The 288,358-nt window shown below is 36.8% G+C and overlaps 1 protein-coding gene across 1 annotated transcript; it reads left to right on the forward strand.

Moving 5' to 3' along the window:
• The first annotated feature begins 20,554 nt into the window (after window positions 1–20,554).
• Window positions 20,555–213,122, forward strand: LOC125240455 (glutamate receptor 1-like). The gene is made up of 18 exons (XM_048148349.1): window positions 20,555–20,750; window positions 130,810–130,962; window positions 167,848–167,975; window positions 172,496–172,625; window positions 192,779–193,032; window positions 193,412–193,543; window positions 196,436–196,639; window positions 202,699–202,806; window positions 203,980–204,211; window positions 204,606–204,700; window positions 204,785–204,952; window positions 205,033–205,167; window positions 206,951–207,039; window positions 208,086–208,236; window positions 208,656–208,837; window positions 208,998–209,100; window positions 209,219–209,497; window positions 210,112–213,122. The coding sequence occupies exons 1-18, from the start codon at window positions 20,624–20,626 to the stop codon at window positions 210,178–210,180; spliced, it is 2,739 nt and encodes a 912-aa protein (XP_048004306.1). The 5' UTR covers window positions 20,555–20,623; the 3' UTR covers window positions 210,181–213,122.
• Window positions 213,123–288,358: the final 75,236 nt, after the last annotated feature.

The raw sequence follows: 288,358 nt of genomic DNA on the forward strand, positions 1-288,358 counted from the left end.
GTCTTGCTACCCTTACCTTTATACACAGGTGTTACTTTTATTCTTTTTAAGGCGTCAGGATAAGAACCGCTCGATATTGATGTATTAAAATGGTCGCATAACAAGTTTAGGAAAGTAATAGGTAGTTTGCGCAAGACGGAAGTTGGAACCCCATCGACGTCCCTGGTGGCCTTTGATTTAATATTTTTAATAATTTTAACTAACTCAGGTGTCGTAAAGGGAGTCATGAACATAGTATTAGGTACGGGTGGTCTGGAGGCGCGCAATAGTCTCAGAGCCTCGGCTACGTCGGGCCGAGCGGGGGTGTCGCGCACCACGGCCAGGTAGTGCTGGTTGAGCGCGTCCGCCAGCTCGCGGTTGGAGCCCTGCGGCCCACACACCGCCCGCCGTAATACACTAAAGTTATCTCCAAAAACTTTAACCTTATTTATTTCTAATTTAATTGAATTCCATAAGGCAATACTTTTATTCTCACTTGATTCTATGTTTTTATTTATAAAAGCCTGCCGAGTTTTAGAAAGTAAACTATTGTGTTGACATTTATAAATATTAATTAATTGAGTTAGATTAGAATCTAAAGGGAAGAATCGCGTGAGCATTCCGAGCAGCAGAATAAACTGTTTGCTTTTTGTAGTTTCGTCAGTACTCCAAACAGCGTCCTTAGATCGCACCAATACAGACTTAAAGGGACATTGTAGATTAAAGTTCGTTATAAACAAGTCGTAAATGTCATCAAATTTAAATTGTGTTACGTCATAATGTTTAGACCAGTCGTGTAGTTCTAAAAAATCAGTGGATAAAACTAGACTATTAAAGCTGTACAGGCTGTACAGTGCGAACCTCAGCGACACATGATCCACAAAGCAGAATATCTAGACATAGTCTAGCCACTGTTATTTAAAAAAAATAAAGTTCATGATCTGTGTATGGCGGCCATTTAGAGAATGTGCCATGGCGCTTACGTTAACTCCGACTTTGATGTCGAATTTAACTATCATACACTGTTTATATCGATCTGGTTTAGGCACTGTTCAAACACCATGAATGTCTATTAGACATTGGCCTATGCCTAATTTTTTTTATCTATTTCTCTCATCCTGCTTGTATCAAAAATTTACGGCAATCCGGAACGTTGCTCAAAAATGCGTTTTTTTTTAATTATATAAATTCACCGCATTTATTCTGCAAGTACCCAATTGAACAACCATGAAGAGGACTCTTAAAAAATATATTTTGGCAGCATATTAACCTTTGTTTGTCGAAATCGTACAAAGAGTCTTTGAGATATTCTCAAATTAAGCCAGATTAGGGGTTGTCCGAAATTTATTTGCTATACCTAAATGAAAGTACCATAAAGTCCCTAAAATAAAAAAAATATCAGACCTTCTTATATCAAATTGTACTTACCAATACCTTCAGATCATACTCTCGGACCATAATAATACAAAATTATGCACATGTCAACATTTAGACGAGGTTTGTTTTGTCCCTATAATTAACGATACAGTCCTTATCAACCTCATTTACGGAACATATGACGGTCTTGCCTTATAAATAGAAAAAAGCTTATATGTTGAAAATATCAACGTTATTTGTTTTAATATCTATCACATTACTCCTTGTTATTACAGAATATAACAATGAACATGATTTTGATACTTAAGTCCATATGAAATTACGCGACAACGAGCACTAGACGGTTTTTCCGTACTCAGCGCGTGGGGACGGTAAACCCGCCGAGCCTTAAAAAAAGTGATGTTTATCACATAAGTTTACTTTAATTCACCAAAGTATTATAAAAGCTGTGTAGAATATAAAATTTGCTAGCCCATAGGACCATGCGGATCACTTCAGACTACTTTAATAGTCTAGTTTTATCCACTCAAACTATGCGGATCACTCCAGACTAGTTTAATAGTCTAGTTTTATCCACTCAAACTTTATTTCAAATAAAGTATGCCGGTCTTGCCCGCACTGACCTTACTACTATTATCGGGGATAAGCTCGCCTTTGTACATAACCGTTATAATTATTCTCTGTACATGTAATTTGTTCTGTACAATAAAGTGTTTACTACTACTACTACTACTATTGATATTTTGCTTAACTAAATTGCCACTTTACATACATGGTTAGACCCGTAACGAAGCGAGGCACACACGGGTTGTCGAGGCGCGGGTGTTTTAAATGTTTGCGTGGCAGCAGCGGCAGCATTGCTTCTAGCAGAGTAACCTCAGCACTCAACCGCCGTCTTTGTGTTTGCCCAGCAGTCGTAAAATCAGGGAAAACTGGCTGCAACCGAGAAAGTCGTGTTAAGTGGAATCTAGGTCTGCCATCTGTGAAATCAGCACTGAGAATTATTTAGTCCCCTTTTGAGTAAAAGCTTTGTCATGACCACTTTGTCGACTACTACCTATTTTATCTGCAGACTGTGGAAAGTATTTTTAGACTGTATGTGTTAATGAGCTGCTTCATTTTTAATAGTGACCAACGATTAAATTTTTAGGGCTCCGTAACGAAATTGGCTTAGTTTTGTCGTGTTTTCCGTCTGTTTGTCTGTCCATCCGTATGTAACAACAATTTTACTTGTTAGGAAAGTACAACTAATTGGTGTAAAAAAATGTATGTGTATAATTATAGATTAAGACCGCAGTCATTTGCATTTTACTTTGCGACGAGGTAGTTTAAGTATGTTAAACTGTTTGAACCTGCAGGCACACTATCTTGTATAATATAAATTAACTATCATTTGGTTTTGATTAAGCAAAATTAACTTTAATAATATATTATGATATAAGTGTCCTAGGTTGGAACATTACACACGAGGCGACATTGTGGGCACAAGTGCGGTAATGTATTGAGAAAGTCGCACGTGTATAATTTCTTGATTTATAAGCCTAAAAACGTTAATTAAAAATATAGATCAGACTCTGCGGTATCAGGCGAAAGACCTTATACAAAGTATAATTAACTGCGAGTTAACTTAATCGCCGCAGGAAGGGTGTTAAGTAGCCTGTAGTTTGATACCTTTTAGAGTCAAAAAACCTAATCCACCGTTCTACAGTACATTACTAATAGATTTATAACAATTATTTCGAAAAGGACCCCTGTAAGGGCATTTATTAAGAATGTTCTATAATATGTAAGTACTTATTTTTATTATACATGTGGCGTACTCACGTGCTGAAAATGTTCCGAATATCCTGCAATAAAATACGCCATACACGAGCCACCTAAGGGTACGCTAGGAAGCGGAAAATATTAATAACCAAAATTAAAGAATGCCTTATCCGTAACATTCAGTCACAGTTCCCACAATCGCTTTTATATCCGATAGCAGCTTTGGCAAAAATAAACACGTCACAGTTTTAAAAATAGAACCGACTTCGGATTAGACTTGTGTCCCAGGTTACTGTCTATACTTGATATAAGAGGTTCTCGATTTCGCATCATTTCACTGGACATCGTTTCTATCACGTCAGTTGGCCCATAAAGTTCAGGAAACTTAAATCTCGATTTATATAACTTTAAATAGACGGGTATTATTTCGAGTGACTTATTTGTGTTTGGAGGTTGCATAGCAATAGCATTTGATTGTAATGTAAAAGTACATTAAAAAACCGGCCAAGTGCGAGTCGGACTCGCCCACCGAGGGTTCCGTACAAACTTTCAATGGTTAAAATAATACTACACTCATACTCATATTCATTTATTTATATTTGTAACGCCATTTTACACGTCAAGATTTGATTTAAAAAATAATATTCATACAACAATAATACTTATTAGAGAATAAATAGACAGAAGATTGAAATTACAAAAAGTTAGGCAATATTCACATAAAAAATGCTCAAAAATATTTTTCTAATTAGGTAATAAAAAAATTGTCATAAGTGTAGAACGGGTGCTCGACCAGCCAATTTTTTTAAGCGATAGGTACTTAAAGTTCGACACACTAGGCGCTTCAACCACATATTGCGGCAATTTATTATAGACGGCAGGGTCCATCACATGTGTTAATTTGACCGTAAATTGGATTTCGCCAATTTACGGTCGATACCTACCTACTAACTTTCCTGCATTTCGAATGTTGTACTTGGAACATAATTATGTTGTTAGTTTTGTCACAGAATATATGTATAATAGTACAAGTACAGAAGGCTCACTCCTTTGATGTTCACAAAATGACGCCATTCTAAATTCTTACCTACATTAACAAACGGACCGCACGCGAGCAGCCAATATTGAATTTTCCCCCTCACTAGCTCGGTAACACGTGTTTTGTCCTTTAATACCAGCGGGTAACAACGCATTTTATCCACTAGTGGGTAAAGTAATTTGACCTTGAATAAAGTCAAATTAATTGCTTTAAAATTGATAAAAGTAGGTGAATCTAGTAATAAAGATCATTTACCACCTGTGGAACTACTGGAAGCAGTGATAAACGCATTTTTTGCATTATAGTTTCCTCGCTACAGTGAGGGGAAAAGTTTTGTGTTACAAAAGTTTTGTGTTACAAAAGTTTTGTGTGCAAATAATGTATTTTACTTCTCGTGTGTTAAAAAACTCGCAAGTTCAGGATTTTATAAATAACTCGCAAGTTCATGATTCTATAAATAACTATTATACAAATAACTATTATTGCGCCGCGCGAAGGTCGTCGCCAATGAATGGGCCGCGAACTCGCGGCCGCTGACATGTACTTGTAGCGCGGCGATAGAATCGCGGAGTGAGCCGCCCCTGGTTTTGTATGCTGCCAAGTTCTCTCTTACATAAATGGCTACCTGCATGATAACTATTGCAGGCAGTGTAATGAGTGTAAGGATTCTTATTTTTAAAGAGTTCTTTGGCCGGAGTGTCTACTGTCTACAGGTACCTGAGCAACGATCCTGGCGAAATAGCATGTCCGGGCTACTTCTGGAGCCACAGACTTTGCAACTCGACCTAAGGCAAAGCACGCACTGCCCCGACTACCACATGGTTTATCTACTTGCTGGTCCCATTTTAAGCCCTGATCAATCTTTAAACCTAGGAAAGTAGTCGTGGATGCCTGTTCAAGTATTTTCCCATTAATTATGAACTATCAACGGCGTGGTCATGCGGCCCGAAAGATTAAAATGCACAAAGTGAGTCTTTTTGAGATTTAAAGCTAAGCCATTCCATGCGAACCATTGAGACAGCTGAGTTGTCGTTTCATTCAAGGCTCGCTGAAGACTTTCAGACGTTGGTGCAGTAACTATGGCAGCAACATCATCGGCGTACATTAAAATGTTGGCAGCCTGTATCGCAACCGGTAGGTCGTTAAGGAGAAGTGAAAAAAGTATGTTAAATACTGACGATTCTTGCGCTACGCCCATATTAGTTGCCTCTGAGGGATCTGATCTTATTTTTTCACTATCTTCTACCACAATTGGTACTCATTTAAGACTTGTCTAGAAGCACAGTATAATAAAGAGTACTATCGTACAGTATGGCCACCCCCACTCCCCGCTGAAAGTGCCGCCAACCCCCTCTCGGTTACCTCACAGTTACCGCCTGTCAATAACACGAACAGTCGACCTGTCATATTAAATTTCACGCATACAAGCATAGTACATTCACCTACACGATCTAAGACTGTGTGCTAGGAATGCGCCTCTTTCAAATATTTGATCCCCAGTGTCCGAGGTGTGCTAAGAAGCAAAGAAGATCGAGTATTATAGAGTTAGAATCAAAGTAAAATGTGTAATCACAGTGCATAGACTGCCATCTCTCGACGTAGGCTTAAGACTTTTGAACCTCAGTTTTGACAATTTGACCCATATTCTTAGCTTAATATGTTTTAAATTTTCAAATATTAATATTAGCGCCATCTAGCTGAGCCCTTCTTCTGTGTGGTACTGAGGTAAGTAAGTTTTATTCTTAGACTTTAATCTGTCTATACGGAGTTATATATGTCTTTGACTAGAAGTATAGGTACTCTAATGAGTATTATTGTATTTAGCGCCGTCTCTCGGCAAAATTTACTAAGTAATTTACGCGACTTGAGACTTGTGCGAACCTTTAGGCATGGAAAGTCACATGAAAAGTTGTCGAAACTAATAATAGATGGCGCTGCATTTGAATTTCTTGACTGATAACTCTAATACTAAATTGAATACACTCTAAGGTAGAGCAGAGTCTAACCGGGGAATTACCTCCGCTTTACAAAAGACCGCAGTCAAGTAGCACTAGACTTTACTCATTGTTGTGTTCCTGCCGGTAAGTAAGGCAGCCAGAGCTCAACGAGGGTGCGGTATGCTGACGACTGGAGGACCTACGGAAGTAATTAGGACAATAGATCCTTCCTCCTTCCTCCTTCCTTCCTTCCTTCCTCCTCCTTCCTTCGGTCCTTTGAGTCGTCAGCACCCAGGCCCCTTCTAAGTACAGGTTTGTACAAGTTTCTAATGAGTCGAGTCGGCAACGCACATGTGCCACTCCTTGAGTGGCAGGCGTCCATATGTAACAGTGACCGCTTTCCATCAGGCGGACCGTATGCATGTTTGCCACCTACGTGGTACAAAAAAAAACTCTCGACGAATTCACCTTAAACATTAAAAACTAAATCAAAATCGATTGATTCGTTCGGGAGTATGATGCCAGACAGATATGTCAAGCGTCAAACCTAATAAGCGTCAAACTATTATTATAACACTCCGTCGTTTTTGCGTTGGTAGTTAAAAACATGAAACCTCCTTCAAAACTATAATAAAACACAACTTTCTATGAAAATCGGTCAAGTGCGAGTCGGATTTCGACATTTCCATACAAAAAGGTCATGAGCGCCTGACGACATGTGATAGCAACGTACACTAGATTTGTACTTTCAAAAATTTGCGTACATTTTGGAAACTATAAGAGATAGAGCAAATAGACTTCAGATTTTGGTTGTCGGTGGCACAATTTTTTTGTTTTGGTATATATACACCATTTTTTGGACCTATTAGGGCAATATTATGGTCAGTGCAATTCTAAACAGTCTTAAGCGCCTCTTTTTTTAGTAGGAACTTAAGTCATTTTGGCAAATGATTAAAATTTTTAACAATTTCGAAACAGAAATGAATTTCTTTCTATCTGTCCATGGCACTCACAAAATTTCAAAACATTTAGTAAGTACTTGCAGCGGCAGTGAGTGAAAATCTCAATTTGAGTTTTTTTCTCTTAAGTCCGACTTACGCTTGACTGTAGATTTCTAATAGGTTTTCCTGTAATCTACAGGTAGAGGGCTATCTCGTGTATTTTTTTGAAAATTTTACGCTAAGTAGTTTCGGAGATAAGGGGGGGGGAATGGTCATTTTTTGCTTATTTTCTTAAATTACTTCTAAATTACCAAAATAATAACTATAAAAAAAATATATTTGAGATGCTTATAAAATGCTCTTTCATTTGATATGTAACACAATATAGTTCTAATTTATATTATATCAATATTATGACTTCCTCTTTGTTTTGCCATGACTATAAATCATTATTGTATTTCCTTGACATATCTATCCTTTCACATGTAATCCCTCGGTTTATTTATTTTATTATCTTGCAATGTCCATTGAATTCAATTTAATACCTTTACCTATTTATAATAATCATTTCACTGCACTTGTTATTGTTTAATGCATGTTAGATATTAAGAAATATAATGTCAATTAGCACGTAAGGTTTAACCGTTAGTGTTAATTGTATACAATAAATAAATTGAAAATTGAAATATGATTCCATGATTTATACAAATATATATGCAAATAATAACTTTGATTTTTAATTTTCAATTTTACCCCCCAAAAGTGCCCCCTATGATTAAATTTCGTTTAATTTCATTTAATTATATTACATGTCCGTCTTTGGGCCACAGGTTTACATACGTGTGCCAAATTTCAAGTAAATCGGTCTAGTAGTTTCGGAGAAATCGGCTGTGACAGAGGGACAGACAGACACGCGAGTGATCCTATAAGGGTTCCGTTTTTCCTCTTTGAGGTACGGAACCCTAAAAAATGAAAAAAGCCGAAATTACCAAAATTGTACTATTTGCTTTATTTTGTCCTCATTAATAAGAGATTAATTTATTCCCCGTGAATATCGTGTATTTGTAATTAAAACAAAAGCAATTAAAATACCTTGTGTTCATTTTCGAGAAAATCATACCTACTGGCACAGTAAATGTGTTAATAAAATAATCCCTAGTTCTATAAAAAAGTATTTTAAATATAAGTATATCTATAAAGTTGGTCGTATACACCGCACCGCTATAATATATGATTAAGAGGCCCCCGACCCAGTGCTACACGAAAGGCGTAGAGCCAACTACGAGCTACGCCGTAACCCTCTACGGGATCCTAATTACTAGTCTTTGTCCAATAAAAACATGAATCTTTTGCTTTGAGCATTTTCATTCAGTCATTTCTTTGTTCTGTGTTTTCTGTTAAAGAAATGTGCCTAACTTAGGTACATAGTTACATACATAATTATGTCATTTTGCTAAAGTCTATTAAAGTTTAAATCTTATTTGAAATCTAATAGGCAAGTAAAAACGGGCTGTCAGTTGTAATCCTATACAATACGGAGTTCACTTGGTAAACTACATATGTAGTGTAGGCGCCAGGGAATATTTAATTGGTGTGCATCCACCATCGGATCGTACACGAACTGTAATCTCGACGAAACGACTAGTAGCCGGCAGTGACTGCTAGTGCTGTTACATATGCATTAAACTTTGCACGTTTGCGTATGTATTCGTAGTATCTAATTGCAGGTAGATATTTATAAAAGACAAATTACTTACCTCTTAACAGCACTACAAGGATTATGTCACAAGTTAGAAAAAATATTAGATAGTAAAAAACATTTTATGTAACTTGCCCTGTGTGTAATATGTGTATTCATGTATTGGCTCATTAGTTTATTCGGTCGGAATTATGTATATTAAAATCAGACATAGTACATTGTGCAACGTGGAGCGAAAGTTAAATATTGTACCGAGAGTAAATTAAATCGCGACAGATTGCCAGAGCGATGTAAAAATTCGAGTTTGCAATATTTTTATACCCCGAGTTACACTACACATAATGTTTGTCATCACATAGTTGCAATATGTAATAAAAATATGTAAACAGATAACAGTACATTGTTAAAAGTGGGGCGGAAGTTGAATATAGCACACGAGAGTAAGTTAAATCGATGTGCAAATATTTAAACATATAGAAATCATCCAAAGCACAGGAACAAATTTAATATCAGGATCACCAAAGGTCAAACGCTTGATGAAAGAAAAATACAGTCAGTAATAAAATACTCGTATATCTGACAAAAAGCTTATTAATGTTTATATTTAAATATTTATTTCCCTTTTCATGTGACAAGTTGTACATAATTAATTATATATCATATTTTTGCAATCTCCACAGAAACGTTGAACAAGTATTTGAGCGGCTTTTAATACGACGTGTTGCTTAAATATAAATAAAAGGGGTCCTTCTTACGTTAATTATGAAATTATGATTTTAGCCAAATCTTCCTACTGAGCACGAGATGTTTTTAAGTAATTTTCCGTGTTTCCATCTTTTGATCTATAACCGATGCTTGCATATACAACCTTGAGAATTAGGCTTAGATCTCGGGCTTTAATCGACATGCATACTTAACTTTCTTTTTTAAAATCATCGTGTCGATTTTTTTTATTTACATAATCTTAATAAAACATATTATATAATATTTACTTAACTGTCTAATTTCGCATCATAATTTAAAATAAAAAGTTGTTTTTGTCATAATATTAATTCTACCATGTGTTCGATCAATAGCAGGTGCAGGTATATAATGCCAACCTGACATATAATGAACCACTTCTCGCACTAGTGCGTAAAAAACACCATCTGTACTGGAAAAGTTTTTACCACCAAAAAGTCATATAACTAATAAAATCAACTTAATTTTGTTACTTACTACTATGTAAACGGTTTATAATCGTTTATTTTGACAGTCACATTTTTCATCCCACTGTGGATTTCTATAATATTAATAAGTGATGGTCGCAATTCGACGACGTTGGTATTTTTTTGGCACAACCTTTCATTTTCTTAGTTAGTTGTAGATTTACCCTCTTATTCGTAAAAAAGTTACTGAACCGATTAGTAAAAAAGTGTTTTGTCCCTTTCTGTCATGTTGGCTTATGTATTTGGGAGAAAGGAACAAAACACTTTTTAACTAATCAGACCAATAACTTTTTTACGAATAAGGGGGTTACTTTTCTTCAATATGCTAAGTGCAGCGCGACGCCTTCAGCGTCTTGTTTACAAGCCGATGTGCTGTTCATAGATTCACAATGAGATTAATAGTGTCACTGTAAAGCGTCAAGCGCGGATAGGTACTGAATGAGTAAACCGGGCGAGAATTGCCAGGTGTTCCGTCGAGGAACAGAGATTTTTAGTTTTAATTTCTTTTCTTGATATAGTTAAATAGTTATTTCATTTTCATACATACAAGGCAACACAATTTTGAAAGAATACTTGTTTCCATGTATATGTAGCACAGTTTTTTGGAGCTGGCAATTACAGAAGTCCCAAAGCGACTTTCCGGTGCCCCACCACGCCACCTGGCGGATATATAAAAAAAAACTCTCTCTTCGACCGCGCGAGCGCCATGATCTGCGCTCCCGTTATTACGAATTAAAAATAGTTATCGGTGCACCGGCGCGACACAAACGTGAAAATTGACATTTTAAGTGATATTCCGACCAGTGACCTAAGCTTCCGTTTATATGTGACAATCGTTTTAGTGTGAGGATTTTCCCAAAGTGTTTCCACGTGGCCCCACAAGCGCCTCTGGACAAATGTAAGTAGCCTCACCAATTAAACGCCGCTACATATAGTTTTTTGATCCGTTCGATCCGGATTTTTCTTTCTCACGTTGTGTTGCCCGTGTATTTTGCGGTATTACGTACCCATCATTCCAATTACATACGTTTGTAGTTCAATTTTTCATTGTAATTTCCGCCATCTTTGCTCACGGCAAAATGGTACCGAATCCTACAGACGGTGTCGAAACCGACACATCGTGTATGACACAAGATTTATTCGAGCGAGATCTAATTCTCGACGAATTAAAACGAACATTACAGTTCGCAGCAACGAATATAGAACAATTTCGTTCAAGAACTTCCGATTTAACAGCGCACCAGCGAAAGTTTACCAAAATTCAAACTAAGATCGAAAAGGCATTAATTAAGTCTAATAGCTTCAACAAAGAAGCCAACATTAAGATTCGAAATGATTTCAACGATTTATATTACGCGATAGTTACGCATTTAAATAACCTAAAGGAGGTAGATGTAGAAAAGCGGCGAGCGAGCCGCATTCCTGTGCCTAGCCAACACGACACGTTTATGAACGACCGTCGAAACTTGCCTAAATTGTCGCTTCCTGAATTTCACGGTGAACCTACGGGCTGGCCCGCCTTTTTCGACTTATTTCAATCGTTGGTCCACAACAACAATGCCTACACTGACGCGGAAAAGTTTAGGTATTTACTACTTTCGGTTAAAAACGAACCATTTAATTTAATTAAATCAATTCCCATAACGGAAAGTAATTATTCAATTGCGATCGATGTTCTAAAATCCCGTTATGACAACAAACGCATTATTGCGTCACAACATCTAGATAAATTATTCGATATCGATTCTTGTTCCGCGCGCTCATCAGTTGTTGCTATGCGAAATTTGCTTAATGTTTACCACGAAAATATTAAAGCACTTGAAGTTTTGGAGTTTCCGGTTAAAGAATGGGACTTCGTTCTGTTAAATTTATTATTACGTAAAATTCCCGTTAATACGCGAAAAGAATATGAACGTTCTTTAACCAACCCAAGTGAAATACCTAAAGTCCAAACCTTAATAACATTCTTAGAGCGCGAACTTACGGCGGAACAGATGATTACAGTTTCCCATATACAGTCCACAAAAAATAATTCCTTAAGTACAACAAATAAAAATAATTTAATTTCAAATCAAATTACACCTAAACGGGTTTTAATTACGAATACGTCAGACCAAACTCGACCGTATGTCGATACGAATAAGGTTCGATCTTGCGTGAAGTGCAAAGGCTCGCATGCCCTTCACAAATGTTTGGAGTTTTTAAATTTGTCTACTAAAGATAGATTCACATTTGTTCAAACAAATAACATTTGTTATAATTGTTTATGTTCCGGACATGACTTACGTAATTGTAAATCAAGTTTTAAGTGTCGTAAGTGCAATAAGAAGCACCACACCTTAATTCATTTAGATTCGGACCTTACGCGTACGCGACCCTTCCCGGCGAACAATGAAGCCGCGGAACTAGTTGCCGTCTCGCTCGCTCTAACGGAGCAGTCGCAGCCCGGCGCGGGCGCTGTCCCGAGCCCATCAGCTGTTCACGGCGTGAATCAAAATAATCTAGGTTTAGGTATTGAGCCTCATACGGTGTTACTGTCAACTGCGTTGGTTGACCTTTATTACGAAGGTAATAAAATTGCTACAATTCGTTGTATGTTAGACGGGGGCTCACAAGCAGCTCTTATTACTGAATCGTGTATGCAACGATTAAATTTACCGCGACGAAATGTCAGCGAGCCGTTGGTAGGTGTCGGTGATTTACCGCTCAACCCTAGGGGTACCTTCGTGTGCTCAATTTCGCCCAAGGGCAAACAAAGTCCAAGTATTCCTTTGGAGGCTACTATTTTGTCAAAATTAACCCGTCAAATGCCTAGTGTACCACTAGCACCGTACGGGGAATGGCCTCATTTGCAAGGGCTCGCTCTAGCCGACCCTGAATTTCATAAACCTCAGCCGGTTGACATGATACTTGGCGAGGACATTTTCATGGATGTCATTCGCGAGGGTATAGTCAGGGGTAAACCTGGCACACCCACCGCAATCAATAGTGTATTTGGTTATTTACTAGGGGTAAAGTCAACTTTACTTCTAACATTTCGACTCCACGCCATACTTGTTTTACGTCGTTCGACAACGACAATCTCGAGAAGTTTTGGGAGCTGGAGTCAGTTCCAGAGATGCGGAGTTACACTCCCGAAGAAAAGCTATGCGAATCCTTTTTCCAAAAGACGCATACGCGCGAAGAGACAGGGCGATACATAGTTGCTCTGCCATTCAAGCCCGATGCACCGCCCCTCGGCGAGTCTCGGCAAATTGCTCTAGCACGTTTCCACAAACTGGAATACCGTCTAGAACGAAACCCCCAGCTGAAGGCGGAGTATCACGCGTGCCTCCAGGAGTATGTGGATCTTAACCACATGGAGCTCGCGGACGATAACCCCCCCGCTGGCGCGAGTTATTACATCCCGCACCACTCGGTGTCGGTAGGTACCGTTACTTTCGGTATCAGTAGTTCCCCTTATCTCGCCTTGCGCACAATTAAACAGCTCGCGCATGACGAAGCCGAGCGTTTCCCGCTCGCCTCGCCAGTCCTCCTAAATGACATGTTCGTCGATGATGTGGTGACCGGCGCAGATACCTTAGCCGAAGCCCTCAATCTGCAGCCGGAGCTGATAGGTATTTGTGCCACGGCCGGGTTCGAATTGCGAAAGTGGCAAAGTAACTCGCCAGCCATTCTCGCTGCCACGCGACCGACAGAGTTTCATGGTGAGCGGCGCGAAAATGTTCATTTTGCCGAAATGGAAAATGACAAAGGGGTCAAGGTCCTTGGACTTCAATGGAATCCAAGATCTGACGCATTTAGTTTCAAAGTTCAAAGTTCTTCGCAGGCCTGTACAAAGCGGGCGATTCTTTCCGAAATTGCAAAAATTTACGACCCCCTCGGGTTATTATCTCCGGTGACATTGTTTGCCAAACATTTAATTCAATTGCTATGGTTAGCCAAAATTTCCTGGGACTCAGAACCCCCTATCGATATTATTAACTCATGGACGAGTTTTATTAACGAGCTACCGCTCCTATCGCAAATTTCTTTTCCTCGTCATATTTTCAATACTGACGACTTCGATTCAATCGAAATTCACGGATTTGCCGACGCAAGCAAAATTGCATACGCAGCATGTGTTTATATACGTCTGACGGACAACACCGGGCGAGTTCAAACCTATTTAGTCATGGCTAAAAGTCGCGTTGCACCTCTTCGGGTATGCCTTACTATACCTAGAATGGAATTGATGGGTTGTGTAATCCTATCAAAATTAATTGAAAGAGTTATGCATCTTTACGGTGGTCAAATTCACCCCGATCAAGTGTACGCATGGTCTGACAGTTCCGTCGTGCTCGCGTGGCTCCAGTCACCCCCGCACGAATGGAAAACGTTTGTCTCGAACCGCACTAGTGAGATTTTGTCCCGTGTCCCGGCGCGCTGTTGGCGTCACGTCCCGTCAGCTGATAACAGCGCTGACCCGGCGTCTCGCGGTCTGCTCCCCGCCGCGCTCGTACAAAGTGACTTGTGGTTCCATGGTCCTACATGGCTCCAACAAAGTCGCGACTCCTGGCCTATACCAAAACCGGTGGTAAACACGAACGAGGAAAAACGCAATACACATGACTCGGCAAGTCTTAGTTATGCATGTGTGTCCACATTACCTCCTTCCCCGGACGACGACACTCTTATAACGCGATTTTCGTCGCTAGGTAAATTAGTTCGCGTCACGGCAGTCATATTTCGTTTCTACAATAAATGCAGGAAACATAAACAAACATTCCCAAAGTACGTCACCGTACCAGAGAGTACAATTTTGCATTAAATCGACTAATATTGATTACACAACAAAAAGTGTTCGAAGACGACATTAAAAGGATTTCGTCAAATAAACTTCCGTCAATTCGTTTGCGGCGTCTCACGCCCATGTTAGATAGGGATGGTTTGTTACGCGTCGGCGGACGTATTCACAAATCACTTTTACCTTTTGAATCAAAACATCAATTGATTTTACCTAAAAGACATCCTCTTACAAATCTTATTATTGACGATGCGCATATAAAGGAACTACATGCCGGTTCGCAGTGCGTGCAAAACTCGCTCTTACAGCGATACTGGATTATCTCTGGTCGTGATATTGTTCGCCTCCGCGTACATCGTTGTATCAAATGCTTCCGCGCTCGACCGACTCGCTGCCAGCCGCGCATAGGAATGTTACCCTCGGTTCGGCTACGCCCCGCACGTGTGTTTAGTAAAACGTCTTGTGACTTTTGTGGGCCATTCTACGTACGCGCTAATAAGGTTCGCAATGCAAAAATAATAAAATGTTACGTTGCAGTTTTCGTATGTATGAGCGTTAAAGCTGTACATCTTGAGTTAGTTTCCGAACTTTCCACGGAAGGTTTTTTAGCTGCGTTACGACGTTTCACGTCCCGTCGAGGATATTGTACGGATATATATACCGATTGCGGACGTAACTTTGTTGGTTGTAATAATTACCTTCAAGAGTTATATATTTTTTTACGTAATGATTCGGTCATGAGTGCCCTTAATCAACAAACTTTAAAACAAGGATTAACTTGGCATTTTCAACCACCTTATGCTAGTCATTTCGGTGGATTATTTGAAGCAGCTGTTAAGAGTTTCAAAACTCATTTACATCGCGTAATAGGTACACAAACGCAAACATATGATTGTATGCACACTTTGACGTGTCAAATCGAAGCTGTATTAAACAGTCGTCCGCTCTGCGTTCTAAGTTCGGACTCCGCGGATCCTTTACCTCTTACGCCGGCCCATTTCTTAACCGGTGAGCCCTTAACGGCCCTACCGGACGTTTCTCTGATAGACGAGAACCCTAATCGTCTTACACGTTGGCGCTGGATACAGCAAGCTGTCCAGCATTTCTGGCGTCGATGGAGTCGTGAATATCTCCATCAACTGCAACAAAGTACAAAGTGGCTGCAAGACCGCGGTCCCGCCGTTCGTGAAGGTACTGTTGTTGTGGTATGCGACGACCACCTGCCGCCGCTGCAGTGGAAACTCGCGCGCGTTCATGCTATCCATCCGGGCAGCGATCAAGTTATTCGCGTCGTAACATTGAAAAGCGGGAACACGTTGTTCAAACGACCTGTTGTGAAGGTCTGTCCCTTACCTTTAGAATAAACTTATACAATCGTTACGACTCTTAATGTTAAGTTAAATATAAGTTTCATAAAATATTTTGGTATACTTTCGTATAGTTTTTTTTTTATTTCTTTTAAAAGTCACTCCGTGTCTTTTAAGGTGAGCGGCATGTTCCGTCGAGGAACAGAGATTTTTAGTTTTAATTTCTTTTCTTGATATAGTTAAATAGTTATTTCATTTTCATACATACAAGGCAACACAATTTTGAAAGAATACTTGTTTCCATGTATATGTAGCACAGTTTTTTGGAGCTGGCAATTACAGAAGTCCCAAAGCGACTTTCCGGTGCCCCACCACGCCACCTGGCGGATATATAAAAAAAAACTCTCTCTTCGACCGCGCGAGCGCCATGATCTGCGCTCCCGTTATTACGAATTAAAAATAGTTATCGGTGCACCGGCGCGACACAAACGTGAAAATTGACATTTTAAGTGATATTCCGACCAGTGACCTAAGCTTCCGTTTATATGTGACAATCGTTTTAGTGTGAGGATTTTCCCAAAGTGTTTCCACGTGGCCCCACAAGCGCCTCTGGACAAATGTAAGTAGCCTCACCAATTAAACGCCGCTACACCAGGGTTCAGTGAAACAAGGCTTTGGCATAGAGTTAACTTAAGAAATTGTATAAGTAATTATGTGCCATTAGGTAGGTTGGTTTTTAGGGTTCCGTTCCTCAAAATGGAAAAATGGAAGCCTTACTTATGCCTTACTGTCTGTTAGTCTGTCACAGCCAATTTCGATACAAAACCTATTAACTTAATAATTTGGTACCCATATGTTAACCTATAACCTGTAACCCAAAGACGGACATGTAACTTAAATTAATAAATTTTTATCACTAGGGTAATTTTTGGGGGTCAAACGTTTTATTAAAACGTTACGTGAAAATTAAAATTAAATTAAAACGAGATCCACAACTGCAACTAGGATACCTACTCTAGTAAGTAAATATCGAATAACTTAACTATTTAAGGCCCACTTGCATCAAAGCTTGCAGTAAAATGGTGGGTGGGTGGGTTAACCCTCCATTTTGGTTGGTGCAAGTGGCCCTAAGTAACACAATATAAGGCCCACTTGCACCAACCACTTAACTCAGGGTTAGTGGGCTGTCAACTGTCAAATTCCATATAAAATGGTGGGTTAACCCTCCATTTTTATTAGCGCAAGTGGCCCTAAGAGAGACATATATTTTATTATACACTAGGTTAAACATATGGTCCTAGCTTCATTGAACGTGAATAGACCCGGCTTTATTTGAAATATGGAGCAGGAAACGGAAACGAATATGTATTTATTTCTATCTTATACTTCAAAAGCAAATTCCTTTACCCACTGAGCAATATTTCTTCTCTTGTAAAATCTGCCGGCTTCTCACAATATGCTGTTCACAGTTTGCGTTGCGTATACGTATCTCGCTGGGGTACGTATTTGTACGTCGTTTTAATTAGTTTCGGGAACCGAATGGTAGTTCGATTAGCCATCTGTATTTCGGCTCAATCAGAGAATATAATATTATAGTACAAGTACAGAAGGCTCACTCCTTTGATATCCACAAAATGCCGCCGTTCTAAATTCTTACCTACATTAGCAAACGAACCGCACGCAAACAGCCGAGCCGATATTGTAATCTATTGAGCCGGGCGAAGGTCGTCACCACTGAATGGGCTGCGAATTCGTGGCCCGCGGCATGTACTTGTAGCGCGGCGATAGAATCGCAGAGTGAGCCACCCCTGGCTCAATATAATATACGTAGTATTTAATTATACATTGTTAGTTAAGTACACGTTTTAAATTCGTACTTATTCTTTAACGATCAGTCTGGCGTAGTGGGTAGTGAATCAGAATCTACCTCCTAAGCCGATGGTCCTGGATTTGAATCCCAGTTAGGGTATTTATTTGTGTGATGAGAGACGTTAATGAAAAACTACAGAAAAATGGCACCAAGTTTCCTCTTTTGCACATATTTTGGTTAAATATATGTAAGTAATTTAATAAGGTATATAATTTATCTATATTTTTCATAATGTAGCTAATCGGACTCCGTTGCACATTCAAATGCGAATGCGACTGAAAAAGCGCTATGCTAAGAAGAGAATTCGTACAGCGGGATTGTTTGTATGCTGAACGTTTGTATAGGTAGGTAGCTGTAGGAGTTCCATTGTTGAACTTTCTAAACTCAAATTGTTAATGAATTTGTTCCGTTTTTGCACTTTGATTGCTTTCTTGTTATCTAAAGAACTACTAGTTATCTATAAACCCAGACTATTACATTTGTTTAAGCATTAAAGTATCTAATTGTTAAATAACATGAAACACAATCTATCTGTCTGACACTGTACAGAAAAACTGGTCTCAGAGCAAAAGCCTAAAGCTAAGCACAGTTATTGATATATACATAGCGAGTGTAAATAATACTTACAAGCAGGGTCAGCCATCCCTCTAACTTTGGCGCTGTGATAATTTCAATTTCAAAGTTTCTACCATGAATAAGGCACAAACCACACATACAATCAAGGGCTTTGAAATATAACGAGACTCTCAGACTAAGTTGAATATTTTTGAAACGACATGGAGTACCCTCTTCACTTCTTTTGACTTAATAATTATCATCAAGCAAGTTTTATTTCCTACTTGTATCAATCCGCATTTAGTTAATATTTTTATATTGTTTAGATAAGTTCTTATTAAAGTAAATGAAACTACATATGTGCGTTTTCTTTTCCCACTGAGGGTTCAAATTATCCTGTTAGCAACTGTCAACTATGCAGCTATATAATAGTAGGTACAGGTGCCGTAGCCGAATGGCATTTCTGCGATGCGAAACGAAAACGAAACGCCGCGAAAGGTAGTCTGGCTCTGTCGCGCCAATACGCCGGAGCGATAGAGATAGATATCTACGAGCGTTTCGTTTCGTGAGCGTTTGGGCCATTCGGCTACGTACTCAGGACTCAACTCAAGGAAGTTACATATTTTCACAATGTTCCATAAAAACAAAGAGCAATTATACTCAAAAGCAGTCCTGGTACACCACGCCTTCTATTCAATTACAAATCCCTGCATACTCGAAATACTATGGAGCAGTAATGGTATTTAAAGGAGCATGTTAACATAAAGAGCATAAATAACAGCATGCAATAGATTCTGCCGTAATGCGTCAAACAACAATAATTTATGACTAGATATTTGGCAAGCTGCGAACTCCCGGAAAAGCGTGATAATTCTGGTGAGTGGGTGCATCGCTTAAGGAGACGCGTGGCGTGTTTTATTAAAAATATTCACATAACGGTCTGCTTTAACGACTTTTTAAGTATGGAATTTTTTTAACGATAAGCGCGCTACAATATGTTAGATTAAAATTTGAATAACATGTGACGTATAAAACCGTCTGCTTGTTTTCAAAACATGTATATGTTTTGTATACTTATTGACAATTTAGCTTAATAATACGAGAATACTTCTTATTGAAAAATGTTATGGGAAAATAGTATAACAAATGGCTAAATTCACATAACATAACTGAAAAAAGTCCAGTGCGGCTTTTTATGAATCAAAAGTTTTCTTCAGCAGAATTTATCTTTGTGTTCCTCCAACGTTGTAGGTTGGTATTTAAGAAGTGGAGGCACCCGGAGGAGATTTTAGAAGCTGGGAGGGTGGAAACATCGAGGAAGGGTTTTTGGCTTCGGCGACATCCGGTACTTACTAAGTCAAGTTTAGTAGGTACAGAACACCAAAGAAAATTAAATCCTAGTAGTTCATATCTTTATTGTATTGAAGCTAAATTTATTACATTTTCGACATCCGATAGCCAATTCTAACAGAAGAAATAATGAGTATAAAAACTAATTCAGCATCCCCGATTTTTACGTAAACGATACCAAATCGATCTAGTGGCTGAATAATGAGGAAACAGCCTATTTTATTATTAAATATTATCTATTTATTACGTTCGCAATTTCACGCGGTTTTTCCACCTTCGTCTTTAGGTGGAAAAAACATACTGTACCTGTATCAAAAATCTTAGTAGCTCCACTTCTTTAATCCATTGTTATCACATAAATACCATTAAGATTTTTCCATATCAAAGTTACAAAACGATGTATATTAAGCACTTAGTGCTGAAAATAATGTTGAACTTACTTATCAACGGACACATAAAACACCGCTAATACAAGTGACACGTGTACCCAATACAAGACAAACATCGCAGAACATCGAGAAAACTGTTTGGGGGGTACGATTAATGTTCGAAAAGGAAATTTAAGAAGTTTCATCGAGCAAAGGAATAGACCATTAAGCAAGATTATTAAAGAAAAATAAAAGTAATAAAACAAGTCGTGCGTATCGTGTAGGAAAGAGAAGAAGGTAGGGCGCTCACGAACGGCGGCTGGCGAAGGGCGGGCGAGGGCTCCAGTCACTGTTGGACGGCCCGCGAGCTCGCTCGCGCCCGCGCGCCCCGCCCGCGACTTGCCGCGAGATTCAAACTGCCGCGGCGATGTCATAGCGCCAACATGATGCCCTTCAGAATAATGTTCCGAATGATCCAAATCGTACTTTTCGTGCTAGTTATCCTGTACTTTAACTCCGCCATGAGTGGTCAACTGAGAGACAATAATAAAGGTGAAAAAGTCCCCATAGGTAAGTTTTCACTTTCTTAAATTTGTGTTTAAACTTTTAACAATTTTTTCACCGATTATGAAACGTCAATTTTGTATACATAAATAAACTATGTATTATTTCTACCTAGTTTTATAAGCAAGAAACTATGAAAAACTGATATCAGTTTTCTTTAAAACCTGCGTTACTTTATAAATTAACTTGAACTTAATATTTACTTAGGACTTTCGTCGAGACCGTGAAGAGTAGCATAACTTTCCTCAGTTTCCAAGTTTCAAAATCAATCAAATCAAGAAACTGCTTTAAAAGTTACTTTTGATCAGCGCCTTGCAATGAACGTTTATTTGCCTATTTGGTACTATATAGGTGGCGCATCAAACAACCCGTCACAAGTGTTTTGTATAATTAAGATACATCTTTGTATTAACTACATACGAGTTCATATACTGTGAATTAATATAGTGTAATTTTAATGTAAAGTCTTGCTGAACGCGAATTGTACATGGTTATAAAATATTTTTTACAACTTTTCAAACTTATCTAGGGTGGCAAATCCTTTTGGCGCGTTAGTTCATCCACTACGATTGAAGCCGACTTTACCTCGACAAAACATTACGAACAACTACTTTCTCCTGTTATGAGTTGTCACCGAGTTTGGGTTATCATCATCAACAGTTATATAAAAAAACCGTTTCATAAATGACACTGCTTTGTCATCGCCTTGGCGTGTATTATAAATCATCATAATTGTAGTTGCTTTGACAACTATTTTGAAAACGAATTATATTTTTTTACAAGCAACAATATGTAAGTCATCTGCATCTCCATTGATTTTTATTTTAAACGTTGCTTAAATATTCATACGTTGAGGCCTTGGTCGTACTGACCCACTGCGGGTGGTAACCACCGGCCCGTTGTCCATGGCGGCGTCTGTATATATGCAACGTTCGAAAATGTCGGCTCGCGGCGGATCAGAATAACCGATGCCTTATAGCTTTGAAATTTATTTTTCAGTACAGATGGTGTTTTTTTACGCTCTAGTGCGAGAAGTGGTTCATTATATGTCAAGTCGAAACTTGCGAGGGCCATCTGTACTGAAAAACGTCGTTCGATACACGTGCGAAAAGGAAATTCGTAACTCGTGTCGATTTAAAACACTCCCTCCGGTCGTGTTTTAATTTATCGCCACTCGTTTCGAACTTCCTCTTTTTCGCACTTGTATCGAAATGGACTATTTAATACAACGATAATATTATGGCAATTGGTGCAATACCTCATCAGCCTATATTAGATTCAAGCTATATATGCTAAAAAGTAAATTAAGATGTTTTTGATGGGGTTAATTACTCGTAGTTTTATCCACTCAAACTTTATTTAATATATCACCATGCCGGTTATGCTGGCAATAGCCTTGAGTAATTTATATGTAAATATTATTAAAATTGGGTAGGTAATTTTGCTTGACATAGATTATAGATAGTTTAGTTTTCTGTTAAGAATGAGGACTATTACCTATCAATAAAAAAAGTTCGCTACCGTAAACGTAGTCCAATACTGCAATTTCAAAATGAATTTAAGTATCATTAATTCATTTCCAATAGTCCTATTCGTTAAGTCACAGTATTTTCATCCATTTATTTAATTAGTCAGCCTATTAGATCTTCAAATGATATGGTTAAAGACATACCTGAACGAAATATTTACAGTTAATTTTGGACCATAGTTTGGGGTAGTTGGGGGTTTGACGGTATTAAATATAAATAATTCATGCTTAAACATAATGATCCCATAACGGCAACTTTAAATCCTTTTTGAGGTGCGTCGGGTGCGCTTTGGAGGAACAAAGATTTTGAGTCTACAACGTAAAAATGTAGGCAAGTTCAGAGGAAATAGTTCATTGTTGTCGAATGATGATAAGAAAGGCATTTTGCAACCAGGTATCCAACTGGCAGGGCGAGTTTCGCCGAGGCCTGCTTGAAAATGCACGTATTTATTAAGGTGCATTGTGGTTATATCAAATTAGTATATTTGAACTCGCCGGAGGACGGACTTGCCTTGCTCTTCGCGCGGGACGTGCCCCTACGCGACGGAATGTTGATCCTTTGGAGGATGAGCCGTGCGCTGATGTGGGATGCTTCCTGCAACAATACGCTGGTACTGTACTAAATGCGACTGGCGACATTTAACTGTCGGGGCAGCTGACTCTTTGGATTTTTCGGCACCAACTACAAATGTGAAGCTTTTAGTGTCGAGACAGTGGGTCTGTGGGGCAAAGTTTGGCTCCTTAGGGAGAGAGGCAAAGAGGGAAGGGCAGGCAGCTATCTCGCACCTTGGCTTGCCACTGCGGTACAGCGTGGACGCGCAGCCTTCGTAAGGGCACCTTGCCAATAAGCACAAAGTTTATTATAAGGTTATTTTTAGGTAGGTATATCTTTAGCAGTTTTATTTTTAAAGTAGTTACTTATATTTTTTTTGGTGTTATTAACTCCTTTCCAGTATTTGGATTCATTACCTAAAATATTTGAACAATAGTAGGCGGACAACATAGATTAAAGATTTAAAAATAATATCAGATTCGGATAAGTTGTGGGTGTGGTAAAAACATTTTGAGTAATTAGATGATTTTTTTTATTGTAAGGCCTAAAACTCGAGCCTCGTAAAAGGATGGAAGGAATAATCCGGGGAAAAACAAAATACATTTGACTGGTCGGTTTACGCAAGTGAGTAATTAGGTAGAACGGGTTAGCACTGATTGACTAGCACGTTATCTATTCGCGGATAAGCAAAGTAATTTTCTAAATATTGATACATGGATTTTTGCAAAGTAACATAAAAATTTCACCAATTATTTTGATAACTCTAATATGTAAGTTAAATGCTTATCGGTATCGGTCCTACGTTCGATATCGAATCTGATAATCTGATAATCTGAAAACGCACTTACTAGTTAGTTTTAAATCTAAAATAGGTTTTTGGGGTATTGTCTAAACTCTAGAATACTGGCTTGCTCCACTCTTATAGCTTTCCATTCGCTCGAAACTCGTCAGTGTGATAGCTGCTTTATTATCTAGGTTTCATGCAAGAGTCCCATTGTGTGTGCCGTTTGACCTGAGGCACAAAATGGACAAGTTTAGTACGAATTAAGAAATGTGAAATGGATTTTAATGTTGAAAACTAGATCATCTTTAATTCGCATCACTGATTGCGCCTACGGGAATCCTGACTTCGAATTTATAGACCCGAAAATTCAGACATATTTCCGAATTGCAAAGCCTTGTTATTTCAGCGTTGATATTGAACACAAATGGAACTTGTAGTGTTCGGATTCGCTATTATCATCATTAATGTTTCTTGTTAGTTGTTAGTGTTGCGTAGGAAAAACAGAAGTGGTGTATATTACGGATGACCAGCGGTGCAGAAAATAAGTAGACGATGATATTACAATTACACTTCCTAAGTAATAGGTCTGTTAACACCATTTAATGCATTAATGGATAAGTCTAATTTTCATGTTCCTTTTTACTTGTAAGTAACAACATTAAATAAAAAAATATATTCGTTACGAACCTTGCGTTGAAAACCAATTAAGGTCAAAACTACTATGCTGAGATTAAGACTAATGTGTCGAATCAATGTACCCTTGATACGAATACAATTATTTTACTTTTATGTAGAAAATATTTTATCTACCACTATTTAGGATAAAAAAAATAGTTTATCTACCACTACGCCTTGGTTGCGCCTGATTCGCATCTAAAATCAAAGTACGGAAACTGCATCAACGGCTTGTTTCTCCAAGCTATCTCGCGTGCGCGTCGCGTCGCTCACATCCGTGTATTGAGGCGGCGCTGTCAAAATGTCTGTCAATTTAGCTCAGCCGATCGCCCGAATAACGCAACGTAAAGAAAATCTCATTATTGAAATTCATTAACATGTTACAATATTTATTCAACTGAGGAAACATCGTTGAAATTGTATATATATTTAATAAAAAAATTACGTCTGTTTAAGATAATACAAAATAATATTGTATAGATAATTTGAGCTTCGAAACTTACAAGAAAAAAACGAAACGTTAGTAAGATTCTTGACTGCGACATGAGCACACAATAAATGAGTGGAGAGGAAATTAATGACCCGGAAAAAGTTTACGTGCCTTCGTTTGTTTCGCGTACATCTTCTAATTCTGTCCTCTACAGAAGAGTGTGCGTAGCAGAATACACAAACGCTCACGATAATATCTCTTTCGTAGTTATCTATCTCTTACATATTGGTGCGACAGAGCTAGACTGTATTTCTGTCGGCGTCTGGCGTCGCAGAAATGCCATTCGGCTAGCTAGTGCTTCTAGCCAAAACGTATTGTATCGTAGTTTTTTCTCTCTATCGCTCTTCCATATTGGTGCGACAGAACCAATTGCGTATCGTTTGCTACTGAGCATCAACTATTGTAGGTACCTACTCTTAACTACAGGCCCAGTGCCGCTCCTGATCCACTCTAACGTACTTGATAATAATATTATCCAAATAATATATTATATTTTTTGGATTCATAGCTTAGGAAATTGACTTATAATAGTTTAGATCCTTTACGATCATGTTTCATTATAAGTTGATTATAATTAATAATAAATGTCTGGTGATGACTTCAAGGAGCAATATCATCTGTCATTGGAAAAATAGTTATTTGTTATACAAGGGGGCAAAGTTGTATTTTAACGCCGAGTGTGGAATTAAAAAACGAGCAAGTGAAAGGATTCTATAGTTGAACCACGAGCGAAGCGAGTGGTTCGAGAATATAATCCTGAACTTGCGAGTTATTTAACACACGAGAAGTAAAATACATTTGCACCCGAGTGTAACACAAAACTTTTCCCCTTACTATAGTGAGGAAACTACAACGCAAAAAATGCGTTTATCACTGCTTCCAGTAGTTCCACAGGTGGTAAATCATCTTTATTACTAGATTCACCTACTTTTATCAATTTTAAAGTAGTTAATTTGACTTTATTCAAGGTCAAATTACTTTACCCACAAGTGGATAAAATGCGTTTTTACACGCTGGTAAGGACAAAACACGTTTTTCCGAGCTAGTGAGGAGAAAAAGTTATTACGTATAATGAAAGATCTTACTCAGATTTTTTTACATGAAATGGCTGAGAAATGCGATTTGTTGAGGAATACGACCGGATATATACGAAATCATCAGTCAAAATGTATGTAGTGATACTAGTGATCACACTGACATACATTTTGACTCGCTAAGTAAATTTAAACAGCAAGTACATAGTTATCTATCCACATATAGTGCACTGAATCATCTGTAGAACTATCAATTACCTTAATTATATATTAATAAGTTAAGTTATTGTTTGCGGGACCTTTTCTAGTATTTCTTTGTATGAAACGCATGCTGTGTTTACCTGTAAGTAATTGTTGCACTTAGTCTGTAAACCATTTGCTTGTATAAATTTCAATGTTTTATAGGCCAGTGTAAACAGTTGTTGGTGAACCAAATAAATAAAAAAAAAAAAATAATAAAAAATCATACTGTCCAGACTGCCTGTTTACATGAACATTATTTTTGATAGAGAAATATGTCAAATAATTTTGTACAGATGTAGTGAGAAAAGGGTTTCCTTCGTATTTTTCCGGAAACGTTTGTATTTGTCATGATAGTTCAATTATTGTCAGTACATCTTGTAATGACTGAAATAGCATGACACGTTCGTAGGTTTCCGTAACAATAAAATCCATAATCTTATCGCACTAAACCTGTACAAAATTATTTGACATATTTCTCTATCAAAAATAATGTTCATGTAAACAGGCAGTCTGGACAGTATGATTTTTTATTTATTTATTTATTTAACTATTTACTTGTAGGTACTAAGTATTATAATATTCTATGGTACTGCAGCCCGATGTTTGTGAAATATTCAAATTGATGACTTTCAACCACTTTTAGGAGGCATGTAAGGGTTGCGGTGTAATTAGTGTTAAACCATTCTAACATTGTACAAAATCATTAGTCAAAGGGAATTCAAATGCACATGGAAACACAGTTCGGGCGAACGATGCAGGGAAAGTTTATCTACAAAATACTTGTTTAGTTATAAACACTACGCACAGTAGGTAGGTACCTACCCAATAACTATTGCTTAAAACTGGTTAGTATCGAACTTAAGAAATAAATATTATTTGCATAATTGCGCTAATTCATTTTCCAAGCAGCACCATGTTGCGGAATTAGTTAGGTACAAGTCATATATTTCTGGTCAGGCTTTACCTAGTATTGTTCAACCTGGGATAATTAGACTTATATTGACCGGGATATAGTAAAACATGATTACCTTATTGATTTTTATTGAGGACTCGATATTTCGACGCAGTTGCATGCGTCATAATCACGGGAAACGGAAGACGGCGGGTGGATGTCAAAGTTGCGTAGACAGCGCGCGATCTACCCTCATTCGCGCGTGTCGGCTGCGTTCACTCTCAGCGTTACCACTGGTCGTGTTCACGCTCGTTGGTCTGTCCAAACAGCGCGCGCGAAATAGGGTAGAGGGCATTGTACCAAGGATACTGGCGACATTTCTTCGCTGTATCTCAATGTTGATAAGTTGTGAGAGGAAGTCAGCAGCTCTTCGGTCATCAGTTACCTCAACCAGGCGCTTCGCGATTTCTGTGGAAAAACTTGTCCGCGCTGGGACCCCATGGACCTAGAGTACTTACGCCAAAAGGTACAAATAGGTATTCTTTGCCAAGCTTAGTAATAAATAAAAGAGAAAATAAAGTAATAAAATAATACTTTTCTCTGGTATGGAATCTATTTAATACCTTACACTTAATTCGCGAAAAAAAAAAATCATTTGTCACAGAACTCATCCCAGTTGAAAAATACTATATTTACGTTTTTACTTAAAAATATAGGAAAATAGCTATATGATTTTTTTCCGACCACACAGTGTGGGTACTTGCGCACTTGCGCAGTGCGCTTAGATGACAATAATAACTTCTTCAACAGCAAGAAATTTTGTCGTTTAATTTTTATTTTTATGGTAATAACCGGTTTGGAATGGTTAGACCAAAATGGTCAGAAGCCGTATGTTGCGTGTTCTACGCTGTTTCCGACTTCTATGTAGTGACTAATAACTCAAACAGATATTCTATTCACGTGTACCCCTTTAGATCGTGGAGCTTCAGAGTGTATACGAGCTCCGTGGTAGGTAGCTGTGGTAGAATGTGAGCGCCGTGAAATCCTGTATTTGGATAGAATTGCATACGATCGCATAGAAACTCTGACTTTGCCTTCATACGAGTATACAAATATGTAGTCATCGCACTTGCAACATCCCGAGCGGGAAAACCTAAAGTCACTTTTCATGATACCGTGCCAAAGTAACCCTTTGCTTTATGCTTCAATAATTAGATCTCTAGCAGAATATTTGGAATATTATACGAGTACAAACATTTTGAATATGTAGAAAACAAAAACTATCTTGAGGTTTCTGATCGAAATATATAGATCGATAGGAAACTTGGAAATAGTGAGGTTTTTGGTTTTAAATTTCATATATTGTAGATACAATAAATAAACAGCACCAATAAATGTCATGTCATACCCGTGATTAGTTGATTACGTATTAAATCTCCTCAATATGAATACACAAAGCCGATATATTATCTAAACCAGATTAAAGCTGCCGTAGGTACGAGTAACGTATATCGTATGCAATATCAAAAGAGCAGTTAAAGGAGCGAAGCCGAGCCATGTCATAAGCAGACCTTTCAACGAGAGTCGACACTCGAATAATTGGTTATAAACACGTTTACTGCATACAGCAAAAGATCATTTACTGTGAAACGAGCGTGGCGCGGCGCGGCGCGGAGTTCGGAGTTAGGTACGTATATGGAAACCTATACTGCAATCACTGCATACACTTCAAAGTTAAACACGAGTAGATGAAGCCACCACAAAACTTGCAATTTCCTCCATAAAAAAACGTCAGTTAAAGTAATGATTCCTTTCTATAACAGTAAACTGCTACGCTACATTTTGTATCGTGGGTACGTTACTTTTATTACCCCGGGTTAATCTTTATTGCGGGAGTGAATAGTAACAAAAGGGTCATGCCAGTCAAGATACGTGCATACGTTGATGTAATATAGCCATGTTTACACACACACACACACCCTTTAAATGTAAAATGTAGGAAGTAATCCTCTAACCAATATATAAATTCCAAAACGTAGCACGCAGAGTGGATCACAAATCATTACTACATTTACAGTGTCTGAATATAGCTTATAAATAAAACATTAAATTTTACAAAAAAAAACTTTTAATAATATTACGTAAGTATGTAAGTATAAAACAAAAAAAGAGTTGATTATAGCGCGGAGAGGGTTGGTTTTATTAATATCACCGTAAGCAGTGGGAAGAGCTGCCAACGCGAAGATATCTAATCATTTCGTTGCGTTTAAATTCATAAAACGATCCCACAATCCCGCATCCGCGACCCCACCCCGTTTTCCCGGGATATTGCTTCATAATTACCCGCGACAGCCTGGCGGGGAGATAAAATTTTGGTTCTCACTCATTCGGAATCTTAATTACCTTTTTTTTTACAGTTCATTAGAGAAATCATTAGGACCACCACTTGAGCGTCGTCAAAAAGTGCCGTTGGTGTTAAATATCATGTCGTTATATTTTTTTAACCTCGTCAATTACTTATTTTGTTTTTGAAAGTTCTTCGTTTTATTGTTCCACACATGACTTTTTCCTATATTCATGGGTACATTATTCAAAATAGATTCAATTTAAATAATTAACTCGTTAAGTCCAAAGTGCGTTATTGAATTTAAATGTTAATCTTATTTGATGATTGATATATAATATTATAATTCATAATTCATAATTCATTTATTGCATTTGTAATCATGTGTTACATAAGGTCTTAAATAGGCTATTTACAGCAAAAGATCACATGAACCCTGTTAGGGTATACAGCAATATACTTACTTAACTAAGACTAAAACTATAATTATTTATATAAAATGGATTTTTGTGTTTTATGTGTGATTATGTTTGACATGAAAATCCGTTTATTTTGCGAACGCTGGCTTGCAACGAACACACGTATACATAGATTAATACACGAGTAGTAAACTTAAGTACTATACACGACCTCTACATGTTCCTTTGATGATGCTTTTACCTACTATGTCTGTTGTTCCCCCTCAAACAAGCAGGACTTAGAGCGTAACCACAATCATACTATATTTGTACTTGCATATTGTGTTAATCCGGAAGGATTAACCTACGAGTACCTATGTATACAGAGAGTTTGAACCAAAATGTGGCATGCATGTTAAATCTAATATTTCTGTATAAATGGTCCGGTTGTTTTTTTTGTCGTTATAAGAAAAGAAAACTTACAGTAATTTTTTGTACTTATCTGCCAAACTGCACAGCAGTTTGTTGGCAGAAAAAATATTCTACCCTCCACCATTTATGTTGAACCACTTAATTTGTATTTCATACAGTGATAAAAAATATGTAATTTAACCATGCAAGTATGTCCTACCCAAGGTATTCAAGCACTAATCTTTTAAAAGTGAAAATAAACAAACGATTTTAATCAGGTATTCTGTTGGGTTTGAAGTAAATAAAATTTTTTCAATCTTTTTTATACACCACCTTTGACATGTTTTTGCACGATCTTAACTGATCTGGTACTTTATTTAGAATCGTGGGCACTAAATATTTTCGAGTACGTTTTCCATAATAGTTACAGACTTCAGGTACAAACAATCTGCGATGACTTATTTAATTCTTTGGTAACACTTCTTGTTTGGATTTTATGATTTATTGGTCTTAATCAGTCTTCTCAAATTCAGTAAGGTATACAATTTAAACATATTTATATTCGAATAAAAACGATTCAAAATGTAAGTAAGTTTGTAATTTTTTATATAAATTATTGAAATAAACAGTTATAATTTTTTTTGATATGTGACGATGACGTACTGACTTATCAGCGCGGATCCCTCGTACACATGTTTATTTGGCGTATAAATGGGGTAACAATTGTATACGAAATACTCGCACAGGTTTAATACATATTGTCTACGACGTATTACACCACCCACAGAAAACCTCGGGTATAGGTATCATACTGAGCAACTTTTACTATGAGATTAACCCCGAAAATGCAAGAAAAAATATTGGCTGTGTCATAAATTTTGGTGGTACAGTCACCAGCAATGTCATCATAAAAAAGGCTGCATTAATTATCTGACACGTTCTTATTATGGCTTTAAAAATAAGATTGTGTCCAAGGATTATTTATATAGGCTTACATATTTTATACTAAGAATCATACCTCGATTTTTTAGCGCCACCTATTAAATACTGTCATAACTACACAAATGATGCCTACAAATGTGTATTGACGAGATATCATGATTTTAAAATAAAGAAATATGTCGTTTGTTCTGTCCTAGACTCTCGTATTTATCATGATAGCGTGCAAGTCTTTATCTCACGTTTGTTAAGATTTCAGTTTCGTAACTTCTTGTATTTAGAAAATGCTCGATAGTCAATTTTCAGTAAATAACTGCCAATAAAGTTATAAATAGATATCAACATTATATTAGTTAAGTCGTAAGTCTATTGTTTATTGAAAACACGGCTTTATTTACGGTTATTATATAAGATTGACTTCTAAAAGTCTATTGACTGTACAACAATGTTGGTTTAATATAAATTACCTTTAAAATTATAGGAATATTTAACGATTAACTTTAGTGTGAGGTCGAAAAGGTTTTTAATGAAAATAGGCATTTATTAATAGTTCATTTAACATAATTATAGCCTACCAATTATAAATAAGTAGGTAAGAACAAAGTGAACGTAATTGAATTCCAATAAGACGGTAAGAAATAACTAAATTATCTCGAAAGTGCTTTTACACGGAGGGATTCCGTTCCGCCAGGCCCTCTAAGTATTATTAACCCCTCTTTACTTATTAATTACACAGTGCCGACTAAATAACTTTAAAGACAAATAGGTATAAGATATATTTCGCTTGTACCTACTCTTATTGGCTCGGTCCCGACTATTTATTTATATTAAATATAATAGTTAATTATGAGCAATCAGAATTTAATCATTAAACTGCCCTTTCAGTATAAGTAACAGAAATGAAGAAGTCATCCAGTTATTTACCTTACTCTTATCCAATATATGTTATATTTGAACTGAGGTTCCATTGGCTGATACGGCCATTATGTATGTACACGAGGCAATGTTGTAACAGTCCCTTCGACATAAGAGGATACGATACCGAAGCACGAATTCAAATTTGAGATTTTTAGGTCTTTATCGCCGTCGCGCTGACGGGGGTGGAACCCACAGAGAGGCCCTGTGTGCGTGCGCGTGGCGCACGCACACACCCGCGTCCACCGCCGGCACAAGTACTTACTCGCGCTCAAGTATATAGCACGCCTAACGAAGACATTTAACTGTCCGTCGGCGGAAATAATTCGTGTATAGGCGAATTTTGGCATAGTTGTAGGGAATGGTGTTCTAATCCACATACTCAAAGTACTGATGGGTAGGGGAGGAGCTAACGGGTGGAGGGGGGTGTAAAGGTCCCCTTTTTTAGTTTTTCGCGAATAACTCTTAAACTGTGGCACATAGCAAAAAATGTTCTGAAACACAAGTAATCTTCATAAAATTCTCTACAAAAAAGTCTTATACAAGTTTTATCTGGGACCAATCGTTCATGAGATATGGAAGGGAAAAGATGGACAATAAAGGAATAAACTCATTTGTTTATGAACAATACGTTTATTCTTATAGAGACGCGGTAGCGTGTCAAGCCAGGTTCAAGTAACAAAAGTAGCAAGCAGCACCGTGTGTAATATTACACGAACCGTTTGGAGCCACATTTGACCCCCTTCTAACTCAAAAACTATTTCACATAAACGTGTTATAATGCAACGTAAAAAGAAACCAACGCGCGTAGTAAAAGTATGAGCTATAAGCGCTCCTCAATAAGCCCGGTACTAGTAGCCCGCCTTAGTGCGTTTTCACATTATCCGATCCGATATCGGATGTCGGAAGGATTTCAAAGGCAAAAATCCAAGACGGCGCCTTAAATGTACGGGATATCGGTCCTACTTCCGATATCGGATCGGATAATGTGAAAACGCACTTATCCCGCGCGCGCGCACAGCCCTTTATAAGCCACCGCGTGGCCGGCGCTCGCTCATCCCAGTCGTCCTCAAAACGTCGACGTAAGACCGCCCCACAAGGATGGGGCGCGACCAGATACAGCCCCCATAGCGCCCAGCGCGGAAGGGGCTACTCACACCCCAGCAGGGGTGTTGAACGACATTACAGCAGCGCTCGCTCAGTTTGTCTCGCGCAGCGATCCGATCACATTGTAGCTGACTTGACGAGCAAAGCATCATGACCGCCCAGTATTGCTTTGATGGGATAAATTCATAAATAAAATTCCTAACTATCTTCCGTCTCTACTTCGATGGGAGCTCCGTTAGTGCATGCTCTCGAGCATACACCACAGACACTGGAGCAGGCAATTCCTGCTTTTCGGCAGCCGCATCGCACCCCACACCCAGTCTTGCATCGGCAAAATATAGTTTTGAGAATGGAGTCAGGTGCCACTGGGTCGTTGGTTGTCACTGGCTTTAATATGCCATCGCCTCTTCTAGTTCATCCCCATTCAGTAGGTGGTAAATTTAAATTGTACGTTAAATACAAAAATATTTGTACGCCTTTTTTTTCGGATTCAATAAGTAAAATTTTCCTAAATTAGAGGTAAGTTTAGCACGTGCATTCAATATTCAAGCAGGCGCGCGACTGGGATGAGCGAGCGCCGGCCGCGCGGTGGCTTATAAAGGGCTGCGCGCGCGCGCGGGATAAGTGCGTTTTCACATTATCCGATCCGATATCGGAAGTAGGACCGATATCCCGTACATTTAAGGCGCCGTCTTGGATTTTTGCCTTTGAAATCCTTCCGACATCCGATATCGGATCGGATAATGTGAAAACGCACTAAGGCGGGCTGCTAGTACCGGGCTTATTGAGGAGCGCTTATAGCTCATACTTTTACTACGCGCGTTGGTTTCTTTTTACGTGGCATTATAACACGTTTATGTGAAATAGTTTTTGAGTTAGAAGGGGTCAAATGTGGCTCCAAACGGTTCGTTTAATATTACACACGGTGCTGCTTGCTACTTTTGTTACTTGAACCTGGCTTGACACGCTACCGCGTCTCTATAAGAATAAACGTATTGTTCATAAACAAATGAGTTTATTCCTTTATTGTCCATCTTTTACCTTTCATATCTCATGAACGATTGGTCCCAGATAAAAAGTGTATAAGACTTTTTTGTAGAGAATTTTATGAAGATTACTTGTGTTTCAGAACATTTTTTGCTATGTGCCACAGTTTAAGAGTTATTCGCGAAAAACTAAAAAAAGGGACCTTTACACCCCCTCCACCCGTTAGCTCCTCCCCTACCCATCAGTACTTTGAGTATGTGGATTAGAACACCATTCCCTACAACTATGCCAAAAATCGCCTATACACGAATTATTTCCCGCGAGATAGGCTTCATTGAGTGTGCTAATACATAATGTGATTATCTTAAAAGATGATTTCTTTTAAGATAGTCACATTGTTAGCGAAATAAAGTTATTCGGTATGTAAAAAGCTAAAACATTTTCGATTTCAAAGAGAAGCCATATTATAGGAGTAGGTACGTACAATCAACCAATTCATCTGAATCCTAGGTCATAGGCCAATCTAGACCCTTTCACAGTAAAAGTAAAACTGACTTCTGTAGCAAATAAAGGACGGTGTCAATACGACAGGGTTCTAGAGTGGCCTAGGATTCTACATAATTGGTTGACAGTATCTACCTACCAAAAATGTATGTGAATCTTATTCTTTTTTTTGCACATGTTTGACAGAAGTGACAGCGTAGGAAAATTTAACTAGGTAACAATTTGGTACCTATTATACTTACCAGACACCGGATTATGTTCCAAGGTAATTAGAACTTTTTAGCAGAATTCTAACAAAAAATCTGCCAAACAAAATCTTATTGCATATGAAGCATAAGGACCTTTTTCAGATGGAAAGCTACATATGCATCTTATATTTCTAATTTTTTAGGGTTGTGTATACATATTACCTACCTAGCATTAGAAATACAAGGCTTAGCACAGAACAAGACCAACCATAAAAATGCTTAACTAATTTGCCAGCTAAATTTAAACCTAGGTATCGGTACCTAAACGTATAGATAATTTTGATATTTTTATTATTTAAAACTTATTTATACTTACATATCAGCATTTCTGTTACCATAGAATTAAAACGTATATAACACTCACTTCATCTACCAACTAAGGGCATCTGTAATCTACATACAAATAAGGCCCGGTTAAAAGTCTCGAAATTTTATGTACATTTTATAATTAGATAAGTGTAAATGGGTCAAAAAATTGGGTCCATGTGCAATTGTGCATTAACTAGGTGCACTTTTCCCAAATTGCTGCATGTATGAAATAAGGCCCATCAGTAACTTAACAAAAAATAAGGTATTTCTTACATACCGAATTAAGCGTAATTGTGTCGCTTAACTTCAAACCTCGATAAATCCATTCTGCTACAAGGTTAATATATATTTTTTATATATTCAATCTTAAAGCAGAATGGATTTAAGTACCCAAGTTTGAAACTAAGCGACACAATTGATAGTATGTATCTAGGAGATAATTTATTTACAAAATCGTATTATTCAAGAGCGCTATGATAAACGCACGTCGAAATAAAGTAAAATTGATAATATTTACCGATGAGATTGTGCTCTGTGTGTAATGGTAAACATTAATAATATGAAAAGTAATTGTTTCAGTCAGATCATCTTCACTCGTCAATTTCGTCTTACTCTTTAGTTGTGAAACATGGGTGACAAAGGACGGTCGCCGGAAGGAAAAGAATAAAAATATATGGATACCTACCTATATATATTATAATATTTATCCCGTAGGACAGCAGGTTACTTCAAAGTACTTTAATTAACTACCTAATTTTAATGTTGTCTTCGGTTCCCGTCGTCCTTCGTCGTTCGTCGAATCCCAGTAAGGGTATTTATTTGTGTGATAAGCACAGATATTTGTTCCTGAGTCATGGATGTTTTCTATGTATATAAGTATGTATTTATCTATTTAAGTATGGTTTTGTATTTATCTATGGGATATGGGTTAAATCGTGGCGTAGGCGAGAGGCTGGCAACCTGTCACTGCAATGTCACAGTTTCGTTTTCTTTCAACCCCTTATTTGCCAAGAGTGGCACTGAAGCTTTAGTAGTTTCATGTGTTCTGCCTACCCCTTTATGGGATACAGGCATGATTGTATGTATGTATGTTATCTATTTAATTATGTATTATTTATTTATTTATTAGTAAAAACATGTTTACATGACATTACAGTAAAACCAATGCGTCACGAAACTTAGATAACAAAAAAGAAAAAAAAAATAATAAGAACATGAAAAAAAAACAAACAATAAAGTTTAAAACTAAACAATTTATTTGGGCGATGACGTAACAGCGTGGCTCCGTTGCGTCGTTTGCTCCGGTGTAGGATTCGGCAAGTTGCCCCGGAATCGCCGAAAAAACCACACCTTTCGGCCAGAAGTCTGCGCTCGCGATGGTGTCCTGCGCTATATCGTCGCCTAGCACCCATAGTACAAGCTTTGCTTAGTTTGGGGCTAAGTTGATCTGTGTAAGGTGTTCCCAATATTTATTTAATTATTTAATTACTTACCATAATCATAATGTAATAAAATGTGCATTTTTTCGTGGTTACCAACATGCATACCAACCATAAAAATGCTTAACTAATTTGCCAGCTAAATTTAAACCTAGGCTATTTAAACGTATAGATACTTTATATACTTTTATTATTTAGATCTTATTTATACTTTTCGGCAAAGCATTTTTGTTACCGCAGAATTAAAACGTTGGTAATTACTCATTTTATCTACCTACTAAGGGCATATGTAATGTCAATGCAAACAAGGCCCGGCTATTAAGTTTCGAAATGTTATTTACATTTTATAACTTGATAAGTGTAAATGGTTCAAAAATTTCGTGAAGTAAGTAAAAAAGTAAAAAGTAAGTATTATTAAACAGAAAAACTATGGGTCTTATTTGATGCAGGTATGAAATAAGGCCCATGCCGCCCATGTGTCCACATGTTCACAACCTTCGATACCCAAGAAGTAGCGCTGCGGAAATAGAGATGGATCGGATATAATCTTCAAAGATGAGCTATCAACAGCGCCAGTATTTGAGTGGTGGCCTCAGAGTGGAAGGCGATCCCGCAAACGCCCAGTACTTATGTTACACAATACACATAAACACAATACATTTTTTTTTATGGGATAGGAGGCAAACGAGCAGACAGGTCGCCTGATGGTAAGCGATCAACGCCGCCCATGGACACCCGACACACAATTTATTGCCCCGTAGGACAGCAGGCTACCGCACACTACTTTAATTAAGTATCTAATTTTGTCCCTTTAAACTTAATATGAAATAGAGTCTGCCTATCTTGACCACATTGACCTTGACGCACTGCTTGTTAAGACTTGAACCCCTCTAATTTAGAGTACCATATCCTAAATGCATAGTCCTGAATAAATGTGTTTTAGACGACAGACCGTAGTATAAATACTTATTACAAAAATTGATGATTGAATTCATGAACACAATGTTTACACAAAGTTATAAAACTTAAGAAGCGAGCGATGGGCCTTATTTAGAGAAGTAACTATTTAGGGCATTTTTTGATTCTATGTCTGCGAAGAAAATATACAAAATGGCATGATTGATAAAACTTAGAAGAAATATAAGCACTGGGCCTTATTAAGGGCAGGTACTGGTACCAACCTGAACAAACTATGTATAACTAAATAAGGCCCATCGTTTTTTTAAATATTTTAAAACATGACTTAAATTATTAATATTATGTCTGTTTTTATTGTGTGTAAATAAGTACATATAATATGACTAATATAACTACTTACCTAATTGGTGTTCGGCAGAATAGTAATAAATAAACAATGATGACCGAATACCAAATTTTCGGCAAAATGGCTGAAAAGACCGAATACCAAATAGTTGCCTAATATTCGTGGAATCTATCGTAAAATACAGCATAACTTTATAATTGTTACTAGTAAACCAATGACGAGAAAAGTTATGCATGTATAAAATAAACCTATACCTGTATGCAATTGTTACGTACCTATACTTATAAAATATGGACTTAGTATTTCCACAGAATATATAATACAGATTCAAACTTTCACGATTTTTACATTGATTATTTAAAATTGCAAACGGGACTTAATCGCGTATTTATTATGTTTTAAACACTAACCTCCGACGTTTCAAGGACGGCATTGTCCCCGTGGTCTCGGAGCAGACTGGTCTTTTTTGGACCACTAATTTTAAATATGAACATATAATAGTACGTATTTCTAACTAAAAAGTTCGTCAAACACGGTATGTCGATATTTCGACGTAGTATATCGATAACTTTTCACACCACTAGATTATCGACATTAGATGTCGAGTATTTCCCATCACTTTATTTCAGTGTACGTATATAAAAACTTAGCCCCGCCCCTAAATTTGGTGCGATAGGGACAACTGCAGCTCAGGCGCGAAATCCCGCGTAAAAACTGCAAAAATCGAGGTTCCGCTCTCGACTGTTTCCTCCCCCAAAACTTAACCAATCGTTACGAAATTTGGAAATCAGAATGACAAGGAAATTATCTGTGTCGGACCGTTTCGTTTTTTTGGATAATTGATCTCAGTTTTGAATACCACGCCTTTCTTTCTGGCAAATTCAATTAAGCCGTTTTTGCCAACTTTGAGAGGCTCTAATTCCTTTTAAAACAAAAATATCAAAAAAAGCAAAACGGTCCGACACAGATATTGATAATAAAAGTCTGTGTTGAAAAAACCATTGATCTAGCTTCAAAAACCAGAGAGGAAACAGGCGAGAGCGTTTGTATGGAGAAATGAGGGGTATCGTAGCGTCTTAACAGTCAAGCGATACGAGTAGGTCACGTTAATCTAGGTATATACATATGTACCTAACTAGTTTACAATTGACAGCTGTGTGCACCTGAGCGTACAGTGTACGTATTTTTGGACATGGACTGGAGGGCAAGGTGGGGTAAGCATTAAGGGAAAACAACCACGTTATGAAAATACTGTCAAGAAAAAAATTATTAAATAAATAAATAAATATTGGGGACACCTTACACAGATCAACATAGCCCCAAACTAACCAAAGCTTGTACTATGGATGCTAAATTATGAAATTTGTTTTATCCAACGTACTATTTGTTTACCTATATGTATTACTAGTAAGTGAGCGAATACGCAGACAGATAGGCGTGACAAAAGTGACAAGAAGTACAGTGGGCCAAGAAAGTGGTTTACCAGTTTTGACAAAAGCTTCTGTGAGCTCTAACGATCGCTAAGGTTGACTTGACACACGACATGACGTAAATATCATATAATAGACAGAACAATTGTCACTGACATAATATTATTGCAAGCGGAGATCGACCTTGTTGTCTCAACACGTTCAAACGAATCTCAACCGTAGGGTGGTAAACCACATTTTTGATCGACTGTACCTAGTACCTACTGGGTATTAGGTAAGACTATATTTGTCTACGTAATCCTACACTATACAATACCTAAGTAGCTACTTTAAGACATGTACTCTATTTGATTTATGAGTATTTTCTTACCGTCATTATCTACATACGTTGATCAAAATCAAACTTGCAATGGTAGCTACTCGTAAAATAACATAACTAAACATTTCTCCTAGACAAGGAAGTTGAGCTAAGAATAAACCAGTTTAGGTACTTATTTTGATTATAACAATTTCCTGGCTCGAACTTGACCACTTTTATTTTACATCAGATCAGATCGCTATTACACCACTAGCCGTTATAATAGCTGACTTTACGTATTTTACAGGGAAGACATATAAAATAAAGGAAGTCCAAAGGTTCCTCCCTTCACTAATATAAATCACATTATGAAAAATTAATAACGCTCTTTATGCATTTTAAGTCGTTTTATGATAAAAAAAATCTAATTAGCGGGCATAGTTGTGGTTGACATAGGTGGATCAATGATTGTGATCCAGAGAGGAAACTGGAGATTACATTTTTATGTAAAGAAGGTTCCGGGAGCGGTCGTCTCAGTCCATCTTTACCGCACACCAGTGTTGCCAGATGGGTTTGACGTTCCGTTACGCACACTTCTTAAAAATAGTACGCCAGTTCAAGTTTGGGTACACGAAAATGAAAAATATCAAAATGTATAGTCTACCAAGAAATACATAACTCATGATAAAAAAAAAACAATATCTTTTCATACAGAGATTGCAAAGAAAGTAATACAGCCATTTGTGTTTGTTTTTAGTAAAAGGTACCACTTTATCGATAAGGTTAGTTTATAGACGAATCTTTATGGCATTAGCGCCTTGTCGGCAACCGGAAAAACGGTAAGGCTCCTCTACATATTCGCGCAAAATGGGCCAACAAACGGGACGCAGCTTTTTTTAGAGGAGGACGCAGCAGTTAGAGGGAGTTCGCAATACTGATATCTCGCTCTGTTGTATACCTGCGTCCCATATGTCGGCCTGTGCTGGGCTAATATGAAGAGGGGCACGTACGTTTTACTAGAACAAACAAACACATATTATATTAGAGACAGGTCAGTAATTTTTACATTTATAAGTGAAATATCAAAAACAGGCGAATTTTTTCTTAAACTGTCCATGATTGGGTCCGTCACCTTACTTATAAAACACATTTATGATCGACTTTTGTTCGGCGTTATTAGTTCATATCATATATTTCTATGTAGATGGCTTTTAAGCAATAAAGCTAGGAACATACTACGCGGACGTCCGTCGTAAATCGACCGCGGACGGGAATCTGGACAATGAAATTACACATAAAGCTAGGAACACACTACGCAGACGTCCGTCGTAAATCGACCGCGGACGGGAATCTGGACAATGAGATTATACATAACCGTGCAAACTATCGGTCGACGGACGTGGACGTGGCCTTGAGCGCATGGACGTCCGATCGAAATCTGGCTCGCTGGATGTTTTGTTCCGTGCACACTGATCGGTCGCGGTCGCGGTCGATTTACGACGGACGTCCGCGTAGTATGTTCCTAGCTTGAAAATGCAATAAAACCACTTTTCCTTGGGGTGAAAACTATATGAATCCATATTACCTCCATATCCATAGTACATGTATTACGCGGTGAAAATTTTCTTTGTTTCTCCGCAGATAATATCGACCTAATTACCTATATAACCTATATTAATGCTTACAATTGATCCTTTCTTGATGGATGAAACTAAAACTCACTTTCAAATTATTCAAGAAAACAAGCCGTAAGCCCGGTAAGCCGCCAAAGAAAAGAAAACGACTTTATGCCGCCTATGGCACATACAATCATAATATAATCACCGTATAGACAACCTAAATCAAACCGTAAGGTGTAAGGAACATGTTCGATATTGCCTTGACTAATCGATTAGATTTGATGATACTATAACGTCATTAACGTCAACTTCACTTGATTTCATCTTGATTTGTGTCATATTTGTGTATTGCCGCACTTGGATGCACAGTACAGATAATCTATAGAAGTATGGGTGCGTTCCTAAATAATATTAATCGGAAAAGTTAAAATGATTTGTTTTTTTCAAGAGGAGTAGTAGGTAACAGTTGATAAATTATAAAATAGTACGCAAAACGGCTGATGAGTACGCGGGTACACACGACGATGAAATAGTACGCCGTGCGTACCGATGCGTACCCATATGGCAACGCTGCCGCACACACGCTTATATGCAACACGTGAGAGGCGTATCGATGTAGTGTGCGTTTAAACAGGGCATCGCTAGCTTAATGTGTTGATTGCAAGATAGATACTGCCTCCAGGGAAATACCACTTCCTTTTTCTCGTCTATGTTACAGAGTTCCAAGCTAAAAGATAGTGTTTATTTTTATTTATAATCAGTAAAGGTTGTAGGTTGCTGTCGAGGAAGAGTAAAAATAGGTTAAACTTTGATGTAATTATAATAGTTTACGTTGTAATTACATAGATATTGTTTAGCAAAGATATAAGGTTTTTTGCTAAGGATAACTTTAGGTATATAATTTTATAATAGATTCTGCGTATACAGGGTGGGCCCTGTAACAAAAGCAAAAAATTTAACTGCGCTGCGCTGTTGCTAAAGCGACTTTCAATAAAAATAACTTGTATTTTGATTTTTATCACCCTTGAAAGTTTTTCCTAAGAGGTAATGTATCTATGTATATTGCGAATTTTGTTAATTTTAAAGTGTGACAGACAACGTCAATAACAATAATAGCGTACTCTAAGAACAAATTAAATTACTTTCATAGAAAATATTTTAACTTGTTATTTTAAGTAGTAACACTACTATTATGTTCTAAACATTAAATAAATGTCATATACAAAGAAAAAGTGACCAAAGCCTCCAGTGCTCCGAGCTGGAATCGAACCAGAGGGCGCCACGAGCCTTCGGAAATGTCATATACTTAGAAATTTCGACCCTTGCTTTCGTGGACCGATAGCCGAGTGGTTCTGGCATTCGCCCGGTAAGCGGAGTACGCTGGTTCGATTCCAGCTCGGAGCACTGGAGGCTTTGGTCACTTTTTCTTTGTATATGACATTTATTTAATGTTTAGTAATAGCGTACATTGAATGAGGCTAATATTTATTGTGTATGAAAAATTATAAAAAATTAAAGACTTCATAATTTTTAAAAGTCGCTGAACAAAAGTTTAAGGGGAGTATAAGGGATAGCGTACAGTTTAATTTTTTGTTTTTGTTACAGGCCCCACCCTATATAAAACGAATGCACAGTATTTTAGAAAGGAGTCCGTCCATTTCGTTCCATTTCATTCGGTACCTATACGATCCATTCAAGTGTATAAAATTTACCCGTATGCCAAAATCCTCATAATTCCTAGACTGATATACAACGTGTTACACCATGCACTGAAAACCAGAAAACAGTTTGTTCAGAATCAAGAGTAGAATCGATTACGCTATATTTTAATGCAGGTTATTTTTTGTATTTAGTTTTCATTTTTTGCGTGCCAGGTCTAAAAGTTACAAAAGCAAAAGTTACTACTGTATCTCTGATAGAGGATTGCATACTTGGTAATGTTTTAATACTGGCTGTTCTTTTTATTAAAGATTGAATTTTTAAAATTTCGCTCTTCTAGCTCAGTGATAAGGTTCAATTTATCATGGCGAAAATACGACAGGTCAGTCCCTGTTACTACAAAGCGAATGTCTGTTGACAATGTCACTACCGTATTTCAGGCAATAAGGGCTGTTTTTCTTACAATTTGTAACAAACTATCGCCTTATCGACTTTTGTTCTAAACCCAGTTTGTATGACTGACAATTGATAAGATACCTAAAGCCTTATGCCTTTGCAATAAGGATTACGAATTGCCAGTAATCTGTTTGGACCACGATGATACACTAACACGGCACGCATACGTAATCAACGAACGTAGAGTTACTAATCAACTAAGTAGACTTACGAAAATAAAAGAAACAGCAATATCTTTGGAAATAATAGGCCGATTTAAGAATAAATTCTCTAGACTAACTCTAAATAATAAAAACCTGTTGGGATGTCTGAGGTTTTCAGTGGTTGGTGTAACACGTTGTAGAGATCTCAAGAGAATCAAGAAATAAAATGGGATTATCAAGAAATCGTACAATTAAAACACGAATCCAGAAAAAAAGCAGTTTGTAAAATTTATGATATTTTTCAGAAAAAAAATATTTTGTAGAAAATGGTCAGTTCTCTCTCACTTTAGAAAATAATGAACTTATTAAACACGATTAAATAATAACTTTATGCTTTCCAAAAATATGATTCCAATTACATATATAAACACGCCAGATTTTATTTTGAAAAATTCCATATTTATTTTACATAACAGTGAAATGAAATGAAATGTTTAATGTCAGATTGTGAGTTAGGTACAATGATCTTAAAACTATGTCCGGGTGGTATCATCACAATCACCGCGATGCGGCGCACAATATTGTTAGTTTGTTACACAATATGAATAGTATACGCATATGTTTGTTGTATAGATTTCTTAATAATCCCTTTTTATTTCGTGATTCTGTTGATACTATAAAAGAGATCTAAGAATTATGAGGATTATTTTAGCAGGTGGTTCAATTTCATACGCTTGAATCGGAAGTATGTCGAAACAGTGAGCAAAATCGACGATCTCCATTGAGAGCGGATTAAGCAAGACAAGACAAAATCGTAGTGGGCTAAGCGCGTCTTCCTGAAATATATCTACCTCTGCGTTTGTTTATTGGTTCCGTTAAAATAAGGCTGTCAGCAGCTGTCAGTATTGGAGGTTTTGAGAACAGTTGACTAGAAAATTGGGTGATGAATTTTATAATGTTTAAGGATATAGATGTCAGGTATGCGGGACAGAGCCAAACGCTTCTTTATTCTCTCTCTACTACATACTCTATGGCATCGTTGCCATAGTGACATTTGTTGATATATCCAAAACTTTAATAGAGAAGATGGCTTTACTTTACCACCGGCTTGGGATCCAGTAGTACATCTGATAATGGAACAAGCACGACGAAGGCTGTGAGGCATTTGTGTTGTATGGTGTTGGACATTTGCAGTTTGTTCTTTGTCAATTTTGTGTAGATTAATTGGTTAATTATTTTTTAACATAGTAATGGTAAATTTTTTGAATATTGTATAACTAGCTTTATTAATAGTGTGTGAACCTGCCTTAGAAATCTGTATTATTTGTGGTCATGGTTCGTTAATATTTCTTGAATGTGAAGCTTTTGCACATTGTAATTTTTCCTCAGTCACCCGTTGACCACGAACTTTGTAAAGAGTTCGAAATGTCGGGATGTATTTTAAATTCATTATACGCGATTTAATCCGTTTCCATAGTTTTATTTCATGATAATTTTAAGAAAAAAAAACCGCCGCCTTTGGGGTTCTGGTGAAAGCTACTTACGAATGTTGGATTATGTAGAAATGTGTAGGAATTTTTTTAAACTGTTAAAAGCAGTTGCTTTAATTATTTGATGGCAACAAAAATCAATATACGTATACCGTTAAGGTTTGAGGAGTTTCCTCAATTCCTCATGAATCCGATTATAAGAAATCGAAGCTTGACAAAATTTTACTTGAAAAGTCAACAAGTTGCAAAGTTGCTTAACAAATATAACTAAATAAATGTTACTGTTCTGTACTTAAATGCATGCTGTTCTTATAAAAATACCAGAGTCATTATAAGCGTGCCGTTCAGATTTGAGGAGTTCGGTTCTGACCAACATCAGCACTTCCACTGCACCAAATGTCACTGTTCTGGACGTAAGTGCATGCTGTTCTTATAAAAATACCAAAGTCACTATAAGCGTGCCGTTCAGATTTGAGGAGTTCCGTTCTGACCATCATCAGGAGTTCCACTGAACCAAATGTCACTGTTCTGGACGTAAGGGCATGCTGTTCTTATAAAAATACCAAAGTCACTATAAGCGTGCCGTTCAGATTTGAGGAGTTCCATTCTGACCATCATCAGCAGTTCCACTGCACCAAATTTCACTGTTCCGTACGTAAATGCATGCTGTTCCTTTAAAAACACAAAAATCACCATATGTATGCCTTCAGATTTGAGGAGTTCCCTCGATTTCTCCAGGATCCCATCATCAGAACTGGGTTCTGAGAAAAATGGGACCAATCTGTATGCGAGGAACAAACATTAAAAAAAATAAAAAAATAAATACAGACGAATTGAGAACCCCTTCCTTTGAGAGATTTGAGGCGGCGGTTAAAAAACTAACATGACATAATAAGACTAGGTACAGTCAACCAATTGGAACCCTAGGCCACTGTAGAACTATGTCATAGTGACATTATAAATCAGATTGTAAGAAATCTCTTACTGCTTGTCATTATGACATGGTTGTAGAGTGGCCTAGGGTTCCAATTGGTTGAGTGTACATAATCTACATTAGGGAATTTGACTGTAGTTAAAATAAAATATTTTATACCATGCATCAGCATCAGTATGAGAAAAACATGGACAGAAGATATTTTTAAATCCAATTTCTATTTAATAAGTCAGGTAGAAATATATAAAGTAACTGAGTTGACCGTGACGTCACTTAATTCGATTTCTTATAAATTCCATATTAGCAAGTCATTCTAATTCGTTTTGACTTTTGACAGTTCTTAAAAAGAAGCTGATTTGACTCTGCAAGTAGCCTTTTACATTATTTATTACACAGACTTATTATACCACTGGTTAACAATGGTTTTGCCCATGAATGATGAAATACAAAAATAGACAGTACTTGGTAAATACTAATCATCAATTATAATATTACAAGTGTCTTAGCTCGATTTATCGAGCTTTGCAAGTTTAATCTTGTATTGCGTTCGCCGCACTCTCGCAAGTTTCGACTTGTTCGTTATTATAGCACAGCTTTACTTTACTAGATTTAATACATCATAAAGAACGTTAAGATTGCGCTGGCGTTCGCTATCAAACACCGTCAAAATACAATTAGTGTATGACGTGGTAATAGCACTGTAACATACAGCAACATCTTAAGTGTATCAAACAAATTTTGTTTTTAGTTTTTATTGTGAAGTTTGATCTAAAACTTTGTGAATTTATATTTTTGATATGCCTCGTTCCTGTGAAAGTATTCCTAACAATTTTTGTTACGTTTGTGGTAAATTCACTACAAAAAATATGAGCGAAAACTTCAGTCCCAGAATCTGTCGTGCTTACGAACTTTATTTCGGAATACCAGTGAAAAATCAAGACAAGCCCTGGGTTCCGCATGTAAATGTAATATGCTTGAGTTGTGGTAAACACTTGCGAGATTGGCTATCCGGCCGCCGATCATGTTTGCCTAAAAGGATCACATTAAAGATTGTTATTTTTGAATAAATAAGACAGAAGGGCTTAATACGCGCAAAAAGTTCAGGCATGGAACAGCGATACCAGGGCAAATGGAGTTCTGCTATGTTAGCAGACTACTGCTGGACGTTGAAGAGAGAGGCTGTAGATATTATTTATAAACGGAACAGCAATATATTAACTCATTTTTAAATTTTATAATATGTGATTTATGAATATAATGTTATCTTAAGTCAAAAGATTTTTATTTGATTCCACAAAAAAACGCGAGCTAACTCGACCTTAAAACTTACATCAAAATGTATATTTAGAGGTATTCTTTCGCAATTAGCACAACTCATTTCATGGATTAACAAAACCTTAAAATTTGTTAACCAGTGTACTTAGTCAACGCGGAAATGCTTCGAGCGTCATGGGCACTTTTGCACCGGGAACGACAGGGTTCCCGGTTTCAATAGTTAGTTTATTTGGATAGTTTTATGTTTTTATTCTTATTAGTGTTTAGTTATTAGATATTAAAAAGTATAACTTAGTTATTATTTATTAATTGTATATTTTTATATACAACAAATCATTTTAATAATAAAACTATCGTGAGACACTGACACATTAAACATGAAAAATCGGGAACACGTAAAATTTTACGTGAGTTACCCGATTTTACATGTTTAAACAAATCATTTTATTGAATATTTTTTGATTTGTTCTTTTCACACTACTATATATAAATTATAAATTGAAATAGATATCATACACGAATCACATATCACACACCCGCCTTGGCGCTTGGCGGGCGGATGGTCTAGTGGTAAAGACGTTAGCCGCGTAAGCTGAAGACCCGGGTTCGATTCCCGGCTCGGCCACCAGTAGGCCTTGTCGTTTTTTCTTTCGTGTATGATATCTATTTCAAGTTATAATTTATATGTAAGTATTAAATTCCTTCTTATTTTGAATTTGGTTTGTTCATTTAAGTACATCTTTTTGTAATGTCTGTTTTTCAGTTCTCGATTAAAACTGGCCCTGCAAAGCCAGGCTTGTTTTCCACTTTTTAACCGCCGCCTCAAATCTCTCAAGGAAGGTGGTTTTTAATTCGTCTGTATGTTTTTTTAAATTTTTTAAATGTTTGTTCCACGATATCTCCGTCGTTACTGGACCGATTTTGAAATTTTTTTTTGATTGAATGTATATGCGTACAGATTGGTCCCATTGTTATCAGAACCCAGTTCCGATGATGGGATCCTGCAGAAATGCGAGGGAACTCATCAAATCTGAAAGACACACTTATAGTGACTTTGGTATTTTTATAATAACAGCATGCACTTACGTCCGGAACAGTGATATTTGGTGCAGTGGAACTGCTGATGAAGATCAGAACGGAACTCCTTAAATCTGAACGGCACGCTTATAATGACTTTGGTATTTTTATAAGAACAGCATGCATTTAAGTTCAGAACAGTGACATGTATTTGTTATGAGATTTTTTATGCTTGTTAAGCATATTGAGTTTTCAAGTCAAATTTTGTCAAGCTTCGATTTCTTATAATCAGATTCATGAGGAATTGAGTAAACGGTATAAGTATATTCATTGTGTTGCCATCAAATAATTGTAGTATCAAAGGCGATATTGGTTCTATTAGGTCTTGAAGCGGCAATGTTGATTATGATAATCACAATTGCAATCAATCACTGCACTAATGTGGCCGTTGTGATTGGACGTTTTCACGTAAGGGTGATCGACGGGATTGTAATTTTTTGTACTATTAAGTAAATCGCCTAATGGTATTTTCTGTAGACGCTTGTAAAGACAAACTTTTTGGTTTTAGAAACAAATGCTTGTGTATTATACTGTTTATCGCTCAACAGTATGAGTTGAATTTACAAGACTTCATGGCCAACGATACGCAAATGGATCTGTCGCACCAATACGTAGCAGTAGGGAGAGATAACTATGATAGTGAAGCGTCAACAATTGTACTCTTGGCTAGAGGGTAGGAGCGTCAAGCAACAGTTTGTCGCGAAAACGATCTGTCGAGCAAGCTTTTATCACGATTCTAATCTTTGGAACAACGTTCATCGCAAAACCAATCTGTCGCTCAACTTTATCGCGACAGCGATCTATCGCACAATCGTTCTCGGCACGTTTGTAGTTCGAAGTTCATATCGCACATTTATTAGCCGGAAGAGAGTTGGAACAGTAAAAAACTACCGCAGTCCTCTATGCGGCCAAAGGGGGTACAGATCCAATCGTGATTCTATCAAATGTTTCTGTTTATTTGTGAACGCATTTTTTATAAATTTTATTTTGATGTCTATTCACAGACTAGGTTTAATTGTTGAACCCACTACTTGGTGTACGGGAGTCAAATCTGAGGGTGTTATTACTGAAAAGCTTTTAGCAGTTTGCAGGATATTGTCTAAAGTACAGACAGACTATACCTAGAACTAAATTCTAAGATCTGTCACTGACAAAACTAACGTTTCTTCAAATAGAAACGTCATATTTAACTGTGACATACCTACATATAGTTTCAAATCTGAATCTAAAATAATATAAAGTAAAATTATATTTAAAAGTAGGGTTACATATTACATAGTTATTGTTTTGTAAAGTATTTATTTATTTAAACTTTATTGCACAATACAAAAAAGTACAAATGGCGGATTTAATGCCAGATGGCATTCTCTACCGGTCAACAATGGGCTAAACCGAAAGATCAACTAGGTGCATAGGGTCCTAGTACAGTTAAAGTATTTGTAAGCAGATTTACTACGTAATATATAAAAACCTTTTTGCCGCGAACCATTCATCAAATTGGCAGGCCTTATTTCGTTGTACTCATGCCTATTCATTTTAATCCCAATACGCAATATTGACGTTGTTACGTTAAGATTCCAGTGGTCCACAATCTCCAAACCCTGCTCTTTTCTAGATTCGGCCAAAGACGTCTCGACAGATACTTGGAATTTTCATTAGGGGAAAGTGAGCCCGCAAGAACGCGACCTAATTTAGGCTCATATGGAATTGATTTTGTGGAAGCGAAACATGCTGAGAAAATTGTTGGGAATTTTATATGACCGATTATAGCTTTGATAAATAAGGTTAAACCAAAAAAGTGTAGAAAATATTATTTATAAATGATATTAAGGAGAGTAGGAATTTTGCGTATTACGTTTTGCCTAATAAATTTAAATAGCTGTGAGACGGAGTTTTGTTCGGACAACACACTTTAACGTTTAAAAAATGCTATAAGGTATAATGTACACTGAAATAAAACCCAATCTAAAACTTCAGCACACTTTTAAAGCTTCCAATATTAATTAAACTGAAGTTGAATGTAGGTATGATTATTATATTCGTGTTTATCACATTAATGAAATGTAGATATTGGTCCTTCTATACTTCTAAATAAGTACTTAACGCATTACATTGTATTCACTTCTTCTCTAAAATCTGTAAAAGTATTAATAGATCGCCTAAATCTTTCTTATACGTCTCATTTTACCCTTTTAATGGATCACATTCTTAATTCATAATAGCGCGTTGATATTGAGAAGCTGACGGCAAAATACATTTTTTTTTTCTGACCCTCCATTTTGTCATCTCGAGTAATCAAAACGAGTTGTAAAATATTATTCAGAGCATTAACTGGACGTTTTTTTCTTGGGGTTGAATCGACGACCTCTTTAACTAAAATTATTAACTAGCTCTGACTTCTGACCGTTCCTTCGTTGGAATTTAATTATTCTAAGTATTGTTGTACATGCTTGTCAGTTCATAGAATTAGATATGATTAAAATACTTGTTTATTACAAGCACTTTTTAACTATAATAAATAATATTTCGTTGCTGAGAACTTAATTTAGATTAATAACCGTGACTTTGAACCATTGTCCAAGAGCGAGTCAAACTAGTGTCACCTTATTTTAGGAGTTCACATAAGTCCTACAAACAATTTCTCATTTATATTATACCAATATTTAGATTATACCAGAATGTATTACTCTTATACTAGATAGTTTTCGATCTCAGTGAATTTTTCGGTTAGTTTAAAAATTAGGTAGGGACTTAACTTAAACTTTTATAAGATGTCTATAAAGGAACAAAGAGTTAAATATTAGACCAGCTAAATGGTGTTCTTAATAGGTACACTTAAAATAATAATTGTTTTACTCATCATTCAAACTATTAAGCTGGAAACAAAAGTTGGAATATGGAAATGGGAAACCTTTTCATTCGCTGGTACACGTGGGATGTTTAATAATAGAGTGAGTTATAAGTGGAGCAACACATTTTATCTCGCAGGGTACGCACCTGATCTTTTATTTTTACGGTTCCCCTGGCTGTAACGCGAGACACGTCCATAATACTAAACGTCATTCACACTTGCTGCCTTTCTGCCGTTCGTGTTGGTTCATTGAACATTTCCGAACTAATATCACTGAAAGAAGAGTTAGGTTGCGGTTATTGTTTATTGAGAAATGCAATATATCTTTGTTATTAATAATTAACTGTTGTTTATATACTTAATTGAAATCGCTCTCTAGGTGTCGAGACGTATTTTCGTCAGGAGATTGGAATATTTGGAATTTTCTTTACTATAAGGCTGGGCACAGTTTTGTTAAGATATCGTTTATGTCAAACTGTTCGTTGCAGGCTTGAAAATTCCCTTTTTGATTGGGCTCGAGTAACGTTTTAGAATACAGACAATTTCATCCTTGTCATCAATCATTACTATACGGGTCGTAAAGGGTGCTAAACTATTAGCACATGTAATGTTTAAGTAAGTATTTTTTGTCGAATACTGAAATAGACTCTTATTAATATTGGTATCCCTATCAAAACTACAGAGTGCTCAATTGCCTGTGAGTAGAACAATTCTGATTGTCATTATAATGGGTAATATAGTGGAATGTGAGTTCACGTACGCTGTTCATCATAAGGCTGTTTATGAGGCTTTATTATCTGTACATAAGCACTGATATATAACCTGTTGGAGGCAAAGGCGAACCCCCGCAGTCTCGGCCCGCTTAATTTAATTTCAAGATAGGCACTCGACGAGTTATGTTTACAGAGACACCGCCAACAATAGGCGTCGTAATCTCTAGGCTCGTGCTAGAACGTCTCGTATGCCATTATTGTGATTTAGAATGCGGCTGTACTCAGAATGTGAGCCAATAAATTAGATCTCAATCAGGCCGAAACCTCCATTTGTTATTCGTACTTCACATGTGTGTAAGGAACCACGAACATGTGGGGCTTATACAATATGCATGCGATTGATGGTGTTATTGCGAACTGAATACTTAGTGTTGACCAATGTGCTAGTGGTGGCCATAATTAACGCCGAAAATTGGTTGCTTCACATTAATCAGCGCTTTTGTGTAAAATCTCATCTAAGATTAATTTTTACCTTATATACAGTCGAATTTGTATATTCACACTTTAACGAACAAAAATACTCATCTGATGTTTAGTGAAGGAAACATGTTCTAGATTGCTTGGTAGGTGTTGTGATATGCTCGCGCTGTCAAAAAGTTATCAGATCTTATATGTAGAGGCACATTTCTAACTCGAAAGTTCGATCTTCACAATCTCTACACCTTTGCCAAAATATGCGGCTTGATCTTTTCGTTACCGTCATAATGATTTTAAAATGGAAACGTTGTTGTTTGTCACTTTTTTAGGGTTCCGTAGTCAACTAGGAACCCTTATAGTTTCGCCATGTCTGTCTGTCCGTCCGTCCGTTCGTCCGTCCGTCCGCGGATAATCTCAGTAACCGTAAGCACTAGAAAGCTGAAATTTGGTACTAATTTGTATATAAGTATTTGTATATTATGTTATGTATATCGTTGCCTGAGTGCCCACAACACAAGCCTTCTTGAGCTTACCGTGGGACTCGGTCAATCTGTGTAAGAACGTCCTATAATATTCAATCACACCAACAAAGTGCAAAAAAAAAATAGAAAAAAATGTTTTATTAGGGTACCCCCCCTACATGTAAAGTGGGGGCTGATATTTTTTTTCATTCCAACCCCAACGTGTGATATATTGTTGGATAGGTATTTAAAAATGAATAAGGGTTTTCAAAGATAGTTTTTTGATAATATTAATATTTTCGGAAATAATCACTCATAAAGGAAAAACAAGTGCGTCCCCCCCCCCTCTAACTTTTGAACCATATGTTAAAAAAATGTGAAAAAAATCACAAAAGTAGAACATTATAAAGACTTTCTAGGAAAATTGTTTTGAACTTGATAGGTTCATTAGTTTTTGAGAAAAATACGAAAAACTACGGAACCCTACACTGAGCGTGGCCCGACACGCTCTTGGCCGGTTTTTATAAAATACATCTTGTAGTAACGAAAAACGAAGAGAAGGTGTAAAGATAGACCATGAAACGTGGATCGTGGTTATTGTACATTAAGACCTGATAACTTTTTTAGAGTGCGAACCTTATCAGTTCGTCTTGACAATATTTTATAATAAAATGTTTTGGTTAGATAATATTGACCTGTTTCAATATGTAGGTATGTATGAGATGTATGTGGTGAGATGTAGTAATATTGAATTAAGGTTTACAGTTATACGCTCAACATTTCCTTTGTTCGGATATGATCATGTATCGACAAAAGCAACGCGCCCGTACACCAGATCTGAAGCAACGGGCGGGAAGGCGCAATAAAAATAAATATTTTCCTTAGACATCGTAGAAGCATTTGCTTTTGGTGAATGAACACATAATAGCTTAGCTAACACGAAGGGATCATGTGAGAGTGACAAATAAAAGAGATCATATTTAAGATTGACCACCTACAGGTCGTATTTATAAGCAGCAAGACCTTGGATGATGCAATAAATGTTGATCATTATTTTTTTTTAATGTACGTTACAGGTACGTTAACGTAGGTTGGTAGTTTTGGTACTCTAAAAGTTAACGAATAGATTGCTATGTACTAAACAGAAACACTATTTAAACAGGCTATCGTGCAGGTTAACTGAAAGAGAACTTTTATTGCAGTTTAACCTTTGTTAGCAATTGTATTTAAAGCCAATAAACATTACGTGAGGAAAAAGCGAGGGGAAGGGAACGCGAAGAAAATATTACGGCGTGATATCACTTTCGTGTTTCTCTGTATTGAGAAAATTATGAATGGATGTCCTCGAGGCGCGAAGGAACCGGGTTAGGGGTGACTTTCATTGTTTATGTATGAAATTATTATTTACGAGCGAGTGGCGTTCTGACTGAGCCGGTAGACGGCTGCATGCGGTTTGCCTGACGCCTTACCACCGCTGAAACAAAACTTTACATTCACAAGCCATTCACTGCTCAAACTGTATATTCTCAAATTATTTACTTAATTACATATAAATTAGGCACGTTTATGAAGTATGAGTAATTATATACATGCTGGGTAATTCGCGTGTGCAATACGGGTTCTAATTGTAATAAACACATACCGTTTTGATTATTTCAGAAATCAATTTTTAATTGTTACAGGAACTGATTGTATTATTTGTATTGTAAAATCATAATTCCTTCTCATGTTCTTCGATAAATCCTTTCATTTATTTGAAAATTGTATGTTTTGTTACTTATCTTTTAACGATATTTATTGTTTTTCTATTATGATTATTTTTTAGTTATTTGGAATAAGCAGGGGAAGTCAAGGATACTTGATCAAGATCAAGGAGACCTTTTAAGAAGTCACATTAATCATATTTTTCAGCATGCACAAATTCATATAATGTTCAGATACCTTCCCATTATTATCCGATATGGCTTTCAAAGAAAATAAATTTGTCAATGAGATGGTTCAATTCCTCAACGATCATCAAGTCGCTCTGAAATGTATGATATATAATTGTAATTTCAGAAAGAATTTGCTGACTGAGTCTGCTGATAGTAGAATCGTCGTGGAATGTATGGAGCCCTATATATTGGGTTGGTAAGAAAGTAATGAGCGATCGATTGAAATCCACATAAAATTTTTGAGAGAGTTCTAGAATCTTCTATGGTCGAAAGTATATAAAGGGCGAGTCGCACAGTTTCTCGTCAGTCATTCACTAGCTGTCGCCGAGCTAATATAAGGAAGAAAATGGACGAATTAAAAGTGCATGTAAGGCATTGCTTACTATATGAATTTCAGTCTGGCCATTCAGCCGCCGAAGCAGTGCGTAATATATGTCAGCGTGTTGCTCCTGAAGTTGTGTCTGAGGCCACGGCGAAACGATGGTTCCAGCGGTTTCGTAGTGGCGACTTTTCATTATCAGATCAACCTAAGTCTGGTCGACCGGTGAAGATTGATGTAGCCAAATTAAAGACCTTAATTGAAGGAGATCCGAGGCTAACGAGTCGTACTCTTGCTACCGAGTTAGGCTGCTCTCATGTCACCATAGAAACACATTTACACGAGTTGGGAAAAAACGACAAATACAGTGTTTGGATACCGCACGAACTTGATAGACATCAACTAAACCGCCGTGCCGATATCTGCATACAACTTCTGTCTTTTCGCCGCACATTCAACTGGTTGGACCATCTTATCACTGGAGATGAAAAATGGGTCTTATATATAAATCACACACGCAAACGTCAGTGGCTAGCTCCAAACGAAAAAGGAATAGAGGCACCAAAAACAGAGCCTCACCCGAAAAAAGTTATGCTGTCCGTTTGGTGGGATATTCATGGTATTGTGGCGGCTTTAGCTAACCTATTTGTATAACCTATTCTAGTTTTCTGGCTGTTGTAATGATTGATTGAGAGGTGTCAATGTCTAATATAAAAGTCACTAAAATATTTTATTATTATCGTTGTGATTTTCTTTTCGTGATAAATATAATTTATTGAAATTTGATTCAAGAGTTTCTATTATAATTAGGGCTCCCACATGTGGTGACCCCTCCTGAAATTTGAAAGTTGTGCAAACGGATTTTCTGCGAATAATGTCGAATGACAATGAATCCTTTAGTGAGCCTGTATTATTCACTGGGAACTCCTACCAAGTGGAATGACTGTTACCGCATCAGTATACTGTAATCAGCTTGAAAATTTAAACCAAAAAATCTGTCAGAATCGTCCACAGCATGCTAAAGTTTTTTTCTTACACGACAATGCTCGCCCACACATTGCAAAAGTGACTCTGCTAAAGCTATTGGAGCTAGGTTGGAAAGTGATACCTCATCCACCGTACTCTCCAGACTTGGCACCTACGGATTACGCATTGTTCAGATCGCTAAGCAATGCCTTAAATGAAAAAAAGTTCGATGATCAAGCCCATCTACGACAGTACAGTACATAGCTGAGTTTTTGAATCTAAACCTAAGAACTTCTTCGCCGATGCTATTCATTCTTTACCAGAACGATGGAGACAAGTAGTAGATAACGAAGGCCGTTATATTTTTGATAAATGATTAAAATAATAAATTAAATAAAAATTACAATATTGGTTATGATTCGCTCATTACTTTCTTACCAACCCAATATTATGCAACTCTTCTTTATCCTTACAGTCTACAGTCGCTTAGTTTAATACTCAGTCAAACTGGCGGAAATCCGATCTAAGGCGTAACTACCTATGCCTAAGCCCGCCGGCTGTTTCTGGACTAAGTTGTTCGAGAATTATTAACATTATCAAGGAGCCCTGGTGCGCCAAACGGACAGATATAGCGTGTTAACATTTTGGTAAACATTTGTTTTGTAACTACACTATAATGCTAACTACATATTGTATACTTGATCTATATTTAAAAAGACGAGCACCACACGACACGACGTAGTATAAAAGCACCTAGTGCTATAAATGTCTTATTTTTCATGCATCACATGCTAAATACCATCAGATTTTCACGGTAACGCTCGATCATGTTATGCTTTTTCAGTGATTGAAGTAGCATTTCCGAGAATATACGTTTGAAATACCATCTGTGTGATTTCCATGACTTTTTAATATGTTACTCGTTAGCGTAACCGTACCGGAAAACGATACTTCTAAAAGTGAACAGTATACCAATAAAATTTTTACTGTAACGAATCATAAACATGGTAGCCACATTGTACCTATGCCATTATATATGTTCTAATCCGTTTTAAGTGAAAACACGTGTTCGCAAAGTGCCTGGGGGAAAATTAGTTTTATTTAGGATTTTTAACTCATATATTTTTAAAAGTACATATGTCAGTTATGTAGCAGTATAAAATAATAATGATACACTTCAGTTTTGAAATTTTATTCTATAAAACATACCTAAGTAAGTACCTATTCATTTAGGGTCGGCAATTACACATGGAAAATAATGTCAGACAATGTCTACCTCTAGCAGATGCGAACCCTTTTCATCGCGTTTTTCACATATTTCCGGCGTTATCTCAGTGACTGTTCGAATATTTTGTTTTAATTGCTGAAGGTTCGTTTCGTTGGCCTATTAGCATAGACACGTCTCTTTAGATAGCTCTACAGAAAAAAGTCAGGAGCTGTTAAATCAGGCGATCTTGGGAGCCAGTCAATGTCAATGTCACCATTTCTCGAAATTAACCGACCGGCAAAATTGATGAAAACACGATGAAAAGGGTTCGCATCTGCCATGCTGCTAGCGGTGGACATTTGTATGATATTATTTTCCATGTGTACTTGCCGACCCTAAATATTATATTGGACAAGGAACTTAATATTTTTTATGTTTTATCAATAACATTTCAAAAATAAAGTGTATAACTCTAATTTGACCAACCTGCATAATTACGCGTATCGTCTACTGTACGAGTACACTCGATGATACTGAAAAATAATTTCACCTATTCTTCAAACTAGCTTTCACTTTGCGAAAATTAGACATGAAACATATCAACAACAGTTTTCATCAACAGTCAGGAAAGCCTTACAAAAACTAATTCTACGAGGTACCTATTGAATTTCTGAGTTTTCATTGAGCAACACAGAAAACTTGTCTTATCTAGGAAGTACCTATAACAGCTTATTCACTAAAAACGTATTTTACGGTGTAGGTATAGGTATAATTGGCTGAAACGGTTGATTAATGACAACGCCAAACAAAATAATAAAATAATATTAATTATACACGATTGTTTATAAATTCCTATTAAGAGCTAAGGGGGCATATTTTTAAGCAACTTGTGTAAACTGTAGGTACATACCTAGGTTTTGCAACCCACGACTATCAAGGTTAAATAATTTAGAATTTATTTGTCGATTGCTTTAGCGTTGATTCGCTGGCAGGGCACAACACTGACGCACGCTGTGCAGCCACTAAGTCTCTCTTTGATCGCTGAGCCCGTTAACGGGACGGAGCAATACTTCAACGTTGCTTTTAAAACCAAAAAATACCACCGGTGAGGTAACGTATTCCTCTTCTCAAATATTATTTTAAACCAGCAGAGTTCACGTTTATGGACGGTAACTGAAGATTTTGCAATGTTATTGGTTAATCATGAACACTGGATTAGAAAATATAAATATTGACGGTGGAAAGTAAAATAAGCGGCATTTTGTGAATAAATACAGAAATATTACTTCAAACAATTTTTGTGTATAAATTCCATCGTATTGGAAAAAACATTTATTTATAACGAGACATTCTATAAACAATAAAATTAAGGTCTTCATATAAACCAATATCTAAGCTTAAAAATGAACTATATGTGCCGTGGCAAAATGAAAGAAATCAAAACACCCTAACCACCTTTAAGGGAACCTTTCAATCGTCGTTAGTTTTTCCACTTTTTAATTAATATTTTTAAATTGAAATAAAAAAAACATATTTTTTATAAAAACAATTATTTTTCCTTAATACTTACAAAAAAACAACTTAGGTAGCAGACTCGTACCTAAACTTTGGTTGACTTTTTTGTGACAAATCAATTGGTTCTACGTATGATATAAAAATAAAGATAAAGGGACTTTATATTTGATTTTGATTTTCAAATGTGGCTTATATGAGAAACTATCAGTAACTTTTTTTTTAAATTATGTTTTAAGTTGTTATAAATAACCACCGCAAATGTGGGTTTGCAAACAGTAACAGACTGGGCTGGAAGGTCAGAAGGAACTCGCTTTCGCAAATGTGGGTTGGCATTGGCAAACAGTAACAGACTGGGCTGGAAGGTCAGAACTGTCAGAAGGAACTCGCTTTCGCAAATGTGGGTTGGCAAACAGTAACAGACTGGGCTGGAAGCTCAGAAGGAACTCGCTTTCGTAAAACCAAACGTAGTCTCTAATTTCTGAAATTAGTTGCGTAAATGTATAAAAATGCGGAAACAGCACAAAGGAGCTGAACGAGTTTGAAATAGAACGATCGGAGAATTCTAAGTTGTACCCAGAATCATTTTTATTATTTTTAAAGAGATTATTCTTTGTATTAGTACCTGGTAATAATTGTTCTATATTTACATTTATTAGCATTCTTCGTTATTTTGCATGCGCCGTGCCTATTTAAACCAAGAACATTTAGAAATCGTTTATAAAATTAAAGCATTTCTTTTTTGGACTAGACATAGTATGCACATGCATTCTGTAGCAAAGTGCCTGTCGAGGGTACGCGTTGAACGGTTGCTCACCGCTTGAATGATTTCGTCTAACCGTGTATTAACACGTTAAACGCCATGGTGGACACCATGTGTCCGGCACTTCGTGTATCAGTTAGGCCATATGAAATTTTATATTTTTAACCATTTTTTACATGATGATTTTTTGTCAAATTCTCAAAATAAACTTCACATTATTAACGCAACACATGAAATAAACTATTAATTTACAAAATTACTCGTAAATATCAGTGCCGGTCACCGGTGGCCGTCATGGCCTGCGGGGAAACAAATCTGTGATTCCTTCGCGTAGGGCCGTGGGGGCCACAGTGCCGCCCACAGCGGCACATCTGTTTGTATTGTATGTATTGCAACATTTGCAACACTACGCCTTTCCCCAATTAAACTTTATAAATGCATTTTATTTGCTTCTTTTGTTTCTTTTCTAACACCTGTGTATTTGTGTAAATACATTTTTTTATTGCCCCGCGGTGTACCTTTGATTATGCCGACGCTTTTGTGCTATTTTTGCAACGACATATGTTTGGAATTACATTTTTGGGAAGTACATCAGCGTTTATCTTTTATTACTGCTCTTATATGCCACAGCCACAATCTCTCTGCAATGCCACAGTTTCGTTTTCTTTTAACCCCTTATTTGCCAAGAGTGGCCCTGAAGCTTTAGTAGTTTCATGTGCTCTGCCTACCCCTTTATGGGATACAGGCGTGATTGTATGTGTGTATGTATGTATGTATGTATGTATGTACTGCTCTTATTTTTTACACTCGTAAACGTTTTTCAATTGAATATTTTGTATTTATATTCCCTACAAAACTGTGTAAGTAAGTCAGTTAGTCTTGGACTTTCTTGTAGAAAAGATGACACCTCAATCATCTGACCATATCATTTTGTGACTGTGTTTAGTACATATGATTTAGATATGTCACCGTAAAATTGTAAAAACCGTTAGTTTATAATTTCACTAGCGAGATTATGAACTAACGAAATATTGTGAACCGTAACGTACAGTTTACATTTGACGGATTATTTTTACGTTAGATTATAATCTAACGAAGCGAAACCGTCAAATTGAAAACTGTCATGGCGTCGGAACGAAACTAGCGCTCTGATTGGTCGGTTATACAGTAGATCGTTCTGTGGCCATAGAGTGACTGACACAAATAGACACTGCAATCACAGATGTCAATAAAAAACCTCATTAAACTTTTATCATCAAAATTGGATATATTGTTTAAGGAAATGGTCGAACTCGACAAATGAACAAAATTATCAGTTACTTTGCTTGCTAAGTGGCGGCTTGATTGGTATATTTCTTGTGATTTAATATTCATTTTTCGACAAAAACCCGTTAGTTTATAATCTTACTAGTGAAATTATGAACTGACGAGTTATGGTGAACCGTAACGTTCACAATTTAACGGATTATTTTTCGTTAGATTATAATCTAACGGAGAGAAACCGTCAAATTGTAAACTGTCATATGCGTCAAGAGCTAGCGTCGTACGATACACGTGCGAATAAGAGGAAGTACGAAACGAGTGTCGATAAATCAAAACACGACTGAAAGAAGAGTAAGGTACTAATAATTGACATCTGTGATTGTAGTGTCTACTTATGTTAAGTACTCTATGGACACAGAACGATCTAATAAAAAACTGAGCATTCAGAGCGCTAGCTCCTGACGCATATGACAGTTTACAATTTGACGGTTTCTCTCCGTTAGATTATAATCTAACGAAAAATAATCCCATATTTAAAGTCACACACAGGTCGAACGCGATTAATTAACATTATTTTTACCTTTTTTCCCAACGTTTCGGCCAGGTTGCACTGGCCGTGGTCGCGGAAGACTGACGTCCCAGCAAAGTGTCACCGGAGATGTAAACAACACAAAACTACCCGATATTAATTTATATAAATGTTCGGGGTAGACAAATAAATATAATCTACCCGCTTTTAGTTATTGTTTATTTCCCACCGCACGACACACAGCACTCACAACATCCGCGCACTGGTCCGAAGATAGATCTTTTGGTTTGAACATTTGAATCACTGGTCCCCATGTTGGCGATAATCTATACCCGTCTTCCCTGTTAAAGTTTTTAGGATATTTTTTAATTTCGATCGCCTCCCTCACAATCCGGGGATAATAGTGTCGCTCGGTGGAAAGAACTTTGGGTTTGTGTAGCTCAATCCAGTGATTCGTTTCCGCAGTAAGCAAGTGCTCGGCGATTGCAGATTTGTGTATATGGCGATTTTTAACTGCCGCTATGTGTTCCTTCACCCTCTCTTGAACGCTGCGCTTTGTTTGGCCAATATACGCACTTCCACAACTGCAATCTATCTTGTAGACACCCGGACTTTGGTACGGAATGACATCCTTAGGACTTTAAATATGTGTACAAAGCGCGAGAACTTAAAGTGAAAAATAATCCGTTAAATTGTGAACGTTACAGTTCACCATAACTCGTCAGTTCATAATTTCACTAGTAAGATTATAAACTAACGGGTTTTTTTTTGGAACCTGAATATTTAATCATAAGAAATATACCAATTAAGCCGCCACATAACAAGCAAAGTAACTGATAACTTTGTTTAGTTGGCGAGTTCGACCATTTCCTTAAACAATTTTGATTATAAAAGTTTAATGAGGTTTTTGATTGACATCTGTGATTGCAGTGTCTATTTGTGTCAGTCACTCTATGGCCACAGAACGATCTACTATAAAACCGACCAATCAGAGCGCTAGCTTCGTTCCGACGCCATGACAGTTTACAATTTGACGGTTTTGCTTCCTTAGATTATAATCTAACGTAAAAATAATCCGTCAAATTGTGAACTGTACGTTACGGTTCACAATATTTCGTTAGTTCATAATCTCGCTAGTGAAATTATAAACTAACGGTTTTTACAATTTTACGGTGACAGAATAGTGTTATGGTGATAATATGAATAATAAAATGGACTTTGAAGAATTTGAATTGACTAACGAGGACCTTTCACAAATTGCGAACATTGAAATTTCTTTTCTGGACAACAGTGTTAATATTCCATCGGAATCTGAAGATGAGTGTAATTTTCAAACAACGGGTAGGAAACGACGACGTATTTTAATCGAATCTGATAGTGAATCTAGTGATTTCGATAATGGGGGAAACTCACAAGTCAAATAGGTACCTATATTAGTAATACATTTACTTCTTTTTTAGATAATACGAGTGTTAACAGTGTCAAAACGTATATCATATCTTTGTAAGTTTGTAGCCATATATGTAGTATAAAACCTACTATATATCTGTGATTCCTTCGCGTAGGGCCGTGGGGGGCCACACATACACATACACATAGAGTATATGTATGTGTATTATCTCTTATCATACACTATGTGTATAGAGTATGTGTATTATATTAAATTGAACTTTTAAATTGTTCGTTTCATAAGTTTGTGTTTTATTTAATTTCTTAGTAAAAAATAAATCTGGTTATTAATGCTTACTAACAATATAATATTGTTTTTATTACAATAACCAATGGATACATTCCAATTGGAATGCACTGGCTCTATCTCGTCTATCAATAGGTACAAACGAGAACCAAAGCGTGCAAACTATTCTCTGAGGTCACGCCGTATATGTCAAATAGAGTTTTCCCATATAATAGTGTCCGTGAGTTCAAAACAGCCGATCAAAGATGAGCCTACATCGCGGTCACCGGTGACCCCCATGGCTTAAACAGATAGTGTTAGTGCCGGTCACCGGTGACCAACGCGGCTCAAACGAAAGTAATCAAAATTTACATTGGCGTTTAACGTGTTAATGTATTTCGACATACGTATGTGTCGACGACCGGTCTGGTGCAGTCGGTAGTGACCCTGCCTGCTACGCCGCGGTCCCGGGTTCGAATCCCGGTAAGGGCATTTATTTGTGTGATGAGCACAGATATTTGTTCCTGAGTCATGGATGTTTTCTATGTATATAAGTATTTATATATTATATATATCGTTGTCTGAGTACCTGCAACACAAGCCTTCTTGAGCTTACCGTGGGACTTAGTCAATCTGTGTAACAATGTCCTATAATATTTATTATTTATTTATTTATTTATTTATTTAATGCCATGTCCCAACGCGCAGACTACTCATTAGAGTCGTTAGCTATCTATGACTACGAAATTCATAACAAATATGCATAGTCACCGCTCATACTCCATTGGTTTGCTCAAACGAGTTAATCGCCTGGACTTCGTAGGCGATCAGAATAACATCACTGGCCGGAGACGCGAAAATCGCATCTTCCAGCTTGCCCACGCATTCCAACTGTTACCATTTCAATGCATTGTATTTTCATAACTATTGTGCAGTTGAATGTGCGACCCGTTTACTATCCTATGAACGAACAAGTATTGAAATGTGTCGTTGGCTGAAACTGCATTGAATCTCGTGATGTATTGATGTAAAATACAAGCCATACCTACCATAGGCTATAAATTGATGGTAATTTGTTGGCTTCATTGTTCGAATTAAATGGCTTTCTAATAATCGGGGAAAGCGCTAACCGGCGGGAATCAAAACCGCTTGACATTCCGTTGCCGATACGGCTTTTTCGTGTACACTATACATGTTGTTGTTAATGTAACAAATACCTAACATATATATAAAGTGTAGATGTATGACATAAATAATAGTTTTCTTTTAATTACTTTGACTAATTATTTTGGGAGATTGGGAGAGTGGGTTTTCTTGACTTGTGATAAATGCGAGTCAAAAAACCACCACAAAAGTAAAATTAGGTAAGGGGTAATTGCGACTACTAAAATATAAACAACATTGACTGCCTAAAATTACTATCTACGGTAATTTTATGGTGGTGTTAATTTTTAAGACTCTCGTCCAAAAAGATTCCGTATAATTTAAAATGCGATTTTTATATGAGATGGCAGAAATAGTTATAATTATCCCGCCGAGGGGGAATTCCAACTATAGGTAATAAGTTTCGTTACGGTGAACCTACACTGGTAAACCGGATAACATGTGGTTTGTCAAAGCGTAAGGCCGTTTTCACATTATCCGATCCGATATCGGATGTCGGACCGACATCCTACATCCGATAAACGCTTCCGATAGTGTCGGATGTCGGTCCGATAAAACGCATTGTTCCAAATCAATGAAGTATGATTTTGTATCAAAAAATATTTAAAAAATATTTTATATTTAATAATTATAAGCACTATATCCTAAATAATATATTGTAAAATTAAAATAACGAGCATAAAAAATACTCAGAGTGTCAGGCAAAATAAATAATTTTACATTCAACTATATCTACTAAAAGATGAAAAAAATTAGTATCCGCAATTCGGACCGATGCATTACAACCTTCTTTTTTCCATGGAAATTGTCAACTAATTTGAATTTCGATCATTAGCAGCTGTTTAATAGACGCCATTTTTGTCAAGCACACTACTACAAACGTATACATACATTATATACGCACACAATCAAATATTATCGGCCGACAACTGGCCCGTCCGGCATGCCAAATTCGATGTTGCCTCGGACAAAAACTGTTGTAGGAAAGTGCCATCGGCATTGAATCCGCAATTTTTGCGTTTTATATCGTTTTTTAGTAATTAATAGAGATCTATTAAATACATAAATGAAGACCTGGAAGCGCATAAAACTTACATTTTACATCCTTCCTACATCCGATATCGGATCGGATAATGTGAAAACGGCCTAAGGAACCTAAATAAAACACTAATTTTTATGTAAGTCTGTCCGTTTGTGCAAAAGAACACAAGATGTCAGCGGGGTAATTAACACTGGTCTCCATACTAAGTAGTGACGGGAATCGTGCCTATTAGAAATCTGTCGATACCGTGTTTATAGGTGCATATTGTGTACCAGCAGCGCACACCTTTTTAATAATCGACAATACACAATGACTTTCAATAAAATAAAATTATAGCCCTTTCCAGAGCCAGTATCACTAAATGAGGTATTAATATCTACAGTACATCACTAGTGTTGTTGATTTTCACATAAAATATGGTGGGGCAATTAAAACTATCAAATAGTCGAAATTAGCCTCCTTCGCAATTTGAGCGGGGCAATTTAAACTATCGCTTAAGTACTATTTAAACACGAAAATCAGAAGATTGAAGGACATACAAACATAAAATTCTCTCACGCGCATACTACCAATTTCGTCGAAAACTACACGGTCATATTTAAAAATATTTTAAGCGGGTTACTCACGTATTAAGTCGATATAGCGTTGTAAATATTTTGAAATATGTATGAGTCTTGTATGAGTATTTTTAAATATGTGAGAGTTTTAAATAAGTATTTCTATTAGTTACAATTGTCCCGTAGTTACTATTACCTTGACGACTCTAGCATAGGTACATATATTAGAGCAACGTTGATCAGTCTAATATCATTTTAAACGTCGTAAACCCAGACTTTTAGATTAATACTTAAAGTATGTGGTATTATCTATCATAAACATGTTTCATAAAACAAAATATCAGTGAAGCATGCTTGAGTGGCGGCAGACCCACGCCTCGCTGTGGCTGTTGAAAAAAAAAAATGGAATCGTTTTCAAGCGCACCATTCGCAAATTGAAGTACCTACACTGCATACGATGTACAAAAATGTTTACGAATTTTTGGGTTATAATTAATATACTAATTTAATGCTCTAACAGTCTAGACTTTTAGCGGTTACACGATACTCGTAGAAGTCCATATTCGTTTTACCTGAGGGCCGCCTCTCACTTAGCTTCACGCGAGCGTAGCGTTGGGCCAGCTGAATGGCAAAGCCTTTTAAACTCGGAACTCAATCAATAGATACATTTAAGTTTACTGGCATAGTTATTGAACTTTCCTTTTTATGATGACTATGTCCTAAATAACTTAAAAACAAGATTTTAAGTCTCAACAAAGTCGCTAAACTATCCAAAGTCTTAATTGCAACTATAAAAGCATCATTTACACAAAACTCTAGACTGTTAAGCGAAAAATAAAAGAGTAGGCTTAATTAGAGAAACGCTTTGGCTCGCGAATGAATTTCCTCACGCCTTCTTTCTCTCAATTTGGCCGAAAGACGAGAGGCAATAAAAGAGCGATAAAACATCGATTTTGCATAAAAATCCCACAGCAGTCGCCTCTTGTACCTAACTTTCATAGAAAAATGCTGCCTACTTACGAACACGAATTCACAATCTTAAGGCCAACCTGTATCCTCCCAACTTTAATTCAAAGCACGCTCGATAACAAACGCATCGTTCTAACAGTAGGAAACTCGTGTTAATACCTTATGTGACATTTATCTGATATATTTTTTGAATTTACGGGATAGGAAATATTTTTTCAATTCTCATGCTTATAGTAGGTACGTTAGATCTTTATAAATCTTGCGCGCAGTCAACACTCGAATATTGAATAAAGTGATATCGAGAGTGGCATGTATGTGGAAGAATCTCAAATAAGCTCGTTCCCAAGCGGGCATATCTAATGTATTTTAATATGTTGTTATATTTCCGATATGCCTACGTAATTTTCTGGTGTGTGTACATTTTCCGTTTGCTTGATCGAGAGTTTGTCGTTCATGGACAAAGTAAGGGTAGTCGTAATAGTGTATAAATGAATCAATTATATTTGAATCCCTGTGTAACTCATCGTGTATTATTTTTTTACGTCTTAGCTACTGAACTCGGTTTTAATCAAATAAAAATATAGAGAGGTCCTTCACCCCCCAGCAAGGACAAAGGCTTCGTAATTTTTGAAAATTCACCTCTTTTTCTGGGAAGTGAATTGACACTGACCGGTGCTCTCGCGGGCAGAGCTGAGTGCATGGGTTGGAAACTGTTTACAGACATATTTTTTTGGTACTCAACAACTCGTAGCCTATACTTACCGGTAACGATAAATAAAATAACACAAGATAGGCTTCGAAGTTTAGTTTTTGGTAGATCTATTGACGGTGTTATGTTTGAATTCCGTCCTCTTGGACGCATAGGTAAGAGGTACTTAAAATGACTATTTATTCACATATTTCTTTGTCTTGAGGATGTCTTGAGGGAATCAGTAGGTATCGTTAAGTATCGGGATGGCCAGTCAGATTCTCCACATATGCAATTATGCATAGTAAACAAGAGCCGTGATACATTAAACCGACAGAAAGCTATTATTTTGTACCTATTCTTCAGTGGTGCTGTTCCGAGTGCGCACCTTACGCTGTGCATTAAAGCAAAAGATGTCCCGAATATAATTATCTTATTCGCTCCGAGCGGGAACTTTGTCAGGCGTCCTAGCTTTTCCTGCCTTTTAGTCCATGTAATTATTATTAATTAGTTACTTGTTCTCGATGTCGTGACGTTGTTGCTTCCTCCACTTTTGACTTTTTAGTAATAATAATTTAACACTATCTGGATACGGGAGGATTACAAAAAAAAAATGTACATAAATATAATTACGTACAAGTAAATTAAAAAAAAAAAACGTTCCAAGGAAAAATCAAGAAAAAGTGTAATGTTGTATCAAAATATGGCAGCAAATATTCTTTGGCTACAACTTTATTATTAGTATGACAGTAATAATAAGAATCTTCCATTGAGTACATTTATTTTAATTTCAGACTATTTAAATACTCCCCTATTGCACACAGACCTTCTCATATGCACGAAAGAATTTTAATTAAATTTCGACATATTAACTTACAACCACAATAGGAAAACGCAGGTCAAGACGATCTTCTCTTTGTTATAAATGCTGGGAAAAGTTCACGTCGTAAAGAAGTGTTCCAGCTATGTTTAGATTCTGTTGCTAGCCGTTCCATGGACCACGTTCGAGACCGTTTACACATAAATCTCGAGGCAGACAGTAACATTGTGTAGCTGGCTTGTATTCGGAGAATACCTACCGCATGACAACACTCACTTTACCGTAAACCTTAATTTCTGAAGAGTAAGGCCTATAATATAACAATTAACTGAATGCCGCCTTATACATACGTAGGCATTCAAAATCCGTTACAAATGTAATAGGGTGTGTTAACATCATGCTCTGACTCCGAAGACCTCTTCTTTTATTTTACAATCTTAGAATAAAAACTACTTTGCCGTTTTGTTAAATTAGATTAGTTACTAGTTACATTTTCCCTTTATTTACTTGCTAACCTATAATAACTACTTAAACATATAATAAAGAGTACTATCGTAAGTACTTCCTGACAAGCTTAATGGAAGTGTCTAATGTGTAGGTTGTTTTTTAGATTAACAAGTTTGTCATAAAACTCATAAACATACCTTTAATAAGTACTTACTAAGCCTTTATAGTAAACTCGATATCGCTAAATCAACTGTTAATGTTAAAATCAACTCGTGCACGTACGACAATTTTGTTTCCAGTAGTTTTAAAAGAACATTACTGTAAAAACTAACACAACTGTCCTATATATTCAGCTTTGCGCGCACAAAAGTTGAAAACAACGAAAAACTTTTTTAAACCCATTCGGCAGTTCCAGAGATTACCAATCCCGGAATATCGTGCATACAAACGAACTTCCACTGAGTCTTATGTAACAGTATCCAGATAATAAGCAATTTTGCGGTTCTTTTTTATTCTGTTATTATAAAAAAATTTACATCATGTCGACAATCACCTTCTGCATGTGGTTTATCATGTGAATGTTTTTAGTTAAAGTGGGAGCGCCAGCATATTCTTTACTTTCATCTGGAATTTGAAGTAAATTACCAATTCTGTGTTTGACGGTAAGAATATGCTGACTTACTTACAGCCTTGAATGGTGATTCATAACAAGGAATAAGTGGTGCCATTTACATATAATAAGAGGCAAATCATCTGCCGTTTAAAAAATAAAATAAAAGGAATACCTATTTACGTGTTATAATTATCATTGAATTGAAATTCAACTTGTAATTGTAATTGAAATGATGCCTATGTATCAACGCGCAGGCTGAATTGTCGGGAAGTGTGAAATATGGTGCTTCTACAGCAACGGGATTCAGTTATGAAATGCCTTTAAAATATCACGTACCTAATACTAGCGGGTAACTGAGCAAAAGCGGGATATAATGCGATACCTTGCTATCAAATGAAATGAGGATTGTAAGGAATTTTCTTTTTCGTAGTTACGGCATATGAAGTTAATACTGGGATTACACTATTACGTCAGCTTTATAAAGTGTATTACGGGAAATATAGTTGTTTAAATTTAACAAGAACATTATATTATTTGTAATAAATGTGGTGTACGTGCAAGGCGGTCGTAGTGAGTCTCGGCGCCTACATTATAGTTGGTAAAGTTACTATAAATCTCCATAAATGCAGACAACTCTCGAGAATACAGAGCGAACATAATGCATAATTATTGCTTTAAACGGACTACATAGTTTAGGCCGAGACCGGTAACTTTTAATAGCTGCCATGCTCTTGGCGGGCGGTGTATTGTTTATTTTTATATTTCAAAGTTGCCTCTTTAGTAGTTTGCTTGTTTTGTAGTTTGTGATCGTAATAAAAGTTTTCAGCTACCCCTATGTAGCTACTAGTACAGCACGTAAGTTAGTGCGCAGTGAAATAGCTTCTTATGCTAATGGCTTGAATGCGGCGAGGCCCTCAACTTTACAGTTACTTGGCCCTTTGTGTCAAAAGCGGGGTTTACTTAACAACTGTATTAAGAAACTGTTTATATATGGTAAAAACTATTGCATCAACAGAAACTCGTGAAATTATATCAATATTATTCAATATATACCTATCACAAGTTTTCTTCAATACCCTACCCCTACTAGTATATGGGAGCACAGTAGTGACCTCGAGAAGTCGACCAAAGCGAAGCACTAGTAGACGTCCTTCGTGTTTTCGAAGCGTTTATTCGTTTTTTTTACCCACTCAATTCGATCTGGATTATACTTACCTCATGAAGAAAAACTCGAAATGTAATGTCTGTAGCGAACTTTTTTATTTTATTATTCATACACATTTTCAATTGAATAACGTATGCGGAATTAAATTTGAGCAAACTTCAAGGTATTTAATTGAATTATTATACCTAACAAACTAAGAATTAATTTAGTTAAAATATTTTTTATGAAAATAATTTATTATTTTCTTATAGTAGGCACTTCCTGAAATCCTAAAATTATGAAAATTGGTAAGCTGCTATTAATTATTAATATACAAATAAAAACCCTTAAGCTTTGAACTTTTACCCTTCAGCCCCTTAACAAGGGGATTATCGTTTGTATAGGACTTCCCTATAAGTTGATGTAAGAAATCTGGAAATTGATACAGGGAATCCTATTTGTAAATAATAAAATAAGTATTTCCTGGTTTGGAGATTACCCCCCAACCTTCTTCAGATTAGTTCCAAGGCAAAAAGGAAAGAAACCCTTCCAAAGACATGTTCATGTAAAATGTTGTCAAGACGAGAACATAGGGCTTACCTGTAAAACAGTTATCAGGGGGGCTACCATGAAGTGCTAAAGCCGTTCAGTTTAGGTTGAGAGAGAGGGATGGAGCTATGGAACTGCTATAGCTTCGTCCCTTTCTCTCAACCTAAACTGAACGGCTTTAGCACTTCATGGTAACCCCCCAGATCTTATGTAGAGCCAAGCTTTTAACTCTACAAGCATAACTTTACAAACTCTACCTACACCTTAAAGCTTTGCTCTTGAGAGGCGAGTTTATGTTCTCGTCTTGGAAAAAAATTACATGAAGATGTTTTTGGTGCCATTTTTATTATTTAAGACTTTTTAATTATAATTTTAAAGAAAAAAAAACCTTTGATTTTGGGGTTCTGGTGAAAGGTACTTGCGAATGTTGGATTAAGTAGAAATGTGTAGGTATAAGTAAATCTTTGATTATTTGATGGAAATACAAATGAATATACGTATACTGTTAAGGTTAGAGGAGTTTCCGCAATTCCTCATGAATCCAATATCCAATTATAAGAAATCGAGCTTGACAAAATTTGACTTAAAACTCAAGATGCTTAACAAACATAAGAAAGAGAACAAATCTCCTAACAAATAAATGTCAATGTTTTGAACTTAAATACACGCTGTTCTTATAAAAATACTGAAGTCACTATAAGCGTGCCGTTCAGATTTAAGGAGTTCCGTTCTGATCTTCATCAGCAGTTCCACTGGACCAAATGTCACTATTCTGGACGTAAGTAAAACGAAATTGAGCTCGTGGATGTGAGTGGATTGTATTTTTTTTACATATTTCACGACTAGTCTATATTGTAATACAAATTGAAACATTTTCTCCTGGTGTGAGATCGCTTTGTCAAAACGGAGTAGACGGCCTGTACCGTATTGGAATCAATAAGGGGCTGCTATGAAGCACTATGATTGTATTTGCTTTTGAATTTGTTGTGTAGTAGAACGCTGGAATCGGCGATGCTCTCCGCCCGTTAAAGCACTCTATGCCGGCGTAAACACAATTTATGCGATGGTTCACTGTTCGCTGCTTCGCTCGACGCCTCACTCAATAGTTAGCCTTCCTGATTGGTATGTGGCTATGACGATACAGCCAATAACGCCGGCTTTGTATAGCGGGAAAACACACGAGCCCGCTTCATTTAATCAGGCACGAGCCAATGCTACATTGTACTAAATTTATGAACAGCTTGATTGTTTCATCTCGCTGTTACTAAAATTGATGAGCACCTACGACTTGTTAAAAAGCCAAAACCGAGACGTATCTCGGCTCGTGTCAATGTTCTTCAAGTTTCTTAGAGTTTATGAACCTAAATACTACTTACATCTTTAATACTGACTAAGTCCAAAATGATGTATTACTTTTCTGGTTTGGATGGTCAAATAAAGTCGTCTTAATAAAATACCTCTTGGGCCGTGTTACTTATTGACACTATTATACTATATCGAATCGATATATTTATAGAGTAGAATAGAATATAAAAAGATTTATTCGTAAGCACACAAGTGTGGGTATATGAAACGAGCTGAAGGCGAGTTTCATAATAGCATCACACGAGTGTTGCATACACTACTTTATCTAACCGGATATCAAAAGAGTTCTATGATGGGTTCAGGAACATAGGGAAATGACAATGGCGGCGTTTCAAATATCAACAGACAAAAATAAAGAAAATAAAACATAAAGAACAAAATAAAGCTTAGGTAGGTACAGTCAGCAGCAGAGAAAAGTAGACCCCCTTGCATACAAATCGGTATGGCAGGGGGTCTACTTTTATTTGCAGCTGACTACACATTATAAAATGATAACACCTGATTGCTAACAAGCGTTATGTAAGTGCGGTGTTCGAACCCGTGTTGGTCCGGTCGGACATAGAGTGGCGTAACATTAATCGCCCGCGTGTTACTATATAGCGCCAACGGTCGCTAAATGAACTAAATGACTGATCAGATTTTACAATTTTTACATCGATAGAGTAAAATGATTAATAGTATATTATTTAATGGTAACTTTATGAAGGCTATAAACGTTGAGTAGGTACCACGTTTAGGCCACGAGGAGACTTTTAGCCTTCATAATGTTATAATTGTATACTATACTTTTTCTACGACAGCCAAAAACATACCTATCCGTGAACAATAAGACCGATGAACCTATAGACAAATAGCCTTTCTTATCGTTACTCAAATGAAGTTAATTTGGATACCGCTGACAATAATCTAATTGACATTATTGAAGTGCTGAAGTAGAAAAAATAATAAATCAGTACAAAAAGACAGTGAATTGACGCAGGTGTATTAGAGTTTAAATTAGGCCGTTAATATTACTAAAGTGGCTTTGAAATATAATTAAATTTTAAGGCTGTTTTCAACCAGAAGTAGTAATAAATATACAATTAGGTACCTGAGTTTATTTGATAAGGCTAACGGGCCTCTCTGGAAAGAAAAGGTATTTGCATATCCATAAAAATGGGGTTGAACCTTCGAAAGTAATCGTGAAGTTTACACTCATCGCAATTCTAGGTTCTAAACAAAAGATACAAAAGGATGTTGTTATACCTAGCCGTTTCTGACATATTTGCCTTTTAGATGGACAATATCCATACTGAGGCCCAAAAGCTTAATTTTTTTTCATTTTGTGTAAGTCTAATCAAATCAAACAGTACTCGTAGGATTGGATGGTCTCACGTAGTCCGATATAACAAATATTTGTATAACAGCCTTGATTTACATTTCCAAACACGAATCCCGCCAAACGGCCAAACGCAAGCTATATAACTCGTCATTTATTAACTGCCGCTATAGCGCATTCAATCAGGGCGATGAAAACATTACTGGAAATTCCGATGGGTCATATATCCAGCATAAAGCAATACAAACGAAGGCCCGTTTATCAACCTACCACAGGGTTTGATGGCATCGTTTAAATGTATGATAAGAGTGTTGTCTCCGTTGGTTTTGTTCTGATAAATACTCGTACAGGGTGGCCCACAATATGTTGACAAAAAGTAGTAAAAATAATGAATCAAAGTAATGTGGCTACTGAAAAGATATTAACAAGGCTGTAGACCTTGAATGTTTCTGCATCCGCCGTGTATATTTTAACTGGATTCGTCTCCATTTCACAAGATAGGCATTGTAGTTCAATAAACAATGTTTTTCAGCCTCTTTTGTCACAGTAGGTACTTACCAGTGAATTTACAGTTGGTATCAATCTCAGTTTCTAAAGACCCTGTCGACTAAACACTATTTAAATTTAGATATTTTAAATAAATAATAAATAAATAATAATATTATAGGACATTCTTACACAGATTGACTGAGGCCCACGGTAAGCTCAAGAAGGCTTGTGTTGTGAGTACTCAGACAACGATATATATAATATATAAATACTTATATACATAGAAAACATCCATAACTCAGGAACAAATATCTGTGCTCATCACACAAATAAATGCCCTTACCGGGATTCGAACCCGGGACCGCGGCGCAGCAGGCAGGGTCACTACCGACTGCGCCAGACTGGTCGTCAAAACCTATACTTTAAAACCTATACTTGCTGAAGTTAAGACAAAAGTAATGAAATAAAACTACGGAAACTGATTATATTGCGTATAATGAATTTACAATTCATGATCCTGACGTTTCGAACACTTTACAGCGTTCTTCATAGTTTTATCTCATGAGTAACTATTGCGGTGACCGAAGACAATATTACAAAAGTAATGTCAAAGTGTAATAATGGAAAAAATGGATCAGTTACAATTGTCCCCCAGTCGAGATTTTGGTACCTTATAGATACGTGACATTTTTTTGTCAAAAAGTGATAGGCATTAAATTGTAATTTGAGAATGGTTACAAATATATTGATATAAATAATTGTCGATGAAATTTGGGCCACCCTGCAAGGCAGAAAGGGACCACACAGTCAGGCAGCGTCGCGGTTTTGAATAGATGAGTCTCGCTTCATGACAGGGCTAACCGTTTGCAATTATTTCGCACATCACCATTCTGAGTGGTTAAAGAGTGAATTAAATGCGGTCTCGGGAACATTTAAATGGCATGGCACGGCGGCTGTGGTAGGATTTAGCCGTACCTAATGTACGTATGTGAATAATGTGTGCATGGTTATCCCATACTTCAATTTTGAATTTCGTGACTCTGTTCAATAAGGTGCTTTGAATGCTTTGCTTCTTTTTCCTACACGTTACCGTTTGAATGTATTGGAATCGATATTTTTTATAAATTATCTACAGAGTGGGGCCTGTAACAAAGGCGAAGAATTGAACTGTAGGCTATTCTCCTTATACTGATCAACATTTGTTCAGTGACTTTTAAAGATTATGAAGTCTTTAAATTTTTAATTTTTCATACAAAAAATAAATATTAGCTTCAATGTACGCCATTATTGTTGTCATTGACGTTGTCTGTCACACTTTAGACTTAACAGAATTCGCAATAGATTACCTCTTAGAAAAAACTTTCAATGGTGATAAAAATCAAAATACAAGTTATTTTTAAAAGTCACCGAACAAATGTTGATCAGTATAAGGAAAATAGCCTAGAGTTCAATTCTTCGCCTTTGTTACAGGCCCCACTCTGTATAATATCGACCACCAACTTCAACATAATTCGTGTTAAACTAGCATATCCAGAAATCTTAAAAATACTAAGTATTTATTGGGTTGGTAAGAAAGTAATGAGCGATCGATTGAATTCCACATAAAATGTTTGAGAGAGTTCTAGAATCTTCTATGGTCGAAAGTATATAAAGGGCGAGTCGCACAGTTTCTCGTCAGTCATTCACTAGCTGTCGCCGAGCTAATATAAGGAAGAAAATGGACGAATTAAAAGTGCATGTAAGGCATTGCTTACTATATGAATTTCAGTCTGGCCATTCAGCCGCCGAAGCAGTGCGTAATATATGTCAGCGTGTTGCTCCTGAAGTTGTGTCTGAGGCCACAGCGAAACGATGGTTCCAGCGGTTTCGTAGTGGCGACTTTTCATTATAAGATCAACCTAAGTCTGGTCGACCGATGAAGATTGATGTAGCCAAATTAAAAACCTTAATTGAAGGAGATCCGAGGCTAACGAGTCGTACTCTTGCTACCGAGTTAGGCTGCTCTCATGTCACCATAGAAACACATTTACACGAGTTGGGAAAAAACTACAAATACAGTGTTTGGATACCGCACGAACTTGATAGAGATCAACTAAATCGCCGTGCCGATATCTGCATACAACTTCTGTCTTTTCGCCGCACATTCAACTGGTTGGACCATCTTATCACTGGAGATGAAAAATGGGTCTTATATATAAATCACACACGCAAACGTCAGTGGCTAGCTCCAAACGAAAAAGGAATAGAGGCACCAAAAACAGAGCCTCACCCGAAAAAAAATATGCTGTCCGTTTCGTGGGATATTCATGGTATTATTCACTGGGAACTCCTACCAAGTGGAATGACTGTTACCGCATCAGTATACTGTAATCAACTTGAAAATTTAAACCAAAAAATCTGTCAGAATCGTCCACAGCATGCTAAAGTTTTTTTCTTACACGACAATGCTCGCCCACACATTGCAAAAGTGACTCGGCTAAAGCTATTGGAGCTAGGTTGGAAAGTGATACCTCATCCACCGTACTCTCCAGACTTGGCACCTACGGATTACACATTGTTCAGATCGCTAAGCAATGCCTTGAATGAAAAAAAGTTCGATGATCAAACCCATCTACGACAGTACATAGCTGAGTTTTTTGAATCTAAACCTAAGAACTTCTTCGCCGATGCTATTCATTCTTTACCAGAACGATGGAGACAAGTAGTAGATAACGAAGGCCGTTATATTTTTGATAAATGATTAAAATAATAAATTAAATAAAAATTCAATATTGGTTATGATTCACTCATTACTTTCTTACCAACCCAATAGTATTTGTATTCATTACCATGTGGCGAAGTGTGAATATTTATACACTATGTAACACGAGGAAACCGAATAATTTTAACAGCTCATTTCTGATCACATTTTAAGACTAATGTCATATAAACTTTTCTGTATTTCGCCTAGTTTCAGAGTTATTGCCATTTAAAAAATAAACAACTCATTATTATGTATAACCAAAGACATATATAACTCCGTATAGACAGATAAAGTCTAAGAAAAAAACGTACCTTAGTACCATACAGAAAACCGGCAAAGAGCGTGTCGGGCCACGCTCAGTGTAGGGTTCCGTAGTTTTCCGTATTTTTCTCAAAAACTACTAAACCTATCAAGTAGAAAACAATTTTCCTAGAAAGTCTTTATAAAGGGCCTGGCCGGACTGCCATGGTAAAATCGCCCCTGGCTAAATATGAAATATTGATATGCAGGATTATTCGTATTGTTACTACATGTACTACTACTGAATATTATGCCTCAAACTAGTTCCGTTTATGAAAAAAATTAAAAAAAAGAAATTTTGTTTTTTATTTTTTTCTTTAAAACCGCGTATCCGATTAACTTGTTCTTTGGATATTTTATAGATATATTAGGGATACATCAATTAAAAAAAAATGAACTTCCTGATTTTTTGTTAAGTACATTTTTTTTTAAATTTATGTTTTAAATTTTTTTTTTACTACATACGAGTTAGCGACACCTACTATATTTTCATATAATAATCGCGATTTTATACTCTATTACATATATTTTTATCAAAAATATTAGTTTGGATCAACAATGTCAAAATAAGTTATTTATATATTATTACCCTTTAGTACTTAGTACGTTGCTCCTGGAAAGAGATGTATGAAAATTTTGGCATAATTAATGGAAGATTTTTTTTTAATTGGGATATGTACATTATAGGCCGAAGTTATTTTTCATCAACCCTCCCCACCCCTCCCCACTCTGCGTCACCCATCTACCCCCCCTTAAAGAGCTGAAAATGCGATTTTTCTCGATTTCTGACAAAACCGATTAAGATACAGAAAAAGCGTGTAGGAACGAAGTAATTCTTAATAAATTTACTACAAATCTCTCATAAACACTTTAGTGCTAGCACTTATAGTTTTCGTGCAATCCGTCACGAAAGTTGCTCCTTTCTTCAATTTTCTTTAATGAATGAAAAGTTTTCTCCTTAAATGCTTACGAAATCAGCGGTTTGATAGTACTAAAATATTATAAACTCAAGAATTAATTTCAGGGGAAAAAATCACTACCATGGGCGGGACTTAAACTCACGGCCCCTAGATTGATAGATATGATAGATAAATAACGCTAGGGGTACCATTGATTCATATAGTAGAAAGCTGAAAGATTCGCTAACTAGAGATGAGCTTTTGGTGGCTCAGTTGGTAGCCCTCGAATTTCTATCCAGAAGCCGTGAGTTCAAGTCCCATCCATGGTAGTAATTTATCCCCTTGATTTAATGATAGTCATGAGTTTACAATATTTTAGTCGTATCAAACAAATTTCGACGATTTCGTAAGCATTTTGGGAGAACACTTTAATATTCTTTAAAGAAAATTGCAGCAAGGACCAACTTTCGTGACGGATCACGCGAAAACTATAAGAGCTAGCACTAAAGTGTTAATGAGAGATTTGTAGTAAATTTATTAAGGATTATTTCGTTGCTACACGTTTTTTCTGTATCTTCAACGGTTTTGTCAATAATTTAGAAAAACCGCATTTTGGGCTCTTTAAGGGAGGGTAAAGGGGTGACGCAGAGGGGGAGGGGTAGGGAGGGTTGATGGCAAATAACTTCGGCCTATAATGTACATGTCCCAATTAAAAAAAAATCTTCCATTAATTATGCCAAAATTTTCATACATCACTTTCCAGGAGCAACGTACTAAGTACTAAAGGGTAACATAAATAACTTATTTTGACATTGTTGATCCAAACTAATATTTTTGATAAAAATATATGTAATAGAGTATAAAATCGCGATTATTGTATGAAAATATAGTAGGTGTCGCTAACTCGTATGTGGTAAAAAAAAAATATTTAAAACATAAATTATAAAAAAAATGTGCTTAACAAAAAGTCAGGAAGTTCATTTTTTTTTAATTGATGTATCCCTAATATATCTATAAAATATCCAAAGAACAAGTCAATCGGATTCGCGGTTTTAAAGAAAAAAATAAAAAACAAAATTTCTTTTTTTTAATTTTTTTCATAAACATAAATATTATCAAAAGACGATTTTAGTAAACCCATATTCATTTTTAAATACCTATCCAACAATATATCATACGTTGGGGTTGGAATGAAAAAAAATCATCCCCACTTTACATGTACCCTAACAGAACATTTTTTTTTCACTTTTTATTTTACCACTTTGTCGGCGTGATTGATATACATATTGGTACCAAATTTCAGCTTTTTAGTGCTAAAGGTCACTGAGATTATCCGCGGACGGGCGGACGGACGGACGGACGGACAGACAGACATGGCGAAACTATAAGGGTTCCTAGTTGACTACGGAACCCTAAAAAGGTACGGTGACCTAGATGGCATTACACCTTTGGGGTACGCTCAGCTAGGTGGCGCTAAAATTAATATTTGACATTTTAACACATATCGAGCTAAGAATATGGACCAAATCGTCAAAACTGAGGTTCAAAAGTTTAAGCCTGTGTCAAGAGATGGCAGTCTATGCACTGTGATTACACATTTTACTTCGACAGTAACTCTCTATAATACTCGATCCTCTTTGGTATAACTAACTGGCCCTAGAACGGGTGTCGAGCAAATCAAGGAGAGGCCTTTGCCCAGTAGTGGGAAACTACAACTGGCTGTTACAAAATAACTTTGGTTAGGTAAACACGTTCAGGCGGTCTAGCACAACTTGCGCTCTCGCCCGCGAGTCCATACTTGAAGTCGCGTTTGATGTATGGACTCGCGCGCGACAACGCAAGTTGTGCTAAGCCTACAGGTTTCTAGGGTTGTAAATAGAAAAAAAAAACCAAATGTTTTTTCCAGAATTATGAAAAGAAAACATGAAAAAAAACCGAGCACCATGGTTTTTTTTCTAAATATGGTTTTTTTTTCAGATGAACAAATAATACGACAATAACGGTTTTTCGTGAGTAGTAACGTGTTTCAATAACAATAACGTACATTTTAATTCAATTAACATTCAGTATACAAACGTTTATTGGGGAATCCCCTATGCTGCGTGTAGCGTGGAGAGGCGGTGGTGTTGCCAACAGTAAATAGTGATAACTACCAACTACAGATTTCGTAAATGTTACTTTTATAAGACCAGAAATGAAAGTTATTTGATTAAATTCGTTTAATAGTTAACATTAAGTCTAAAAACCCGTATAAAAGTATTAAATACTTTGCATATTTTGAGATTTCGTACTTTAGAAAAAAAACATACTCCAGAAAAAAAACTGTTTTTTTCACGGTTTTTTTTCATGTTTTTTTTCAAGCCAGAAAAAAAAACGGTTTTTTTGCAACCCTATATGTAAAGCATACGGTATAACGGTAGGTAGTTAAGTACCTACTTGCTTATACTAGTAGGTACAGAAGACATCAGATATATCTGAGCGGTCAAGGCTCACAAATACCTGAACACGCTTCTATTGTCAAGGCGTGTTCAGATACGAGTATTTCTGCGCGCCCGGCCGCTCAGATATATTTGATGGTGTTGTAAGAGTACGGTAAGTAATATTTACACTAGAAAAAGATTAAAAAATTTTATTCGGTCTTGACATCAAAAGGAATGAAACAAAGTTAATAATTACAATTTATTTACTTTTTATTGAGGAGAAGGTTTAATTTATCCTGATGTTTTAAGTGCCTCAGCCTTTTAAATTTGTTTTTCGTAATTACGTGCAATCGGCTTTCGCACTGTTCACTGGGGACTCATTGACTGGTGGTAGGTTAACATTGATCATCGATTTTTAATAATAAATACTCATACATATATTTCTTAAAATTTGATTTTAAAAGATATTTTTACATATTAGAATAAATGTAGGTACTTATAAGATCCAAAGATCCATTAAAGTATAAGTCCAAAGATAAGGTCAAATAGCTAAAATATATTACGACGTCCTTAATAAAAAGATAATAATTATGTTTCATCTACTTCAGTCAAAAAACACTCTAATCCTCAGGCTACTTTTAACGTATGTACTCAATAAGTATGTCAGCAAACATATTCATTAGACGTTGGATTTTTTCTTTCTTCACTTTTTGTAACTGGCCAAGAAACTTGTCGTAGTCACCACTGTTCTTCAGAGCTTTGATAGCTTTTTCTCTCATAGAAGGTTGTAAGTGCCTGAATACTCTTTCCCATAGGATCTTTAACAGCATTGCTTCCAGTTTTTGCTTTTTAATCGCTGGAGTACATGATACCTGGAAATAAAGATAATTAAAAATCAGTCCATTCACACCAGATACCATTTGTGTGTTTAGTATAACGTCCCACATTGTCGCTTACCTTGAAGACGAGACTGGCTTGTATCTTTATATGAATAAACTGACATAACAGTTTGATAGCAATCGATAAAAATGGGACGTTTTACAAAACACATTCACATTTCGTTAAAGGTAAAGGTATCTTTAGTACCTAAACTAGTATAGGCACTTGTAGCCAAAATAATGACCGTTGATATGGAAGAATGGCAGCCCCCCAGTATTTATAATCATCAACATCATACGCCAACAAATACGTTCTTTTATGTATAATACATAAAATCACGCTTGTTTCCCGGAGGGGTAGGCAGAGATCACGGATTTCCATTTACTACGATCCTGACAAACCACTTTCGCTTCACACTTTCATAACGTTTCTCATACACGCTCGTCGGTTTCGAGTACTTCTGACCTGGCCTTTTTGCAATATTTCCCAGATTTGATCAAGAAAAATTCGCCTAGGTCTTCCACTTCCAACTGATTTATGTATAATAATCGGAGATATTTCTATGGAAAACACAACAAGTTTTAACAATATATTTTCATGTAGGTACTGTACAATACTTCTGAGTTTAGAATTTACTTAGAGATAAACTCTATAGTTTTGTTTTACTTTAAATTCTTCAAATTTAATGTATCTAAATTTATTTAACGTAGGTACTGATTCTCAGCGATGAAGTAAAAAACGTAGATTTTTATGCCCAATTAGGTAAATGTCCCATTAACAAACAGAATTTTAAAGATCTAATTGCAATTACAATGCTCTCTGAATACCAAATTATTCTTCACCTTACCAACTGGTTAAGGCTCTCTTGTTATTTCAAAAATGAATAGCAAAGTTGCATTTTGTCCACAAGAGTAATTTCATACAAATTTTAACTTGATGCCCATAGCTAACTGGTAGAATTGAGGTTTTAATCCTATTTTCATAAAATTGGGTAGAGTGATAGATATGAACCGCCAAGTTTTACAATAAAAATACACACGTCAAATTAACGGAGATTTGGCCTCCTGGAAATAAATCACTAACTACTTTTTAACAATTAATATTTTCTTTTGACAGAAATGTATACTTATACCTAAACAGCATATTAAAGAAAAAAAGTAAGAAAATAAAAGTTATATAATAATTCAAATATAACGTACCCCAGCAATTAAAATAGTCAGAACACACATCAGAGTAAAAGCAGTCACTTTGTGAACCATGTCGTTTCGCTCGCACTGTTTAACGTCAAATGTCTGTATTCAGCCGTAGCGTACCAGTAAAAGAAATCTCAAGAATGAACTAAACATCCTTTTGCGTAATGGCACCCATTTCTCTCGATCGTTGTTTATTCACTGGATAACAAAACCGGGTAGGTGAGGGAAAAAACGCTTAAAGTATTGCCATAGGCACCGAAGCAGTTAATAGTCAGTATTCAAATATATAGAGGGTTGTTACTAGAATGGTAGACGAAAACTCTTAAAATATGTGCATAGTACATTGTGTCACAAGGGGTGTCAAGTTATACATTTACGGCAAAGGCCACTGAGTCTTAGTCGAAGCTAAGGCTTCTAAAATAGAATCCTGAGCATTGTGAGGAATTCAAGCGTTAACACCCAAGGTGGAAATTAATTTGGCACAAACTGCGTTTCACATCACCTATGAGTCAACATTCTAGCAACAAGAAAAAGTGTGACTTTGCTCGGATCCTACGGTGAAAAACAAGCCCCTTTCCGAAATGGTGATGTGTCACAATCTAACAAAATAATCTTGATCGAAGCAAATTATTCTGGACTTTAATCCCAAGCACAGCGATGGATTCAAAAATAGAATCCTTTAGCTCAGTGAGGGATTCAAGTCTGTGTGTCTGTACGAGTATGACTATTGTTTGGGTGTTCCCGGTAATCTTTAAAGTTTCATGCGGTTTTCACTTATCAACATAGCAATTATTTCGGAAGGTTTAAAAGTAATATTTATGGTTTTCCAAATGGCGGACTCGGCTCGCTGCGCGATGGCCTACATACTTTATTATATTTGCTTATTTAATAAATTAAAATATAGAAAAACTGTAATTTTCAAAACCAGATTCCTGCGCTTGTGGATATGAGTAGTTTCCTCGAAATTCGTTTTAATCATGAAATTAATGTTCTTAGTATCGGGCGATGGTAAAAAACTAACATTTTTTAGGGGAGGCCTGGCTAAGGTACCTTTATGAGTAAATTACTTATGGCTTAATAGTTTCGGGGTAAGATGTTCTAATAAGAACAGGAACGCGAGTAATTAACGAGTGGATGCGTATGATGTTAGTTGTGTAAAGTTAGGACATTTAATGGCATTGCAGGAGGTTTAGCGCCCGCCAATGAGATTATAAGTAAATACGTACTACCATCAGTCCCCATAAATAAATAGGAAAATAAAATACGGAAATAGAAACTGACTTCAGAAATGGAAAAATAAAGTGTTAATCCCCTGTTGAATCTACAGTGGCAAGGTACAAAGGTGGTGTTCATTGAACCATAATTAGGCTAAGCCGGAATCTTGCAAGTCACCAAAAAATGAAGACTGGAGTCACATAAAACTTAAACATACCTACAACAGCTAAAATAAAAGTACCAGTGATCCACACGACACGTGTCCACTGTCAATAGATGACACTTTTCTGTCACATTTATTGACAATTACATAAGATTGAAAGTGGCGTCTACTAGAATGTTGTTGAGCACTAGTACTTTTACCTTATTCATTTATTTGTTTTTTTTTTTATACCATGTCGGTGGCAAACAGGTATACGGCCCGCCTGGTGGAAATTTTCTAGGCGAAGTAACAACATGTAAATTGGTAATATGTTTGCATTAGGTAGGTACCTGTTCATTTCTTCTAATAACACTATCTGCTTTTTCTAACCAAACTAACAGCTGCATCGAGGGAACTACTGAAATAGCAACGAGTAGGAAGGAATATTAGACATAGTCCAATATGTATTCACAATATGAGTTCATAACAGTAAATTGTTCTTTGCGTACCGTACCCCAGGGTTTTGCTTTACATTTTTTACCAATAGCTGAAGTCCGAACCTCGGTTTTCATAATTACTAACGTTCGAGTATTTGACTCTTTCTATCTCTATCAATATCACTGTCAATACACTTTATTTATAAAACAAAGGCCCCTGCCGCGTCGGTATGTGTATCTGTTTGTTTGTATATTCGGTATTCGATTTACGCGGTTATAAATTATCTAATGGCGTTTAGAATGATTCTTGAAGAAGGTTTAGACAAATAAGATTGTGTGTAAATTGATTGAAATATTACGATAAGTATTTGCTAATCGAGGTCAGAAATATCAAGAATAGCTAAGGGCTTTAACCGAAGAACGCTGCTCAATCTGTTTGAGAAATAACAAGACAATTTATGGTGAAATTGCCATTCTTTTAGAAAATGCGCTATGGCTGGCTACGGCATGTCGCAGTCGGATTCTACCATTTTTGAAATACAGCGGATCAATGATTAGCCGGATTTAATGTAATCGATGACATACGTTCTCCAACACGGCCGCAGCGAGTCATTAGCTGCCTCTTTGACTGGTTAGCGTAGTTGTTGTTACTTGCGTAGCTGATACCACAATATCCCACGCTGCTTCGTTCGCGGGGATATAAATTGAAGACAGCAGTACGATGCGGCTAAACGTGTGCACCGGGCAGCCTTATTGAATAACGTTATATTTGAAGCAAACTTACCATAATTATAAAAAAGTCATCATGCACGAAAGAAAAAACGACAAGGTCCACTGGTGGCCGAGCCGAGAATCGAACCCGCAGCAACATCTCTCTCGCTATACCGTAATCCTCTAAAGGATTCATAGATTGCACCTCGCAAGCGCAAATTGGGTGGTCTAGTGGTAATGACGTTAGCCGCGTAAGCTGTAGACCCGGATTCGATTCCCGGCTCGGTCACCAGTGGACCTTGTCGTTTTTTCTTTCGTGTATGATATCTATTTCAATTTATCCATATACTAATATTAAAATGATAATGATATTTAATAAAATATAATTTAAAAATAAATTTGTACATATATAATTGCATGTAATGCATGAATTTAGTTTGTATCTTGTACATAGTACCTAAATAAGTTAGTTATAAGAACAATATTTGTACGCCCGTCGTGGCAAAACAAGAATCGTTCATGGAAAACCACTATTATGTAAGTCCTGCCTGTATATACGCTTGTTTGATACAAATAAATATTTCATTCATTCATTCATTATAAATGAGAAAGTGTGTGTCTGTTTGTTCGTCCGTCTTTCACGGACAAACGGAGCGACGAATTGACGTGATTTTTTAAGTGGAGATTGTTCAAGAGATGGAGAGTGACATAGGCTACTTTTTGTCTCTTTCTAACGAGTGCGAAGCCGCGGGCAAAAGCTAGTAATCTATATATAGTAGTGTGACTACTAGAAAAAGAACAAATCAAAAATATTCAATAAAATAATTTGATTTGTTCCCTAGTTGAAACACCATTCCCGTTTTCATGGTTCACTCCACGTGGACGCTAGTTATTATAATGGCAGTAATTGACTTTTCGATTCAAATTCGATTGTACTTTTCAACACTCGCCATTTAACTACTTTAACGACCCACCTATTCACCATGAGATAGCTAACAAGGGAAAATTCCAAGAGGTTCATCTTAATACTGCTTTGCTACCTTTTTTCCCTAATTACCGATGCGAAATTTTAGCTTTAATAGTTAGGAACAATAAGACGTTGAATAATGGATTTCAATTTTATGGACAACTTGCTTGGATGCGGCAACTTGCGGATGCATTGCACACATCGTTCGATCCTGTTGTTCAGCGTGTTTGCCACAGTTTAATTCAATCTTCTATCTACTATGTCATGATTCATGATGAGATCGTCTCCTAAGCTAGATACTTTAACTATAGTACTATTGTAGGTATATTTACGAGTATTTAGACTTTGTAACGAATATGTTTAAAACTCCTTATTTTAAACATTTACTCGTACCATGTCAATTTTCCAATATTTTATTACTAGCATAATATATTTTTTAATACAGTCGCTCAAAAAGTGCCCGTTTTTTGGCTGTTTAGCGTGCGAGAAGTTGTCATTTTAAGCACTAGTGCGTAAAAAGTATGCGTTCCATTTTACGACTACTTACCGAGCTGTTTTAATATTAGTATATTTTACTAAGACGGAATAAAACTATAAACATACTATTAAGTGATTAATGATTAAAACATTGATATTTAATTACGTAATTGTTTATTTTTAGTCATACTAAACATAATTTATAAAATGGTTTATACTTTGAAAAAGTGGCTCAAAATGAGTCGTGTAAACAGAACGTGAAATGGAACGAAACGCGTCGTCTGTCATCTAAAGTAGTGGCGTCTTACCAATGTTACCAACTTAATGCAAGCACGTTCAAAAACCTTAATATGTTACGCGATTTGTCATAATAATTTTATGTTATTTGCAATACTTCGAGGCATAAATGGTCGATTGAATTAAAATGTAGGTATGTATTAAACAATCGTCCCAAATCGAAAATGTTTATGTTTTTTATGGCACACAATGAAATAAATAAATTGTGTTGGATGGATAGCAAAATCGAAAATATGAACGCAAGTTTAAAAGCTTCAAAGCTTGAATTGTCAAAAAATGCGTCAATGTCACTGCGAAAATTGGGAGTTCGGATTGTTTATTGTTTTATTTCGTTGTAGTAGTGTTTTTTCGCAACTGTATTAAAATACGTCGTTCGTCACACGTGCGAGAATGTCATTACTTCACGAGTCTCGAGACATTTTGCCACGAGCGGCACGCGAGACATTTTGCCACGAGCGGCACTTCTCGCACTTATAACGAAATGTACTATTTGGTAATTCAAAGGATATTAAATACAAAAATGAATGTTTTACGTACTATAATCGAAGAACAATAAGTTTGTCATTAATCTTCTAAAATGGGTAGGTAAAACTTTTAAGTGGATTCCTTGTGGGCGCCAATTACTTATGTCACCAACCGGGCGTATCCCATAGATAGGACGGATGACAATAGGCAAATAATATATTTGCTGATAGAATACGTTATAGCAATCACGGAATGATTTTTATTTCATAATGAGCGTGAGCTGATTTGCTTGTAGGTAAAATAAGGTGATATTTACCTTTTTTTATCAATATTTATTTTCACTAGTTTAGTTTATTTATGTCTGAAACCTGTAATTATATAAATTTATTTTACCGTGACTGCTTATCACCAGGCGGATCGTACCCGTATTTACTATGGTGTGGTACCTATGAAAAAAATTACATTGCTGAAAAATATGTTTCAATCACTTCCCTTCAAATTTATGATTTTTATCAGTTTTTATTTTATCAAAATAGTGGAAAATTGTTATATTTCTGCTAAACATCAACGCTATAATTTTTTTTGCCGCCTTATTCCCCATAAGCTGATACCAGGGACGGTTTTTTAAATTTTAGGATTTTTTTCATAGTACTTTTTCATACAACTTTTGGCGGTCGAAAAAACGCATTTTGCTCAAATATATTTTACTATATTTTTAGTACCTATGTCAAAAAGACACACACAAAGAACTAAAAAAACCAAACTTCGGCTCTGTGGGAATTATTATGACCCCTCCCATACAAATGCTCGTACAACTAACTCCTCTACTACACAACAGAAAAAATATGAACACGACTACCAATAAGATTTATGAAGAGAACTTGTTAAAATTGGTGGATTTATGTTGGTGGTAAGTTGGTGGCTCTGGAAAGATCTTGCATGTTTTGTCTGTGAAAAGCATCATTGTGAAAAGCACCTTGATGTCTTAACAATTGAGATCAATTTAGTGTCGCTTTTAAGAAATTAGATTAATATTCGTATTGGAATATATAATTAAAATATTGTCAATAATTAGAATTATTAATAATATATTTTTGCTTATTTTAACATTATTACGTGTATTGTCTAACCTTTTCAAAAAATAACTTAAGTTAGGTTTGTCGCCAATTTGTGGTTTAAAAAGTTACGCGATATTTTTGAGGTGGATGAAACTTTTCTTCTAATTTTCACATTGCTTGTATCGATACAGACTAACAAGGAATTAAAATTATTTGAAGTAATTCATACTCAAGTTTTTATTTACAGTATAATTATTAGGGTAAAAATGGGTAATTATGGAATAAAATATACCTACTATTACTACTTTAATTTTTTAGTTAGTTTACCTACATAACAGTTACCTTCCGTCTTTCTTGAGTCGAACATTTAGGTAGTTACAGATAAACTAAGAAGTTTAAGTCTAGCCGAATATTTCGGCTAATAATAGTTAAACTGTACGTAACAAGAGTTAACCAAAATATTCTGCGCTAACTTAGTTCGTAAACAACTGTAAAGTTTACTTAATGCATAGCTATGATTAGCAAACGTAAACTTGTGCAAATATGCGGCCAAAGTATTCAGTGAATTCGTACACGCTTGAAGATAAACCGATATACTTTATATAATTCCGAAAGGGGAATCTTGATATGCTGGAAATAATGGTGATTTTTATGCGACTTTCGTAATTACCCTAATGCACCTTACCTCGAACACTTCTTTTGAAGTAAATTCGCTCTTTAATAAAACAATTATATACATACTAAATATCTCAGTGTAAATCACATTTTTTGGCAAACACTTATCAAAATTTTGGCAAACACTAATCACTTACTTATTCTTAAATTGAGATGGTTGACTCAGTCTTAACAATAGGTAAATTTACGACAACTGGGCTGTTCTACGTTGCTGAGCGAGAACTCTTCAATAAATGAGGTTTCAGATAGATCGCTTAAGACCATTTGCTGTCTCAAGCCCGCATGTTTCACAATTCATGAAACCATCTGTAAAACAGTTTTAATATTATTTATAGCAATTATTATAGAACAATATAAGTATACTGTTATAGAGTCAAAGCACATGATCGGTTGTAATTCAACTGCTTGATGCGGTTCCCCGACCGCGGGTATTCAGTAGGTACTTTAGAAACAGGTTTTTGAGCCTTATACACCCTTAAGCCGCCTAACATACTTAGACCCAATTCCAAGAATAACGCTTACTTTGGATAGTAATGTCAAATTACTATGGACTTTTGACATTATTATCCGAGTAAACATTATTCTTAGAATAAAAGTTTGGTAAAACGTAGCCCTAGCGCAGGAACTTACCTAATGTTATACTATCACATTCGACTCATCGTGATGCGACACAATATATTTTTCGTTATCTAGCAATAATGGACTGTTACTTAACTATTCCAAATCGAATGTTATGTTATTCTCTGGTCGAAAGGTTCAAACACCACCTTGCATGGCTAACTTTCCAATGACCATGTGCGAAGAGAGTAAGTTTCTAGGGTTCCTGATCGACAATACTCTAAATTGGAAGTGCCATGTAGACAATCTTTGTGATCGGTTGGGTGGTGCGTCGTTTGCGTTGAGAAAACTGAGGCCTCTTATTTCGGCAGAAGCCTTAAAGCAGGTGTACTTTGCGCATTTCCATTCTATCATGGCATACGGCTCACTGCTCTGGGGCAATTCTACTGATGCAAAAAGAGTCCTTATAATGCAGAAACGCGCAATACGTACACTTGCCGGTGTAAAAGACAGGTACCCTTGTAGAGAGCTCTTCGGTTCTCAACGTATAATGACGCACTACTCACAATATCTGTTCGACGTACTGCTGTATGTTAGACATAATATATCCCAATTTGCACGCATAGACTTTCCGGGCAAACAGCTTCGATCTACAGGCCGTCTGAGAACAGTCCCCCGTCGCATGGCACTTTCAAGAAAGAACCCTCGAGTCATCGGCCCTACTTACTATGAGCACTTACCTGCCGATCTGAGAAATGAGCCATGTGACGAAGCATTTAAGCGCAAATTGAGAAACCTTTTGTTAGATAACCCCATGTACTCTGTAAATGAGTACATGGATTTGAATTTTTAATGACTGATGATATAATTATACCTATATTTCTCTGTTATATAATATTTTCTTGCTTCGTGATAATTTCATGATATTGTAACTTAATTTATTAATTTTATTTAGCTTGGCATGTGTATTTTCTTTCTTTGTAAATGACGATCCTCATTTGGAGACACAATTATTTTTATTTGGAATTTATTATGTAATTTTTGACGATCATGATGAGAAGATAAACATAATTTTGACATGTAGCAAATTTATAGTGTAATTTTTATCATGAAATAAAGAAATCTAATCTAATCTAATCTAATGAGGTTTTTGCATGATGGGCATGTGCCGCAAAGAAGTAAAATAGTACATTTCGTTATAAGTGCGCTCGTGGCAAAATGTCTCGGGACTCGTGAAGTAATGACATTCTCATTCTCGCACGTGTGACGAACGACGTTTCTTAATACAGTTGCGAAAAAACACTACTACAACGAAATAAAACGATAAACAATTCGAACCCCCAATTTTCGCATTGACATTAACGTATTTTTGACAATTCATATTCAAGCTTTGAAGCTAAACTTGCGTTCGTATTTTTGATTTTGCTATCCATCCAACACAATTTATTTATTTCATTGTGTGCCATAAAAACAAACATTTACGATTTGGGACGATTGTTTAATATATACCTACATTTTAATTCAATCGACCAAATATACCTCGAAGTATTGCAAATAACATAAAATAATTATGACAAATTGCTTAACATATTAAGGTTTTTGAACGTGCTTGCATTAAGTTGGTGACATTGGTAAGACACTAAAGATCGAGTAAGTGCCGATTGGATCCCTAAGATAGCCGAAGTCTTGAAATGGTGAAGTTTATGAAATTTTCGTTAGCTAATTGTAAAATAAGTACGCAGCGTAAGCGGCTAAATAGTTTTCTATTACGATTCTTGCGTTGTATCCGAGAAACGCGGTCCAAAAGTTCTTAAAATTTGTAAGGCGCCATCTCGTTTCTTCCCTGGTTTTTTATCCCTTTCTGGTTTTTCGTTTTTATATAAGTAGATACCTACAATTTAAGCATAGAGCGGGCGCGTCGTGCAGGTTTTGAGTTGTTTCGTAGTGAACTTCGCGCGGAGTCCGTTTTTGTTCAAATGTTAATTTTTTTTTAATAATAAAGGGCTATGATTAGAAGTATAATAACCGTAACTGTTTTTTTTTACATTTAATTTGTTTACTCCAAAATCATTCAATCAAAAATAGCACATCCGGTATCCGGCCGGATAGTACGTCACTATCCGGTATCCGACCGAATATTAAAGTAAGGGCCGAATAGGCCGGATACCGAATAGTAACCGAATATTCGGTGCATCTCTAGTAGATACTATTCCTACAATTTTTAATGTAGATGCGTGTGCGTGATGCAATTGTAGATGCGTGTGCGTATAATACTTATGAGGGTTTTTAGGAGTGCTAAGCAATAAGAATACGTATCAAATATTAAGATCATCTTTTGATAATTTTTAAATAAAATATAAAGGTGAAGAATGGCTACGGAAATTCACTACCTGGTGTGAGAACCGTTCCTCAATGCGTCATGGACAATTAACAAACTTAATACGTAATTATTAATTTTTCAACAGAGAACCTAATCATACTCGTAATTAAAATTAGGTACACAGAAAATAGGCAATACAATGCCGTAATTAAATTTTATTAAAACGTTGTCAAACCCCGAAATACAATGAAATTCCTTTCAAGTGCAAAATGGAATGTTAAATGGAGTAGGTGCTTTCATTCAAATTTCAATAAGGTTATGGCGTTCATTTATGTTGTGGGGTACCCGGGAGAGCACTGATGCGCGATGGTAGGCACGATGAGTGGACCAATTCATAATACTTTTGCCAGTTTAGTTGTTCGCCTGCCTGTACAAAAGGCCTAACGAAAGTTTTTCGCTGACTGAATAAAACATAGCCCATTTATGAAATAATTCTGTGATAAATATAGAATTGCGCTTTTTGAAATTCGAGCGATACAAATTGCGATCCTGGGCAGGGAGCCGACTTTAACTCCTAACTGCTCGATTTAGCGAAATTTGTTCCAGAGTATTTCCACTAAGTACTGGCCAATTAAATTGTTCTAGGTATTGTAATACAATCAAAAACGAGTGGCCAATGCCACTAGATTGGCAAATTTTAGCGATATTATTTTACTTACAAACTTTTCTATAGACAGTGCTGGAAAATTTCAAAATAGGGCCACTCTTCAACCTAATGTCACCTGTCACCTATTTCATGAGTAAAATGGCTATTGACTAGATTTGAATGTGTACATTAGATTAGTAGAGATTGTTAGTTACAAACCAACTATTTTACTAAGTACATTATAATAATTATAAGTGTGCTAGGTTGGTCATAAATCATAACACTCATAACACACGACACGAGCCGATATTGTGCGCACAAGCGAAGCGACTGCGAGCCGAGGTGTAATGATAATGACCAATACGCACGTGCTTAATATGACGTTTTTCAACACACTTGAGAGGAAAACAAAACATTAATTAGATTTTATTGACTAAAGCAATTCGTGGTTTTTAGTCTTGTTCAGGCTTAGGCACTTTAGTCTGATGCAAATAGACAATGTGTGCGATTTTGGTATTTACCTACAGTCTGTGTGGAATATCCCACAGGTCTAACACTTTATAGCACAGATCTATAATACTAGGAAACCAAGAAAGTGTACACTAGGAATTTATTCAGTTTACATGAGAACTGTTATTGACCGACTGACTTACAAAACGTAAACAAAAATATCAAAGAATCGGTTGCTATGCCACATACAAATTATGACAGTATTCCTTCTACAGCCAGTACTGTGGCCTCTTAGGCACAACTCGATTCTATCGAATATCTCATTATTATTATATTTAATACAGTCTGCTTCTTAATGGTAATTAGTCGGTGCGGTATTATGCACATATTTGTCAGTGGGGTTGTATTTGCGTAGTTTACGACGCGCATCGAAGCGGAATGCGACCGCGACGGCAGTCGGCATCGTTGGTCGCACGCGGCATTCCAGCAGCCCTATTCCTCGGCCTACCGAGCTTGAGTCGACCGCTTAGCCCGCCGCAGCAAAACATACTTTAGGTTGAAACTTCACGAGACTCTTCTGTAGACGATAGGCAGAACTGTAAGCCCAAATAACCGTCCTGGCCTGGACTCGTCGCCTTGGTTCTTTTGCGAAGGTTCTACATCAAGAAATACACAGATTTGATGAGGATAAGGATTGTGTGACGCTGTTATTTGAAAACACGTTGGTAAAAGGCACAAAATTTATTTTAAATAATTACAGGACAAAATTACATACGTTTGGTATCGCTAAAGACGAACATTGTTCCCAGACTGCCACATTCCCTTGGATAGACTGTTTTTCAAATAACGTCCTAAATTTAATTATAAAAAATATCACAAAACCTTCTTAAAAATACGACAACAATACGTTAGCAATTTCAATATGAAAATTAACATTTATCTTCTGAGTATGTTTGTAGAAAGGGTATAAAGTCAATACGGATAAGTGTGTCATTAGGAGAAGTGTGTCTGGCCTCCACATTTTGACTTTTTAAGTTTTTACTCATTGTTACAGGTGGTTTTGCGAGTTCATTCTTTTGCTACTTGCTACTCACGATTATTGGTTAACGTATTGAACGCTCAATAAACCATTATCATTATTTTAATAATGTTTTAACATGCGAAATGTGGAGGCCAGACACACTTCTCCTTATGACACACTTAGGGCCAGTTGCATCAACCACATTTGACAGACACATCATCGTCACGCAGCAGACATCTATGGAACTTCCCATACAATAAAATTTAACGAACGCTTTAACGATGGCAGACGGTTTGGTGCAACCGGCCCTTAGCCGTATTGACCTTACTGTAATGTTTTGTCCTGTCGAGATAAACATAGATTTCCAATAACTATGTATAATTAGAATAAACCTATGGAAACGGATTGTATCGCGTATAATGAATTTACAATTCATCCCGACGTTTCCATAGTTTTATTTCATGAGTATCTATCGTGGTAACCGAAAACAATATTATGTATACCTAATTAGATTAATTAGGCACTGGTGCCACTGGCTCCAGTGATTCTTTGCACTCTCCTAAGCTACGAGAACAACGTTGCTGCTATGGTACGATATAAGCGCCAGCTATTGCGTTCCTCTAACTTGTATACCGAATAAATGAAAATACGTTTCTGCATATATTTTACTAGATATAATAATATAAAAGGGATAGGAAAAAATATAGGTACTTACACAAACGCCTGTTTCCTCAAAAGGGGTAGGTAGAATACATGAAACTGCTGAAGTTTATCGCACTCTTAGACTATCGTCATCCCCATTAGGAATGACGACTATATACAAAAAATGGCATTCTGTTTAGTCCGTCAGTTACATCGTCTAAAAATACTGAACACATATTTTTCGCTTTATCTAATTAATGTAAAAATACAAAGATACAGGGCATCAAAGTTCCGGAGTGGGGGCTTGTGACGTCACTTTTAGGTGAAAATTGTACTTAGGCGTGATGTCACACGAAATTTCAACGCACTTTACCGTCGTCATTTTTCGTTTACGAGAAAAAATAAAAAAATGTGCCCAAATTTTTTTTATGATCTAACTAACGGACTAAATAGTTTTTTTAATCGTCTCGCCTATTAAGGGGTTCAGAGAAAATGAAATTGTGCTATTGCAGTGACACGTTCCTGGCCCATCGCTCACATCACAATTTCTCAGTCGACTTTTTCGACTCACGGGAGGTAAGTGGGTGGTAAAATTCTTAACCTCATACGAGGATCAGAAGTCATACTTACGAGACCTTACGCCTTGGAAAAATACTTCAAATCAAATTATCAATAAAGTATAGGTAATTTTTACTAACTGTTGATTATATGTACATAATACTTTGATCTTAATTTGAGCAAGTAAAAGAGCCAAAACTTGAATTTATTGCATATACGTGGATAAAACCATTTTTTGCAAACATTTTGTCAATTTTGAGTTGAGATTTCTCCATAAAAAAGTTACTAAGGTACGTCAAAATTGTGTGTTAATAGATCACAATAGCCCTGTTTAGCAAGTAACAGGGAGAAAATATTATAATTTGCATTACATCCCGCTGAAAAAGTATGAAATTCATGAGCGGTATTTCGGGAATAAGGCCTTTTAATACCCTTCATAGAAAGGGATAATATGTGGTGTGATATTAACGAACGTTTCCCGGCAATGTTAATGTTTTCGACAGTAACGCTCAAAATTGCTGTGTGTAACTTCAATACAGGCGATTGTTTGTTGAGCTATTGTTTGTTTTGATTTTATTTTATGTACGGCAAATATGTTTCTATTTATTGAAATATTTAAGTGCAGTGATCACTTTTTAGGTTTCCGTACCGATATACACGGTGTTCTGCTTTTTCGCAGAAATATGTTTGGCCGAATATCATTTGCCAAACAACGTTTGGCCGAAGCTTCATTTTGACAACTAACGTTTAGCAACTTTTTGTATGCCAACTTTTCATTTGGCAGAATTATTGATAAGCAGATTATTATAATAATACATCTAAACGTTTGGCAGACTAATCATTTGTCAAATGTTTCACTAGGTCAAATAACTTTTGGACGAATAACGTTTCGCAACGAAACATTAGGCAAATTACAAATAAGTACTTATTAACATCACCCATTCGGATACTTTTCTTCCCTGGCAGGAGACAGCAAAGTAGCACTTTTCTGTTCAAGGAATATGTTGCCAGTATAATGATATATGACAGAGTCGCGTGTTAGGAGCGTGTTAGGTTGACCGTGAGCAAACCGGAAAAAAACTTTTTAATATAATAAAAACAATATTCTTGTAAAAAATAAAAGTACCAGTTTATGTTTGTAGATGGGCGTTTTCCAAAATAAATCTCGAAATATTGATTTAGACTAACACGATCTTCACTCATATTATTAAATTAAAACGGGACTTAATCGAGTAAAACTTAAACGGATCGCGTAAAAGAAACGTCGGGTTAAATGTAAACGTAAGTTTTAAGCGATTAAGTCCCATTTTAATCTAATAATATACATACATACATATATACATACAATCACGCCTGTATCCCATAAAGGCACATGAACTACTCAAGTTTCAGTGCCACTCTTGGCAAAAAGGGGTTGAAATAAAACGAAATTGTGACATTGCAGTGACAGGTTGCCAGCCTCTCGCCTACGCCACAAATTAACCCATATCCCACAGTCGACTTCTACGACACCCACGGGAAGAAAGGGGATGGTGAAATTCTTAACCCGTCACCACACGGGCAATAATAATATAATTTTCCCCTCACTAGCTCGGAAACACGTGTTTTGTCCTTTAATACCAGCGGGTAAAAACGTATTTTATCCACTAGTTGATAAAGTAATTTGACCTTGAATATAGTCAAATTTTCTGCTTTAAAACTGATAAAAGTGGATGTATTTAGTGATGAAGATGATTTACCACCTGTGGAATTACTGGAAGCAGTGATAAATGCGTTTTTTTGCGTTGTAATTTCCTCGCTATAGTGAGGGGAAAAGTTTTGTGTTACACGCGGGTGCAAATGTATTTTACTTCTCGTGTGTTGAAAAACTCGCCAAGTTCAGGATTCTATTCTCGAACCACTCGCTTCGCTCGTGGTTCAACTATAGAATCCTTTCACTTGCTCGTTTTTCAATTCCACACTCGGCGTTAAAATACAACTTTGCCTCCTTGTATAACAAATAACTATTAATAATATAAATCTCGAAAATCTAATTTCACCAGATCTGGACGTGTTTGGGCTCATTCTTCTCAGAATCACGAGCTGATTCAATCCTGAGGATAAAAAAATGTGTCCTCATTTATTTTTCCTTTACGTCACGATTTTAGTATGAACTTACTACGAGCGTGACGTATTTGAAACTTGAATTTTGTATGGAAAATTTGGGACATTTTTTATATAGGATATAGATATAGCTCGTGATTCTGAAAAGAATGAGCCCAAACACGTCCAGATCTGGTGAAAATCGATTTTCGAGATTTATTTTGGAAAATGCCCAGATTGTAGCAATTCTAGGGCTGCTAAGTTACCTGTTAGTAGGGCTCAGAGAATTTCGTTGAACGAAGAATTTCGCCATCGGTTTTCAGTAAGAGATAATTTAAAATTAATTAAGTAGGTACCACCTATATATGCAACATTTTAGTCAAAACATGTTACTGGTACTAAATATAACTTAGCACTTAGGTACCTAAGTACATGCCCAATTCAAACTTTTTTAGTTGTTTCGAACTTACATGAATAGCAAAATGATTAGGACAGAAGATGATTTCGTAGCGGGGCTTTTTAGGTGTGTATGCCGCTGTGTCACATCGAGGTGTATATTGTGGCTTCAGTAGTAAGAATGGCAGCCGCACCTCGGATCGGGAGGTTTAAAAGACGCTGCGTGTCTTGACAAAAGAGCGCGTAAAGCCAGGAAATTAGGAATAAAAAAAAGGCACGCCTAGCATAGCATGCGTCTTGCTACGGTTGATATGGCTGTCGCGCGACTTTTTATCTCCACCACACACAAAATATATTCGCGCATTCTCCTGTTTTGCCCAACACCTCCAAAAATTGAAATTTCGCGGCAGCAGAAATAATTCATTTAAGGCGATACGTAGACGCTGCGCGCACTCGTTTTTTGAAGCCGTTAAAAACATAGGAAAACGCAATGGAAAAATCTGAAAACGATATATGTTAAATTTCAGGATCTGGTTAGTATGTTATGGAGTTGAACAACATGAATGTTACAACTTCGCTCGATAGAAAATGACTCCAAAGTTACCTCTTCTTTTAACAATAAATCGTTCCCATAGCTAGGATAAAAACTTTTTTGACTTGTTTTTTACTTCAATATATAGGTAATAAGATTATCTAGACGAATCTGATGAGTTTGTGCCGGTAGCATCATTAAAATAATATAATATTTACCAAATACTACCAAATCCGCAAAGGAAAGATGGAACAACTATGAACCCAATTTTAAGACCTGTTACTAATCCTGTTTTAGCAAAAAAAAATTTTTTTGAAAAAAATTTTTAAATCGAAAACATTTTCGATGGCACTTATGGCGTCTTTAGTCGCGCGGCGGCGCTTTCAGAGGATGGACCTATGTCATATTTCTCCGCGTGGTCACGTGTCATGGAAACAATGGGGAACAAAGCTTTGAGGAGGCAGAAAAAATAATTGCGTGCTAGAAAACAAATAAATAAAGAAAATTCTAATCAAAGACTGTGAAAAGGGAGGAAAATGATAATTTATATATACTCGTAAGTATTTCATTTTTTTTCATATGATGTTATCAAGTGACATTTACGATATCTAAACATCATAGATTTTAGAAACCCCTAGATGACGCGTCTGTGACGTTATTACAGCACAACTTTTCCACTTGGAAAATATATGACTGATGTCCATTTAGTGAAGAAACTTACGTATAATTTTCATAAAAATATTGAGTTGTTAGAAAGAAAAGACGGCGGTAGGTACAGTATTGATTGAAGATCAGGTAGGGTAGGTATTTCTGTCTTTCAAAATTTGGTATAAGGTTAATTAGATCGTGCTACCCTCCGTCTATATTTTTTCTGTGTCTATGCCAAACATGTGGCCAGTCTGACAGAAATTTTGTTTGACAACTAACGCCATTCACAATAGTTAAAAGATTTCAGTATTTTAACTTCTCAATAAATTTTGATGAAAGTCCATAATCATACATTGATAAAGCTGGACATTTTTTTTTTATTTGGTGGGTATGATTATGGTACTTTATATTTACAGATATTTGTCTAATTTGCAAGATCACATGAATCCTTCAACAAGATGTCTGACTCCTTTGACAACAGTTGATACTTGATATGAATATACTTGAGAATTCAAGGTAGGCATAGAATGGTATTGATACTTTATTTTGTGCTGGGTTGTATTTTATTTGGAGGTACGGTAGTGGCGGTAGTGCCCCCGCCAACACGAGTCAAGCGAAGAGAAAAGCTGTTTTCTTGAAGCATTTTGTCGTTCTTCTGAATCCTCGAATTTTGGGTCTGGTTTAAACCAGATAAATATAATTGTCAGGATATGATATCAATAGCAACTTTATTAAATAGACAAATTTTTAATTGCATAGTTTTCATACTTTTGATTTTATTCATATATTAAAATATAAATAGCATAGATTTCATCAGTGACTGGATGTGATTTCTGCTGCCCGGACGCCGCGCACCTCACCCCCTTGGATTGGTTAGTTTGACAGATCATCTCGCCTTAATGTCGACTTAACAGTTCTAAAACGTTTGAGGACATGAGGTATCTAATTGAAAGTATGTAAGGTAACGGACCCAATCATGGACAGATTAAGGAAAATTTTCGCCTGTTTTTGATATTTCACTCATAAATGTAAAAATTCTACCGTTAAGCGTGTTAAATCTTGAATGTCCTATCCTTCTTTTACATTTCAAGCGTATTGCAGAATGGATACTCCTATTAGTTTCTTCATACTTAATAAATTAAAACTAGGTCTTTTTTCTCCAATTATGGACGGCAGTTCTCCAGTAATGGATCCCCCAGTATGGACAGTGAAATAAGTTTAAAATTTTACTTTTAAAGCCAACTGATACTCAATGAGTAAATTTTATATACCATAAATACAATTAGTTTGAGTTATTTTAACATAGGATTGTTTCTTGTAAATTTCGGTTTTGTAAATTGTTCCTTGTCCATCATAGGAGGTAGGCAGTTTTTCGGTTCCAGTAATGGACACTCGCAAAATAACGCCATTTCTTTATATCTTTGGAGCAACAAACTAGTATGTTTTATACCTTATCTCATGCTTAATGCAGTAAGTAAAACGCATTCAAGTTTACACCGAGTATTATTATTTTATTATTTTATACATGAACTCAACTCTCTTAGCAACATTACTAAGAATTCGTCTTGATATTTTTTTCAGTAAACTGATGAATTTTATCTTGTCGCCAAATCCTTCAGAAATAACCGAATTAATTAAAACTTCAAAATGAAAAAGCTCTATAACTCTAGTTTATGGTACATAGCCGTCAGTTTTTAGAAACTAATTTTAGATACTTATTTTTAAGGATTTGTGTTTTTTTGTCCATAATGGCATCACCGTCCATTATGGGGTATTTCACCTTACAAAATTCTCGGTGACGGTGCGTTTGTTATGTAAGTAAACTCACATTGGACCAGTATTTTTTTTGTTTTTTGTCATGAATTATCTTAAGAATACATTACTGAAACTTTCAACGACACACCGTTTAGAAGTTACAAGGCTGACGGCCAGACGGGTGGATTATGGTAAGTTGGCAGAAAACCTTCTGCTAGAAAGTTTTCGCACTTTTCCGGTTTTATATCCTTTGAGACCTGATATAAATAGGCTTTGTTTTAAAAAGGCATATTTATGACCTTCAAGTAGGTATCAGCGCCTGTTTCAGTGGGGAGAATCTTTTTATAGGGTTGCGTAGGCAAAATGATAGAAAGTTTTGTCATATTTGGTCTGGATATTTTATGAACTGTAGTGTTGAAAATTAAAAAAAATATATTTTATTGCATTTTTCCACTTTTGTAATTCAAGTACAAAATAGTCAACATAAACTTGTTCATCATTCAAAAAGACTCCATAATCAACTATAAAGTAAAAGTATTGGCCTCCAAGTATGCAAATTACTATACAAGTGCAAAAAAAGGAAGTTCGAAACGAGTGGCGATAAATTAAAACACGACCGAAACGAGTGTTTTAAATCGACACGAGTTACGAATATAATACGAAACTTCGGTGGGCCGTCTGTACTGAAAGACGTCGTACAATGCACGTGTGAAAAGGAAATTCGTAACCCGAGTCGATTTAAAACACTCCCTTCGGTCGTGTTTTAATATCAACCTGTTTGTTCCAATTGTTTTAATTTTAACATTGTAATGTGATATCAAATAAAGTCTTTCTATGTCTAATTGTCTATGTCTAATTGTCTATGTCTAATTTATTGTCACTCGTTTCGAGCTTCCCTTTTTTCGCACTAGTATTGTGATATTTATTAATGTTTATGTCAGTAGGTTTTATTAACGAAATAAAAATAAACGCAGTAATTACTCTTCGTTCATTGATATTTATCACCTTTTCATTAAGTTTCAAGATCCTGGCTGAAAAAAAAATTTGATCCGTATACGTATGCCGTCCCTTTTTAAACCCTATATGGGTGGATTTTCGTTCTGAAGGTCGCGGGTTCGAACCCTGGCTCGCACCAATGAGTTTTTCGGAATTTATGTGCGAAATATCATTTGATATTTGCCAGTCGCTTTTCGGTGAAGAAAAACATCGTAAGGAAACCGGACTAATTCCAATAAAGTCTAGTTTACCCTTCGGGTTGGAAGGTCAGATGGCAGTCGCTTTCGTAAAAACTAGTGTCTACGCTAAATCTTGGGATTAGTTGTCAAAGCAGACCCCAGGCTCCCATGAGCCGTGGCAAATGCCGGGATAACACAAGGAGGATGATGGGTGGATTTTTTTCAAAATCGCAGCATTTGTAGTTTCGGCTCTGCGTTGATGAATCAATCAGTGTCAGTCAGGATGCTGGATTAGGTGTATCTATAGATAATGATATTTTGAGTAATGTGCTAGTTCTAGCACATCGGTTAGTAACTGACTAAAAATAATAATTATTAACTGCGTAATTCATCCTAACTACCTATTTACATTTGTACTTCGTTATATTATTTGTGCTTGATTAGCTCATTATAATTCAAAGCATATCGTTGAATATAGGCAATATTAAGCGACTTAAAACTGGCTCGGGTCAGGGCATCGCTTGTTATAACATTGGCCGATGATAACCAGCGTGGGCTACGAAATAATGTTAGCTTCGATAATTGCAGCCGCTACAGGTAGAGAACAAACACATTGTAGTTCATAAATATATGAGTATATTTGCTCGTTTTCAGAACAAAATGAAAACTGATTAGTAACTGTATGTACCTACTGATATAGTGTAAAACGTAAAATCTTGTTCCTGTAATACATTACATACGATACAGTTACGTGAAACTATATACGTTTACATTGTAACCTGTATTAAATATTTACTCCGTCATCAAATCGCTCACATATAAATGTAACGGTTCTTTTTCCTCTCTAACCTTTTTTCGTACTTTGCGTTTTAGTGCGGGGCGTTAACAGAGCATTAGTATGAATGTATAGACCCGTCTGGCAGAAAGCATGAAACTTTGCATGTATATAGCTTATATGGTTATTGTATATGCATACAGATTGGTCCCATTTTTCTCAGAACCCAGTTCTGATGATGGGATCCTGGAGAAATCGAGGGAACTCCTCAAATCTGAAAGGCATACATATGGTGATTTTTGTGTTTTTAAAGGAACAGCATGCATTTACGTACGGAACAGTGACATTTGGTGCAGTGGAACTGCTGATGATGGTCAGAACGGAACTCCTCAAATATGAACGGCACGCTTATAGTGACTTTGGTATTTTTATAAGAACAGCATGCACTTACGTCCAGAACAGTGACATTTGGTGCAGTGGAAGTGCTGATGATGGTCAGAACCGAACTCCTCAAATCTGAACGGCACGCTTATAGTGACTTTGGTATTTTTATAAGAACAGCATGCACTTACGTCCAGAATAGTGACATTTGGTGCAGTGGAACTGCTGATGATCGTCAGAACCGAACTCGTCAAATCTGAACGGCACACTTATAGTGACTTTGGTATTTTTATAAGAACAGCATGCATTTAAGTTCAGAACAGTAACATTTATTTAGTTATGTTTGTTAAGCATATTGAGTTTTCAAGTCAAATTTTGTCAAGCTATGATTTCTTATAATCGGATTCATGAGGACTTGAGGTATACGTATATTGATTTTTGTTGCCATCAAATAATTAAAGCATTAAAAGCAGTTAAAAAAAATACCTACACATTTCTACATAATAATAATAATAATAAGCCCGCGGGGGCAGCTTGTGGCGAGCTGACGGTGAGTGGCGACACCGCGGACCCCTACTCCAGAGGGCATTTCCATCTAGCCCTCGCCTCTGTGCTTGCCTTAACCGGCCGGCCAGAGTGGATTCGCAAGAGCGGGACCTATGCTCCAGGTTGGAAGTGTAAAATGTCATAACGCCGGCGGCCTGCTGAACGGATCACCGGGATCTGGCTACCGCAGTCTCACCTCTCGACAACCTTTCAGCCACTCTTCAAGTGTTGCTCTGTTGTCGCACCGTGCGTGCGGCCGTTTTGCAGGGCCCACTCAATGAGTTGGCGAGTCACCGCCTGTCTTTTACAATCCTGAGACTAGTTGTCATGGCAGGTGTCCGATAGTCTCCCCCCATAGACCATTATCCAGTCCATCCAACTTGCACAACAATAGCCTATGACCTTAGTTCCCATCGCAGCACAAAAGTGCTGCACTGAAATAGTCTTTACACCTGGCGGGGACCATCTCCGGATGTATCATATTGTGCGCTCGGGGATGGTATCCGCCACGTGTATCCCTTGCCTTTAGATTAAAGTGTCTAAAAGGGCCTCTGTGATGTTGGCTTCGGCCCCACACATGCCTCCCAAAAGTCCGGGACCCCATGGTCCCGAGATATGGTAAGACATACAAATAATAATAATAAGCCCGCGGGGGCAGCTTGTGGCGAGCTGACGGTGAGTGGCGACACCGCGGACCCCTATTCCAGAGGGCCCTTTTTTATGGCCCTCGCCTCTGAGCTTGCCTTAACCGGCCGGCCAGAGTGGATTCGCAAGAGCGGGACCTATGCTCCAGGTTGGAAGTGTAAAATGTCATAACGCCGGCGGCCTGCTGAACGGATCACCGGGATCTGGCTACCGCAGTCTCACCTCTCGACAACCTCTTAGCCTCTCTTCAAGTGTTGCTCTGTTGTCGCACCGTGCGTGCGGCCGTTTTGCAGGGCCCACTCAATGAGTTGGCGAGTCACCGCCTGTCTTTTACAATCCTGAGACTAGTTGTCATGGCAGGTGTCCGATAGTCTCCCCCCATAGACCATTATCCAGTCCATCCAACTTGCACAACAATAGCCTATGACCTTAGTTCCCATCGCAGCACAAAAGTGCTGCACTGAAATAGTCTTTACACCTGGCGGGGACCATCTCCGGATGTATCATATTGTGCGCTCGGGGATGGTATCCGCCACGTGTATCCCTTGCCTTTAGATTAAAGTGTCTAAAAGGGCCTCTGTGATGTTGGCTTCGGCCCCACACATGCCTCCCAAAAGTCCGGGACCCCATGGTCCCGAGATATGGTAAGACATAAAAAAAAAAAAAAAAAAAAAAAAAAAAAAAAAAAAGACGCTGTCAACGTCAGACGTGTTTTTGTAAATTCTCTTGTATTTTTTTCAAATTTTTGCGTTTACATGTTGATTTTATAATTGTTTGTGTGGAAAATATTGCCCACGATACGAGAATTCTATCATGAACACATGGGCAAGAAGCTAACATGACAAATAAGTACAACATGTGTCGACAGCAAAAATGATAACAAGAAGCAAAGCACGCGGACAATCAGCGGTTCTACAAAGCGCACGCCCACCACCCTCGCCCGCCTCGTCCGTCTCCTCGCAACCGCCGTCGAGCGACGAGTTCGCCACCGCCGCGGCTGACACCAGCGAGTCGAGCGACGAGAGCGGGCCGCCGCCACCGCCGCCACGACCACCTGCGCGACGAGGGCGGCCACCGCTGCCGGCACGCTTGGGGCCTGCGGGACATCCTGCCCCGCCCACGGCTCCCGCTGCCGGTGGTGTAGTGCGCCGCATGAGATGGTCTCAGTTGATGAACGAGAACGTCATGCGAGCGTACTATGGGGCTACAGAGGGGGGAACTAGGCTGTCAGCGTATCGTCCAAGAATGCTGCTTCTGTTTCAGACGCTTGAACCCACCACCACCGTATCGGAGCAGCGACTATCGGATCAGGTGCGCGTCATTCAGCGGTCAAGGCGGTTGGATGACGCCACACTTGATCGGCTTCGCCAGGAGGCTCTCGCTGCTCGCGCGGACCCCGCCTCGGGGCGGAATTTGCCCGCCATGTCGCCGGACCCGGTGCCCGAACCCGACCTGACACCGGATGCGCCGCGGGTTGATTCCGGTAACGACGGCGGGGACTTCGCGAGTCAGAGCGTGAGTGAGCCTGCTAATGAGCAACTGAGGAGGTCTTTGGAAGAGGCGATTACGCAGTATCGCTCCACAAACAATCCTAGGCCACGATTACCACGTCTGCCTATGAATAGACGCAATCTAGCGTTAATGGGAGCCTTAAACGCTTTACTAGAGCCATTTATACGGACTAGTAAAGATCTAGATGATACACACTCGATCATGTACTGCGGAGCCATCGCGGCGTGCCGTGTTGCTCGAGTCAAGTTTCCGGACGCTGACCGTGCAACTAGGACCGCCGGAGGTGTCCCTGCATGGCAAGTACGGATCGAGCGTCGTATCAACTCGTTTAGGACTCTCATTGCAAAGCTGATCTGCTTCAGAGGGGTAATAATCGCCCTCGAGTAATGCGTTTTGTGAACCAGGCATTCGCGGGGACGGACATCAGGCCCCGCGACTATTTGGCCAATGTCACAGAGCGCATCGACTTCCTGAAGCAGAAAGTCTATGCATGGGCAAGCCGTATTCGCCGCTACAGAAAGCGTGTGGACCGATTCCAGCAGAATCGTCTTTTTCAAAGCGACCAAAGGAAAGTATACCGAAGGTGGGAGGAAACCGACCCTCGTGTGTCTGACGTGCGGCTGCCGGATGCTACTGCCATGTCTGATTTCTGGCGTAGCATCTGGTCGGTGCCCGTCGAACACACGGAGAGTGAGTGGATGACCGTTGTCGAACGCGAGTGCGAGAACATCGAACCTATGGGGGCTATCACCATCAGCCCCGACGACGTAAGTTGTGCTACCCGTACGGCCCAGAACTGGAAAAGTCCTGGACCGGACGGATTGCACAACTTCTGGCTAAAATGGTTTCGATGCTCGCACTCGCGTTTGGCAACGCAATTTCAACAAGCCCTCGATCTTGGTTCTCTCCCACCTTCCCTAACAACTGGTGTTACTTTCCTGCTCTATAAGTCCGGTAGTACCACGGAAGCAAAAAACTACAGACCCATTACGTGCTTGCCTACACTTTACAAGCTCCTTACATCCATTTTGAGAGCAAAAATTAACGCGCATATTGTCGCTAACAACATTCTGGCTCCCGCTCAAAATGGATGTAGGGTTGGGTCCCGTGGTACTAAAGAGCTCCTCCTCATAGACATGACCATCTGCCAACAAGTTCGGCGGAACGAGGGAGCCATCTCGACCGCTTGGATTGACTATAAGAAGGCCTATGATTCGGTGCCTCATTCATGGCTGAGAAGGGTATTGGAGCTGTATAAACTTGATGCAGCTTTAATATCCTTCCTGGCTGCATGTATGAGGCAGTGGACCACAGTCCTTCGTCAACCAGGAGGCAGGGATGGCCCCCCTGGCCCGCAGGACTTCATAAGGATTGAGCGAGGAATATTCCAGGGTGACAGTTTGAGTCCATTATGGTTCTGCCTAGCTCTGAATCCCCTCAGCACGCTGCTGAAGGATTCTGGGCTAGGTTGCCGGCTTCGGAGAGAGGGTGAAGTCATCTCTCACCTTCTGTACATGGACGATCTCAAACTATTTGCACCGAACACCCAAGACCTGATGGTGCTATTGAAAACCACAGAAGTTTTCAGTACCGCCATCAGAATGGAGTTTGGTGTCGATAAGTGTGCGGTCATGCATGTACAGCGGGGGGAGGTTGTAAATTCAGAACATTTTCAACTTTCTGAGACGATGTCGTTCAGATCTATCTCTGAATCAGAAACCTATAAGTACCTTGGTATGTCACAGTCGTTGGGTATTGAGGATGTTGGCATTAGACGGTCGGTGAAGGAGCGCTTTTTCAGTCGGCTCACAAAAGTCCTTAACAGTCTTTTGTCAGGAGGCAACAAAGTGCGCGCCTTTAACGCCTGGGTAATGCCTCTACTCACATACTCCTTTGGCATACTACGGTGGACCCAGACTGAGCTGGACGCCCTGGATCGGAGGGTCCGTTCACTGCTTACCACACATCGTATGTTACACCCGCGCTCGTCTGTTATGAGATTGTACATCCCACGGAAGTGCGGAGGTCGAGGCTTCCTAAACGCCAAAGATCTCCACAACCGTGAGGTGTACAATCTCAGGAATTACTTCCTTAACAACGAGTGTGGGATGCATCGTGATGTGGTGGCAGTTGACGGAAACCTCACGCCGCTCTCCTTGGCGAAAGAGAACTGGCGCAAACCTGTGGTACTAAGTACTGCGGACCGCAGGGCGGTATGGGAGAGCAAGCAGCTACACGGGCGGTTCTACAAGGCCCTCACGGGACCCGATGTAGACCTACTCGCATCGGTGAACTGGTTACGATTCGGGGACCTCTTCGGAGAAACCGAGGGTTTTGCCTGTGCAATTGCGGACGAAGTTATGATGACGAACAACTACCGGAAATATATCCTGAAGGACGGTACGGTCGACATTTGTCGGGCATGCCGCCGTCCCGGAGAGTCACTCAGGCATATCATTTCCGGTTGTTCTCATCTTGCTAACGGCGAGTACTTGCACAGACATAATCTCGTAGCCAGGATTATTCACCAGCAACTTGCTCTTCAATACGGCCTTGTGGACCGCGAAGTACCGTACTACAAGTACTTACCTGCGCCAGTTCTGAAAATGGTCGTGCCACGCTCTATTGGGATCGATCTATTATCACTGACAGGACTATTGTAGCCAATAAGCCTGACATTGTGATAATAGATCGACTGCAACGCCGGGCAGTGCTCGTTGACATCACCATCCCCCATGATGAGAATCTCGTGAAAGCCGAGAAGGACAAGTCCAGTAAGTACCTAGACTTGGCTCACGAGATAACCGCCATGTGGGATGTTGATTCAACGATCATTGTTCCGATAGTCGTTTCAGCGAACGGTCTCATAGCGAAGAGTCTCGACCAACATCTTAAGAGACTCTCGCTAGGTGGCTGGATCAAGGGCCAGATGCAGAAGGCGGTGATCTTGGACACGGCGCGGATAGTCCGACGGTTCCTCTCTCTGCAGCCCTAACCACCGGCAGCTTGGGCCCTGCCCCGCTGCTGGCGGCACCCTAGGTTAGGTTTTTTATAATGTGTTTATATGTTTTTTTATATTGTTTTGTATGTGTTTTTGTATTTTACTTTTATATCCATATTATAAACAGCCTAGCCTAAGATATAAAATAAATACTGGGAATAATAATAAAATACTTTATTGCACACTACAGAAGAAAAAGAAACATAATTCAGAACAGATACAACGTGGTAGGTAACAACAGGCGGTCTTATCGCTAAAACAGCGGTCTCTTACAGACAACCTTCAGATAGTCGAGTGGCGATCGGAATAAAATTTACGGGTGGTGCAAAGAAGAACAGAAGGCTAGTACCTAACTGTACAATATAATAAAATACATATACTACAAATACAAAAACTATGATAGACTACATATACTAATAAATACAACAATATATGAGATATAACTATGGAGACCATTTCAACGACATGAAATTTCTTGGAAAACAGAAAGTTTATGAAGTAGACAAATAATGATCCTTCAACAACTTTTTAAAAATGGGTAATGAAGTTGCACGTCTAATATTAATGGGCAGATTGTTCCACAGTCGAACCGCACGAAAACTGAAAGAGTTGTTGTAGAATTTTGAAGTGGAAGGAGGTGGGACAAGCAGCAGATTTTGCGCACATCTAAGGGAAGAAAGAAACTTAAATCGGGATTTGAGATAACAAGGAGTATTAGGGTGAAACAAGGTGGCATACAAGAGAGAAAGAATATGAGTATTGCGTCGGAGACGAATAGGTAACCACTTGAGCTGTGCTCGAAAACTAGAAATGTGGTCAAATTTTCGCAACCCAAATATAAATCGAATGCAAACGTTTTGGAGTCGTTCAAGTTTGTTCAACTGCTCTTCGGTGATATCCACATAGCAAGTGTCAGCGTAGTCCAAGATGGGCAGAAGGAGAGACTGGGCAAGCGCAATTTTAGTAGTCAACGGCAGAAAGTTACGGACTCGACGTAAAGAACCAACAGTAGCAAAAATCCTTCTGCTCACCTCGCTGATCTGCGGAATCCAGGATAGAGTACGATCAATAATTACGCCTAAATTTTTAACCTGATTTGAAAAAGGAATCGCTACTCCATCGAACAAAACACCAGGGAGGTTTTCAAAATCAACTCTTGCTATGGTTCTTGGGCTGCCAATTATAATGACTTGAGTTTTAGATGGGTTAACCTTCAAACCATAGCAAGAGCTCCATTTCGATATACGTTCCAAATCAGCGTTAGTGGAATGAATAAGATGAGGTAAATCGTCTGGCAGGCCTTGGGAGTAAATTTGAAGGTCGTCGGCATAGAGGTGATAAGAAGAAAGAAGTTTGGAAGTAATAGAATTTATAAAAATTGAAAATAGTAAGGAGACAGAACGCCTCCTTGCGGGACGCCAGCAAGCGTACTGCACCAAGATGAAGAGGGAGAGTTATCTACTTTAACCCGTTGCCGTCGACCAACCAAGTAGCTACGAAACCACTCAATAGTTGACGTAGAAACGTTTAGTGACCGTAAGATACCCAGCAGGATATCGAAGTCAACGGTGTTGAAAGCGTTGCTAAAATCAAGCAACGTCAGCACCGTTAACCTGCGGTTATCCATGCCAGATCGGATATCGTCGGTAATCTTAACTAGGGCGGTGGTCGTGCTGTGCCCGGAACGAAACCCTGACTGGAAAGGATTTAGGAGAGAGTTCCTATTAAGGAATGAAGTCAATTGCAGCTGCACAAGGCGCTCTAAAACTTTAGAGAGGAAAGGGAGAATGGAGATAGGCCTGAAATCAGAGAAGGACGATGGATTGGAATTTTTAGGAATGGGAGTAATATTCGCGTCCTTCCAGGAATTAGGGAAACGTTGTGAAAAAATTGAGTCATTAAAGATGTTGGTAATAATGGGAAGAAGGAGGTCAAGTAGAGGAAGTATCATATTCCGGCCAACACAGTCGACGCCAGTAGCACTCGAGGTAATAGACAGGATGCTCTTTTTGACGTCACTTTCAGACAATTGTGAAACAGAAAAGGGAAGAAAATCAGGAATAGGCAAGGAAGAAAGGTAACTGAGAGTTGCAGACTTTATTGGACCGTCAAAGACAGTGGAAGATGAGAAATGTAGGTTTAGATTATCTAAGTTAAGGTCGTTGGGTAAGGGACAATTAACAGATTTACCGACACCAAAAGCCTTTAGACACTTCCATATTTTGGCTGGTTGACCATCTACCACCGACTTATGTATATGGCGACGCTGAGCATCACGACAAACGGTACTGCAATGATTCCTCAATTGGAGATATCTTGACTTGTTCCTGTCAGAAGCGTTCAGTCTAAACTTGGATTTCGCCCGATTCTTTTTATCGATCAACGCCCTGATTTCGTCAGTCAGCCAGGGAGCAGGGAGATGCCTTAATTTGATTGGGCGAATGGGAGCATGGACGTCGTAAAGCTGGATCAGCAGGGAATTGAAGAGCGCAACTTTCTCGTCCACGGTGCTGGCGTCAGTAATCACACTCCAATCCGTATTTAAGGCATCCTCGCGAAGTGCCTCGACCTTAATCCTTTTAAAATTGCGTTGCATAATAATTTTGGGTTTGACTTTGGGGGGACGAATTTTATACGACAGACAAAGTAAATCATGATATGAGAAAGCGTCAGCAGAGTGTTGACTATATTTCCCAACTAACGAAGGAGAGGAGACCATGGTGATATCTAGAAGAGAGGGAGCACAATTAGGAAAGTGATGAGTCGCACCAGAAGGTAAAATAGAAAGATTACATGCATCGGCCAAGGACATAAGAGACTTAGATCGGAAATCGTTTTTGAGGAGACAGGTGTTAAAATCACCCATAATTATGTGATGATTATACATAATCCAACATTCGCAAGTAGCTTTCACCAGAACCCCAAAGGCGGCGGTTCTTTTTTCTTAAAAATTATTTAATCTAAATTTCTACCAATATTTTTGATAATTCTATTTACATACATAGTTTATTGTGTGCTACGTTCCCCCGGCTCGGGTAAGTGTTGTAAATTTGTATATAATCTAGTTAAGTTCTTTATGACCTGTGTTTCTTCCTTTCTTTTGTATCTCAGCTCTACCACACCTTCCTGTTTGGCTACTACATCCGTGAACACCAAAGTGATACTGATGGGTCACTTCCCGACTTTGGTGGGCCGGGTGTGGTAGTCACAAACCCTTTGTGACTATCCTAACGCGTAATTTATTCTTAGGGTTGTTTCTCCGGGCTTCGAGGCTACTACCCTTCCTCTCCGGACTCGAGGCACTCACCCTCTACTCGCCACTCGAGTCCGGAACGCTGCCCTTCTACACTCGAGATCATCCTGCAACTCTTCATCCTCTTCGCACTGCTCCTTCTTCAGAAAAGCCCGGGACAACCTACTCGTACCTACGTTCGACGCGTCGTCCCCGGCCTACTCCCAACTACATCTGCTCACGCGGTGTCTTGCGTGGGCGACGGTCGCGCGACCGTCGCCATCGCATCGTCTACTTCCATATCGATAAGGTTTGATTTCGTATGCGTCGCATCGCCCCTGTTCCAACTTGATAACTAAAGCTGGCATTAAGAATAATTGAAAGTGATGATTTTAAATCATAATATTTAAAAATTATGAATTTGATTTAGTTTCATGTTTTAGAGTTCATATTTCCTTGGAGTTGGTGTGGTGAAAATGTTTGTGTTTCGCTCGTGCACAGAATAGTACTCGTACAAGTTCAAGTGAGTAGTGTCTCGTGGCAAAATACTCAGGAGCTCTTGATCAAGTGTGTCTACCGTTCTGATTTTTTTTTATTAAGACACACAGTAATATCGAAAATTAACCCGCAATAAGAGGCCTTCAAAATCCTCGAGTCTCAATGCCCTTTGTATGCAATATGATATCTCGTATTATATTCTTAACTTTTCAGGCCATCCACTGCCATTAAAGCAGTAATTTCACTTTTATTTCTCTTTGTACCAAGAATGCTGACAAGGCAGCTTTTAATGAATAGGTATCAATCATTAAATCGCATGAAAAATCCTTGTCCATGATTACTTTGACGAGCTTTAATCTCTTTGCCCGGGACTCTAATAAATTGATATAATTTTGACTCAAAAAGTGCGACATCTTTATATTTGAAATCAAATTAGTATCGATTTTCATTTAAGTGCAATCTACTTATATAAAAACGAAAAACCAGAAAGGGATAAAAAACGAGGGAAGAAATGAGATGGCGCCTTACAAATTTGAACTTTTGGACCACGTTTCTCGGATACAACGCAAGTATCGTAATAGAAAACTATTTACATCTATTGTCTACATATAGGAATAGATAACCTAACCACAAAATTAAAATTTTGAAAAAACCCCCGACCGCGACCTAGTGGACCGATTTTCATCAAACATGGCTAAGAACACTCCCGACTAACACAGCTTTCAAATAAAAAAAACTAAATCGAAATCGGTTCATCCGTTCGGGAGCTACGATGCCACAGACAGACACACACACAGACAAACAGACAGACAGACAGACAGACAGACAGACAGACAGACAGACAGACAGACACGTCAAACTTATAACACCCCTTCGTTTTTACGTCGGGGGTTAAAAATGTATATGAAAACTGCCGCTTACGCTGCGTATTTATTTTACAATTAGCTAACGAAGATTTCATAACATTCACTATTTCAAAACTTCGGCTAAGTTCGGGATCCAATCGGCACTTACTCAGTCTTTCGTTTCGCGATGTATGCGTTCCATTTTACGACTACAATTGTTGTTTCAATGTTAGTCTATTTTACTAAAACTATAAACATACTATTAAGTGATTAATGTTTAAAACATTGATATTTCATATGTAATTGTTTACTTTTAGTCATACTAAACATAATTTATAATAAAATGGTTTATACTTTGAAAAAGTGGCTTATAATGAGTCGTGTATTGAACGTGAATGGAACGAAACGCGTCGTCTTTCATTTAAAGTAGTGGCGTCTTACCAATGTCACCAACTTAATGCAAGCACGTTCATTTTACTACATAACCTACAAAATGGATACATACGTATCGGAACAAGAAACTACTTACGACTTAATACGGAAGATAGGAATAAACTTCAAAAAGCAAGGAAAAACACGCATTACTAAAGGCTACGTACAAGCAAGAATCGACACACTTAACGAGTATTGGCAGAAATTCCAGACAAACCATTTCCAAATTGTTAAATATGCATAGCTGGGCATTAACTCGTTAATCCGTTAATCGTTAATTAACGAAGTTAACATTTTGGTTAACGGATTAACTTTTAAGTTAACTTTAAAAAATGTTAACGGATTCGTTAACTTCCGTTAAATTTTTTCGAGTCCGTTAATCGTTAATCCAGTTCCGCGCGTGCCGTGTAAAACTTGCTGTGACCGCTACTGTAAAAGGCCGGAGTACGGCGAAACCTAGGATTTTCCCGTAAATTCACAGTCTACAGAGTCCAGACCAATTGGTGCCTTTTGGATCACTTGTTGGAGACCTGCTAAAGTTTATTAGTCCTACTGCACCCATCACTAACTGGGAAATAGAATGTAAATCATCAAGGCGTACACAAATCGCGCAACCGACGCATCAAGCCAGGGTTCGGCGGGCCGCGCTATCTAACAAGTTACCGTGGATCACAACTTCGATTAGAGGTGTCTCAATCCGAGGAACCTACGCACCATGACTACGACCGCATGAATGACCCAATATCTACAGGTCACCAATTTAAAACCTAGGATTTACCGAACCAACGTCGGTGTAAGTCCATAGAGAACATTTATTTTATTAACATTTCGCTTTTACCAATTGGCAGCTGGGATCTTTTAAGAGATTTTGGCGAACTTCGGGCTTTTACAGTAACATATAAACTTACGCACACTACAGTAAAAATATTTTTTTATCACGATTAACGGATTATCGATTAACTTTAACTTCCGTTAAATTTGTTGAAATGTATCGCTTTAACGATTAACGAAGTTAACTTTTATAGTAACGGATTAGCGATTATCGAAGTTAACTATTTAATTAACGGTGCCCAGCTATGTAAATATGCAACGAGCGCTCAAAGAAAAAAACATGTTTATTTCGTCAACGACATTTATTCTGTTGGAGAAGAAGAGTATTTTATGATAAAAGGAGAATTGTCAGATACTATTGATCTGTTCAACAAATCTACCGCTGTGAGAGAGAACCCGCAACCGCATTCGCAGAATAACACGTCAGATGTAAACAAGCAATCTGTGCAAGATGTAAAACTTCCCAAAGTAATACTGCCCCAATTCTCGGGAAATTATGAAGAATGGACATCTTTTCGAGACCTATATACGTCACTCGTTCACAACAAACCATCTTTGAGCAAGGTACAAAAACTTCATTATTTGGAATCAAGTGTCACTGGTGAAGCTGAACAATTATTGAAGCATCTACAAATAACCGAGAAAAACTACGATGTCGCATGGGAAACTTTAGACAAGAGGTACAACAACAAACGCATGATAGTGAATACAATCTTGAATAGATTTATGAATCAGAAGAGAGTATATAACGGCACTTCCAAATCTATTAGAGAACTTCTCGATACTACTCAAGAATGTCTGAACAGTCTTAAAAACAACGACGTGAAGATAAACGAGTGGGATACAATTGTTATTCACATTATTCTCAACAAATTGGACGAAGAGACACGCAAACAGTGGGAAGAGGAGATAAGCACGCTACCTGTACAAGAGTTGCCGAAACTTGAGAAGTTAACAACCTTCTTGGACACACGTTTCAGAGTGTTAGAAATGATTCCGTCGACAACTTATTCGAAGGACAGAGAGAGAGCTATCGTGAGACAAAGATCCTTTCTAACAAGCCCCGCTACAACTACAGTACAGTGTTCCTACTGCAAGCAAGACCATTTGAACTATCTATGCAAAGAATTTGCAAATTTAGATGTCAACAATAGAGTTCAACACGTCCAAAAGGAGAGACTATGCTTCAACTGCTTGTCATCAAAACATAATGTGAAAAACTGTAAATCCAAAGTATCCTGTCATCATTGCCAAAGAAGACATCATTCTTTACTTCATTTTGAGAATCAAATCGCTGAAGAGAGAGAGAACAATCAACAATCCACGTCGAAAGCACCCGCATCCAATTCAAACTATACCATGAGAGAAGAGTCTACCACTAAAACTTCAAAAATGTGACAGCTATATCGATTCTCTATGGTCAATCTTCTTGCTGGCCACGACAGGATGCATATAGTTTTCTTTGTTCTTATTTATTGACAGTTGCGCGGGAGCGAGCGGGAAGGAACATATCTCCCTCTCGCTTACCCGTAGGTACACCTTACATACTAGCTCATACCGTTCAGGCGGAATGCGGAATTACTGAAAGTACATAAATTTACTAAGTTATAGTGATTTTTTCAATACGTACATATTAAACAGCATTGGTACATCAATTTCCATGAGAAAAAAGTAGATGATGTCATTTCTATCTATGAGAACTGAGTGGCGCCGCTGCAGAGTATGCTCCCTGGCGGCGCCACAATAAAAACCCATTATTTCGTTTCCTGCTACAGGTACAGTCATAACATTATACGTACTTACATACTGTACGTCTTACGAACATCATTTTAACATATAATTAGTTGAATTTCATTATGGTGGCGCCGCCGCAGAGTAGCACACAAATCGTCTATTTTTAGGAGAGGTCTTTGAAAAACAATACAATTTAATTATGTTGGTAGTTGTAAAATATTATGTAGTTGTATATAGTTATTTCAGTCGACGAAACTTAAAAGGCATCCGTTGTAAGAATCCGTACAGTAGTAACAAAACGAAGTTGATAATGTTGATAAGTTTTTTTTTTATACTACGTCGGTGGCAAATAAGCATACGGCCCGCCTGATGTAAAGCGATCACCGTAACCTATGGACGCCTGCAACTCAAACAGTGACACAAGTTACCTGCAGTTGATCTATTCAATATCTGCTAAACTTAAAATGATGGAAAATTCAATCCAATTAGGCCCAATATCGACTTAAGTATAATATTTCCAACAATATAACGCTGCTCGCTTAAATACCTAAATAAATAATAAATACTCGATTTGATGCTGCTGACCCGTTTGCATATATCGAAAAGTGAACGGTCAAGCCCAAACTGCACACATATCTTTGCATTTTTAATAAGAACTCTACACACTACGTCACTTTCCTACGTATGTAGTTCCAATCCCTTAAGAAGAAATTCTTCTTCAAAAAAAAAACTTACCCGAAGTTAGTTAATGATCAAGAAATGAACAGCTGCAAACCCTACTTTAGAGAACATAATATTTTAACTCTTGCATTTCTTATATTATTCTTTATTTATATACTAGAAAATTGTGCAAATTCGTTAGGAACTACCCCAAATTATATACTAAACGGGAAGATGTAACAAAAAATCGTTCTATGCGTTACAAAAACAGACTTTTACTTCCAGAGTTTATGTTATACAGTTATACTAACAAGTAGTTTTAGAATATTCAATAATGTATAAGTACTAACCATCATGGTCCCTTTGTTGTCTGATGTAATAAATAAATTAAACTATTAAACTAAAATTAAAGATGTTTTGAACTGGTCCTTTTGTCATTTCAATAAAAATATATAATAAATTGCCAGATGAAATAAAAGAGTAAACTACTGAAACAGCATTTTTCCGTAAACTGAAAAATGTATTAATTAGCAAATGTTATTATACTTTAAATGAATATTTAAATGATGAATTTAGCGATATTTAGATATATTTAAGCCATGTAAAAATTTATACTTATAAAAGTCTAATTATAAGTGCCTTTTTCTCTATAACTTGCTGCGCCCAACAGGGTACATAATGCGATCTGTATATATATATTTATATCCTACCTGTGTAACCATTATGTGAAATAAATGATTGAGTATTGAGGATACGGTAGCGAAAATGCTACAATGGAAAGGAGCCCCCCTTTCAACTTGGGAATTTAAGTTAAATATAAAAGTGTTATTAACTAGATTTATCGAAAAAAAAAAGTTGTCCATTAAGAACAACTCAGTCAAAAGATATTTCAAAAAAATCTTTAAAATCGAGGTTCTGCTCTCGACTCTTTCCTCCTTCAAAACTTAATCAATCGGAACGAAATTTGAGAATCTGAATAACAATGAAATAATCTATGTCGGATCGTTTAGCTTTTTTGGTTAATTGTTACCAATCTTGATATCACACCTTTTTTTGCTCCACAATGAAAAAGGCCGTTTTTGGAAATTTTTAATTGGCTCTAAGAGTCTTTAAAAAGCAGAATATCAAAAAAATCAAAACGGTCCGATACAGATAAAAATAATAACAATCTGTTTTGAAAAAATCATTGCTCTATCTTCAAAAACCAGGGAGGAAATAGTCGAGTGCGTTTGTATGGAGAATTGACCCCTACCGTATCGTCTTAAACCAATTACTTTGACTTATCCGGTTTGACCTATATACCTAATCGCGCACCCTTTGATACGTCTTAAAAATACAAACGACGAGATGCGAATGCGATGCAATTTGCATTGAAGTATTTTTTAAACTTGAATTTATCAACTGATCAGTTAAATAATATAAATTACTGTTCTCATACCAGCCCCTCTAGCACAACTTGCCTTGTCGCGCGCGGGTCCTTACTTGAAGTCGCGCTAGATGTATGGACTCGCGCGCGACAAGGCAAGTTGTGCTAAAGGGTCAGAAAGCTGAGAGAAGAGAAGGTCATTCAACTATCATGGCCGAAATGGATACTGGATGGTTTTATGTTATTATTTCTCGGCGTATTATGTTATTAGTTCTGATGTTGGCGTAAAATTGAGGGTCCGCTCTAACCCAATACCTACTACTGAATCCGTACGAGTACACATCAACATCACTTTATCTTTGTTGTAATATATACGTGTAACATCAAAATACATGTATCGCCGCAACGAATTTTGTTCAAGATGACGTTTATCAGTTGTATATAGATGTAGATGTATATAGCTGGATTATTAAGATTATTCCTTGAGTAAATAATAAGTTTGGCAAGCATTTTGGTACTTCAATCTGTTGAGGGGCACCGTTTCCGGAGCTCCGCGGTCGCCGCCGCGCCGCCGCCGCTCTGACATACGCCCCACATTTATTTACACGACACAGATTAATTCTACGTCATCCCACACATATCCACTGTGAGACTCTGCTATTCTCAATCACGTGGATTGCACACTTTTGATAAAACAAAAGTCTCTATGACTAAATAGACTTATACTAACTGGGTCAGTAACAGTGCTTACATTTAAGTTAAATTTCTTAAGAATATCTGATTATACAACCATCATTAATATCATTATTAAATGGGGATTGAGAGGGTACAATTTGAAATCCAGGCCTAATAATAAATTATATTTCAAAGAAAACTAAAATAATTTGTTAATGTTGGCCTATTTACTAAATTGTTTTATACTTTTATGAGTAGATACAGTATCTATACCTATAGGTACGTGTTTCGGAGGTATTCGATTCATTAGGTAATATTATAATGTATACAAGAGTTTTTTTCTGTTTGTGAATAAATTAATATTTGCAGCATATATTTACTTTCGTCTGGACTTACTTCAACTTAATTTATTTTACCCATTCGTTATGTATTTTATTTCATGGGGTACTACTCGCAGAAGCTTAATTTCGCTACTTTTTGATTATTGATTATGATGGTACAGCTCAATCAGTTTTTAGACTTGAATTAAATACTTTCATCGTTGGAGTCAGTAAATACGTACAATTAGGGACGTAAATTATTATGCTCCTTTGCCGCTAGATGTAGAAAAAGCGAAATGGTCCTTAAATCTGAAGTGTTTATGTCACATGTCAATCAATAAGCAGAATGGGTAATACATAACAAAATTTAATTGAAACAGCGAAAATGACATTACCGATACCGATTTATTGTATTTTTAATTTAATACTAGTAAAGCAGTAACCATATTTTGTAATTATATTAATAATCGAACAGGAATATAACTACAACTCCCACTGTATGAATTAATACTATTCTCTGTTTATCATCTAAACATTCTAAAAGATGATTATTTTGTACTAGATTGAATTTTAAGTTTATAGTACAGTCACTGGCATAAATAAGTGATGATTTCTGTACCTTGTCACTTTAACGTCGTGTATGAAATGACATGCGAAATTGTCAAACGATTAAAAGCGACAAGGTACAAAAATCCTCACTTATTTATGCCGGTGACTGTACACTATTTACTACTTATATTGTAAAAAAAAACATCATCGCGTGCAGAACATATTGAGTAAATTATCGGTTAGGTGAAAATTCAATAAACAACATGTGAAAGATGACGCGGCACGAAAAGGGAAATAAATGGTTTGTAATTATATCGGGGATCACAGCGATTCCCACCGAGAGTTCCATAACGGGACCTAAACAGGATGTAGTCGGCTGAATGAAACCCACCTACCGCGGGGTAATCAATATGGCAATGACATATGGTACAGGCCACGACGGGTTCCCTTCCGCTGATTTAGTGATAATAGTTGGCTGAAAATCGTGTCCGAGTTCTGTTTCATAACTGAGTTACGGGAATACATTACAGAGTTATTCTTTTGAAATTAATTATATTATTAATTTGTAATTTTCTTTTACTAGCTTTCGTAAGCTTAATTTGTGTAGTTCACCCTGTAAATATAAATATTACACCTACGTTTGGGATACTTAGCGGATAAAAATGTTAGATATTTTATTCTGTGAATTTATAATAATATGAAGATTATCCTATCCTATGGTTAATAATGATGTTTACGATTTTTACAAACGCGTTCAAAGAGGATGTGTATCAAAGAGGAAATATTACTCGTTCACTAATATTTCTAAATGATTGGTGTGAATAAGAACGATTAGTAGGTAGAGGACAATGTTTTGATATCCTGTTGATGTAACTATAATACATAAAGGTCTTATTTATATTTTATTCAATGAATAGAATTTTCATGCCTTATATGTACCCTCTTAATTCATGTCAATGAAGTAATAAAGTGTCATCGACATCATGTCAAGACTGTGCGTAAACAACCTATAACAATGTATAACATTATTAAGTTGTGTTTCACACGGCACAAAATGTAGTAGGCAGTGACTTTCGCCCAAAAATGTGTAGTGAAAACCTTTCGGGCTCCTTGTAATCGCCATCATCTATGTTAAGAGGTTTTTGTATTAAATCAATTATCTAGTATTTTTTGTAAATGGGTTAATAAAAAATGGTTCACTGTTATCGAGCGAGAGAATCACTTTTATACAGTTATCACCCTACTTGCGTCATGTTTCGCAGTTAACACTTTCGCTACCAAGAACCCGACTGTCGGGTACACCGCTCGTAGAAGCGTAGCCGATTACATGGGTTTCCCCGTATGTAGCGAAAATGTCGTAGCGCCGCGTAGAGCCCGGTTTCGAAAGTGGTGAGACAACATGAATTTATATATATATAAAACAGATTCCCTTGTCATAAAGAGGTGTTAGTTCTGAAATTTTCCCAGGATAATAAACAAAGTGACCCAAAGCATTAAGGGCATCTGGCGTCGGAACGTGAAAAATAAGGAAACTTTTCTCCTCCAACCATTCGCGTTACAATAAAAAGTAAGTCACCGCGTATTTTTCTCGTCATGGCCTTTACACTTTCAAACAAAAGTCGAAACAAGTGGCCGGAACTTTCAGATTTATTCAGCAGGGTGGACTGAGAGCGCTGATTTCGAGGCTCTTCTGTTTGACACATTTTCTATTCACTATTCCCTAGTTGGCGATGCAGCTGTATTTGCGATTTTTGCAAGATAGAAAAAACGTCTTTAATAAGACGACCGGTCTGGCCTAGTGGACTCCGATGTACTTGAGTTCTAATTCCGGTAAGGGCATTCATTTGTGTGATAAACGCTAGTTTCTGAGTCTTGCACTTACTGTTATCTGTGTATATATATATTATTTAAGTATAATTATTAAACATCAATATAATATAAATATTATTATTTTCGTCTAGCATTCATTGGTTTGTACTTACTACAAACTGTGCTGAATCTATCTGTATATTATAATGTTCCCTAATATTTATTTATTCAGTATTATTGCTCTGAATATCCGAGAGATATCCTTTACGGTTGAGTCTGCTAACGATAAAGAATTCGTTTTCCTTTCCCTTACCTAATTAGATAATTTAATATTAGTCGCCGGGGGTTTCTGTGCAACCATTTACTCCAGCACTCATTTATTGGGAAAGTAAAGTTCCGCAAGGAAAATAGTAATTGCAGATTTCAGTACAATCCGTACTAATATTATAAATGGAAAAGTGTGTGTGTCTGTTTGTTTGTCCGTCTTTCACGGCAAAACGAAGCGACGAATTGAGTGGTTTTTTAAGTGGAGATAATTGAAGGGATGGAGGGTGACATAGGCTACACTTTGTCGCTTTCTAACGCGAGCGAAGCCGCGGGCAAAAGCTAGTCTTCCATATATTATAGTTTTACACGTTCAATAAAATGGCAAATCAAGTTGTACTACCGAACTTTCTCTATCAACAGACTGAGGTGGATTAGAGATTTGATTTGATGGAGGTAAAATATTATCACGAATCATAGTGAAATAATAAATGCTAGTGTTTTAAAGTAATTTGTTCAATCAAATTACTTTAATAATAAGTAATGTCATTTTAAGAACACTTGAGGGAACTGTTTGATATTTGCATGTTTTTAAGCGTAAAAGGTTTTACTTATGAACAAAAACGTTTTATTTTAGGCAGGGCTCCATGGGTAAGGTTGTAATAGGGTACGGTTGTAACAGGGTGGTATAACTCGAACATTTACTAAACTACTCGTTCCTATCTACAGGAGAGTAAATGTTGAAAAATATTGGAGTGAATGTTGAACGGGAAAGAGGAGTGAACATATTTAAAGTTACATACAGGTCGAACGCGATTAATTAGTATTATTTTTACCTTTTTTCCCAACGTTTCGGCCAGGTTGCACTGGCCGTGGTCGCGGAAGACTGACGTCCCAGCAAAGTGTCACCGGAGATGTAAACAACACAAAACTACCCGATATTAATTTATATAAATGTTCGGGGTAGACAAATAAATATAATCTACCCGCTTTTAGTTAATGTTTATTGTTTATAGATCTTTAAAGCGCGAGAACTTAAAGTGTTATAAGAGGAGTGAAGCAAAGCCGAAGCCATCAAAATTATTGTCGGCGATGTTGCGCCTTTCGAGAGTAAATATGAGTACTTACATAGACGGTATACTTACTGCATTTTGATTAACGATTTTCATTACTTAAAGTAGGTAAGTATTAAGTGGGCTTTTTAGTTTCAAATGTATTTTCATGAAAGGTATTTTGCGAATTAAATAAAGCTGATGGAAAAATAAATATTGTTTTTTTTAATAATCACAATTATATTCAATTTTCTTAACTTTTTAGCCCTATTTGTAATGATATGAGGGCGATGAAATTGAAATGATTGTAACCGCCTCCATTACCCTCTTCACCTGAAAATTCGGAGTATTAGGAAAAGTATTTTATGATAGTTTTTTTTTTTTAATTGAAAACAAGGATTACACTTTTACAGTTTCTAATCTTTTCGCCAAACTTACGTTTAGCGGCGAATCAACGTAATAATATATGTATGTAGTTTGATTTTCAAGCAGGCGCATTACAATGAACATCAAAATGAAGCTACATAGAAACCCACACTCATAAAATGTCCAGGCATGCTAAGTTACTTCCTGTTGGAACGACCATACTTACGTGTAGTATACCGAACCTTTTTCTTTCGTCTACTCTGAAAGTTGTTGTTCTAAAAAGAGTTTAAAGTAAGTTTCTGCACTTTGACAAAAAAAAACCAACTCAAAATAGAAATGCTCCTACTTTGTTGTTTTTAGACAATAAACAATAAAATTTTAGTTTTGACATGTGTTTTCCACAAGCCAAATCTAGTTTTTATTTTTATTAACAGTCAAATATTTAGTGTTTCCTTATATGGATTTATATGGAAATACTGTTTCCTTATATAGATTTATAGTAATTTGTTTCAAAAATATCTAATGTCTGATCCTCTATTCTATATTTTAAGTACAGGCAACTTCCCTATTGTTCCTTAAATAATTATCAATCAAGAAGAACAATAGAAATATCATGTCATGCGGTTTTTTTATACACAATTTCACTTGTCTTGTATTCGAAATGAATATTATAACGTTGAACTCAATTGGAAGCCATTTCTGTCTTGATAATATATTGGCGCTCTAAACCATCTTGACTGAAATGGGTGCATGTATACTAGGGTGTTTCATATTTGTATGGGAAAAATAAAATTGTGATATTTTTTCTGACTTCGCTCGGCTTTCGGTTCTAGCTTATCTTAAACGCATATATACCAAATTTCAAGTGATTTGGACGTTGTTTAGAGGTCGCGCTTGATGAACAGTTTGAAAGAAAGTCACTAAAAAGTAATGTTATCCAATTTTATTACCAAATAAAACAATAGAGTAGTTGTAAATTATTTTAAAGTACAAGTAAATTTATTAAACTTAAAATACAACAGTTGTAACATCCATTCTTGATAAAAGAAAGTCATCATCATCATAATTTAGCTTACAAATGTAAGCCGCAACCTTATCTTCTGTTCGCTTAAGTAGTAGGTAAGTTAGTAACGCATTTTCTGTGATGTTCGACACCGATGTTTTGCTCTTTATCTTTGACTGGAGGGTTAATTTCTATTATTAAATATATTCTCCTCTTTGCGGTATCATAGACTATTGTCAGACTATCGACCAAGTCTCTGGTTTTAGGGCTACAATAATCGCTAACATCCTGGACATTAAATAGTTCGAAAACAAAAATCACAAAGGTAAGTACGGTCTATGTCCCGGTAAATATACTTAAGCCAAAGAACGATCTTGTTTTCTTCTTTTTCGTTACACTCTTGGCAGAGTGGTAGTCGTCACATCAGGGGTGGTAGCAAGCTTAACAATGCATGGCCATACTCCTTACGCATTCGTAGAGTGGACCACTGAATGCAGCCTTGACTTGGCCGGTCCATAGCATCTGAACCTTGTCCAGGACACTCCTAGCTTTCTTCTGCAGCACCACATTTCTAGGACATCTATCTTCTTTCCCCTTGAAGTCCATGTCTCAGCACCGTAAAGAAGTATGGGAAAATTGGGAGATACTAATGCCCTGACAAGTCGCATTTTAGTGGCATTTGTGATGTTTCTTTTTCTCCATATTTTTCTGAGCCGGTCCATGGCGGACCTTTTGATAGCCATGTGCCGCTTGATTTCTTCCACCTATCCTGTTATTAGTGCCCTGAGAGGGCCGATAGACCACTGCTTTATGCCAAAAACAGGACAAAAAATCAACAAAACTTGTTCCTTAGAAGGAAGTCGAGCGTCCAAAAGAGGACCATAAGGAACTGTGCCTAGAAACTAAATGTCACGACTACTAGGTACTCATTTTTAAAAAAGAACTTGCTTCAATATACACACTCCTCAGTAAAAATCACTTTTAAACCACCTCCTACAAAAAGTTACATAAGTTTTGTTCCTAGCCTCTCCTGCGCCCATAGTAACTTCTTGAGACAAAAGTTGCCACAGAGCGCGACCTCTAAATATTGTCCGATTTCCCTGATTTTTGGTATATGGGCTCTGTATAGGTGTAGAACCAAGAAGAAAAGCGAAGTCAAAGATAAATCAAAATTTTGGAAAAATGAAACACCCTAATGTATACCTACTCTAGGTGGATGATCTCATTTATAAAATCATATTAAACGTTAAAAAATAACCACTGGGTTATTAATCCAGTAAATCACTATGTAATTCCAATTCTACCATTTCTGAAATCAATAACGATTTGTTGCAAAGCTAGGACAATAAATCCATATTTTTCTCCGGGCAGACTAAAGCCATAAATTCCATACCGGAATACTACACAGCAGCGTATGCTCACAAAACAATAAATTGTGAATGCCGCTCGCACACTCTAGTCATATTCATAAACCAATGGACAGGCAAGGTTTTATTCCGGGCTCCAGGCCGCCTGCCGTCCACTTCAGTCGAGCCGCGTGATGTTACGGCGTGCCAACCTGCACTTTATCTGCGGATCAGCATCTGCGTTACTGCAGCGGCCATCCTTAACCCTCTGTAATGTATGCGTAAATGGACGTATAAGTCACTATCGTCTCTCAGTAGCCTCAGTATATCCGCACTACATATACATACCTAGATAGGTAAACCAGACTGTCGTTCATTTAAGAGCTATATTTTTTAGTATGATTCTTTTTTGAATCCTAAAGTTGAATTACATTGCTGCTCTTGCCACACGCTACGTACGAATGTAACAATAAATAAGCGCAGTGCAGCTTGTGGTGAGTTGTTGGGGAGTAGCGACCCTACAGAACCGAGAGATTTCAAGAACCAACCTAGGTTTCCGTCTCCGACGTCTCTTCGTCAGGTAACCCCACGACTCATATTCTGGTTTGCTTTCAATGGATCAGAAATAAAATTGAATGCATTTGTGTCTCATGAGACAGGACATTCGCTCGGGGATCTTTACGGAATACTTAATGTGAAACTATATGTATACTATACATATGTACTCGTACATGTTATTTATCGTGTCAAAAATAAGCACCTCGTCCGCTTAGTTATAATAAAATTATGTAAGTAGTACAATATTTATTTATGATATAAGTCCCTGCAGAAACATCCACTTGACTAAAATATTATATCGCTCGGTCAAGTCATTTGATACCATTTACCTTGACATGGGCGAGCAAGCACTCTTAAAAATTGACTCTACAATCCGTCCTCCGGCCTGTGAATTCGCAGAATACCGTAATATAAATCTGAAGTTTAACACATTATTTCGTATATTTTTTGCTTATTCTATTTAGGTATACTTATGGCTATATAATTCAAAGTTGAAATAATAAATGGGAGTTAATCAGTCTGCCTTACATGCAAAACGTAATTAAACTTTCACCTACTGAAATGATGTGTCCAGTGCAAAATAAACCTCTATGCCGGGCGGTGCCATTACAAGCAAATAATTTCCTCAAATGATTTCATTCTATGATGTAAACAAGGTATACATTATCTATTTAACAATACAGGCACACCATCATCACTGTAATCTAAATTGACATTACTTGTCACCGTTGAAATGTAACGAAATGTAACGAACAGAAATGTACGTTCGCTATTTATTGCGTAATAAGAAAGTGTACTGAACATCAATACACAAGTTAATTATAAGAGTTGCTGAACAAGTTTGAGATTAAGTACACAGTTTGATTTTTGATTTGAGGCGTTGTGCTTATTTATACCTATAAAATAGCTTCTAAACTACCATTATTATAATTCGATAAAAATAGTTTTAATTACAATAGTTAAAAAAAGAAAAGGAAGTTAGAAAAAGAATAAATAAATAAATATTGGGAACACCTTACACAGATCAACATAGCCCCAAACTAAGCAGAGCTACTATGGGTGCTAAGCGACGATATACATAATACTTAAATAGATAAATACATACTTATCATATACATAGAAAACATCCATGACTCAGGAACAAATATCTGTGCTCATCACACAAATAAATACTCTTTTGCGTGAACGACTTAACAAATTTCTATAATTAACTATTTAGTCTAATTATACTACCTACTTATTGTATGAATCACTTATTTAAGTCATCTGAATGATTTATACATAAATATTTCAGTTACAAAATAGAACATTACGATACAAGTGCGTAAAAAAGGAAGATCGAAACGAGTAGCGATAATATAAAACACGACCGAAGGGAGTGTTTTAAATCGACACGAGTTACGAATTTCATTTTCGCACGTGTATCGTACGACGTTTTGCAGTACAGATGAGCATTCGAAGTTTTGACCTGGCATACAATGAACCACTTCTCGCACTAGTGCGTAAAAAAACACCATCTGTACTGAAAAAATACAATCGTGAGAACCGATGTTTTACTACCTCGCGGATATTGTAATAAAAAAGTTAAAGCATACCGATGAAAAATGCAGTTGTGAAAGTTGTAGTGAAATAGTATCTTACCTATTATTGCTTTAAATCAAATATTTACTGAAAACATGTAAAACCAAAGAAACCCATGTGTCCAATCTAAAATAACAAGAAAGCTCGAATAATAGATTTATTTTCTCATTGTTTAATAGTATTTTGCGCACAGTTGTAACTGTATCTCTCGCGGCATGTAAACAAGTTATTTACCATGCCTACCTATTTGTATTCACGAGTTTCCGAAATTTCCACTCAGTTTCACAATGCACATGCCATCTTCACGGACTGACTGACGTGCTCGTGCTGTGTTTAATTGTGGTCTAACCACGGTACTGACATACCATTCTGAAATATCGGAAACTCGTAACATTTGGCTCCTCTAACAAGATAGACCATCATATACATACATACATACAATCACGCCTGTTTCCCAGAGGGGTAGGCAGAGATCACGGATTTCCATTTACTACGATCCTGACAAACCACTTTCGCTTCACACACTTTCATAACGTTTCTCATACACGCTCGTCGGTTTCGAGTACTTCTGACCTGGCCTTTTTGCAATAGTTCCCCGATTTGATCAAGAAAAGTTCGCCTAGGTCTTCCACTTCCAACTGACCCTTCCACTCTTTTTTCATATACTTTCTTCGTTAATCTCCTCTCATCCGTCCTCTCTACATGCCCGAATCACCTTAACATACCCATCTCAATCTTTGTCACCACATCTACATCCACTCCACACTTCTCTCTTATCACGCTATTTCTGATCCTATCACTCAACTTCACACCAGCCATGCTTCTTAACGCTCTCATTTCCATGGCATTCACTTGACTTTGAAGTCTTTTCTCCCACACCCAACTTTCACTACCACACATAAGTGTAGGCACCAATACTGCATCCTCTATGCACTGCCAGACGTGCTTTTTGCGACACTTTCTGGCTGCCCATAAAATCGTTTAGTGCTCCATTCACTCTATTCCCAGCATTCACTCTCCTTTCTTCTTTCTTTTCCATGTTTACCGTCCCTTGTAAACAACGTTCCCAAATACACAAACTCATTCACTTGTTCCAAACTTTCATTTTCGTCTCAATTTCGCAATCTGTCATAATCTCATATCTTTCAAATACCATTACTTTCGTCTTACTGACATTCATTCTCATTCCTTTCCTCTCGAAGGATGCATGCACTCTTGTTACCATCAGTTGTAACTCCTCGGCCGACGACGCAAGTAATACTAGGTCATCGGCATATAGGAGACATTTGACCAGTAACCCTTCCATTCTCAACCCACAATCATAATCTTTCAGATCTTGCAAACAACTATCCATGAATAAATTAAACAGCCACGGCGACGCTACACATCCCTGTCTAACACCCTTTTCGATGCTAAACCACTCAGTGTATGACCCGTTTATTCTCACGCAAGCACTGGAATCCTCATAAAGAAATTTCAGTGCTTGAACGAGTTGACTGCCTACTCCATACATGGACACTACCGACCACAATTCATTCTTCATCACTCTATCATACGCCTTTTCCAAGTCCACGAAAGCGCAATAGACCTTTTGACCTTTGGCCAAAAACTTTTCGGCTATGCATCGTAAGGAAAAGACTTGATCCGAACATCCCATACCCTTTCTAAATCCCGCCTGTGCATCCCACACTTTCTCGTCGCTTACTCTCACTACTCTTTTAATCAACACTTTCGCATACAGTTTTCCGACGATGCTGAGTAAACTAATGCCCCTGTAGTTTTTGGAGTCCAGTCGTGAGCCTTTTCCCTTAGAAAGAGAAACGATGACGGCCTTGCACCAGTCCTTCGGTACCCGGCCGGTACTGAAACACAAATTGAAAAGGCGATACAACTGACTCGCTACAATGCCCTGTTCAGTCTTCAGCATCTCGGCGGAGACCTTGTCATATCCTGCAGCCTTACCTGATTTCATACCTTTCAATGCTTTCACAATCTCATCCATGCTAATTTCATCCATTGATAAGTTTCCATTCAAACCTGAGGTTAGCATATTTGCTTCCTTCCTTTTAAACAGGCTTTCAAAATACTCCTGCCATCTCTTTAGAATACATTCTTCCCCATTCAGCAAACTTCCATTCGAATCTTTTACCGATTTTAGCTCAGAGTCTGAACTCTTACCTCTGGCTAGGCGAACGGATTTCCAGAAGAACTTTATGTTCGTCTGAAAATCTTGCGACAATCTTTCATCCATTTGATCATTAAGTTCATCTTTCTTTCTTTTAACTAATTCTTTCACACGCAATTTCACTATCCCATCATATATTCTCCCAATAAGGGCCAGTTACATCAACCACATTTTGACAGACATATCATAGTCACGCATCAGACGTCTATGGAACTTTCCATACAATAAAATTTTACGAACGCTTTAACGGTGACAGACGGTTTGATGCAACCGGCCCTAAGTTGGCCAGCGCGTAGATTGAGTAGTGGATGGCTAATGCAGCGAGATGACGATGGGATAGCCACATCGTCGGTCTTTCATCCGCGCTATAAGGTTAGTAGGCCGTCGAAGCGATAACGTAGTTGTTCGTGTTTGAAATAGGTTTACCTTTTTTTCTAAAGTTAACGTCTACGTGGCGTTATCATGATTTAATTAAGTTTACATTGCGTGGATAAAATATGTATGGAATAATGATTCATTTCTTTCATTTTGGAAAACGAATAGATATATAAATATATGTAGTATTTAAATGTCGTCAACGTGTAGTTGAGTTACAACCATCGCACGGCCATCACTGGTTCATGAAGAGCCATATTATAGCATAGTAGTGAGTAGGTAGGTAGTAGGTTGTAGGAATTTGAAGTCTGATGAACTGACAGCCCCGCGTGCACGGAAGAAGAAGAGACAGCTGAAAACTTTCTTCTGAACTGTAAATAGGTAGAAGTGAATAGGAACAAGTTCTTAGGTACGCCGAACACACTGTAAAAGGCAACCTAAAAACACTGGTAGGTTTTGAAGACGACCTGGGATAGCTAGACTAGCTAGAGTAGTGCTACCTGGTCTTTTCACGAAAAATAGGCAAAATACTTGTCGACTTGCGGAAAACGTCCAACGTAACTATGTGTTAATTTTGTTGCAGGTGTTGTGTTCGACCAAAATACAGAAGAGATCCAGAATGCGTTCAAATTCGCGATAATGCAGCATTCCACAGTCAACAAGACATCGAAGTTGGACTTCCAGCTGTATGTGGACGTTATCAACACCGCTGATGCTTTTAAACTCTCCAGGCTAAGTAAGTATTCTCTCTCTCTACTCCTACTTCGTTCATTTTTAAAGATTGACGTGTCTGTCTGTCTGTGTGTCTGTTTGTCTGTCTGTCTGTCTGTCTATCTGTCTGTATGTGTGTGTGTCTGTCTGTGACTTCGTAGCTCCCGAACGGATGAAGCGATTTAGATTTATGTAGTGATATTTATTTTTGGAGAGCAGTCTTATATTTGTAGCCATGATAGGATTATATATTATTTGGCGCGGTAATTCCAAACGCAAGTATGGTAGTATTAGGCAATTAAAAGGCCCTGTTTTAACCTTAACAACATCTCACCAACGATGTTTAAAAAATCTGCTGTAATTTCCCTCTTTATAGCAGGTAGCAGGATAAAATTACGATTCTTGGTATGTACAATTACTCTTTAATTAAACTACATGTGGTGTAAATGGTAATGTAAATAATAAACATGAGTGCCTATAATTAATTTTCAACTTTATATAAGTTTGAGTTTTTCTTTTCTCTCTAATTCGTAGCACGAGAAATTTTATCACATGTTTGTTATGATAAGAAGCAGAAAATCTTTACGAGAAAAAAAAAGGAAATTCGAAGGCAAGATTTATGGCGATGTAGACACGTAACATTGATTAGAAAACCTCGATATGGGTTTGAGGAAATACCTAACCAAAACACGCAATATTAAGTTACAATAAAGAAAAACCTTCAGTAAGCTGCAGAGTTAAGTAATCCCCCTGCGTAGCTTACTGTAGCTATTTAGGTACATGGAAATCACAAACGGAATAAATGTCTCTCCTCATTTATTGCGTGCTCACTGAAAGTATACATTTAGGAAACCTGTCTCCCAAATGACCCGCATGACGCACAGTTTAATATACCAGACATTGAGGCTTACCCTAAGGTTGCCTGGAAGAGATCTGCTACCTTTATTTTAATTTTAATCTGTTCTTCTAAATTTGTTAAATTACGTTACGTTTTTAAATGACATTAGGGGCACAGGCGATCCCATTAATAGATATCTAAAAATGGTGAATAATCGCTTTGCAGCCATGGTGGAATTGGTGGTTTCTATTTACATATTAAATTTAGCCACTTGTCGCAATGAATTCTGATTAATCCTTATACGTTCTTTAAACAACATGCCGAGAGAATTTCGTTTCGTTTAAATTATGCATTTCGGTTCAATCACGTCATAGGTAACGTTTACCGCCGTACTGCCTTTAGGTTTCCAAATGTTTATGGTCACTAGGATTATAAATTGGCATAATGGTTATTGACTTATTATAGAAAACCCCTAACCTAGGGTTGTTAACATATGCAGATCAAGACGTGCTCCCTTATTTCCCTGCTCAGAGCAACCCAAGATCAGAAAACAAGCAAAGTGTCAAGTACCTAGCAATAGGATGGAAATTAGAGCAGTGCAGCGGGTGCGGGCGTTCAGTGAAATATTGTGCGCGGCGGGTACAGGTGCGCGACAGGTCAAGCGCACCGCTGTATTTTTTACAGCCACAATTTAAATACTCGAGCTCAAGCTTGTGGCGTGCAGCCAAAAAAGTGTTATAATACTCGCATAACATGTATTGAAACTCGAACTGGTAGATAATGATAAGGTTAGATATGACTATAATAGGGAGGGTTTCTGAAAGGTAGAAACAGTAAATTAGTTATTTATTAGTGCTTTCTACTATAACGAGCGATTGTCATACAAGGTAGCTGAAATCAATCTATTGTAATTTGTTTAATATAGGTAAAAACATTAAGCGAAAATGTAGCTGCTACAAGAACTATAACTGTTAATAAGTTGCTGCTTTACTATGCAAGTTGGGTCATGAAATTAACTTCCACTTTTCCCCCGTCCTTGTCTCAGTCTCATTGCAATGCACGACCGTCGCGCTTTTTATTTCGCCGAGTCACGGTAGGCTGATCAAAACACTTTTGAGTCGAGGGGCGCGAATTTAGCAATAAACATTTGTGCACTTTCTGCGGACCAAAAACTAAAGCTTCTTTAAAAACAAGTTACAGCTTCCACTTAGACCATTAAAAAATATGAAAAGATCTCTAAAAAAGGACGGGGCTGGACATTTTGTTCACGACTTTCACGAGATAATTATATTAGTAGCGTAGTATTTTTGGCGAGCCTGATGAATGTAGTTGTGGCCTACTAAGCTAGAGCTAAATTAATGTGCTTTTCTTAATGAAATATAAATCTGCATTAAAATTTAATATTATGTCGTTTAATATCTGAGAAAAAATTCTTACTGTACCTCTGCTCTGCTCTCAACAACAACATAAGGTATCATATTAAGGGAATTTTAATAACCTTTGTCAATGAAATACAAATACATGTAAGAGATTAAATATCATGCACGAGTTTAATCTACATTCCTAACCGTCGTTCGTATCCCACAGGAGTCAGGGAATAATCCTAACACTCACTCCCGTATTTTTATATCACGTATTTTATCGCTAAAAGGCACGAGTGATTAAAATTGTGATATCACGTGAGTATGACATACCAACCGACGAAACTTAGGTGCTACAGGCAAACTGAGGTAGATAAATCACTTTAAAAATATATATCCAAATAGTTTATTTTTCAATCTACCTAATTAACTGTGTTAAACTAAACAGAATAATTTGAAAATTAGTAAGACTAAATAAATAATAAATATTCATCTGAATATTATATTTTAAGTTCTTATTATAAAAATAATGTGTCGAAAAATATGTTGAATATTTTTATTTACGCGTCCTATCCTATTTACGCGTTATATTCTATCCCTACTATACCTCGGAATACTTTAGTCAAAATCATTAAGTGTATTATTCGAAAGAATATGAATATGCACAGGCTGCAGTCACTTAATAAATTTTAGCAGTATGTGCTTAAGTCATTAAAGTTAACCCGCATACTGCAGCGTCTGTTCCCGGTGGTCTGGGGATCCATCGAGTAGCGCACGACGTGAGAAGAATCTATCAGCGCGACTTTAGCAGCCGCGCGTAATATTCCCTCGGAATTACGTACTAGATCACCAGTGTTTGGGGTTGAGCGAGCCCTATTTACGCATGGAAATGAGGCTCTAACCGATCTGTGGCATGCAATATCAGCGACAATAGGTATATCCGATCATTAGGGTTCCGTACCAAAAAGGTACAACAGGAACCCTTATGGTGCGACTCTGTCCGTCTGTCTGTCCGTCTGTCACATTCCTAAATATCTCGAGAACTACTAATGCTATCAACTTGAAATTTGGAATAGTTATGAACATTGTGAACCTCTACAAACAGAAGGTATAATTTTTTTTAATTTATTAATTTTAATTGTAGAAAATGGCCAAAATGAAAGGGGGGCAAACTGTAAATTTCAAGTTACTAGGTCAAGTGGGGTATCGTTAGAAAGAGCTTAAATTGAACGTAAATAAACTATTTTTTATAACTTTTTTGTTGTTGAAAAAAAAAGAATTATGAAGGAAAATGTAAAAAAAAATACCGTTCCCCCCCACTTATCTCCGAAGTTTACCAACGAAAAATTATGAAAATTTTAGGAAACATTGGTTTTATGCTAAATATTACAGGAAAAATATAATCGTGTTTGTATCTTGAAAACTTTTTTTTTAATTCACAAAAAACTTTTCACATTTTTACTTTTAATTTACCCACCTTTGCGGATGTATATAGTACTTCAAATTAATACGAGATGTTACGTAAATCATCTTCTTTCCAATAAAGTAAAAATTGTTTAAATCGGTTAACATTATAAAGAATAATCCCTGAAAAACTAACATACTATGGTCGCGCAAATTAGTTAGCGAATTCACCGAGAGATGGCGCTATACACAATAATGCTCATTAGTACCTATACTTTTGTCTTCTAGTCAAGTCGTTAGAGTTATGTGAAAACATGAGATTATTTTAACTGGGGAGTTTGAAAGTTTATACGGAACCCTCGGTGGGCGAGTCCAACTCGCACTTGACCGGTTTTTTTTTATATGTTTTTTATTTAATAGTCGTCAGGTGTCGATACAAATAATAAAGTAACAGTAAATCGTGTCTGATTACTTTAACAAAATAAATTGATGGTATTAAATAACCTTTCAATGCTCATCATCATTTAAAACCTTTTATAGCAATTAGAACCACTTGGGGGTTAATTTGTTCATTGTGACGTCTCTCCTTATGGTGAAACATTTGTCGTGAGTCGTATCCGGGGCATAAAAGCCTACTTGAAAGCAATTGCATGTTAGAACGGCTCGCTCAGATGAGCCCCAAAGTATGGCCGTATAATAATGTCTGCGAATATTGTTGCGTAGAGAATTCATATAACCTACTGCAAAATTGTAGTAAATTAAAAGTGAATAATTATTTGAGCTTATTCTAAACAAATTGCAATTGCATTCGATTATCATAACTTTTCTTCACTATTCTTTACGTCGTAACCGAAGAAAGGAAAAAATAAATAAAACGACGGTCAGAGTAGCAATGCACGGTCGAGAAGTTTCCAAAGTTGCAGAACATTCCTCATGAGAATTTTCGGTAACTTCTGAGAATGTTCTCGAGAACGAGAATTTATCAGAATACTTAGTAACTTCGTAGTTTATACCATAATTTCGTCGAACTCAGCAAGTCAAGACGTAGTCCCGTGGTAGTGCGCTGGCTTCGTATGACGATGTTCTCAGGTTGGATCCGGACAGCGATCTTTTTGTTTTTATTTTATTTGTTTTTTTTTGTTTATACATATACTGGCATGACCAAAAACAGGCATCAAGAAATAATAGTTCGGTACCTAATTTAAAAAAGTCAGGACTAAAACTGTGAAGTCTGGAAGTCGAAATGTTCCCTGAAGTATAGTAAGAATTTAAGCAACTTATAGTGAGAATTTCCGTAACTTATCACTTATCAACAAAATAGCTAACTGTAATAGACTATATTATTATACCTATAATAACATATAGTTTTATATTATGCCCATTTAAACATTATTTCAAGTATATTCTCTTGTTTAAATAATAAATTGCATGTTGCGGGAATGTTCTGCGAACATTCTCAAGAATGTTTCCGCTTTTTGGGAATGTTCTGCAATTTATACATTACTAGGTCAGAGACCGACCAGGTCAATATTACTGCGGGACTAGTGAGCTCGACATTACTGCCACGAGTGTCTGAATTCCGGGCAGCAACATCGTTGTTAACATAAATGTTTAAGTAAACATAAATATGAATTCATCGATGCACCATAATTTTGCCGTTTGTTGCATTAATGCAGATGTAAATGATACAAATTTTATGAACGAAATTGAAAGATACAGCCCTAGACACAACGACGCCATAACAGTTATCCAGCATTTGCTACGAAGGAACGAACGAATAACTGTATAATCAGAAGTAAAGACCTATGACTTTATTGATATTTATTTAAACTTTATTGGCTTTATTGCACAAAATATACAAAAAAAAATATAAATGGTGGACTTAAAGCCAAAAGGCATCTTCAACCATAGGGCCAAAAGATATTGTAATGGGAAGCTTGTCCTTGCGAAAGAAATGTACTAAAGTAGAGTAAATACATATTGAAAAGGAAATGATATTTTGTAGACGCGATGCAAGTAATTCAGTAACATTCATGTTGAGTAGTTTAGAGAGTGAAATCACAGAAGAGATATTTGTCAGCTGTCGCGTGAAAGCCATCAAATAAATACAGCGCCGTCTCCTCTGGCACATAAAATCGACTTCTCTTTGAGGCTGTTTTTCACGGGGCCTCATTTAAAATTGCAACTCGAAGATAAAGGGCGGGCCACGTTGGCCGCCGCTCCGTTTCCCTGATCAAAACACGTCGCCGACTAATGACGACGACGCGAATTTTTATGGCAGTTTCCGCTCTTCAGGGACTACTATTTGTTCACAGATATCCGTTGAATTTTCATTCTTAAAGCCCCTATAAAAAGTCTCAGCTGAGGCGATTTTATGTGTTTTCCGTTTTTGGGGTTCCGTAGTCAACTAGGAACCCTTATAGTTTCGCCATGTCTGTCTGTCCGTCCGTCCGTCCGCGGATAATCTCAGTAACCGTTAGCACTAGAAAGCTGAAATTTGGTACCAATATGTATATCAATCACGCCAACAAAGTGCAAAAATAAAAAATGGATAAAAATGATTTATTAGGGCAACCCCAACGTGTGAATAAGGGTTTACTAAGATCGTTTTTAGGGTTCCGTAGTCAACTAGGAACCCTTATAGTTTCGCCATGTCTGTCTGTCCGTCCGTCCGTCCGTCCGTCCGCGGATAATCTCAGTAACCGTTAGTACTAGAAAGCTGAAATTTGGTACCAATATGTACATATATCAATCACGCCAACAAAGTGCAAAAATAAAAAATGGAAAAAAATGTTTTATTAGGGTACCCCCCCTACATGTAAAGTGGGGGCTGATTTTTTTTTTCATTCCGACCCTAACGTGTGATATATTGTTGGATAGGTATTTAAAAATGAATAAGGGTTTACTAAGCTCGTTTTATGATAATATTAATATTTTCGGAAATAATCGCTCCTAAAGGCAAAAAAAGTGCGTCCCCCCCACTCTAACTTTTGAACCATATGTTTAAAAAATATGAAAAAAATCACAAAAGTTTTTGTCTTATAAAAACTTAGTTTAACAGTACAAAAAAAAAACTATTTTCGGTGTAAGTATTCCTATATTGTATTGTATTTATTTATTAACGCACAAATAAACAGTTTACATTAGAATAGTGTCCCACAAAACAGTTTTCACGGTTTGACTGTGGGATCGAGCAGTCTCTACTCTCTTACATTATCACTATTATCAAACCAACATGTAATATTACTTCCATATAAATATTGTTTTAGACAAAACATCAGAATATTATAATTACGACTATTATATTAATAGCATTAGGTACCTACATCCGGATCCGGGCATGACCTTCCTTAAACTACGCCCTAATGCCAGATAATGGGCAATGTAAATGTCGTCCCGCTTTGTATCGAAGGGCTCAACGCAGCGGATGTCATTTCACATCTAGATCAGAGCCCAGCTCAGGAACTACCGCCGCTTCACAGAAAACCGTTGCCAAAAAACAGGAAACCTTGCTCTTAGTTGTGCTCTTGTCAGTGAGTAAGTTGCTAGAGCTCTCCGAGGGTACGGAGTGTACTATCACCGACGCGCACGTCATAGCACTTCGTTAAGTAAAACACAATTGTTTCATATTTGAATAAATTAATAAATTCATACACTCTGCGACAAATTTTATTTATAAAATGATTTTAATCCACATTCTTCTCAACTGTAGCACGAGCAGGTCAAGTACGTGGAGACCAAGCGCGTCAATTATAAAATCAATATAGCGCTATGAGTATTCATGAAGCCTTTTCTGTAAAATTGTATTGCTTCATAGCTACTATGAAAGACTGCCTTAAGATTATGATTACAATATATCAATTCTGAGTGCGAAATCAGGATTTCCGTTCTACTTTAGGTACTTGACGTTTGAATAGCTTTTTATTTAGGTTTGAGTATCTACGTATTACTTATCGTATAATCAATAATATTGTACACTTATCGTATGTTTTCTAAGATAATATTTTTTTTTTTTCAGAACTGTCGTAATATTCTTATGTAAAAGTAAATTACAGTTTGTGACATTGCTTATAGACAAAACTTTAAACAGTTTCCTTTTCACACTATACAATAACTTCGCAAATACATTATAATAACACATTTTTGCAGCGACTCGAGGGAAATATTATCATTAGCCAAACTCAGACGCGGGCAACCTTTTGCTCAAGTTCAAATCAGCATAATATTTTGTAATTTCTGCACTGTATCTCTGGCGGGTTGCCAGATTCAATTTAATCTTTGTACGCTATGCTTCGTTCCGCTGCGGTCACTTTTACCTCGTTCCCCGCGATCCACGTTCACAACTCCTGACTGCTCGCCATATTATAATAAATGAAATGTGTAGCTAGACTTTGTATTCATTACTATCGAGGCACCAACATTTCTCTAAAACTTGTTTAAGTGAATTTTGTGGCTTCACTTTGCCCAAATTTCATTATTTACACCTATAGAAGTTATGCTTTTGTGACATATAAGTAATAAATAATAATAAGGACATTTCATTCATTAGGCATGGCATTATGAGCGCTCACGGCGGCTACACTTCGTTCACCGGGGTGCACTAATACCTATAATACTCGTAAATGCGAACAAGAATCGTGTTTTTCAATATTTACATTTATATTTGATACGGTTGAATTCTTGTCTTTGGGTGTACAGACAAAAGACGCATATACACGTAAATACGAATATGCCTGATAGTGAAAACTGGCGGCGAAACATCACGTCTCCGGCGAGGTGAGTCGATGTGGAGGTAAACTGACAGTGACATCGACGTATAGTCTACTCTCCGCGAGAACAACGTAGCATAATACATACGATATGAAATAATAACCCCATATAAGACCTGACCTAACTAAATGGGACGAAATAAACTCGGATATTGTCATTGAAAGTTAATTTGTGTTTTTATAAAACTATTATAGTGTCCCTCTAAGTTTTATCTAATGCTCACTTTTAAAAAAATTATGTGTATGGGTAGTCTACCCATGCGGCGAATCCTTAGCTTGGCAATCTTCTCATACACATCCATAATGGTGGTTTTGGAATTAAGAACATTTCTGGCCAACTTTTCCTCAAGTTGGTGGGAATAACAGTTTTTTGAGTTTAGATTTGAGAAAACCAGATTTTTCTTGCGAGGCTACCCTAGTAAATTTCCAAAGCTGGCGAAGTCCTGTGTGGAACACTAAATAGGTGAACGACAACTTTTGAAATGTTCAAGTTTCCCATTTACTGTCACTTTTTACTAAGTAAGAACCTTCCATTTCTTTTACTGTTATACCTAACTTTTTATTGTACGGTGCGAATAAATCGTAGGCTCCATAGTACCTACAAGCTTTGCTACAAGTTAACGTTAAATAGTAGGTATGTCATCAAATGATCATAATTCAGTATGCACTTTTAATAGTTATACTATAAAACTACAAACTAAATCAATTCCATCAATTTATTCAATATTTATGCTTCAAAATCATAATTTATAGGTAAGGTAAAATACTCCATAATGGACGGTGATGCCATTATGGACAAAAAAACACAAATCCTTAAAAATAAGTATCTAAAATTAGTTTCTAAAAACTGACGGCAATGTACCATAAACTAGAGTTGTAGAGCTGTTTCATTTTGAAGTTTCAATTAATTCGGTTATTTCTGAAGGATTTGGCGACACGATAAAATTCACCAGTTTACTGAAAAAAATATCAAGACGAATTCTTAGTAATGTTGCTAAGAGAGTTGAGTTCATGTATAAAATAATAAAAAAATAATACTCGGTGTAAACTTGAATGCGTTTTACTTACTGCATTAAGCATGAGATAAGGTATAAAACATACTAGTTTGTTGCTCCAAAGATATAAAGAAATGGCGTTATTTTGCGAGTGTCCATTACTGGAACCGAAAAACTGCCTACCTCCTATGATGGACAAGGAACAATTTACAAAACCAAAATTTACAAGAAACAATCCTATGTTAAAATAACTCAAACTAATTGTATTTATGGTATATAAAATTGACTTATTGAGTATCAGTTGGCTTTAAAAGTAAAATTTTAAACTTATTTCACTGTCCATAATGGGGGATCCATTACTGGAGAACTGCCGTCCATAATTGGAGAAAAAACACCTAGTTTTAATTTGTTAACTATGAAGAAACTAATAGGGGTATCTATTCTGCAATACGCTGGAAATGTAAAAAAAGGATAGGACATTCAATATTTAACACGCTTAGCGGTAGAATATTTATATTTATGAGTGAAATATCAAAAACAGGCGTAAATTTTTCTTAAACTGTCCATGATTGGGTTCGTTACCTTAAAATAAAATCTACTAGTGAGCTTATTTCATTTTTTATTTTCATTTATTTATTTAAATCAAGCAACATGGCTCATACAATGGGTGATAAAATAACTAAGTACCTATACAATTTAGAAATTAAAATAAACATCAAATAACGCACATTAACAACAAAACATTAAGACAGATTAGCTTAAGACATTAAGTTAAAATTAGAATGAGATTATTTTGTACTCTTGTGGATAAAATGAAATCTTACTATCTGTTTTCGAAGAGCAAAGAGAGCCTTTACCAGTTGGTGTAGTGAAAAGTAAATTAATTATAACATTTATTTACACTTATAGCACAACTGAGAAGTGTCTTTTCAAAAGAGCTTAATTTTTGCATCGATGGGAGGATGTACGCGAATTTACACGGTTGTTGAAAACTGAAGACGTAATTAAGATATTGGATATTGTTTTATGAAAATGTGACGTTTAAAATTACCCTCCCAGGCTAAGTTAGCGTTAGTTATATACGGCGATGCAAAGTTATGCTTTATATGGAAATAAACTACAGCACCATCATACAATACTACAATTACCAAAATAAAAACCGTCTCGCATTAATAACTATCTGTTAGTATGGGCTAAAATTTTCAACGTTACTAGAAGCCGTAATTTGCGAAACTTGCGACAGCGTCAGAATCTTGCCAAAGTACGCGATAATTTGACAACTTCAAAGTATCATTTAGCCAGTTGTGTCATGGAACAGATGTGCTAGTGGTAAATAAATCAGCGGCTAAAACGTTGAGTGACTTGGTCGTTAACGGCTGCCACGGGAGGGGCGTGTCCCGACAAACTCTCTTCTACTCATTTTGACGACCTGTCTGGCCTAAAACGTAGTCCGGTCCTGGGTTCGAATCCCGGTAAGAGCATTTATTTGTGTGATTAGCACAGATATTTGTTCCTGAGTCATGGATGTTTTCTAATGTGTATTTTTATACCGTATTATTTATTTATTATTTAATTGTAGATCTGACTTGTGGGCTAATAGAAATGCGGACGGACGAATCCTAACGAAGGTAAATCGACAACAGGGGCGCGTTGGACTGTAAAATTACCCTTATTTATCTAAACTTCGGGTTGAAATACCTATTTGTAGCGCTATTATTTTTCTGCGCAAGCCAAGCAACGCGTCCCTTCACATCTTCGTCAAAGTCTTTTGATCTTACGTCGTTTCAGCATATTTTCAACTAATTCATGATAACGTTCATAAGGTCCATAGTTTCATTAGAGAAATATTAAATATATTCTTTGAGTACATTGTTCATATCCCTGATAGACTATTCCAAAAAGCGACCCGGAATGCAGCTTTCCTGCCTCTAAAACTCGAACTCGTACGTCACAAGTCATGCAGCTGTATTTGATTATGCCGAGAGCGTTGCAAATGAAGAAGTGTGTAGTCAATGGTTAGCTGAATAGGCCGAGAGGCTGACAGGCAGCATATATTTAGGTACAAAATAGGTATTTACCTATTAATTCCATAGCAGAGAAGTTTAAAACAGAATTGTAGTTAGTGATTTAGGCGAATATTAAACTTTGTGTTGTGTTGTTATTTTAGTAGGTACGTGTTCACAGAGTAAAGAAAAAGTGTAGGGGCCAAGCGTGTCACATTTTGTACCTACTGACATTCTTACTTTACTTGTTATAGCGATAGGAAATATGTCTCTTCATAATTTTTGTGTTGTTGCACTTTAATATCACGTAGGTAACGTTGATATGTTTTCATTGACCTACAAAAAGACGCGCGAAAGCTGCAATGAGTAGCGACGGTGTACGGTAGTCGTTTTGACTAAAATCGTTTGGCACGCTAAACACTTAAGTAGAAAAGAAGCTGCGTGCGGTAACTTGATCTCATCGTCATCATCATCATTCTCTTGCCCTTATCCCAGTCACTTGGGGTTGGCGCAGCATGTCTTCCTCTTCCATACATCTAACGGTAACTTGATCTGTGGTATATATGAAATCGGTTATTGATTTAGTCTTTAATTTCGTAATCATATGAAATGAAATGAAATGAAATGAAATATGAAATGAAATATTTATTTTCCAAGTAGGCATATTACAATGCGCTTATGAACGTCAAATAAAACTACGCCGGCTCTAACCCTACGCCTCAGCCTCGAGAAGATTTCAGTCCCCCCTCAGTTGGAGGAGGGTATCCACTATGGGACCGGCAAGAAACTCGGCGGGCCACTTCTGGCCACTTCTTTTCAAAACATTACATCTTATAATTAACATGCATTAAAAAAAAAACAAGATACAATTTAATAAGCAAAAGTATTGATAAAAAAAAAATATTAACACAAGAAATTATACAAAGTACAAAGCTATTATGATTATTAATAAGAGATGTTAGAGATGTATAGAGTCTCTAAGTGTCAAAGTACATCTAAAAAAATTATACATGAAGAAAAAAAACGAATGACTAAAATAACTTTAGAGTTGTAAAAGACTCTTGTTGTCTTAAGCAAAGGAAAATATATATATATATATATATATATATATATATATATATATATATATATATATATATATATATATATATATATATATATATATATATATATACTTAATCTACTTTTTTCCTTGGAGATGTATATGGTATCCAAGAGTCAGAAAGAAAAATAAACAAACAAGGACCGAACAGAGTGCCTCAACGTAATCACATTCAAAATTAATGTTACATAGAAAAATTAATGTTATATGTCGCAGAATGGCCTGAATCATCAGATTATTTTCTACTTGTGGGCATCACTATGGGAAATAGGTCCTTATAAGTCCTAGGGTCCCTCGAGATAATAAAACAGTCTAGATTCTCAGCGACACCGTTTACTTGCACGAAAGTTAACAAACATTATACAACGTCCTTGTATTGCCAAATCTCTGATCTCTGATCAAAATCACTAATTACACAATCATCTAAATATATAAAAGAAGAAGCTGACTGACTGACTGACTGACTGACTGACTGACTGACTGACTGACATATCAACGCACAGCCGAAACCGCTGGTCCTAGAGATTTCAAATTTGGCACGTAGGTTCCTTATATAGTGTAGAGGAGCACTAAGAAAGGATTTTCCAAAATTCACCTCCTAAGGGGGTCAAATGGGGGTTCAAAGTTTGTATGGGGAAACAAGATTAGTTTGACTATTCTATTCGAAACTTCACAGGAAGATTCCTTAAGACATATGACTGAATACGTGTTTCAGGTTTTTTGAAAATTTAACCCCTAAAAGGGTGAAAAGGGGGTGATAAAGTCAAAAAATCAATATGGGTATCGTTTTTATGGTTTATCGGGTCGCTGATCACGATAAATACAACGTTTTCAAAATCTAACGAGGCGGAAGTGAAATACCTTCTCCCCCGTTGTGGTGCAATGGGGTTTAAATATCAAAAAAATATATAAAAGAAGATATTGACTGACTGACTGACATATCAACGCACAGCCGAAATCGCTGGTCCTAGAGATCTCAAATTTGGCACGTAGGTTCCTTATATAGTGTAGAGAAGCACTAAGAAAGGATTTTTCAAAATTCACCTCCTAAGGGGGTCAAATGGGGCTAACAATGTTAGTTTCACTGTTTTATTCGAAACTTCACAGGAGGGATCCTAAAAACATATGACTAAAGAAGTGTTTCAGGTTTTTTGAAAATCTAACCCCTAAAAGGGTGAAAAGGGGTGATAAAGTCAAAAAACTAATATGGGTATCGTTTTTACGGTTTATTGGGTCGCTGATCACGATAAATACAACGTTTTTAAAATCTAACGAAGCGGAAGTGAAATACCTTCTCCCCTGTTGTAGTGCAATGTGGGGTTTAAATATCAAAAAATATATAAAATAAGAAACTGACTGACTGACTAACTGACATAATATATCAACACACAGCCGAAACCGCTGGTCCTAGAGATTTCAAATTTGGCACATAGGTTCCTTATATGGCGTAGAGGAGCACTAAGAAAGGAATTTTCAAATTTCTCCTCTTAAAAGGGTGAAATGGGGGTTCAAAGTTTGTATGGGGAAACAAGATTAGTTTGACTATTTTATTCGAAACTTCATAGGAGGATTCCTAAAGACATATGACTAAATACATGTTTCAGGTTTTTTTGAAAATTTGACCCCTAAAGGGGTGCAAAGGGGGTAAAGTCAAAAACACAATATGGGTATCGTTTTTATGGTTTATCGGGTCGCTGAATACGATAAATACAACGATTTTAAAATCTAATGAGGTGGAAAAGAAATTTTCTCCCCTGTTGTTGTGCAATAGGGTTAAAATATCCAAAATAGCCATAAGTATAGGTTTAGTTTTTATCTTTACTTCTGGTTCAAGAGATTTCAAAAAGACACTGAAGTTCCTTAGAGGAAGTTCACCTCCTAGCACGATAATTTGACAGGGACAGGGACAGGTACAGGGACAGGAACGGGATAGGGTTAGGGATAGGGATAGGGAAGGGATAGGGATGGGAATAGGGATAGGGATAGGGATAGGGATAGGGATAGGGATAGGGATAGGGATAGGGATAGGGATAGGGATAGGGATAGGGATAGGGATAGGGATAGGGATAGGGATAGGGATAGGGGTAGGGGTAGGGATAGGGATAGGGATAGGGATAGATAAGAATAGGGATAGGGATAGGGATAGGGGACGGGGACGGGGACGGGAATAGGGATAGGGGAGGGACGGGGACAGGGACGGGACGGGGACGGAGATGGGGACAAGAATAGAGATAGGGTCGGGGATAAGAATAGGGATTGGGGTTGGACTAATCGGTCGGCAATCGATATCTAGGCTGTGTAAAATGCAGGTGGCTCAGTGCGAAGGGATTAGTAAGTAGGCATCGGCGAGTATCCTGCATCCGTAATAACTATTACATTCAATGTGCTGTAAGAAGATCGTTGTTTGCTTGCCTTTTATATGTTTACGTTTGCAATAAGTATAAGCAAAATGGAAAAATTGTAAGCGACAATGCAAGGAAGTACTTTTTACCCACCGACCATAGCGTCGAGATACTGGCTATGTGGGTTGTATGAAGTTTCCCCAGTATAAATATTTATATAGGTAAAATACAAACATATTCGTACCTACTACCTACGCTGTGGTCGCTGTGTAACAATTCTACAATCATTGCAAGAATTTCTTTTAAAACAATAGTAATATGTGTAAGGTACAGTCAGCCAAAAAAGTGGTTTACCACTTTTCGATCAATAGAGAGAGATCGATCAGCAAATAGATCAGTTACAATGGCCCCCAGTCGAGAATTGCCCCGCTTTACCTTAATCGAAGTAATCGCGGACAGATGTACCTACAAAGAAACCTACGGATCCAAATGAAAATCTTATTTTTGTAAACGTTTCAATAAACGTTCCAAAAAAGTGGTTTACCACTTTTCCATCAATAGAGTCGAAAAGTGGTAAACCACTTTCTTGGCTGACCGTACAGCAAATATATCAGTTACAATGGCCCCCCAGTCGAGAAATGTCCCGCTTTACCTTAATCGAAGTAATCACGGACAGATGTACCTACAAAGAAACCTACGGATCCAAATGAAAATCTTATTTTTTGTAAACGTTTCAATAAGAATACTTTTATTACGCGGGCGAAGCCGCGGGTAAAAGCTAGTAATTAATATTCGGAAACGAATGCGTCTGCGCGTGTCAAAGGTCGATAGGAACTGTTCCGGAGGCACCGCCCGCGCACCGGCGCTGGCGCGGAGCACTTGAGATTAGGTGACGTCATCAGGCTGGACCCGTAGTTTGCGCACTGGGTTCCGACACGGCCATCCTGATGATCACACGTCCTCGTGTGTGGTGGTTGCTGATGTACTCTGGAAAATAAACATTGAACCAAAGTATCATCCGCTCGGCCAATTCTGACCTAAACCCAAGAAGGTAACTCGAACGCACTCCAATGCGTGAAATGGGTCTCAACTGAACCTTAAGATTGCTTCAAAATTTCGGATGAATCTATTGACTATTCATTAAGAGTCCAATTTTATTTCGTTTTACACATAGCATGATGTACCCAGTACCATTAGTACTGTAGGTTCCTACATTTTATTTCAGGGACTATTCATTGTACGCACAGTTTACCGCAATATGCAATACTACTATTTCAAACAATCTCACTTGAGAGTTGAGACTATTAATTGCAGCCACTTGTCATTACACCCCAGGCTGACGACTTTATCATACGCAAACAAAAACACCTTAAGAGCTCTGTATCTTTTTTTTGTGAGACTCGAAATTAACTACCTGATGATTTATTAGAAACAGCTCCCTACCAGTGGTCGGACCATGTCGCTGTATTGGTCGAAGCTATTGGTGCATGTTCTATTCGGTAGGGATGTAGTAGAGTTTAATAAATGAAACACATGTTGACTCTCCAAGGCATCAATATGTAATGTCCATTAGAATACAGATAGAATAAGCTGATCATTATGAGTAATACAGTTTCCATATATAAAGCATCTAGCCTACTTAATCTAATTAGGTATGCTTACACATCACACCTTCCCCCTTTTTTTTTTTTTTTTTTTTTTTAGAAAAGAAAAAAAAATATTACACAAAAAAAATCATGTTTAACAAACTTTCAAATTAACCTACAATAAAAATACAGGTCAATCACTTTTATGTGTTATTGTATAATACGACACGCTCATAATTATGGTGAGGTGATTACTCTCTTAGGTTACGATAACAATAATATAATGAAATGTGACGCACACCTGGTGCACCGATGAGTCAATGATTATGACTAACTTATTACTAGCATAACTCGTTACATAAAATAAGGAATAGTTCTATTTTTATGGATTACATTTTGTTTATTTCCTATAGAAACTTTTACATTAACATCCATGTCTTCAATAACAGAGTATGGACCTAAATACACTGGGTCCATTTTTTCACGTCCTTCTTTTTTCACTAATAATAAATCGCCTATTTTATACTTAATTGGATTACATGTTTTATCATATCTTTCTTTTCTTAACTGCTTTGACATAATTAAATTATTTCTGGCGTCTTCCTGAGCCTTTTGCAATCTATACCTTAAAGCTATCGGATAATCATCGAAGTTATACACAGGATCTATATTATTATTAGTTATATTAGTTGGTAAATTACAAAGTTTTCCGAATACTAATTCGAAGGGAGTATACTTAGTTTCAGAATGCATAGTCGTGTTATAACTGAAGCACCAGAATTGAAGCCAGTTGCTCCATTCGTGAGCCTGGTTATCCGTCTGGATTCTGAGGAAAGCTCCCAGGGCCTTATGAGAGTTCTCCAAAGAACCGAGACTCTCATGGTGATATGCCGTGGATTGTATCTGATTTATTTTTAACAATTTACACGTATTTCGCATAGTTGAAGAAATAAATTCAGAACCTCGGTCTGTTGCTATCTCGCGCGGGATGCCGTAATGTAAAATAAAACCTTCAACGAATGCTCGCGCGACCGTTTCGGTCTCTTTATTGGGTAATGGGTAAGCCCATACGTACTTAGTGAGCTCGCACTGTATCGTCAATATGTAACTATACCCGTTGTTATCTTTAGTTAAAGGGCCAACTAGATCTAGATACACTTTTTCACATGCCGATGTGGCTGTGGTAGTAATAGACATCGGTTCTTTTATGTGTTTATGGAATTTTTGCTTTTGGCATTTATCGCATTTTTTTACAAAAGCTTTTATGTCATTTTCCATGCTTGGCCAGTAGTAGTGACGTTTTATATTATTCGTCATCCTACGCATACCCGCGTGTCCGCTAGTGGGTAAGATATGAAAATCATTCATGATGACTCGCCTGTCATCTTTATTCTTTACTTCTTTTGCACCCTTTATAATACATAGTCGTGGCCCGGACCACTTACTTATATTTTTTATATGTTGAGCTAGCTCTTTGATAATCTTTTCATTGTCTTTGTTTTTAATAACGCATATTTCGTTAATGTTTATAATATTGCAGAAAGCTTCCAATTCCCTCATGAAGAAAGCTCGTTTCATACATGATAGGGATACTGGTGCAACGCTAATAAGTGACAATGAGGGTGTATATACAAACGTATTGTTTCTGCTATAAATACAATCATTCATTTTCGCACACTTGCGATACTCTTCTGAATTAAAACTTAATTGTGTTGAATTGTTAGGTTTTTTTAGAATTTCGGCCACGTTTGGGTGATCAATCCAACCGTTTTGGAAATCCGTAGTGCCGGCATTTTTTTGCCTTTCTTTCTCTTCCATTCGCTTCTTTTGCCCACGTGTTGTTACGAACATAACTCTTTCACTCATGTCTTTCAGCTGTTCACTAGTTATCTCAACCCTTGATAATGCGTCTGCAGCCACATTATCTTTACCTTTCAAATACTCTACCACAAAATCGTACTCCTGTAAATACAATTTGAACTTGGTTAGGCGGCTGGAGGGATCCTTCATGTTAAATAAATAGACTAACGGCCTATGATCCGTAATTACTCTGAAACGTCGTCCAAATAAATAAGGTCTGAAATATTTTATTCCCCACAAAATAGCTAAAAGCTCTTTCTCAATGGTGGGATAATTTTTCTCCGCTTTGTTCAGGGGTCTACTGGCGTAAGCAACAGGTAAACCATCTCCGTTTGATAAAACGCAGCCTATCGCTATCCCTGACGCATCGGTGTGTATTCTAAACTCGTTATCTTCTGAAAAGTTAGGATATTGTAGCAATGGTGGGTTACTCATTGCTGTTTTTAGGGTATTAAATGCATCTGAACATTCATTAGTCCATACAAAGTCTACGTTTTTTTTAAATAAATTATTTATTGGCTGAGCTATTTCGGCAAACTTCGGAATAAATTTTCTGTAATAGTTCGCAAACGCTACGAACCTTCTAGCTTCATCTTCATTTTTTGGAGTTGGATAATTTTTAATCGCTAAAATTTTGCTTGGATCTGGTTTGATTCCATCTGACGTAACTAAATGGCCTAAATATAAAATTTCCTTTTTTAGAAACGTACATTTTAGTGGGTTAAGTTTAAAGTTGACTTTCCTCAGCCTCGAAAATACGTCTATTAAATTTTTGCTATGCTCCTGAAGATTTCGTCCCATGACGATAATATCGTCAAGGTAAACGATACATTGTAAGTAATTCAAACCCGTCATTGCAACTGTCATCGCTCTGCTAAACGCACTAGCACTCGTTTTTAGACCCATTGGGAGGCGCTTCATTTGGTAGTGCTTATCAGCCAAAAATGCCGTGTATTGCCTACTCTTAGGGTCGAGTTTTACTTGATAGTATCCTTGATTAAGGTCCAAGGTGCTGAAATAAATTGCACCAGACAGTGAATCCAATATCTCGGTAATATTCGGTAATGGAAATTTGTCATTCTCTATACGCTCGTTAACTTTTCTGTAGTCAATTACGACCCTCCATTTCTTTTCCCCGCTGGAATCTGCTTTTTTAGGTACTATTAACAAAGGACTAGCCCATTCCGAATAGGACTCTTCGATTATGTCATCTCGTAACATTTGATCGATTTGTTTTTTAATTTCCGCTTTTTGAGAGTGAGGCAATCTGTATGGCTTACTGTAAACTGGAGATTCATTAGGCTTTAAATGGATTTTTTGTTCGTAAAAGTTCATGGTATTCAGCTTATCACCTGGTAGGTGAAAAATATCGGCAAACTTAGCGCAAATACTTGAGATGCTGGCGTTTTCTTCCGAATTTAAATAATTCAATTTTAACAAAGAAAGCAACAGTTTCACTCTTTCGGCGTTATTTGGACATTCATCAAAATTAAGAACGTCAAATTCCTCCAGTCGCCTAATTTCGGGAGTAACACACTTAATCCTCACAACCTGCTCTCGCGTGTTCAATAGTTTAACAGTCAAATTACCATCCGTACTTCTAGACAAAGAATTTGCTATGAAAATACCCTCGCATACTTCGCTGGCATAAACAACAAAATCTCCCGCGACATTAATGGGAACTTTTACAAAAATTTCACTTCGCGAAGGTAACTCAATGAATGATTGTTCGTTACTGTTATGTGTAGAGTAAACGCGTACCGGTATAAAGGATGTGCGGTTACCGTTTTTCAATTTCAAAACGTCCGTTTCAAAATCTATATTGCCTCTATATTTTTTTAAGAAATCCTGACCCAGGATCCCGTCCGCGTCAACCGGTAAATTTTCAAAAACATGAAATTTGTGACTAAATGATTCATTTGTCTCATAAAATAAATCGAGATAGCTGTAACCAACAGATGTAATTACACCGCCTAGCCCATTTACGTTTGTTGTGTGTGGGTGAATCATCGGAGCTGTTGGTCTTATCGAACCATATTTGACTGCACTCAATGACGCTCCGGTGTCCAATAGCCATGTCAACGACTTTCCATTTACGTGAAGCTGAACTGAATTCACGTTACCGAAGGCCATAATATAAGGTAAGGTGTTAGTTACGAAAAAACTGAAGATCAGACGATCTGGCTGGTGACTCGTTCGTGTCATTGCACTCACGAGCCGTGTTTACGTACTGCTTATTATGGGGCTTACGGGGTCCGAAACCGTTACCATTATGCCCGTAGCTCTTACGATATCCATGGCCGCGTAAACCACCCCTGAAAGCGCCACCGCCTCTGCCTCTGGGCAAGTAGGAAGCGCGTCCTTCGGTTTTCCTGTACTCGTACTGCGGGTGTCTCGCTGCACCTACCCTACTGTTGAAATATACATTTCCACGACCCGAAGCTATTTGGGCTCTTGCACCCCTACCGCGCACCGCGAACACCTGCTCTGAGGGTGTTGGTGTCATCGCAATCTCTTCATCCTTAGCACCCTGTATTGCGTCTTTAAGAGACGTGTAATTGCGAGCCGATATTACCGTACTTAACCGGTCATTTCGCAAACCACTGGTAAACCTGTGAATAGCCTGCCTTTCATTAAGGGGTTTTAGAACACTGTAAGCACTCGAATCACCATTGGCTTGTGAAATTGTCAGCTTGACAAAAATATCCTCTAAATCTCTACCGAACTGCTCTATACTCTTTCCCGCCTGCCTAGCCGTCTGCAACTGTTTCTGCAAAGCGGTATCCGACCTCCGAGTTAGCAGATGAAGTTTCATATCTGCAATTAAACTCGCTACTGTGGTATAGGTACCTGTTAACCGCAGTTTTGCATTGTAAGACAAACGTGTTTTCAAAACGAAATTTATCAACACCGGGATGTCAGCTTCGACTATCATTGTCCCATACAACTCTATGGCGTCGATTAATTGCAAAGAAACCTTTTCAGTATCATCCATGACGGGCAAAAGAGAGACTGCCGTCTTCAAGTCGAAATTCGATTTGGAACCCATGTTTGAATTAATTAATTGTTGCGATTCCCCGAACAGTTGCAATATTTTAGCATATGCTCTTTCGACTTCCGCAATATACTGTTGTACCTTATTGTCGAGGGGCACTTCCCCCTTTTCTACCTTTGAAATATAAATCTCTAAATAGGCATTATACTCGTTATAAACCGACTTTGCTTCCGAAAATTTTTCCTGCCCTAACTTCTCGCTTCTTCTAACTGGCCCAAGCTTAAGCAAATATTCCTTAAAATAATTAATGCGCTTATAAAATTCTAAAACATCTGGCACAACTATAACGAGCCTTAAGCTAATATAACGCCACACGATAAGGTCTACAGTCCATAGGAAAATAATTCACTACACTTACATGATTTCCCGGCAGGCCGATGAAAGTCTTTGTCACTTCACTACACTTACATGATTTTTCCGGTAGTCCGATGAAAGTCTTTGTCACTTAGTTCGTGGTAGGACACTCACACTGCTTTGCCGATCCGCAGCGCTCCAGGAATCCCCACGACAGCCGCTGCCCGCCACCTTAGACGGACGCACGCCTGCGCATCACCATAGCAGCCGCCTGGCGCTCGATCTTCTGCGTCAGACACTTGTGGATCCTTTTCCAGACGAGATAGACGAAGATAACGGTGATCATCACTCCCATAGCCATCGTTATGTATGATTGCCCATCCGCGTGGCTGATGTCCTGACTCGTCCTGGCGCTATTGCCCTGACCGGCCTGAGCTATGATGACCTCTTCCTTCTCCACTCTAGACACGGTTTTCCCCATCTTGAAAATAGCAAACCGACGAAATGCTGCAGAGAAGCCTTAGTGGTCGTAGTTCCTCAACACGCTGACACGCTTTGGCAAGGTCGCCATGTATTGGTCGAAGCTATTGGTGCATGTTCTATTCGGCAGGGATGTAGTAGAGTTTAATAAATGAAACACATGTTGACTCTCCAAGGCATCAATATGTAATGTCCATTAGAATACAGATAGAATAAGCTGATCATTATGAGTAATACAGTTTCCATATATAAAGCATCTAGCCTACTTAATCTAATTAGGTATGCTTACACATCACATCGCGTTAGGGCGATGTCCAGCTCCATTTGTACGCATTGCTGCGTAACAATTATAAAGGTTGTCACGACCCTTTGCGTGATCAGATATTTAGGTACTTGGTTACTGACAACTCTACATAGTTTTAAGATTACATCTTACATGTTACCACCAATACGACATGAAAGCATTAGATAGACAACACTATTCGACTCGGAACTGCCATCAAACTTCGGTTTAGCAGGAAGTGTCCTTTCTGTACGTTGGTAAGAATAAGTAATAAGATTCTTCTCTTACTAAAAGAGACACCACTACTATTTTTATGAGTATGGAGTAACAGGGACGAAAACTACATACAACTAAGTTTTTGTAAATTTTACGAGCTCTATAACCTCTAAAATCACTAAGAGAACTCCACTGATAAACTACAAAAATGTTTTTTTTTTGTAATTTTTTTTACAGTGCCGTATTTCAGTCTCATTGGCTACTATTAATGAAAACTTGTTAGTCATAATTCTTTTAAATAGCTACTGTCATCTTTTAAATAATGTCATAGAGCAAAAATATTGATCATCTTTAAATTGATTTTAAAATAGCTTTAATTTAATGTATCCTCAGAACATTAAAAACTAAACTTGAAACTTTATATTTTTTTATTATATTACGTCGGTGGCAAACAAGCATACAGTCCGCCTGATGAAAAGCAGTCACCGTCAGCTACAGACGCCTGCAACTCAATGAGAGTCACGCGTGCGTTGCCGACCCATTATAAAATTGCACACTCCTTTTTGCTGTGTTACTTATTTTCATAAATGTACCAAACATCAAGATAGCAACAATATATTAAGGCAATTCTGGCCTCCTAATTTCGATGAGATTCCACAAGATAAACTTCAACTAACGTTAGTTGTATCATTTATATTTTTTTTAATTATTTTCATAACTAACTTTAGTACTGTAGTAGTTGTAGCTTTAGGGTTATCATACAACCATACGAAGTGTTATATTTCCGCCTCATTTTAAGTGCCTTGTTACCTACCTACCCATTCGTAGGTACATCTTTGTTCAAATCAAAAGATTAAATAATGCTACACATATAAAATGAAATTAAATCGTGCGACTGCTCTATGTACTTTATCTATTCACTCCAATTAATGTATCTCAATTGCCACTATAGAACCAAAAATAATACAACTGCCTGACACGAATTGTAGGCACAAACTTACAATTTATTTTGCGGATTGCTAAAATGGCTAGCGTAAATGCTTAAAAGGACCTCCTTTAGGTACATATTCGGTCCACTTTTCGTACCTACGATTCTTAAATGTCTAGAGCTATCTCTATCTCTGTCGTTACGACAATAAATCACTGTAGGTTATTCGCAAATAATTATTAAGTCGCTTAAAAGATTACAACGAAAGTCATTTTGAACTGATGTACTTTCGAAAAACAACCAAAATCAAATGAATGCGTAAACTTTAAGTAACTGTGCATACATGACACTTGCTAAAACATTATATCAGGGGAAACTGTATTTTATCGGCTACTACCGCATTACCGTTCCAAATAAATACCAACTTTTATCATTAACTAATACTTCAACATCACCATGAGTGACCATACTCACATTAAGTTTAGTGAATCGAAATATTCTACATAATCACGGTTTAAGAAACTATCGCCATTTTATCTACCCACTGCAATTATGCCTTTTTAACTCAGACGAGCCGGTAGATAGAAAGCAGTCATCGCCGCCCCAGGACATAAATGCAACATATTACATAACTTATGACCTAATCATAATATTCGAGCATGAGTGTAAACCATTTTAACTTTACATTGCACTTAGACCTCCGCCGCACCAACGGCCAACCATACTTTGACTTTATTAGCTCTTTGGGTTTCCAACCGCACCAACGGTTCACCACCGCACCAACGGTTGAATCTCAGCATTTTCAGTCGCACCAACGACCCTCAACCGTACCTACGGTTCCCAACCGCACCAACGGTTGAATCTCAGTCGCACCCACGACTCAGCCTCAGCCGCACCCACGGCTTAGCCACAGCCGCACCGACGGCCCAAGTCGCACCAACGACTATATCACAGCGCTCCAACGCTACCGTATCGCACCAAAGATACAACGCTAATCAGTCAAGTAAGGTCTCCATTTCATATACTCTTGCTCGTATACTATATCAATTGCAATAGAAATTTTCATTTCAGACATTTTCCAGGACTTCATGTCAAACAACAAAGCAACTGATCACTTCAGCCTCTATGCAGTCAGTCCATCGACATGCCTAAGATACAATTACAATACAGTATACTAACTCATGAAACTCATCCATTTCATTGAAAAATCAATGCAACTAATAAAAATGTCATTATAGCATCATGATAAACTCTCGTACCTTCGCTCTCACGAATAGTCGTACCACTCAAGTGGATACAGAACACTGCGATAAGCATCTCAAAATAGTTCGTCGTATTTCACATTTAACCGCAACATGAAACCCATGCGATATTATTTCTCGCCCAATCATAATCATAACTAAAACAAACCTTGGGTCACATGAGAAATAATTTCATAACCAAAGGTACTATACCAGTATTAATGTAAACAACACATAACATTAGACTCTATTGTTCACTAACTAGAGTCGCAGTTCTAAATCAAATACACAAACACATCAAAATAATACACCGAGGATCGAACCCCGTACATACCATACTGGTAATGAATTAGCCACCAGCCAACATTACTGTTCAAACAAGTTTAACGCAAAATAATAGGTACACCTCACCTTTATTATGCAATCGAACACACGGGTTGACCAATTGACCGCCCTGTCAGATGGTCCTGATGAACTCGGACGGAGCCCAACCTCACACCGCACCGCGGTGTAACTGTTGACAGCCCTGCTCTGTTCTACTGCCCCAATGATGATGCAAAGAAACCCTGTGGTTTCTTTCCTGGTGTTCCTGTGAACACTACCAAATGGCCCGTTGACCCGTACCGAAGTCAGGTTCACACTTCTTATTCTTGATACCGATGTTTTTGCTCACTCAATCCGTGGCCACACCTGGCTACACGGAATTCAGTTAATTGGAAAGTTAATCTTGACTTCTTGATTAAGTAGTTCATTTTTATTCGTGAGAATGACATCTACTGCTTCGATACCCCCTTTGAATGGCTCTCCTGTAAAATCGTGATTTTTCACTTGTCTTAGTATACTTAAGAGGTATCGTCTTGTTATCAATACACTAAAGGATTGTTCGACCTTTGTGTACCATCAGACTCAAAGCTCATCTTCACTCGTAATTATCAATGTTCGCTTTTGGTAAACTCATGTCATAACTTGTTCTTTCTTGCTCTTCATAGCTTCATTACACTTTACATTACACACATGTCCGTTATGACTTTGCATAAAATCACACTAAAAGTCACGATTTCACAAAATTTCACTTATTTCATGATTATCTCGAGGATATCCCACTTCTGATGTCGCAGAATGGCCTGAATCATCAGATTATTTTCTACTTGTGGGCATCACTATGGGAAATAGGTCCTTATAAGTCCTAGGGTCCCTCGAGATAATAAAACAGTCTAGATTCTCAGCGACACCGTTTACTTGCACGAAAGTTAACAAACATTATACAACGTCCTTGTATTGCCAAATCTCTGATCTCTGATCAAAATCACTAATTACACAATCATAATTAATATTCGGAAACGAATGCGTCTGCGCGTGTCAAAGGTCGATAGGAACTGTTCCGGAGGCACCGCCCGCGCACCGGCGCTGGCGCGGAGCACTTGAGATTAGGTGACGTCATCAGGCTGGACCCGTAGTTTGCGCACTGGGTTCCGACATATATAATATCAAATCAATTTCATTATATGAATTAAGTATAAATAACATTCTGATTGAAACTAAAATTAAATACTAAACTAGAATAAAATATATGGATGGATGGTTTTAAATTGTTTGAATTTATTTTACAGTGTTTCTAGTCGTCCTTGTACAGTCAGAGTAAAATACGTCGTGACCGCCTAAGCGCCAAATATACCGGAGCAGATTTTTATTATTATGCTAACAAAGGTGTGGTACGATATATTAAGTAGGTGCTTTGGCCGTCACAATGTATTTGACGCTGACTGTGCATGCATATCCTAAAGTTATTCTTTCTTTTGGCGACTTTTTGAAATTCACGTGTGCCTTTTCCCTTATTTCTATCATGTTGAAGTAATATAAGTTTCTCCGCTGTGTCGACATGTTCAATGTGATTTTAATCTAAATTATGTAAATATGAACATGCAATATTTTACGGTACGCTAGACATAATTATACTAAGAAAGGCACAAGTAGTCAACCTTTTTAATGGTTTAATAATCAAAATATTTGCCTATACCACGCAATCATCATTGTAATATCTATCAATAGTTCGTCTTGAGTGACGCAAGATATTGGGACACTTGGGTCACAAACACAGCCAAGGCCGAGGGCTCAGTTATTCGGCGGGCAAGAATGTGGACACTCCGCCATGATAGAAAACGGGTGCTACCCGTCACCGTCCCTTCGACCCACGTGCTAGCCGCGTTATTGGATATCTGGCATGTAATGAATCAACCATATATACTATTTTCTGATTCATGTCTTGCAGATGGGATGGATGGAGAATCAAGCTTTTAAGTTATTTTTTAAAACCGATCTGATCTTTCAACTCATTGATTGTTGATCATAATTGTAAAATGTGTACCATCGTAATTTGGGTACTATTTTATTATAATAATGAAAGAAATATGACGTCCACACTCCACTTCTCTAAGTAATTTAAGCACAAGCGCAAGAATATGTAAACAAAATTACCATACGAGTATGCCACAGCTTCAGGTGCGATATGTGTAGTCGATATGACAGGTTCTAAAAATTGTTTGGCCTTTTTGGGCTCAAAATGTCAAAGCTAAGCAAATTTTACGGATATGCAAAACGAGCAAAACCCTTTAATTTGAAATAGGACAATGTAACATGTTTCTGTTCTAATATAAAAACAAGCCGGACGCAGATCAATAAGTTTATTTTCTATTCCTACGTTTATTGTTTCCCATTTGGTTAGATTGGTTTAGCTTACTACATGGCGCAAGCATAAAGGACCTACGTGCCGTGATACCACGGACGCCCGGCGGGGACTCACCTTCACAAGCAAAGCGTTGCGGTAATCCGGTTGCACTTTTGCCTCTAGTGTAATCTGAAATCGATAAAATGCTCTCTCTTGCATGCGGCCACCCCAAAGTCATCACATCCGAGACTCCTTAAAATCAAAACTTTGATAATAGCTGCTTGCGATTCTAAAGGGATTTTTATAGATTACAGATTATAGATTTAGACAGATTTTGATGCTAATATCTAATATGCGCTTTTATGAGCAATATATATATGCACATTATGTACATATTTTATCATCAAGCTCCGGCGATCCTAGATGTGACTAGTCAATCGTTTGGAGACTTAGTCGAAACTAATATAAACAATTTTTTTCAACGCGCGTGACTGAAGTATTTTTGTCAAATTTAGGAGAAACTCATTTAGTCTGACAAACCTCAAATTTCACATACACTTGCCCAACCAAACTACAATAGAATAGGAATTACTAATTAGATTAAAATGTCGTTTCTTAGATTAAATTCAATAAAACGGCATATTAAAAAAATTGCATTTTAGGTATATTTATTGTTTTAAGATTGGTCTAATTGACTTCTCCTTCCCTGAGTCGAGAGAGCCCCGCCTGCCCTCGGGCATCTAAAGCAATTCAGTATTTCGCAGAATACAGTATACTAACACTGCCCTGTGTACTTATTCAACACATAGCCATATTTACCCACGCTAACAGGAATAAATTTGCAGTAAAACAGGTAAATCAAAATCGTTATCTGCGTAGCAACAAGAACGCGGGCAGCCTAGCAACAGTACCACACAAGATAGCAAAAAGCGGACGGTCAGCCTATGTACTCGGCCCACGTATTTATAACCACCTACCTAAAAGTATCAGGGATGCACCTTCCTTCCATAGCTTTAAGAGTAGATTAAAACAGTGGCTACTAAAATCAACATTTTATGATATTGACGACTATTTATCCAATGAAATTGTTGACATACCTATTGTACCTAAATACATAAATTAAGTATGTAATAACTCAATATTAATGTATGAAATTTCTATAATATCAGTGTCAATTAAAGAAGAACATGTATGTACCTACTAGTAAGAATCACATTAAGTTAAAATCGTGTTATTTACGGGGTATATAGCGTGTTATTTTATATGCCTAATACTATTGATGTTTTAAATAAGTTAAATTTTACTTAACGATTGACATGTAACCTAATGTTATCAATAAATTTTCATTTTCATTTTCATTTTCATTTTCAACTTAACGAACCTATGAATTGGTTTATTGTGACTACCGTCAAAGCTCAAATACAGGAACATTACGATCGGGTGGATTTTCCGACTACAGATCGACGTTTGCCCGAAGCCGAAAGCCTGACATAGATTATTTAACCTTCGGCGTTTGATTGTAAAGTTGGGAACTCCTCGGTTTCTACCTCTATTAATACTTCAGTCAAAAGCTGAAGTAGGAATTGTTTTTGCAGTTTGCCCTAAGGTTTTGGTCAATCCTAGTACAAATCGCGGTTATAGACCAGAGTGCGTAGTCAAGACGCCAAACAGCGGAACACAAATGTCTCTGTCACACAAACGAGAAGAATAAGATAGCGATTTTGCGCCTATTGGGCACTCGGTGACGGGGTACGACACAATACTAGTATTTAATACTTGTACGTATCTCTCTCACGAAAAAATAATACTTAAAATTTTACTAAAATACTTATCGTTCACTTTTTGTTTTGTTTTTTTATGACATTAGTTTTTTTTTACTATAAATAGGCTTACTCTTATTAATATGAGTGTTTATTTGAGCATCTGTTTACGACAGCCACCTCAAAAATGCGCAGACTTATCACAGAAGAAATATAATAGTAATGGAGGTTAAATAACTACAGCTAAGCACAGTTTAGAATCGGTAAAGTATCTTAAAGTATATGAGACGCCCTGTGATGCTGAGTAAACGTGATCGGCATTCCATCCAGCTCCCTGCGGGCAGACCAACCGATATTTGCTTTTTTTATTACAACATCCATATTTCAACACGGAAACCCTCAACAATATTTGGAAGCAGTGAGCACTAATGTGTGCGTGGACAGAAAAAATATTAGGGGATCGCAGGAAAACATATAACGTTTGAATTCGTTTTTAAACTATTGAAAACTTGTCCTTGTACCTGAAGCTGTACAATGTTAAATTTTCCATGCGCTTTGTGTTCTGAAGTGTCTATGCTGCAACTATCTGTGTAGAGTGGTCTTGCAAATCGTTTCGTTTCACTATATCGGAACTTCAGTAAAATACTAAGTAAGAGCAGAGTCTACAAGTAGGTATGCATGATGTGCGATCAAACGTAGAATATAGAAATTATAACTCGGATATGTTCGACACGTTAAGCTAGCAAGTAGCGCATAAGTAGTTTGTGTATCACTCGCCAAAGCAATGTCGCTACAAGAGTAGGTATACCTATTATCATGAATTAGGTAGTTTCCAATTCAGGAACTGGCATACATTTAATTACAGTTGGTGATCCAAAAACTCTAATGCCTACCTAATTTAAATTACTTCGAAATTTCCTTCTTTCCTAGACTGATTCCGAAAGTCACCTATTTCTGGAATACACGTAAATATAACCGAATACGGTGTAGTTAAATTTCTACACTTCGGAGATTTATCTACTAGGTGTCTCCTGTAATACAAGCGAATTATTGAAACACATACGAGTATTGTACTTCTCAAACGAAAACACTTTTGTTCAGAAACTTTTTAAAAGTATGCAGTCTCTAGATTTGTTATTTTTCACGTAAATTTAAATTTACTTTTAAAGTAGGTATACGTCTTCATTGTTGAAAATTATAAGATTCCTGTCACGTATCTTTAAGCTTAAATAAAATTCGCAATACATAAATAAAATAATTTAAAAGGCAAAAATATATATACAAGTAGTTCTTAGAAGTTACTAAACAAATAATTTTATTGTCAGTTTGAAGAGTATAGCCAACAGGTTAATTTATTGCTCATGTTACAGGAGGCACCTGGTATACACAGGGCCTGCTAACATGATTAATTATTAACTAAGCGTATGCAGATTATGGGAATACCAATAGTATTAGTCGCACTATCATCCGCACTTGACAGACTGATCAACGTCTAAGTGCGCGCCGCACGGTCCACTACTCCAAACTTCCCATACAATATAATCTTGCCAACGCTGATTATGACTCATTGTTAGAACCAACTACGGAGTTTTTAAGTTGTTTTTTTTTTGAGCTAATAACACCAACCTCTTTATAATTAAATATATATTTTTTTTTACAAAATTACTTTCTAGAAACAGTTCGAAAAGATAAAACATTTCTTATATTTTTACTTTTTTCTGCAATACAGGGTACGTAGCCGAATGGCACAAACGCTCACGAAACGAAACGCTCGTAGATATCTATCTCTATTGCACGTGCGTATTGGCACAACAGACCCAGACTATCTTTCGCGGCCTTTTGTTTTCGTTTTGCGTCGCAGAAATGGCATTCGGCTACGGCACCAGGTCTGTCGCAAAAATCTTAATTGTATTTATATCAATTTATTTTCTTTTATTTTCTAACAAAGATCTGTTTTCAAGACCTAATAAGACTGCACGTTGACCGGAGGAGGCCAATGAAGTGTTTCTATTATAGTCTACAACATATACACTTAATTGCAACGTAACTATCGCAACACATGTTTATATATTCTAAGTGCAGTCTTAAGGTAGATGGTACGACGAATTTAATATCTGTTCGAGTATTTACGGGTTGACAATAGTTGTGGTATAGTCTCATAGTCCTACATAACATGACCCAATAATACCAACAGGCCTTCGCTATGCAAAACATAGCTATGATCGGTATGCGTTAAGCAGCAAGCTGTATAAATCAGGGGCGTTCCACTAATAACCAGTTTATCTCTAGCTCGTATCAGCCCACAATTCCGCACTGAATATTTGACTCCAGAATTGTCGAATTAGTATGCAACACCGTTCTTGTTAGAATAATCCTAAACAATAGTGGATGCGATTATGCGGCTGCGTACCGAGCTAGCTGTGTCTCTAATGTAACACAACTTACACAACTGACTGTTGGTTGGATGTAAAATAAAAATACCCGACTTCACGCTATTTGCAAAAAAAAAACATGAATCCTATAAGTCTACTCGTACACGGGTAGTTGGAAAATCCAATATGTAGGTACGTACCTATGCTGACTCGTATACCACTTGAGTACCTACGCTAACATTCCGTGCCTATATAGTACTTGATAACCTTAACGTGCGTAACAGCCGTGTATGATTATTTTTTCAGCACACTTGCTCGTAACCAAAGAGGATTGAGTATTATAGAGAGTTACTGTCAAAGTAAAATGTGTAATCACAGTGCGTAGACTGCCATCTCACGACACTTGCTTAAAGCTTTTGAATCTCAGTTTTGACAATTTGGCCCATATTCTTAGCTTGATATGTGTTAAAATGTCTAATATTTTTATTAGCGCACATCTAGCCGAACGTTCCCCGAAGGTGTAACGAATAACGCCATCTTGGGCACCGTACCTTTTTCATTATGGTTTTGAGGTACGTTTTTTTCTTAGTCTTTATCCGTCTATACGGAGTTACATATGTCTTTGCTCGTAACGAATGAGACTTTATTCGAAACACATTTACAACAACATCAAAATAAGCTTAAATCTAGGAAAATAAAAGAAGTTACAGTGCTGAGGATGGTTTCGGAAAAGGATAACACTCAGCAAATTGTCGCAGCTAAACAAAATGGCCGCCAAAGGATGTTGTAGAGTACAAATATGCTGTTTTTAGTTTATTTTAGCAATTGTACAATTAGAATAATAGTTTATGTTAATAGAACATGATAGTATCCATGAGTTTGTAGATATTCGATAGTACTAGGATAAAATTTGTTTAGATACCATATGTGCAATACACCTCAATGATGAAAATTAAGTATTTAAGTGTACTAGGTATATGACTAACATGTGTCGAGACTGTAGAACCATTAACCTTTTGACCGCCACGGACGGCCACGGTGGTCACCGGAAATTCTTGCCAAGGACGCCAACGATACGGACGCCAAATGAAATAAAATTGGGACTCCGTAATGCCTAATTACGCTCATATATTCGCGAATTCGCAATGCAATTCTGTTGCGATTGTGCCTGGGAGACGGAATACTCCGTCATCATCTTGCGTATAAGGGTTAGATCGTATTCCGGATTGAAAATCGTTCCGCATTCAAGGACTCTCAGATTTGAAAAAAAAAACCTACGCACGAGCGGGTTAGTGAAGAGCACCCCAGAATTCGGGCAAACTTTAGAAATGTTCTTTAGTACAGAATTAATAGATATTTCTTACCTATATTTTACCGATTACTAAACAACGAAGCCGTTAAATACCGGATGGACAAACTTTGAGACAAATATCACCGCTTAAAGTAGAGCCAAATATTATTAACATGTATTGTTCGTCATTACCGAACGAAAAACGTTAGAAGACGTTAATAACAGACGTTTTAATTACCTACTCACGTGAGTTGAATTTTCATAAAAGGTGTACCAAAATGTGAATGTTTCTATGCAACCTGCTATTGAATCAGAAGAAAAGTTAGCACCCGTATCGACGAATCTCAATTAGTAGAGAGTAACTCCGGGGTTATGCAATCTGGCCAAGTTTTTAAACAGGTAGGCATTTATAAAAGCCTCAATAGGGATGATAGATGTATAAATGTATGCCTCAATTATCTTCGATATGCGGATAACATCGTCATCTTCAAAGAAGCACATGTTCCCCGTCAGATGCTGGAGGAACTGTATGCCGTCGGTGAGTCTTGGGTTAAAGTAGTTAAACATATAGAGGTATGTACAAATTGAATGTTACGGCAAGGACAGGCTTATCCAAAGCTCCATATTTCAGCCTTTATAACAAGTGACAGAAGATACGTTATCCGGAACAACAAATAAAGGTTGGGTTAAGGAATGCCATAAACGACTAACGGAGGTAAGTCATAATAACAAAATCATCCTTCAATGGACCAAAGGACACAGTGGATGTCGAGGTGATGATGCGGCCTACGAGCTGGCCAGGCAGCTGGGGTTGACGCCGATTCTCCCGATGTCCTTCAGCAAGGTATGCTCAATATGAAACTACACACAGCACACTGGCAAAACCAGATCAAATGCTGCAGTCAAACAAGCCAAGCCTAGCATCAATGGAAAACTCACAAAGACGCTCCTTCAACTAGGGAAAGTCCGCCTGAGAATGGTAACCAATGTCAGAACAGATCGTAGACTACTTAACAAACATATTTTCATAACAGATGCTATGAACATTCCCCTGTGACGAGGGTGCCTCTCACCTGGTGATGGAGTGAGCAGAGTGGCTCCATACAGGAAGAAACATCCCGGATCCCCGAGAGACCTCTCCAAAGTTCTCCTACTCAACATTAAAGGTCTAATAGGATTTCTCGAGGAGATAAGCTGGCAGGATTAGCTAAATCCCCCACATCACGCAAAATAGGCACAAAACGTCGAGTTGTGGCGAACCATAACACAATACAGAGACTTGGGTCGGCCTCGCTGCCGGCGGAGATCACACGGAGGACTTGGATGCCTTTTGTACGCTAAAGGCATCCAAGTCCTCAAGTCAAGTTAAGGGCAAGGATACCAGTCACTGAAGACCAACATGTTTGATCAGTGTGTAACTGGGTACTTCCCACCGTGACATAAGCTTGCGAGACGTGGACACTAACAATGTACTAAATGAAGAGGCTAAAAGTTGCATAGAGGTATAGAGTACAACACGTTCGGTATGTCTTTCTACGATGGAAGCGAAACGAGATGATGTTGATGCGGCGACGGGTCAGAATTATAGAGATCGTATTGCTACTCTAAAATGGGCTTGGGCCGGGCCAGGGCACGTAAGTCGTGATTGAAGGTGGAATGCCTGCTATAAAAGTTCGAAAAATTAGGAGAAAATTAATCTGTTACCTGTGATTGTCTTGAAGGCTTGATATTGGTGATATTGGCTCTACAATCTACATTAACGGTAATAAGTAATATATTTCTGTGCGTAAATTAAGGTTTATTCGGTAGGTACCTATATCACGTTGTTTAGTAGTCGGATACTCCATAGATATTCCTTATTAATGCATTATAGTGCATTTCTCAAGACTATTTTTCTTTTGGGGTGTGTGGTGTGTTCTTCACCTTTTGTATGCAAGGATTATTTTAACTAAATATAAGTTTTCTCGAACACGGATCAGGGTTAGGCTTAACCTTTTAAACGCCAAATAGTGAAAAAGAAAACGTCGTGCCCCGGATACCAGACAGACGTGGATCGCGATTATTTGAGCAAAATTAGGCGTTAAGAAGGCCCGCATGGGTCCCCAATGTAATTGGCAAAACTGATGGCCATGGTTGGCGTCCTTAGGAAGCATTTCCAGCGACGGCCATATCCGCCCATGGTGGTCAAAAGGTTAATGTGATGACATAGGACCTCAACTATGTCTAGTTTATTTATTTTGTATTATCTCGGTTGGTTGGCACTGTATCACTAAAGAAATTTTATACAAATAATCAAATATCTAAAGCTGTACATTACCTATGACATATTTTATTATATTCTTAAAGCTAATGGATTTCGGATACTAACATGTTCAGTTCTTTTCTTAATTGTAAGTACAATTGCAGAAATATACTAAAAACAGCATATTAGTAATCTACAACTTCGACCTGAAGCTTTTAGTACTGTATGCACAACGGTGAATTGTACCCATTAACGCGGAACTTATTGAACATATTTTAGGCTCACAATCCTGGATATTAAACAAGAGTGCTTTTTTCATTATATTGCAAACTAGTTCGCAATTAACGAGAATCCGGCTGAGTTGAAGAGGTGACTATTTGCAAATAAATAATATTTGTGAAAAGGGAACCTAATTAATATGACGAGTAATAGATTTATTTCAGTCATAAAATACTTGTTAATTCTGGGTATTTGTTGATTTTGTTCACGCCTTCAGGCTAACGCTCGCATCCAGGTCATGCACAGAAATACTAGAAATAGTAATAATGCGCTGGTTTTCAATATTTGGTTTTTACGACATTCATGTTAGTTTTGCACGTATCAAGTTTAAAAATTGTCAAAAATATTCATTTCAAGTATTGAAAATGAAATACATTTGATTCTGTGTAAAATGATAACTCGGACAAAAATTGTAAATTTTAGTTGTTTTCCGTTCAAATTGAGTACAAAATACCTAGCGCCATATGAAACTTTTATAGATAGTACAATGAAAAACCAAGAAAATCTGAGAGAAGGGCTGAGTTTTCTTAGAAGTGTGCTACTTCTATGAGTGAATGCATGTGAACGCATGGAAGCTCAACACGTCTTCTGTAATTTCGAGAATTCAATCTTAATTAAAATTGGTGTAATCACTATTTTGAAAATGTTTCGACTAGGAGTTAAAAGTGTATTTAAACGTAAATACAGTTTTTTAATTTGTGAGGAAAAACAAAATTGTGTTAAAAAATTTCGTGTGCAACACGTGTGTATTGATCATTCATTACACACTCACTTCGCTCACGCGCACAACATAGCCTCGTGTGTAATGACCAACCTAGCACACTTGTTTCATAATGTTTGACTTAGTTTGACTCCACAGTCAAACTAAGTTTTGTGGAGCATAGCATTGTGTCATTATGGTACCTCATGTTTTTTGCATGTTTTAGATTTATTTTCACATAAAAAGTAAACGTTATTCGTAAAACTGGCACTTACAATAAAAAAAATCTTGAAAATATCACCTAAGATCACCATGGGGAAGATCCCTCTTCCTCCTCCTCCTCCTCCTCCTCTCTTCTTTTTCTTCTCTTCTTCTTCTCCCGGGGTGTCTAAAATTTTATTAAGAGGCAAATAGTTACACACCGAAATATACGACTACACATTTCAAAGACCAATATTTTTGGAAAAAAATTGAAAAATAAGTTCGTCACTTATGCTGTTTTTGTAAAATTTTGTTAGTAGGTAATAGGTATGTCCTTTTTGTAAGAAAATAAAACAAGTTTCTATAGAAATGATGCTATGTGTTATATGAGAGAGGTACAAGTTTATCTTAGTTAACTAGTGGATTTATTTTAATCCAAAATCTGAAATCAAAAAAATATATTTTTTTGGTTTCTGATTTTGGACCATTGTCATTTTTGGACACTATCTTCTGCTCTACTTGTAGATCCTGCGTAGACGAATGCTATAACTCAAATCCGCAAAAAATGTTAGTTAAGTACGTTGTTTTTGTAAACACGCTTTCAAGTATTTTGACTAACTGGGTGATTGTATGTTTGTCACAGTCTGTAACCAGTTCGCCCGCGGTGTCATCGCGTTCCTGGGGGCGGTCACCCCCGATTCCTTCGACACGTTGCATTCGTACACCAACACCTTCCAGATGCCTTTCGTCACACCCTGGTTCCCTGAAAAGGTAAGATTTCGTTTTAAAAACTAGAAGAAACTACTTATTTAATAGGTCATACTTATTCAACGTTTCTCATGACGCGTAAGTTATTAGACGAATCTACGAATATAATTTATGTCATGTGCCATATCTGACTGATTAACGCAAAGAGTAATGATTTTCACATGATTTGAATTTTAAGATGAAATTACTAACTTGCTAGCGAATGTCCTCAAAAATAGTAATTAAATAATCCTATCGTGATCAAAGAAAGCTTTACCTACGTTTTATCGAAAACTCCACTCTCTATACCTACGGTATATTAAAAGTACTTAAAGTATTGATCCAGGCAACGATATTAAAAATCGAATTCGTGGCCAGAAATTGGTATAAAGTACGTAGGTTCTAAAGTAATCGGATCGGATTATTGGGATTTTCAACTTTCATTCCAATAATTAATTAGAGTAGGTTCAAAATTTTAACTATAAAACTCCCGTGAGACTCATACATATTTAAAAATATTTTAAGCGGGTTACTCACGTATTAAGTCGATATAGCGTTCGACATGTTTCGGTTTAATTTACTTAATACGTGAGTAACCCGCTTAAAATATTTTTAAATAGGTTCAAAATTGTTAAGTGTCGGCACGAGGAGCAATACCTGACAACAATTGCCGATACCCAGAGCACTTTGCAGATTAATTTGTAAATTAATATTTAAAATAACCTACATTAAATTAATTGTTATAGATATTTTTTTTAATTGTTTAAAAAACTAACTACCGTCAAATTGATCTTATAAATATTTCTATTACATGATACTGTGAATTCCGTTTTCATATTATCTACGTGAGGAAACCAAATAATTTTATTATAATGGCGTATTAATGATCACATTTTGAGACTTAAATGTCATTAGGTCACAAACTTAATACTGTTATTCAGTGAAAAATTAATGTTTAATGGCGTTGGTGATATTATTAAGAAATTTTCACTAATCTTACTGATAGACGTCAAAAAGTAACAAGTTTTCTAAAAAATATATTTCAAGAAATGAAATGTATTTAACAATCATTTTGTAGTGAGATCAATATTTATTTACGTAATTAAAATGATGTTAAGTATGACTGTTGGTGATGGTGGTTCCTTTTTAGGGTTCCGTACCAAAAAGGTACAAAAGGAACCCTTATGGCGCCGCTCTGTCCATCTGTCTGTCTGTCTGTCTGTCACATTATTAAATATCTCGAGGACTACTTATGCTATCGATTTGAAATTTGGAATACTTGTGAAAATTGAAAGATTTTTTTTTTTTAATTTATTAATATTAATTAACGAAAATTGCCAAAATGAAAGGGGGGCAAACTGTAAATTTCAAGTAACTAGGTCAAGTGGGGTATCGTTAGAAAGAGCTCAAACTGTACATATCAAAACTATTTTTCATAATTTTTTGGTTGTGGAAAAAAAACGTTTTTGAAGGAAAATGTAAAAAAAAATACCCCCCCCCCTTATCTCCAAAGTTTAGCAACATAAATTTATGAAATTTTCACCAAACATGGCTATTATAATGAATATTACAGGATAAATAAAATCGTACACGTCTTTTGAAAACTTTTTTTTTAATTTATAAAAAAACCTTTCAGATTTACATTTCCAATTTCAACACCCTTGTGGGTGTTTATTGTACCTGTACTTTTTAACCAAAATAACAATGAAATTACCTGCTTTCAAATAAAGGCAAAATGGTTAAAATCGGTTCACGCAATAAACAATTATCCCATGAAAATCACCTTCCATACTAGCTCGCGCGCATTTTACTCAATTTGCCGATAGATGTCGCTGTACGTTGAACGCTCATTTCCTACGTCGCGTTTTTCCTGATATAATGAGGTCGGTTTAGGAGCGTCCTTGCGACATGTCGTAAGTCGTAAACTATTGAAGTCGAAGTCGAATGGTCTTGATTTTATTTGGACGTTGTCTAACAATAATATTGTATATTAAAATATTACTTGTTTTGTTATGTGGGAAATTGAGTCTTGAGAGATTTAGTCAAGTCTGTAGAGTTCTATGAATAACATTTTGATGATCCAACTATTGAAAGTTTGCACGGAACCCTCAGTGAGCGACTCCGATTCGCACTTGACTGTTTTTTTTTAATTAAGACGATGATAAAATAATGTTATGTACTCCGTAATTGTCATGTCTATCAGTACTTAATACCTTTTTGAATGTTTGTTCTGTAATTTACAATATACATGATGTGGATGTACTTTTATAATAAAAATAAATAATAAAATAATATTTTTTTGAACTACATATTGCTTACTGTTTTAAAAATTACTAGTAGAAAAACTTAAGCTGCTTAAGAATAATATTTACGTTTAAAACTACCAAACGAGAATAGAGAACACCACTATGAATCTTTCATGCATAATGCAAACTTTGCTACTGCGTAATACTATAGCGCATTCTGAGACTAAAGTTTTCCTCCGAGCCAAGTACCTTATCGTTATTTTGAAGCGTTTTCTTAAAGTAAATCCTACGTGGAAATAATTATGACAATTCGTGAAGTTTGTAAAAGACACTTGGAATGCTGTCTTCTGCTCGTGACGGAGGCCTGAAAAATACATAATGTTGAATGTCACCATCTTTACCTGTTACTTTAAATGAACGGAAAATGTAAATGTTATTATACTTTTGCCTGTTCTCCCTCTTGCGGCTTTTGGCGTTTTTTATCACTCCCTGTGGAATCTAGTTTTAAAAAAGAAATAAGGCCAACTTTGATCCTTAAAAAACTCTTTATATATTTTTTCTACTCCCGTACTGTTATTCGTGAGTTACAAGGTCGTGCATAGAACTTTAAAACCCTACATAAAAGATGTCAGGACAAGTCTATCTAGTCTATACCCTGAAAACATTTAGTAGCAGTAGCACGATATATCTGTTACAGTTCAGTAAATACATTGCTACCAACTTAACAAACCAATTCGCAGAGTCGAGACTCCTTCGTTTTCTGTTGCGTTCATTGGCGACGCGTCGAATCGTATTCAAATGTATGAGAACTCGATTCAACTCGGCTCGATTCGTCTTAGTGGCCAGGCTTCAAAGAACCATACCATAGACAGTTTTATTTTCATGTTTGCACTCAAACTGCATATTCAAAATGGTAGGCGGTCCACTAGATAACTAAGATGACTGAAAGTAGGTATTTGTTGATTTATAATTTTTAGGGTTCCGTAGCCAAAATGGCAAAAACGGAACCCTTATAGTTTCGTCATGTCCGTCTGTCCGTCTGTCCGTCTGTCCGTCTGTCCGTCTGTCACAGCCGATTTACTCGGAAACTATAAGTACTACAGTGATGAAATTTGATGGGAATATGTGTTGTATGAACCGCTACAAAATTATGACACTAAATAGTAAAAAAAAGAATTGGGGGTGGGGCCCCCCATACATGTAACTGAGGGATGAAAATTTTTTTTTCGATGTACATACCCGTGTGGGGTATCAATGGAAAGGTCTTTTAAAATGATATAAAGTTTTCTAAAAAACATTTTTCTTAAAGTGAACGGTTTTTGAGATATCAGCTCTCAAAGTCGTAAAAAGTATGTCCCCCCCCCTCTATTTTTATAACTACGGGGTATAAAATTCTAAAAAAAATAGAGGTGATGCATGCTAATTAACTCTTTCAACGATTTTTGGTTTGATCAAAGTATCTCTTATAGTTTTTGAGATAGGTTGATTTAACTGTAATTTTGGTTAAGTTATTGGTTTATTATATTTGCTGCTACGGAACCCTTTGTGCGCGAGCCCGACTCGCACTTGGCCGGTTTTCTTTCAAAATAAGTGCTTGGTCGTAGAAAAAGTATTGTATGCTCGTGGCGTCTTTATTAACAATTTTCGGCTTCGCCTCAAATTGTTACCCACGCCACTCACCTTTTTTGACCTCTTTTAACCACCAGTTGCATAAAATACGATACGCATTGCGAAGCTGAAATAATTTAGCAGTAACCGAATTTTCATACTTAGGATCTAATAGCCGAACCGAATATAATAGGTAAGAACGAGGCACATCGTCTCCGCTGGCTTGGCCTTCTCATAAGGATGGGTTTGGATCGGGCAGGTAAGAGGGCCTATCTGGGCTATCCAACTGGACGCCGTCCTACTGGCCATCCTAAATAGCGTTGGGCAGATAGAGTGGAAGTAGATCTCCGAGAACTCGGCGTCAACGAGGGCTGGCGGGAGGTCGCTCTGGACCGCGTAAAGTGGCGTGCTCTTGTGTTGGAAGCCAAGACTCACTTTGGGTCGTCGCGCCAACAAAGTAAGTAAGTAAGTAAGCATGTATGAAAATCATAAAATTCGGTTACTACAGAGATGCTTATTGTATAACGTTGTTAGACGATACTAAATATGTAAGACACTATACAATTCTCGTTATGAAATCACCCATTCTTTATTATATATACATTGTTCGACCAAGAAGTGAAAACATTAGATAAAGCACTCTTGGTTAGAAGCTGTTTATATTGTGTTTTACAAAATACATTGTTGCAGGTTATCCCTCCGTCGTCCGGGCTCATCGACTACGCCGTGAGCATGCGGCCCGACTACCACCGCGCCGTCATAGATACCATCACACACTACGGCTGGAAACACGTCATCTACATATACGATTCACACGACGGTGAGTATTACACACTGCTGACCTACGTCGTAGCCGATAACATGGATTTCCCAGTATGTAGCGGCAATACCTCTTAGACGCACTACGATAGCGTGTCATGATTAACGTATTTATCAGCAACCCGTGATTCAGACGATCTGTCTGTAGACGCTTTTGTTTTGATACAAACAGGTTCATCCGTTTGAAAGCTACGACGCCACAGACCGGTACGTCAAACTTACTAGTATAACACCCGTCCTTTTTGCGTTAAAAATCAATACAAATAGAATTTATTTTAAAAGTACAATCAAAATCAAAGTAAACGTAACGTAAGGAAAATAATAAAATACCTATCAATTAAGTATAATGTATGAGTTATTACAATTCGCTCTCAACAAAATTATGCAAATTTAAAATTAAATGTACTTGAAGAAGCTACGATAAAGTATAAATCCGTACAGTTTTCATGCAACTCGATCATTTACTTATATAACGAAGTGTGGTCCAAATGGAAATAGTTCTTTGTTTAATAAGGGTAAGGGAGTAAAGTTGTTGTTTAACCGCACGTGCCAATATTGATACCCGAGCAACCGAAAGATGAAAATTGATCCGGATCAAAGCGAGTGGTTTAGAATATAGAATCTTGATCGTTGTGAGGGTTTCAAGGCACGTAGGTTAAACAAATTTTGCCACCGAGTTAAACACACAACTTTTCACCACACCAGCACGAGGAAAATGTTAACTGTCGAATATGAAAGTACAAAAAATAAATAAATTTCAGTGGAGTTTATTATTCAAATTCATTATTTTATACGTGAATTTTACCAGCCAGCTTTAGGTATCAAGTTAAAACTTGTACGAAATTACTTTGCACTCTTGTGGATAGCATGCAACTTTCATTCGTTTGTGAAGTATCAAGTTTACAAGAGCCTTTACCAGTTAATGTGGTGATATATAATCTTAAATAATATTTCATCTGAAAATTACCGGAGGTTATGAATCCTTAATACTTAACTATTTACAGCAGAATATACGTGAATTTGTTGCAGCAACAATACCTACGTCTATTTAAAATGAAACAAAGCCGCGTAATGAGCTGCTGGCTCCAGTTTTACTACATAACTATGTAGTTTATTCAAAACGTACCTACATTTATCGAAACATTTCATGTTTCTTCCTCATTAATATTCCTAACTGTAAATAAATTTGAAATGGGAATGGGTAAAGGTTACGCCTTTATTTCTGAGGAAAAGAAAAGAATTTCTGAAGTAGCCGCGTCCAGAATGTTAATTCAGAGCTCACTGGTCTCAATATTTCCAAGTCTCTTCAGCGAATAATGAGTGCAGTCATTACTAAAATGAGTTTATTCTGTATTCGTCCCGCGCATTGCTGATTGAACCATTCATTAATGAGTTCGGATGGCCTTGTGCATACTAAAGGTCTTTGAAACAGACCTTTTGGTAAATTTATTACGTCGCACGGGAAGTCTAGTCTGAAGTATTTTTACTTGAAGGTTACTTATTCAAGTAAAAAGGAAGGTTGTATTGCTTGTACAGAAATGTAAATGCAGAAAAACACCGAAAATGATAGTTGAAATCAATATGTCCTCAGAAAATGGACTTATCCGCGGCACGGAGTGCGGATACCAGCTGCGTAAAATTCATTTTACGAGTATGTCACGGGATCACCAAGAAAAGAGCACTTTGCTAACGGAAAAGCCCATTTACATATAAAACGTGGTTTTTAAGTATATCTCACTGTTTGTGCCATTATGTATCTTTTACTGTTAAAACCTTCACGTAAAATGTACGACCATAAATGTAGGAATCTATACTGCCTTTTGTATAAAACTACTTCTACTTGTAAAAAGGTAGTTTTGCTATCTATCTACCTATCTATCAAGTCCAAGCTAGATTTTTGTTAAAATAGGTTCAACAAATCAGCTTCGAAAGTTGTCCGGTACATATTTAGGTAATTCTCATTCAAGGGAAACACTATAATAAGTAAGTTAACACTTTTTTCAAGTAATTTCGTAACTAAAACTCCTAAACAATGTCAGATATTGGATCATTTATAATACAGTATAATCCGGCACTAAAATAGAGATTCATGTGATTTCAATTATTATTTTATACGACTTTTTTATATGACATTCCTTAAATACAATTTTTTCTCCGGCACCTCCGTGTCAGCAACAGTGCTGGATTTTAATATCTTGAAAACAATGATTTTAATAAGCTAGTACCCATTTAAGTGGATCTTATTGGAAAAACTTATTAGCTGACGGGATTTACGACGCTTTTAAAATTACTATAAACCGCTCGTACAAGTTATCTTGTGGGCGAGGTATGAATAAAACGCAGAAATGCTATAAAAAGCAAGTACGGATGTCATAGCAGAGGGCAGGGTGAGTGGCGGGTGTCGTACAGATGCTAAGTAGATACAGTCAACCAATTGGAACCCTAGGCCACTGTAGAACTATGTCATAGTGACTTTATAAATCAGATTGTAAGAAATCTCTTACTGCTTGTCAGTTCCATGTCAAAATGACAAACAGTAAGAGATTTCTTACAATCTGATTTAGAACGTCACTATGACACAGTTCTACATTGGCCTAGGGTTCCAATTGGTTGACGTACAGTCAACCAATTGGAACCCTAGGCCACTCTACAACCATGTCAAAATGACAAGCGGTAAGCGATTTCTTACAATTCGATTTATAACGTCACTACGGCATAGTTCTACAGTGGCCTAGGGTTCCAATTGGTTGACTGTACATGAAATAGCAGATATAAAATATACCACAAACATTACAATATGGATAAAAAATAAATAAATGTGAAAAATGACCTTAGTCATATTACATAGCGTCGCTTTATTAAAAAAATACACTAACACACATCTGAAACCTTTAACATATCAATAACCCCAAAGTAGCCGTAAGCTATATTTTTACTATGCAACTTACACTTTTCCCAAATAATTATGATATAACTTAGCTACTTTTTCTTACTTATACGGTTTTCTTTTTCCAATTTAAGTTAGTAAGAATTTACTTCAAAAATGCTGTTAGAATGTGAGCACACTAAGATTAGCTTGATGTTATGTCAGGGATTTACTGTAGAGGCACCTTTAAGTACATTAAAGTAGCTCGGCGCTATCCGAGAGCGGAAATAAAGTAGAGATCGGAGTCTCCGAGAGGGCGGAACATGAGATTGACCTGATACCCAAATAACACCCTCTTCAGCCTGTCACATCAAACAAACGTGATCTATCGAATAAAGCAATTTTAAAACCCATTATGTCCAAATCTTGTTTTCATATTAAAATGTACTTTCGTGATATATCATAGATCTTAAGACAACACAAGTAATTCAATACTTTAGTAGCTTTTTTAGTGTATGTGTAATAACACACTATTATCACTATCACGTAGCGACTCACTACACCTTATACACAAAGCCCTTGCGGCGTATACCTGTGTGTGTTCAATAAAATCATAAATTACTGAACGGATTTTCATGCGGGTTTCACCTGAGAGAATGATTATTGAGGAAGATTTAAGTTTAAGATTAGTTATCTTTTAAGTTTAAGATTAGATTTGCATCATCAAGTTGTGAACTTTATGGTACTAAAGTCTAGATAACTTGGTATATCAACTAAGGCTTACTTCAAAGGTGAATACCTACCCCATCAACAGCTTTGGTTACCCGTATTGAGTAGGTAACTGGCAGAAAGGCTTCGGATTTGCGTTTGCGGATATATTCGCAGGGGAAATGCTTTATAGAGCCAGATTTTAAGCACGATGTAATTTAAAATTCAGATGCTAAAAATAAAACGCACGTAGATCACGTTCTTAAGTATAAACCATTTGTGTGATTATACTCAGCATCACCATAGCTTTCCAAGCATATAGTATATAGTTTTAAGAAAACTATTGGCCTAAAGTAAAACGATCGTCAGAAAATTAACGGAGCTCGGAGACAGCTTAAAAATTACACATGTATTTGTGCTCAGCGTCTCCGAAAATGAAAAATTGCATAATCCGCCTTTATGACGAAATGTCTGGTATTCGCGTGATCATCGTTTGCTGGCGCTATCATTATCGGGGTGTCGATTACGATTCAATATCGGTCGTTAGCACTCCACTATTCATCAAATACGCCTTCGTGACGTCACATGGTCACATTTAAGTCTTGATTTTGCGTCAAAGGATCTATAATTACGTTATAGCGTCGCTTTTATGGAACCGCATCTACCTACCTAAGTATAATTAAGAGAGGGTATGTAAAGTCAGTAAATTAGAAGGTACAAAAGTAGTGAAAGATATGCCAAAGCTTCCGACGTACGATATGCCATTTTCTTGCTTTTTTATCTCTTTTGCTCGGAAAATATACTTTAGTTCAGTAATTTACTAGGCCGATAAATCAACTGCATATAATATACTTTACGATATGCAGGCTAACGATGCACTGAAAACATGATACGTTTTGTGTTTATTATTATTTGAACATCTGGCAGGTAAGCTGCTTGGTCGCGTGATAAATGATGCCGTCCTTTTCGCACTATTTGTAAGTGCGATAGGGACGCACCAATGCGATGAAGTTTATCGAACTAGTGTGCTACACCCGCTGGTTAGAGTCTGACCTCTAACTATGTATCTCATACCTTATCTTTTCATGAAAATTGAAAAATCCTATCTTAGTGATAATATCGTTATTGTAATGACTCCTAGCTTACCTACATAAATATATCGTAAAAACCTACCCCAACCAAAGTAGATCCTGTTTAGGCACAACAAAATAAATTGAGATTGGTCAAACACCAACCAAAATATCTTACGCTGTGAATTGCCTGTTAGGTAGGTAACGGCACCTACTTTATCCCATTTCTGTTCAGAGAAACTCGATCGAGCCTCCCGCATTCAGGAACAAACTTAAACACTCCAACATTTTTCAAACATTTAAGCCCACTCGGAGCTCAATAACGACGTAAAGAGGCAACGGCGCCTTCATAATGTTGTGATAAAGTTTTGACAGTTTACGTATTCAATATAAAGTTTTCTTTACATTAATTGTAATACTAGTTTTAGGTACTTGTTTTTAAATGATTTTTTCGTAACTCGTAGTTGGAGTACAAGACATGCATAATATTCTTCCACGAATTTTGCACCTTAACTGGATTCTGGAAAACTAGTGACAATATTTAAAATGCTATCCTAAATTTATATGTTTTAAGCCAGATTGAGATATAAAAACAAGCCTGAGTATGGTTTCACTGTTATTTCAATTATAAATCATTAAATAATGAGAAAGTAATAACCTCGGGAATTATATAGGTATCTGCATGAAAGCATTCTTAGCTAAAGACTTGACGACAGCAATAGATTACGCGCTCCGCGGTCTGTTATTGAAGCACCTAATCGTCTAACTCAATACAGCCAACAATGGGGGTGATCCGCGCATTGTCGCTGCAGAATGGGAAGGCTTTAGACTAACACTGAATAAAACAAGCTGCGTCTCCACTCAGAGGGTAAACACCGCGGTAATCGCTGGGACGCCTGTGGATGTAAGGCACTATGTGATAAAAGAACTTGTTGGGAAATTTCAAGCCGCAAGAAGTTGCTACTTCTTCATCTTGAGCATTGTTAGAGTTAAGTATTAACATGATATTGTTTTTGTGCTGATACAGCGGCGAAGCCCTGAAAGCGGATAGGGAACTTAATGAAGCATTTATAGTTTAAAAATGTTTGTCTGTCTATCCATCTGCCCCTCACCAACCCGTAGCTTAATAAATAGGCGGTTAAAATTGTCAAATGTACAATAAATATGAGCACCTACCTAGGTTTCAATCACGACGCCAGAAGTAAATTCGTTGTTATCATTTTCGGGGTGAAAGTGTGTATCGGATTAACACTTTTACAATATAAAATGTAGGTACAAGCAAGTGTAGTGTATCTTGGCGGTGCTTTCATTGTTTTAATAGAAAAATAAGTTTCTTGGAAAAAGACATTGTTGTTTCGACTGATATTTTTTCGTGATATCGTTTACTATAAGACAAATAAGTCATACACTAGTGTGCATCATTATGGTTATCTGCGTACCGAGAACGATTTAAAAACTCTGGCACCACTCCTTGGTTAATACTTCAGTACATGGCGATACTGATTATAAAACAATTTTAACATATGCCATTCAAAAGATAGAGCTTAGGTGTCAAAATTAAAAAAAAAATCCTGTGTCGAGAGATGGCAGTAAATGCTTACTTAGACAATACGCCTCTGCAAATATTCCATTATTTTTGCCAATACATAGAACTAGTTTGTATTTTATTATACAATTCGGCCCCGTATGCCTAATCGATTTATTTTGTAAAACGTTCTCCAGGTACATACGGGAGCATACGAAAGTTCCCTTTAGTATTTCCACCTTGCTCCCATTCCACGTGAAGCGGGGTAGAATTCTTTTCCATACCCCTCTTTGTGTTGATGCTGTTATTTAATAAAAAGGTCTACGGTTAAAGAGGGAGTCCGTTCAAGGAAAATACATTATTAGAAACAGGAAGACTAAATACATTCTCAAAAGTATGAAAGGTACAGCGGGGCAAATCTCGACTGGGGGACAATTGTCACTGATCTGTTTTTTCCAATATTACACTATGATGTTGAGTTCTACATCCTCCACTGAACACGCGTACCATATATAACCGGTGGCACTCTATTTAATAATGCAAACATTGTAAAACATGGAAAAAAAGGACCAGTTACATTTGCCCCCCAGTCGAGATTTGCTCCGCTGTACCTTACTGGCAAATTGGCAATTGATAAAAATAATTATAATTACAGAAAATACTAAAATGCTATTAAACCCTAGGAAATGGACTATGTTCGAATATAGGGGTATATTCGAACATAGTCCATTTCCCTAGCAGCAATTCTTAAGAGGCACAACCGCACAGCACTTCCTACTACAGTGGTAGTAAGTATTTAATTTTTGGTAGACGTTTGTTAAGCAATAATAGTTATTTGTTATACAAGGGGGCAAAGTTGTATTTTAACGCCGAGTGTGGAATTGAAAAACGAGCAAGTGAAAGGATTCTATAGTTGAACCACGAGCGAAGCGAGTGGTTCGAGAATATAATCCTGAACTTGCGAGTTTTTTAACACACGAGAAGTAAAATACATTTGCACCCGAGTGTAACACAAAACTTTTCCCCTCACTATAGCGAGGAAACTACAACGCAAAAAATGCGTTTACCACTGCTTCCATAGTTCCACAGGTGGTAAATCATCTTTATTACTAGGTTCACCTACTTTTATCAATTTTAAAGCAGTTAATTTGACTTTATTCAAGGTCAAGTTACTTTACCCACTAGTGGATAAAATGCGTTTTTACCCGCTGGTATTAAAGGACAAAACACGTGTTTCCGAGCTAGTGAGGGGAAAAATAATAATGCTGATGGCGAATGCCATTATTGTAGGGTGATACAAAATTTAAAACTATAGAATGCCCCGTTTTGGAAAATCGAATACTTAAATAGTGTGGAATGAATTGTCGCCTGCGGTATTTCCGGACCGATATGACCTTTAAACCAAGAAAAGAGCTTATACCTATCTCAAAGGCCGGCAACGCACCTCAACACTTCTGGTGTTTCGGGTGTCCATGGGCGTCCGTGATCGCTTACCATCAGGCGACCTATCTGATCGTTTGCATCCTATCCCATAAAAAATACCTTACCTAAAAAATTTGGTGCCTGGTTGAGTCGGACTATTAGACTATTTGCGTAAGAATTATGATCGCATAATCAATAGACATATTGCTCCAATAAGACGAACGGTGATTAATAATAATCAATGATATTAAGTTCAAGAATTATGTAGTATCTCTGAATGCAATTTAATTGACACCTAGTATAAAGTTAGGGTTAGCCAAGCGTGAGCGTATTTTACCATTATGTTACTTTGAATAAAATTTTATTCGCCTACATTTTAGAGAAGCTAGTTCAATATAGGATAGAAATGGTTTTATCGACTTTCAATTTATTCACAGAGTTTAATGTATAATGCCCCGGATTTTCAGCCTTCTACCGCATATTTTAGGCCACACCTTGCCCGGGATTACTGGTAAAACCATAATGAATTTGATTGCGTCCATATTCATTATACAAACCCGACTTAATTAATAATGTTAAAATGACTTTCTTGGTGGATTAGGAATGGATTTACTAGGGTTGGTTTTTTATTATTTATATTATTGTAGTTTTTAAAAGAGCTTGCATTTATTGGAATCTTGTTAGTAAAATACGACGAATTGACGACCGGTCTGGCGCAGTCGGTAGTGACCCTGCCTGCTACGCCGCGGTCCCGGGTTCGAATCCCGGTAAGGGCATTTATTTGTGTGATGGGCACAGATATTTGTTCCTGAGTAATGGATGTTTTCTATATTTGTATATAAGTATTTATATATATTATATATATCGTTGTCTGAGTACCCACAACACAAGTCTTCTTGAGCTTACCGTGGGCCTCAGTCAATCTGTGTAAGAATGTCCTATAATATTTATTTAAATACACATACATAAGCAAGGGCGGATCCAGCTTCGTACCCGGGAGAGGGGGGGGGGTCACGTGGTCAATGTGCGTGCCCAGCCCAGTGGACGTGGTCAATTTGTATGGCCAACCTAAGGCTCCAGGGGGGGTCATGACCCATCCCCTAGATCGGCGCACATGCATAAGGCATTAATGCGTTTTAGAAATATATTTTGATGAAAATTTTTCGTGCTTCTTTCATTTATGGAATAAATTTGAAATATTTAATACTTATTATATATATTGATAGCGGCTCCATTCGTTCAATATTCGTTCTCAATTCATTTTGACATAAGTCATTTGAAATCATTAAAAAACCGGCCAAGAGCGTGTCGGGCCACGCTCAGTGTAGGGTTCCGTAGTTTTCCGTATTTTTCTCAAAAACTACTGAACCTATCAAGATCAAAACAATTTTTCTAGAAAGTCTTTATAATGTTCTACTTTTGTGATTTTTTAAACTTATGGTTCAAAAGTTAGAGGGGGGGGGACGCACTTTTTTTTCCTTTAGGAGCGATTATTTCCGAAAATATTAATTGGTACCAAATTTCAGCTATCAGCATTTCAGTATTCTAGTGCTTACGGTTACTGAGATTATCCGCGGACGGACGGACGGACGGACGGACAGACAGACATAGCGAAACTATAAGGGTTCCTAGTTGACTACGGAACCCTAAAAAGTAGGTAGGTATATGAACTCAGCTAGCATTTAATACAAAAATAGATGGCCGCCCCGTAACCAGATTTCATGCAAATGTATTCATCAGTTTAGTACCTGAAATTAGACATTATTGGAAATAATTTAGCGCAATTTTTTGATTAAGGTATTTAAATGTGGCATAGTTGCCATACATATGTATTTTTTTAAAAAAGGTGAATAAAAATATAGAAGACAATCATTTTAAAATCTTATAACACAGTGTTAGTTTGTATAGTCATTAACAAACAATATTTTCAGTTAGTTTGATAGTATTACAGTTTTTCACAATAATATCACATGTCAATTTTAGCGAACTTGTAAAAATAATTGCGTTGAAATCGCACAAAACGCTAAGTGCAGATTTGGCTATCTATCCCACATTTAGCCTATTAAAATTAGGACATATTTTTCTGCACTCTCATAACTTTTGTTAAAAAGATACGTCAAATGTGTAAAAATATTTGAAAATGGAACTATATTTTATAATATATGTATAGAGACTATAGAGCATTGAGCGTTGCCCATCCTCTTTTTGTACAGTCACAGTATAGCAGAGCTTTATACTTATATGTATAAGCCATCGTCATTACTTATCGTCGCTTAAGTACAAGTTTTAGTTGCAGATTGACATATGCGTAATTTTTAAATCGACAACGAGTTTGTCACTCACGAATATTATTATGTTAACTCATCTAGGCTTAAAAACTTTTCTTTGAAGTTTTATTTCTATAAATATCACAAAATTTGTTAATAGTTATTATCCTTTTCGGGAAGGGCAACTAGTAAGAACATATTAAACATTGTAGGTATTTCTTATATTTAACGTAAACGTATTATGACGTAGAGCACGGGTCGGTTTAAAACGATCCGTTAACAAGTGAACCGTTTGATTACACTGGTTCCATCTTTGATGCGCTGCCGTGATTAGGACGAGTCCGGGTGCGACAGAGACGTAAGACTTAATCACACAATCCGTTTTCTTTTGAGTAAGTTACAATTAAGGGATAAATCCTATTGCCGTCAGGCATTTAATCCGTAAAGAGGTCAAACGACATTTTAACGACAGCGGCAAAGTGCCCAGGATTAAAGTAGATACTTAACGTCATGGCTCTTATAACATATATCTTTGATGTAATAATAGTACGAATAAATACGTGAAATATCACATAATACATAAATATAGGTGCCCCGGAGAATGTTTCAAGCAAGATACATTTGTTTAAGTTCTCCCGATTTGATGAAATCAAATATCTGTGTGGATATATATATACAAACTCTAACAACACTAAGTACATGTTGATAATACACATGCACCGAATAGTTACTTCGGTGAACATTTTCAAAGAAATGTAGGAAGATTGTTTCCTGGCTCCCGAGAGCATCAAAGTATATTTTCATACAAAACATTAGTCTGCCTCTCACCGACCGGCGCAAAGCTGTAATTTAATACCAGGTCCGACCTACGCCGCAGGGACTCTTATGGCACTTCAAATAATGCTGCCTTAACAGGGGCATTCTTTGTAAACAACTACAGCTGCTATATTGTGTGACACAAGACTTTTAATATTGTCTTCGGTTACCGCGATACTTATGAAATAAAACTATGGAAACGGATTAAATCGCGTATAATGAATTTAAAATTGATCTCGACGTTTGACCACGAACGCTGTAAAGAGTTCGAAACGTCGGGATGAATTTTAAAATCATTATACGTGATTTAATCCGTTTCCATAGTTTTATTTCATGACAAGACTTTTAGTTAACGTGTTCACACTATTATCTCTCGGGTTTTTCAAAGAACAAGATCAACTGCAGTATGCATTATATACACAACAGTGAAGTAGTAAATTGCATAAGTAGGATATAAGTTCTGTCTGGAAAAAAAAGATAAACAGAAGCACGGCATTGATTGATCTTCACCAACGAATATTGTGAACCCCACAGAACGAACGAATGAATTTTAGTTTCAACTTCGGCACAGTTAATTTAAGAAGCCAGTGTTTACGCTGATAGTTAATAATTAACTTACTAACTAAAATTAATACACTAACCAAATTATTTGGTTAGTGTATTAATTTTGTAACTTTGACAAAACAATAAAATGATTTTAAAACTAATTTAATGTGCTATTTTTAACCCCCGACGCAAAAACGAAGGGGTGTTATAAGTTTGACGTGTCTGTCTGTCTGTGTGTGTGTGTCTGTCTGTGGCATCGTAGCTCCCGAACGGATGAACCGGTTTAGATTTAGTTTTTTTTTGTCTGAAAGCTGAGTTAGTCGGGAGTGTTCTTAGCCGCGTTTCATGAAAATCGGTACACTGTGTCGCGGTCGGGGGTTTTTTCAAAATTTTAATTTTGTGGTTATATTAGATTGACATTTAAGAGTTGTACAGTTTCGCACTACTGATGTAGTGAAAACGTAAGTAATACTCGCTCTACCTAGTGAGGTAACTGAGGTAACTAGTAGTTCAAGTAAGAAGGGTACTCATATTATTTTCATGGCCGCTTTATAAAATTAACTTTATTATAATTCAGTAGCGCAGCGAATTACATGGAAGTTGCACATGGCTTCATGCCAGATCTCAAATATATAAGTAAGTACGTATCTATTCACCAAAGCAAAGCAAATCCACTAAGCCGTAGCAAAAACTTGAATGTTGTGACGTTGACATGCTTCGCTGTTTATTGCATTTTCGCAGCACCGGAAACGTCCCTATTCTATGAGGCAGGCGAAGAACTTTTAAAATTATATTACGCGGGATGAGAAATCGGACAACGTTTGTTTTTGTTTTATCTGTCTGTTATTGAGTAGTATTGGTAACCACTTCATCTGTGTAGGTACACAAGTTCTTACCTTCGTAATTATTTGTATTCTACATTTTTATTATCCTTTTTAGTACTTATATAATTGCGATACTTAATAACGTAATGAAGTAATTAGTTTCGAAGGCGTGTATTTTATTTGTATCTACGTATGGAATTTTATTGTTCAGTAAAACAATGTATATTTTTTTTTATTAAAATTAAAAGGCACCCATAGGTAACGTAGAAAGTCAGAAACTGGTTTGGCTCGTTTCTTTAGCAGACACAAACTGCGAGCAATTGACTCCTTTGACACCCGTGGGGGGTCTATTCATCGCGCACAATATAAGAAAAGACGTAATCATGTCTAGAGAAGAATCACGTCCAACGACCGACAACGCCGGAATTCCGCTGGACCCGACATTCCCTGCAGACTTCACAGTGGGCAATTTTCTTCACAAAAAAGAAGCGGCTTTCTTGCTTACGTATTTTCTCTAAAATTAGGATAACAAGCTGCAACAATTTACCGGATTCGACTAAAGATTACATCGTTAAGGTAAAGCCAAATGATATTTTTGAACTTTCCCTATTGTTAGATAAATATAGGTACTACCCGTACATCTGTTCTAAGTAATTCTCAAGTCTAGAAAGTTACACATACATAATTGACATAGTTGATACGAAAACTATTAGATACTTCGACGTAGGACATATTGTATTATGATACCCACACAATACAAATAAATCACAATGGGGAGGTATAAAATTAAAACACGAGCGAAGGGAGTGGTAAAATCGACACGAATTACGAAGTGCCACTTCTCATGTCTGTCGTAGGATGTTTTTCAATACATATGGGCCATAATAATGTCCCTCTGAAATTTCGACCTGACAAGAAATGTGATCCCAAAAGTCCGGGACCCTATGGTCCCGAGAACTGGACAGGACATACAAATAATAATAATTATAACACTACGGGAGTAAAATAATACAAAATACAATAATGTTGATATTGTTCTAAATATATCCATGAATGAATCATTGAACTCTCATATTTGTTTACGTTTTTGTATCAAACCTGTCTTTTTCACAATTGACTACAAACCTGAAGAATTTTTCAATTCGGTGATATGGGTTTTGTACCTTCTACATTATCATTATTGGTAGGAATCACAGAACTATATTTATATAGAAGAAACAAGTTCATCTATTTGTATAGGGGCCGAGCGTGTCAAATTTTGTACTGAAGTTGTATCTTGCCTGTAATTTTAAATATGTCTCAGGCTCTTGATTGTTCATAATTTTTGTGTTGTTGCAATTGAATATCACGTAACGAGGCATTTTTTATGTTTTGATTGACTTCAACTTACAAAAATTGACGCCCGAAAGCTGCAAGCTGCGATTAAAGACGGACAACTCAGTGGATTTCACTGAGTTCATTTGACACGCCAAGTAGATACGTTTGCTTGATCTATGGTATATATGACATCTGTGGTAGGAATTTTAAAAATATTGGTCTTCAGTGGTATTCCAGAACTGCAAGTATAAAAAACACCAAGAGATGAAAAACGCAACTTTTTTAAACTAATACCCACCTAAGAACGAAAAAGCAGCAGTGCAGTTTCATAAAATAAAATACACTGGTGCAATAAATAATATGTTTTTCCCCTCACTAGCTCGGAAACACGTGTTGTGTATACCAGCAGGTAAAAACACATTTTATCCACTAGTGGGTAAAGTAATTTGACCTTGAATAAAGTCAAATTAACTGCTTTAAAATTGACAAAAGTAGGTGAATCTAGTAATAAAGATGATTTACCACCTGTGGACCTACTGGAAGCAGTGATAAACGCATTTTTTGCGTTGTAGTTTCCTCGCTATAGTGAGGGGAAAAGTTTTGTGTTACACTCGGTTGCAAATGTATTTTACTTCTCGTGTGTTAAAAAACTCGCAAGTTCAGGATTCTATTCTCGAACCAACTATAGAATCGTTTCACTTGCTCGTTTTTCAATTCCACACTCGGCGTTAAAATACAACTTTGCCCCCTTGTATAACAAATAACTATAAAATTTATATAATCGTCGCTCAGTTTCAGTAGATAGTGATTTTCGTTTTTTATAATAGGTATATTTCTACAATATAACAGCGTTTGAAATCAACAAGTTGAATTTATATTTCTGTAACTTTTCTTAGATGAAGTTGGAACTTAGCGCTGATTCTTTAGAGTAAACAAGCTTCCGGGTCGTTACCGAGCAAGACTTTTAAAGATAAAGAAAAACTTTTCTATTCGAATTTGGCAGATGTTGCAAGAAGACATTTGAAAAGTTAGTACTCTGAATCGCGACGAACGCGACCGCCTAGACGATCCAACTCCAAACATCTTAAGACTTCGTAGTATGGAATGAACCTCTCCGACTGAGCTAGTAGTTAGTAGTGTGTGTGTATTATCTTAGTTAGCTTGTTAGTAACGTTCTTCGCGCACGTTCGAACTAGAGAAGATTCTTGGTATCTTAGTGAAAATGAAATTACATGATTTTTTTTGGAATTTGAACGAAACCTCAAAGAAGCTATAAATTTAAGCCAGGAGCCTGCTTTGTTGCAATTTTATTTTCTTACTATTTAGAAAAATACCATGATCAGGGAGGAAAAATACTTCATACAAAATGGTATTTTAACAATTACAGTTTAAAACAAGACATGATATGGTACTTACATTAAAAAATACGGAACCGTAAAAACATATTACCATAATTTTATTGATGCCTAGAGCTTAAAGGAAGATTTCTATTTTATACGCACACATATCAAATTCGAAATCTATTCACTAAAGTTTTTGACAGGCGCCGTAAAAAAATACCTTATTTCAAAAGGCGAAGCATTCATAAGGCGAAACGTAAAACAAAGGACCGATTCCGCTATTCATCATTTGTTCATTATGCAGCTCTCGATGTGGCACTTTTGTCATATTTAAGGGTAATATCCGCGAAAAGATTGAAGCGGTGACGAAGACGGGTGAGAAGAGGGTTGACACACGGGTAATGAAGGCTTTATCGTTGGATTTGTCGCGAGCGGACGTCTTCACCGTTCTATCAAACAACGAATATGCCATATTTTTCTAAATTTAGACCAGGGGACCGATTTTCGAATTTCGAACGCACGAATTCGCCGTTCGAAAGTCTGTGGAAAACGGCGAAATGCTATTTATGAAAAAGGGAAGGTTAGTCATTTTAAATCTAGTGGTAATGACTACTCGTTTTCGATTCTGTTAGTAGAATTAAATCGCCTGTAGTGAAGATATCATTCATCGAAATTCACGAAATTGAATGGTCGAGATACAAAAATTTGTATACTTAAAAATTGATTGACTATCACCGAGGTTTTCGGTTTGTATGTTTTAGAGTTAAAATAATATACTCATACTCATACTCATTTATTTATAATATTGTTACATACTAGCTTTTACCCACGGCTTCGCCCGCGTAATAAAAGTATTCTTATTGAAACGTTTACAAAAAATAAGATTTTCATTTGGATCCGTAGGTTTCTTTGTAGGTACATCTGTCCGCGATTATTTCGATTAAGGTAAAGCGGGGCAATTCTCGACTGGAGGGCCATTGTAACTGATCTATTTGCTGTATGGTCCGGTTTTGGCTGACTGTACCTTACACATATTAATATTGTTTTAAAAGAAATTCTTGCAATGATTGTAGAATTGTTACACAGCGACCACAGCGTAGGTGCGAATATGTATGTATTTTACCTATATAAATATTTATACTGGGGAAACTTCGACGCTATGGTCGGTAGGGTAAAAAGTACTTCCTTACAATATCGCTTACAATTTTTTCCATTTTGCTTATACTTATTGCAAACGTAAACATATAAAAGGCAAGCAAACAACGATCTTCTTACAGCACATTGAATGTAATAGTTTACGGATGCAGGATACTCGCCGATACCTACTTACTAATACCTTCCCACTGGGCCACCTGCATTTTACACTGCCTAAATATCGATTGCCGACCGATTATTCCGACCCCAATCCCTATTCTTATCTCCGTCCCTATCTCTATCTTTGTCCCCGTCCCCGTTCCGTCCCTGTCCCCGTCCCTCCCCTATCCCTATCCCCGTCCCCGTCCCCTATTTTTATCCCTATCCCTATCCCGATCCCGATCCCGATCCCTATCCCCACCCCTACCCCTACCCCTACCCCTACCCCTACCCCTATCCTTATCCCAATCCCAATCCCTATCCCTATCCCTATCCATTTCCCTATCCCTATCCCTATCCATATCCCTATCCCTATCCCTATCCCTATCCATATCCCTATCCCAATCCCAATCCCTATCCCTATCCCTATCCGTATCCCTATCCCAATCCCAATGCCTATCCCTAACCCTATCCCTATCCATATCCCTATCCCTATCCCAATTCCAATCCCTATCCCTATCCCTATCCCTAACCCTAACCCTATCCCTATCCCTATCCCTATCCCTATCCCAATCCCAATCTCAATCCCAATGCCTATGCCTATCCCTATCCATATCCATATCCCTATCCCTATCCCTATCCCTATCCCTATCCTAATCCCAATCCCAATCCCTATCCCTATCCCTAACCCTATCCCGTTCCTGTCCCTGTCCCTGTCCCTGACCCTGTCCCTGTCTCTGTCCCTGTCCCTGTCCCTGTCCCTGTCCCTGGCCCTGTCCCTGTCCTTGCCCCTGTCAAATTATCATGCTAGGAGGTGAACTTTGAAAAATCCTTTCTTAGTGCTCCTCTAAGGAACTTCCGTGTCAATTTGAAATCTCTTGAACCAGAAGTAAAGATAAAAACTAAAGCTATACTTATGGTTATTTTGGATATTTTAACCCCATTGCACAATAACAGGAGAGAAAATTTCTTTTCCACCTCATTAGATTTAAAAAACGTTGTATTTATCGTGATCAGCGACCCGATAAACCATAAAAACGATACCCATATTGATTTTTTGACTTTATCACCCCCTTTTCACCCTTTTAGGGGTTAAATTTTCAAAAAACCTGAAACACGTATTCAGTCATATGTCTTAAGGAATCTTCCTGTTAAGTTTCGAATAAAATAGTCAAACTAATCTTGTTTCCCCATACAAACTTTGAACCCCCATTTGACCTCCTTAGGAGGTGAATTTTGGAAAATCCTTTCTTAGTGCTCCTCTACACTATATAAGGAACCTACGTGCCAAATTTGAAATCTCTAGGACCAGCGGTTTCGGCAGTGTGTTGATATGTCAGTCAGTCAGTCAATATCTTTTTCTATATATTTTTTTGATATTTAAACCCCATTGCACCACAACAGGGGAGAAGGTATTTCACTTCCGCCTCGTTAGATTTTAAAAACGTTGTATTTATCGTGATCAGCGACCCGATAAACCATAAAAACGATACCCATATTGATTTTTTGACTTTATCACCCCCTTTTCACCCTTTTAGGGGTTAAATTTTCAAAAAACCCGAAACACGTATTCAGTCATATGTCTTAAGGAATCTTCCTGTGAAGTTTCGAATAAAATAGTCAAACTAATCTTGTTTCCCCATACAAACTTTGAACCCCCATTTGACCCCCTTAGGAGATGAATTTTGGAAAATCCTTTCTTAGTGCTCCTCTACACTATATAAGGAACCTACGTGCCAAATTTGAAATCTCTAGGACCAGCGGTTTCGGCTGTGCGTTGATATGTCAGTCAGTCAGTCAGCTTCTTCTTTTATATATTTAGAAGATTACACGTCACAACTGATTTAGGTACATAATTCTTATATGGTATATTAAAATTAAAATTATTATATTAGTATTCGTAGTTTGATATGTCGAAATATGGTAATACATTTTTAAATTACATTGAGTAAGTATGGCTTTATTCGACATACGGAACTGTGAGTTATCACATCATTTGAAAATTAATCATTGTATTGTGGTATTGTTCTATATTGGTATTATCAAGTCTTAATCGATCAACAGGTACCTACAACCAAAAAATAATGTAACATAAGGTAATCAACTTTGCTTCGTTATCCTATGCGGTAATTTTGATAGGTGATACCCATTCGGCAAGTTGGAACATATTCACGCACGCACGCATTAACAGGGAATCAACATGAAATGTCAGTTTAGACATAGGGTGGATTGGGGTAATTTAGAAGCACAGAAATGCTCGGATAATTTCGACAGAGGAATCTTGATATGACGGAAATAATGGTAATTTTTATGTGACTTTCGAAATTAGACGACCTTCGAAATTACCCCAATGCACCCAATCGAATAAAGCCCCTGACATTGTTTGATAATCAGACATCGTAACTTTTAAAGCAATTTCAGTGCAGCGTGGTACAATAAACATGCGTTTTCTAGGTAGACGGTCAATTAAGGCTCATTTTACTGTTAATATCCTCATTAACTTTTCCAGCTGCCTTTGGACATATAAATATAATATATTCCTTTAACGCGACAATGCTGCAATAAAATTGCTGGAAAAGGTACAATGTCTGTTGATAATATACCTAGATATATATAGGTATAGGTTTCCTGATATTTTCCTGGTATACATTAAACAATAATAAAAGTAACTTATTATCGGATGAGGAAAGCGGACGAGGGCTTGTTGATACAAAAGAATATGTTTGTTTTCCTGTATGACCATCACATTTCATAGACAAATAATTATTAAATAATTCACTAGCGCACCTCATATTTAATATACTTTAAAAATATCTTATTTCAGAAAGTAAATTTACAATTAAAACAAATGTAAAATACAGAGGTTACGAACTAGATATGACTACGTTGTGCCTGACAAAGCCAGCGTTGCGGATATCAGGGTTCATCAGTTATTTATGTTAATTACTTTCATGTATTTAGCATTTGAACAATGGATTTGTGAAGTTAATAACTGCGTGTAAGTCCTTAGTAAGTATTCTGTGTAATTTTTGTTGAATAAATTGATTTTTTTAGCTTTTTATGCAATTTGGTCCCGTCAGTTCACAACAACAATCCACAATTTATAAAAAATATATATTCTTTTGAACCGGTCCCATCTGTCTTTAGTGAAGCAATACTTAGGGCCAGTTGCATCAACCAAATTTGACAGACAATACAAACATTTCATCGTCACGCAGCTGACGTCTATGGAACTTCCCATACAATAATATTTAACAAACGCTTAAACAGTGACAGACGGTTTGATGCAACCGGCCCTTAGTAGTGTAGTGAAGCGTTATGTTCTTTTATAATATTCTAGCTTTTGCCCGCGGCTTCGCTCGCGTTAGAAAAAGACAAAAAGAAGCTTTAAAAGACAAAATGTCACTCTCCATCTCTTCAACTAGAACTTCACACTTCCCCTTAAAAATCACGTCAAATCGTCGCTCCATTTTGCCGTGAAAGACGGACAAACAAACAGACACACACTTTCCCATTTATAATATTAGTATGGATGTACCTACTAATGGAAAGCAATGAGTGGTGCTAAAAGTGCAACAACCTGGCAACCGCACTCTATCGTCCTCACGGTTCTAATTACTTATCATACGATGAATATAATTATAATGGAACAAATTATTTTCAATAATTAAAGTTTTTTTTGACACATCAATCGCTGATAGGATAAGCCACGTTTAGAGTCATCACGACGCTTAAGCAGTGAAGACAAAATAGGAAAATTTCTGTGCTAATCGTATTTGCATACAAAACTTTAAGTATACGTATACGTAAAACATATACAAAGAAGTAGAAAACCAACAAAACATTTATAAAAAAACTTCATCGATGACATAAACATTGATCCTATGCGACGTCAGGAATATTTTGCCGAAAATGATTATACAGAATGAGTAGGTAAATTAGCGTGACACCGCACACAAGGGAAATTGATTTTACGGCGTAGTGTAAATAATCGGTATTATCTGTTCAAATTATTTTATTTAAAGATTAAAATGTTGCAACATATTTTCCGGCTATCGTCAGTGTAAAACGTTTTGAATAATTATATACCCCGCCAACGTTACGATATGATAACGTAATCTTGCACTTGAAACAGCGTATAACGTTTATTTATGTTTCAGGTTTACTGCGTCTACAGCAACTGTACCAGAGTCTGCAGCCGGGAAACGCCACGTTCCGCATATCGAACGTCAAGAGAGTGAACAACGCCAGCGACGTGGTGGCATTCCTTGCTGCGCTCGAGCGGCTCGACCGCTGGAGTAACAAATATGTCGTCCTAGACTCCACCACGCAGCTCGCCAAAGAAGCCCTCATTCAACACGTGCGAGACGTACAGCTCGGCCGCCGGAATTACCATTACTTTTTAAGCGGATTAGTACGTAATCTCACTTCGTACTTCCTACCTCGTAAAAATAATAGCGGAGTTCAAAATGGAGGCAGCTAGCGCTATGTCTATTTCGCCATTGCAATAACGCTTATCTGGACTCTCTATTCCATTTTCCATTAACGCTGTAACTAGTTTCCCATGACTTTTGTGCAGTCATGTAGGTAAGTACAATGAACTGCAGGAGTACGTGGATATTTTATGAAAGAATTTCATTTCTTAAAGTGTATCTCTTATACATTACATAACACATTACAGCACGTTATTAATGGCCTTAATTAAATCTTACACAGCTGGAAAAGAACACACATACTAGTAGTTAAATTAGCTGAATTTAACAATGAAATTTAATTACATACATTTTTTGCAGGTGATGGATGACCGCTGGGAAAAGGAAGTCGCTGAATTTGGCGCTATAAATATTACTGGATTTAGAGTCCTGGATTTTTCTAGGAAAATGGTTCGTGATTTCATCGATGAATGGAAACGGACTTCAATATCGGTATGAAACAATAATGATTTGAACATAGCTATAAAAGTATGTACCTATGCCTAAAATCAAAGTCAAATAATAACATAACAGTTTGTTAAGTTACGATAATAATTTCGTTTGTTTACTAAGTAGCTTACTGATACCAAAGATAATAATGCTACTTGTGGAGAATGTCTTATTTTACGGCTTTCGATTAATTTTCTCAGGATCAGTTTTTAAGTCGCGTTATTAAGTGCAAGATGTTGGTATGTATAGTTGTATACTCAGGTATAATTATATTACAAGACAAATTCATAACCAAGTTCATAATCCTGGAGTTGGGAAAAAGTTTTAATATTTTAATTTAATTATGAATTTTACCATGCTTATGCTTACCTCTAGTTTGTACCTCTGTTTTTCAACCAAAAACACTATAATATTATTTTCAGTACAGATGGTGTTTTTTTTACGCACTAGTGCGAGAAGTGGTTCATTATATGCCAGGTCGAAACTTCGGAGGGCCATCTGTACTGAAAAATGTCGTACGATACACGTGCGAAAAGGAAATTCGTAACTCGTGTCGATTTAAACTCGAATTCGAACTTCCTTTTTTTACGCACTAGTATCGTAATGTACTATTTCAGTACAGATGATGTTTTTTTTTACGCACTAGTGCGCGAAGTGGTTCATTATATGTCAGGTCGAAACTTCGGAGGTCCATCTGTACTGAAAAACGTCGTACGATACACGCGCAAAAAGGAAATTTATAACTCGTGTCGATTTAAAACACTCCCTTCGGTGTTTTAATTTATTGCCACTCGTTTCGAACTTCCTTTTTTACGCACTTGTATCGTAATGTACTTACCTACATTCACTCCGATTTTCGAACATACCGGACGCAATATAGTACATTACTACAGAGGCCGGGACAAATGGACCGGATAGGTCTGAGGCGGGCAACCCCATTTCCCGCCGAGGTATGTATAGTGCTTTTCTCAAACATGGTATGAAATAAATAAAGTCTACTGAAAATAGTAACTTTGGATGGCTGTATCTCCTAAACGGTGCGTCGTAGCGCAAAAATAATCGAATTTTCGTTCCCCTTTAACACCCCGTATACGCCTATAAAAATACAAAACATTAAAAAAAAAATTAAAAAAAAAACGAAAAAAATTTTTTTTGTATGAAAACGCACCCAAAATCAAATATTGTCTAGGGCCCGTACCAGTTGCAGTCGGCACGTCTATAAAGCCCCTTATAGTTTTTTTTTTAATTGGCTAAATACCTGGATGTTATGTCACAATTATCTGTGTTTGGAAATTAAAAAAGAAGACTTTGCCGGCCTTGGCCTGCAAGGTTTGTATGAAATTCCATTATCTATCAATCGTCCTAGCCGCACCTGCAACGTCATACTTCGCTGCCAATTATAAGGCACATAACATCAATATTTCATACCATGTTTGAGAAAAGGTTATTTTCGCGGCAAATACTTTAATTTTGATCAAGAAATAAGAAATCAGCAAGGAATGGTGGTTTAACTAAATATACAAGTTCATTCCTACTTGTAATATTTTTGACATAATTTCACCTAACGCCGTGGCTTGCGTGGGCGACGGTCGCGAATTGGTCGCGCGACAGCGATGCGACGCATACGAAATCAAACCTTATCGATATGGAAGTATGAGACGCGACGGTGTAAGAAACAATTTTGTTGAGGTAAAAGGAGTCGTAGCTTGTACTGAGGATAGATATAATATTTATAATATCTCAGTTGTCTTAAAAGCTTACGTAACGCTTTTTTAAAAACACTTTTTTTTAATCAAGTTCGGATAGTCGTCCAGGGGTAGTCGACAAGTAGGTTTGTTCTTTTGTACAAGTACTACTTTTTAGTAGTTCTCGGTTTTTTTTTTCAATATGTATGCATTTCCTTACTTTTGTCATATATGCGAAGTATCTATTAAATATGTTTGGCACTGTCATAAACTGCAAAAATAAATTAATATTTCGGCTGAACATTCCTACAAAATACCATTGAAAAAAATTTAAATACACAAATAATTATTTCACTCACTTTGAAATAATGACTGTTATGTATAAGGCTTAGGTAAATGGTATGAGAACGAGACTAAATACTAATATTATCCGTAACCGATCTATCAAAGGTTTAAAATTACATTTATAATACCCTCAGGGTTTTCAGCAACAATGTGAGTAAGGTATTACGATACACAGCTATATTGGCCACAGCGTGACATCGTTGGCCATCAATTTGTGATTATCTGATAATATTGAATGGAGAAACTTTTTGTTCTCTTTCACAAATATTGTTTTACTGAACAGGCAAAACAAGTTACTTATTGAACTTCTTGATGAAATTTCGATTGGAGAACGTTACAGGCTACTTAATTAATTGTTTTTTTTTTATTTAAGCAGGGATTTAATGTTTTAGACGCATAAAACTATTAAATTATTTGTTTCGCGCAGTTACGTGTGCGAGCAGTACTACAAATTTAATGTACTTATAGTTAAAAGGACAAAAAAATAAAATGTATGCTTCGTAAATAGTATGAATGAACCCGTTTTACTTCGGCAGTGAAAGTTGCTGGCTTAAATAGATGTTTGCCTCTTTGCGATGTTTTACAATCCGATTCGACCCAGAAATCGATTCATGATTGGTTAAAATATCGCATTACTTGCTCGTCATTCAAATTAAGCACTAAATTGGTTTTATAATGCATTGTAATCTGAATTTATACGTATAATAAAAGTATACGTATTGCGTAGGTAATCTACATGCATTCATTTTGTTCTGACAACATTTAGCTCGACGTCAACATTTGCATTTATAAATGAGATGCGAGATTGATGTGTCGAGGTACGAGTATTGTAGGACGGAAATTGAGGAATGTTCTGTTAACACAGGCTCAGGCGGCGCTGACGTACGATGCAGTACAAGTGTTGGTGGATGCCATCTTGCGACTCCTCCGCAAAAAGCCCGACATATTCAAGACCCAGATCCGACGCAACGCTAACGTAAATGCAAGTCGCATGTTGGACTGCAACCCTAAAGGAGACAAGATTATGCCATATGAACACGGAGACAAAATATCTAGAATGATCAAAAAGGTGCGTATTTTAATTTAACAATACATTTATAAATATGTGTTCACGTCAGCGAATGTTTGTTATATTCTAATAAGTCCAACATCTGGCTTTAGTACATCAACAATCAAAGTTTGGATTGTTATTACATAAATACCTGACCAAAAAATTTGACGCTAAATATCGTCTTTGAATAAATGTGTATATTTACACTCAAAATTCCATAGAATAGTAGTTCATCCAGCCACCAAGTGGATGCCGACAAACACGCGGGGACTTAGGCGAAGATGGCGGGATGACCTAGACACCTTTATGAGAGACTGGCCTGAAAAAGCACACCAAAGGGAGTTGTGGAAATTAAGGGGCGAGGCATTGGCCCAGACACTATAACAGGCTAATAAAAAAAAGTAGTTCCGGAATTGAAATGTAATTTATGAATATAGCATTATTATCACATTACACGTAACATGTGAGGTGTAAGCGGGTAACTTACGTAGCAGCGGTTTAATTATTGCACGGACCATTTGAGGCCACTTTTGATCCCTGATGTTAGTCACGCAAGCGATAGGGTACTGTTTACAAAAAACACACCTTTTGAATAAATGGAAGTTGAAAGTTGACAAACTTTCATCGCAGGGTGGAGCAAAAAAAAACCTTTCAATGACGTGTAGGAACTTTTAGGAGTTTACATTCTTCAGGTGGCGCATTGGTGGCGATTTTTGGTCGGCGAAAGCAGATTCGGTATCGATAGGTTTAGGGAGACCCCTACCAAGTAAGGAAAGGTCCATTTCCGAATGGGCGATGTAAATAAATTATTTTCGCTTCTACGTTCCTAAAAAATAAGTTTAGATTGGGATAAGAAGATTAGGCACGGTTTGTATTATTAATACATTTATTTTTAAATTAAAGGAAAAATGGAAAAATTCACACCTCCGGCAGGACTCGAACCTGCGACCTTTGGCCTTGCCGGGGTCATCGCGCCACCCTCAGGCTGTTGAGAATTGAGGGAAGGCATGGATAAATTCGCACACATCCAGCAGGCCTCCGTGGCACAGTTGGAAGCGAGATGGCCCCGGCAAGGCCAAAGGTCGCAGGTTCGAGTCCTGCCGGAGGTGTGAATTTTTCCATTTTTCCTTTAATTTAAAAATATGTAATATCGCTCGCAGACGATGATAAAAAAAAACAAATTTATTAATACATTATTAAAAAAATAGTACCTGATTGTTTTATGTAGGCCCACAAAATAAAATTCCCTACATGTAGGTACCTATGTTTTTTCATGTTAAGTAGCAATCAAATATACTTCCAGTGACAGTTGTTTATATTATAATTATTAACCTTATATCTATTATATTATTAAGTAAGACGCGCGCCGCACCGCAACTGAAAACGCTCCTTATAAAAGGCGAGCGTTTTGTGACGTTACTGAGGTTATAAGAGCGTTGCACCAAAATGTATGTAGAAGAATGATGAAAAACTATTCCGTAAAAAATATATAGATTATTCCCCTTTAACACTCTTTAAGCACCAGGTACCATTTTGAATCCTTATAAAACCAAAAATCTGTTAAAAGGGCATACCTACGTATGGCATAAATACAATACATAATTCGGACTTATTATTCCTATATTGCGTTCGTTTCGTTGTTGAAAACTCAGTCAATGTCGCCACATGATAATATTATATAATTGTCTTACATAAAGCAACCAATTCGATTCTATATCTAATTACCTAGTCAATTTACTAAGAATACATAACTCTTTAATGTCCCGGAGCCGTAAGTTCACATTTTTGACACATGGCAGCGTCCACAAAACGTAAACTGGCGCGACCTAATGAAATTTTAAATAAAATCCTGTAATAGTATAAAAAAAAATCAAGTACTTAAAAACAACATATCGCTTACTTTAAACATAATCTAACACATGTTACATTTTTGCGGTTCTTCGTTAGTGAGTATTTTACCATATTAATTTATGGCACGTAGGAAACATTTTAAGAGATACAGTTTAATAGGAAAACGGCAGTCTATTAATATAAAATATACAGTTCTTTTAAAATATTTATATAGCAAATTAACATAAAAAGTACATTTAAAATTTATACATCGGCACTCATCACCTGAGCTGTCATTTTAATAAAAAAAAAGGATTCTTATAAAATATAACGGTCGACAAAATATTATACTTATGGGTAAGAAATTAGGTGTTTGGGGGTGCAGCTGGCAACTTCGTCTATACAATTAATTTAACTTTTCATGACGTTTACTCTATCGAATCTAATCTAATCTATTTCTGTTTTGATAGCGAGTCATGTGTGTTGGGGATGCATGCCTCTGGGACTGTATTTCATTTCCATTTTGCTATCGTTGTTTTGTTCATATAAAGTACCTAAGAATTATGCCATACTTAGCAAATTTGTGGTATGACTTATATTCTACTAAAAAAATAACCTAACCCTAACCCACTTTTTGCTAGCAGAAATAATTCTGCTCTTGTAATATTATACTATACGATTATTATGGCAATTTTTTTGAATACCTCGTTGGTGGCAAACAAACATACGATCGGCCTGATGGAAAGCGGTCACCGTAACCTATGGACGCCTGCAACTCAAGGGGTGTCACATGCGCGTTACCGACCCATTAGAAGCTTATACACTCCTTTTTACTGTGTACTTATTATAAAATGATTTGGTACGCGTTCCCTCGCTTGCAACTCGCTCGAAAATAGATGTGAGATATTTAAATACTACCCGTGGTTTACGGGTCGCAAATACGGTGTTTGAATAGAATAAACATTTATTCGTGAACATAGGCAAGACAAAACACACATAATAACAACAAGATGAGAAAGGAATGAAGTGCCACGAAATGGCCTCACCTCAGCGTGTTGCTGGTGACTTCCAACGCTGATTTACCGATGAGACTATCATTTCCATAAAGAAACGATTTTATATGTTTTTTAAAAAAACCTACTTCCCAGTGATTTAATTTATCACCAGAGATCGGATTTTTGTGCGTCATCTCATACTAAAAGTCATTAAAATGACGTAAGTCACTAAGAATGTCACAAATCCGTCCGATCTTTGTTTATCACGCAGGATTTACTTATTATGCCATATATCATTCATTTTTATTTTTAAACTAGTGCTGTAGCAGAGTCTGTCATTACGATTCAAATGACATTTCAATAAGTTGATAGAAATCGTATAATATTTGTTTAAGCGCCTCCTTGTACATAGGTTTAAATTGTAATTAATCGCTAGATTTGGCAAACGATACGTCTTAGCCACATCGCAACATACTTCAAAACAAATGTGTCAAAAATGTGAACTTACAGCTCAGGCACAATAGTAACTACTAGGCACAATAAAACAGATATAAGTAAATGTGAAACATTCAGTATTCTAAAATTATTCCAAAATAACTGTTTTTTTATTGCAATTATTTAGTTATACTGAAGTAATCGCAAACAAAGAACGCCTTAGTTCTTGCCTACAGTAACGATTTCTATTCTATTAAACATGACTCCCTATCGGCCCTGCGAATGATTCAGACCATTCATATGAATGCCATTGCGATTTAATTGCGAATTCATCTGTATTTATGCGTAAGTATTGGTGAGATCTACTGGTCTCAATCTACCTATTTTAATTACTGTAACTTAGCTGTAGCCTTTTTTTCACCTCACTTTAACATGATACTGATTTTATTAGCAGAATGTGGTTGCTAAAGGTTGTATAGTTGTAGAATTCTTCTTAACTTTTTCCAAACGCAAATCTTACCCCAACCTGGCAGATAGATAATATCTACGTTGAGAAGGGTTAACTTTAAAAAAGTCGTGAGGTAATAAATAAACGAGGGTAGTCCCTTGCTGTGGAATCAGCGTATAATAACGTAGCAAAATTTAAATCGAGAGCAATCACAAAGGGGAGCGCAGGTGTTGAATACGAGAGCTTTTCTTAAGCGCGGTGTACAACGTTTGCATCCCTTTCATTACTGCTGCTTTCTCTCAATATTATGTTTGATTGCATTATTTTTGATATAACTAGAAGTCGAAGTGCAAATTCAATAAGCAAAGGGTGTAGTTTAATGCTAATTGCGTTAGATATGATAATAAAGATCGTACGTAATTTTAACACTGTAATGACCTAATAAAGCCTTCTATGTCTATGTCTACGTGGTAGTTTCGAAAACCACGTTATTTTTACCCAAGTAACACTTCCTTTCAATACTTACAACAGATATTTTTTTTATGGGGTAAATATCCTTTCTTTGGGGTTACTTTTGAGTTGATCAACATTTTCATGTCATTTCGTGTTTCAATAAAATAAAGAACTATTATTTTATACATAATATTATTATACTTATTATAAATTAACTAAATAGTCACGCTGAATAAATTGATTTATAAAAAAAACAAAAGCGATTACGTTTTATTACTATCAAACAAGGATGATTTACGAGTAGGTATGGATTTGCAATCTTCATACTAAGAATCGTACCTCCATTTTTTAGCGCCAACTATTAAATACTATCATAACTACACTGATGATGCCTACAAATGTATTTTTTTCAAAATGTGTGTTAACGTGATATTAAAATAAAAATTATGTCATTTGTTCTTATAAAAAATTAAACACGCAAAAATATTTGGGAAATATAGGATATTGGCCACTCCCAGCTTGCGAAACAGCGCCATCTAGTTTTAAGCCTAAAAGGTCCATACATTTCTGGGGTAAGTTTTTTGTATGGGCTTTGTCAGTCCCGCATTAAATCGTCGTTGCTATTAAAATAGAATTAAAGGAAGAGTGCAGAGTTTTCGTGTCTTCTACCAAAAAATAAGGCAGTAAAAACTACATCGTCACTATTTTGGGAGCATAGAACAAAATCGCGAATGTAAACTTGACCCTTGAGTTTTTGAAACGAATAGCGAATAGTCGTGTTTCATTCGTGAGCTCCGAGCCTATAATAGGCGACGCACGGCGGGCCGCTGCTCCGCGGCTCTAGCCGGCCGATTAATTAGGTTTCGTCGGTTGACGCCTAATTAACCTCACTCGGCACAGACCCGATTTACACGTCGATATGGAACCCTTCTCTTAGTTTTTCTCATCAGTATCAATTGTTTCGCTTAGTTTAGTTTAATTAATGAGCTTTATAATATGTATTGTTTAACGTACTTAATGCAATCAATTCGGGTGCGTATCGATCGATATAACTTTTTTTGTTATATTTTTAGTCGTTATAACGATCATTTGATATAATTATTGAATCATATAACAACAAATAATATACTAACAAATTGTATAATTCTTATTTAATATATTGATCATTTTTTCGAATAACATTTATTATAACATACTTTGAGTATAATGCTTATTTCCGATAACAAATAAATTGTATAACATAAATTCTTTCTAAAGCACAGTTAGACTAACGAAAAAAATACAATAAATTAAATCCATCACTTACTAGAAAAGTAAATTAGGTTAGAATTGTGACCCCGACACACAACGCGCTGCTACCAGAAAAATAGGTTAGGTTAGGTTAGAACTGTGACCTTTAAACATAGGTACTGCTATCAGAAAAGTAGGTTAGGTTAGGTTAGAACTGTGATCACTTGAAAAAGAATAAAATTAATTCATGAAATGTTTTATACTGTTTGCTAGTTATATTATACTAGTCGTATATCAATAGATAGTTATACCATATAACGGTTGTTATAAATAAGTGTTATACGAAATAATGATTATACAAAATAAAAGTAGATATTTTGTGGTTATACCTAATGTTAATTATGTCAAATGAGTAATTATATCCTTTAAATATATACCAAATGTTGTTATATCAAATGTTACTATACCAAAAAAAGTTATACCAATCATTACACACCCAATCAATTCTACGTATGAAGCTTTACTAATTTATTTTTACTATACATATCTAAGCAGTCAGTTTCAACACTTTTTGTGTTAACTAATTGTTATTGTGATCAAAATAGTGTGCATAATTCCTAAAGATTGTTATATACAGCTGAAAAGCTTGAGATGTAAACACACAAGAGTGGATATGTTTGCTACAGACGGAGATAGATGGCTTGACGGGCGTCGTGAGGTTTAATGAGGAGGGCCACCGCAAGAATTTCTCCCTGCAAGTCATGGAGATGACTGTTGAAGGGGAAATGATTAAGGTGAGAAATTTCTACACGTTTTTTCCTATGTCACTAGGAACTTTTCACTTAATTCGAATTCTGATTAAAATAATTATGTAGGTGATACTATAACGCAGTGTAGGTTTAAGAGAAACTTATGACTGGCTGATTTGATTTTTACTAAGTAACTTAATAAAGTCAAATTCTTATTCTTTTATTTGTTTGTTGAAAATGTCAGCTCACATAAATATGAAGTAGCAAATGGGATCAAGCCATTATTTGAAAACCCAGAACACACCAATTAAAATGGATACCAACTCCAATTTACTTACAATCTATCAGATGCTAGTTCCAAAATTTGCTTCTTTTACCGAGACTTATTCAAAAAAGGATTCAAAATCCAACTTTTTAAAGAAATATCTTGAGAGTTGGTTTTTTTCACTTTGCAAGCTCTCTACCATAACAGAAATATGGATTTCTGCGTTCACGGAGATATCTGATGAAGTATTTTGAATGATTTTAGCTATGCCAGGGAAATAATCAAATTTCATATTGTGTAAAAATGTTGTCCACAACTCTATTTTTGCTAGAAATCCGTTAACTTTACCTATCTGCTGTAATTATGTTCTCATCAAAGATATCGCGGCAAGATACTCGTTTGCCACTTTCAATAGCCAAACATAGTCAGAAAATAAATCTGCAAATCCAGTTTTGTTATCCGTACTAATATTATAAATGGGAAAGTGTGTGTGTCTGTTTGTTTGTCCGTCTTTCACGGCAAAACGGAGCGACGAATTGACGTGATTTTTTAAGTAGAGATAGTTGAAGGGATGGAGAGTGACATAGGCTACTTTTTGTCTCTTTCTAACGCGAGCGAAGCCGCGGGCAAAAGCTAGTACTTCATATAGCTAATATTTGGCAAATAAACGAGGTATGGGGGTCGCGAAAAAAATTAAGGGGTCATAAAGGGCCGTGACACCATAAAGTTTGAAAACCACTGATAGTAGTGATTATTATGTAGGTGCGTGATAAAAGATATTTTCTGTATAAAATAAATTTCTACTTTATTCGTGAGTTGGTAAAGCCGAGTATCGCCAAATAATACAAGTGAACTAGACTGGCTCGAGAGCGCCGAGTTAGAAGTGATTTATTATACTTAGTGTGCCCCTTAACGCCAGAGGTGTGCTAATCGATAAACTATTCCTGCAACAGATCGCAACTTGGTACGACAACAAAGGCTTTGTGCCGGTGGTGCCAAAGCTGCCGGGCCCAAGTATTCCGGGAGTATACAACAGGAACAAGACCTATATAGTGTCCACCATAGAAGAGCCGCCCTACATAATGCGTGTAAACTCGGACCACGCGGAATTCACGCCTAACGATCCGTACAAGGGGTTCTGCGTTGACCTCGCCAAAATGTTATCGGATAAGTTGGAAATCAAGTGTAAGTGACTTAATTTACAATGTTAGGTTGAAAATCTGATTTAAATAACGCCCTTTAGGATGTTCATAGTATGTAGATATAGGTAGGTACCTATGCCATGTGTTCGGATTCGTGGTGGAGCTTGACATAATATTGTGGTGTGTACATTTTTTTACAGGTAGGTACATACAAGTATAAGTATAAGTAGGACACTATGACACGAGTTTGGTGCCTTTGTACGTTTACAGGCATTGCATGCGAGCCGATATTGTGCACACGGCTGAATGGCTGAGGCGCAATAAGAAAGTCGATGATATTATATTTATTAGTGTTATCTTGCGGGCACGCTCACGCTTATTAAAACCTAATAGTTAACAATGTGTTATATTCATACAGCTTAAAATTTATTTTGCAGATGAAATTAGATTTGTTAAAGATGGCAAATATGGAAGTGAAAATCCTAAAATGATAGGTGGATGGGATGGAATGATCGGTGAAATACTACGAAAAGTAAGTTAAATGATATCACACATATTAAGTAAGTACGCGTATATTGAATTATAACTAGTACTAAGCGCCATTTTTTCTTTCTAGGAAGTCGACATGGCCATAGCTCCTCTCACAGTCACAGTTGGGAGAGAAACAGTAGTCGATTTCAGCAAACCATTTTTGTCGTTTGACGTTAAACCGAGTCTTAAGAATATAGCAGATGACCCCGGCGCTATTTTCAGCTTCCTTGATCCACTCTCAACTGAAGTTTGGGTAAGATAACATTCAAGGAAATGTGAAAAAAGGTGTATTTATTGTGAACAAAAATAACATCAATTTTCTTATATTAACAGCTCTGCCTGATGTTCAGCGTGTTGGCCGTGACTGTAGTATTGTTTATTGTGTCAAGATTTTCACCATATGAATGGCGAGTTGTATCCTACACGGATACTCAATCTTCCGAGCACGCTGAAGTTGCGACTACTAAGGTAAAACATTTTACTTCTAGTAGATCAAGAGCCCAAGGCCGCCGGACCTTCCTCAGAGTCTCAAGGATGAAACTTTGGGATAATGTAGAGTTCGTATCGACGGTCAAATTTTTCAGAATCGCTTTTAGAATAGAATAGATTAGAATATAATTTATTTGCTTAAATATGGTACATTAAGTTGGACAAAATATAAATCAGCAGTCGGTATCACATATTTAGCCAAGGGCGGTATGCAAATATTAATCTTAAATCTTTACATTATATACATTTTCCATTACAAATTAATATACATTTATAAATTCATTTTAATATTTCCAAATTCAATAATCAATTAACAATTGCAAATTATATTATTCATATCAATCTATCTATTTAATTTAATTTAAAACATTATTCCTCCAAAAGTTCTTTGATATTGTAGTATTGTTTATTAATTAGCCATTTTTTAACTTATTCATAAATAGTGTGCCTTGTAGCTTACGCAGTTCTTCTGGTAATTTATTATATACAGTGATGCTCATGCCGTAACAGTTGTTTTTAAATAGAGCAGAAGAACATGATGGCATTAGCAATTTACTCTCGTCTATTAAATTTGCCTTAGACGTGGATTGCGATTGACTGTTGTATATGAGGAGAGTTCTTACCGTACATAACACGCGAATTCCAAAATTTATATTCCAGTTAATGTAAGCAGTCCTAGTTTTTGGAACAATGGTTTACAAGAGGCCCGGGGTCCGTAACCACATACTGCTCTCACACAATTTTTTAGTATAAGAAAAGCTTTAATGAAATCTGGTGAATTTCCCCATATAAGAATACCATATTTTAAGACTGACGTTACGTAGCCATGATATGCGAGCAATGCTGTACTTTCCCCGGCAACCGATCGCAATTGTTTGAGAGCAAATACAATTTTTTTTTAACGTCTAATATACATTATAAACGTAATCTGCTGTGCAAAGTTTTTTGTCAATTTTGTCGCGTCTGGTAAAAGTTACGGCCGGCGGAAGCGGTCTGGCATTGATGATTATTATACATACAAATGTACGTATATGTATGTATGTGTACCATGAGTACACATACATACAAATCAGCCTTGAGAATTTAAGGAAAGTTTGTACTTTATGTTCACCTTCAGCACTTGATAGCAAAAAAATGGCCATCGTGTCGAACTAGAAATTATGCAGACATTAACCGTCGATACGAACTCATCATTGTACCAAAGTTTCATCCTTGAGAATTTGAGGAAGGTCTGGCGGCCCTGGGCTCTTAGCCCATAGTGTTAATATGGCGGCGGTGACGTTCACTGCTACTGACGGAAAATGCGTGCAGCTCAGGTAGGCACAAACTGGAACTACTGTTTACCAATTAAGGTAGACTGGTAGAGAATGCCTCATGGCATTAAGTTCGCCTTTTGTACATTAAGTTATTCTTTTGTGCAATAAAGTTTAAATAAATGAATAGTTGACTTGAACTAATTTTGAAGTAAAACATCGATAGGAAATAATGTTGAGAACCTTATATTTAAATTGACATTGTCTATTTCCAAATACATGCTCAATTGGGCCTTGAATCGTGACTCATCGCAAATTACGCTAGATCGGGCCAGAACTTCGTCCAGTCATCATACTATACGCATGTCAGGCACCTCGGCAAGGGCCTGCTCGGTCTAGCAAGAGACATCGTGGAATTATATTTATTATCATTTACTTGATTATTGCAAAAAAATATGCTATTACGTGTCACTTCAATACAATTTTATTCACATCGCCAAATGTTTCAGACTACGGTCGTCAACGAGTTCAGCTTTTGGAATTCTATGTGGTTCTCAGTGGGCTCCTTTATGCAGCAGGGCAGCGACATTACGCCGAGGTCAGCGTATATTTTAATATTTGATTGTGTAAAGTATATTAGTTTTGTTCGTTATCCAGATCGCCTTAAATAAACTTCAGTTATGCTTTTGCTGAATAGAATTTTTTTACTAAAAGTCTTGTAAGGGATATTTAACATAATGTTACTCGTATAGAAGTAAGTAAGTAAATATTCTTTATTGCACCATTTTACATGTAAAAAAAATACATTCGGGTATAATATTATTGGCGTTTATTAGATAAAGTGTGAAATATATTTGCGTATGGAGTTATGTGATATTTGTATAAGTTAGTATGAAATGAACTATGTTATGTATGTATAAGCGGCTATATTGCTAACCTACATTTAGGGTAGTTATAATCACAATCTGCTTTTTCGCTCTAATTTCTTACATAATTTATTAATCCAAGAATTTTACCTCAATTAATGTTTCCCATTAAGATTCAGTAACATTTCAGTTGAAACATTAAGCTTTTATATTTGATAAACATATAACTTTACGTAAAACAAATAGTTGTTCTTGTTAGTAAACTAAACCTTTTATGCAAAATTATAATCCACATTTCCAGAGCTATAATTCCACATTTCAAATAATTCTCGCGGATGGAAACTGGGAACCTAATAGCTAGTGAAACATTCTGTCCAGTGTTGTAAAATAAATGTAACTTCAACTACTTATAGAGCAACGTTATTTATCGGAACAAAATATCCTAAAATAATATGCAATGTGTTCACGAGGAACTAAAACAATTTCGATGGTTTACAAGTTAATTACTTAATAAATGACACTTTTTAAAAATAGACTTAATAGGCACATATTATAAACGAAATTGGAAATTGCCACTTAGTCGAAATTGTCCCGGTGCACCTCATACTACTCACATACTTTGTATTGAAATCTCTACAAACAATAGCCAAATACGACAATGTTAATAGGTACCTACATTAGATATTACATACCTACTGAGATCAAGAAAAAAAATAACTTGTAGTTTTCTCGAGTCCCAAGCTTCAATTAATGAATCATTATTTTTTATTATTTCCAGATCGGTGTCTGGCAGGATTGTAGGAACAGTTTGGTGGTTTTTCACGTTTATTGTAATATCTTCGTACACGGCCAGCCTCGCTTCGTATCTCACGCTACAACGCATAGCCGAGCCTCCTCAGACGTACAGCAAAGTGGCAGCTTGCCCCGAGGTGAATATTTAGATATGTAATGTGACTTATTAAGCCTTTGAAACACGTTTTAGTTAAGTAGGTAATTAATATATTTTATTTTTGTATTTTAACACGAACTACTACAGCCTAATAAATACTAAAGTCATCATAATAAAGAAAAAGTGACACACCCTCCGGTTTTCAGCTTACGCTCATGCTATGACCCCTAAGCTAGTGCCTAAGTCACGGCGGTAGGTAAATATGTTAGAGTGTAATATGTTACCTTTGACTAATTCTAAAAGGCGATCACTTGGTGCTTGGACATAAGTTATATGTCCCTCATACTTAAAGACGCTGAGACACGTAAACTGAACTCGCCAGTATAATAATATTTTTATTAGTTAAACATTTTCAGTAAAAAAAAATGTAAAATTAACATTTATTTTGTTTCTTACCAGGACACTTCTGAAGGGATAAGGAGCATTGCTATACCTCGTACTCGCCACAGTTGGCTAAGTATTTTACTTGATCATTCTTCTGCTGATGACGACGCTGACAAACCATGCGAGATGTTGGTCACCGTAGCTAACTCTGGTGTAAAAGACTTTGCAGTAGCTTTACAAAAGGGATCAGAACTACGGTAAGCATTGTTTACAGTCGAACTGTGCATTGCGAAACTATGCATTGGCGTTTTAAAACCGTGTTTGCACAGCGAAATAGCACAGCCACTGTATTTATATTCCACGCGCTTTGCTAACGAACGATAATTTATGGTATACCTACAAAACATTTTATTTTAGGGATGGCATCAATCTAGCACTGCAATCTCTAAAAGACGACGGTGAACTTCAAAAACTCATTCGGAAATGGTTTACTAAAGCGGAGTGTGATGTCGCTGAAAAGGTATGTCTATCAGGTCCTTTCGATCAATGCATAAAACTTTGACGAAGATTAAAATATGCTCATAGACATGTGTAAACGAGTTTACATGTATGTAATATAGTTTGTAATTGTTTTTCAGAATGGACAAGTGAGTGAACTGACTTTGGGTCAAGTGGCCGGTCTATTCTACGTGCTGGTGGGTGGTCTGGCGCTGGCGCTGGGCGTGGCCCTGCTGGAGTTCTGCCAGCACGGGCGCGCGGAGGCGGCGCGCGCCAACGTGCCGCTGCGCGCCGCGCTGTCCGCCAAGGCGCGCCTCGCCTCGCGCGCCGACCACAAGCCCTCGCATGCTCACACGCACTCCCGGCAGATGCAGCGCGAACACGAACGACTTGGGTGGAATGGAGGAGCCTATGCTGGAGTGAGTAACTTACTTTCGTATAAACCTGTAATGCGTGTTTTATACGCGATAGTTCGATGATGTTGCCACTGTTTATAGCTAGATTTAAACCGAAATGAAGAACTTTGTTCAGAAATACTTTAAAAATGTTTATTGGAATTCGACCGCCTGGGAGCCAACAGATATTGATTTTGACAACTTCTATGTGGAGATGTTACCATATATATGTGCCCATATCTTAATCTTCGGATTTTTTTAAGGTTTCGTAGTATACTAAGAACATTTAAATTACAGTGTCACGATATTCGTCTGTCTGTACATCCGTAGGTATTCTCCATGATCGTTACTAACACAAAGCTAAAATTTGGGACGGCAACTATTACTTAGTGAATTACATGCAAAAACACTTACCTAAAGCCCATCTTGTATTGACAGCTATTTCTCTTTAAATTATGTAAAAATACTGAAGTTAATAACCTCACTTGTCATGTTTGAATCATAATAAATCGGGTTGAATAGGTTTGTGTCATAAATTACATATAATAGAGCCAAATCCTACAATAAATAAAATGAAATGTAACAAACACAAAGCATACTTTTATAGTACCTAAATGACTTATAACCTTTTGTAACAGTACTACACGCCCGCAAACCAGATCGGCCAGGAGGAAACGGCGTTGCATGCAAGTTTCACGCAAGTGTGATCCGCGGCGCGGGAGGCCGGCCCTGCGTGCCGCGCCTCCCACTCCAAGCAGTCCTCCAACGTGGATCTCTACCAGCTGTAGGGACAAGGACCAGTAGCGAGCTTAACCTGCACCTGCTCGCAACATAAAGGCTCACGAGCAATATTCCTTTGATGACTCAAAAAAGTCGCCATAAACAGACTGCACTAGACAACTTGGAGTGCATCCGTACGGAGCATTTTTTAGTAGCCCTTACACAATGTCACTCATTCTCATGCCATGCCAGACTTCGTGGCTTACAGAGGTCTAGTATATTTATGTACATATATTTCAAAGGGTCGGTTGCACCAAACTGTCTGTACCGAATTTAGCTTTCGCTATTTTTTTGTATTGGAGTTTTCATAGACTTCTTCTGCGTGACGTTGACTCTATTAACTTTGGTTGATGCAGCTAGCCCTAAATGGTGATTATTCATTCCCACATAAGTGTAACAGGTGTCATGCGATGGATTCTCAAAGTAATCTTTCCTTACTTCGAAGCTTTACGACACTGGTAATTTTGAGTTTTTTGTTTAACCAATATCATTAAAACTAGCATAGTGAATTTGTAACTCAATAATGGTAATATAAATTCCATTTGGGATACTTTATCTAGCCATCTATACATTTGAGATTGTAATTCCCGTCCCGTTTATTTCCAAAAACGCCTGGCGGTTTTAACCGAGTAGATAAATATCAGGGTCTTAATAATTACGTAGTACCTAAGTAACTTTTTCAATCAGCTATATGTATTATTTTGTATTCAATAATTGTCAAGTTATTGCAGGTAGTAGCAGATAACCGTTAATGAAGGTGAGTTATCGCGGCGGCGGCACGTTGCCGCGATAATTACCTTCTCGTTTTTACTGAAAACAATCTGAGATAAAATTACTCTTTATTAGTATTACGAATTCTTTAATAGTCATTTTTATTACAATATCATTCTTAGAGATTTAAGAAATATAATCAAATTACACAGCCATAATAGTAGTAAGAAGTCGTCATAGATGTTAGGTATACTTAAACAAAAATATTGGTGTACCTCTGGTGTATCTCCTTTCTATGCGTCACATTTTTACTGCCATATAATTATGTATTTATGTTTACCTACTGATAATGAACTTTTAACTGTTTATAATTTTTAGATACTTGAATATAAAATAAGTTAAACATTTTTTTTCGTCAGTCTGTGAAAATTTGATCTAAGAAACCTCTGGCAGCATTCGTATATTTTAAAAAGTGCGCTTTGAAAGAAAAATGAAGGTGGTAAGATGGAATTCTAAAATTGTAAGATAGCGGAATTGCGTTCTTATTTATTAATACACGAGGACGTCTTATTATGTTACTCACCTAAGTAGATATTTCTTTATAGTGATAGAACGGTCCTCGTGTATTACTAAGTGGCGATCGTAGATGTGTGATAAATGATAATTTTATCATTAGGTTAGGTAGTCAACGAATGTTTTACATTCATGCATAAAAAAATCTTTTGTATAGGTATCTTTGTACAAATGTTGAAACAAACTAAAGTATAACTATTATTTGGAGTTTAAAATATAAAATTACTAAATAAAAAGGTACTTAAATTATACGATTCGGGTTTTTTTTTAAATCCGAGCATTCGATTTAATCATTCGAAAGTCTGCGGAAACGGCAAAATCCGAAATGATATAGGTACATAGGTACACTAGCAGAATTGTTTATTATAGTAAATATATTATTCAACACGAAATCGAGCAGTTGAATTTCAAAAATAGGCCTCCTGCTGACTGGCCGCTGTAGTGATAAAGAAGCCAGAATTGCGTAAAAAATCAAGTAGTAAAATTGTCATATCAAATAATGATAACATACGTGGCATAATCATACGTGGAGGTGTTTTTTTTTTAATTAATGGTAATTTCCTAACTGAATAGCTTAACATATTAAGCATCCGTCCCATTAAAATGCTTAATAGGTACTTAATAGGACCTGTCTTTGATTAGAAATTTTACAGTACTACCGCACGTTCATAGCTTTCGTCCGTTTTATCGGACATTGGAGGTACGAATAGTAGTTTGGTTGGATACCGGATATTCTGCCACTGCAACTGCCCGATCTCCGGTCTTAATTTTTTTGCCTAAATGATGTAAATTTGATTGCTCACGGGCGCAATTGGCGGTGCAGGTTTAACGTTTCATTGAAGAAGAGCAGATAGAAAATGAACTTTCTTCACTTAATATTTGTATCAGTCTTCACCGAAGAGCTGGCATAGGCCGTATACCGGAAATACGTTGAATCTCTAGTAAAAAGTGTTGTTTGGTTGCAGCTAAAATACGTGAAGTGAAAACTGAAAGTGTTAAAATTAATGAAGGGGCTATTTAATATTATTAATTGGTTGTGATATTACAGAAATAATTTAATATATCTCGCCTGTTTCAAGTACTTTACGGTTTTACATTATTACTTAGTTCTGGTAATTTTATCCGCATTTCAAATAGGATGGAAACATACTCATACTTAATAGGTACCTACATTGCGAATTCCGATTCTACATATTATGAAATTAATTTTGAAATAGTTTTTTCAATAAAGTCAATCTAAAAGTTAATTAATGTTAGTTCGAGGTTTACAAAACTAGTAGATTATTATTCGGCCAGACTTAGTTTGACCGTGAGTGGGATGGCTGACCGCGCTACATCCGTCCGTCAGTAGAACATTTGATTCAAACGACTCGGAGGGTGTTTAATTAAATTATATTGAAAACCGACTCTGCAACATTTGGCACTTTTGTTGAGGCAGGAATTCGTATCCGGGATATTGCTGATTTTCTTTGACTGTCATATACATATACAATTTATAGAAAATAACATGTTTAATATGAAAAAAAAAAAACATTTACAGCCTGACAGAAGAGAAGAAAATAATAGGGACGCCACCGTCTATGTAAACTATTGAGTCACTACTCACTATAAACAATGCTTTAAACATTTAAAAAATATAGTTTCATTTGTACTCTTTTTTGCCAAGCTGGTACATTTGAGGTCTTTGCAATGTTTTTATAGCGCACGTATGTCTATATCTGCTCTTAAGTTTCTTTTCTATCGATAAGGTACTTTTCGTGAGCATACCCATGGTCACGTAAACTGTCAAGTATGTGACAAAAAAATAGTATAATACTTACTTACCTACTAAATTTATAAACATTAGTAATATGTGTTACATACCTAAATGTTATTCTTCAAATGACTGATTTACATAATCGTTTCACTAAAGTAATCGTAAGGTAGATATTTCAATATATGTTATCGTTAATATAACTCAGTCGAATTAACTATGATCTGATTGATAATAGTAAGTTCAGAAATAGAAGTATGTATGTACTAGGTAAGAAGACACCTATCAGGTGAATTATTTTATTTTATTCGATTGATCATATGATCATGATTTGACGTATATATTATAACTAAGTATTAAGTAGTTAGTGGTGTATTTATTTTGTATTAGTGTTATGATAAATTTATCTATATGCCAAGACTAATATTAATGTTTGTTATAATAAAAGTAATTAAAATTGCGTAATTCGTCGCCGTTTGTTTTATTTTACCTGTCAATGTGTAAAATACCCATTGGTCCTAAACCAAAGCCTGCTCAGGGTCAAGACAAATTTCTGAGAAACACATTCGCAATTTAAAGTTGTTTTTCCCTCACTAGCTCGGAAACACGAGTTTTGTCCTTTAATACCAGCGGGTAAAAACTCATTTTATCCACTAGTGGGTAAAGTAATTTGACCTTGAATAAAGTCAAATTAACTGCTTTAAAATTGATAAAAGTAGGTGAATCTAGTAATAAAGATGATTTACCACCTGTGGAACTACTGGAAGCAGTGATAAACGGGGTGCAAATGTATTTTACTTCTCGTGTGTTAAAAAACTCGCAAGTTCAGGATTCTCGATCGCTTCGCTCGCGGTTCAACTATAGAATCCTTTCACTTGCTTGTTTTTCAATTCCACACTCGGCGTTAAAATACAACTTTGCACTCTTGTATAACAAATAACTATTACAATATCAGCATCGCAGCTCAGCGTCACAAAGACAAATAAATATGTAATTAAGGATATAATATACGAGTACCTACATTACCTCTCATCTCCTCAGCGGGTTTTGCAAATCTATATCGGACTATGAAATACGCCACAGGCTAGGTAAATGCGGCTATATTTTTTCTTTACCGTATACGAGCTTTTCTCGAACGTCGTAGTGCAGTGACAGCAAAATGTGTATGGCTACGTTCAATATTATTCACAATCACGCGGCCATGTTTCAAACAACATTTTCCAACACAAATGCCGACGTGTAAACGATTTTCATCAAAGTTGTTGTCAGAGCGATGATTATTAAAATCTAATATACCCACGAAGAAACATCTTAAAAAGCGCAACTGCTTAAATCATCAACAGTATGGAGTCTGTGAGGAGAGAAATAAAGTCGCGGAATGTATGACATCAAATTAACGGATTTTCTCTTGCCTTACAGATTTTTTCAATAGTGTCTACGGGTTCTTTGTAATAGGGAGGTTTGTAGTAGGGATTTAAAAAAAGATAAACAGATTTTTGTGAAGTTAAAAGCGGCTCAAATTGTTGACTTCCGGCAAATTCACATCCGCTTATACCCAAAGTCTGACCAGAAATATATGACAACAATAGTCATAATAGTCATATACCTATTTCTGGTCAGGCTTCAAAAACCTCATAAATCATTCATTTGTTTACTATGGACAGACAGAATGTTACTGAATGTTTCAGAATATTATTTGAAAACATGGCAACCTGTGACGGGTATGGCAAGAACATTCTTAAAACTGGTTACTTATAATTTTATTAGGCTGCTTATTTGTGCTTACGAGTAGGTACTTACTTTAAAATGTCATCCATAAATTCTTGGATGTAGTAGTAAGCTTTATCTATTAATAGTGCTTGCAGCTTTGAAATAAAGGCATTCAATACTTAGACTGAGTAGATAAATGTAGCCTCTCTTTGCAATTTATAATGGGCACGTATTTAACCGGTCGACTAAATATTAAAATTTTGGCAGATTAAAAAAAAATAGAAATGGGTACCTATTAAAAATAATAGTTTGGCGACTAAAGTGGGGCCTTAAAATATTTCAATATTAGGAAGCATTTTAATGTCGTTACGGGTACGGTTTATTTATTCCAATGCAGGTAGTGAATGCAACTGAATTATTATATTGGAAACTACATACGTTACGTTGGAGATACAGTTTAATCGGAAAACGGCTGTCTATTAATGTAAAAAAATACAGTTCTTTTAAATATTTATGTAGCAAATTAACATAAAAATCGGCCAAGAGCGTGTCGGGCTACGCTCAGTAATAGGGTTCCGTAGTTTCCCGTATTTTTCTCAAAAACTACTGAACCTATCAAGTTCAAAACAATTTTCAAAGAAAGTATTTAAAAAGTTCCACTTTTGTGATTGTTTCATATTTTTTAAACGTACGGTTCATAAGTTAGAGGGGGGGGGGCGCACTTTTTTTCCTTTAGGAGCGATTATTTCCGAAAATATTAATATTATCAAAAAACGATCTTAGTAAACACTTATTAATTTTTAAATACCTATCCAACAATATATCACACGTTGGGGTTAGAATGAAAAAAATTATCAGCCCCCACTTTATATATAGGGGGGTACCCTAATAAAACATTTTTTTCCATTTTTTATTTTTGCACTTTGTTGGCGTGATTGATATACATATTGGTACCAAATTTCAGCTTTCTAGTGCTTACGGTTACTGAGATTATCCGCGGACGGACGGACGGAAGGACGGACAGACAGACATGGCGAAACTATAAGGGTTCCTAGTTGACTACGGAACCCTAAAAAGTACATTTAAAATTTATACATTGGCACTCCTTACCTAAGCTGTCATTTTGATAAAAAGGGCTCATATAAAATATAATGGTCGACAAAATATTAAACTTATGGGTAAAGAATTAGGTGTTGGGGGTCGCTGGTAACTTCGTCCATACAATGAATTTAACTTTTAATGACGTTTACTATCTCGAGTCTAAGGCCGGCCGAACACAGTCTTAACATCAATCTGAAAAACTCATTTTTTTGACATAGAAATAACATTTAGCAGAAAAACTAAGAAAGAAGAGTTAAGTATAATTATTTAGGTGCTAACATCTATGCCTACAAATATTAAAAATCTTACGCTTTAAGCTTATTCCACAGCCGGAGCGTCCGCGGGAGAAAATTCCTCTGAAACCACACGGTGCGCGACCATTTTAAGTTGCAAGTTGTGTGGATGAACCTGTCGATGGCGAGCGGTGCGATGTTTGCTTTTTACCATTATTAATAATATACAGTAAACGCTCGGCGAAGACGAAAAACCGATGTGTATTATTTAAGGTTAACTGTACAAATAATATTCTGCTTTGCGTTATCCAATATTTTGCCACGGATCATGAGACCGAAGAGCTGGTGACCGAAGAGCTGGCGACTTCCTGACACAAAGTATCAGCATCCTTGGTACAATGCCTCAAGGGCCTATTTCAGATATTAGCTAGCTTTTAACTTAGTTTCTTTTATAATCATGTAAATGGGCCATTTTTTTTTTCAAAGTTGTCCACCCCTCTTTTTTTTGTAACATGGGTATTTTTTACGCGAGTTCTTTCGATCCTGATAGAAGAAAAAACCGGCCAAGAGCGTGTCGGGCCACGCTCAGTGTAGGGTTCCGTAGTTTTCCGTATTTTTCTCAAAAACTACTGAACCTATCAAGTTCAAAACAATTTTCCTAGAAAGTATTCATAAAGTTCTACTTTTGTGATTTTTTTCATATTTTTTAAACATATGGTTCAAAAGTTAGAGGGGGGGGGACGCACTTTTTTTTCCTTTAGGAGCGATTATTTCCGAAACTATTAATAATATCAAAAACCGGCCAAGTGCGAGTCGGGCTCGCGCACAAAGGGTTCCGTAGCAGCAAATATAATAAACCAATAACTTAACCAAAATTACAGTTAAATCAACCTATCTCAAAAACTATAAGAGATACTTTGATCAAACCAAAAATCGTTGAAAGAGTTAATTAGCATGCATCACCTCTATTTTTTAGAATTTTATACCCCGTAGTTATAAAAATAGAGGGGGGGGACATACTTTTTACGACTTTGAGAGCTGATATCTCAAAAACCGTTCACTTTAAGAAAAATGTTTTTTAGAAAACTTTATATCATTTTAAAAGACCTTTCCATTGATACCCCACACGGGTATGTACATCGAAAAAAAATTTTCATCCCTCAGTTACATGTATGGGGGCCCCACCCCCAATTCTTTTTTACTATTTAGTGTCATAATTTTGTAGCGGTTCATACAACACATATTCCCATCAAATTTCATCACTGTAGTACTTATAGTTTCCGAGTAAATCGGCTGTGACAGACGGACAGACGGACAGACGGACAGACGGACAGACGGACATGACGAAACTATAAGGGTTCCGTTTTTGCCATTTTGGCTACGGAACCCTAAAAAACGATATTAGTAAACCCTTATTCATTTTTTAATACCTATCCAACGATATATCACACGTTGGGGTTGGAATGAAAAAAAATATCAGCCCCCACTTTACATGTAGGGGGGGTGCCCTAACAAAACATTTTTTTCCACTTTTTATTTTTGCACTTTGTTGGCGTGATTGATATACATATTGGTACCAAATTTCAGCTTTCTAGTGCTAACGGTTACTGAGATTATCCGCGGACGGACGGACGGACGGACGGACGGACGGACAGACAGACATGGCGAAACTATAAGGGTTCCTAGTTGACTACGGAACCCTAAAAAAACCGGCCAAGTGCGAGTCGGACTCGCCCACCGAGGGTTCCGTACAAACTTTCAATGGTTAAAATAATCATACTACTCGTACTCATACTCATTTATTTGTAAAGTCATATTACACGACAAGATTTGGTTTAAAAAAATAATATTCATACAAAAATAATACTTAAGAAAATAAATAGACAGAAGATTGAGATTACAAAAAGTTAGGCAATATTCACATTAAAAATGCTCGATAATATTTTTCTAATTAGGTAATAAAAAAATCGTTATAAGTGTAGAACGTGTGCTCGATCAGCCAATTTTTCGCCAATTTATGAATTTACGGTCGATACCTACTAACTTTCCGGCATTTCGAGTGCTGTACTTGGAACACATGTTGTTAGTTTTGTATGCTGCCAAGTTCTCTCTTACATAAATGGCTAATAACTATTATTGCAGGCAGTGTGAGGATTCTTAGTTTTTAACTCCCGACGCAAAAACGACGGGGTGTTATAAATTTGACGTGTCTGTCTGTCTGTCTGTCTGTTTGTCTGTGTCTGTCTGTCTGTGTGTGTGTCTGTCTGTGGCATCATAGCTCCCGAACGGATGAACCGATTTAGATTTAGTTTTTTGTCTGAAAGCTGAGTTAGTCGGGAGTGTCCTTAGCCATGTTTCATGAAAATCGGTCTACTATGTCGTGGTCGGGGGTTTCTTCAAAATTCTAATTTTGTGGTTAGGTTATTTAAAGAGTTCATTGGCCGGGGTGTCTACAGGTACCTGAGCAACGATCCTGATAGCTCGTTTCTAAAAGCGAAAGACCCTCTCCCATTCAGCACAGCGTCTCCTCTCCAGAGCTCCGCACCGTACTGTATTAATGAATGGACAGTGGCGAAATAGCATGTCCGGGCTTCTTCTGGTGCCACAGACTTTGCAACTCGACCTAAGGCAAACCACGCACTGCCCAGACTACCACACAGTTTATCTACTTGCTGGTCCCATTTTGAGCCCTGATCAATCTTAAAACCTCGGAAAGTAGTCGTGGATGCCTGTTCAAGTATTTTCCCATTAACCCTTAAAGCTTTCCTGTCACTTTTTTAGTACAGTCACTTAATGTGACCTAGAGTTTAAACACTAAGTGCTAGCTAGAAAAGGCTATACGTTCATGAAAGTGGAAGAAAAACACTACGTCTTTGAGCTTATAGCATGACTGTTGAAATTTCGAATTTTCGGAATATGCGGCGAAGTGCATTTGTGACGTCATAAAATATAAACTAATTCATCCAGGTGTACTGTTTCTGTTGATTTTGTTACTAGACGAGTTAAACTTTAGTTTCGTGTATAAAGTTGATGCAATAATTTATTTTTTCATATTCAGAAATTGTGAAATATTTCGTGTCACAATTTTGTGACATTGCCGATATTACTGGTAACCAAGTAACCATCTAGCATGTCCTAAAAAACGGACAGTGCCGACTTATGGGCAATCAAAATAGTGACAGAAAACGGACATTGCCATAAATGGGTTAAACAGGTTTTTTATTAAATTCTTAATTGTTTTTATGATTACTGGGCCTAAATACAAACTATGCTTTAATACTAAATTTACATAACGTGGGTTTTCATTAGCAAATGCAAAATCCGCCTTTAAATAGCAGTATAAACAATTTTCACTCATGAAACCTCTTCAAGCTGATGAAAAAGATATTATGATCCTTTAGGTCTTTAAAATGCTGGATGACTCACCACAAAATTCAGAACAGACTTAAAAAAGTAAAGTTTCTTATGTGTAGAGACAAAGGAAATCATTTATATTCTGGCAAAACTTTCCATACCTCATGTCAAACACCAAGGACCAAGAGTCTGCAGTCATGGAGTATGTTATGGAGATACGCAATAAAATTATATATCAGCTCCTATTTCTGGCTAAGGATAATCAATATGATCCCACTATGTTGCCAGATGCCAATATGATCAAGAAATATGTAATTTTTTAATGTGAAAGTTAACTTTTCCTGTGCTCAGAATTCAGTCGTCAATCTAATAAAGAAACAAGAAAGTCAAGACTGTGAGACCACAATGAATGGTTTGAATATTTACGTATTTAGTCTTAATACTTACAATAATTGTAATTTATAACTAGCCGTAGCTTAGAAACTTACAGATTTATTAAATATTTTTGAATGTGGGTAGTTTTACACGTTACAATTGGGACAGACGTGAAAGCATAATTTCTTGTTCAGACAGATGTTGTACAGAGTTCGAAACGAGATTATTTTTAATTCCGTATACCTACCGATATACATAATATGTCTTAAATGTGAATTACTATATTACTATCGGCATAACAGCGTAAAAATAATTATGTTTTAGTTAACATTTTCATAAAAGGTGGCATTTTGAATCACCAAATAAAAAACGTGTATTTCAGGAAGGGAAGGTACGTATTGACTACCTACCTTACTTTTTCAATAGTTATAATATTGAAACTCATTTGTAAGTAAACTAAACGAGAAGAATAAATGCTCTGGTCCATAGAAATTATAAATTAGATAAGAACATTGGGGTTTAGGCTAAGAGATAAATATGTTTTGATTGTATACCATAATATTTAACATTTATATACTTTTTTTTATTTTTTTTATTTTATTTTATTTATTTGGGTCATCAACAGCAATACAAAAAATAAATTTAAGACACAAGGAACCATTAACATAGCCAATAACAGATGTCCACAAGTACTATACAAAAAACATGCAAAAGCTAAGTGGTAACAAAAGAAAAATACAAATTTAGTAGGTATAAGGAATGAAGACAAAAAAAAACAAAAACAAAAAGCGGTGCTGCTTATGAAGTAGGCACTTAGGCAATACTAAAGTACATTAATGTAGGTATGGCTTGCATAATGTAATGTGTGTGAGAGTGTGCGCGTGTGCGTGTGCGTGTGTAAAGTGTATGTAGTGTATGTGCATGTGCGGTTGTGTCTATCTGTTATGTTCATATGTGTGTTTTATTTGTCAATTGTCGCAGTTTTTAGCATTCAGTAAAAATGACCGAATACGTGTTTTTAAGGTTGATTTAGTGCAGTCAAACAGGTCTATACTATTAAACTGTTTATTATAAAGTTTTAAAATACGATTGATGGGAGAATTTTGAGCGTAGTTGGTGTGAACTCTGGGTAGACTAAACAGGGAACGCACAGAATTACGAGTTCTAATTGACGGCACTGAAAACTTGATCTCCGAGAGCAAATGGGAACTGTCAATGCGCCCTGAGATTATGTCATACAGTAAAGAGATGTCTAATAAGATTCTTCTATTCTGTAGGCTCAATAAGCGGTGACGAATACACCTAGACTCATAATCGGTATCCCATTGTTTGGTACGAAAGCCCAGGTATCGCAAAAATGAGCGTTGAATTTTCTCAATTTTATCTCTGTGTATTACGTATTGGGGAGACCAAACGCTACTAGCATATTCAAGGACGCTTCGAACATATGCATAGTATACAACTTTGACTTAATAATTTTTTGGATTGTCATGTGTCTTTTTTAATCTTCTGATGATTGTTTAAGTGTTTTTAATTATTTAGTAGTGTGTTATTTTAATAATTTAAGGTTTTTTCACTTTATAATACGTAATTTAATTTTTGTTCTTGGACACCTTATGACGGCGTTGTCCGTTTTTTAAGACTACCTTTGGGGCCATCACTCAGTGGGATTCCTGGCAATGTCCGTTTTAACGGACGTCCTGAAAATCCTACTTTCAAAATACTTTCATTTATTTTTTCTGAAAAATGGTTCGTTTTGACCCATAACTATACCTAAAAACATGCAAAAAGATACATGGTTACATTACTTCATGTCTTGCCGTGTTAACGGTTAATATGAACTATCAACGGCGTGGTCATACGGCCCGAAAGATTAAAATGCACAAAGTGAGTTTTTTTGAGCATTTGAACATCTTGACTGATAACTCTATACCATACTATATTGAATATACTCTAAGGTAGAGCAGAGTCTAACGGGGAAGTACCTCCGCTTTAAAGCAGTCAAATAGCACTAGACCCTACTCATAGTGTTCTGTTCCTGCCGGTGAGTAAGGCTGCCAGAGCTCAACGAGGGTGCGGTGAGCTGACGACGGGAGGACCTACGGAACTAATTAGTACTGTCTACCCGGACCCTCCTAAGGGCCCATTTAGATGGTACGAGAACTCGCATACGAGTTTTATTACATTGCGGTATTTGATGGCTGTGCAAAATTGTTTGTAACCTCAAAATCCCGCAATGTAACCAAAATCGCATGCGAGTTCGCACGCCGTCTAAATCAGGCCTTAGAAATCAGTACAGAGTTGTACTAGTTTCTAATGAGTCGGCAACGTACATATTTCACCCCTTGAGTGGCAGGCGTCCATAGGTTACAGTGACCGCTTTCCATCAGGCGGACCGTATGCCTGTTTGCCACCTACGGTGTGGTACAAAAAAAAACTCTCGACGAATTCACCTTAAACATTAAAAACTAAATCAAAATCGATTGATTCGTTCGGGAGATACGATGCCACAGACAGACAGGCATGTTACAAGCGTCAAACCTATTATTATTATAACACTCCGTCGTTTTTGCGTTGGTGGTTAAAAACAAGAAACCTCCTTCAAAACTATAATAAAACCTAACTTTCTATGAAAATTGGTCAAGTACGAGTCGGATTTCGACATTTCCATACAAAAAGGTCATGAGCGCCTGAATATAATGTGATGGCAAAGTACACTAAATTTCCTTCTTTCAAGATTTTGCGTACATTTCGGAAACGATAAGAGATAGAGCAAAATGGACTTCAGATTTGGGCTTTCGGTGGCACAAATTTTATGTTTTCGTATATATAGACCCTTTTTTGGACCGATTTAGAAAATATTTATGACAGTCAACTTCTAAACGGTCTTAAGCGCCTCCTTTTTAGTAGGAACTTAAGTCATTTTGGCAAATGATTAAAATTTTCAACAATTTCTAAACAGAAATGAATTTCTTTCTACCTGTCCATGGCGCTCACAAAATTTCAAAACATTTAGTAAGTACTTGCAGCGGCAGTGAGTGAAAATCTCAATTTGAGTTTTTTTCTCTTAAGTCCGACTTACGCTTGACTGTAGATTTCTAATAGGTTTTCCTGTAATCTACAGGTAGAGGGCTAACTCGTGTATTTTTTTGAAAATTTTACGCTAAGTAGTTTCGGAGATAAGGAGGGGGGGGGGGAATGGTCACTTTTTGCTTATTTTCTTAAATAACTTCTAAATTACCAAAATAATAACTATAAAAAAATATATTTGAGATGCTTATAAAATGCTCTTTCATTTGATATATAGCACAATATAGTTCTAATAACTTTGATTTTTAATTTTCAATTTTACCCCCCAAAAGTGCCCCCTATGATTAAATTTCATTTAATTTCATTTAATTAAATTACATGTCCGTCTTTGGGCCACAGGTTTACATACGTGTGCCAAATTTCAAGTAAATCGGTCCAGTAGTTTCGGAGAAATCGGCTGTGACAGAGGGACAGACAGACACGCGAGTGATCCTATAAGGGTTCCGGTTTTCCTCTTTGAGGTACGGAACCCTAAAAAAATATCCCAAGTTTTCCATACATTTTTTCGAACCTTCCATTCCGTTACCGCCATACAAAATGTAGGAAAAAATGGTAACGGAATGGGAAAAAACCTTGGTACACTTTTTTTCTCCTATTAGAATTGAAAGAGCTCGCGATTCTGAATGGAAACCACAGAAAAATTTCCAAATCCAAAAAAAAAAGTGGGGTGGACAACTTTGAAAAAAATGGCTCAAATATGTTCATGTAAATAAATAAAGTATGTACCTAATTATTAATAAAAGAATAAAATTTGTGAGTGGCGATGTTGGGGGAAGATGCTGTAAAATACTTTGGATATCTGATTATTAATAATTTATTAAACAGTAATGCTATTGAAATTGAAAGAAAACGAAAAATGCAGTGACAGGTTGCCAGCCTTCGCCTACGCCACAATTTAAATATAAACGCAAGAAAGGGGGTGGTGAAATTCTTAACCCGTCACCACACAGGTACATAAAAATTAAACAGTAATGCTATTGAAATTAAAATATTTGTTCTAAAAATATAAACGCAATTTTCCTTGCGGGTGAGCGTTTCAATGTAGCAGCTGTGTCATTCTTGAAATCTAATTTCAATTAAGGAAACAAAAGCCAAAAGTTTTATTAAAGAGAATATCTCCTGGTCCTTTCCTACATCGTTTTAATGTTCGGAATACATTAAGCGCCAATAAGGCCCACTTGCACCAATCACTTAACTCAGCTTATGAAATTCCATATAAAATGGTGGGTTAACCATTTTCGTTTATGCAAGTGGCCCTAATTCAATAACTAATATTGAATTTACCCGTTTTTGAGCGCCCTCCTATTAAATAGATGTGAAATATGTGAATGAAAAGTAAACAATCTTTTTAAAACAAAGTTTTATTAAATTTCAATGCCTAAAAAAGAAAAAAAAAATACTTTTACTATTTAACGTTTACTATTTAACTTTTACTGTTAACTTATAACGTCATTTCACATAATTATGACACTATTTATACAGTGTGTATTTTTATATTAGCGCATGTTTTTAAAGGGTATGTATTAGTATGTGCAAAGTAGGGTGGAAACAATCTTTTTGAAAACAAAGATAAAAAATTTTTTTATATTAAATTTCAATGCAAGAAACTACCAAAAATTGCGAAAAAAAAATATTTTCAGTATTTTACTATTTGGCCAAACTTTTACTTTGGCGATTTTTAACTATTATAACGTCATTTCATCATAATTATGACACTATTTATACAGTGTGTATTTTTATTTAAAATTAGCTGAAGATGTTGATTTAAAAAGCTGAAAATTTGCACATAGGTTAGATAAGGGGCATTGATTGATAGCTATTAGATTTGCTAATTCCAGAAAAGTGTTTTTTCGCTCCACCCTAGTGCAAAGTAGGAGGTTAGGACAACCACGAATCGATCGCAGCGCGCACCGTGGCCAAAAAAGAAACTCTCGGCAGACCAACTGTCACTGTTTACAGCGAAATTTACGTATCCGTGTATTTAGAGTAAAAATAAATAAATATGCGTCCCGATACGAGCAAGACATGTGCTACGTGCAACTACCCTAACTTAGAACAATCTGATATCTATTATTTTCGTTAAATTATACTCAACTAGGTATAACTTAACTATTTAGTAAGAATTAATTTAGTGTCATTAAATTTTTTAATAAGTATATAATATAATATGCACTTATTATGTTTCTACTTGTTAATTTATGTTATAATTATAATTTTTGTTTTGCTGAGGAGATTCAAAATGAAATAAACCGTTCAGCTACTCCCGGGAAGAAGGCGCATGTCTCAGAATCGCTAACGAACTTTATTCAAGTCCCCAGTTTAAAATCTTATTTGAATAAATCTCAACTAGTTACGCTGCTGCGTTGGATTATGTAATATTTACGCCTTAAAAGTTAGCATGTATTCTATCAAATAAAGACGAATAGGGAACGAACGCTAGTGGAGATGCTTTTCCAATATCTTGTATTGGAACCCTGAATTTTCTGACTATGCGTTGCTGAAACTTGGCACAGATGGTCTTGAGGAGATTCAGACCAAGAGACATCGAGAGCTTACCCGCAGCACACCGCAGTTTGAATTTGGAACCACCGCACTTCCTTTTCAAACTTTAGTTCTAAAACACTTTACACAATAGGGCATATATCAGTTTTGGATAATCTAAGGTCAATGAATTAACTTTTGGAAGGAAACAAAAACACATTAGAAAAAAAAACAGAAACGCCTTAAAAACTGATCTCATGTTTCTCTGTTTTTTTTTTAACTACATACAAGATTTCTTTTTAATTGATAAATATTTGTAAACCTATATAATTATATGTCTACACTCAAACAATATATTTATTTCTTCCTTTTATTTATAGATATAACATTTTCATAAAAGGTAACTTAAAAAAAAAATTTACAAATAAACTAACTATTAAACCCCGCTCCTTATCGTTTCTGGTGCAAAAGTACCCATAATACTTATGGCGTTACCCCTTTGGATGGTTATGGATAACTTATCTAATGTCTACACTTATCTAGTTATTCTAGTTCGTAAAATTTTATAATTTATTTCATAAATGTACTGCAGAACGGGAAATAAAACTGTACAAAAGAACTCCAGTGCCGTCAAATCTAATGATTATTTCCAAACAAACAGTCAAGTCAACTAGTCCTTCCTCATTGTAATCTAATTTAAAATATTATTTTTTCTACAGGAACATAATAATTATTTTGTTCTTAATAAATAAACTAATTTTATTATCACTTTTCAAACTCTTTGTTTATTTTTATTTTTTATAACTATGGTCTAAAAAACAGTTGAAGTTTAAGGCGTCGAACGACAGTTGTCAAACTCTAAAACGACTTCTATTGATCGAATTCCTTTGACTAGAATTAAATAATTGAACTGTTAAAGAAAAGAAAACATGTCTTCAATTCATGGAGCAGTATCTAATGAAATATTGCAACATCTAGATCCTAAACAGTTCTCGATACAAGCCACACAAGTAGGTAATGTAATGAAATTCTAAGAAAATCACTCCTCTCATTCGAATTTCGTCAAAGACCGCACATAGGGGTATCTACGCTTTAAAGCTGGCCATTAGTCGACCATAACAATATGTGGAATTCCTATAACCGGGTAGCTAGATGCATTAGTCGAGGAACCGTTAGATTATAGGATCATATTTATTTTTCGTTAGAAGTTGACGGTATTTGTCAATCGGGTGTCAATTTAGCGCTTTGGTAAACGAACGTGCGTGTGTGGCGGAAGAGTGATGAAAATTACCAATTTTTAAACGTTATCTAGATGAGTATAACAATAGTTTTGTGAAAGTGTCTGTTATTCTTGGTATCTCTCAAGCGCAAAGCAGGAGAAAAACGCTACACTTTTTCACGCCCTATTTCACGCCAAGCTCATAGAAAAAGTGAACAGGAATATGATACTGAATCCGTGAATCGATTAAATTATATCTCGTGACAGTGACGAATTGTAAATATTGTAGCGGTATGAACATACAATAGGTACAGACTTATCCACATGTTACCTAATATTATATTTTTGAGCCGTGTCATTTTCATTAGCCCTTTCTGCAATTATAATTTGTACATAAAAAAAATCTAGTTTTTATCAAAGCCGGCCCGGGCGGTCGACTGCGTCCGGCAACGTTCGGATTAGCTAGCATATGGAGATATTTCACGCGCGTAAACAAAGCACGTCGCACACCGCTGTACAATCAAACTGTGCTTGTTCGAATGTATTATTCGACCAAATTAAGAATGTGTCAAACGGTTACTTTTGCTTTATTTTTCAACGACTAGGTACCTACTTATTTCAAATAACGACACTTTGGACACAGTATAATAAAGAGTACGAATTGTACCTATCAAAAATATTTTTTTTTGTTGTATAATAAAATAAGTGTGCCCCCCCCCACTCCCCCTTTATGTCCGAAGTTTACCAACGAAAAATTATGAAAATTTCACGAAACGTTGTGGTTATGCTACATATTACAGGAAAAATAAAATCGTGTCTGTATATTGGAAACTTTGTTTTTTAATTAACAAGAAACTTTTCAGATTTTTACTTTCAATTTAAACATCCTTGCGGATTGTATCATACTTAAAATTAATACGAGATTATACCTACGTAAAAAAATTCTTTCAAATGAAGTAAAAACAGTTGAAATCGGTTAACATTATAAAGAATTATCCCTGAAAAACGAGCATAATATACAGGTCGCGCAAATTAGTTAGCGAATTGACCGAGAGATGACGCTGTACCTATAGATAATTAGAGTGAAGTCTTTAAAGTTACACATAATCATGAGAAACATGATATTATTTCAACTATTGTAAATTTGTACGAATACGGAACCCTCGGTGGGCGAGTCTGACTCGCACTTGGCTGGTTTTATTTGTATGTTCCTCAATACCTTTTGATTTCATTTTAGGTAGCCCAGTCTTTCTACCCTCCTTTTCTGTAAACCATTGTTGAGTCATGCATCGTTGTCAAGACAGTAACACTTTTCTTATTCTGCCGTTTTGTTGCCATCAAAGGTGCTGAGTAGAAAGCCAGTATTTCCTCTTTTTTATAATTTTGTATTTCTTTCCTATTAGTTCGAGCAGTTAGGCGCGTAGTAAGTAGGCATAGACTCTCCTTTGCTTAAGGTGCAAGGACAGTTGTAGCGATGTTTACCAATTATCAACGTACCTATAGCTGTTGTAGTATTGAGTACCTAATTAGTAATTAGAGTATTGACTATTGAGCCCGTTATATTTACCTAGTTATTCCTAGTTCAGGTAAACTCTCTCTACCAGTCAACCATGGGGTCAAACAGAGACATATATGTTGGTGCAGGAGAAATTAATAACTGACAGAGACTTACGAGGGCCAAACTGAAAGTTCTTAGAAAATCAGAAACTAAGCAAACTAGCATATTTAGTTTTATTATATATTTTTAAAATAGTGTTTCTTCTCATCAATTCATTGCTGCATGCGATGGAACCACTGAGAAAAGCACTTTGCCCACTCGTCTTTATGGGTAGTTTTTATACCTTGTACTTTTGGCACTTGAAAAAAGTGTAAACAAACCTGAGCTGTCAAATTTGAGGGTTGTTTATTAGGTAACGTTTGGTTCCTGAATTTTTTTCTCTATTTAAAAATAATTGAGCTCACTACTATTTTCCATTTCATTCCACTAACATGTAATTTCGTTTAATTTGACGAAACGTATACACCTTCACGAATATAAAAATATCGTCATTACATTTAATGAATATTATTATTTTCTTCATTTGGGGGAATCATCAACCAAAAGTACCTAATTTTGCAGAGGTTTAAAACTTATGGTTGCATTTTAATCTGGGTGTAACTCCGGTTTCACATTATCCGATCCGATATCGGATGTCGGAAGGATTTCGATGGAAAAATCCAAGATGGCGCCTGTAATGTATGGGATATCGGTCCTACATCCGATATCGTTCTTTTAAAATATTTATTCGGATAATGTGAAAACGCACTAACTCTACTAAAATATAAAGGTAGTACAACTTACGCGACAATGCAAACATTGTACAACATGAAAAAAATTTCCACCACCACGTGGGAACAGCCCCTTTAAAACAAGAATCATAGAGCTTATTTAAAAGTAAAAGGTTATGTCTAACATTTGCCATTGCTTGTTATCAATCATCATCATCATCATCATCATCATCTAGTAACTTAGACGAGTTGCGACTTAAGAAAGATTGTAGACGAGTTGCGTTTTAGACCAACCGCTGTTTAGACGAGATGCGATTTAGACCACCTACGACTTAGACGAGAAGCTCTTTAGACGAGTTGCGTTTTAGACCAACTGCTATTTAGACGAGATGCGAAATAGACCACCTGCGACTTAGACGAGCCGCTCTTTAGACGAGTTGCGTTTTAGACCCCATGATCCTAACCCGTGAAATACATATTGAAGTGAAACATACTATTTTGATTATGCTGCTAAATCGTAAAACAAATGATAAATGAATGAAATACACACGCAGTTATATTGGCAAAGAGTTTTATTTTTAAAATGTAAACTTAATTTTTAATTGTATTCTCTAGTACAAGTGGCCAGGTCTAAACATTTTCAGTGTCGCCCTCGTATTGCAATACCATAATATACCCTAATTTGGAGTGGGTAGAGTTCGCGGGGGAGATTGAGTCAGAAATGGGGAGAGAAGGGACGAATTAGGTAGGTAGTTAATTTTTTTATTGAAATAATGAGCGTTCAAGATCAAGATATTACATAGAAGGCTGCAAAAAACGAAGTTATCTTCTAGGCAAAGTATTTGACTGTTGGCAAATAGATTGCTACTCGAGATAGCACTTCCTAGCGGGGACTAGGGCGGAAACGAGTGACGGAAGAGGTTGGTCCGCCGCTGATGGCCCGTGGCTCGGCTTCTTTATGCCTTGTATTCTGCAACTGACAATAATACATTTCCTTTCGATATCCATACTAATAGTATAAATGGGAAAGTGTGTGTGCCCTGTTTGTTTGTCCATCTTTAACGGCAAAACGGAGCGACAAATTGACGTGTTTTTTTAAGTGGAGATAGTTGAAGGGATGGAGAGTGACATAGGCTCCTTTTTGTCTCTTTCTATTAAAATAGAGCATAGATCTTTAAAACCCTTCATAAAACTATTATCCCCAAAACCAGCCCCCACCGGCTTCCCGTGTACGCGCGCAGTTACGAAAAAATTGAAAACGCATTGTTTGGCTCCATAATAAAATTTATTTAAACATTCAATAACACATTAAAACAATAAAAACATACTAAAACCTTATTAAATATGAACACTAATGCTATGCTATATATATGAAAACTTATAAATAAAAAAATATGCTTAAATCCTGGCCGCAGGTTAAAGTGCCCAGAAGGGTGGCCGCATTGCCCCGCTGGAAAGCAATACTGATCCGCTGAGCGAAATATTGGCCAACCCTCTGGTCGCCAGACGCCTCTACAAGGCGCTTGGGCAGCTCTTCATAGAGGCGACGCGCACTAGGCCCCCACAGCCCCAGGGTTTCAACCCCAAACGCCGCGAATACGTAGCTGCTGCCGAGGGTGACATACTTGCGACGTTTGAGGTCTTCAGCCGAGGATGCAGCCGCACCAGCACCAACTTTGGTGCTTGGAAAATGGGACGGAGCTAGGGTATCTACATATGTAGCATCCCAGACAAGCGACCGACCCATACTCCAAGGCACCAGCGTCATTCCATCAGGCCGCTTGCCATCAACCCTGGCCAGGCCGTTGGGTTTGAGGACGGCCGGCACTTTTGCACTAGCAAGGGCCCTCCGGATGACGTCATTGAGGCTGGCGTGGCGAGGAAACCTCCCAGCACTTCCGCTGCATGAGAGGCCGTGGTGGCCAAGACTGTCCACCATAGGTACGCACTGACAGCGATGGAGCATATTTGTTGATGCCTCTATTCTCAGTCAGGTGCCCAACCGGAATGGTATACTCTTGGGTCGACTCGTTCGTTTTTCGTCGCGTTCCTAAATTTGTTCGATTCTGCTTTCGTCAGCCATTCTATGCACCATGTACCGAAGCCAAGAAAGCGGGCAGCGCCACACTAGAAATTTTACGTATGCCCAAGCCGCTTAACCTGATGGGTAGGCTAGCCTGGGTCCAGGATGTTTCGAAATTTAATTTGAAATATTGAAGATGGTGGTGAGAGTTTTCAAAACTAAGTTGTCCAAATTTGAGATCAGAGAAGGATGCTTCCAAGGATGTGAGCCGCGAAGTGTGTAAGTAAATTTTGGTACAAATAAGCAGTGTTTTATGATGCAATATGCCGAATGTATGTTAATATTAGCCAGACGATCTGAGGAGTCTTTAAAAATTTCGATTTTCGCGTCTATGAAATGATCAAAAGATTGGTCCGTTATGGGACTACCAAGGAGGTGAAGCGTTTCTTTATTAATTATTTTATTGGGTTGGTAAGAAAGTAATGAGCGATCGATTGAATTCCACATAAAATTTTTGAGAGAGTTCTAGAATCTTCTATGGTCGAAAGTATATAAAGGGCGAGTCGCACAGTTTCTCGTCAGTCATTCACTAGCTGTCGCCGAGCTAATATAAGGAAGAAAATGGACGAATTAAAAGTGCATGTAAGGCATTGCTTACTATATGAATTTCAGTCTGGCCATTCAGCCGCCGAAGCAGTGCGTAATATATGTCAGCGTGTTGCTCCTGAAGTTGTGTCTGAGGCCACGGCGAAACGATGGTTCCAGCGGTTTCGTAGTGGCGACTTTTCATTATCAGATCAACCTAAGTCTGGTCGATCGGTGAAGATTGATGTAGCCAAATTAAAAACCTTAATTGAAGGAGATCCGAGGCTAACGAGTCGTACTCTTGCTACCGAGTTAGGTTGCTCTCATGTCACCATAGAAACACATTTACACGAGTTGCATACAACTTCTGTCTTTTCGCCGCACATTCAACTGGTTGGACCATCTTATCACTGGGATGGAAAAAACTACGAATACGTGTTTGGATACAAAAACGCACGAACTTGTTACCGCATCAGTGGTATACTGTAATCTGTAATCAGCTTGAAAATTTAAACCAAAAAATCTGTCAGAATCGTCCACAGCATGCTAAAGTTTTTTTCTTACACGACAATGCTCGCCCACACATTGCAAAAGTGACTCGGCTAAAGCTATTGGAGCTAGGTTGGAAAGTGATACCTCATCCACCGTACTCTCCAGACTTGGCACCTACGGATTACGCATTGTTCAGATCGCTAAGCAATGCCTTGAATGAAAAAAAGTTCGATGATCAAGCCCATCTACGACAGTACATAGCTGAGTTTTTTGAATCTAAACCTAAGAACTTCTTCGCCGATGCTATTCATTCTTTACCAGAACGATGGAGACAAATAGTAGATAACAAAGGCCGTTATATTTTTGATAAATGATTAAAATAATAAATTAAATCAAAATTACAATATTGGTAAGTTATGATTCGCTCATTACTTTCTTACCAACCCAATAATTCCTGGAGCTACTTGTTCAAACTGTTGTATTATGTGCTCCTTTTTAGGGCAGGTCTCGGTAACAAACAGTTCACATTTCGAAAAGTTGAGGGATAAGCCAATGTTTTTAAGTCACTTTTTAATTTTTCCAAATCATCGAGAACTGAAATCGCATTACCACCGAGGGTGCCGTCATCTAGGTACCATATATTCAATTCAGAATTTAGATTTTTAATTATGGGATGAATGGGGAGACTGAATATTGCTGGACCGAGAGGGTCGCCTTGTTGACAACCTACGGAAGAAAACGAAGGGTCAGTTTGGTAGAACAATTTAGAATGGGAACTGTAGCACTGCCAGAGAAAGTTATAGGTAGACGGAATTTTATCTTTTATTTGTTCAACAAGGCGCCCCTGTTTACTGAATTAAAAGCATTGGAGACCTTCAGAAGAACCTCTCCTGCTTGGCGCTCTACATACGTCCGTACGGCGTGAACAGCAGCTTCGCAGCCGCTCTTGGAGCCGAAACCGAGCTGTATAGGCTGAAGTTCGGAGGCAAGGTTCTTAAGTATATCGCGGCATGCTATCTTGGCTGCGAGTCGACGCAGAGTGCAGCCAACCGCAATGGGCCGAATGCCGCCGTCTTTTTTAGTTAAGAGCGTTATAACATTTCGGCGTCGGGCGAAATTAGGTATTTTACCCGCCGCGCGAGCCCAATATGCCGACCCTTTCTAGCACGTCTTATCACTCGCTCGCACTACAATAATGGGCAAAACAATCTTGATCCTTCCTATGGAATTTTGATAACAACCACAATCTACTATCTCGATATAAACTTTTGATTTCTAATAAACATTATTTTGTACGAAAAGACTAGAATATAGCGCAAAATAATATTAATTACGTTAAAATTTATTTAAAAATTTAAAGTAATAATTATAAACTGTGATCATATTTAAGTAGATCCCATCCCAAATGTTTGCTTTTGTTATATGATAAGTATTAGAGTAAAGTATATATTAATATGATGATAAAACAAGTCAAATACAATTCTAATTACTTCAAGGTGGTACTCAGGGTCTGATGATGGAGCCAGATGGTGGTCACCTGTACCAATGAACCATGTGACTAAATCACTTCGTGTTTAGGCTCGGGTTCATCTCAACAAGACCTTTGACAAGAGGTGGTACTTAGGGTCTGATGATGGAGCCAGATGGTGGTCACCAGTACCAATGAACCATAGGACTAAACCACTTCGTATTTGGGCTCATTGGGTTCGGCTCAACAAGACATTTGACAAGAGGTGGTACTCAGGGTCTGATGATGGAGCCAGATGGTGATCACCAGTACCAATGAACCATATGACTAAAACACTTCGTGTTTAGGCTCAATGGGATCGTCTCAATAAGACCTTTGACAAGAGCTGGTACTCAGGGTCTGATGATGGAGCCAGATGGTGGTCACCAGTACCGATGAACCATGGAACTAAACCACTTCGTGTGTAGGCTCATTTAAATCGTCTCAACAAACCTTTGACAAGAAGTGGTACTCAGGGTCTGATGATGGAGACAGATGATGGTCACCAGTACCAGTGAACCATATGACTAAACCACTTCGTGTTTAGACTCATTGGGTGTCTCGACAAGATCTTTGACAAGAGGTGTTACTCAGAGTCTGATGATGGAGAGAGATTGTGGTCACCAAAAATCAACTCGCATATTTGAATAACATAAAAAAACGAAGTGGTTCAGTTACATGGGTTTATTGGTACCGGTGACCACCATCTGGCTCCAACATCAGACCCTCAGTACCACCTCTTGTCAAAGGTCTTATTAAAAAGAAGTAAGAACCCAATGAGCCTGATTACTAAATGGTTTAGTTACATGGATCACTGGTACTGGTGACCACCATCTGGCTCCATCATCAGACCCTGAGTACCACCTCTTGTCAAAGGTCTTATTGAGACGATCCCAATGAGCCTAAAGACGATGTGGTTTAGTCATATGGTTCATTGGTACTGGTAACCACCATCTGGGTCCATCATCAGACCCTGAGTACCACCTCTTGTCGAAGGTCTTGTTGAGACGATTTCAATGAGCCTACATACGAAGTGGTTTAGTTCCATGGTTCATTGGTACTGGTGACCACCATCTGGCCCCATCATCAGACCCTGAGTACCACCTCTTGTTAAAGGTCTTATTGAGATGAACCCAATAAGGCTAAACACAAAGTGGTTTAGTCATATGTTTCATTGGTACTGGTGACAACCATCTGTCTCCATCATCAGACCCTGAGTACCACCTCTTGTCAAAGGTCTTGTTGAGACGATTCCAATGAGCCTAAACACGAAGTGGTTTAGTTCCATGGTTCATCGGTACTGGCGACCACCATCTGGCTCCATCATCAGACCCTGAGTACCAGCTCTTGTCAAAGGTCTTATTGAGACGATCCCATTGAGCCTAAACACGAAGTGTTTTAGTCATATGGTTCATTGGTACTGGTGATCACCATCTGGCTCCATCATCAGACCCTGAGTACCACCTCTTGTCAAAGGTCTTGTTGAGCCGAACCCAACGAGCCTAAACACGAAGTCGTTTACTTACATGGTTCACTGGTACTGGTGACCACCTTCTGGCTCCATCATCAGATCCCGAGTACCATCTTGATGTGTCTTATCATCTTGACTGTATTGTAATTTTCACATATTTATCATCATAACGTTGTAAAACGTTGTAAAACATTCAAACATAACAAAATATTACAAAAGCAAATATTTACGGATCTAGGATCAAATTCGTTGGTCGCTGTTTACACACACACACAATGCGAGGATAGCCCGTGTATAAACAAGGCGTCCGACCCTCACAACGATAAATATTCTCGACGTTCGCGATGAAAACTCGGAGAGCGAAGCGACATACGTCTAACCTCCTCGAGCTCCGGCGCGGCACTGAAATCGCAGGCGTCCGTCGCCGGTAAAATAGCGACAGGAAGGCTAGTTTTCAAAAAATTGGCAAAAATCATGATAAAATATTATAACGACAAATGGATAACAGCAATTTAAGCACATTGTGTAGATTATTTATATACTAAAATAACTTCGACAACATGTAGATTTTCGGAGAAATGATCACTTGTTTCGATGTATTTTCAAGACAAAATTGAGTTCGTTTTACTTTCAATTTCTCAATTTCAAAGAATTAAATGATAAATATTGTTTAATGGGCCTAAAGTACAAGATATTAGGAATTTAAGTTTACCGCATTTATGTGAGTGAGCTTATCAAATTGTACATAATAAGAGCTCCGAAATCTGTGCTTCGCGCGGTTTTTCCTAAACGAGCATCAGAAAAAAAATCATTACTATTTGAAAAAGCTTTTTCTTCCATATGTTTTTTAATGAACCGACAGTTAATTAGATTTTCTAACTGAAACAAGTACTTTTACTATCTTTTAGTATGAGTAAAGTGTACAATTTTGCCGATTAATATTGTACATTTTACAATATATCGCCTTTTTTTGTCATAGCGCTCTTCTGTAATCTCTGGAGGGACTTGACCAGCCAATATGATGTTTACAAGGGCTGTCAAGTCCTTCAGGAGACTTTCCTTGGTGTCACCGCAACCACAGTACAGGAGGTCCTTGAGATGCTGGAGAGACAAACCGTCGAGGCCTCCTGCAGAACCATTTGGAAAAGATAAAATGGGTCCGAGAACATCCTCGGCGGAGGCGATCAGAGCGGGATGGTAAGCTTGAGGTGGATCGTGGATTCGGGTCTGAAGAGCCGAGAGCCGCGAGTGCATCTGAATTGGCCGGCGCCGATGACTACATCGTCAGAAAACAAGAGGCGGACGGCTCCTTTGATGTCACCATCAGAAATTTTAGTTTCCACTTCTTTGAATAAATTGCTGCTAAGACGTTTATAGCTATATCGCCAGCGGGACTAACTGAAACATCGCGGCAGTCATTTTGTTTGATTAATTTTGTAAGAGATTTAAAATTTGTACTTTCATCAGGTTTGGTATGGAGCATATTAAAGCTACAAGTTAAAATATTTTCCCAACTGTGGAATGGGAAACTATGAAATTGGTCGAAATAATGGTTGATGGTTTCACTGAGGAATTTAGCTACGGAAACACGCGCTCCACGAGGTACGCGTTTTAAAACCGGGCAAGTATTTTTTAGGTCACTAAGGGTCTTCCAGAAAGGTACATTTGAGTTAGGGGGATCCGGGGTAGCTACGACGACGGCGGCGTTGAGCTGAGATGGCGTGGGCGCAGGTGCAGGTTGACTAGCTGCTTTTCTATGTTTTTTAGTTATGTGGATATTCAGACCCATAGAGCCTTTAAAAAACTTAGGTTCTGTACATTTGGGGCAACGGACGATTTCTGAAGATGCAGCAGATGGAAAAGAGGCAGGATAGAAAGAATCATCAACAAACTAGTCTTAAAAGGAGAAATTAATTAGGTGCTTACAGTTATAATAATATAAAATTACACAGTACTTATACAACTATAAAGGCTAAAAAGACTAAGATATATAAAAACAAATTGTATAGATTCCCTGTCGCGGGCCCAGGCTCAGCGCGCAGTGAAGCCGCCCGCTGTGTGCTGCGCTGCTGCTGCAGGGGTTCTCGAGGCAATTAAAGGAACCGCCCGTGAAGTTTTGTTGATTCCGTGAAACGTTATGTAAGTAAGTAAGTAAGTAAATATTCTTTATTGCACCATTTTACATGTTATAAATATACAGAATGTTGAGTGAGAGTATAACTAGGTAACAACAGGCGGTCTTATCGCTAAAAAGCGATCTCTTCCAGACAACCTTAGGGTAGCTGGAAAAACGGAACAGAAACAAAAGTTAACAGGCAGTGCAAGAACAATAAAAAATATAGAGAAAACCAACACAAACATACATACATATATACCGAATACATAAATAGATATACCTTATATACACATAATACATACATACATACATACATACATAAATACAATAAATAAAAATGGCAACTTAACATAGAGATAGATAGTATAATTTAAGCTGATTTTTGAAAATTGGAAGAGATTTTGCTAGTCTTAATTCTATGTAGTTTCAGGATAGGTGCAAATTATTATATATCACAAGCACAACACTGAATGCTAAGTACACTTTATAAGCAAGCTTCCCAATTGTAATAATATATTTCGTCCCCTTACTGCAAATACCGACTATGTGCAAAAAAGTGATTTTGAGATAATGCGATTTTAATGTTTGAAGGTACGATTTCATATGAAAACATGAAAAAAATTACTATTTGTATACAGCATTCTACAGCCCGTATTGTGTTGTTTAATACTTAATCGTAAACAATATCCAGGCTTGATTTGATTGCCGATAAAACTACGATTTAAAAAAAATAGTAGCAAACTTAGTTGGTTTTTCCTGTAGAAATAAAAATTTGTATATTTCTCTTATTAATACATATAAAGCAGTGTTTCCCTTTGATTAAGCTTTGCTTTTAATACACTTTACTTATGATTTGCAAAAAAAGAAAAAATATACAAAAGTTTTGAACTTATTTCAAAATATATTAAATATTCTCAATGACATAGGCGGTTTTAGTTGCAGGAAATATAGCTGCTCTAATTTTATGTTACAAAACTTCACTTGTCATTGTTAATTTAACTGGTACATTTGTAATAAAAAGTTTTTTAACATTACTAACCATTAATAATACTTTATTTATGGTTTTGAAGAGTTATTCTCAAAAAAAAAATTTTGAAAAAAATCCTCTTCAACCGGTTTTAGGAGATTTTTCACAAAATACTTTAACCGATTTCAGTAAAATTTAACAAGAAGTAACGCAATAGCATTCCCTTGAAATCACAAAAAGAATTTTACAAATCGGTTAATGCGTTTTTGGGTAATAGCATAATATGCATAGGTACTTACTACATACTAGTTCACTGTCTCAGCAATCCGAAGTCCGCCATAATTTATGTTCGAAATTTCACTATCTACACTGTTACATTTAGTATAGGTAAATAGTTTTTGTACGCTCAATAACCTGAAGTAATAGTTTATTTAAAGTTTTGTAGTATTTACGCCAAAGTCACTAAAATGTAGGCGTAGATGAGGTAATAAGTAAGAAAAAGTTATGTGTAACGGTAATTACATAGGTTTCTGGGGCGATTTAAAGCAATCATGTTTGCAATATTCTTACGCCCCCAGTTACACGCAGTGTTTTTCATCACACTTGCAATAAAAAGATAAAAAAGTATTTATGGTAGTCCAAAATACAAATTTAAACACTCTTTTGGGAAAAAGTTTTTTCTTTTACTCCTGATACGCCTTCGTGCGATTGCACACTTACTGCGCAAGAGTGATAAAAAGTTATTAAACAACATCTTCATCGCTGGTGGAATTCGATACAAACACGTCCGTAACACGGCTGACAATGCTAGGCTAACTAGGTATTAAGTGATTGGAAGCACTCATGGTACTATTTAGTTACGATACCTTTGTCAAAAAGTCTGCGTAAGTCCATTTTCTTGAACGCAGAGATAGCTAGTTGTTTATCGAGCTTTAGACCAAGATAGAAATATGATATGATACATTAAGAGGTTTGAGGTGGTTCTACTGAACTGGAGTTTAATTTGTGGCGTTGATTTTCTTGCCTTGTGCTACGTCCAGATCTCGACATGAACTTAAGCCTAGTGCCCACTAAGCTCGCCGAGTCGAATCTCATTAATTCGCCTTCTGCATTTCTTATGAAACTACGTCCATTAGCGACGCGTCGAATCGGATTCATCGTTCATTGTAAATGTATGCAGGGCTCGATTCGACGTGCCTCGACTCCACCTAAGTGTCCTCAAGACTTTATTCAGCCTTTGTGACAGAGATTTAATACCTAAAGGGTACCATGAATGGTTTCAACCACTTAATACTGCAGTTGGTGAAGTGGTACACAGTTGTGACATCTGAAGTCTACTCGTACCGTAGGTATGCTAGTAAGTAAAGTAAAGTTTATTCATTGTTAACTGTGTACATAAGATGGTATGATATACAGGAAATACAGTATCAACAGTTGCCCATTTCGAGCGTACAATATTCTTAAAAACTACTGACTATATTAGCTTACTGGCTAACTTATAATTATTACCCATATTTCAGAAAAAACTCATTTAGGTTGTAGAACATCGTATGAAAAACGAAGCTTTATTTAAGACAAACAATGGGTTATAATTATGTATAAAGAAGAGAAATATGCAAACATTTATTTCTACAGGAAAAACCAACTAAGTAGGTATTCGACTGTTTCATTAAATCATATTTGATCGTCAACTAAATACATTCTGAATATATATACGACAAAGTAGTAAACAAAAAATATAGGGTTTAAAATGCCATACACATAACGTAAATTTCTTCATGTTTTCATATAAAACGTGCCTTCAAACTTTCAAACCGCATTATCTCAAAATCGCCTATTTACACATAGTCGGTATTTGCAGTAATAGACCGTTATCCTTTCCTTCGTCACATCACATGCAAAACCAATTATAGTCCCTATACAACTTTTTGGTAGAATGAAATTGCTGATGTTTGTAAACAAACATCTTCTGGAAAAACATCTTAAAGACATTTGGTGTATTTAGCCTGGCTTAAAATAAAGAATTTTGTTGATAGTTTTATTTGCAAAAATCAAATATGTACACATTAAACTTTTTTGTAGAACATAAGATGGCTACTTTTACAAAATGTTTAAATGCAAAAAAACACTATACACCATTAAAAGGTTCTACTTGGCGGATAAAGCATAAAAGTTTATATTAAATATTCATATTACATTCTGGCAGTTTATAATGCAACAAATTGACCATTAAGTAACTTTATGCGGAAGCTATCTTTTGAATGCAGCGTCGTATCAATACATGGGTTTTAACATATTGTAGCCCTTGAAAACCTTATTCTATAGGTGCTAAAAACTCGATTTCGTCAAAAAGTCACTTAGTCGGTATTTGCATTAATGGGACGATTTCACAACAATATTATTTTGTTCAATTTTGTTGTAGTTTTCTTTTTGACGCCTGTCATGTCAAGTCAAACCGCGGTCACGTTTCGTACTCGTTGCAACGTATATTTCTGCATTTATCTGTAAGTATGAGTCATAACTATTCTCGTCGTAGGTTTGAGTAATATGCACGCATTTGATATTCAATATTTACAGGACAAAAATACGTAAAATATTTATTTTACTGGAAACGTTTTTCAAGGCTTGACACTGACTAGCCATGGCAACGCATTGTTCAACGGCAAGCCGACGGGGGATGGCTTTGGGCAGCTGGCTGTTCGCAATCTATGCATTTTTAACCGACTTCAAAAAAAGGAGGAGGTTCTCAATTCGACTGATTTTTTTTATGTATGTTACTTGATATCTCCGAAAATCGTGGACCGATTTTCAAACTTTTTTTTTTTGATCGAATAGGTATAACCCCGAGATGGTCCCATTGGCACCAAGTCGGGGTCTGATGATGGGATCTTGGAGAAATCGAAGGAACTCTTCAAATGTTATAGGCACATGTAATGTTTTTAGTGTATTTTTCAAAGGTACACCAGTATTTACGCCTGATGGTAATAATTTTATGTAGCTGAGCTGATGATGGAAGGTCAACTCCTCAATAGTTAGGAGTTAAAGGATAGTTCTTTCACTACTGTACATATATTCGGACTGATACATATAATATAGTGATATTAGGAACCACTAAAAATCAAAAAATAAATAAACTTTTTAACAAAAAATAAAACCGCCTTCAAAAATAAGCGTGTTACAAAACACGGAGAAACTAAAAAGCCAAAAATAATAAACCTTTGAATTCAGATTTCTTATCGGATTGCAATAATCTAAACATCCCAATTATAAACAAATCAATTATTTTTGGAGTCGGGGCCAGCCTGAGTAATCTGAGTATGGTTGGGTGGGGCAAACAGGAAATAGCAAGGCGACGAACAGGTCTGATACCGACTACAAAAATAATTGATTTGTTTATAATTGGGATGTTTAGATTATTGCAATCCGATGAGAAATTTTTATTTTTTGTTATTTAATTTATGCTCTATAGATGAATACAAAATCGCAAAGACATTTGAATCAAGTACCCTTCTAAATCAAGCAAACAGACTACGCTACTACGTGTCTACGTTTGTCAAGTAGCAGTGACAGCTATGTCGTATATATTGCCCTATCATTTTCAATACAAACAACGCTTTTGCTTCGCATCTTAATACTCATTAGCGAGATAGTCTTATGATAGCGAATGTCTGGCGCTACTGGATGTATTTCCCTCGAGAATCGAAGTATGACAAGCGTAACGTAATAATGTGTGTTCTGGGAGTTCATACAATATCGAAACCGGCTTTGTTCTATAACATTAGGTACATAGGTATCTAAGTTATTGATAGACAGCTATTCGGGAAAAAACAGTTTTAAGAATTATTTTAATAAAATTAAATCAATAAAAAAAATACAGTTCTGTGACAAAGCAACTGTACTATTATGTTTTTTTTATATATTTGTATATGACATCGAATTACTTAAGTATAAAAGAGTTAAGGAGGTCGCGTACCAAGCAGTAGCCAACAGCAGTTTTAAGTGTAAATTGAATACCTAATCTTGGTACAGATCATGTACACATGCACATAGTGCGAAAAACTTTTGAATTATAATTTTATGTAAACGTACGAACGTGTCATGCTATTTCAGTCAGTGTCAGTACAAAACATATAGACGCTGTCTGAACTAGCATGAAAAATACGAACGATTCCGAATAAAATACGAAGGAAAAGCTTTTCGCACGATATACTCGTATTTGTAATTGTTTTGAGAGACATAGCCGAAATGATTGTACTAATGGGTTTATTCAGCCTATCGTTAGGTACCAAATTCATACCTTAATATTGTATCTACCTATATTCCGTATAAAAAAAATCTAATTATGTTGCGTGTTGCGTTCCTGTGAGCTAATAGTTATTTGTTATACAAGGGGGCAAAGTTTTATTTTAACGCCGAGTGTGGAATTGAAAAACGAGCAAGTGAAAGGACTCTATAGTTGAACCACGAGCGAAGCGAGTGGTTCGAGAATAGAATCCTGAACTTGCGAGTTTTTTAACACACGAGAAGTAAAATACATTATTGTAATACAAATGCACACATTTATTAAATAAATCTAAAGTTATACTAAAATTAAACTTAAAATAAAAATTAAACTAAATAAATCTAAAATTAAACTAAAATAAATCTAAAAACGGCCCCTGTGGCATGGTACCGAAGACGCTGGCAGCATTTCCTCGCTGGATTGTCAAGCTAATGCGCTGAGCGAGGAAGCTGCCAGCTCTTCGGTCTCCGGTGGCGTCTCTCAGTCTCTTCGACAGGTCCTTGAAGAGACTTAGAGCGCCAGGGCCCCACGGGCCAAGGGTCTCGACGCCGAATGGGATAAAAATATATTCGGCGCCGAGACCGCTGTACTTTCCTACCTTTAGTTTCTCGGCCGCCTCTGCTGCTGATGCTGCCCTCACGGAGGTTCGGTGGAGATGAGACGGGGCCAGTGTGTCAACGCACGTTGCGTCCCAAACCAGCACCCGTCCCATACTCCACGGAATCAACGACATTCCATCCGGTCTCTTACCGTCCGTCCTTGATATGCCGGTCGGCTCTAAAAGGGCCGGCACATTGACTGACGCAAGAGACCGGCGGATCACGTCGTTGAGGGCGGCATGCCTCGAGAAGCGGCCAGCGCTTCGCTGGCAGGAAAGACCATGGTGCCCTAGTGGGTCAACTTCATGGCCACAGGGGCAGCGATGGGGGCGCAGACCGGGACCCCGAGACGAAGACAAACTGAAATGCGGAGAGTATCGGGGGTTAAAAATGTGCCCAAATTTGGGGAAGGGTGTGCATGGAGCCAGTACCCGGCTTCGCTAGTTCCTGCTGCCAGGAGTCTGGCTCGTCCCTCGGTGCCTGATTGCTCGAGGAGGGAAGTAACGGTCAATTTACATATAATGTCGTCCCAGCTCCTTTGAGAATTTGGATGTTCGGGGTAATTTTGACCGGGGCAAGCAATTGACCAAGCATGTTTGGCGTCAGCCAAGCCCGCAGCCTCACAGTTTGTTCGGAGGATTTTTCCTACGAGACTGGACGAGCTATGAGCTGACGACAAAAAAGCTGGTAATGCCACACTGGAAATTTTGCGGATCCCTAACCCACCATGCCGGATGGGAAGGGATCCCTGGGTCCAAGAATGCTCGCTGAATTTTATATTTAAGACAGATTCTAGGTTAATTTTAACCAAAATATCTATTTGTGAGAGAAGATTTTGATTTTTCCAAAGGGTGCAGCAGCGAAGCACATAAGTTAATTTCGGGACGAATAGGCAAAACTTTATAATAGTCAACGCGTAGTGAGGGCTAATTTGGAGTAAACGATGAGAGTGTTCTTCGAATTTGGAAACGCAATTTTGAACATAATTAGGAAAGTTTTCCTCAAAGATGGGGGATCCTAGGAGGCAAAGATTACTCTTGTCGAGTAACTTAATATTAGGCGCGAGAGAGTTGAATTTTTGAATAAAGTCATCAATGTCATCATTGTTAAAACAGGAATTTTGAATGAATAATTCGCACTTATCAAAATTTAGTTGTAAGCCAATGGATTTAAATCTTTCAATAATCACATTAAGATCAGATAGAACAGTGTCGGCGTCACCTTCTAGGGTCCCGTCATCCAAGTACCAAACATTAAATTTAGATTTCAAATTTTGGATGATAGGATTTATAGCTAAACTAAAAATTGCTGGCCCCAGGGGATCGCCTTGTTGGCAGCCTACTTCTGACGATAATTCGTTTTTTCGGTACATTAATTTCGTTGGGTCTGCGTAACAGTGGAGAAGATAGTTATAAATTTCGGGAATGTTAGATTTTGCTTCTGCCAACAAAGTATCTCTGTCCAAAGAATTAAATGCGTTTTTGACGTCAATTTTGAGCAAGCGCTAAGGAATGTCCGGAGGGCGTGCACGGCGGCTTCGCAACCTCCTTTGATTCCAAAGCCTAATTGAGTCGGTTCGAAAGACTTTTGCAATTTTGGTAGGATATGTCGAACGGCAATTTTGGATGCTAAGCGGCGAAGTGTTGCACCAACAGCAATTGGCCTCACCCCACCATCCTTTTTCGTTAACGCTATTAAATTTGCTCCATATAAAATGGGTACAATTTCAGGGTTAATATTTCCTGTGAACATATTATTTATTAATTTTGTGATGTTATTGATTAATTGTTCGCCAACGTCCCCTAAGGACGGGCATGTCAGATCCTTTAGATGTTGTGGGCTGAGGCCATCGAGTCCTGCTGCAGACCCGGTTTTAAACGAGCAAATGGCATTGAATACCTCAACGTTTTTTGCCTGTATGCAGGACTGAGTTGCTGTTGGAGGGTCGAAAAAGTAGGGGTTCGCGGGAGCTGGGGGATGTTTAGTTTGTAAGGCCGAAAGGGTATCTGGATTATCTGGAGATAGCACGTCACTAGAAAAAAGAAGACGAGCGGCACCTTTCAGGTCGCCCTCGATGATTTTATTTTCAATGCATTTGATTTCATTGGAGCTTTTAGGAAGATGACTAGGTGTGGTTGAGGTTGGAGGAATCGAAAAGTTACTGCAATTATTTTTAATCTTCTGAGTGAGAGATATGTTTTCGTTGTCAACTTTTGCATGTAATATCATATATGGAAACAGAAGGAGATTGTGCCAATCCTCAATCGTATTACTATCACAGCACTTTTTTATGAGGTCGCTAAGATGAGTTGCTACAGAAATTCTGGCACCGCGCGGAATCCGTTTAATTATTGGGATGTTTTGTTTCAGACTACTCAGACGAACATGGAACGGATGATGATGAATGGGTGGTGTGTTGGCTAGTATAAGCGGGGAATCATTTTGGCTGAGAGCATTACGATGGATTTTGGTTTTATGTATATTTAAGCCACGGCTAGTTTCGAAGGTTTTTGAACACAACGGACAAGGATGGATAGTGGAAGACGTGCTATCACCAGATTGGGTCGCGGCCTGCATAAGAACTTAAAAACTAAATACATAAAAGTAAAAATATAACTATAACTAAAAATAAATACCTATTAAGAGTGAAAAAGCCACAAAACACAATATTATATATAAAAACAAACGTCTGTCACTAGATCTGTAGGCACAGCTGTCACGGCTGGCAGCAAGACTGCGGTGCGCCGTCGCGGGCCGCGGCGGCTGCCAGGCCTTTGGCCGCCCGCGGCTCAGTACAGGTCGGAGCAGCCTACATCTTTATGAACATCATATTTTTCTTGAATTAAGTATGCATAAAAATCGGTGATTTGACAGAGTAATCAAATATGTCAAACTCAAGCGAACTGAATAGGAGTTGGTATGAATATCAGGTTTTTCGATAGCGTAAAATTCTGCGATAATATATTACTGTGAAAAAGGTGCTGATTTTTTAAAAATTGGTTAATTTTTCGCCATTTTGGTCAAAAATGTGTTTATTTACAAATAAAAAAAAATCAGCGACATTCGTGTCGTGACAGTTGACAAGATTTTCATACATTTGCACCCGAGTGTAACACAAAACTTTTCCCCTCACTATAGCGAGGAAACTAGAACGCAAAAAATGCATTTATTACTAGATTCACCTAATTTTATCAATTTTAAAGCAGTTAATTTGACTTTATTCAAGGTCAAATTACTTTACCCACTAGTGGATAAAATGCGTTTTTACCCGCTGGTATTAAAGGACAAAACACGTGTTTCCGAGCTAGTGAGGGGAAAATAAACTTATTCCTTTGTAGACAAACTCTCTAAACTAGTTAATTTCTTCGGTAGCATCTTGGGTCGTCTCATTAGTTTTTCGTCAAGTTTCCAACTTTGTCCTATTCTGCTTTTGCCAACCATTCTTCATTCGTCACGTTTGTCGATGGTCTTTGTCATATTTGTGAAATTTGTTGTTGGTCTCTTTTTATATTATTCGTCAACATCTATCAGGTAAAATATCAGCGAAAGATCCGCAGTCGTTGTTTGCCGCCGTTTAGCGTGCGCCGCCGCCCGGCGTTTCAGTTTTACTGTACAAGACTGGACTAGATTGGATTGCTAATGGAATCGTGTGAACTGGCCATTGGAAGTCATTTACGTACTGAGTGACGCCGGCGGTTCGGACACGTATGAGTAACGTGTAACGTTACGGGACGTGCTCAGCCTACTGAAGTCGATCCTGGCTACATAAATAAAATGAGTTAGTTTTACAGCACCAGTTTTCGTTATTAAACATCAAAAACGTTGACACATGATTTAATAAATTAGTATAGGCTACAGATGTTTTATCTATCGACTGAGTTACCAGAGATGTTTTGAATTTTATTTATTTTTGAGCATATTTATTTAAAACCTCTTAAAGATTTAAAATTAAATTATAAAGAACAGCTCTATGTGAACGACTTCTAAGACTTGTTTCCCTTGAGATTCGTTCTATCGAAGCTCTACTGTGTTTATAAAAAAAGGGTTATATAGTTTAGAGTTGAAACGAGCTCCAGTCACGAATCGCCTATAAAATTGTCCTTTGAATATTTATTGTACCATTGGGGGTGTTACAAAAATGCAACAGCTCAGAATACAATAATATATATATGGTCCAAATCTTAATGTTTAAATTTGTTAATGAAGTGGTGAGAGACACGAAGCGCTGCACGCTCAGCTGGCTTAGCCGAAGTGGCAATCGTTGACGCTACGTGGCGAACGATACTCAGTCTGGCTCTGTCGCGCCATTTCTGAAGAGCGATAGGGAGAGCAGAGCTAGCTCCGATACGTTTGCGAATATAATGTTGGCTAGGTACCCTGATGTCGCGCATGACTTTGAATAAGTAATCTTCTTAGTCAAACGCCGGATGCCGCTCAGTTTTCAGAAAATAAACTTAAGGTTGTTACTTGATGTAAATAAACGTAAAAGTTTAGAACGAACTTATATTTACCTATCGCGCTGTCACTGACGAGTATTCTCACTGACATACCTACATACAGATATACTCGTAGTGCGAAAAGATTTTCCTTCGTAGGTATTTTTAAGGAAACGTAGGAACGTGTCATGCTATTTCAGTCAGTCTCCGCGTACCAGACGTACGAGGGTTGTTTCGAAAGTTGTTAGCTGCTCAGGCTCTACTCATATCATGCGATTTGAATAAATGTTACACTATTCTGTGGGATATTTCAATACAGATAATATCCAAAAGAAATTATGAGACTAATGCGAATAATTAATTTATTATATTTTTTCACCAAAAGTTGTTTTCAGTCAAAAAAATCTAAACAGTCCGACACAGATAAAAAAAAATCTGTGTTGAAAAAAGCATTGCTCTATCTTCAAAAACCAGAGAGGAAATAGTCGAAAGCGTGTGTATGGAGAATTGACCCGTCCTGTATCGTCTTAATAGAAAACAATTTCGGGCGCGAGACATACCATTAGAAGTTTTGTGTTAGAACTTATTACCTACTTGAACGAACTTGCATTTATACGAGCCGTAAAGGTCTAGAGAGAAGTGTATGATTTCAATAATTTCGTGCTCCAATATTTGTTTTTTTAATAGCAGAAAATGGAGGAAGATAATGATATTTATTAATACGCACAAAGGATAGGTAAAACTTAATTGTTATACCCTAAAACGCTATAAGAATACAATGTTAGGCAATAAATAAACCAAGCAGACAAGGGCTGTATAATATCTTACCTGAGCTCATCCCTACAATCGCAACCGACGCACCAACTTGGCTAAAAATCCGAGGTGATTTAATACATAAGAAGCCACGGGTTTAAAACGATCTTTGTGACCCTTCTGGGAGCTAGAGATTCACCCGGAGATATCTCGTTGGCCATGAGACCAAATAAGATTATGAAAAGGGTAAAGAAGATAGAAATTATTTTATTGAATACAACAATTTTACATTTCTGGTGAGAAAACTGACAATGTGTCGTCTTAATGTACGAGTATGCACTCAATGTGTTTGTTTTTGCGTTGGAAAATAATTACAATTACTATTAAGAGGAAGTAGACGACCGCTACTCCAGGCTAACGTAGTACACATCTTCTCTTTATATTTAACACTGTAAACAGAAATATGGTGGGTTCACCAAACAAGAGTTTAGGACTGCTGTCAATTGGTTTTTGATAAGATCGACTACTGAAGCGCACTTACATCGGGTGGTATCCTCTCGCCACTAAATTAAGTGTTCTTACAGCAAAGAGTCTTCTGGCGGTATGAACTTTAGTTTTTTAGGGTTCCGTACCTCAAAAAGGAAAAACGGAACCCTTATAGGATCACTCGTGCGTCTGTCTGTCCGTCTGTCACAGCTGATTTCTCCGAAAGTACTAGACCGATTTACTTGAAATTTGGTACACATATGTAAACTTGTGACCCAAAGACGGACATGTAATTTAATGAAATGAAATTTAATTATAGGGACCACATTTAGTAGGTAAAATTAAAAATCAAAGTTCTTTAAATTATATTGTGTTACATATCAAATGAAAGAGCATTTTATAAGCATCTCAAATATATTTATTTTTTATTTTGGTAAAATAGAAGTAATTTAAGAAAATAGGCAAAAATCTTGATTTTATTTGGACGTTGTCTAACAATAAAATTGTATATATATTAAAATATTACTTGTTACGTGGGAAATTGAGTCTTGAGGGATTTAGTCAAATCTGTAGAGTTCTATGAAACATTTTGATGATTCAACTATTGAAAGTTTGTACAGAACCCTCGGAGAGCGAGTCCGACTCGCACTTGACCAATTTTCATAGAAAGTTGTGTTTTTTTATAGTTTTGAAGAAAGTTTCTTGTTTTTAACCCCCGATGCAAAAACGACGGAGTGTTATAATAATAAGTTTGACGCTTGACATGTTTGTCTGTCTGTCTGTCTGTCTGTGGCATAGTTGCTTCCTTATTTCTAAGGAGATTCCGTGGTGCGGAGGCCTCAAAGGACAATAGAATAGACAGTACTAGTTAGTTCCGTAGGTCCTCCCGTCGTCAGCACACCGCACCCTCGTTGAGCTCTGGCAGCCTTACTCGCCGGCAGGAATACAACACTTTGAGTAGGGTCTAGTGGTATTTGGCTGCGGTCTTCTGTAAAGTGGAGGTACTTCCCCAGTTAGACTCTGCTCTAGATAAGAGCGAGAGGATATCCGCTGTGCTGTGCCCTACCATAGAGTATATCGAATAGTGTGGTATAGAGTTATCAGTTAAGATATTAGAATGCAGCGCCATCTATTATTAAGTTTCGACAACTTTTCATGTGACTTTCCATGCAAAAAGGTATGGTATACGCCATATTATATTTATGACGGGATTTTTAAATAGGTTTATGTTTTCATTCAGAATCTGAGCAAAAATAACCATGTTCAATCTTGTTGTGTTGTGTTGTTACCCACGGTGTTTTCAGTCAAAGGATAGTAAATCCGATTTACTTAGAATAGGTTTCGGAAATTAAAAGATAGAGGGCGTGAAAAACAATTATCATGCCGTAGTGCAAGTTGTTCGCTAGATGTCTTGTTTGCGGGGGCAAACTGCCTAACGACTTGTCGTAAAATGTATAAGTACTCTGCACGGGAAGCATGGTCGCGCGATAGACGATAAAATAGCAGGCCGTCCCTATCGCACTATTAGTAAGTGCGATAGGGAGGCCAGATGTTTTATCATTTATCGCGCGACCATAATTGCCTGCCTGGTCAGTTTTATTGATGTACAAGTTTTCGCTAGATGTCGCTGTACCACCTGCAAACTAGCGAACGACATTCTTACTTTAATTATATTTGTATGTAGTTAAATTTTAATAATGTCATCTTTTTGGCAAATCAATTCGTGTTGAAATAGTTATTTATGTGACTGATTGGTGAATGAAAACATTAAACCTATTTAAAAATTTCACCATAAACATGTTGCGTTCCATGTCTGAAGGGTCCGCATGCTTTATGTTCTATAAGGAACCTTTAGGCATGGAAAGTCACATGAAAAGTTGTAACTTAATAATAGATGGCGCTGCATTCGAAAATCTTGACTGATAACTCTTTATACCTATAACATACTATTCAATAAAATCAGTGGCGTGCCTAGGGTTTCAAAGTGAGGCAAGCCGAAAGGTACGTTTTGGCAATATCTAACTACTTAATCTTCAATTTTCGAACTCACAGCCCTACAAAATGTTCTATTACGCGCCGCACTTTTCTGAGAAATACACAAGCCGGGCCGGGCGTTGGTTTTCGCGCGGAAATAATGTCTCGTTTTTGGGCAAAATTTAACTACTTTACCTTGCCTTCGTCGAGTAATATGTGTGCCACGCATTTGTCACCGTCACAAGGAACAAATTCATCCATTGTCAATTGGATTTTTAAACGAATTAAACACTTAATAACAAGAAAACGAAGAAGAGCACATTCACTTAACGCAAATAAAACTTTCGACTAAATAATAATACACTTGAAGTTGTCAATCAAACGCGCGCTCAATCTTGTTCCTCACTTCATACCAAAAGCCCGGCTTAAATCGTGGAACAAATGTTCTATATATACCTACAAATAGTTATATAAGTTGCTAGGCAGAATGTAGGCTAAAAGCTAGGAAAAAAAGGATGCAAGAGCAAGCCCCATTGCAAGCCAACGAGTGCGAGCGAGCAAGATATAGCTGAACGTAGTGAACGTGCTCTTCCGCGCTGCACTAGCGCCACGGCAAAACATGGCAACATGCTGTGGTCTGTGTACCGTATGGTCGGTCGGCCGTGAGCTTCACTTATGGAGAACTTAATAATATCTAATATTAGCGCGCGATTTTAAAAATGTTAGGGCAAGCCCGGCTTTTGGGCTTATATGGCTGTACCGCCACTGAATAAAATATATATAATATACCTGCGCTGACACGTTGGCAGCGTCCTACATCCAACTGACCAGCAAAAAGGGCGGAGCGGCGGCTGACGCCCGGGAGCGGTTTAAGGCCAACAAATATAGCTGTCTCGGCGCCAACCACGAGTTCGTAGCATTTGGCGTCGATACACTCGGACCGTGGGGTAAAGGAGCGCGTGGGCTTCTCAGGGAGTTGGGGAAGCGGTTAAGGGAGGCAACAGGTGACCCTCGCGCCGGCAGCTTTCTCGCGCAAAGAATTGCTATTGCAATACAGCGCGGGAATGCTGCCTGCGTGATGGGCACCTTGCCGAGAAGCCAGGGCTTAGACTTTTAGGTATTTTTATTTTTTAGATAAGTTTAGTTTTAGTTTTCTAAGTCTAGTGTGATTTTAATAGTATAATTTGTAGTATGTATTTCTTTCTAATAATTAAATTCAATAAACTCTATTATGTTGTTACCATGTACGGAACCCTCGGTGGGCGAGTCCGACTCGCACTTGGCCGTTTTTTTTTTCTTTTATATAATGTCTGTCGTGTCATTTCATAATTTTAAAGATAATCACAAAATAATACGAAATGGAGAGGGTTGGGAAAAATGCAAAGGCTGACACAACAAGTGGCGTGATAAGTGGCGTACACGAAGGGAGGTCTATGCTCAGCAGTGGGCCATTAACGGCTGAAATGATGATGATGATGATGATGATGATGACACACCAAAGTGAACAAAGCTTGACTTACCAAAAGCATATTAAATTTATTATGCGTTATTTACCTACGCAAAACAATTTCATTGCAGTATTAATTCATTAGTCGTTAATGCACGTGTCTGGAATTCACACTTAAGTATGAAGGTATTTGAGATTTCCTTTATTACGGACAATTCCATTTAAGGGTTTAATATAGATGATCTCTTTTATAATCTTTCTTTCCTAGTGTACCATCAAAGTTAATGGAAAAGGCCACTTGGAAGTTTCAAGTGAGATTCCATCTGGATGAAGTAGCCGGGAAACAAATTGAATGGAAGTCAATTTCCAACCTTTTTATGCCAACTATTTTAAGAACTTCCTCTTTTAGTTAATTAGGTTCGGAAACATTTCGGTTACTTCTAAAACTGTTTCGATTGAGCTTTAATCGCATCAATGGTAACTAATTTGTAAGTCCGGTTAAGTTGAAGTCGTTTCAAATTTTGGTAATATTTGAATACAATAAAGTTAGATACAATAAATTATCTGTAGGTGAAGGCATAATATTTTTTATTCGGCGGCCTAAATGGTCGAATGATTAATTATTTCTTATACTAAACTGTACTTAATGGGGTAAAGGACATCGAAGTTTATTGACAGAAATTATAATTTCTCAGTTATGGCTCAATTAGAAGTTAGATTTTGACTAATAATGTCAACCGCCTCTTGGTTTACCTCTTGTTCTTTAAGTTGTTGTTTATACTTACTATGTTGTTTCCTGTATTGAGCTGTGCAATAAAGAGTATTTGCATTGTATTGTATTGTATTGTCAACCGATAGTAAATTTTACAATGTGTTACCACAGTTATCTACTTCTTTAAGTGCCTCTCCAACTAGTAAAGGCATACCGAGGCAACTCACCAGTTAAACAGGTGTTGATGCAAGTTGACAGTGTTGACAACTTGTATCAATGAAACATTTCAATTGATACTGTAGCTCGATTAAGAAAATGCAATTGACAACTTCGGCAAAGGGTAACATTGGTAAACGAGTAAAGTATTTATAAGAAAAAAATGATTCACCCTGGCATTAGCGCATAATTTTGAATAGGTGATCGCACGGCAATAAGATAAGACTTGTTGGTATTCGCCTCGCCATCCGGCCCTAAGCGACCTCGAGGCATGTCATCATTGTTGGAATTTTTCGGCGTGGACAATTTTAACTCGAGAAGCACAGAAAAGGCTGTAAAGTTCCCGACTAGTCTCTTTACGAGTGCTCCCTCGTATAGCTATGATTGTGCTCCAGCGTTCTACCGTAAATTTCAATAAGTTAAAAAAACTGAACTGACGTGATACGAATTTCTTTACGTAACACCGTATTGTCTACGAAAACAACAATAAACGTGACGCTATAAAAAATAGAATAAAAACGTTTTATGAAGCTTTCATCTATTGTTGCTTACGTTCACCGGGACAGCGGTTCATACATCCAAAATTGTCACCAAGTTCACTGAAGAGCAGAACCGCATCTCGGCCAAAAAAACTTTACTGGCCATTGTTAAAGTGCTTAAATAGTTTTTGACGTCACTAACTTTGCAGTAGCTTTTCTAAAGGAATTTTCAGGAGTCAGTTTTATTTTTGGCGTAGAGCCAGCAATGCCTAGAACAAAACATAAGAATTTTATTCGTACATTGAAACATTCTGTTGGCATTATCATTCATAATATTCTACGGTCCTACAAAGTGATGTCAGTTAAACATGATTAATTACTTCGTTAGCGTTACGAATACAGTCAAATTATAGCATAGCGATATTTAATTGTAATCACTCAAATATTTACCAATTAGGTACAGTAATTACAAAAAATAAAGAAAAAATATGCTATTCTTTATGCAAACCATTTGATTGGGTACAGGCGTGACAAAAACAGCGACAATTATAAATTTTCTAAATTTTTAATGCAGAAGCAGATATTATAGTTTTGGCAAGACTCATTTAGATTTCTATGGCAACATTCTCATGAAGTTATTTAATCTACTTATATTCTACATTTTAGTTAACCTAATCTTGTTTTGAACTAAAAGTGAATAACCGTGAGTAAAGATGTCAAAATATATTGTAGGTAGGTGCTTTTGTTTATCCAGCCTTACTAAATAAACAACAGGCGTTTATTAAGGTCAGTGTTCAGTTTAATTATCAGCATGCCTGTCACCGAGAAAAGCTGTCGTCCTTTTATTTAATATAATACAAAGGAGGTAAACTCGGATTTCTACGTGCTTTTATATTAACTCTTAACCTTATTTGTAAATTCTAATCTTTATTTCCCTTTGCATATCTAGAACTATCAATTACCTTAATTATATATTAATAAGTTAAGTTATTGATTGCGGGACCTTTTCTAGTATTTCTTTGCATGAAACGCATGCTGTGTTTACCTGTAAGTAATTGTTGCACTTAGTCTGTAAACCATTTGCTTGTATAAATTTCAATATTTTATAGGCCAGTGTAAACAGTTGTTGGTGAACCAAATAAATAAAAAAAAAAAAATAAATATCTAAATAGTGTCATATGATTTAGGTAGGTATAAACGTAGGTACTACGTTTTAATTACCAGTAAGTAATTAAAACGTAGTTTTTTAAGAATAGTAATTTGTTTGACCTAAGTATTTTACAGATATACCTGTATGCGCTTATGGTTATGCTTAAACTAAATTTGTAAGCCCTACCGCCTAATGGTTATAATATAGTAGAGAACTATAAAGTACGTACTACACTCGCAGCTTACGTTTTTTGTTTAAGTAAATAAAACAACAAGATATGATCTTTACTACCTATAATACATACATACACGGCAACATTTTTGAACGTCTTTCAACACCACAGCGACACACGCAAGCTTGAGCATCATGGTCCCAAGACACCACAAGCCACAATGTAGTCCTTAATGCAGAGAGGACATTTCTACACAACCGAATTTAAGCAGCAGTTTAGGGTCGCCTCGTGTCTTTTTCTAATTTATGACACTATCCCTTTCGACTTGCTGGGGATGTCAAAAATCACGTAATTATGTGTAGAGCCACGCACAAAGGGACGTTACACACGTTGCAGGAATCGGGAGAGTGTGAAGATGGTTACCTTTGGTCCAGGATTAATAGACGTCTGAGTGTAATGTTACGTACGCCAATGTGTAGTTATTGTAGTTTTTGAGAAATGTTTCAGTGTTTTTATTGTCAGATTGGGATTTGGGTGAAATATCGTATTATCAGCTAAACTGGCGACCATACACGCTTTTTCTAACCCCACAATCCCCACAGCCGTGTAAGTATTAAGCTTCCATTTTTATCACTTATCCACGTGGATAAGACGCACACTAACATACTTGCCAGAGCGTGACGGATACTACCCACTACCCACATACAGGGTGTCCCAAGACCATGGGACATGAAGGGAAAGTACCTAAAATATCACAGATAGGATATATTGCTGAAAGAAGACTTTATTTTATTTTTAAAACTTGGTAAAACTGCATTCAAAAAAAAATTTTTTTTTTTTTAATGTATGGACAAATTTTAAGGCTAAGGAGTCTGCCATGTAAAATGTTAAAATTCATGGTCTTCCTTTTATCTCCGACACTATGTTATTTAGAGAAAGATAATCTTTATGATGAAGCCTATCGATCGGTATGACAAAATTACAGGATGTTTTTTTTTTCTCGTGTAGCGGGTTTGATTCCCGGTTTAACCATGTAATTATTTAAAAATCTATGAATGGAGTTTTACTTAGTTTTAAAAATAAAATAAAGTCTTCTTGTAGCAAAATACCCTATCTACGATATTTAAGGTACTTTCCGTTCATGTCCCATAGTCTTGGGACACCCTGTAGATAAATGATAATTTGATAAAATTGGAAGCATAATACGCCGCCTGGTACCTACGCTATTTGATAAATAGGTAGAGAGCGCCGACCGAAGACGAATCTCTTTACCTTCAATTTTAAATGCAGTCGTGGTAATTAATTTCCCTGAAAACAGGCAACAAATGTATAGTATCATAATTATTAAGTACCTATACACGGTGTAACATGAAGAAACCGAATAATTTTAACAACGTATTCCTGGCCCCGTAGCCGAATGACATTTCGGCGACGCGAAACGAAATCTAAACGCCGCAGAAAGGTAGTCTGGCTCTGTCGCGCTAATACGCAAAAGCGATAGAGATAGATAACTACGAAAGAGATATTATCCTGAGCGTTTGTGCATTCGGCTACGCACACTGATAACATAAGAAGGCTAAAATGTCCTATAAACACTTCTGGAGTAGGTACGCCTACTTTCAGAGTTATTAGCATTCAAAATAGTACATTACGATACAAGTGCGTAAAAAAGGCCTTTTTTAGGTCTTTTGCTCATTTAGTTCAGCCAGACCAGCGACCACTGCGGTCGGAAAGATCAGAACGAATGGGACCGAATAGTGTCAAAATTATACGATTAGTCCACAGATAGGAACATTCCGGACCGAAAGGTTGTGTTGTAAGTAATCGAAGTTTAATATGAAAACTTAACGTTTTTGTATTGTTCTGCTAAGTAGCTCTCGCTCTCGGTCGGCGCAGTCACACACTCATTCTCGATACAAACCGATCGCGCTTGCCGATCCTATACTGAACTAAATGAGCAAAGACCGATTTAAAGATTCAGTTCATTTCGGTCATTAATGGGATTTTATTCCTAACAGTTCATAGTTCGTGAACGACACAAGCCTAGTGTAACAGAACAAGCGTCTATGACGAGTAAATGGACTCGTTATTACATATAAAACTTACGGCGAATCAACTTTTCCTTGACCAACTTTTTGGTGCATATTTCCTTTGGGATTTCATTGGATATTTTGACAAATAATATATTTGAAGCTTTATCACATGTATAGTCACGTCTTCACTCATAAAATTCACTGTTATTCGATGCAAAACAGGTTGGAAAAACATATTTATCAACAAACTACGTTCACATGGATGAAATACTGACACTGACAGTTGTCAACTGAGTGACGTTCCAATATTATATCTTGATTTCAATTATAAGTCATAAAAGTTCATAATGAGTGTATATATTTTCTGGATGTGTTTATTGTAGCATTTAGAAACAAAAATGATATTTTGCCTCAAATTTGATTGACAAAACTGGTTAAAAACCTTTGATCAAGTAATATTTGCATATTTATATTTACCACAATATAAAATGTTTCATTACGTAATAGGAATCAACAAAAGATATTTCCATTCCACTCTAAAACACGTGCAGTCATGCAGATGTTACTATTGAGAAGCAAAAACGTACGTGCTGAGCTGTCTTGGACATTAATGCCTAAGGCGTACGACTTAGTAAACAAAACAATTATGACCTTTTACTTATGAGTGTAATTTAGCGGCTATCCATTGTTATTTGTCGCCAGTCGCCCCTTTTGTCGCCATATTTGTCGCCAGTCGCCCCTTTTGTCGCCATATTTGTCGCCAGTCGCCCCTTTTGTCGCCATATTTGTCGCCAGTCGCCCCTTTTGTCGCCATATTTGTCGCCAGTCGCCCCTTTTGTCGCCATAGTTGTCGCCAGTCGCCCCTTTTGTCGCCATATTTGTCGCCAGTCGCCCCCTTTTGTCGCCAGTCGCCCCTTTTGTCGCCATATTTGTCGCCAGTCGCCCCTTTTGTCGCCATATTTGTCGCCAGTCGTCCTTCTTGTCGCCTGTCACTCTTTGAATCTATAAAAGGGTCGGAGCGAGCCGACGCGCGTTATTCTTACAATATCCACAAGACTAACAGTGTCTCTGGCTTTCGTGTGTTATACTGGCCTAAATCTGATAAAACACTCTTCTATAACACTATATTATTATGCTACACCAACCTTTATTCTTCTTTAAAATATAATTAAATAAAATTTTAAAAATTAGTCAAAAATACAGCTGATACTCATTAAAGGATCTAGGTTATCGCGGTTCACATCGAAGGGTTTTACTTATTCACGCTAGACGATCACAAGGCCAAATTTACGGGGTATATTTAAAGGGGGGTTAGCTATACTGTCGGTTAGTCAAGTAAGTAAGGTGAGCGGAGGTTTAGTTACACTAGTACGCCAGGGATTGCAACGTCGTAACGTCTCAAAATATACTAAGTACTGTACTGTAAAATTATTTAACGGATAAAATTTAATAGGAAGGTTTTTGTTTAAAAAAAGCCTGTTCTATTTTTTTTGTTTTACTCTACAACATTAGATAGTGTTATTAGTATACACGGTGTAACATGATTATTTTTCTTAAAACTTGCTTTTTGCTATGTGTTATATTCGGTTGTGACTTGTAACTTTTCGACATATTTCAACGGATATAGTGAATCTTCATCGAGAGCGTTACGTACTGAGAAATATTAAGTTTTTTCAGTAGGTACAGATGGTGTTTTTTTTACGCACTAGTGCGAGAAGTGGTTCATTATATGCCAGGTCGAAACTTCGGAGGGCCATCTGTACTGTAAAACGTCGTACGATACACGTGCGAAAAGGAAATTCGAAACGAGTGGCGATAAATTAAAACACGACCGAAGGGAGTGTTTTAAATCGACACGAGTACTTTAGCCTTGTCACATCAACACTCCGATGTATCCATCGCCAGACAAATATCTCTGTAGCAGCGCCAAGTACTTGTCGCGTTTTTGTAACACCGCTAATTTCAGCAGTCCAGACTGCCCGGCCAATGTGCGAGACGGCAAACGTGATGCTGACACACGTAGCGTCCTAAAGTAGACGCTTACCCTTTTTCCACCGTACAGTGTCAGACCATCAGGTTATTTTTCTTTTCAATATATCCATGATTCAGAACGGGTATCATTTCTGTCCCTTAGGCGCTTTCCAATCGTTTGGAAGAGCTCATGTGCCTCCTTATCCCCAGGGCCTGGCTCTCACGACTTTCGCGACGGGCACGAAGTCATAAGTGGCTCCCAAGGCAGAGAACTCCAGTCACTGTCTTCGCCACTGAGCCTGTCGTTCTAACAGTGTATCTGATAATGTACTCACACAGGTTGCATCCTATATAAATACACCGCCTTACTGCCAGGGAACCAACGATAGCCCGTCATGGCGGTTCCAGGGGGTGCCTTCTGCAAAGCATTTTTATCTCTTTTCTTTTTCTTAATGATTATGTTATTGGAAGTGTGTTGTTCCATTGAAAAGTCTTTTTTATGGTACACAAAAGGAGCATTCATAAATTAATGGTCTCACTTCCACGTTTAACATACCTTTTAGTAGAAAATGGCATAATTTGGTGAGGGACTTAGTGGCATCCCTAGATATATTTTTATGTACTTAGGTTAAGTAATTGGGTAGGTCTTACTATACTAAAGGCATTATTACCTACAATTAGCGTATTAATTACCAAAATCAGCCTGTGTGCAATACGATGTCATCCGCATGAGATGTTCAAGCCGAGAATGGGAATTACAAGATGACAAGTTATTAGTCATAAATTATAAATTGCCATTAACTTTGTAATTAATGAGGCTGTAACCTCATTGATACCTATTGAAGGTAGTAGAGTGACAAGGATTTTAGAATAAAATTTATTTCACAGTTAAAATTAAGATTTAAAAACTGAACAAATTTGTTTTCATGTAATAATGAGTTCGACGTGATCGGCATCGAACTAAGTACTGAATAAGAAAAAAAAAACAGGAAATACATACAATTGATAAAAAGGAACAGTCGCAGATTACTATTCAAACATTTGAATAAACGTTCTGCGTACTAATTTGCGGCTGTCTATACAGGCTGGCTCATTCAAATCGGTCAGTATGGGAAAGTCTGAAACTATGAGGCATACGAAGATCTCGATGCTATCTTTGTCTTTCTTTGTCACTCTTTACTGTGTGCGCGAAGTGCATATACTACGAGTATAACTAACATGAGTGCTATCTCTATCAGTCTTTACTACCAGGAACTTAATAATGATAGCAAGGACCATTTAATACTAGACTGATATAGCCCATACAAAAAAGCGTACCCCTGAAAAAAGCTTAGTTTTTGCTTTAAAACTAGATGGCGTTGTTTCGTAACCCGGGAGTGGAAAAAAACATATTTTCACACATATTTTTACTTGTTTTGATATTATACTATGAATAACTATCAAAAAACTTTATTTTAATATCAAAATATTGGCTCAAAACACAATTTTTACAAATTATATTTTTTGGTCGGTCTCGAGTCGTCTCGACGTAGTTGTGATCGCTTCGCTGGCTAAGTTTGTTCGCATGTTGTCTAATTATTGCCAAATAAAATGACTAGATGACGTTGGTGGACTAGGAAAATGTCACATAGGTCTTATCTTAAGCAGTAAATATCTCTATAAAACGTGATGTCTAAAATGAATAAAATGCATTGTTTTCACTTTAATTTATTTTAGTACATGTTCGAAGTGATCCGTTACAGTATTCAACAAGTTGGTGCAGTTTTTTTTTTCAAATGTATGAATGCAGTTTTTCTTTTTATTAAAATCGGAGGCATGGTTCCTAGGGTTGTCTATTATTTGCCCGACAGTCATTTAACATAATATTCATTTGCCCGAATCTAACTTGCCTGAATTTCATTTGCCCGAATGATTTGTTTACCATAAAAATCATATGACATACTCGTTGTTTATCCGAATATTACCTTCCATAATCATACAATGCCATACTATTTGTTAGCCATATTATTAAGTGCAATAATATGGTTTCATAGAATATTCAAACGCCATAAGCAATTATTGCCATATTAATTGTTACCCATATTATTACCTAACCTAACCTACTTTCTGATAGCAGTTTCATTTTCCAGGGGTCACAGTTCTAACCTAACCTAACCTACTTTTCCAGCAGTTTCATTCTCCAGGGGTCACAGTTCTAACCTAACCTAACCTACTTTCTGATAGCAGTTTCATTTTCCAGGGGTCACAGTTCTAACCTAACCTAACCTACTGTCTGATAGTATTTTCATTTTCCGGGGGTCACAGTTCTAACCTAACCTAACCTACTTTTCAAGCAGTTTCCTTTTCCAGAGGTTCACAGTTCTAACCTAACCTACTTTCTGATAGCAGTTTCATTTTCCAGGGGTCACAGTTCTAACCTAACCTAACCTACTTTCTGATAGCAGTTTCATTCTCTAGTCCTTCTAGTACCTATTATAGTAGTTTTCGATTCTGCCAAAGCACATTATGGAAATTGACTTTTCTGGACGCTAATTTGTATGACAAATGATGGTATGGAATGTGGTAATTACGGATTTCGATGATTCTGACAAATTACATTATGGAAACTGACTTTATGGGAAACAAAGTTTCTGGCACTAGATTAATATAGTAAACAATGATTATGGCATAAGATGTTATGAGAAACAATATTATGATTGTTGAATAGGATGGCAAATAAAATTATGGCAAATGAAATTCTGGCAAATGGGGGTATCCCGGTTCCTAGGAACAAGTCTTCGTATGTCCTTAGACTTTCCCATACTGACCGATATGAATATGTAGTCAGCTGCAGAGACAAGTAGACCCCCTTGCATAAAAATTTGTATGCAGGGGGTTTACTATTCTATGCAGCTGACTATACAATACAAGATTAATCTTTATTGGTTTACAAAGGTTACAGGCACACAGTACAAACAATGCGACATTTCAAAATTCTACCTCAGTCTGATATTACACTTTTAAGTAAGTAAGTACTTCACCTTTCAACTCTTAAAACTTCATTTAAACAAAAAACTTTAAAGAAACTATTAAGGTAGACAGATTGCCGCAGAAATCAATCTCAAAACTGTACGTAACTTTCCAACTGCAGACCTCTGTGGCACACAAATAATGAAACTTTGAATATCTAATGAACTTCTTCATCTCTTAACCGGTAACTTCCTTCACTCAAATAACTCGAGTGTGCTTCAATTCACAACAGTGACGGCTTTCCTGTGCAATTAAGTGTTCAGCTTTCAATGAGAGAAACTTGAACTCACTTGTTTGAATACTATTCAGATTCCTATGCAAGTACTAGCAGTGGAGCGCAGCAAATAATCTTTATTTTGGTTATGCCAAATGGGCGACTAGGTCCACTTATACATAGGTACTACTAGCTTTTGCCCGCGGCTACGCTCGCGTTCATATTGATCATTGCGGAATGCTCCATAAAAACTTCCCCCCCCCATATTAGGGAAGTGGGGAGTTGGAAAGAGACAAAAAGTAGCTTATGTCAGTACGCATCCCTTCAAAATTATAACTTATAACTCATTATTAAAGAAAATAACAAACACAACCGAATGACGACCGGTAGTGACCCTGCCTGCAAAGCCGCGGTCCTAGGTTCGAATCCCGGTAAGGGCATTTATTTGTGTGATGAGCACAGATATTTGTTCCTGAGTCATGGACGCTTTATATGTATACTAGCTTTTACCCGCGGCTTCGCCCGCGTAATAAAAGTATTCATTAAGATTTTCATTTGGATCCGTAGGGACCGTAGGTTTCTCTGTAGGTATATTTATCTGCGATTATTTCGATTGCACATAATACTTTTGCTTGCAATGATTGTAGAAATATTACACATCGACCACAGCGTAGGTAATTCTATATACGCTGGGGAAACCTTTATAAACATCCCACATAGCCCGTATTTCGACACTATGATCGGTGGGTAAAAAGTACTTTTTTCTATTATCCCTTACAATTTTTTACATTTTGCTTATACTTATCGCAAACGTAATCTTCAAGCAAGCAAACAACGATCGTCTTAGAGCACATTGATTGTAAGAGACCGCCGACCGATTATCCGTATCCCTCTAACGATACCCATATTATCCGTATCCGTATCGCTATCGCTAACGCTATCGCTATCGCTATCGCTATCGCTATCGCTATCGCTATCCCTATCGCTATCGCTATCGCTATCCCTATCGCTATCCCTATCCCTATCCCTTATCAAGATGTTTAATGATATAACACTTTAAGTTCTCGCGCTTTGTACACATATTTAAAGTCACATACAGGTTGAACGCGATTAATTAACATTATTTTTACCTTTTTTCCCAACGTTTCGGCCAGGTTGCACTGGCCGTGGTCGCGGAAGACTGACGTCCCAGCAAAATGTCACCGGAGGTGTAAACAACACAAAACTACCCGATATTAATTTATATAAATGTTCGGGGTAGACAAATAAATATAATCTACCCGCTTTTAGTTAATGTTTATTTCCCACCATGTTTATTTTAAAGGTAAAAGTAATGTTAATTTATCGCGTTCGACCTGTATGTGACTTTAAATATATGTTTAATGATTTCTTATCAAGTGCTAAAATATAAAGTTTCATGGTTTTATCATTTAAAATTAAGAAATCCCATACAAACTTTCAACCTCTTTTTCAACCCCTTCATCCCTTTTTTTCGAAATAAAAAGTAGCCTATGTTCTGTCTCAGGGTCTAAAGATTGTCTGTTCCAAATTTCATCAAAATCGGTTGCGTGGTTTAAGCGGGAAAGCGTAACAGACAGACAGACAGACAGACAGACAGACAGACAGACAGACAGAGTTACTTTCGCATTTATAATATTAGTATGGATAAGTATTTGTCTATTATATACATCGTTGTCTGAATACCCACAATACAAGCCCTCTTGAGCTTACCGTGGGGCTCAGTCAGTCTGTGTAAGAAGAATGTCCTATAATATTTTATATTTATATATTTAACCGAACGTGTATAAATTATTTCATTCTAGTTCGCTTAAATTGAAAGAAGTTTCATGTTTTCTTTTACTAAATGGAACAAATGATCATTACGCCTTAAAAAAAAACCGGTCAAGTGCGAGTCGGACTCGCTCACCGAGGGTTCCGTAGAAACTTTCAATAGTTGAATCATCAAAATGTTATTCATAGAACTCTACAGATTTGACTAAATCCCTCAAGACTCAATTTCCCACATAAAAAGTAATATTTTAATATACAATTTTATTGTTAGACAACGTCCAAATAAAATCAAGACTATTCGACTTCAATAGTTTACGACTTAAGACATGTCGCAAGGACGCTCCTGAACTGACCTCATTATATCAGGAAAAACGCGATGTAGGAAATGAGCGTTCAACGTACAGCGACATCCATCGGCTTAAGAAGCGGAACTTAAATTTACCTCATTTATGAGAGTGATCTTATCAAATTGTACATAATAAGAGCTCCGAATTCTGTGCTTCACGCGGTTTTTCCTAAACGAGCATCAGAAAAACAATCATTACTAATTGAAAAAGCTTTTTTTTTCATATGTTTTTTATTTAACCGACAGTTAATAAGATGTTCTAACTGAAACAAGTACTTTCACTGTCTTTTAGTATGAGTAAAGTGTACAATTTTGTCGATAAATATTGTGCATTTTACAATATATCGCCTTTTTTTGTCATAGCGCTCTTAACCGAAACATGATTATTTACCGATTTATTCGAACAATCAATCAGTGATGTTGATGTTACACCGGCCGGCAGCCCACTGATAAGAATTGAGTACTGTAAACTTAACTTTTAGCAAAAAGATGATGATCAGCTAATAAGATGATTTTTATGGAATAATTGATTATTGCGTGAACCGATTTTAACCATTTTGCCTCTATTTGAAAGCAGGTAATTTTATTGTTATTTTATTAAAAAATACAGGTACAATAAACACCCGCAAGGGTGTTGAAATTGAAGATGTAAATCTGAAAGGTTTTTTATAAATAAAAAAAAAGTTTTCAAGATACGTGTACGATTTTATTTTTCCTGTAATATTCATTATAATAACCATGTTTGGTGAAAATTTCGTAAATTTATGTTGGTAAACTTCGGAGATAAGGGGGGGAACGGTATTTTTTTACATTTTCCTTCATAATTCTTTTTTTTCCACAACAAAAAAATTATAAAAAATAGTTTTGATATGTACAATTTCAGCTCTTTCTAACGATACCCCACTTGACCTAGTTACTTGACATTTACAATTTGCCCCCCTGTCATATTGGCCATTTTGTATAGTTAATATTAATAAATAAATAAAAATCCATTAGTTTTGTAGAGGTTAACAATGTTCATAACTATTCCAAATTTCAAGTCGATAGCATAAGCCGTTCTCGAGATATTTAGAAATGTGACAGACGGACAGAGTCACACCATGAGGGTTCCTTTTGTACCTTTTTGGTACGGAACCCTAAAAATAAAGGTCACCGACCTGTCACAGTAGTGTGAGTGAAGAGTGTTTGTGTGTATAATGGGGCAATTTCACAGAATCTGAAATTTTTTATTCTCTCTGAATTTTAATCTATACAAAGGTAGGGAACAAGTAAGATGCAAACTGTAGGCGACGGAACTACCAACCTCCGTGCTACGCGTGTGCTGGCAGCTTGGCCGGTACGGATGCCGCTACCAGCGCGCGTCTTTTGTTTTTTTGTAGGTACTGATTTCCAGACTCTCGAACTGTCAATGTTTCGTTTGTATATGTGCAAAAATTGCATAGGTATGTGCAATTGTGTAAAATTGTAAGCTTTTGTAAATTATTGTGTAAGATTGTAAATAAATATTTTTTGTTTACATTCTTTGCTTTTTCCGTGTATGTGATGTACATAGTTGTAATAGACTGTACAGCTGAAGTTTTTACGCGTTTTATTCATCTTCGGCTGCCCGAAAGCTTACACAAACCTTTTCAAAGATCGTAAATACAAAAATGAAAGACGACCCTTTGAAAGTATCTAAATAAAATCGTTAGAGTGTTCATGCATTTTGTTGTATTTGATGTTAAATATTCAGTTTTTTGTAGTCATTATTTATTTAGGTAATCTTAAGTCTTTGTGTCATAAGTCATTGTTGTCCTTTGAAGTTCGGCCTCTTCAATATTCTCGAGCCTCAATTTGTTTAGTTCTTTCAGTAAGTTTTTGTCCTTATTTACTGTATTTAAACTATTTTTTTTACTTTAATTAAATGGCATAGTATTTTCGAGTAACCTGTGGCGTCTCCTCTATCTTGCTCCCACACAAGTTAGTCACATAAGCAAACAAGGGACTAAACTAAATAAATATCAATCAAACACGAAATCGACAATTTAATCCATACTCTGTAGTTAATATTATAAATGGGAGACAGTGTGTGTGTGTCTGTTTGTTTGTACGTCCTTCACGGCAAAACAAAGCGATGATTTGCCGTGATTTTTAAAGTGGAGATAGTTGAAGGGATGGAGAGTGACATAGGCTACTTTTTGTCTCTTTCTAACGCGAGCGAAGCCGCGGGCAAAAGCTAGTACTACATATTTGGCAGCACTAAGAAAAGTAATTGTAAACGCTAAGTATCAAAATTAGGTAAATAAACTTTATTATACATATTTATATTAAAATTAAACTCTATTGGGTCATTTTTTTTTTCAAAGTTGTCCAGTATCCACCCCACTTTTTGTGTGACATGGGTATTTTTTACGCGATACGTACTCAGAATCGAGAGGTTTTTCAATCCTAATAGGAGAAACAAATGTTCCAAGATTTCCATACCTACATTTTTCAAACCTTCCATTCCGTTACCGCCATACAAAATGTATGAAAAATGGTAACAGAATGGGAAAAAACTTTTGGACACTATTTTTTTCCTATTAGGAAACCATCTGTCAGTATGCTAAGAACCTCCAGGTCTTTTTTTATCCTAATTACTAGTACAGTCAGCCAAAAAAGGTGGTTTACCACATTTCAACTTTGTGTTTGATATAGTCGAAAAGCGGTTAACCACTTTCTTGGCTGACTGTACCTACGTTGTAGTACACCAACTCATTTGTTTATATGACTGTGTTCTAAATAAATAAAAAAATAACTAACTAATTTTCGGATTTCCTCCGTTAGCGTTTTATAGGATCATAAATCATAAATCATAAATCATTTATTTGCGTGAATAGGGTCAGATTACAGGTGTTACATAATACAAAATGTTCTCCTTATTCAACCGTCCACAAACAGCATGCAAATATTGTTCTTAAACTAAGTATTCACTACAATACCTAAGTATTATTTTATATACATTATGTCAGATAGTCTTTGAGTGAGTAAAACATTTTATTTAATAACCATTCATGCAAGGCTTGCTTAAATTTATTAAAACTTAAAACATCCAACCGCAGCAGGCTCGACCTTTAGACCATGGGACCATGTTAGAGACCGCCTGACCGCTAGCCATCACCTGGCCCCGTAGCCGAATGGCATTTTTGCGACGCCAAACGAAATGTAGTAAATGAAGTACATTAAAAACACTTAAATGAAAATATTACAAATAAATAAAACTAAATGATACTAATGAATAAACATTAATTGGAAAAGAATAAAAATAGAACCCAATTATAAAAAGCCATCTAACAAATCCGCCTGCGGCATGGTGCCCATTATACTACCTGTTCAGTTACAGTTATTTAACGGCGAAGGAAAACATCGTGAGGAAACCGGACTAATTCCAATAAGGCCTAGTTACCCTTCGGGTTGAATGCTCAGATGGCAGTCGCTTTCGTAAAAACTAGTGCCTACGCCAAATCTTGGGATTAGTTGTCAAAGCGGACCCCAGGTTCCCATGAGCCGTGGCAAATGCCGGGATAACGCAAGGATGATGAGTTACAGTTATTTAACATGCGTGTATTGAGTGTAACATTCTGCAAACATCAAAAGTTGTTCTGCTTTCATCGTAAACTTTAATTGTATTTAAAAGTTTTTACAAGCCTCGACGTTCAGTCTTTTACTAGTATCGAGAAGAGTTAAATTGAGTGTAACTTATATTCAGACGGCATGACTGTTTTAAATAGATCCAGAACCTTTCGCAAAATAAACTTCGGTAAAATACCTTCAGCCTACTCGAAATAGAAGCGAATCACATTGATGGTAGTGGTTTAGGAGTTTTGTGAAAATATTAGAGGTATAACCAGTATTTGATTTTTAACATAGCTGTTATGATCTGTAATAGGGAACTTGACTGTTCTTAAAATAATAGTATTTTATACAATCGTGATATAATACACAGCTTAACCTAATAGTACGGTACGAGAGTGAAAAGCTTAATTATATCACTATAATATTGTATACAATACTTTTTCTACGAGTCATCATCTTCATCATCAATGGACGGAAATATTATCATCATTCAAGTTAAAATTAATGTTAATAGCGTCGTTCACCGTTGTATCAACATCGAATTACCTAGCAACCAATTGTTTGTAATAGTCGTCTCTGATTGGCCGATAACACGACAGATAAAAAAAAATGTGTTTCAGATGCAAAAAAATTGGCCAGGTATCGCAAATTAGTATTGAAATTGTATAAAGTTCTATTTTTGAAATTATTACAGTTAACTAAAGTCAATTACTTATAATGAGATATTATAGTTGAGTCGGAACTGGGGGCCGATTTTTGAGTCTCACGGCGTTCGAATTCAGAAAATTGTCACTGAAAATAATAGGCAATTCACCGTTTTCAACCGGTATTTTAGTGACAGTGAGACTCAAAAATCGGCCCCCTGCCATAGAGTATCCAACACTGAAAAGTTAGCACTTATAGTTTAGTCTGTGGTGTCCTAATTGACAGATTACAGACGACGAGTAGAAAAAATATTTTATACCATGCACGAAATAAAGCATCAGACAATTACAAGAAAAATATGACAGAATATTGTCTTCGGTTACCGCGATAGTTACTCATGAAATAAAACTATGCAAACGGATTAAATCGCGTATAATGAATTTAAAATTCATCCCGACGTTTCGAACTCTTTACAGCGTTCGTGGTCAACGGGTGACTGAGGAAAAATTACAATGTGCAAAAGCTACCCACATACAAGAAATATTAACGAACCATGATCACGAATAATATAGATTTTTAAAGCAGGGTCACTCACTATTAATAAAGCTAGTCATACAATATTCAAAAAATTTACCATTACTATGTTAAAAAATAATTAACCAATTAATCTACACAAAATTGACAAAAACAAACTGCCAATGTCCAACACTATACAACACAAATGCCTCACAGCCTTCGTCGTGCTTGTTCCATTAAGAAGCTGATTTGACTAGGAGGCAGGTAGCCTATTAAAATTGCCAGACTTAGCGTTTTTTTTTTTAATTTACAAAATTTTTACAATGCTGGATTTGATCGAAATACAGTCAGCTTCTATCTCCGACATGTTTTCATAAACTTCCGTAAATGCGACTAACACCCTTTTTTTATTCGTCATTATCTGTTACACTTTATTTTTAAAAAGCCAGGTTCGACATGTGGAATCTTTCAGCAGGAACTTTGTGTGCTCCACTTGTTTCGCAGATTCTTCGGTATAATATTTTCAAAATAAGCTTTAGGTACCTATCCTGTTTTTTTACGTACAGTATTTAATTGTAGTATAATGTACGATTTTCTAAGAAATACGAGTAAGACAATAGAAATTGCGCTTCGGCTCTCCACTATTTGAGAGAATGATTTCAATAGCATCGACATCACCTAGTGTAGACAATTCATATATTTATCATTTATTTATTTAACCAACTTACATTTACAGAGAATCCAGGCCCTGGATTCCAGGGGGTCGGTATCAAAACGACTGGATTCTCAAAACGACCAGAACCAGATAAAGACTTGATCGCAAAACGACCACATCTGCAAAAAGCCTTTATCTTGTAATGACTTTCTAGTAAAACGACCACAAAGCATAAAGTCTGAATATCAGAACGGCTTACTCTCAAAATTACTTGTTCGCAAAAAGACCACCTCGTAGATGGTATAGATCTTAAAATGCCCTAATAGCAAAGTAACTAGATCTTAAAACAACTTCCTAGTAAAACGACTACAATTTATGGTATCAAAACGACTAGTTCTATCAGAATAGCAACAATATCCATCCATATGTACTATTAAATAAATACTTTATCTTGTGGGAACTATTATAAAACTAAGTAAACTATGAATGAAAAAGGCGATCTAAACATTTTTTTTTCTTTTAATTGCTGGTTTTTCTAAACATGGACAATAAAACACGTATTTATTTCAGATAGGAAAAAAAAAATAACTTAAATTGCACATAACAAGAAAAAAATAGTTTTGTACTTAGGAGAATATGGAAACAAGTTATGACTCCTTCATTAAGTGAGATGAGCTCATTTTTGAATTTCCAGTCAAAAAGAATATCTTTTTTGCGGTTTGCCTTATTTAGTATAGAATTTCCGTCAACTGAGGGCTTCCTTTTTTTAGAGTCTCCATAAACAGGATGAGCGTGGGTTTCTGCTGGAAGCTGGAACCTTAACAATGACGTGTCTGTGCCATGGTAGAGTTTTTGAAGGAAGAGAGAAGAGGGAAAGGGAAATTTTTTAAGTTTCATATAAATGATGGTAAACAACAGTCACTTTCATAGAACTAGTGTAGAAATAAAATCTTGGGATAAGGTGCCGAAGCGAATTATATAGAAACCTATTTATTACGATGGTATGATTTCATGCTATTTTACTAACAAGACTTATTGCTACCATGGCATTCTGAGATTAAGTTCATTTGCGATCTAGTTATTTTGCTAATAGGGCATTTTAAGATCTATACCTTCTACGAGGTGGTCTTTTTGCGAACAAGTAATTTTGAGAGTAAGCCGTTCTGATATTCAGACTATATGCTTTGTGGTCGTTTTACTAGAAAGTCATTACGAGATAAAGGCGTTTTGCAGATGTGGTCGTTTGGCGATCAAATCTTTATCTGGTTCTGGTCGTTTTGAGAATCCAGTCGTTTTGATACCGACCCGTTGCATAGACTTATATTGTTAAAAAAAAAAAACTTTAAAAAAATGTCGTCTTAATCACGTTCTCCTCTCCTATATAATAGTAGTTCTGCATGCATAAACCTTAAGACGATACGGTAGGGGTCGATTCTCCATACAAACGCTCTCGACTATTTCCTCCCTGGTTTTTGAAGATAGAGCAATGATTTTTTTCACCGCAGATTGTTATTATTTTTATCTATGTCGGGCCGTTTTGATTTTTTTGATATTCTGTTTTTTAAAGACTCTAGAGCCAATCAAAAATTTCCAAAAACGGCCTTTTTCACTGTGGCGCAGAAAAAGGTGTGATACTCAAGATTGGTAACAATTAACCAAAAAAGCTAAACGGTCCTACATAGATTATTTCATTGTTATTCAGATTCTAAAATTTCGTTCGATTGATTAAGTTTTGAAGGAGGAAAGAGTCGAGAGCGGAACCTCGATTTTAAAGATTTTTTTGAAATATCTTTTGACTGATTTATTCTTAATGGACAATTTTTTTCCATAAATCTAGTTAATAACACTTGTATATTTAACTAAAATTCTCAAGTTGAAAGGGGGGCTCCTTTCCATTTTAGCATTTTCGCTACCGTATCCTCTTAAGATTTGTTTTTAGTTTATTAGCAGAAATTAGTTACTTTCTTTGGGCTACCTTACATCATTCATGTATTATAATACCCATCGATAAAAGATAAAATAAAATCGTCATTTTCTTCCTTTCAGTATCAATGATATTTCTTGTATTTAGATTTATTTATTGTACAATTTTGCCATAAAAAATAAACTAGATTAGTATTAGTATTAAACATTAATGATTTTTGAACTGACATTATTTTTGTACAAAAAGGAAAACCTCAAAAAATGGTCTGACTAGACGAAAACAAATATAGTATAATTTCCGTTACATGGGAAATGCGAGCTTCACACATCTTACATACATAATATGTAGGTAGCGTAAGTGTAATGCAATAAACTCTTAATGTTGCCTACTCGCTCGCGAATAGTGTCTTGCCACGAAACGCAAACCTTTGAGAGTACATCTATATATAATTATATCAGTAAACCTGCTGAAAGCCGGAAGCATTATGTTTCTTGTACATGCTAACCGATTATAGCATTCCTAAATAATATTATAGAAAAATGCTGAATAGCTACTCGGTCTCACAGGCCGTCGCCACGACCGTTCACAAACTTTTATGTTGTGAAACTTGGCGGTTTGCACTTGACATTTATTGCTTTTATATTTTACGGTCTCTAGGAAGACGATTTGTTAAATTCTGTTGTACAATGTAAGAAAATATGTCTAAAATCTTAATTTTATGTCACTCATCAATAAATATAAATGTATATTACTGCTATGAACGATTTAGGTAGGTATTAAAATGTAATAAACGTGATTTTCTATTAATTTTAACAATAGGCACAAGCGATTATGAAATATTATATGAAATAATAATTGTTTACATGCTACAGTCGGGCTATGACAGTAAAATTGTAGTAGGTATAGCAGTAGTTGAGTCAGGCGAACGAGTGGCATCATGGCATTTCTAGAAAGTGGTAGCCTCCAGCTCCAGGCCTTCCAGCAAATTTGCTTCATGATTTCATTTAAAATTTTGTGCAAAATGTAGAATTTTAAGTAGTGAACAATCATTACGTAAACCAGCTCCTTGCTCCTTGTATAAGTTATCGATTATTTTTGTCTTAAATTTTCCCTCGTTTTGTGCTCATGCAATGTCAAAATCAGTCTCACTATTTATGTGACAAAAGACATGTGTTGACGTTCATATCGTATTGCGCCTTTCTCGCCGCCATTCTTCGGGTTCGTGAACTCCGTCGGGACGCAGTTCACCTATTCAGTGTCATTGGAGGTGTCCTAGTAAACGCGCGTACAGACATCGGGTTGTTGTATCAGCGGCGGTAGAATGTAAGTTTGGATGGGACAGTACACTGCTATGTCCATCCTTCGTGCCCTCATCCTTCGTATTTGGGTGAATCAACTTTTCTTTGCTAGCAAAATTTCGCATACTTCGACTACATGTGGTCAGAAAATTTAATTGGGATTTAATCTAATTAATGTATACTTATTATATTAAAGACAAATATACTAGCTACGCAATACAACATGTAATTATAGGATTTCCTATTTTATAACTTTGTTTCGAGCAGTGACCCAGTGGACATAGCTGTCCCTCACTTTTGTATGAAAAAAGTGTCTCTTCCACTGGGTCACATATTGTTTTAATTAAAAATGAATCGTTTTAAAATTTTTCCGTAATTGGTATACGTGAAATAAGGATCTTTATTCACGATGGTAAGGTTAAAAATCACAAAAGTAGACCTAATAATAAGTAAGGATAATTCTTGCAAAAAGCAAGAAAAAGTTGATTCACCCATTTGCACATTCGTGTTCAGAGCGATTCGCTTCAGCATTCGAGTCTATGAAAGTAAACTTAATGGTGTTTTTATTTAAACAAATATTTCAGTTTCAGTTGCGAGCTTCTCCGTAACGCAAGATGGGTGAAAGATTAATGGTTAGCTCGGACGATTGTTGAGGGCGTTACAACTTTCTAGTTACCCTACGAAGTTACAAAATTAGCATTTTATGTACCTTCTCGGCACTAGGCCTCAACCCGACCTCGTTACTCAGTGGCTCCCCAAAGTAGCGATCAAAATCAAACTTGCTTAAATTTGCAATTGAAATATCTTTTTATTTTCCCTTTGAGCTTTCAAGGTTTAAGGGGCCCAAGCTCGTCAACTGCTTAAGGATATTAAACTTCCTAGAACTATCCCTATAATTTAACTTATTGAAGGGACAGTTTTTTATTTGTTGCTGCGAATTTGTTTATCTTTTTACTAAGTATACCTTTAAGCTATTAAGTTTTATCATTTCACTTTTCTTATGAGAACGTTTAAAATTGCGTACCCGTGTACATGTTTTTCGTCACTTCCGGATAAAGAGAAAATACTCTTTATCTTTAAATATCGCAGAAAATGTTCGCCGATGTAATTGTTTGATGTCTTTTTCCATGCTTGTGTATCTGTATTTCATCCGTTTGAGTCAGACCAAAAATACATTTACTTTTTAACTGAAAAAGACCGACTAGTTCATAAGTAATTCTGCTCTGCTTCACCAAATCGCGAGAGTAAATGCACGAGATGCTCGGGAATCGGCCCGCGCTCCTTTGGCCGCTCAGACCGTGATGGCCGTTGGCTTCTATCAATGCTCCGCATCTGCAGCGATGGGGACCCCAATCGTAGGGCCACTGCTATTCTCAACGAGTCGTTGTCTAGCAGTGTGGCGAGCTGGGCTCAACCATGGCAGTGGTGCGTGTATCCAGGCCCCTGACTCTGGCTGTGCAAGAGATTTAAGGCGCTCGTGGTCAACGCCCGAAGCACCAGAAACCAACGAGTTGTAACATACGCCTCTGCTCCAGATGTAGTCTTTCCTGGATAGCGGGGTAGTCAGACCGTGCGTCACTCAGCAAAGATGTGGACTATTTTGCCAAAGCGTCTGAGACAAATGGCACCAGAGAGTTACCACCATTGAAAGCTGGCATTCGAGTGACAAGATCTGCAGTTCTATTTGCGGACGCAAAAAAAGAAATGGATCCTCTGCTCATCCTTAACTTTGGTCTAACCGATATACGGTGGTTTGACCAACGTTAATGATGAGCTCTAAGGCCGTCTTTAGCTCTCTATCTATTTCCCGTGTTATTTCAGTGAATTGCCACGTGAGAGAAGTTTTTAAGATATAGTGGCCAGTTTTATCTCAAGATCGAGAAGAATGGAGAAAGAAGGGGGAGGCCTTTGCCCAGCAGTGGGACACAATAGGCTCATAATAATAATAAGGTCATTCAGAGTGTGGCGGAACTGATGATGATGGTGTCTTGTGGACAGTTTATAAACTAAACTTAATATTATAGTTATTCACTTACCTGCAACTTTGTTTTGATAAGAACCACCTTTTCCAAGGCTAAGTCTCTTGCCGCCATTATATTTGATGACGAGACTTATGAAGTTCTCGGCCACGTTCGTTGTTTCATTAGTCAATTTGTGGGACTTCAATATCATGTGCAGCACAGATACGGGCCCAGACTCCAGGTGTCTTGCCAGACGTTATATTTGCCACTAGATCCCGATCTTCTATTACTTTTGGTCGTTCTCATTCGGCTATGTGTATTTGCAATAATATGCTTTACACTCTGTATGGCGACCGAAAACATGGTACAACACAGTCATTCTTCCAAACTCCAGGTGCCTTGCCACGCCAGACGTTATATTTGCCACTTGGCCCTGATCTTCGTTTACTTTTGGGTCGCTCTCGTTCGGCTATGTGTATTTGAAATAAATGCTTTACACTCTGTATGACGACCGAACACGTAGTACGACACATAACACATTCTTTGAGTCTTTTAGAAGAACACTCGGATCTTTGAAGGATTACCTTCCTAGTCACAATGGTCAATTTTTCATATCTCTACTTGGATTTTTCTACCCTAAGGGTGAAGGGGTAGTTTTGTATTAGCCAAGATCCAACAATAACAAACAAATATATTTTTTTTAACAGACTTCAAAAAAGGAGGAGGTTCTCAATTCGACAGAATGCTTTTTTTTTTTTTTTTTATTTTATTTTTTTTTGTATGTATGTTACTCGATATATTACTCGATATAAGCATAATAATAATTATAATACTACTGAATAATGAATGACATGTAATATGAATGATATTATTAATAAATGAATATGAATATGAATATCTCCGAGAATCGTGGACCGATTTTCAAAATTTTTTTTTTGATCGAACGGGTATAACCCCGAGATGGTCCCATTGGCACCAAGTCGGGGTCTGATGATGGGATCTTGGAGAAATCGAGGGAACCCTTCAAATGTTATAGGCACATGTAATGTTTTTTGTGTATTTTTCAAAGGTACACCAGTATTTGCGCCTGGTGGTAATAATTTTATGTGGCTGAGCTGATGATGGAAGGTCAACTCCTCAACGGTTAGGAGTTAAAGGACAATTCTTTCACTACTGTACATATATTCGGACTGATACATATAATATCACTAGGAACCACTAAAAATCAACAAATAAATTAACTTTTTAACAAAAAATAAAACCGCCTTCAAAAAAAGCGTGTTACAAAACACGGAGAAACTAAAAAGCCAAAAATAATAAACCTTCGAATTCAGATTTCTTATCGGATTGCAATAATCTAAACATCCAAATTGTAAACAAATCAATTATTTTTGGAGTCGGGGCCAGCCTGCGTATGGTTGGGTGGGGCAAACAGGAAATAGCAAGGCGACGAACAGGTCTGGTACCGACTACAAAAATAATTGATTTGTTTATAATTTGGATGTTTAGATTATTGCAATCCGATAAGAAATCTGAATTCGAAGGTTTATTATTTTTGGCTTTTTAGTTTCTCCGTGTTTTGTAACACGCTTTTTTTGAAGGCGGTTTTATAATATAAATATTTAGTGCAAAAATCTTATTTCTATTTCTACTAATTCGGTAAATAACGACAGGAAAAAGGCCCAGACTCTGGGTGTCTTGCCAGACGTTATATTTGCCACTAGATCCCGATCTTCGATTACTTTTGGTCGTTCTCATTCGGCTATGTGTATTTGCAATAATATACTTTACACTCTGTATATGGCGACCGAAAACGTGGTACAACACAGTCATTCTTCCAAACTCCAGGTGCCTTGCCACGCCAGACGTTATATTTGCCACTTGGCCCTGATCTTCGTTTACTTTTGGGTCGCTCTCGTTCGGCTATGTGTATTTGAAATAAATGCTTTACACTCTGTATGGCGACCAAAAACGTGGTACGACACATTATTTAAGTAAGTCTTTTAGAAGTACACTCGGATCTTTGAAGGATTACCTTCCTAGTCACAATGGTCAATTGTCATATCTCTACTTGGATTTTTCTACCCTAAGGGTGAATAACAAACATAAATATATATATTAAAAAAAATCTTATTTTTATTTTTACTAACTAGGTAAATAACGTCAGGAAAAAAATACCCTATGAACTCGATATATACCTACAGCAAAAAAAGCCTTAATAGTTTAGTAAATTCTATTTGGAATTATACCCGTTATTTGCAATTAAATATACATCCAGTGCAAGGTAGCGGTATAATTTTTCACGAGGTGTTTTATGCACTCTATTTTCTTTACTATGTTCATCAGGTACATTGGGTTCCCTACCAAAAAGGTAAAAAAGGAACCCTTACGGTCCGACTCTGTCTGTTATTTTAAGGATTGAAAATTACTACGGTACCCTCGGTGGGCGAGTCCGACTCGCACTTGGCCGGTTTTTCTTTCGACTGTCTGTTCTCTTTTAAACCTTCACTAACTTTACTTTCTAAAAGTTGACTTCAAAGTCATAGAAAAGGTTGCGTTTGTAATATAAGTTATTTAAAGTCAAAGGTCACAAATATCGGTATTTCGCTCGTTTCTTTTGCTCGTCTCTTAATTGATATTCTAATTTAATTAACTTTTTGGAAAGCATTATTTACTTACTAAGACTCACGACCTATGTAGGTATAGCCAAGCGGTTCTCGTCTACTATTTTATAAATAATTGAGAGTGATTATATGGGACTTATTTCTGACATTCGTTTTATTAAAAATTGTACTTTGTAACAAAGCTTATCGAACGTAAGAAAAGCAGGGCGCGTCATTTCTACTAAGTAGGGTAGCAATATATTATACTCAAACTACAAATTCATGTAAGTGTTTTTGATTCATGATCATAAAATACCATCCATTGCAGATTACAATTTTATTTAGTCTGTATACTCGCGTAGTTAGTAAAGTTCCAACTGCAAATAAACTAGTTATAAAAATATTGTTACTGAATTAACTAAAAGAGTTTTGTTTAAGTTCTATCACAGAACTAAAGTTAATAGGCGGAGCCTGCAGTGGTTTTACAGATAACTGTGGTAAATGTGAGAGAGGTAACCTCAGTATTAGGGGTGAAGCAGGGGCGGGGAGCTAGGCCAGGCTGAGCGACGCGCGCACCACATATACCTACTAACAACATACTTTAAACTAAACTTTAATATAAATTACGCTTATGCAAATTACACTGACTTGCACTCTTTTTTTATAATTATTATTTTATGAAATAATAGTTTAACACATAACTTATTTATTCCAGTGGGTTAAGTAATTATATTATCTGTATATTATTTAACAATGTCTAAAATGAAGGTAAAGTTATCAGTTAAATAACAATAAACCTGATATATAGTTATCTTTAAGTGAAGGTTTCAGTCGGAAAGTAAGCGCGCGGTTGTGGCGGGCGGGAGGGGGCCCCATGCCACGACCGCTCCGCCTCGCAATCAGTCGCCCCTAAGTCTCAGGTTTGTACGCAGCATCCCGACTCTTTATCTCCTTACGATTCTCACAAATTTCTCTCAGTTGATTAGTCACCGAGAGGCTGATTATGTATTTTCCCGCATCATTCGGTGTGTAAAAGTGATCGGGTTGCTAGCGCACAATGGCGTACGAACGCAAAGTCCGATGGTCGGTCGGTGCCGGGTTGTTATTGTTGTACGTCGGTGTGGCGGCGCAGCCTTTTTCCGTCGAGAAAATTGTCGTCGGTAAGTGTCATACTGCCGCGGAAAGCGAGATAAATCATGTTAATTTTCACAGCTTTGAACCGTTTGTTTTCGTAAGAAAAACTTTAATATAATATGTGTTTTTGTATGTGGAGAAAGGTGATATGTTTGGTTTCCTTTTCACTCTAACGCATGCGAATACTCCCGTGCTCATCCAGGGAGTATCGATTTTCTCTTTCCAACTTTATGCGATGTCTCTCTCGGTCTGGCGGGAGTGAATTGAAGGTTATAATTGCGCTTTACTAGGGTACCGTAGTACTTAAAGGTAACCTATAGAATTCTACTGGGTACGATTCGTGTTGGAAAATATTTACAAAATGACCTAATTATAGATGACACGTCACAATTTCTTGTTGAACAATCCGATTTTAGATACTCTGAGGAGTTTTAGGATTACTTACTTTATTATAATATACGTTGCTTCATTTAGAATTCAATGCTCGCTCACGCTAAAACATGACATTTTCCTCCATTGTGATGCAATCTACTACAATTCATATACCGCATCTCTTCCAATATGTACCTATGACTGATTGTGTATTTTAGAAATTTGTAAGGGCCGATATAGATAAACTGCAACCTATCGCAACTACTTTAAGAATTACACGCCTACAACATATTTAGTTGCAGTTGAGTTTCAGTCCATTTGTATAATATAAAGGTTGAACACGCCGAAAATGGGGCACACTTAAATTTTTATTGTAAAAAAAATATAATAAATAAATAAAAGATGGTTGATTTAAATATGAGCAAATTTAATGTATTTTAAATGCAAACCATAATTGGTCAAGGTTTCTCGACGAATAAGCCCTCGATCGTACTTTTCTTCGAACGCGACTCATAAGAGTTTGCACCATCACGTCAGGATACCTCTTTGTCGCCAGGTCCACAGTTTTCGCCGCTCCTCCGCGGAATTAACCTCCCCGCCTCTCTTTTTAAGAAACCCTTTCATTATACTCCAATATTCCTCGATAGGCCGGAGTTCTAGGCAATTTAGTGGATAGCTATATTTCGGTACTACGGCTATACCATTTGCTTTGTACCACTCCATGACAGGTTTCGCGTAGTAACACCTGGCAAGGTCTGGCCAAAATAAAGGCCGGGGCCGATTGCATAAGTTTACTAATAATACTAGGAAATAATACGAGTTACAAGTCAATAATTTACAAATCGTACTTATTTGTGTTGCATAACAATTTATGGTTTTACTAATAATACAAGAATATTCCTGTTGCATAAATTGCTAATAATATTTCAAAATTACAAGTTATGTGATCTCAATTTACAAGTACTTATATATTCTGTTGCATAATATATTTATTCAAACTTGTAATATTGCTACTAATATTATTTGCGAATTATATAAATTATGAGTAAATTACTTGGATGACTCAAACCTCTGCCTGAGATTTTTTTTTTAATTCTACGCGATACGTAAAGCCGGCCACACACACTAGGTTTTGTGTGTCGGATTTGCACGGTTGACCTGTGCGTGTGTGGCCGGCTTAAGTAAATTCCTTGGCTGAATGAGTGAAACCTTTGCTTGAAGAATTCGTTCAGCTTTAATTGCTGTCATACGGAACATTTCGTAAAAATGTGCCCGGTTTTCAAAGGCGAAATTGATTCTCTTACTATAAATTTTTCGGTGTCGCCTTTGTAAGATCAATTCCGCATCTTCATCATCAGAAGAATTTAATACGAGGTTCATTTTCGATTACAATACAATTCCAACCCATCAATATAGACAACTAATATTTAAAAATATGGTGCCCCTGACATACGTAGAAATAATTACAAGTTTGTTCTAATAAATTGTTATTTCACCTTCATTTTGCAATAGAAACTAGTAAAATTCACTAATTATATAAGTTATTAGCAATAATATTTTGCAAGTTGTAGTTTTTTACTGGTATTTTATTATGCAACAAAAAAATATAAGTTACAAGTTAAATTACTAATATTATTAGCTTGTAATTAGGTACTTGTATATTTGTATCTTGTAATTTATTATGCAACACAAAAGTACAAGTTACAACCAAAACCACTAATAATATTAGCTTGTACTTTGTTATGCAATCGGCCCGAGTGGTGTTTCTTAATAAACGGAAGTAATCGCTTTTGTAAGCACTCTTTTTGATAGATGCTGCCCTATATTTTTCCGGTAGTGACAAAAGAGCTGCTTCTTTTCCCGCAACTGCTAATTGCCTGCCAAAGTAGGTATTTTTTTTGGAAACTTAGATCTTTTTTTATTTGACAGTCTTTGGGAGCCTCTGTGCTACTTTTGCTGGTATAAAACTCTTGGCCAGGGATTTCTTAGAAATCGGATTTTATGTAAGTTTCACCGTCCATCAGAACGCAGTCAAATTTTGTTAATAAATTTTCGTATAGTTTCTCAATCGAGTTTCTGCTGCTGATTTCTGTCTTATATTCCGATCTGGTGCCATTTTGTGCTTTAATACTTCTTAGCCCTGCTCTACGTTTCACCTTCTGAAAATACAATTGGGACATCTTTACTTTTTAGCCACGTCACGAGGTAACATCATACAATTTGAAGCAAATATCCTTAAGATGCGTTCCTTCTTTTTTTTATAATTTATACCCTGCAACCCACTAATTCCTGGCTTTCGTTTTAAAGTTAGGCGTTCCCGAAACTTTTTCAATACGCAACAAAGAGTGGATTGTGGAAATTTTAATCTTTTACCCACATCCCTGTAGCTGAGTTTAGATTTTTTGTGTTTTCGTGCAAAATAAGTTCACGTTGTTTCAGTTACTTATTCGATATCGCTACATATATAAATCTTTCACAAAAGTGACTGATATATTTAAAAACTATACTTTTTTACGATTTATTTGGCATCAAAAAAAATTATATACCTTTAATTATAACGAAGCAGCAAATGAATTTATATGCCTCAGTTTTGGCGTGTTCAACCTTTATGTATTAACCCTAACAGGTTCCCTACGTATAGTTAGCATTTCTTTACATTAACTATTCACAAAGGGGGCTTTTATTCTCAGTTATGAGGGATCAAAGTGGCACTTTTCTGCTGAAATATTAGTAGTGTTTCCAGTAAAAAATATTAACGCAACGATGAATGTATGTACATAATGTTTTGTAATATGGATTAAGGATAGTAATTAGTTACAGTTATTGCCTTTTTTACATCCTTCATGAATATACAAATCAATGTAGATTACCAATTTACCACACGATTACTTAAAACAATTAGTTTGAGGACGAAATAAATAATATGACGTAGTTCTAAATAATATGCATGTTTCATTAAATTATTTATAATATACATCGTGGGCCTGAATAACTCGAAAGATTTTAACCATGCATTTTTGATGTGAAAACAAGCAAAAAAAAAATTATATGGCATTTGAAATTTTGGGAAGATTTATTTTAAATAACTTTTGGAGTCATAACCAAAAAAATAAAGTTTTAGAGTTTTATTATTTGTAGGTGTTTTTACAAAGTTTTTCTTTTATTCTAATATCAGTCAATTAATATGACAAGACTAGAATACACAGTGGTATAAACTTCAATCAAATTGCGTTTTTGCCTAAGTTATGATTAAAAACAGTTTTAGAAAAAGATGTAATTATCTCTGAATCTATGCCAAATCTAGATATTTCATAATTACATTATGTCACGAATACACTGTTTTAAATCTTTCGAGTTATTCAGGCCCACGGTGTATAATTCGTTATATCAGTTTATTTAGAAACGCAATAAAATGTTTTAACTATACAGAACATTTTATGCTACGATACGAGAATTGTTATCGGTTACGACGCCTACGACGTAGCAGTAGCACTAGAATCGTAGCTAACATATTCAAGTTTAAGTAATTATAATTTGTAGGTACAACATTTATTTTTTAATACAGTTGCTCAAAAAGTGCCCGTTTTTTGGCTGTTTAGCGTGCGAGAAGTTGTATTTTTCGTACTCATGCGTATAAAGTATGCGTTCCATTTTACGACTACATATCGAGCTGTTTCAATTACTAAGACGGAATAAAACTATGAACATACTATTAAGTGATTAATGTTTAAAACATTGATATTTCATATGTAATTGTTTATTTTTAGTCATACTAATCATAATTTATAAAATGGTTTATACTTTGAAAAAGTGGCTCATAATGAGTCGTGTAAACAGAACGTGAAATGGAACGAAACGCGTCGTCTGTCATTTAAAGTAGTGGCGTCTTACCAATGTTACCAACTTAATGCAAGCACGTTCAAAAACCTTAATATGTTACGCGATTTGTCATAATTGTTTTATGTTATTTGCAATACTTCGAGGCATAAATGGTCGATTGAATTAAAATGTAGGTATATATTAAACAGTCGTCCCAAATCGTAAATGTTTATGTTTTTATGGCACACAATGAAATAAATAAATTGTGTTGGATGGATAGCAAAATCGAAAATATGTCAATGTCAATGCGAAAATTGGGAATTCGGATTGTTTATTGTTTTATTTCGTTGTAGTAGTGTTTTTTCGCAACTGTATTAAAAAACGTCGTTCGTCACACGTGCGAGAATGTCATACTTCTCGCACTTATAACGAAATGTACTATTTCAGTACAGATGGTGCTTTTTTTACGCACTAATGCGAGAAGTGGTTCATTATATGCCAGGTCGAAACTTCGGAGAGCCATCTGTACTGAAAAACGTCGTACGATACACGTGCGAAAAGGAAGTTCAAACGAGTGGCAATAAATATAAAAACACGACCGAAGGAAGTGTTTTAAATCGACACGAGTTACGAATTTCGCACTTGTATCGTAATGTACTAATTTTATCATGCCGAAACGTCTGCGAGCGATATTACATATTTTTAAATTAAATGAAAAATGAAATATTCATACCTCCGGCTTTCCATTTTTCCTTTAATTTAAAAATAAAAAATTGTAGGTACAGTCGGTCATACATCCTCGTCTTCTAATAAATGAATGACTTGTATAGTAAATTAGTTCGTTTCAATTCGGCGATTGTTATTTTTCCGGACCACGATCGATTTACGCAATAAAATATCCTAGCGATCACCTGAAAATACGAGATATTGGTAATTTACACAAAACACAGTCAATTAAATTCTAAGTCACACTTGATATTGTAAAGATATATTGGATGGACGTTATTTGGAAATCTTGCGTCTCCTTTGTGTTCTCCCATGGTGTGTTGGGGTGGTGTAGATGCGCTGTGGTGTGTTACAACTTTTAGATGTCCTAAAGATAATGTAAGTTAGAGGTAGAATTGGCTTGAAAAGTTATTAAGTAAAATACGAAACATACAAATAACTATTTTACTCATCGACTTTAATCTGTCAATTTTCTCAGTGTTCTTTTCAGTGTTGGATATTCTTTGACACTTTACATCTATAATATTTCATTATGATTCTCTGTAGACATCTATAATAATTTCAAAAATAGAACTTCATCAATACCTGGCAAATCTTTCAGCAACTAAAACATATTTTTTTTTATCTGTTACTTTATCCAACAATCTGTTATAACAAACGCTTGCTTGTCAGGAAATTCGATATTGATACAACGGTGAACAACGCTATTCAAATTAACATTAACTTGAATGTTGATATTGTTCGCCGATTGATGATGAAGATGATGACTCATAGAAAAAGTATTGTATACAATTCACTCTCGTACCGTAACATTAGCCATACATAAAGATATTTCTCATAGTTATATGTATATCTTTATTCCCCAATATTTATTAGTTATAATTAGTTACAATATTTATTAATTTGCTTTTGTATTCATTACGATACAAGTGAGGAAAAAATAAAATTAAAAAATTAATGAATGAATACTCAATCGACACGAGTTACGAATTATCTCTTCATGTACATATGTATAATTCGACGTTTTCCAGTACAAAATAGTATATTTATTTCTTGCCAGGTGAAAACTTCAAGGGCTTAGGGTACATATTATGTACCTACTGAAAAACGTTGTACGATACACGTACGAAGAGGTTATCCGTAATGTACTAGTATTTAAGTAAAACAGTATGGCTAAAGATTGTTAGGTACGCTTTACTCGTATGTCAAAAGAAAAAGTATTCAGTGCAACAGAGGAAACTTTTCTACAGCAGCAGTTTAAACTTGAAAGCAACGTTTGACGAAAGTTACCGTAATTACCCTATCCAAATGGTCTTCGTACAGCTACCACCTGCTACTTACCGGGCGATATCTGTGGAATATCTTAAAAAGTTAGTTCTATATTAAATTCCATTGGAATATCACTCACCACAGTGTTCACTTTATAACATTATACATTTAGAAGTTACCAAAGAGCTTACTTTAGAGCTTAGCTTTTAGGTCTTGCAATAAATAAAATACATAGCATACATACATACATGCCTATAATCACGCCTGTATCCCATAAAGGGGTAGGCAGAGCACATGAACTACTAAGTTTCAGTGCCACTCTTGGCAAAAAGGGGTTGAAAGAAATCCAAATTGTGAATTGTGTTCTGAAAATACATAAGGTAAGCGAAATTATGCATATTAACCATATTTTCATTTATAAATGCGTTGTTGGAATAAACAAATTCGATACATGTGGCGTAAATTGCCACATGTATCGAAGTATCTTAACCAATCAAATTTGTCTGTGACCACGCATGGACGAAGGGTCACATCCGAAACGTCGGGCCAAACTTTACACGGTTCAGTTTCATTTCACGCATGAGGCTAATGACCCTTGGGAGTCGTATTTTCTAGCTGTACGAGTTTTCGAACTACCCGCACTTGATCTGCATTATTCACTTTTACGTTAACCACAATATACCAGTACAATGTGTACAAAAGTTTTGCTAATCTTCGGATTTCATAAAGATGAAATCCCTTCTCTCTCATTTTGGTTGAAATTCCGATGTTTTGTGATTTCAATTCCTTCACGTATATTTTCCTGATTTTTCATCTTGGTTGTAACAAAGCAAAGAAAGGGAGGATTGGCACCTCCTCGTGCCAGAAGTAGATTCAATTTAATACCCACCTAATATATATAATTTTGGGCCCGCACAGTTTGAGACCATCGACACGAGAGAATAGGTAGGTATTCCCACCTATTTTCGATAATAAACATTTCAAGATTGCAAGATTCTTAAATAATATATTATTTTGGTGCCTCGGAACCCTAAAAACTACATCACGTTTTTTCATCGCGGTTTGACGATACATAATAATTTTACACCAACGATGTGTAAATTAATTTACACTCTAATCTTTTTGACAATGCGTAAAGGGGTGAGTTTCGTGTCTTGCTGAAAGAGCGAAAGACGGTACGAGTTTCTGATGTACAGACAACTTTGCATCAAAAACAATATGTTATTATTTTACTATGTGTAGCTCCCATCATGTTTCCCTTTATAGTCTTAACAAAACAAGGTGAGCGAGCGAAGTTTTAATAATATTTGAATAAACTTGGGTAGCGTTAAGTTACGCGACTCCAACAGCAACGATCTCACGTGGCTACCTGAAACTTTTGCTATTTTACTCGTATCTTTATATTCATGTTCATAAATACACCCTTTTATATTTTATATGCTAAGTTTTTCGATAGGTATTTACGTATGAAGGGAATACCAAGGTTTTAGCCAACACAAAGATAAGTTGATTGTCTATATGTCGCCAACTACGGGTAAAGACGCCTAGAAGTATGACTCCCTAGTCTAAAAGAAAAGTTTGGCTGTGCATATCGTTTAAAATGTGTCATTGATATGTAGCATCATCATTTGCTATTATGTATTGCTATGACCCAAAACGTAATAGTACATTATAAGTACGATACAAGTGCGATAAATAGGAAATTCTGAACGAGTGACGTTAAATTATAATAATATGAACGAAGGTAATGTTTTAAATTATACTTTAACCGCAAAGTAGTACTACTTAATAGTAGTACTATTCTTCTTGTCAGGTCGAAACTTCAAAGGACCATAATTATTTTTAACTTCTGATTAGCAGAAACGTCTGCAATCGATGCCACTAGGCTTAGAATAAATTTAAAAGTGGAAAATGTCTGCCTTGGGTGAGACTTGAACTCACGGCCTGTGGATCGATACTCCAGCGCTCTGCCAACTGAGCCACCAAGACTTCAACCAAACCAGCGAACACGCGTGACTGGTGAATTTCCAATATGACTTGGAACTCCGGGTTGCCGTTTAAGAAGTTTAACACTCTTACGGTAGATGTCGCTACGGGTCCCATTGACCTTAGTAGTGGAAAATTTCGCTGGTTTGGTTGAAGTCTTGGTGGCTCAGTTGGCAGAGCGCTGGAGTATCGATCCAGAGGCCGTGAGTTCAAGTCTCACCCAAGGCAGACATTTTCCACTTTTAAAGGGCCTGGCCGGACTGCCATGGTAAAATCGCCCCTGGCTAAATATGAAATATTGATATGCAGGATTATTCGTATTATTACTACATGTACTACTACTGAATATTATGCCTCAAACTATTTCCGTTTATGAAAAAAATAAAAAAAAAGAAATTTTGTTTTTTATTTTTTTCTTTAAAACCGCGTATCCGATTGACTTGTTCTTTGGATATTTTATAGATATATTAGGGATACATCAATTAAAAAAAAATGAATTTCCTGACTTTTTGTTAAGCACATTTTTTTTTTTTAATTTATGTTTTAAATAATTTTTTTTACCACATACGAGTTAGCGACACCTAAATCGCGATTTTATACTCTATTACATATATTTTTATCAAAAATATTAGTTTGGATCAACAATGTCAAAATAAGTTATTTATGTATTATTACCCTTTAGTACTTAGTACGTTGCTCCTGGAAAGTGATGTATGAAAATTTTGGCATAATTAATGGAATATTTTTTTTAAATTGGGATATGTACATTATAGGCCGAAGTTATTTTTCATCAACCCTCCCTACCCCTCCCCCCTCTGCGTCACCCCTTTATCCTCCCTTAAAGAGCCCAAAATGCGGTTTTTCTAAATTATTGACAAAACCGTTGAAGATACAGAAAAAACGTGTAGCAACGAAATAATCCTTAATAAATTTACTACAAATCTCTCATTAACACTTTAGTGCTAGCTCTTATAGTTTTCGCGTGATCCGCCACGAAAGTTGGTCCTTGCTGCAATTTTCTTTAAAGAATATTAAAGTGTTCTCCCAAAATGCTTACGAAATCGTCGAAATTTGTTTGATACGACTAAAATATTGTAAACTCATGACTATAATTAAATTAAGGGGATAAATCACTACCATGGATGGGACTTGAACTCACGGCTTCTGAATAGAAACTCGAGGGCTCTACCAACTGAGCCACCAAAAGCTCATCTCTAGTTAGCGAATCTTTCAGCTTTCTACTATATGAATCAATGGTACCCCTAGCGTTATTTATCTATCATATCTATCAATCTAGAGGCCGTGAGTTCAAGTCCCGCCCATGGTAGTGATTTTTTCCCCTGAAATTAATTCTTGAGTTTATAATATTTTAGTACTATCAAACCGATGATTTCGTAAACATTTAAGGAGAAAACTTTTCATTCATTAAAGAAAATTGAAGAAAGGAGCAACTTTCGTGACGGATTGCGCGAAAACTATAAGTGCTAGCACTAAAGTGTTTATG

Source organism: Leguminivora glycinivorella, chromosome Z (assembly GCF_023078275.1).
Source record: "Leguminivora glycinivorella isolate SPB_JAAS2020 chromosome Z, LegGlyc_1.1, whole genome shotgun sequence".
In the NCBI taxonomy this organism is placed as follows: domain Eukaryota; kingdom Metazoa; phylum Arthropoda; class Insecta; order Lepidoptera; family Tortricidae; genus Leguminivora; species Leguminivora glycinivorella.

Coding starts and splice junctions, on each gene's coding strand:
- LOC125240455 (XM_048148349.1), top strand. CDS start 20,624: ATGATGCCCTTCAGAATAATGTTCCGAATGATCCAAATCGTACTTTTC. Junction 167,976..172,495: donor CACCCTGGTTCCCTGAAAAG/GTAAGATTTCGT, acceptor ACATTGTTGCAG/GTTATCCCTCCGTCGTCCGG. Junction 209,498..210,111: donor ATGGAGGAGCCTATGCTGGA/GTGAGTAACTTA, acceptor CTTTTGTAACAG/TACTACACGCCCGCAAACCA.